Source organism: Coregonus clupeaformis, unplaced genomic scaffold (genome assembly GCF_020615455.1).
Source record: "Coregonus clupeaformis isolate EN_2021a unplaced genomic scaffold, ASM2061545v1 scaf0091, whole genome shotgun sequence".
In the NCBI taxonomy this organism is placed as follows: domain Eukaryota; kingdom Metazoa; phylum Chordata; class Actinopteri; order Salmoniformes; family Salmonidae; genus Coregonus; species Coregonus clupeaformis.
In genome coordinates this window covers 421,486-709,843 of record NW_025533546.1, presented here as the reverse complement: position 1 = coordinate 709,843, position 288,358 = coordinate 421,486, and the positions used below count along the sequence as shown (strand labels likewise).

The window sequence follows — 288,358 nt, the reverse complement described above, 5'->3', positions numbered from 1 at the left end:
CCAGGCTGGGAAGACTGAATCTGCAATAGGTAAGCAGCTTGGTTTGAAGAAATCAACTGTGGGAGCAATTATTAGGAAATGGAAGACATACAAGACCACTGAAAATCTCCCTCGATCTGGGGCTCCACGCAAGATCTCACCCCGTGGGGTCAAAATGATCACAAGAATGGTGAGCAAAAATCCCAGAACCACACGGGGGGACCTAGTGAATGACCTGCAGAGAGCTGGGACCAAAGTAACAAAGCCTACCATCAGTAACACACTACGCCGCCAGGGACTCAAATCCTGCAGTGCAAGACGTGTCCCCCTGCTTAAGCCAGTACATGTTCAAGCCCGTCTGAAGTTTGCTAGAGTGCATTTGGATGATCCAGAAGAGGATTGGGAGAATGTCATATGGTCAGATGAAACCAAAATAGAACTTTTTGGTAAAAACTCAACTCGTCGTGTTTGGAGGACAAAGAATGCTGAGTTGCATCCAAAGAACACCATACCTACTGTGAAGCATGGGGGTGGAAACATCATGCTTTGGGGCTGTTTTTCTGCAAAGGGACCAGGACGACTGATCCGTGTAAAGGAAAGAATGAATGGGGCCATGTATCGTGAGATTTTGAGTGAAAACCTCCTTCCATCAGCAAGGGCATTGAAGATGAAACGTGGCTGGGTCTTTCAGCATGACAATGATACCAAACACACCGCCCGGGCAACGAAGGAGTGGCTTCGTAAGAAGCATTTCAAGGTCCTGGAGTGGCCTAGCCAGTCTCCAGATCTCAACCCCATAGAACATCTTTGGAGGGAGTTGAAAGTCCGTGTTGCCCAGCGACAGCCCCAAAACATCACTGCTCTAGAGGAGATCTGCATGGAGGAATGGGCCAAAATACCAGCAACAGTGTGTGAAAACCTTGTGAAGACTTACAGAAAACGTTTGACCTGTGTCATTGCCAACAAAGGGTATATAACAAAGTATTGAGAAACTTTTGTTATTGAACAAATACTTATTTTCCACCATAATTTGCAAATAAATTCATAAAAAATCCTACAATGTGATTTTCTGGATTTTATTTTCTCATTTTGTCTGTCATAGTTGACGTGTACCTATGATGAAAATTACAGGCCTCGCTCATCTTTTTAGGTGGGAGAACTTGCACAATTGGTGGCTGACTAAATACTTTTTTCCCCCACTGTACATACATACATACATACAGTGGGGAGAACAAGTATTTGATACAATGCCGATTTTGCAGGTTTTCCTACTTACAAAGCATGTAGAGGTCTGTCATTTTTTATCATAGGTACACTTCAACTGTGAGAGACGGAATCTAGGTCTTGACCAGGATTGCACACACTGCAGCAGGGATTTTGGCCCACTCCTCCATACAGACCTTCTCCAGATCCTTCAGGTTTCGGGGCTGTCGCTGGGCAATATGGACTTTCAGCTCCCTCCAAAGATTTTCTATTGGGTTCAGGTCTGGAGACTGGCTAGGCCACTCCAGGACCTTGAGATGCTTCTTACGGAGCCACTCCTTAGTTGCCCTGGCTGTGTGTTTCGGGTCGTTGTCATGCTGGAAGACCCAGCCACGACCCATCTTCAATGCTCTTACTGAGGGAAGGAGGTTGTTGGCCAAGATCTTGATATACATGGCCCCATCCATCCTCCCCTCAATATGGTGCAGTCGTCCTGTCCCCTTTGCAGAAAAGCATCCCCAAAGAATGATGTTTCCACCTCCATGCTTCACGTTTGGGATGGTGTTCTTGGGGTTGTACTCATCCTTCTTCTTCCTCCAAACACGGCGAGTGGAGTTTAGACCAAAAAGCTCTATTTTTGTCTCATCAAACCACATGACCTTCTCCCATTCCTCCTCTGGATCATCCAGATGGTCATTGGCAAACTTCAGACGGTCCTGGACATGCGCTGGCTTGAGCAGGGGGACCTTGCGTGCGCTGCAGGATTTTAATCCATGACGGCGTAGTGTGTTACTAATGGTTTTCTTTGAGACTGTGGTCCCAGCTCTCTTCAGGTAATTGACCAGGTCCTGCCATGTAGTTCTGGGCTGATCCCTCACATTCCTCATGATCATTGATGCCCCACGAGGTGAGATCTTGCATGGAGCCCCAGACCGAGGGTGATTGACCGTCATCTTGAACTTCTTCCATTTTCTAATAATTGCATCAACAGTTGTTGCCTTCTCACCAAGCTGCTTCTCACCACACTGTAGCCCATCCCAGCCTTGTGAAGGTCTACAATTTTATCCCTGATGTCCTTACACAGCTCTCTGGTCTTGGCCATTGTGGAGAGGTTGGAGTCTGTTTTGATTGAGTGTGTGGACAGGTGTCTTTTATACAGGTAACGAGTTCAAACCGGTGCAGTTAATACAGGTAATGAGTGGAGAACAGGAGGGCTTCTTAAAGAAAAACTAACAGGTCTTTGAGAGCCGGAATTCTTACTGGTTGGTAGGTGATCAAATACTTATGTCATGCAATAAAATGCAAATTAATTGCTTAAAAATCATACAATATGATTTTCTGGATTTTTGTTTTAGATTCCGTCTCTCACAGTTGAAGTGTACCTATGATAAAAATTGCAGACCTCTACATGCTTTGTAAGTAGGAAAACCTGCAAAATCGGCAGTGTATCAAATACTTGTTCTCCCCACTGTATATACATACATACACATACATATACTTAAAAAATATATTTATATTCCCCTTTATTACTTTCCAACCTCGCCACCCTTTTCCCACTTGGAGTAAACTAGTGAACAACAACACATAGACCTCTACTTCCAGCCCATACCCACTATCTACATTTTATGGACACAGTCAATTTTACAGTAATTACATTTTGTTTTGTTCTTTCTCCTGAACTTCTTCTACTCTCAACCTCTCCAATCATTTTCATGATGTCCATCCGGTTTGCTTCTATATGCCATATCTTTCTAACTGTGCTCCTTCACAAAAGCTCCCAACCTACAACCTATACACTTATTATGGACACAGCGTGCCTACATTATTAGTTATCTTGTTATTATTTGTTGTTAGTTGTTATTAGTCACATCCTTCAATTCCATTCAACACCTCCCATCTATCTTTTAACACCATCCATATAGGATTTCTATTTGCCATATATATTTCAACTGTACTGTGATGTCTCACAAAAGTTCTGAACCTTTCTATTCTCATTGTTTCTACAGATTGTGAATTGAAAATAAAATGTTTTGCTAATAGTATTATTATATTATTGATCGATTGACTATGACTTTTCAGATCACCCAGTAGTGCTATCTGCAGGGTTAGCTCCAGGTAAATATTGCAATCCTTTAGCCATTCCTGGACCTGTGTCCAAAAATAAGCTACAAATGGACAGTACCAAAACAAATGATCTAATGATTCTGTCTCTTCGCAGAAAAATCTGCAGAGCTGGGAAGATTGTATCCCCCATATAAATAACATTCTATTGGTAGCAAGAATTTTATATAATAATTTAAATTGAAAGATTCTAAGTTTTGAATCCGGTGTCGTTTTGCGTATCAGTTCATAAACACTATGCCATGGGATCGGTACGTCAAAAATCTCTTCCCAACTATTTTGCAATCTATATGGGACGACTGTCAATCCTTTGGTCCTTAAATGAAACTGATATACATTTTTATTTATCACAGTTTTCCTTAACCAATTATGTTCTTTAATGCAAGGCCGACAGACAAGTTCCTTACTTTCTCCTCCTTCCACTTTCCTCTTCCATTTTTGCGGTAAGGCTGCAATTATTTGGTTGTAATTTTGGGTAGAGCAGACATTTCCATATGTTTTTGTTAGCTGCATGTGCGACATAACTCCACCAGTCCTACCGATGATATCATTTACAAAGATTATACATTCTTTTAACATTTTGTCAAAAAAAAAGGGGGTTTTGTCAATTAGTATATTTGAGTTTAACCACAATATTTGTTGCCTTATTTGTTCTGTCGTTTCTGGAGGATTAAATTGAAATTGCAACCAACTTTCTATGGCTTGATTTAGAAATAGTGATATCTGGGAGATGATTTCCTTTTCAAATAACTGAAAGTGAGTGGTTGTAATCTGAATAAAGGGAAAAAGGCCATTCTTGAACATTGGGTGAGACAATCTTACTAATTTGCTAGAGAACCAGTTCGGATTTAAGTATAACTTTTGTATGACTGAAGCTTTTAGTGATAGGTCTAATGCTTTAATATTTAATAATTTCTGTCCTCCGAATTCATATTCATTATATAAATAGGCCCGTTTAATTTTGTCTGGCTTGCCGTTCCAAATAAAATTGTATATTCTTTTCTCATATAATTTAAAAAACTGTTCGCTAGGCGTAGGCAAGACCATAAGCAAATAGGTAAACTGGGGTAATACTAAAGAGTTAATCAGGGTGATTTTTCCACAAATTGACAGGCACCCACCATTCCACGGTAGCAAGATCTTATCTATTTTTGCTAACTTTCTATTATAATTTATTGAAGTGAGATCATTTATTTCCTTTGGGATATGTATTCCGAGTATATCCACATCACCATCAGACTATTTTATTGGTAAACTACAGGGTAATGTAACATTTTAATTTTTTATTGATCCAATACGTAATATAGTACATTTGTCATAATTTGGTTGTAAACCAGAGAGGTTAGAAAATGTATCTAGATCCTCTATGAGGCTGTGGAGTGATTCTAGTTGTGGGTTTCAAAGAAAACATGAATCATCAGCTTATAATGACACCTTTGTTTTTAAGCCCTGGATTTCTAATCCCCTGATATTTTTTTGGGATCTGATTTTAATTGCTAACATCTCAATGGCCACAATAAATAGATATGCCGATAGTGGACAACCTTGTTTCACTCCTCTTGACAGTTTAAAACTTTCTGAGAAATAGCCATTATTTACTATTTTACACCTAGGGTTACTATACATGATTTTGACCCATTTTATAAGAGATTCACCAAAATTGAAACGCTCCAGGCATTTATATATAAACCCCAGTCGTACTTTATCAAATGCCTTTTCGAAGTCTGCTATGAATAGCAGGCCTGGTTTCTCCGATTTTCCATAATGTTCTATTGTTTCCAATACTTGCCTTATATTATCTCCAATGTATCTTCCATGTAAAAACCTGTCTGATTAGAATGAATAATATCCGACAATACCTTTTTAATTCTATGCGCTATACATTTTGCTAGAATTTTTGCATCACAACACTGAAGTGTAAGGGGCCTCCAATTTTTTTAATGGACTGGATCTTTATATTTTCCACTTGTATCCTGTTTTAGTAATAATGAGATCAGACCTTCTTCTTGAGTGTCAGATAATCTACCATTTACATAGGAGTGGTTAAAACATGCTAATAGCAGTCCTCTTAGTATATCAAAAAAGGTTTGGTATACTTCGACTGGTATGCCATCCAACCCTGGAGTTTTCCCAGACTTAAAGTCTTTAATTGCATCTAGAAGTTCCTCCTCTGTAATTTCACCTTCACGTGAGTCTTTCTGTTTGGCTGTTAATTTTACATTATCAATAGAAAAAAAATCTCTACAATTAGCTTCAGTTAGAGGAGATGGAGGCGACTGAAATAAAAACATATGCTTAAAGTACCTTGTTTCCTCCTTCAAAATATAATTTGGTGAATCATGGGTTACTCCGTCAATTGTAACCAATTTCATTAAATTATTTTTGGTAGCATTCCTATGTTGATGATAAAAAAATAATTTGGTGCATTTTTCCCCATATTCCATCCAGTTTGCTTTATTTTTATAATATATTACACTTGATCTTTCTTGAATATGTTTCTCCATTTCTTTTTGTTTTTCCTCTAATTTATTCTGAGCCTCTATGTTACAGTTTTTATTGCCATCTATCTGTTCTGTTAGACTTTCTATTTCCTTTGTTAGTATAAACTCTTTTGACCTAAATTGCTTTTGTTTTCGAGATGAGTACTGAATTGCATGACCTCTAAAGGCACATTTAAAGGTGTCCCATACAATAAGCGGATTTGCTGTACCTATGTTATGTCGGAAAAAGTCAGTTATAAATTCCTTTGTCCTAGTTAAAAATAAATTATCATCCAATAGGCTTTGATTAAATTTCCAATATCCTTGCCCACATGGAAATTCAGTAAGAGTAATGCATATGCCAATTATATGATGGTCCGACCGCATTCTGTCCCCTATCAACACTTTTTAAACTTTTGATGGCAACGAGAATGAGATAAGAAAGAAGTCAAGACGACTAGCTTGATTGAGTCTCCACCATGTATATCTCACTAGATCAGGATATTTAAGCCTCCATATACTATATATACTACTAGTTCTAATGTATCCATGACATTCACAATTTCCTTAAGAGCATGTGGGTGATTGTTTGTGGTGTGATTTCCTTTATGGTCCATTGAGCTATTTAAAACAGTATTATAATCCTCCACCATAATAATGTTGTCTTGAATTGCTTGCAGGCTTGATAATGTATTATATATATTGTCAAAGAAGTGTGGATCATCATTATTTGGTCTGTAAATGTTAATGAGCCATATCTGTTTATTGTCCAATAACATATTTAAAATAATCCATCTACCTTGCGTATCTATTTGGACAATTTGCACATTCGGATCGAAATTACTATTAATTAATATCATCACCCCTTTTGAATTTCTTTGCCTATGGGAGAAGTATATTTCGCCCCCCCCCATTCCTTTTTCCATGCAACTTCATCTAGAATTGTTGAATGAGTTTCCTGTAAACAATAGATATTATATTCCTTCTCTTTGAGCCATGTAAATATTGTTATTCTTTTGTTATTATCAGCTAAGCCATTACAATTATAACTGGCTATACTTATTTCACCATACACCATAATGAGTTACAAGTTTCAAGTCTATTTATCATTATATATGTTTGTAAATGTACCATAAAAAAAAAACGTAATGATTGAGTGTCCATATAGCTGTACCATGATATTTGCATTGCGATTAAGTATCCCTTCAATTGTTCCCCACTAATTCCCCAGCTAAAGCCCCTCCCCATCCCAAGTTGAGCCGTCATCCCAGTGATCGGCATCCCACCTACATCCCTCCGGATCCCTAGGGCCCGAGAGGCCAGGACCCATCCATCGAAAACAGCACACAGTGCCACGCACAAAACAGAAGCAGATTAACCGCCAAAAGCATTTCCAATGCTGTCACCTCTATATATAACTATTTAAAAATATATATCTATTCAAATATCTTGCATATCTTATTTTCCATCATTATCAATTAATATCTGTAATAATGTCGGCAGTTCGTATGTAGGATTTTAACATATAACCCGGATTGCCATTTTATTACATTTAATTTATTGACAAGCAATTATTATCCTAGCAAATAATGACTGTGGTCCATCCCATACCCCCCCTCCCAACATCCCCACCCCCCGACAACAGATGCCGGACAAACACACACGCATATACTCACATACTCCAACACACTCCCCCCCCCCCCCTCCACAATCCACCATAAAATCAGATACTCAACGGTTGTTATATCCCAGAGCCTAACTCAAGAAAGGACCTGATTTACGAGTGCACATACAGTTACAGCTGATTGAGAAAGCATGCAAGATTGAGCAGAAATTGACAACAATGTCAGATTTGATTAATCTACTTAATCTATGTCAAGTCCTAGGTGATGGAGATCAGAACCACCCTTTTCACCTGAGACACAAACACTCTGGTCCCCGTTGTAACCATTTTTCCCAAGCATCTCCGTGCAGTCAGACCTTTGATTATTTTGTGCCACCTGGGCCACAATGATAAACCCCCTCTCTGATTGTCAGAGTGTGACCCCCTCCCCATGGGTTACTGCAGCCAGTGTTGCCAGCACTGCCACTACCTGGGTGGGGGTACCCCACCGGAATCCCCACCGGCTAGGTAAAAGGTCATCAAGGTTCTCATTAGCAGCTTTGAGAATTTCCTTGTATATAATGCTCTCCCATCAGGGGGCTCTGGCTTTGTAGGACCAACCCTGCCAGGCAGGCTCAGAATCTTGAGGGGGTGGTGCTGCTCAAGTAGGTCTCTGACCGTATTTATTTCTCTGTTTAGGCTGCATACTCACAGCAGGTCCATAAAAGAGATGGGAACTTCTCTTTGGTGTATGGGTCACTCAGGTGGGTGTCCTGGATATAGGGTTGGGGATCTTTCCATCATGATAGGACAATACAAAATTAAATTAGATGTATACTATATTAAAAAATGTATATCCCTCATCTACACAAAATTGAAAGCTCTCTCTCACTACCCCTGCTCATAGACACCCGTCGGCTCTAGGATATGCAACCATTTCCCCTCTCACTCAATTAACACCACACCTTTCCAAACACAAAAATGCACACCACATGGTTGACTGCAGAGGAAATGGGCCGAGCGTGCAAACGCACCCACTTCCCACACCTGCCGCAAGGGGGAAAGGAGGCCAGGGAGAACACAGGACCAACCCCAACAACCGTCCGCCAAAACAACAATTGCCCGCCAAAAAAGCCATGTTCTAATTAGTTGTATTTGAAGATGTATTATTCTGCTTGTTATATTTTCTTGTTATATCTTTTTATCCTTTTTTAAATACTATACTTACTATAAATGTTATTTAATGTTATTTAAAAAATGACTAAAATGTTATTTAATGTTATTTAAAAAATGACTAAAATGTAAAATGTATATTCCAATCCCTATCATTGCTAGTATTGGGTGTTCCATTATTCAACTCCTCTATTACAACTTTTAGAATAGCCATGGAGTAGTCTTTGTGTCTCTGAACATTTGGTTGTCAATATATAGTTTATCGACTACAAGTGCCACACGTTTCCCTTTTAATCTATTTTGCTTGAAGATTGGATACAGAACTTTGCGCCTTTCTGCAATCTCCCTCGGGAACTGATCATTCATGCCTATTTTCGTGCCAGCAAGTCTTTTTCCTAGGCTTTTAACCATAGCTTTATCCTTAAAAAATGCAAATTTGGCAACGATTGGGCGATCATATTTCTGTCCTCTTTGTCCGAAACGGTGTACACGTTCGAGTTGGATTTTATCGACAGCCTCGAGTGGTATTTGAAGCGCTGTATGCAGGAAATCCTTCATAATATTCTCGGTTATTTCTCCCTCCTTTTCTTGAATACCCGTAAGTACTAGATTTTCTCTCATCGATCTAGTTTGGATGTCTAGTAAGGCTTCTCTCAGAAGGTTGTTCTCCAACATCCGTTTCTATCTTAGTTACTGTCACTTTTAATTTTTTGGTTTCTGTTTCCATTATCGATGCTTTTTCGTCACTCATTTCAAGACTCACTTTCAACTCTTTTACGTCCTTACTGACCAATTCTAGTATGCCCAATTTGTCATTTATCGACTTCAACAGGTCGTTTTTCACACTTACCAGACCCAGTGATGAAAAGCATATATCATCTGTATCAGTCGACGAGTCGCGTTTTCTCTTGGGGATTGGTTCTCCTCGTTTATCTTCCGCCATGTTTGGGTGTTGCGTGTTGTTGTAATATTTGTCGATATATTTCTCTAGCCTTATGATTTGTTTTGTGTTATTATCCAGATTGAATTTTATTTACTGCCAATATATGAAATGCTAATATTTAGTCTAACTTACTGATTCCAAATATTATGTTTTTATCTTGAGGTGGTTTGTACCGCTTTCTATTCAATACGCCATCTTGTCTGATTTATCATAGTTTCTACATTAGTGGTTATCACTTCCACATGGACTTGCGAGGGCGCAGGTGGTCCCTCATCCTCCTCTTCATGTTCTGCACTGCTGCTGGCATCCGCGGTCACTTCACCCTCCACCTCCTCTTCAGTGCCAGGGAGGAGGTTAAAAGCCTTGATCATGTTCACCCGAATCACACGTCGTTGCACGTTCCAATATTTCAGTACACTTTCATACTTTTGGTAAATACGATCTGCGGTATGGTGCCCCTGTATGTGCTCACAGCCCAACTAAACCGTGTGCCCCCGGAACATCCCATCAATGAAACTGGCCACGATGCCAAGGAAGCTGTGCCCTCTTCTACTGGTCCAAATGTCCGCTGACAGAACGAGCCCATCACCATTTTGCAGTAGGTCTTGCAGTTTGGCATCCATCTCTTCCAGGGCATGTGGCATGAGCGTGTCCCGTACGGTGATGTAGCATGGGGGGGTGGCTGGCGAAATGTTGCATCCCTTCGCGTTCTCCTTTACTCAGCGGTTCATAGTCCATGTAAATTATTTTTAAAAATGCTACATCCAGCTCTCTTTTTCTCTCCCTTGTTATGGTTGGGCCTTTGCGTGCAGTGAAGAAACGTTTGAATTCCTCAACCCTTTTCTCTTGTTGCTGCTGCTGCTCCTCTCGCTCTATAAAATACAAATTCATGGACGACACAAATTCAATTAAACAGATGGATTCTGGGTCAGGCTTGAGCATGCTTCAGACTCGTGGTGTGAGCGAGCGAAATTGGAGCGGGACAAATGCTGCTCCGCGCTCTGTCCAAAATCCGCTCGCTCGCGCTCCACGCTCACTCCCGCTCCACTCTGCTCACATTCTCTGGTCTTGACACAATTTTGTTTGTGTTTTAAAGGCCCAGTGCAGTCACAAACTAGATTTTCCTGTGTTTTATGTACATTTCCACACTGAGGTTGGAATAATACTGTAAAACAAGATAAGAAACATCACATGAGAAATCCCTTCCACCATTTTGCAAGGGACAGAAATTAAGATCAGATTACACTAGACAAAATAAACCCATTGAGAATCTAATGCGTCGGTATAAGCTCAGCAGTACGTAGGTACGTCAAACACCAGTCTATCAGCATAAACAGCAATTCTGTGATCAGGGAGGAAATAGAGAATATCAGCAATATCAAAGAGACCAGACATGAAAGAGAAGTCACCACAGCCCACATCTTTTACATCATCATCCCTTGCCAAGGGAGAGACAGAGAGTTAACACAAATCCCTGGTGGGGAGGGAAACGAGGCTTAATAAGCAAAGGAAAAAATTATGAACAGATTAATAAAACAAAAGGTCAGCAGATTTGAGACAGGGCCTTGACTTCTGTGTTGTTGAAGTTCTGAGCACAGACATATAGACGTGTGTAATGTACATACACAAATGTGCATGCAAACGGGCATGCACAGACACACAGTCTTGTTTAACTAACCTTGTGGGGACACACAATTTATAACCATTCAAAATCCTATTTTCCCTAACCCTAAACCTTAACCCTAACCCTAACCTTAACCCAAAAACCTTAACCCTGACCCTAACTCCTAACCCTAAAACTAACCCTAACACTAATTCTTAACCCCCTAGAAATAGCATTTTACCTTGTGGGGACTAAAAAAATGTCCCCAGTTGGTCAAATTTTGTTTGTTTACTATTGTTGTGTGACTTCTGGTCCCCACAACTATAGTTAAACACGTCCACACAGACACACACACACAGACACACGCACACAGACACCCACACGCACACGCACACACCCACGCACACTGACAAAAGTACGTTTAGGGAGGCATAGCGGGGTGTCCATCTCCATCTGTAGGATGAGAGAAACAGGAGTGACAACCACTTGTCGTTGTCACAACAACCTCACGGCTCCCCATCCCAGACCCTGTCACCGCCAGTAACAGCCTCTTGGTGGGGGACCTAATGGGCTGCATGTCACCACAAGGACGATTGCTATGCAACCTGAGTTTAGGGGTGCAGGCTGTGGAAGTTTGATGTATGAGTTTAGACCCTGAGGCTGAACAGGAGAGGTAGCTAAGGCTTTGGAACAGGAATGCATAGCTCGAGCATCAAGGGCTGCAGTGTTGCAGTGATTTCTACAAGGGTAACCAGATATGTGGCCTCCCTCTCCTATCAGTGATGTACAGTAAATCAATTAAGTGCCTGGGAGAAAGGAAAATGGCAGTACTATGACCCTGGAAAGACCTGATAAAACCCACTGGTCTTAACCTTACTGAACAATCCAACGTCCCACCTGGGATTTAGAGAGGGAGCGTTTGGTTTCCTGTGGTGCAGAAAGCAAGGATACATAGGATGTCCTGCTGTTCACTCAGGAAGTCTGAAGGAAACTTTAAACACAAAGATATCTTTACACAGGATACAAGAACATCTGTATTTTTTGGAAATTAATGAATACTTTGATCAGAATAAAAGCTTCCTGATTATCAATCAAATACTTTGTAATGAAGGCAGAGAACAAACAAGGTGCCCTGGTCTCGAATCAAAGCAGAGAGTCTTTTTCAAAAGAGGAGACATTATAATAATATCAATCAATCAGTCTGAAAGCCCACCTTTGAATCCTAATAATTTCCTGCTGTTTGCTTTTAATCCGCTCCAGGCTTTGAGGTGTGGAGAGAAAGTATGCCTGGCAAGAGAAAGCAGAGTGTTTTAATGCTAGCCCATGAGTGGACAGAGTACCACATTTCAGGCCAAGATGTAGAGGTCTGGAATTGACAGCGCCCCCTTTCAACCCATCACAAGACCAATAAACTGCTCTCGCTTTCTCACTTTACAACTCTGAATTGTCCTGAGCAGGTCAAGAGACAGAAACCAGACCCTCTGCAAGTCAGCAGACCGTTTGGTGATCTGCATGTGTATCCCAAGAGGAGAGTCAGTCAATTGTTACTCTTTGTAACAAAGAGAAAATTTCGCCAAGAGTGAAAAAGGACATTTAAACAAGTTTTCTTATCAATGTATTAAACTGTTGAACTCATGACATGTTGATATAACCTGAAAAGTGTTTTTATATCTTTCTTCTGATTTTCCTATGTCATAATAGGGGTATAATGTGGATGTTTCTGTAAATGAAAATGTATGGATTTTACCATGGTCATGTTTGTACTCTAAAGACTATGTACTTCATCCTAGAGATAGTTTTTTTTATTCAAAACACATTTTTAACATTCTGTGAACATTTACATTTACATTTTAGTCATTTAGCAGACGCTCTTATCCAGAGCGACTTACAGGAGCAATTAGGGTTAAGTGCCTTGCTCAAGGGCACATTTACGTCATTTAGCAGACGCTCTTATCCAGAGCGACTCACAAATTGGTGCATTCACCCTATAGCCAGTGGGATAACCACTTTACAATTTTTTTTTGGGGGGGTAGAAGGATTACTTTATCCTATCCCAGGTATTCCTTAAAGAGGTGGGGTTTCAAATGTCTCCGGAAGGTGGTGAGTGACTCCGCTGTCCTGGCGTCGTGAGGGAGCTTGTTCCACCATTGGGGTGCCAGAGCAGCGAACAGTTTTGACTGGGCTGAGCGGGAACTATGCTTCCGCAGAGGAAGGGGAGCCAGCAGGCCAGAGGTGGATGAACGCAATGCCCTCGTTTGGGTGTTGGGACTGATCAGAGCCCGAAGGTACAGAGGTGCCGTTCCCCTCACTGCTCCATAGGCAAGCACCATGGTCTTGTAACGGATGCGAGCTTCAACTGGAAGCCAGTGGAGTGTGCGGAGGAGGGGGGTGACGTGAGAGAACTTGGGAAGGTTGAACACCAGACGGGCTGCGGCTGGTGTTTCTCTCATATGAGCATTAAATGTGTTTTGTTCTCTGAATCAACGGGGCGTTCCCGTGTCACACTGTCCGGTCATTAGAGCAATCCTTCTGTGAGTCTCCCTATAAATAAGAGAACTTACTATCCAGAAATCAGATCAAGTTCTGCAAGGGACTTTCCCATCTCCTTGGAAACCCAAAACACTGATTGAGGCAGCTTTATCCAATCAGAAGAAGAACCTGAGAGGAACTTTGCCGAACAATACACTCTACTCACTCACGACGAACCATTGAGTTCTATCCCTAAAGGGACCCGAATATTCCACTAGGGCCTTAACAAACTTTATCGCTTTGGACTGAACAGAGTTGAGAACAACGAGCTCCCCTGCGTGTGAGCTCCGATGAGGGAAGAAACGTATTCGGCTGCAAGCTCCAACGCCAGGACCACTGACCTTTTCCGTGCTTCATCTCCGTCATAACGGAAATCCAACTGAACCAGACGACATTCAGCTAACATACACGTAAATACATAATTGTATTTAATTTCCCTTTGGGTGACGCTGTGTCTGTGTAAAAGTGGTGTCAACAACTGATTATTGTTACTGTTAGTCGAAGTTACATCTCAATAACCAATATTGTCCTGGCACTGTCCACAGCGGGCGTTAATACCCGGACCGGTATACCCCTGGTTAGGGAGCCTATAGTTTCATGGCTGTGAAACTTTACTGATGTAGCCTCTGTCACTACTGTTTTCATGAATAAGAATTTCCAATTCTCCAAAGTCCTGTTAAAGTGTTGTCATATTGAAGCGTAGCGTTTCCCACTTCAATGATTGTACTGCATTCCATTTGTATCTTGTGTCTATTAAGCCAACTGTACCTACCTAATTTTCAATCTATCTTAGTCTAGTAATAAAATGTTGAAGTAAATTCGTTGTTGCATTGAAGTCCTTAAAGAGCGATTGGATTCTTGAAGTCTGAGAGCTCGACGACAATCCAGAATGATGAATTTGGATAGGATAACCAAATGAATTAGATAAATTGGATCAATTAATTATTCCAGTAATTAATCAGTAAATTATCTTGAACATCCATAGCTAAAGTAACAACAAGGGAGATCTATGCACATAGTTACAGGGGAATGTAATCCAACTTCCAATTAAGTTGAATTTTCACTTAGTCATGCATTGATGTCAATGGGAGACTAAGTGAAAAACAGAGAGGAGGAGAGTTCCCTTAAGTTCTATTATTACTGTCATGCTCAATATGGATGACATGAGATTTAGAGTGTTGTCACGAATACAGCCGAGGCTGCCCCTCCTCCTTGCTCGGGCAGGCTTCGGCGTTCGTCGTCACCGGAGTACTAGCTGCCACCGATCGATGTTTCTGTGTTACACTAGTCTTGTCTTTATTAATCACTCCTGTTACCCATTATGCTTATTTATGTCCCTATAATTACCTCTGTTTTCCCTCCTGAGTTTGTGCGTGATTGTCCGTTGTCTTACGTCGTTTGGTGAGCTGTTGTTCTGCTCTTCCCTGCGTGGAGGGTTTGTTATGGTTTATTTTTGTTTAGTAAATCCATTCATTTTCTCAGTTTTGTGTCCTGCGCCTGATTCCGTTTCACCACTTCACCCAGACGTTGACAAGTGTGGAGTGGAGGTAAGCTGGTCATAATTAGTGTAGGTTTGCACAGTGACACCTCCAGGGCCTCTCTCTCTCTTTCTTTCTTTTTCTCTCTGTCTCTGCTTCTCCTTCTTACAGGTTGTTGAATGCAACTTCTCCGGGGTCTGAGCTCCTCTGTGATTGGTCCATCCCTCTCCACGGGGCAGGAGCTTTCTGATTACTCAGTCTATTTTGGAATCAATCCACACTAAATTATACATTTAAGGAGCGGTGAGAAACTTAGTCATCTGCATGTCTCTCTATCGATCCTCTCTGAAATACCATTCAGGTTGTTAAGACTGCAGCTAGGGAGAGAGAGAGAGATGAGAGAGAGATGAGAGGGAAAGAGAGAGAGATGGGGGAGCGAAATAGTGGAATTAATTAAATTAAAATTGCCTCCTAATTTAGAAATATTTTTATTCACCTCCACCTCTGTAGAAAGAGTGATTTACTGACTGTGTTTCTCTCCTTCTTTCTCTCTATTTTTCTTTCACAGTGGAGACCATTCTGATTGGAAGGGGAAATATGATTAATTGTGTAACCTTGATTTATGATGATTTAGATTGAAAATGTCCCCCATAGCCTACTAGTGTAAAGTAAATCTCTCCCTTCCTATTGCTTCCCCTCTCCCTCTCCCTCTCTCTTATTTTCTCCCTCTCTTCCCATCTCCCTCTCCTCTTCCTTCCATTGTATCTGTGAGAAGGAGCAGCTTCCAGGAAATCAGTAAGGCCTATTACTGTTAAGTGCTACTTTCATGTGTTTGTCAAGGATAACTGAAGGACTATTTTTTCTTAAAGTTCAACCCGAAAATGTTAGGGCGACCTCATGAAGTATTTGAATTGTGAAGTGTGTGTGCGCGTGAGTGTGTGTATGCCTGCTAACTGTTTGCAAGTGCATTGAAAATGCATTGAAAGTATATGGAGCGTTACATTCTTCACCGCAACCGGCGATCAGAGCTTACCCACCTATTGTTTTACCACTACATCACTGATTGTATTATACTGAAACATATTATTGTATTTCTTTGTGTCTATTTTAAATAAACCCTGTTTGATTCATATGTATCAAGTCTGGTAATACTTTTGCCATTCTGTTGCTTATAAGTTTTGTTATTATTTTATTGTTGCAATTTACTACATTTATAGGTCGGTAATCTGCATGCGACTCTCCAGATTTTCCTGGTTTTAATATAACTGAGATAGCTAACTGTTTGATACAAGGAACTAGGAAGCACTGAATTGGGTTAAATGTGTGTTGTAATTTTAGCAAATAACTAGTTTGTCCCAGAAAGTTGAATAAAATTATATTGGAAAGCCATAACTGTGCTTTTACATGTTAGATTGATGACAGTTTTACAGTAACCTACTTCTTCCACATTGCTACAGTAGAAAGGGAAGAGATAAGGGGGCAAGGGATGTTTATGAGGGGGAATACAGAAGAAGAAGGAAGTGTGTGACATTTAAAAGGGCACCCACAACAACATTTCAGGCACGGGAACTATTCAGATTTTGTGTAGTTATGCAACATGGAATTCAACACTTGCTACACAGTGATCACCATGAAATACGCCACAGAACCCGGTGACATGGAAAGACCAAACGTTTGTGCACCTACAGTTGAAGTCGGAAGTTTACATACACCTTAGCCAAATACATTAAAACTCAGTTTTTCACACAATTCCTGACATTTAATCCTAGTAAAAATTCCCTGTTTTAGGTCAGTTAGGATCACCACTTTATTTTAAGAATATGAAATGTCAGAATAATAGTAGAGAGAATGATTTATTTCAACTTTTATTTCTTTCATCACATTCCCAGTGGGTCAGAAGTTTACATACACTCAATTAGTATTTGGTAGCATTGCCTTTAAATTGTTTAACTTGGGTCAAACGTTTCGGGTAGCCTTCCACAAGCTTCCCACAATAAATTGGGTGAATTTTGTCCCATTCCTCCTGACAGAGCTGGTGTAATTGAATTAGGTTTGTAGGCCTCCTTGCTCGCACACGCTTTTTCAGTTCTGCCCACAAATGTTCTATAGGATTGAGGTCAGGGCTTTGTGATTGTTGTCCTTAAGCCATTTTGCCACAACTTTGGAAGTATGCTTGGGGTCATTGTCCATTTGGAAGACCCATTTGCGACCAAGCTTTAACTTCCTGACTGATGTCTTGAGATGTTGCATACACAAGACCATATTAAGTCAATGAGCTAAAGTCCTGGCGTTCTTCCTACAAGCCAGTGCAAATCTTCAGGCATTAGGCAAAGGTTCCCACCAAGCGCGGCTTCGCTAATCCTCAGAATAACCCCCACTAAATCTACAACACAATCACTCCAGCTCTAACACAACTCTCTCTTTCTCTCCAATCTGTCTCTTTCTCTGTAGATGACTCTGTCCACTACTCACTCACTATTAGCATCATTATCATAATCAAGGAATAAGATCCGACAATTAGGTTCAAGGCAAATGCAGTACGCCTCCATTACCTGCCACAACAACAGTTCTCCATGAGCGTTATTGTAACGTAATGGTTGAACGCACCACCTAGCAGGGCTATTACACACATAGAGAGAAAGGCCAACATTGTAAAATAAACTCATTATGACTGATACACTGAGACCTGCAACTGATGGTGTGTGAAGATCATGACTTCAGAGAGAAGTAAGGGGAGAGAGAGAGTTTTCACATTGGTTATATGTCTGGACTAATCATGAGTGCCCTCCGTGGTTGAATGGTCCTATACTATTGTGGTAACCTAACCCTATAGGTCCACTAAATAGACTACGCTGCCTTCTGTTTAATGAGGGGAACGACCTCAACCTTAAATAATGGCATATACAGATAACTGCCAAAATAATGGAAATACCTGAATAAATGAGGGACACAAAGGATATTGAAAGCAGCTTCTTCCACACAGGTGTGGTTCCTGAATTAATTAAGCAATTAACATCCCATCATGCTCAGGGTCATGTATAAAAAAATGCTGGGCAGGCCATTATTTTGGCTATCATAGCCTATGAGTATTGGTCTTCACAAGGTTCGCTGCTTCAGTGTTATGAGATATTTTTGTAAGATGTTACTATGGTATACTGAAGTATAATTACAAGCATTCCATAAGTGTCAAAGGCTTTTATTGACAATTACATTAAGTTTATGCAAAGAGTCAATATTTGCAGTGTTGACCCTTCTTTTTCAAGACCTATGCAATCCACCCTGGCATGCTGTCAATTAACTTCTGGGCCACATCCTGACTGATGGCAGCCCATTCTTGCATAATCAATGCTTGGAGTTTGTCAGAATTTGTGGGGTTTTGTTTGTCCACCCGCCTATTGAGGATCGACCACAAGTTCTCAATGGGATTAAGTTCTGGGGAGTTTCCTGGCCATGGACCCAAAATGCCGATGTTTTGTTCCCAGAGCCACTTAGTTATCACTTTTGCCTTATGGCAAGGTGCTCCATCATGCTGGAAAAGGCATTGGTCGTCACCAAACTGTTCTTGGGTGGTTGGGAGAAGTTGCTCTCTGAGGATGTGTTGGTACCATTCTTTATTCATGGCTGTGTTCTTAGGCAAAAATGTGAGTGAGCCCACTCCCTTGGCTGAGAAGCAACCCCACACATGAATGGTCTCAGGATGCTTTACTGTTGGCATGACACAGGACTGATGGTAGTGTTCACCTTGTCTTCTCCGGACAAGGTGTTTTCCGGATGCCCCAAACAATCGGAAAGGGGATTCATCAGAGAAAATGACTTTACCCCAGTCCTCAGCAGTCCAATCCCTGTACCTTTTGCAGAATATCAGTCTGTCCCTGATGTTTTTCCTGGAGAGAAGTGGCTTCTTTGCTGCCCTTCTTGACACCAGGCCATCCTCCAAAATTATTCGCCTCACTGTGCGTGCAGACGCACTCACACCTGCCTGCTGCCATTCCTGAGCAAGCTCTGCACTGGTGGTGCCCCGATCCCACAGCTGAATCAACTTTAGGAGATGGTCCTTGCGCTTGCTGGACTTTCTTGGGCGCCCTGACACCTTCTTCACAACAATTGAACCTCTCTCCTTGAAGTTCTTGATGATCCGAAAAATTGCTGATTTAGGTGCAATCTTACTAGCAGCAATATCCTTGCCTGTGAAGCCCTTTTTGTGCAAAGCAATGATGACGGCACGTGTTTCCTTGCAGGTAACCATGGTTAACAGAGGAAGAACAATGATTTCAAGCGCCACCCTCCTTTTAAAGCTTCCAGTCTGTTATTCTAACTCAATCAGCATGACAGAGTGATCTCCAGCCTTGTCCTCATCAACACTCTCACCTGTGTTAACGAGATAATCACTGACATGATGTCAGCTGGTCCTTTTGTGGCAGTGCTGAAATGCAGTGGAAGTGTTTTTGGGGGATTAAGTTCATTTTCATGGCAAAGAGGGACTTTGCAATTAATTGCAATTCATCTGATCACTCTTCATGACATTCTGGAGTTTATGCAAATTGCCATCATCAAAACTGAGGCAGCAGACTTTGTGAAAATTAGTATTTGTGTCATTCTCAAAACTTTTGACCACGACTGTACATGTTCATGTTTTAAAATGTATGTAAATTGTAAAGTATTTTGCCTATAATGTCTTTTTCGTTATGTGTCAGACCCCAGTAAAATGATCTGTCGCCATTGGCGTCGGCTAATCAGGATCCTAATAAAATCAACAACAACAAATCAGTGGTTAGAGGACAATTTGTAAAAGACAGCTAGCTACATTTTGAATTGTTGCATTTTGATTCAAGTGGGTCGCCAATGCGGTAAGTGTAACGCAACACTTTTTTTGTTAAATACTTCCATCAATATCACACTGAAATCAATAGAACAGGGGGCAAACATTTGGAGTATAGCACTGTTTAAACTAACACTATTCTATGGCCACACGGAAACTTGGAATAACCTATACATGGTTGGTTAGATTAAAACTTGTAGAAGGCTTACATCTATATTTTGGAATGTTGGATGTTGAGTTCGGGAGGCTACCATCACGGAAAAGGGAACAAACCACTTTTTCTGTTAGTTAACTCGGTCCTGGGGACCCCAAGGGGTCCACATTTAGGTTTTTGCCCTAGCACTGCACAGCTGATTCAAATCATCAAAGCTTGATGATGAGTTTATTATTTGAATCATCTGTGTAGTGTTAGGGCAAAAAACAAAATGTGCACCCCTTGGGGTCCCCACATCACCCCAGCGTACCCTCCCAAGACACAGTGCACGCTGGATCAAATGCGGGCAGTGGACGACTAGAGGGGGAGAAACACAGACAGAGGCCGTGTACGAAATCTGGCTTGCGTACTACTTACTTAAACTGTATACTGTGTACTAATCGTACCATGTACAATTTAGCACGTACTGTTTAGTAAAAAGTATGCATTATGTCACGGCCGCAACATACAACTTTTGGTGCGTTCAAGCCAACTCAGACTGGGACATCAGTGATTTCTTTCAAAGTTCCCTGTTGTCAGAGTTCCCATCAGTTATGGCTTCGCATATGAACCGGAAAGGATCGTCTGTAGCCCCACCCAGTGACCTTTAACTACAGCGGAGTGCCGGAGTGTTGTTGTTTTGGGCTAACGTTAGCTAGCTAAGTAGCCAGCATTTGGAACGATGTATTTGGAGTTACCTTTAGTTAACTGTAAGCCTAAGCATTAATCAATTGAAGAGTCACCTGAAGCTAAAGGAATGGGAGATGCAGTAGAGGAATGCAGTGCTAAGGCAGAGGGCTCGTAATGAGGACGACTGGCTAGCTACTACTCTGAACTGTGTGTGGTGAGCTTTCTGGCACCCAGAGCTGCTGAGGCATCACCCAAGTGGGTGCCATACATTGTGAAGGAGGTCCAGTGGCTACATTACTCAGGCTGGTTCCCAGAGTAGCTAGCCCTCTACAAGATCTTCACCAGACTCCATCTTTATCTCTTCATCAACCATCTCCTGAGCACCTTCCTCTGATTAAGCCATGAACTGTCCCTCTCCATCTTTGGAGGATGCATGCACTTGTCGTATCGGGTGAATGGTGGCAATTATTGCTGATGAACAAAGGAGTCCGCTCATACTGAACTTGGATCATAAGGTTTATTCATATCACAAGCTTCAGCATAAGTGACAGATGTCATGACATCCGGAGAGCGACGCCTCAGAATGGCCGCTCTGCTCTTCTTCTTCGTTTAACCCCTACTTATAAACAATGCAAAAAGATGGGCTCCCTCTTCTGGCCAATCACCAGTCTCCCCTGTCTACAACACACTTCCTGTCTGTTGTATGTGGCGTTACACTAAAACATTCCCTCTTGATACTAAAATCAACATTCTTTCAGTTCCACTTAAAAACATTTAACAAAGGCATAATCCCAATACACGACATTTCCCCCCTTCGAGACTAAACAGTCTCGAAAACAAACAGAATAGGATTATGACAAGTGACAATTTATCTTATTGAGTATCTTTAACATTAAACCAAAAACATTATTCTCTAGAGTGTAAATACCTTTCTATGAAATATGAATAACTGTTTATGAAGTGTGAATACATTACTATGAAATATGAACAAATCTTTATGGAGTGTAAGAGCGAAAAACTGTCCGGCAACCTTCGTTCCAAATCCATCCATCAATCAAGACAGTAAAATTCTCTCACGGTCCCTCTGCCCCAGGCAACCACCTCAGTACTCCAGCTAAACTCATAAACAATGTAAATGCATTTGAAACTATGATGCAATTAAATACACATGTAAGCCCCTGCAAACAAAATCCTATCCAAAAAATATCCACTCTAAGGCTGGTCAACCCATTGGACCCTACAGTGGACCTCTCCCTGCCTAGACTCCCTGTCCCTAAGCATTCACGAAATAAACAAAAACATCTAAGTTCCTCACATGTATTCAATAACATCAAACATCATTCTACAAAAATTAATACCTAAGAATATGACACAATTATGTATTATACATGAAATATGTCTATATTTCATTGCAGACACTGGAATGTAGTCCACTACACTTCATCTTCCCGTAGTCTCCTCTTCCAATGGACTGTTGATGATGGAATCGGCCACACCCTCCTTGTTTCATCTCCTCCAGTCATATTGTCCCTTCATATTGTCCTTGTTTGAGTATTTCAATCTCCACATGTCCCCCAAATGCTTCTGGAAGAAAAGAAAATACCAAACAGTATCTTTTGCAAAACAAACACTTTCAAATTAAACATCAATATCAACTAAGAATATAGAAATGATATATAAATGATGTATGAATCACATTAAATGATAGAATAATGAACTAGGATAATTATTCATTCATACACTTCCCCCCTTTGATTCATAAAATCATACCAAAATCACCCTAATATTGAAAAAAAAAATAATAATTGAAAAAATGATCAAATAATCAAAAAGGATATTTATCTATTCAGTTCTACTTGTCCATCTTCATCCAGATCAGGAACAGTCAACAACGGCATCTGAGTGTTGTCTCCAGGCATCACTCTCCAACCTATCTCAATATCATAGCTTTCTCAAAGGTCAGTAACAAATTACAAACCTCACACACAGTGCTATCAAAGCTGCAATTAAAATGTAACCCATCACTGCCCCTACTGGGCCTACCTGATCTTGCAACCAAGTCTTCGCTGACTTCCGCTCCTTCAGATATACCAAATGCATCCCTTATATTCTTCAATGCATATATAACCCTAGTGATAATATCTGAACTATCTGGACTCAAAGTATAACTAACATCATCAATAGGATCTTCCCAAATGTTACACCATACCATGGAAAAAAATCCCCCCTTCTCCCTTTATCCTTCAATGATAGGCTTGAAGACTATGACATGTCTCCATGTCTCTTTTCATCCTATTTCCAACCCTAGACTTATCTGTGTCCGGTGGTACCCCTCTTTTAATGGTAGAAACCTCATATGGAGGCTTCAACGTTGACATGTAACAACATCCTGTCCATCAATAGGGTAAGAATATATATGCTTTATCACCACAAACCCTCTAAATATCTTTAACATTCCCATAGTCCCATTGTCAGGCAAAAGCTAATCTTTTAACCATCAAAGTCCTGCTTTTCTTACTAACTGGTACATAAAAAGTTACATTTATATTTCTCATTACTACCCTTAAGGTCATGCTTACCCAAAGTTATCATATACTCATCACAATCTGATATTCCCATAAACATACCCCTTACATCATATGTTTTATTAGAACAAACACAACTTTTAGCCCTCAATGGTTACACCTCCAATGTTTCAGGGCTCGCTGTTACCTGATTTTTCTTCCCATCTAACAAATGCACACAAGTTAATTCACTTAACCCAATACCACCTAACCCTAGGCTTAAACAAATGTTTTGACAACGACATTATTTTATCTGTTACTGATTGTTGCTGATACCACAGTCATGACAAAGCATAAGATTGACACATACTTGATAGAGGTCGAGCGACCGTCTCTAAAATGTTTGACTGGAATTCTCAACAGACATGGACCCTCAAGATTCCTCACTGATCTTACAGAATGAGTTACTGGAACCAAAGATTCCTACCTGCTATCTTTAATTTTCACAACAGAAGAATCAAACTACATGCATTTAGTTTCTCTCTTCCCTAACGAGCGGTACTGATCAGATACCTCTCCTTGTCTGTCATTAAAATCAAAGACCTCATCCTGTACCTCCATGATAGTATCCTTCACTATTTCAGATGAATCTATATTGCTCTACCACTATCTGCTCTCCTATTTTAACCCTATTCATACTATCATTGACAGCACTCTCCATCCGACCCCTGAGTCCTTCTTGCTACCCCCTTTAATTTCAGAAAAGTTGTTGTCGGTGTCATACTTCCTACATTTGCTATTGCCATCGTATCATTAATCCCTTATATACTCTGTGTATTATTTATTGTTGGAGTGACTACTGCAACATATTCTTCCTGACCTCCTTTGATTAGGTGCAACAGCTTCTACTCCTGGTCCTGATAACAATACTAATGATACGATGGAGCGGCAGGTGGCTTAGTGGTTAAGAGCGTTGTGCCAGTAACCGAAAGGTCGCTGGTTCTAATCCCCGAGCCGACTAGGTGAAAAATCTGTCGATGTGCCCTTGAGCAAGGCACTTAACCCGAATTGCTCCTGTAAGTCGCTCTGGATAAGAGCGTCTGCTAAATGACTAAAATGTAAATGTAAAATAATACTTATTCTCCATAATTATCTCTCCATGTGGGAGGAACGTCCCCATCCTAACCCTAATAAGTCTTTTTCCCCCTAAAATTGGTGCTGGAGCTATTGGTTCCCTTATAATCAAATGCGATATATTTATGGCTTTAATAACTATCAATGTTGAAAGAGTTAAATTGCTTCTCACTGTTGTTATAATAGACTGACGTGTTAATGTCCTTATTGTTACTTCATCCATTTTCCCCAAAGATTTGAACTCTTTGCTTGTACTTCCATCTATCACCACTAGTGTGACTTTTTCCCAACTCTCAGTCCTAACTTTCAAACTTTTGATTATAAAAATACACCTATAATTACCTTGATCTTCCTACTCTAAAATGTCCTTCACCATTGTTCTCTCTCTTACTACTAACTTTGAAACTTAGCTTACTGTCTTAGAGTTCCTTCAACCTAGTTCTCCTAACTTATTTTAATCTAATCTTTTCTCCTAACCTTTAAAAACCTTTTCCACTGATTTATTCACAAAATCCCTTTACCACCAAATTTCTAGGATATGTGATTGGGAAAGTCCCCACCTGCTTCTGACTTCTTTACACACAGACTTGGCAAACGACTAAACACCTTTTAGCCTAGCCTGAAATCTCTTGGTGTAAGAATGTAACCCAGAATAACAGTCACCCCTTTTAACTTTATTTTCCAGACAGATTGTCTAATAGGCAGTCTAATAGATTATCATCCTTCCTATGATATTATCTTTTTAAGCAAATATGATTCCCAAAAACCCTACTTTTTAAAATCTTCTACCAGACAGCCGTTTAGTGTACATCTTATTGTACAATTCAATTTAAACAATGCCTCTCTTCCCAACAATGCAATAGGTATATTTTTTAATATTAGTATGTCTATTTTAATTTCTCCTTGATTTTTTATAGCATAGCTCAATTGGTTCCCTAAGAGTAATTACCTGTTTTACTACCTCAAATCCCTATCCTAATTAGTTAATTTTACATAGTGAGATGTTTAACCTCTTTAGGCTCAACACAGATACGTTTTTCCACTATTCACTATCACTTCTCATAGTCCTGTTTTTACTTAAATTGTTAGATATTTTCTCTTCTTCTCTAATCGGTGCTATCAGCTGACACCCCCCTTCGTATCTTCTAGGCACTCTAGAATCCTTAGGGTTCACCTGGAGAACAGGTGATCTTGACTGGCCCCTGTATCTTCCTTAAAAATGTTCTCTGTTGTTTCCTCCTGACTTGTTGCACTCACAGGTAAAGTGACCAATCTGTCCATAATTATAACAGTCTTCTGAAAGTTGCTGGAAGTGTAGCTGAAATCTTCCTCCTCCTTCTAAGCCTTCTCGTCCTCTTCCTCTCCAATTCTGTGTCTGTCCAGAAACTGGCTGTGGATATGGAACACCTGGTACCCCCCTTGGTGGCAGGTACAATTGCATTTGATATTGTTCAGTTGAAGCTGTAACAGTGATTGTTGATTTGGTTCACTCTGATTCTTCCTAACCAAAGCTTCTCTTCTCCACCAGTTGTATGATTGAGTTTCTTGAGAGTTTCTTGATCCTGTTCTTTCTTGGTGTTGACATATCAGGATTCTTCAAAAGCTTATATTCTAAGTTCTGTCCTCAAAATATCATCTTCCATCATCTTCTTACTTTTCTTCTGTGCCAGTCCTTGTAGGATAAACTCCTTTTGAATACACAGCACCTTTAGTCTCCTCTTTATCGCCGTCTTCATCTGAACTCGAACCTCATTCTTCTCTTAGTTTCCAGACATCTCGGTTTTTCTTCCTTCTGGAGTTTTGGATTCATCTTCATTGTCGTTTCTGCTGGTCCTCTATCTATTATTTGTTCATCTTCATCTCTGATGCAATAATCACCCTGCTGGATGATCACTGGAAGCTGAGGATAAACATCCCTAAGCTCTACTTCCTTCTCATAAGGTGGGTGTCTTTTTGCTGAATCCGTATGTGAGAAAGGTGTACTAACTTCTGCCATTAGTTTTTCCTGTCACCTTCTCTATACCGTTGTTTATCTTATCGCTGGAATCTTTTATCAGTTTTTGTTTGAGAATGAAGGGCAACTTTTGTTTCATTTGCCGGATAACCTAACACCACTTTAGTTAAAGGATTACCATTTTGTATTATATCAACCGGTGTAATGACTTTTTATAGCCTTGATGTCGTTTTTCCCCATTGTAACAACCCTTTTATATTCCTTTATCGTGAATTATTTTATTTTAGACTATATAGCCTATGGCTTCCCCCCTTCAATTATTAATATAACCCAAACAACCCCCAATTTTTTTTTTTTTTTTTTTTAAATAAATCAATTAAAAATCATGAATAATTAAAACCAATTTTTATTCCTATATCCTATGTCACCAATTTATCAATTAGTGGTGGCTATCTTACCACAACCCATCAAATGCAAGTAGTCAACTTCAGACTACAATACCCATAAACAAAGCCTGTAACCTTACAACACTACAATTCCCATAAATTCCATTGTTTAATATGCACCCAAGTATCTTAATTCCAGAATAATGTCAGTACCTGATTTCCAACCGAACTGTAATCCAGCCCAGTGATGCACAGAGACTCCAAAATGCAAATTTTATTCAAATCAGTATTTGCCAAGCCTATGTGAAATTGTCATAACATCACATATCCTGTTAGGGGAAGATTTTGGGAACTAGCCTGATATCTGATCCGATCCTCTGCCACGTCACGTGATGTCACGTCAGCACTTCCTGTATCTCCTCTCTCTCTCCTCTCGCTTATCGTTCCTCTCATATGACAGAAGAACAAAGACACAGAATAACATTTTAGTAGTTAATGCAATTACTGAGTATTTCCAACCATTCAATATTCGTTCGTTCTACATTTGCTCTAAGAATTAACTCAGGAATAATTATCGATCGCTCAAAAACATTTTATTTAATTTTAATCGTCTTCTAATTCAATTTATTATAATCCGTCAACATATCTCTCTCATTTATCAATTCAATAGGTCACAAAACAAGTTTCATCTTTAACCAACCGCCGCTTTACAACTAGAATACTCGTGTCCAAATATCTCTTTGTCTGTGTGTTTCTCTGTCTCCCCCTGCAGTGTAACAGATGTGTTGTTTAGTAAAATCCCACGCATGCGCGATACATTCAAAAATACTTTTTCACCGTGGAAGGGAGATTCTTACATCTCTCCCCAACCCCAAATAGACGGTTAACAGTCCTGCTGTATCTCCGTTTCCCCCTCATAGTCAAACAACATTTAACAGCGCTCACAAAACATAGAACCGAAATTCCACAGACAAACATAATTTAAGAGGCTTTATTCCCATCGCAGTGGACCTCTACGGTCACATGTTAGCATGCAGCATATTAGCATTTAGCATTAGCATTTAGCCTTAGCCTGTATGCACCATGTAGCATAAAAACAATGTACCCGACATTGCGTCTTTAATTACTTTTTCATTTGTCCTAACTTTAGGCTGCCGTGAGTTCTGGATATTTTATATGAGCGGTCCCCCCCAAGCAAATATCCCGTCGGACAGAAGATGGGCAAGCAACCCCCACTAAATCTACAACCAAACTCCAGTCAAGACTGACTGACTGACCTGAAACCCATAACGCGTTACCAGGATTTTATAGCCCACCATGCGGTCGCCTCGTTTGTTACGAGGGCTTATCAAATCCTGCAATGTCCTAACTTGTATACATATCTTGGCCCCGATTGTTCTTGACTTACTATTCAAGCAACACATCTCTATAAACAATCCATAAATTCTACCCACTTTTGCGCTGTTTGAAATTTTTTATAATGATTAGCCAGACCCTCAGTCATCAGCAATAACACCACACGAGGCACGGTCGTATGGTACATTTCTCCAGTGTACAATCACATAGCATCCAAACCAACAACCTGTGAGGAAAACTCACCCTTTTCTGGCACTTCAGACCGAGTTAGCTTGGCGGCAACGAATGCAACAAAGAAGATTTGCAGACCAGCCCCACGTTGGGCGCCATTTGTCGTATCGGGTGAATGGTGGCAATTATTGCTGATGAACAAAGGAGTCCGCTCATACTGAACTTGGATCATAAGGTTTATTCATATCACAAGCTTCAGCATAAGTGACAGATGTCATGACATCCGGAGAGCGACGCCTCAGAATGGCCGCTCTGCTCTTCTTCTTCGTTTAACCCCTACTTATAAACAATGCAAAAAGATGGGCTCCCTCTTCTGGCCAATCACCAGTCTCCCCTGTCTACAACACACTTCCTGTCTGTTGTATGTGGCGTTACACTAAAACATTCCCTCTTGATACTAAAATCAACATTCTTTCAGTTCCACTTTAAAACATTTAACAAAGGCATAATCCCAATACACGACACACTCAAAGACTTGGTCTCTATTGGTTGACTTAGCCAACTATAGCTAGGCTACTCATGATGTATTTGCTTGTGATGCGCTTTGAGATTATGAAAAAGCGCTATAGAAATTATTATTATTATTATACCAAAGATGGTTTATTTAGTTTAGTAGAGCAAAATGCTCTGATGAAGGCCAAGAGTCCAACATGTAAGCTTCAATAAAAAATTGATGCTAACAATAGCAGTGTGCAGGTTTCTTCTTTCAACTTATGTAATTGTTACCATGCACCTGCAACAAGATAGCTCAGATGTGCGAGTGCATTTTTTTATGTTGAAATGTTGAAAGTAAAACATTCGAACAGTAGATGTACTGATATATTTATTATATTATTATTACCAACAAGAAACACTTTTCAATGAGAACAGAAATCGAATTTGGGTTTAAAAAAAGAACTTCACCAAAAACAGTACAGCATGAATAAATTGAAGCTATAAATGAAATACATAAAACTACTTCTTAACATGGCCTCTAAAATGGCCATAAGGTGTGCCTCCATGGCAGTCCCCTCTTTCTCCCGCTCTTTCTCCAGCGTCCACATCTGGAAGGGAGAAGAACCCACAGCTGCACCTAGGGAGGATGAGGAGATGATAACCGGTGGGGTGATTGAGTGGCAGCCCCCCAGCGCCTCATCCATCGCTGCATACTACTTCCAGGTTGCGGCGGTGGCCTCCCCTCCCTCCGTGCTGACTCCGGTGTGGGGAGCTTTCAACTCCTGAAAAATATGGAAAAGGATAGCTTTCAGCATCAAACATCTACATGTAAAGCCCTGCAAAAGGTATTATGCCAATTGCAATAAATTTCTCTGGAATACTTGCAACTTTCTGACATGTATATATGGGGTGGCAGGTAGCCTAGCGGTTAAGAGTGTTGGACCAGTAACCAAAAGTTCACTGATCCGAATCCCCGAGCCGACTAGGTGAAAAATCTGTCGATGTGCCCTTGAACAAGGCACTTAATCCTAATTGCTCCTGTAAGCCACTCTGGACACTAAAATGTAAATGTCTATCTTCACACTTATATGAATGTGCCAGTGAAGCATAGGAAATAGATAGGAAAGTGTTGTTGCTTTCAGAGAAAAGGGGAACTTTATTATCCAAGTATATCAACAAATGTCAAGATAACATAAAGTAGTGTACCATGTATTTTTGCTTAAGGTTTTCCCACTTCTTTTTCACCCATGCAGGTGAGGGCTGCCCCTCCAGCTCACACTCATTGACGTAGATCCTGAAAATACATAAGATGAAGAACATTATTTACCAAAATATGAGCAAAGTAGAGTTGTGTGAACTTTCTGTAGATAGCTAGACTGCCACATACTTGATCAAATTGGAGTGCCAAGGTGAAACAGTAACGAGTGCAGTTTACTATTACTTTCGTCAACAGGTTATGTGCAATGAAACTAGCTAGCTAGACCCATTCATGCTGTAACCATTCAGGTAGAAACTAATATTGCATAGCATGAACATTACAATCAACTCAATACAGATAAAGTGACGTGACAAATCAGGAGCACTAGAATAAAAGAGAAGTGTTAGGACCAGCACTGCTGTGGAAAATAGGAATAAAGGCTACCATGTTACTAACGTTAGCTATAGCTAGTGGCAGTGCATAGTGCAGTGGCAAGAGAGCTATGGCCACATGATTTACTCAAAACCTTTTTTGCTGCAGTTCTACACTGAATTAAATGCCTGTTATTGTCATCAGACCCTGCAACAGTTTGGACACAAGCCCTGGTATTTACAACAAGTAGCTAGCTAGGCTCATGTTAAATGTGAAGTTGTCGCTCAACAGCAAGGAAGTAACCTTGTAGCTAACGTTACTGTTTGAACAGTTATTGACCTACTAAAGCAGGTAGCTAGTTAAAGGCGCAGCAGGCTGCATATCTGTTTTCAAAGATGGAACGTTACAATGAAATAGTCATGATCATTTTAAGGAGAACAAAAACTACTTACATGTCAACACCACCGCAGAAGCTTTGATATTTGCCATCTTCCAAGTTGTTTTGTTGTTTACTTTAAGAGATCTAGCTATCAAAACTCGCAGCCCCCCTCTTCCAATGCATTGTGCCTGTGAAATTCCCGAAAAGTATTAAGCAAATTCTACTAGATGAAAAGACGAAATTAGTATAACATCATGGCATTTAAAGCATTCTTGGTTTTCAAAAATTCACATACTATAAAACGTTATATTTTCGCATACTGAGAATGTGTCATGCGCAATTGCATTGTTTACGTTATTAATTGATTTCGCTAGCGCGTTCCCATTTCTAATTGATCAACTGTTGTCAAAGCTGAAATGAGTATGTCATCTGTGCATGTAAAGTATACTAGAAGATTCGAAATGTCACATACTATAAAACTTAAATTTTTCACATGCTTAAATGGCCTACTATTTAGGTATTTAGGTATGGGTATTCGGACACGGCCAAATACTTCAACAAGATTAAGGCAGCGGAGTGAAAGCTCCGATAGATAAAACCTAGCTATAATATTTGTTGCGTCTCCCGTAGCTAATAATCTGAGAAGCGCCATTAACACAGCTAACAATGTTTATCTATGAATACGCTACAGGAAACAGTGACTGGTACGCGCTATACAGGGAGAGAGCACACATTAGCAATGTATCATTACATATTTAGAGATCACAGAAAAAATTGTCAATAGTCTAAATACGGAATAAGATTGTTTCCTACTTTTGCAATGCACCTGAACTGGCTCCCGTTCCACCGTCCCTCCTGTTGGACTTTGTGGGCACACACATAAATTTAGCACAGGTAAAGGATGCATCAGCTGGTATGAATGAAACCAGACAAAACATTTACCAGGACAAGAGGAGTTAAAGAATGGGCTGAGTCCCGCCATGTCCTGGACGATTCCCTGGCATACCCTAAACACAACTTTGAATTAACTCACATTACAAAGTTTTACACATTACGACATGCAACATGTTAGGGTGTGATAGAAACAGTTTGCGCATACAGTACCAATCACACCTACTCCTTCCAGGGTTTTTCTTTATTTTTACTATTTTCTACATTGTAGAATAATAGTGAAGACATCAAAACTATAAAATAACACATGGAATCATGTAGTAAACAAAAAAGTGTTAAACAAATGAATATATATTTTATATTTGAGATTCTTCAAATAGCCACGCTTTGCCTTGATGACACAGGAAGCGGCACAGGTCCTAATCCAGGCACTTGTCATCTCCCGTCTGGATTACTGCAACTCGCTGTTGGCTGGGCTCCCTGCCTGTGCCATTAAACCCCTACAACTCCTCCAGAATGCCGCAGCCCGTCTGGTGTTCAACCTTCCCAAGTTCTCTCACGTCACCCCGCTCCTCCGCACACTCCACTGGCTTCCAGTTGAAGCTCGCATCTGCTACAAGACCATGGTGCTTGCCTACGGAGCAGTGAGGGGAACGGCACCTCCGTACCTTCAGGCTCTGATCAGTCCCTACACCCAAACGAGGGCATTGCGTTCATCCACCTCTGGCCTGCTGGCTCCCTACCTCTGCGGAAGCATAGTTCCCGCTCAGCCCAGTCAAAACTGTTCGCTGCTCTGGCACCCCAATGGTGGAACAAGCTCCCTCACGACGCCAGGACAGCGGAGTCACTCACCACCTTCCGGAGACATTTGAAACCCCACCTCTTTAAGGAATACCTGGGATAGGATAAAGTAATCCTTCTACCCCCTTACCCCAACCCAAACCCCCAACCCAAAAAAAAAAAAAAAAAAAAAAACATTGTAAAGTGGTTATCCCACTGGCTATAAGGTGAATGCACCTATTTGTAAGTCGCTCTGGATAAGAGCGTCTGCTAAATGACGTAAATGTAAATGTAAAATGACAGCTTTGCACACTCTTGGCATTCTCTCAACCACTTTCACCTGGAATGCTTTTCCAACAGTCTTGAAGGAGTTCCCACATATGATGAGCACTTGTTGCATGCTTTTCCTTCACTCTGCGGTTCGACTCATCCCAAACCATCTCAATTGGGTTGAGGTCGGGGGATTGTGGAGGCCAGGTCATCTGAGGCAGCACTCCATCACTCTCCTTCTTGGTAAAATAGCCCTTACACAGCCTGGAGGTGTGTTGGGTCATTGTCCTGTTGAAAAACAAATGATAGTCCCACTAACCCCAAACCAGATGGGATGGCGTATCACTGCAGAATGCTGTGGTAGCCATGCTGGTCAAGTGTGCCTTGAATTCTAAATAAATCGCAGACAGTGTCACCAGCAAAGCACCCCCACACCATAACACCTCCTCCTCCATGCTTTACAGTGGGAAATACACACGCGGAGAACATCCGTTCACCCACACCGCGTCTCACAAAGCCACAGCGGTTGGAACCAAAAATCTCCAATTTGGACTCCAGACCAAAGGACAAATTTCCACCGGTCTAATGTCCATTGCTTGTGTTTCTTGGCCCAAGCAGGTCTCTTCTTCGTATTGGTGTCCTTTAGTAGTGGTTTCTTTGCAGTAATTCGACCATGAAGGCCTGATTCACACAGTCTCCTCTGAACAGTTGATGTTGGGATGTGTCTGTTACTTGAACTCTGTGAAGCATTTATTTGGGCTGCAATTTCTGAGGCTGGTAACTCTAATGAACTTATCCTCTGCAGCAGAGGTAACTCTGGGTCTTCCATTCCTGTGGCGGTCCTCATGAGAGCCAGTTTCATCATAGCGCTTTTTATGGTTTTTGCGACTGCAAAATGTTCCATATTAACTGACCTTCATGTCTTAAAGTAATGATGGACTGTTGTTTCTCTTTGCTTATTTGAGCTGTTTTTGGTCTTTTACCAGATAGGGCTATCTTCTCTATACCCTCTCAAATATAAAATATTTTTTGATTTGTTTAACACTTATTGGGTTACTACATGATTACATATGTGTTATTTCATAGTTTTGATGTCTTCACTATTATTCTACAATGTAGAAAATAGTAAAAATAAAGAAAAACCCTTGAATGAGTAGGTGTGTCCAAACTTCTGACTGGTAGTATATATATTATGACAACATTTTGTGACGTTTTTTGTTCGTTTTGGTGTTCGGCAGCATTCGGCAGGGTTTGTTTCTGCTGTTCGCGCACACAACCTTTTTTCTTAGATCAGTCGATCCCCATAAGTGGAAAGATATGAGATGTTTTGAGTGCATTTAAAGAGGGCCACACACTGCTCATCACAGCATCAGATATCATCCTATTCACATCCTATTTTTTACGCATTAACGCAACATCGCTATACCAGTACTCAGTGTCCCTCCTCACCACGCCTTCACATCGACCTCACTGGTTCATCTGTACAGCGCCGCTGCAGAGAGAGAGGAAAAGTGAGAGAAAAGCAGAAGGGGATAGAGAAAGATAAACAGAGACAAAAATAGAGAGATTAAGTGAAAATTGGACAAAACAAGTGGCTTGAGAGAGAGAAGGGGAGACAGAGAGAAGGAAACAGCGACAGGACTGTGTGAATAGAGAAAGAGACTGACTGACATACAGACAGACAAGAGAGAGAGTGAGTGAGTGATGGAGAGAGAGATGGGGTGTATATTATGTCAAACTCAATAACCTCTAACTGTTACGGCTTTACGCTGATACGTAGCAGAAGCTCATGTACCATTACGCACTCTAACCAGCAGTTATTACTGAATGGGCTTAGCTAATGGCAGATTAGCCATGGAGGGAGGGAGGGAGGGGGAGAGAGAGAGAGAGAGGTTAGGAGTTAAGTTAAGGAGATGGCATGGAGGCGGTGTGCAATCTGACATGCAGGTAATGGAAGATATGGAATAACACTGCTGGGCACTGATCTAATTTACACAGAGAGATGGAAATGGAGAAAGGATGGAGAAAGGGAGTGGTAGAGGAGGGAGATATGATGAAGGGAGGGCAAGAGTAGACGAAACGTGAAGTCCTAAGGCTAAACACAATACAAGCCTCACACGGAACAAGATCCCACAACCCATGAATGCCAATAGGCTGCCTAAGTATGCTCCCCAATCAGAGACAACGAGCGACAGCTGCCTCTGATTGGGAAACACACCCGGCCAAACATAGAACTACAAACCTAGATCACAAACATAGAAAATACAACATAGAACATTCACACCCTGACTCAAAATATAAGAGTCCCCTGAGTCAGGGCGTGACAGTACCCCGCCCCCAAAGGTGCGGACTCCGACCGCACAAACTTTACATGACAGGGTAGGGTCCGGGTGGGCATTCCGCCTCGGAGGCAGATCCGGCTCCGGGCGTGACGACCACATACTCTCCGCCTCCCGGTTGCGCCCCTGGTCTGGTCTGGACCTCAGCGCGCTGCTTCCCCTCTCCTTCCTCCCACGAAGTACCTAGCCATGTCTGGACCCTGGTGTGGGAGTACCCGAACCTGGAGAGGGGCTGACGTCTGGGTCTGGACTGGAGCCGCTGACCGGAGCTGGACTGGACCCCGGTGGAGCAGACTGCTCTGGCTCCGGAGTGGAGCAGCTGACCGGAGCTGGACCAGACCCCAGTGGAGCGGACTGCTCTGGCTCCGGAGTGGAGCAGCTGACCGGAGCTGGATCAGGCACCGGTGGAGTGGACTGCTCTAGCTCTGGAGTGGAACAGCTGACCGGAGCTGGACTGGACCCCGTTAGAGCGGACTGCTCTGGCTCCGGAGTGGAGCAGCTGACCGGAACTGGATCAGGCACCAGTGGAACAGGCACGGGCCGTGCCGGACTGAACACACGCACCACTGGTCTGGTGCGAGGAGCAGGCACGGGCCGAACCGGACTAGGAACACACACCACTGGCTTGGTGCGAGGAGCAGGAACAGGCTGGGCCGGACTGGGAACACGCACCACTGGCTTGGTGCGAGGAGCAGGAACGGGCCGGGCCGTACTGGGAACACGCACCACTGGCTTGGTGCGAGGAGCAGGAACGGGCCAGGCCGGACTGGCGACACGCACCACTGGCTTGGTGCGAGGAGCAGGAACAGGCCGGGCCGGACTGGGAACACGCACCACTGGCTTGGTGCGAGGAGCAGGAACGGGCCGGGCCGTACTGGGATCACGCATCACTGGCTTGGTGCGAGGAGCAGGAACGGGCCAGGCCGGACTGGCGACACGCACCACTGTCTTGGTGCGAGGAGCAGGAACAGGCCGGGCCGGACTGGGGACACGCACCACTGCCTTGGTGCGAGGAGCAGGAACGGGCCATACCGGGCTAGCGATACGCACCACTGGCTTGGTGCGAGACGCAGGCACGAGGTGTACCGGACTGGGAACTGACGTCAGAGATTTCCGACTGTACCAGTCTTTCACTCTCTGCGCCCAGTCCTCCTCCCTTGAGGATTCCACCCTGATCCCCCACGAGTGCAGTGGTCGAGGCTCTTCTCCATCGCTCCCCGACCACCCCTTTCGCCCCCCCAAAAATGTTTATTGGGGCTGTCTCTCGGGCTTCTTCCTCGGCCGGCGCCTTCTGCGTTGCCGTTGCTCCTCTCTATACCGGGCCTCCACTGTCTCCTCCCAAGGACGGCGATCCATCCCAGCCTGAATCTCCTCCCATGTCCAGGATCCCTTTCCGTCCAGGATCTCCTCCCATGTCCAGGCTGTTTGCTCCTGGGCACGCTGCTTGGTCCGTGTTTGGTGGGATATTCTGTCTCGTTCGTTTAAGGACGGGTCAGACCAAGGCGCAGCGTGAAATGCGTACATGTTTATTACAACGATAAACACACTACACAAAACAACAAACAAACGAAACGTGACGTCCTAAGGCTAAACACAATACAAGCCTCACACGGAACAAGATCCCACAACCCATGATTGCCAATAGGCTGCCTAAGTATGCTCCCCAATCAGAGACAACGAGCGACAGCTTCCTCTGATTGGGAAACACACCCGGCCAAACATAGAACTACAAACCTAGATCACAAACATAGAAAATACAACATAGAACATTCACACCCTGACTCAACATATAAGAGTCCCCTGAGTCAGGGCGTGACAGATAGTGAGAAGGTAGGAGAGAGAGAGAAAAAGATTCAAAAGCAGAGACAGATCGAGGGAGAGTGTTTGAGTGAGAGATTTACGTTATATTTGAGTCATTTAGCAGACAGAGAAAGAGGGAGAGAGAGAGAGAGAGAGAGAGAGAGAGAGAGAGAGAGAGAGAGAGAGAGAGAGAGAGAGAGAGAGAGAGCTGATTGAGAGGAAAGAGAGCTGATTGCTCTAGGACAGGGACCGCCAGACTGTTATTTGCCATTGGGACGCATCCCCTCTCATCCCTCCATCCACACCATACTCACCCTTCTACAGCCTCATACCCCCACACACCCATGCATGCATGTACGCACACACACTAAAACGGACAAAGGTTTGTGTGGGAAATGAACAAAACACATTATATTTTCCCATTAATGTACTTTCATTGACACATGATCCATTTACACACTACTCTAAAGTAATGAAGCAGTTTTTCATTAGTAACTTGACATAGAAGATCCACATCCTATATTTTCATTCATTTATAAAAAAACATTTACATGACTCAACCCAACTCATCTTTTACCCCATCTTCTTACATTACCTACCCATTTCTCTCTCTCTCTCTCCCTCTCTCTCCCTCTTTCTCTGTCTGCTAAATTACCAAAATGTAACGTAAATCTCTCACTATATATATATATATATATTTATTTATTTATTTATTTATTTTGCCCCAAACTACACCTTCTGCTTGAGATGTGGCAGACAGGAGTTGGGTGGGGGGAAAAAGGTCAGAATCAGACAGATTGCTCATTGCACCTTCCAGCTTTCTTGTATTACAGTAAATCATCACGTGATTGTGCTCAGAGACAATAACCCAAAGATTGAGTCCTAAATTGGATAGTTGGATCTTTGGAGTGTTCTAGAATAGATATCTGGTAATATAGAATACTGTAGAACATTCAGGGCCATGGCAGTTGTCTAGAATATAGCCCAGTCAATTAAAATTGTCTTGAATGAACCTCAGCATTCAAGAATGTTATAGAACAGACCTTGAGTCATTTAGAATATTGTAGAACATCCAAGGCTGTGACAGTGTTCTAGGATAAAGCCCTGGTTAGTTATTCACATTGTTGGAGCCAAAGTGGGCGCCTGGGCCTTGTTTGGTTTTAGCAGCCTTCACTCATTAGAGCCGAGGAGATTGAGGCGCCAATCTCTCCAGCCCACTGCCCGGTGCCAACGTCGACTGCCTGCCAACTCTCATCCATCTCATTAACTCAAACACACCTCCCTCCAGATCTGCCCTGTCTATCTAGCCTGTCCTCCACTCAATCCCTCGCTCCATCTCTCCTGACACCTACCTCCCACATGAAACAATACTACAGTTTACTATAGAATACTACAGTACGTACTATGGAATTCTGTAGTAAACTGTAGTATACTGTAGAATACTATACTACACACTGTAGTACAGTATATCTCGATCATGTATAGGACTTACCAGGGATTGAAAAACAGAAAATAACAAACATTTTCAAGGAACAGAATCAGAACTGGGAACGAAAGTGATCTATACTGTTCCAGAACAGAACCGTTATTTTAAAAGCATGGGAACCGGTTAATAATGTTATTTTACGTTCCGGGTATTTTTTTCAATGCTAGTTAAGGATACTAAAGTGATCACATTTCATATTGGATTTATTAATTACAAAGGATGTGTTTTTAATTCTAGTTTGCTCTGCACACACAAGCTTGTTCGCTAGCTAGCTCTTGTCTAACGTTAAACCAACTCTGAAGTTCAAAGACATTCAAAGTTCCTCCATTGAAGCCGTTCCTTCGTAGGTATAATTCTGTGGACCTAATTCAGATAATGCATGTCATCACAAGATGCCCAGCGCATCAAACCAAGCCTCCTCCTTCACCCTCACTCGCTCTCCCAAAATGTCAGTTGCATCTCACGCCCTACACTTGTCTTTCCATCATGCATCTAAACAACTCAATGAGCTATAGCTTGCCCACTCCATTGCAAGCTGCTCTATCCGCACTGCATAATTGGTGAAGTAATTTAATGTTGAGCTAATTGTAAAAAAAAGGTTTAAAAAGGAACAGAAACGAACGGTTCAGAACGTTTTATATATATATATATATATATATATATATATATATATATATATATATATATATATATATATATACTGTAGAATACTATAGTAAATACTACATTATAAACTGGGTTGTTCAAGCCCTGAATGCTGATTGGCTGACAGCCGTGGTATATCAGACCGTATGACAAAGCATTTATTTTTACTGGTCTAATTAGATATGTTGGTAACCAGTTTATAATAGCAATAAGGCACCTCTGGGGTTTGTGGTATGTGGCCAATATACCACGGCTAAGGGCTGTATCCAGGCACTCCGTGTTGCGTCGTGCATAAGAACAGCCCTTTGCCGTGGTATATTGGCCATATTCCACACCCCCTCGGGCATTATTGCTTAAGTATACTACATACCACAAAGACACTACAGTAAATACTACAGTAATGTTAGAAAAAAAACACTGCAGTCCTCAAAAATACTACAGTAAATAATAGAGTAATGTCCACAAAAACACTACAGTCCTCAAAAACACTACAGTAATTACTACAGTATATACTACAGTGTTTAATTTGCATATACCCTGCCGAGTCCCCTATATCAATAAATCAATCAAATGTATTTATAAAGCTCTTTTTACATCAGCAGATGTCACAAAGTGCTATACAGAAACCCAGCCCAAAACCCCAAACAGCAAGCAATGCAGATGTAGAAGCACGGTGGCTAGGAAAAACCTAGAGAGGATCCAGGCTCTGAGGGGTGGCCAGTCCCCTTCTGGCTGTGCCAGGTGGAGATTTTACAGTACATGACCATGATTTTTCTCCAAGATGTTCAAACGTTCATAGATGACCAGCATGGTCAAATAATAATCACAGTGGTTGTAGAGGGTTCAACAGGTCAGTACATCAAGAGTAAATGTCACTTGGCTTTTCATAGCCGGGCATTTAGAGGTTGAAATAGCAGGTGCGGTAGAGAGAGAGAGTTGAAAACAGCAGGTCTAGGACAAGGTAGCACGTCCGGTAAACAGGTCAGGGTTCCATAGCCGCAGGCAGAAGAGTTGAAACTGGAGCAGCAGCACGACTAGGTGGACTGGGGACAGCAAGGAGTCATTACATTTACGTCATTTAGCAGACGCTCTTGTCCAGAGCGACTTAAAGTTAGTGAATACATTTTTATTTATTTTTTATTTATTTTATTTTATGCTGGCTCCCCATGGGAATCGAACCCACAACCCTGGCGTTGCAAACGCCATGCTCTATCAACTGAGCCACATCCCTGCCGGCCATTCCCTCCCCTACCCTGGGCCAATTGTGCGCCGCCCATGAGTCTCCTGGTCGCGGCCGGCTGCGACAGAGCCTGGATTCGAACCAGGATCTCTAGTGGCACAGATAGCACTGCGATGCAGTGCCTTAGACCACTGCGCCACTCAGGAGTAATCAGGCCAGGTAGTTCTGAGGCATGGTCCTAGGGCTCAGGTCCTCCGGGAGGGGAGGGAGAGAGGGAGAGATAGAGAATTAGAGGGAGCATACTTAAATTCACACAGGACACCAGATAAGACAGGAGAATAACACCAGATATAACAGACTGACCCTAGCCCCCCGGCACATAGACTATTGCAGCATAGATACTGAAGGCTGAGACAGGGGTTGGTCGGGAGATGCTGTGGCCCTGTCCGACGATTCCCCCGGACAGGGCCAACCAGGCAGGATATAACCCCACCCACTTTGCCAAAGCACAGCCCCCACACCACCAGAGGGATATCAACAGACCACCAACCTACCCTGAGACAAGGCTGAGTATAGCCCACGAAGATCTCCTCCACTGCACGAGCCCGAGTGGGCGACAAACCGGACAGGAAGATCACGATCAATTTGTGCCACCTATAATTGAGAAACCTACAGTACATGCCAAGTGTAGACCATATATTGTGTTCCCTACAGGTTATTTAAAAATAGAGCAGAAGCTCTGAACTGTCCGTTCAGACCTCAGTCCTACCTAACTTCGGGTTATGGAAAATTTGCTCTTTCAGTATTTTGTCCCGTAGGTTTCCTCAAGGACAAAGCCCCCACTGCTATGTCAAAGATAATAAATCAAAAATACTATAGTAAATACTACAGTAATGTCCGCAAAAACACTACAGTAAATACAGTATACTACAGTCCACAAAAACACTACAGTAATTATTATAGTATACTACGTTTTTTTCTTACTACAGTATTTACACTATAGTAAACTTTAAATAATACAGTATATTACTGTCATGTCCGCAAAACTACAGTAAATACCACAGTATTCACTGTAGTGTTTTTGCAGACTTTAGTCCGCAAAAACACTACAGGTAATCCTACAGTAAAGTCTGCAAAAACACTACAGTGAATACTATAGTATTTCATGGCTGTATTCGCTATTACGACCAATTAATTAAGTGTCACATTTTAATGTTATTTAACAAAGCTTTTTGTATTATAATAATGACTTAATTTTTTCATGTGGGCTGTGTGGCCAGATAATCAGAGATGGAGGGATGGAGGGATGGAAGGAAGGATAGATGGATGTAGCGGGGGTGAAAGATTTTTGGGAAATGTGGGAGCCGAAGGTGTTATGAGGTAGACAGAGAGGCGCTGTAGCTATTACATCTGTGATGCTGATGGTTGGCCCTGCTTTGCTTTGCGTTGCTGGCTGTGGTGTATTTTTCTGGCTGGTTTAATCATACAGACTCTGTTGGAGAGTGTTGTTTAATAGAAATTGTCTCAGGCCAGGATTGGGACAGAGTCTAATAATTAGGGGTACACTGATAGCTGCTAAATGTAAGTGTTGTATCCATGAATGAGAGGACAGCTCTATAGCAGAGTGGTCTATAACTTTAACCATCTCCACATTCCTAACTCTATGTTCACTTTGAGGTGTTTTTTTTAACTATTACAAATTGTTAATCTGCATAGCTGCTGGGTTGTGGTTTTTCTACCTGGCCTTTCTACCTTGTCGCATTGATTCGCTTTGAGTACTGATGCCGATGTTTTGTCAGACACTATTTGTAAGGAAAAAGTCTATAGCCTACAAAAAAATGTGGTTGATTCATTAAGAGTTTGATCAACTTACTTTTAGCTACTTTGGGAAATACACTTTCTTCTGTGGGAGGTGTGGGTAAATCTATACAACTTATTTAAAAACCGATTTTTGGCCTGAATCCTCATCTTCAGGCCTAAATGGGCTTCTAAACAGTCAGTAATGAGGATAAGATGAGTAGTGCATTAACTCTATATTCTGGTGTTAGCACGGCCTGTTTCTAACTCCCTCTTTCATTAAAGCCCTATTACTGTTTCTGAAGCTTGTTCATTAGCGCTAGGCTAATTTGCCAAAGGAATTCCCATTACTGGGAGATAACTTTATCACTCAGCAATCCCCTCCCGCTCTCCTCCTCTTTTTCTCCGTCTTCTCTTCCTACCCCTCTCTTTTCTATCGCGCTACTGCGTGATCACATGGGTTCTTATGGTAGAGATGACGCTCGGTGTGTAGATTGCTCATTTGGATGTACCAAGTCTTCTCTTTCCATGGGAATCAAACCCCATTCTCAACCACTTATTTTGGTCATTGTCTGTATTTCTCATTCCTTTTCTGTTTATCTTTCTCATTCTCTTCCTCCCCCTCCATCCCTCTCTGTATCTCTCTCTATCTCCCTCTCTCTCTATTTTCCATAGAAAGAAGACCTACAGTATTGTCTCAAACCCATGCCCTCCAGTCACAAACAGTAGTCAGTAGAACCTCTTATACTACATTCTACTACCAGGCTCAGTGTAAACCAGGCATAACTCATCACATATTGTGACATGGACATTTCACTGCAGGCTCATAACACTCTCAGGCTTTATCAACCACATGTTCTGTTTTTCGTCTCCTCTTCTCCCTCAGTGATTTGATCAAACTTAACATGGAACTAGTCTGGATGCAGACCTATATTTGGACCCTGTGTCTTCCCATCTCTCTTCCACGGATGGATAATTGTTCCATTAAAGATAGATTCTTCCTTGTACTCCATCACGCCTCTCTGGCTGGGTGACATGAGGTACACGAGAATATGAATGAGAGGTGGAGAGTGAGGAGGGAGGGAGAGGGAAAAGTGCAGAAATCTGAGAGGTGCTGAGGTGTTGCGCGCATTGAGCTGTGGCGGTTACGGGAGGGAGAGAAAATGACAGGATGCGAGAAAGTGGAGAGGGAGGGAAAGAAAGAAGCAAAGAGAGAAGTTCGCGATGCTTCTTCTAACAGGTCTGAAAAGCAACAGCAGCAAGGGAGAGGATCGAGAGATACTCTTGAGGAGGAAGAGGAGGAGGGGGAGTAGGGAAAGAGAGGGAGTAGGAGGAGGTGAGAGCCCCAAAAAAAACGAACAGAAGAGAGGTGTACAGTGAGGGAAATACAGGGGGGAAAATAGTGAGTACCCAGAGAAGGAAACACACAGAGTAATATTCACTATCAGCAGTCATATCGGAACATGCTGAATTTCACGCCTGTCAGTCGACTGCAGTTTTCTCTATGTGTGTGCCGAGTAAATGAGTGTTCACACATTGTCCACAAAAACAGAGAAAAGGGGGGAGTGAAAAGGAGAGAGAGAGTTACTGTCCTTTTCCATCACGCCTGAACAAAGGTAGACAGTTTTATCACAATCTTACGCAAACACACACACTCTGTGTCAGCTTCCTGCCTCCTGTTTGTCTCCGGGCCTCTAGAGGTCATCTGTGTTCCCCTCTGCCTTAGTTCTTCCTCGTGTGTCCTTATTAGCTTGATCCAGGTCACCTGTGCCTTGTTTCACCTAGAGTATTTTAGCTGTGTTTTTTCCCCTGTTCCTCACTTGGTTTTTGAGTCCTGGCTATGTGTCTCCTGCTTTGTCCCACCGTGTCTTTCCAAGTAAGCTTTTCTAAGTTATCTTTAGTTTGTTTTTCTCCCCTCGTGGAGTTATTTTGTTTTGCCTCCTGTTTTGTTACTCTACCTATGTTAATATACCTCTTTCTGAGAAGAACTTTTGTTGGACTATTTTTGAAGTGCAAAGAACCTTTTTGTTACATTAAATCTACTTACCTGGAGTATTGCCTTGGGTGTTTCATTTGGGTCCAACTATACCTCCTCTGTGGCTAAGGGGTAGAACCCCCAGCTCCCCACATCTGAGACCGGAGTTCTAGCCCAGCTTGTGACAGAAAAACCAAGTCAATCATGGACCCAGAAACACTCAGTTCCCAGGACCTGTTGGCGGTGATCACTCGACATGAGGCATCTTTCCAGCGCCATGAAGCCGTTCTCAGCCGACAAGAAGAGCTGATGGCTAGTCATTCTCAACTCCTGGCCGAAATGATGAGTTCCCTCCACCAGCTCTTTGAACGCCTCCCTGGTCCTCTCCCTTCCTCCAGGTCACCCCCCAGTGACGACAGGCCTTCTCCAGTGGCGGAGCCCCGACTACCACCTCCCAAGCCCTTTTCTGGGGATCCAAGCTCTTGCCAGGGTTTCCTCACCCAATGCTCCCTCACCTTCGAGCTCCAACCCTCAAGTTTTCCCACAGACCGTTCCAAGATTGCCTACATCATTACCCTTCTTTCAGACAAGGCGCTTGCCTGGGCCTCTGCGGTGTGGCAGTCCCAGGAGGCCTGTTGTGACTCCTACGCTGCATTTGTAGAAGAGTTCAAGCGGGTGTTCGATCATCCTGTCAGTGGGCGGGAGGCTTCCAAGCGCCTACTGTCTCTCCGTCAGGGTCCCCGAAGCACGGCAGATTTTGCCATTGAATTCGGACCATAGCAGCAAGGAGCGGATGGAATGATGAAGCGCTGAGGGTCTGTTTTCAGGGAGGGTTATCTGAGCCCCCTTCAAGATGAGTTAGCCACCCGAGAACCAGCTGGAGATCTCGAGTCCCTCATAGCCTTGGCCATCCGCCTGGACAATCGTCTAAGAGAGCGGAGAACGGCTCGCCGCCAGGTGTCTCAGTCCCAGGTTCCTCTGAGCAGCTCTGTTTCTCCTGTTTGGACTCCGTCATTCAGAGCTTCCCCGGCTCCTGAACTGCTCCAGGATTCCCCGGAGAGCATGCAGTTAGGCCGTTCCAGGCTTTCTCCCAACGAAAGGGAACGTCGCATGAGGGAGCCGTCGGTGCCTCTACTGCGGGGTTGCCGGCCACTTCCGCTCCACTTGCCCCGAGCTTGGAAACGCCTGTCCCCGCCCAGCTACAGGAGGGTTGTGATGGGGAAAATTAGAGCTCCTCCTACTAACGCTGTCCTAGCTATTCCAGCCACTCTGTCCTGGGAGGGCCACCAGCATCGGGTCCAGGCTATGATCGATTCCGGTGCCGCAGGTGATTTCATGGATGTAACCTTGGCTAAGGAACTCAAGATCCCTACCCAACTACTTCCTCAACCCCAGGCAGTTACAGCCTTAGATGGCAGACCTCTGGAACCAGGAAAGGTTACTGAGGCGACTCAGTCCCTGCGACTTACTATCTCTCAACACCAGCAGGAGGAGACCTTCTATCTCATTGACTCTCCCGAGTATCCTATTATCCTGGGTCACCCTTGGCTATGCAGACATAATCCCCAGATCGACTGGCCTACTGGCACCATTCTAAACTGGGGTTCCACTTGCCAACTCACCTGCATGCTTCAGAGTCCCTCAGCCCCTAGTACCCAGTTTCAAGAGTCTGTTGACGTCTCCCGAGTCCCCAGTGTTTACCATCGGTTCAAGGCAGTGTTCAGCAAGGCCCTGGCTACTTCCTTACCGCCTCATCGCACGTATGACTGTGCCATTGATCTACTCCCTGGTTGCTGCCCTCCCAGAGGTCGGATCTTTTCCTTATCCTCCCCCGAGCAAGCAGCTATGGACACCTACATTAAGGAGTCCTTGGCAGCCGGCCTCATCTGTGCCTCTACTTCCCCGGCTGGGGCGGGCTTCTTTTTGTTGAAAAGAAAGACGGGGGTCTTAGGCCTTGTGTTGATTACCGGGGACTCAACAAGATCACGGTTCGGAATCGATACCCCCCTTCCTCTCATGGCCACTGCTTTTGAGCTGCTTCAAGGGGCTTCCATTTTTACTAAACTGGATCTCCGCAATGCTTACCATCTCGTGCGGATCCGGCAAGGGGACGAATGGAAGACGGCGTTCAACACGCCCCACGGGGCACTATGAATATCGGGTGATGCCGTTCGGGCTCACCAATGCCCCCGCAGTATTCCAAGCCCTGATTAATGATGTTCTCCGGGATATGCTTAATCTGTTCGTCTTCGTGTACCTGGACGATATCCTCATCTTCTCGAGGTCACTGAAGGAGCATGAGGGGCATGTTAGCAGGGGTTCTCCAGAGGCTCCTTGACAATCACCTCTACGTTAAACCTGAGAAGTGTGAGTTTCATGTTTCTCAGACTCAGTTTCTCGGGTTTTATTGTCACTCCCGGCCACCTAGAGATGGATCCCAAGAAGGTCAAAGCGGTCCACAGCTGGCCCACACCTGCCACGGTCAAGGAGGTTCAACGGTTCATTGGCTTTTCTAACTTCTATCGGAAGTTCATTAAGAATTCCAGCTCTGTGGTAGCCCCTTTGACGACGCTTACCAAGGGAGGAGGGACCAAGATTCACTGGGGTCCGGAAGCAGCAGGGGCCTTCGAGGATCTCAAGCGCCGCTTCACTTCTGCTCCGATTCTGGTGATCCCTGACCCAGAAAGACCTTTCATGGTGGAGGTGGACGCCTCAGAGGTGGGGGTGGGAGCCGTCCTGTCACAGAGGGGTGAGGATGGGAGATTACACCCTTGTGCCTTCATGTCTCGCCGCCTGTCTGAGGCCGAGCGCAACTACCACGTGGGGGATCGAGAGTTGCTTGCGGTTAAGCTGGCCTTGGAAGAGTGGCGCCATTGGCTTGAGGGGGCTCAGCATCCTTTCCAGGTTCTCACAGACCACAAGAACCTGGAATATCTCCAACAGGCTAAGCGGATGAACCCTCGGCAAGCACGATGGTCCCTTTTCTTTAATCGATTCCAGTTCCTCCTGTCTTACCGACCTGGCACCAAGAACGTCAAGCCGGATGCCCTGTCTCGAGCCTATTCTCCCGAGGTACTAGAGAAGCCCTTGGCATCGATTATTCCGAGGTCTAGGATCGTCGCACCTCTTCAGTGGGAACTTGAAAGAGGGGTACGAGAGGCCCTTGTCCATGAGCCCGATCCAGGCGGTGGTCCTGCCAGTCGCCTGTACGTTCCTCTCTCTGTTCGGGCCCGCGTCTTGCAGTGGGGTCATGAGTCGCCCTTGACATGCCATCCAGGCAGTGCTCGCACACTGGAATTCCTCCGACGGCGGTTTTGGTGGCCGTCCATCAAGAAGGACGTGCAGGTCTATGTTGAGGCCTGCCCTGTGTGCAACCAGGGAAAGTCGACACGCCAGCGACCCCAGGGACTGCTCCATCCCTTACCTGTTCCTCGAAGGCCATGGTCACACCTTTCTCTGGACTTTGTTACAGGACTTCCTCCATCCCAGGGCAACACCGTCATCCTAGTGGTGGTAGACCGGTTCTCTAAGGCTGCCCGGTTTATTCCCCTGCCCAAGCTGCCCTCGGCTAAGGAGACTGCTGAGCTCCTCATGAACCATGTCTTCCGGATATTTGGTATTCCCCTGGACGTGGTCTCCGACCGAGGTCCCCAATTCTCGTCCCGGTTTTGGGGGGGCCTTCTGCAGGCTTATTGGGGCCACAGCCAGCCTATCGTCGGGGTTCCATCCAGAGTCTAATGGCCAAACGGAACGGATTAATCAGGATCTGGAGACCATCCTGCGGTGTATGGCGGCCAGTAATCCCACGTCTTGGGCCACCTATATCATTTGGGCTGAATATGCCCACAACACCCTCCAGTCCTCAGCCACCGGATTGTCCCCCTTTCGAATGCCAGTTCGGTTACACCCCTCCATTATTTCCAGAGGAAGAGGCGCAAGTTGGTGTTCCCTCGGCCCAGCGCTTTGTCCAACGCTGTAGGCGGACCTGGAAGAAGGCCAGGCGTACCCTCCTTCGGACCTCCCAGAGATACCAAAGTCAGGCTAATCGCCGCCGCCGGACGGCCCCTAGTTTCCGAGCTGGTCAGAGAGTTTGGTTGGCCACTAAGAACCTGCCCCTCCGGGTCGAATCCAAGAAGCTTTCCCAGAAATACATCGGCCCTTTCCGCATAGCAAGAAAGGTTAACCCTGTTTCGTATCGTTTGGTTCTCCCTCGCTCCCTTAGAATTAACCCCACTTTCCATGTTTCACTACTTAAACCTGTCTTGTCTTCTCCCTTTGCCCCCCCCACGCAGACCCCCGCCACCTCCCAGGATCATTGACGGCCAGCCAGCCTACACAGTCCGCCGGATACTGGACTCCCGGAGGGTCCAGAACTCTCTGCAGTATCTGGTGGACTGGGAGGGCTACGGGCCAGAGGAGCGCTCCTGGGTTCCAGCCAAGGACATCCTGGACCCAGGTTTGATCCGAGAGTTTCGCACCCTGAGGCCAGGGGTGTTCTGGAAGGAACGTCAGGAGTCGTTCCTAGAGGAGGGGTCCTGTCAGCTTCCTGCCTCCTGTTTGTCTCCGGGCCTCTAGAGGTCATCTGTGTTCCCCTCTGCCTTAGTTCTTCCTCGTGTGTCCTTATTAGCTTGATCCAGGTCACCTGTGCCTTGTTTCACCTAGAGTATTTTAGCTGTGTTTTTTCCCCCTGTTCCTCACTTGGTTTTTGAGTCCTGGCTATGTGTCTCCTGCTTTGTCCCACCGTGTCTTTCCAAGTAAGCTTTTCTAAGTTATCTTTAGTTTGTTTTTCTCCCCTCGTGGAGTTATTTTGTTTTGCCTCCTGTTTTGTTACTCTACCTATGTTAATATACCTCTTTCTGAGAAGAACTTTTGTTGGACTATTTTTGAAGTGCAAAGAACCTTTTTGTTACATTAAATCTACTTACCTGGAGTATTGCCTTGGGTGTTTCATTTGGGTCCAACTATACCTCCTCTGTGGCTAAGGGGTAGAACCCCCAGCTCCCCACATCTGAGACCGGAGTTCTAGCCCAGCTTGTGACACTCTGTGATCAAATAGTGTGAAAGCACACTGATGAATGGCAAACACTGTCACACAGTATAAAATTACCTGACATGTATTCACAGTGGGAATGAAGCCGTGAGCAGTGCTATTGCAGATTACCAGTATAGTTACAGTGAGGAGACACATTCAGGACTTTGCAGATGAAATGTAATGGACAGAATTGCCACAATTCCCTTTTCATCCTATCTGTTCTACACCATACATTTCTATCTGAACATTCTATAACGTTGCGTCATCCTGAACAGGTTCCAGTTGTTATTTCTGCCAGTGTCTTGACAAAACTAAAGTATCGCTCACTAGAGGCGGTGTGAGGATGTACCCACAGTGTGTGTTACAGCTTTCACAGCAGTGAACAGTAGGAGTCTGTCGCCACCTATTGGTGGATGCTCACCATTAAAACAACTACATTGTACCATAATTTACCATGACCAATAGCCTACAGCTCATATGATGGCAAATTCTGATCACTTTCTGTCTGAAAATAATCTATTGCGATGAAATCTCTATGATGTCTTACTTGTCTTTTTTTCTAACACCTGCCATCTTCTAACTCTTCCCCACTCTTCTCTTTTTCTCCTCTCCTATCATCTCTCCTCTCTTTGCCTTTCCTCTCCTCCCCTAATTTCTTATTCTCTTGTTCTCATCTCTCGCTCTTCTCTTCTCTGCTATTCTCTTCTCTTCTTGTCTCTGTCCTGGTTGGTTGCGTTGCTCCTCTCCTCGTCCAATCATGTGGTAGATATTACCTGGTATATCAGAGAGGAAGAGGTGAAGCGAGACGATTTACTCCGCCCAAAATCTATCTGCGTGAGATAAGCCTTTTTTGTATGGCGGTCTACGAGACAGTGTCGAATTACATGAGGCTTAATTGATCGAATATACGTTTTGTAATGCTTAGGCTGTTACAAATTTAGGGATTTAAGTGGATGCACGTGGCATTCTGGCAAGTTTGAGAAAAAACGATTTAGTTGTGCCTGTTGTTTAAACGCATATCTGCCTTCTCATTAGCTAGAATGGTCTGATCTGATCTCGTCTGCCTTCAATCATTGAGGACATGTATTTCCATTGTTAGAGTGGTCACTCGGCTATCTTGTCAATATAATACAGTGCCTTGCAAAAGTATTCATCCCCCTTGCGTTTTTACTATTTTGTTGCATTACAACCTGTAATTTAAATGGATTTTTATTTGGATTTCATGTAATGGACATACACAAAATAGTCCAAATTGGTGAAGTGAAATGAAAAAAATACAAAAAATTCAAAGAAATAATCAAAATAAATAACAGAAAAGTGGTGCATTCATATGTATTCAACACCTTTGCTATGAAGCCCCTAAATAAGATCTGGTGCAACCAATTACCTTCAGAAGTCACATAATTAGTTAACTAAAGTCCACCTGTGTGCAATCTAAGTGTCAAATGATCTGTCACATGATCTCAGTATATATACACCTGTTCTGAAAGGCCCCAGAGTCTGCAACACCACTAAGCAAGGGGAACCACCAAGCAAGCGGCACCATGAAGACCAAGGAGCTCTCCAAACAGGTCAGGGACAAAGTTGTGGAGAAGTACAGATCAGGGTTGGGTTATAAAAATATATCAGAAACTTTGAACATCCCACGGAGCACCATTAAATCCATTATTAAAAAATTGAATTAATATGGCACCACAACAAACCTGCCAAGAGAGGGCCGCCCACCAAAACCCACGGACCAGGCAAGGAGGGCATTAATCAGAGAGGCAACAAAGACACCAAAGATAACCCTGAAAGAGCTGCAAAGCTCCACAGCGGAGATTGGAGTATCTGTCCATAGGACCACTTTAAGCCGTACATTCCACAGAGCTGGGCTTTATGGAAGAGTGGCCATAAAAAAGGCATTGCTTAAAGAAAAAAATAAGCAAACACGTTTGGTGTTCGCCAAAAGGCATGTGGGATACTCCCCAAACATATGGAAGAAGTTCAGAAGAGACTAAAATTGAGCTTTTTGGCCATCAAGGAAAATGTCTGGCGCAAACCCAACACCTCTCATCACCCCGAGAACACCATCTCCACAGTGAAGCATGGTGGTGGTAGCATCATGCTATGGTGATGTTTTTCATTGGCAGGGACTGGGAAACTGGTCAGAATTGAAGGAATGATGGATGGCGCTAAATAAAGGGAAATTATTGAGGGAAACCTGTTTCAGTCTTCCAGAGATTTGAGACTGGGACGGAGGTTCACCTTCCAGCACGACAATGACCCTAAGCATACTGCTAAAGCAACACTCGAGTGGTTTAAGGGGAAACATTTAAATGTCTTGGAATGGCCTCGTCAAAGCCCAGACCTCAATCAAATTGAGAATCTGTGGTATTACTTAAAGATTGCTGTACACCAGCGGAACCCATCCAACTTGAAGGAGCTGGAGCAGTTTTGCCTTGAAGAATGGGCAAAAATCTCATTGGCTAGAATATGCCAAGCTTTAAAAGACATACCCCAAGAGACTTGCAGCTGTAATTGCTGCAAAAGGTGGCTTTACAAAGTTTTGACTTTTGGGAGGTGAATAGTTATGCACGCTCAAGTTTTCAGTTTTTTTGTCTTATTTCATTTAAAAAAAACATTTTTAAGTATTTAGCAGACGCTCTTATCCAGAGCAACTTACAGTTAGTGAGTGCATACATGTTTTTTTATTTATTATTATTATTATTATTATTATTATTATTATTATTATTATTATTATTATTACTTTTTTCATACTTTCTTGTTTGTTTCACAATAACAAATAGTTTGCATCTTCAAAGTGGTAGGAATGTTGTGTAAATCAAATGATACAAACCTCCCCAAAATCCATTTTAATTCCAGGTTGTAAGTCAACAGAATAGGAAAAATGCCAAGGGGGTTGAATACTTGTAGATCATCTTTAGGTATATCCATCCTGCAGAGGTCACAGCGGGTCACGAGCCCTGGCCTGCTCTTCCTTCTCATCCTTCTCATCCTCCTCTTCCTCCTCTGAGGGTTAACGTTTTTATTTTATTTTTTAAATGATTCTCTTCTGTTAAAATTCATTATACTCCGACTGCTCTTAATTGATGATAACTTAAACGTTTGGTAAACCTACTGTAAATATTTTACATTTACATTTTAGTCATTTAGCAGACGCTCTTATCCAGAGCGACTTACAGGAGCAATTAGGGTTAAGTGCCTTGCTTAAGGGCACATCGACAGATTTTTCACCTAGTCGGCTCGGGGATTAGAACCAGCGACCTTTCGGTTACTGGCACAACGCTCTTACCCACTAAGCTACCTGCCGTCCTTTTACATGTAAACTGGTTTGTCTACTATTGATTTTGAGAACTACACAATGAAAATGTATGTCTGTAAAGTAGAAACATAAAAAGTATGATAAATACTTGAGTGTACTGCTATGATGATGACTAATATGATTTCACTTCACAGTAGTAAAGTAGTTCTAGCTCAATACAACATACCAATACACAAATAACCCAGAAATTCCAAAACCAAAAATAAATGCATCCCCTATACAATAAACATGTATCAAAAATGAAGTTGCTGGGGTCAATACAGGTGGAAGATGTATGATTGCCATCCCCATGAGCGTAGTCAGTCACCGCGGGCTTATACTGTCATGGTTCATGTGGGGTCAAATTATATTATGAAGGGCAGCTCAGAACAGCTGAAGATGGATTTTAAAGAACTGATTGGGTCTCTACTTGACACCAACAAACGCCCCATAATATCTGGCCCTCTGCCCTCCCTAAATTGTGGCATTGAACGGTTTAGCAGACTTTTAGCCCTCCATAACTGTCTACGAGACAATTGCAGCTCTGTGGGTGTAACATTTATTGAGAATTTTGATACCATCTGGAAACAAAGCTCATATTATAAGGAGGATGGGATCCACCCAAATCATTTGGGTTCCTGGATCCTTTCAAAGCATTATAAGGCTGCATTCAGACAATGACTTATCAATGACCCAAGTCCAGCTCATTTAATCCCTACCATTGTGTCGCTGAGTTGTCATAATGCTTCAGCAAATGTACATTATCCTAGGGGCGTTGGAAGACACAATGTAAATAACCTAATTTATATCCCTCTTACTGCCCGGAATGCCTCTGCTGATCCTACAGCTATTGTATGCAATAATCATATGCCAATGAACCAGAGTAATACTGTTAGCACTGAGGTGGTGTGCCCTAGTAGGAAGTCCACTGTGTGCAGCTCACCCTGCACTAATAAAAATAAGCTGAGTATGTCTACCTCTGCTAAGCTTCCCAGTAAAGCAAGAAAAATAATCAAGCATCAAAGAAAAGTGTTAAAAATAGCCCAAGTTAACATATGTAGATTAAGAAACAAGGTTCATGAAATCAATAATTTTCTAGTAACAGATGACATTCATATTCTGACTATCTCTGAAACTCACATAGATAACACCTTTGATGATACAGTGGTAGCAATACAAGGTTATAACATTTACAGAAAAGACAGAAATGCCAACGGGGGGCGGTGTTATATTCAGAACCACATTCCTGTAAAGCTTAGATGTTAAATACTATTGAAGTTAAACCATTCTGGTGGGAAGCTGCTATAGACCACCAAGTGCTAACAGTCAGTATCTGGATAACATCTGTGAAATGCTTGATAGTATATGTGATATCAATAGAGAGGTATACTTTCTGGGTGATTTAAATATTGACTGGCTTTCATCAGGCTGCCCACTCAAGAGAAAGCTTCAAACTGTAACTAGTGCCTGCAACCTGGTTCAGGTTATCAATCAACCTACCAGGGTAGTTTCAAACAGTACATGAATGAAATCATGTAGTGATCATATCTTTACTAATGCTGCAGAAATTTGGATGTAGTGATCACAATATAGTAGCCATATCTAGGAAAACCAAAGTTCCAAAGGCTGGGCCTAATATTGTGTATAAGAGGTCATACAAGACGTTTTGTAGTGATTCCTATGTTGTTGATGTGAAGAATATTTGTTGGTCCCTGCTGTGTAATGACGCGCAACCAGACGCTGCACTTGAGATATTTATGAAATTGCTTATCCCTGTTACTAATAAGCATGCACCCATTAAGAAAATGATCGTAAAAACGGTTAAATCCCCGTGGATTGATGAGGAATTAAAAAATGGTATGGTTGAGAGGGATGAGGCAAAAGAGATGGCAAATAGGTCTGGCTGTGCAACTGATTGGCAAACGTACTGCAAATTGAGAAATCATGTGACTAAATTGAATAAAAAGAAGAAGAAACCACACTATGAAACAAAGATAAATGACATAAAGAATGATAGTAAAAAGCTTTGGAGTACCTTAAATGAAATTTTGGGCAAAAAGGCAAACTCCGCTCCATCATTCATTGAATTAGATGGCTCATTCATCACAAAACCCACTGATATTTCCAACTACTTTAATGATTTTTTTATTGGCAAGATTAGCAAACTTAGGCATGACATGCCAGCAACAAACGCTGACACTGCACATCCAAGTATATCAGACCAAATTATGAAAGACAAGCATTGTAATTTTGAATTCCGTAAAGTAAGTGTGGAATAATTATTATTGTCGATCAACAATGACAAGCCACTAAGGTCTGACAACTTGGATGGAAAATTACTGAAGATAATAGTGGACGATATTGCTGTCACGCCCTGACTCAGGGGACTCTTATATGTTGAGTCAGTGTGTGTGTATTCTTTGTTTGTATATATTCTATGTTGTATATCTAGCTTGTGTGGATCTATGTTGGCCGGTGTGGTTCCCAATCAAAGGCAGCTGTCACTCGTTGTCTCTGATTGGGGACCATACTTAAGCAGCCTATTGGCACAGTCTAGTTGTGGGATCTTGTTCCTGGTAAGGTATGTTGTGTGTTCTACCTTGGACTTCACGTTTCGTTTTGTTTCTTGTTTTGTCGTGTGTTTATTAAGTTGAATAAACATGTACGCATATCACGCTGCGCCTTGGTCTGACCCGTCATTCAACGAACGTGACAATTGCCACTCCTATTTGCCATATCTTCAATTTAAGCCTATGTCACGGTTAACTAAGCCAGAACCCAGAAGCAGACCAGGACACGGTACGTGAGACAAAGGTGAGTGTTTATTTATAGAGTCCGAGTGAAGCTGAATAATCCAGGGAACAGAGCGGGTGGCGTGGATGGGTTGTTGAAGGTGCAGTGGTTGGTCCGGTACTGGCTCGGCAGCCGCCGACCATCAGGCAGAGGTAGGGTGAAGGTTCCGGGTGAGAGACTGCAGACAGAACAAAACGGAGGTGAGTACACAGCAAATCAACAAGGTGCAAAACAACAAAACTAACGCTAGAACTCAAAGGCTGATACGCTGACAAACATACTGTTCATGGCTAACGATCCGGCAGGAACTGGATGTTGGCCCAGAGCCTAAGAAGGGTGATGATCAGGACCAGGTGTGCAGATTGCTGATGGGATGCAGGTGCGGAAAACCAGAGCGCTCCCCGGAGCGTTCCCGAACCCTCGGGAAACTGGAGAATACGAGCAGGAACACTAGTCACCAGACAGGACCCGACTCAGACAGCCGGGATCGTCACAGTACCCCCCTCCGACGAACGCCACCGGGCGGACTTCCCGGAGCGCCAGGATGGAGGCGGTAGAAGTCACTGATGAGGTCTGCGTCTAGGACCTGTCGCCGCGGAATCCAACTCCTCTCCTCAGGGCCATACCCCTCCCAGTCCACGAGATACTGGAAACCCCGGCCCCGCCGTCTGGAATCCATGATGCGACGCACCGTGTAGGCAGGACCACCTCCGATCATCCGAGGAGGAGGAGGAGGAGGCGGAGGAGGCAACAGAGGACTGAGGAAGACAGGCTTGAGGCAGGAGACATGAAAGGTGGGATGGACTCTGAGCGTCCTCGGTAGTTTGAGTCGAACTGCCACTGGATTGATCACCTTCTCCACCACAAACGGACCAATGAACTTCGGTAACAACTTCCTAGACTCAGTCCGTAACGGAAGATCCCGTGTGGCCAACCAAACCCTATCTCCGATGGTATAGGTGGGAGCGGGAATCCGGCGACGATTCGCCTGGAGCTGATACCGGTCCGAAACTCTAAGGAGTGCCTTTCTGGCCCGATGCCAGGTCCGGTGGCAACGCCGAATATGGGCCTGAACAGAAGGCACTGAGAGCTCCTTCTCCTGAGAAGGAAACAGGGAGGTTGGTAGCCATACAGGCACTGGAAGGGAGACATCCCAGTGGCAGATGTAGGAAGAGTATTGTGGGCATACTCAACCCAAGGCAACTGAGAAACCCAGGAGGTGGGGTTGGAAGAGACCAGACAGCGTAGCGTTGATTCCATCTTCTGGTTGGCTCTCTCCGCCTGACCATTGGATTGGGGGTGAAAACCAGATGTGAGACTGACCGTAGCTCCAATGGCCAAACAGAAGGACTTCCAGACAGCAGAGGTAAACTGAGGGCCACGGTCGGAAACGATATCACTGGGCAAACCGTGGACCCTGAAAACCTCCCTAACCAGGATCTCGGACGTCTCCGAGGCAGAGGGAAGCTTGGCAATTGGCACAAAGTGGGCGAACTTGCTGAATCTGTCCACGATAGTCAGAACGACCGTGTTCCCCTCAGAGGCGGGCAACCCCGTGACGAAGTCCAGGGCCGGATCGACCATGGTCGCCGGGGAATAGGAAGGGGGTGAAGTAGTCCAGAGCTGGGCCGATTGGTACTCTTATTCTGCGCACACACTGGACAGGCAGCAACAAAACCCCGAGTATCCTCGGCCATGGCAGGCCACCAAAACCGTCTGCGAAGAAACGCCATAGTCCGAGCCACGCCAGGGTGACAAGCCATCTTGCTTGCGTGGGACCATTTGAGGACAGCAGGACGAACCGACTCAGGCACAAACAACCGACCGGGTGGACCGTTACCGGGACCGGGCTGAGTCCGAGGGCCGCCAGCACCTCCTCCTCAATCTTCCACATAACTGCTCCCACGACGCAGTTCCGGGGGAGGATTGTCTCGGTCTTGGACCCACTCTCCTCCGTCTTGGAGAACATCCGGGACAAGGCGTCCGCCTTGCCGTTCTTAGATCCAGGTCGGAACGTCAGGGCAAACTTGAATCGTCCGAAAGACAACGCCCACCTGGCCTGACGGGAGTTGAGACGTTTAGCCGATTGCACGTAAGCAAGATTCTTGTGGTCCGTCCAGACAATAAACGGTTGCTCCGCCCCCCTCCAACCAGTGGCGCCACTCCTCCAAGGCAAGTTTCACCGCGAGAAGCTCCCGGTTACCCACATCGTAATTCCTCTCCGCAGGCGAAAGGCGACGAGAGTAGTAGGCGCAGGGATGGAGTTTACTGTCCGTGGAGCATCGCTGCGACAGGATGGCGCCAACTCCCACATCAGACGCGTCCCACTTCAACGACGAACTGACGGGCCGTGTCCGGTTGAGAGAGAATCGGTGCGTTGGTGAATCGCCTCTTCAAATCCAGAAACGCTCGATCCGCCTCCGGATTCCACTTGAAGGTCCTGATGCTGGAAGTCAAGGCAGTTAACGGAGCGGCCACACGGCTGTAATCCCGGATGAATCTGCGGTAGAAATTCGCAAACCCCAAAAATCTCTGGAGCTGCAATCTCGCACACGGGCTGGGCCCATTCCAGAACCGCTCTAACCTTCTCCTGGTCCATCCTAATCTCTCCCCTGGAGATGATGTACCGAGAAAGGATGTCGTGTGGGCGTGAAACTCGCACTTCTCGGCCTTCACGAACAGGCGATTCTCCAACAATCGCTGCAGCACCTGCCGGACATGCTGGACGTGGTCGGAAGGTTCCTTCGAGAAGATCAGAATGTCATCCAGGTAAACAAACACAAAGAGACCGATCATATCTCTCAGGACGTCGTTCACCATACTCTGGAATACCGCTGGAGCATTGGTCAGTCCAAACGGCATCACCTGATACTCGAGTGACCCATCGGTGTATTGAAACCCGTCAACCACTCGTCCCCCTCTCTGATCCGGACCAGGTGATACGCATTGCGTAGGTCTAGCTTGGTGAACACCGTAGCACCCTGTAAGGAGTCGAAGGCAGAACTCATCAAGGGCAGGGGATACTTGTTCTTGATCGTGATGTCATTCAACCCCCGATAATCAATACACGGTCGAAGAGAGCCATCCTTCTTACCCACAAAGAAGAATCCTGCCCCCAGGGGTGATGACGAGGGGCAACGAGACCAGCAGCTAGGGACTCCTTGATGTAGGTCTCAACGCCTCACGTTCAGGTCGGGAGATACTGTATAACCTTCCCTTGGGGTAGACAGCTCCAGGGACCAGGTTGATGGCACAATCATAGGGTCGGTGGGGAGGGAGTGACAGAGCCTTCTGCTTACTGAAAACTTCCCCCAAATCGTGATATGTCTCGGGAACCAGGGACAAATCTGGGGGTTTAGCCTCAATCACCTGACTGGGAACCGAATGGGGGCAGGCAGTCTTGAGACAGTTAGCATGACAATCAAGGCTCCAACTCGTTACCTTGCCCGTCACCCAATCGAACGTGGGATTGTGTTCCTTCAGCCAGGGGTATCCAAGGACCAGAGGAACATGGGAAGACGGCAGAATGAAGAATGAAATCATCTCAGAATGATTCCCCGACAACCGCATCTTAACCGGTTCAGTCCTCATCGTGGATACGTGCCAGACTACTGCCGTTCAGAGTGGTCGCCTAATGGCTTCCGGCAATTGCTCCTTGGAAAGCCCCAGCTGTTCCACCAACTCGGCATCAAGAAAGCTTCCATCGGCACCTGAATCGATAAAAGCGTTAAGCGCTAAGCTCTGATTCCTGTTCACAAGGGTAGCCGGGAAACGGGGTCTGACAGAGGTACTGAGAGGTTGAAACTGGCTCGCTAAAAGTCCTCCCAACTTTAGCGAGCCGGGCAGTTTGACGACCGCCGGGAACAGGTGGAGATGTAATGTCCCGAGCTACCACAGTAGAGGCAGCAGTTGGTCTGACGTCTCTGTTGACGCTCCTCCTTGGTTAACCCGTGCCGCCCCACTTGCATGGGTTCAGAATCGGGAGAGATGACCTCTCCACTAATCCATTGTGGAGGAGAATGATCGACGTGTTCTGGTCCACCCCCCGACCCGACTGGGAACTGAGAAGCTGATCGGTTGGACGGAACCCATTGCTTCTCCCTCCTTCGCTCTCGGACTCGATTATCCACCCGAATAGACAAAGCTACCAAGCTGTCCAGGTCACTAGGCTCCGGATAGGAGATCAACTCATCCTTGAGCTGCTCCGACAGACCCTGGTAAAGGCCGCTTGCAGAGACTCCTCGTTCCACCCACTCTCCACAGCCAACGTCTTGAACTCGATCACGAAGTCGGCCACGCTGCGAGTTCCTTGGCGAAGCGAAAACAGGCGCCTAGCTGCGTCCCTCCCTCGGACGGAATGGTCGAAGAGCTTCCTCATCTCGGCCGCGAACCCCTGGTATGAAGCCATGCAGGGATCCTGTCGTTCCCAAACGGCTGAAGCCCACTCCAGCGCTCGACCACGCAGCAACTCAATCACAAAGGCTATCCTAGCCTTGTCTGTGGCATAAGAGTAGGGCTGTAGATCGAACACTAGTCCACACTGCATAAGGAAGGAACGGCATCTTCCCAGCTCTCCCTCATACTTATCCGGCGTCGGAACCTTGGGCTCACGGATGGACACAGCTTCAGAAGCGGCAGGCGAGATGGGTGAAACCGGTAGTGGATCCTCCACCGGACACTTGCGTTGGTTCTGGACCTCCGTCAGACCGGTAGAAAGGTTCCGAACTGACAACGCGATCTCCTGTAGTACCGTGCTATGATAGCCCAACATCTTCTCCTGCTGGGTAATAGCATGGCGAACAGAGTCCAGGTCCGCTGGGTTCATTACTGGCCGGATCGTTCTGTCACGGTTAACTAAGCCAGAACCCAGAAGCAGACCAGGACACGGTACGTGAGACAAAGGTGAGTGTTTATTTATAGAGTCCGAGTGAAGCTGAATAATCCAGGGAACAGAGCGGGTGGCGTGGATGGGTTGTTGAAGGTGCAGTGGTTGGTCCGGTACTGGCTCGGCAGCCGCCGACCATCAGGCAGAGGTAGGGTGAAGGTTCCGGGTGAGAGACTGCAGACAGAACAAAACGGAGGTGAGTACACAGCAAATCAACAAGGTGCAAAACAACAAAACTAACGCTAGAACTCAAAGGCTGATACGCTGACAAACATACTGTTCATGGCTAACGATCCGGCAGGAACTGGATGTTGGCCCAGAGCCTAAGAAGGGTGATGATCAGGACCAGGTGTGCAGATTGCTGATGGGATGCAGGTGCGGAAAACCAGAGCGCTCCCCGGAGCGTTCCCGAACCCTCGGGAAACTGGAGAATACGAGCAGGAACACTAGTCACCAGACAGGACCCGACTCAGACAGCCGGGATCGTCACAGCCTACTAGAAAGTGTGTGCCCTCAGGCCTGGAGGGAAGCAAAAGTTATTCCCCTACCTAAGAATAGTAAAGCCCCCTTAACTGGCTCAAATAGCCAACCAATTAGCCTGTTACCAACCCTAAGGAAACTTTTGGAAAAAATTGTGTTTGACCAGATACAATGCTATTTTACAGTAAACAAATTGATAACAGACTTTCAGCATGCTTATAGGGAAGGACATTCAACAAGCACAGCACTTACACAAATGACTGATGATTGGCTGAGAGAAATTGATGATACAAATATTGTGGGGCTGTTTTGTTAGACTTCAGTGCGGCTTTTGACATTATCGATCATAGTCTGTTGCTGGAAAAACGTATGTGTTATGACTTTACACCCACCTGCTATATTGTGGATAAAGAGTTACCTGTCTAACAGAACACAGAGGGTGTTCTTTAATGGAAGCCTTTCCAACAGAATCCAGGTAGAATCAGGAATTCCCCAGGGCAGCTGTCTAGGCCCCTTACTTTTTTCAATCTTAACTAACGACATGCCACTGGCTTTGAGTAAAGCCAGTGTGTCTATGTATGCGGATGACTCGAAACTATACACGTCAGCTACCACAGCGACTGAAATGACAGCAACACTTAACAAAGAGCTGCAGTTAGTTTCAGAATGGGTGGCAAGGAATAAGTTAGTCCTAAATATTTCAAAAACTAAAAGCATTGTTTTTGGGACAAATCATTCACTAAACCCTAAACCTCAACTAAATCTTATAATGAATAATGTGGAAATTGAGCAAGTTGAGGAGACTAAATTGCTTGGCGTAACCCTGGATTGTAAACTGTCATGGTCAAAACATATTGATACAACAGTAGCTAGGATGGGGAGAAGTCTATAATAAAGCGCTGCTCTGCATTCTTAACAGCAATATCAACAAGGCAGGTCCTACAGGTCCTACTTTTGTCACACCTGGACTACTGTTCAGTCGTGTGGTCAGGTGCCACAAAGAGGGACTTAGGAAAATTGCAATTGGCTCAGAACAGGGCAGCACGGCTGGCCCTTGGATGTACACAGAGAGCTAACATTAATAATATGCATGTCAATCTCTCCTGGCTCAAAGTGGAGGAGAGATTGACTTCATCACTACTTGTATTTGTGAGAGGTATTGACATGTTGAATGCACCGAGCTGTCTGTTTGAACTACTGGCACACAGCTCGGACACTCATACATACCCCACAAGACATGCCACCAGAGGTCTCTTCACAGTCCCCAAGTCAAGAACAGACTATGGGAGGTGCACAGTACTACATAGAGCCATTACTACATGGAACTCCAGTCCACATCAAGTAGCCTAACTCATGCCAGCAGTAACATTAGATTTTTTTTATATATATATAAATACACCTTACGGAACAGCGGGGACTGTAAAGCAACACAAACATAGACACATGCATACAAACACACGATAACTATACACACATGTACACATGGATTTTGTGTTATAGATATGTGGTAGTAGAGTAGAGGCCTGAGGGCATACACTTAATATGTTGTGAAATATGTTATGAATGTATTGTAATGTTTTTAAAATGTATAACTGCTTTAATTTTGCTGGACACCAGGAAGAGTAGCTGTTGCCTTGGCAGGAACTAATGGGGATCCATAATAAATACAAATACAAGTACCACCCTCCTTCAGGCAATGGATGAACCATGAAATTATTTAAACCCAGACCTATGTCAGGCTTGGATTCACAATGCCGAAAGGTTTTTCCCCAGGTGCATGAACAATGAGGGTATTTGGCTAAATGCTCAAGACAGGCTTGATGCAAACTAGTGCCTGCTAAACATTGTTTCTTTCATTTCTTTCATTTGATTACATTGTGAAAGATGTTTTCAATGATCACCCCTTTTATCACATGGGATAGAAATTATGGAAATGTTAATGGGTAGTGCAAGTGTATTGCCTAATGTGATGTACTGTAATGTACAGTACTGTAGCATACTACATTCAAAGGGCAATTGTAAAACATGTATCTTACATTTTTTGCTATTAGATTAATTGGTTGTTAAAATAACTAAATTGAGAAGATATCATTATGTTGTGTTTTTGGTGATTAAACCAATGTACTCATTATATTTCACAGTAAACTTATATTTGGGATCAATGGTTGAGTGGTGAAAGATGTCTACAAACAAAATTAATGCAAAATTAAAGGTTTTGAATGTTAGACTAGCTGCGTAACAAGTGTTACCAGTTTGGAGTTTTGTAATAAGAGTTTAGATAGTTCACCACATACTTGTGAAAATAGTACCAAAGCGATAAAAACCCCCGGTAAAACCCAGTTGGATTATCGTCCTTATCTCCTTATGGGATCAATCACTGTATGTGAGTGTGAGTGTGAGTGTGTGTGTGTGTGAGAGTGTGTGTGTGGGTGGGTGTTAGAATTAGCCTGAACCAACACTGCATTCTGTTTATTTTGTTTGGACTAGCAGTATGGTCGATTAGGTCTATTAGGCCCTTAATTTCTGGCCTCTGTCTTGATGTAGAAGCAGCAGCGACTCAGGCAGAGCTGTGTACAGTCAGGATCAAGGGAGCTCAGGCACAGAAGACTCTATCCTCTCTTTCGCTGACGCTGGATGCGGCTTATCCTCTTCGGGCCACATTAAAAGGTTTGGCCCTGTCTCCACAGTTACCTGTGATAGAGACACAGCTGTGCCGTAGTCTATACCTGGCACTGACATAGAATACACCTGTGGCATAGGTTCTACCCCAGTAGACACGAGGATCTATGTCCGAGTTAACTAAAACTCAAATTGTTTATTACAAATACACACAAAAAATCAAATTTTATGGACTGTAGCAGGAACTGTAACCATGGCAGAATCCTGTTTCAAAATATCTACCCCAACCCCCTACCCCAAAACACCATACTATATATCCCCTGCACTCACTCTCTCTCTCTCTCTCTCTCTCTCTCTCTCTCTCTCTCTCTCTCTCTCTCTCTCTCTCTCTCTCTCTCTCTCTCTCTCTCTCTCTCTCTCTCTCTCTCTCTCTCTCTCTCTCTCTCTCTCTCTCTCTCTCTCTCTCTCTCTCTCTCTCTCTCTCTCTCTCTCTCTCTCTCTCTCTCTCTCTCTCTCTCTCTCTCTCTCTCTGTGTGATGATTGGCTGTGTGTTGGCGTAAACAGGGTCTTACGACACAGGAAGTGGTATAACTCAGGGTCAGGGTTCGTTGAGCAGATGACAGGTTGTTCTTTTTGTGACGCTGACCATTCCATCATCCTGCTAATGCTATGATTGGAAGTGACACAGTAGAGGGGGAGGGGCAAAGAAAGTGAAAGTGCACTCTTTTGCTTTGAGATTTTCTCATAATCTAGATGAGAATATGTTAGGCTTTTGCAGTTCCTGCATTCGCAGTCAAAGACCGAATCAAAGAAATTGAGGACAAACAGAGGTAAATAGAGAGAAAGTGGTGGATAGAGTGTGGGTGGGCATGGGGTAAACAAATAATAGAGAGGGGGGGTTAGACAGGAATGTGGGTTAAATAATCCTTTTGACTCAGTGATGATAGCGAGTCATTGGGTCAGTACAGGGAGGAGACAAGACCCTTGAAAACACCTGTCAACACCAGAGGCCTGCGAGAGTGTGTAATGATTTCATAGTTTTCTTCCCCCAAATAGCATATCATAATGCTTACAAACAATAATAATAAAGCCTATGTGGGGCTTCTCCGGCTTCACTGGTTCTGTTGGATTGGTTATGGGATCCAGAATCCGGGATCTTGGTTCTTGGTTCTGGGTTCTCTAAGGTTCTCAAGGTAACAAATATTATTTGACAGGATAAAGGTTGTCTCGCCGAACCTTGATCTCCAGTTCTTCATGCAGACCCTTGTTCTGACCCTTTGGGTCTTCTCTGCTTCCTCTGAAATGTTCTCCAGGTTTCTGCGAGTTCTGCGGGCTAATCCCAGCCCCACCCTTTCAGCGGAGTAGCGAGTGATGTCCTTCAAGCGGCTAATCCCGTTAGCACAGCCTAGCTTCCTTTAATCCTCCCACATCGCCAAGCGCCCCGCAGCCTACACACTCTCACCGCTTCTGGGATGACGGGCCACTGATAAAACCCTCAGGTAAGTCCCAGCACCCTCACCCTTACAGAAGTCCCCCTATGCATCCTCAAACTGCTGTTAGACTCCTTACAAATCCCAAACTATAGGTAGACCAGTGGGCGAAAACCCTTGGTCAGCAGAGTTTTGTTCCAGGGCAGCACTAGTACACCTGATTCAGCTAATCAAGGTATTGAGGCCAAGGGTTGGTGATCGCTGGTGTAGACGTTATCTGTAGCATATCATACCGCTAACAAGAGACTACCACTAAAAAGAGACTGACTATAAACTAGACCAGCCTTTGTTATATGTTTGCTATGCAGTTGAAGTCGGAAGTTTACATACACTTAGGTTGGAGTCATTAAAACTCGTTTTTCAACCACTCCACAAATTTCTTGTTAACAAACTATAGTTTTGGCAAGTCGGTTAGGACATCAACTTTGTGCATGACACAAGTAATTTTTCCAACAATTGTTTACAGACAGATTATTTCACTTATAATTCACTGTATCACAATTCCAGTGGGTCAGAAGTTTAAATACACTAAGTTGACTGTGCCTTTAAACCGCTTGGAAAATTCCAGAAAATGATGTCATGGCTTTAGAAGCTTCTGATAGGCTAATTGACATCATTTGAGTCAATTGGAGGTGTACCTGTGGATGTATTTCAAGGCCTACCTTCAAACTCAGTGCCTCTTTTCTTGACATCATGGGAAAATCAAAAGAAATCAGCCAAGACCTCAGAAGAAAAGTTGTAGACCTCCACAAGTCTGGTTCATCCTTGGGAGCAATTTCCAAACGCCTGAAGGTACCACGTTCATCTGTACAAACAATAGTACGCAAGTATAAACACCATGGGACCACGCAGCCGTCATACCGCTCAGGAAGGAGACGCGTTCTGTCTCCTATAGATGAACATACTTTGGTGCGAAAAGTGATAATCAATCCCAGAACAACAGCAAAAGGACCTTGTGAAGATACTGGAGGAAACAGGTACAAAAGTATCTATGTCCACAGTAAAACGAGTCCTATATCGACATAACCTGAAAGGCCGCTCAGCAAGGAAGAAGCCACTGCTCCAAAACCACCATAAAAAAGCCAGACTACGGTTTGCAACTGCACATGGGGACAAAGATCGTACTTTTTTGAGAAATGTCCTCTGGTCTGATGAAACAAAAATAGAACTGTTTGGCCATAATGACCATCGTTATGGTTGGAGGAAAAAGGCGAGCTTGCAAGCCGAAGAACACCATCCCAACCGTGAAGCACGTGGGTGGCAGCATCATGCTGTGGGGGTGCTTTGCTGCAGGAGGGACTGGTGCACTTCACAAAATATATGGCATCATGAGGAAGGAAAATTATGTGGATATATTGAAGCAACATCTCAAGACATCAGTCAGGAAGTTAAAGCTTGGTCGCAAATGGGTCTTCCAAATGGACAATGACCCCAAGCATACTTCCAAAGTTGTGGCAAAATGGCTTAATGACAACAAAGTCAAGGTATTGGAATGGCCATCACAAAGCCCTGACCTCAATCCTATAGAAAATGTGTGGGCAGAACTGAAAAAGTTTGTACGAACAAGGAGGCCTACAAACCTGACTCAGTTACACCAGCTCTGTCAGGAGGAATGGGCCAAAATTCACCCAACTTATTGTGGGAAGTTTGTGGAAGGCTATGCGAAACATTTGACCCAAGTTAAACAACTTAAAGCAATGCTACCAAATACTAATTGAGTGTATGTAAACTTCTGACCCACTGGGAATGTGATGAAATAAATAAAAGCTGAAATAAATCATTCACTCTACTATTATTCTGACATTTCACATTCTTAAAATAAAGTGGTGATCCTAACTGACCTAAGACAGGAAAAGTTTACTAGGATTAAATGTCAGGAATTGTGAAAAACTGAGTTTAAATGTATTTGGCTAAGGTGTATGTAAACTTCCGATTTCAACTGTATGTATACATGTCTTCCAAATAGTATCTCCTAGCACTTGGTGGGTGTCCCCTCAGTGGTTCGTGGCAATTGTGTCTCTGTGGTATAGGCCCACAGTGTAGCTCTGTTTTTGTTTTAGCCCTTTGACGTGTATGATCACGTATTTGATCATTGTTGAGTTGTCCCTGCTGCGTACGATTTCAAATATGTGATTGGAACAGCAGCAACAGAACGTATGATGCAACAAACGCGTCTAAACAGTATTGTTGTCTGAACAGCATCTAAATATTGTTTTAACTGATGGAAAATAAAGGTCTTAAACTTTGTAAAAGATAAATGCAAACTTCATCATCCAAGCATCACACGGAACACATCCACAGCCAAACTCATTCCATAAACCAGTCTAAATAACAGTTTGCGCTGACAAAAAAAACTAAACATAAGTAAGCGACCTAACAGCTAGACTAGTTTACAATATACCACATCTCTGGTGAGCACAAGAGACTAATGTAATGTTGTTTAGAAAATAGATGCGTGTCAGCTAATCTAACAGCAGCTAAAATCTTTATGATGGAAGCTATGTTTGTTTATGTTTGACTTGGCGAAAACTCCCTAATCACAGAATGCCATTCACTATAAGACGCAAATAAACAAAGTCAAAGATGGCTGCGCTCATTGCCTGAAAAATATGAACTTAGTTTAGCCACTTTTCAGCATATTACAAATCGTTGATGTACTTGTTACAGTGTATACAAGAACCGGAGCACATGACTTGACAAGTCGTTTACCATTTTTGACAAATCACAAAGCAAATAAAAGGTTTTCACCTCACAGATCATCACACCAAATACAAGCCTACTGCCTAGCCTAACCGTAGCGCGAAAGGTAAACAGGGATGAAACTATTTTAAGGGGGTTTGTGGGGGGGGGGTGATTTCATTTGTTGGGGGTTTTCAAGTCCGTGGGGGGTAGAAATGGGGGAAGGTATCGTGGGGGGATATGATGCAGGAAATATTACTATGATGGGGGATTTATCAATAAATGGGGGGCAAACACAAGAGAAGTTTATACGCTAAATAAAAATAGAAACCCTGGAAAGGGGGGACTGAGCTGGCAACCCTGAGGTACCAAAGTTACAATCTGATGCCGTGTTCAAAACAACTGGGAACTTGGAAATCTCAGATTCCGACTTCAGTGCGTTCAAGACAACTGGCAACTCGGGAAAAACGAGCTCCGACTGGAAAAAATTTTTTTGAACGGTCATCCAATTCATCTTTGGACCATTAAAAATATTTTGAACTTACGCGTGAAAAGGTTAAGAAACACTGCTGTAGGGGATTGTTTCCTCACATGGGGCACCACCATATGTAGGGAATTGTACTCTCACGGGGCACCATTATGTAGGGAAATGTCCTCACAAACTCTACAATACTCATAGGCCTACTACAGAATTATATGCATATTAAATCAATAAAGCTATGATTTGTAGCATTATTTGGTTTAACTACTGTATTATGGCTATTTTTTTTTTTACCTTATGTGGTTCTTGGTGGGTGGATGTTTTCCAAAAGTAAACATCAAGACCGTCTGGTGTGCTATTTAGAGTGCTGTGTTAAGAGCTTCTTATCAAACATGTGGAAGGGTACCAAAACGTTTCTGCAGCATTGAAGGTTCCCAAGAACACAGTGGCCTCCATCATTCTTAAATGGAAGAAGTTGGGAACCACCAAGACTCTTCCTAGAGCTGGGCGCTCCGTCAAACTGAGCAATCGGGGGAGAAGGGCCTTGGTCAGGGAGGTGACCAAGAACCCGATGGTCACTCTGACAGAGCTCCAGAGTTCCTCTGTGGAGATGGGGGAACCTTCCGGAAGGACAACCATCTCTGCAGCACTCCATGAGAAACAAGATTCTCTGGTCAAGATTGAACTCTTTGGCCTGAATGCCAAGCATCACGTTTGGAGGAAACCAGGCACCGCTCATCACCTGGCCAATACCATCCCTAGGGTGAAGCATGGTGGTGGCAGCATCATGCTGTGGGGATGATTTTCAGCAGCAGGGACTGGGAGACTAGTCAGGATTGAGGGAAAGATGAACGGAGCAAAGTACAGAGAGAACCTTGATGAAAACGTGTTCCAGAGTGTTCAGGACCTCAAACTGGGGCAAAGGTTCACCTTCCAACGACCCTAAGCACACAGCCAAGAGAACGCAGGAGTGGCTTCGGGACAAGTCTCTGAATGTCCTTGAGTGGCCCAGCCAGAGCCCGGACTTGAACCCGATCGAACATCTCTGGAGAGACCTGAAAATAGCTGTGCAGTGATGCTCTCCATCCAACCTGACAGAGCTTGAGAGGATCTGCAGAGAAAAATGGGAGAAACTCCCAAAATACTGGTGTGCCAAGCTTGTAGCATCATATCCAATAATATTCTAGGCCTTAATCGCTGCCAAAGGTGTTTCAACAAAGTACTGAGTAAAGGGTCTGAATACTTATGTAAATGTGATATTCTTTTTTTAAATATAAATATATATATACAAACATGTTTTTGCTTTGTCATTATTGGGTGTTGTGTGTAGATTGATGAGGGGAAAAAACAATTAAATAAAACATTTTATAATGCTGTAACATAACAAAATGTGGAAAAAGTGAAGGGGTCTGAATACTTTCTGAATGCACTGTATATTCTTCAAGAATCAATGGGTACACATTAATTAATGTATAAATCCAAAATTGGATGTAGCTACTGCAGATTGCCCCTTTAACAAGTTATTTGTGTACTTGCCTGGTGGTTTACCTCAAGAGCCAGTGGTTTCATTGTTTGCGATTTTACCATGGGCGGCAGGTAGCTTAGTGGTTAAGAGCGTTGTGCCAGTAACCGAATGGTCGCTGGTTCTAATCCCCGAGCCGACTAGGTGAAAAATCTGTCGATATGCCCTTGAGCAAGGCACTTAACACTAATTGCTCCTGTAAGTCACTCTGGATAAGAGCGTCTGCTAAATGACGTCAATGTAAATGTAGTGGATTCACGTAAAGGTTTAGCACAGTTATCGTCACTTTGCAGGGCTTAATTTCATCAGCTTGATCTCTGTATGAAGACATAGGACATAGCACCTCATCTTGAGTTAACACACGTGTATGTAACCATTGTGTGTATGTTGCAGGATGTTCAGCTGGGTGGTGAAAGTGGTTCCCCAGCCTCCTGGGAAACTAGGAGATGAGGAGAAGACAAATGCCCCACCTGCCCCAGTAAGTCCCCCACAAGCGAGAGAAAGAAAAGAGGGGATTTTATCACCATTTAAATGTTCTATTATTCAAACTAATATATCTCTTTGTGTTTAAAACAGGTAAAACAAGTAACTTTCAAAGAAGAGAAGAAACAAGAAGGTAATAACTGATTTAAACCTAATCTATAAACAATTCCCTTTGTGTACTAAAGAAGTCAGTAAACTCATCTGTATCAGCAGCATAGAGGGACATCCGTCTCACACTGTTCTCTAATTATGATTGACAGCTCCAAAACTTGCCAAGGCTAAAGACGAGGAGGTCACCGAGGAGAATGGGTGAGTGTATCTATGGCCGGAATTCAATATGTAGTTTGTCAATGCTCACCAACAGAGAAAGGGAGGGGATCTTTCAACATTGATTTGACACTATTTCTTTCTGTATTGTATTGCTTTGGCAACATCGATTTCCCCTCTCTTGCCAATGAAGCTAATTTAAATTTCAGAGAGGGAGAGAGAGAGTTCCATATCACCCAGTGACCTAGTTGGCTGTGGGCACATATGGTATGCCAGGATGACAGAGAGGATCAGAGTGATCAGACCAGGATCAGAGGAAATCCTATAGTGGAATGCCATTGAGCCCATATAATGCGTTGCTCTTTACAGTACTGGACTATAATATAGAATTCCAGTAGCTAACTAACATTTATGCTCTAAATTTACATCAATTATTTAGAGTGTACAGACATCATCCTCTCTCTACACTCACACACACTTGCACGCAACCCCCCCCATGCCCGATGACCTGCCCCTTTACCCTCCCACTCGCCAAGTGCCTTTTTCGGTGGTGGTATTATTATTAGTTTTTTATAAAGTTTTTGTCGTTGTTGTTCTGAACCCGCTGCCCCCAAGTCGTTGTGACGTTGTCAAGTTCGCCACCTCTGACCTCGACCATATCCTTTGGTCTGCCCTGTACAGAGCTCGCATGCGCCCGGTTGTGCCTTTTTCCCAGCCTGCTCTGTACTGAGATTGTGCACGCCCGGTATCCAAACATACATGGCTTGAGATGCGGTCACCGGTCGAGTGTGTGTACCTAGTTAAAATATCAACAGTACTGCTACAGCAGCATAGCATTTGATTAACACTTGGTAACGCTTGATTTGATTTACATCATCGCCCTCCTGCAGCTTGCCTGTCTATGCATGTTTGTCACAACCCACGTTTTGACAAATGAATGAGAACTGCCTGCATGCCCATTTGATCGATTCCAACTGCATTTGGTATTTGGTATTTTATTAGGATCCCCATTAGCTGTTGTAAAAGCAGCAGCTACTCTTCCTGGGGTCCACACAAAACATGAAACATGACATAATACACAACATTAATAGACAAGAACAGCTCAAGGAAAGAACTACATAAATATGTATTTTTTTTACAAAAGGCACTATCTAGGTCAAATAGGGGAGAGGCGTTGTGCCGTGAGGTGTTGCTTAATCTGTTTTTTTTAAACCAGGTTTGCTGTTCACTTGAGCAATATGAGATGAAACGGAGTTCCATGCAATAATGGCTCTATATAATACTGTACGCTTTCTTGAATTTGTTCTGGATTTGGGGACTGTGAAAAGACCCCTGGTGGCATGTCTGTTGGGGTAAGTGTGTGTGTCAGAGCTGTGTGTAAGTTGACTATGCAAACAATTTGTTTCTTATAAAAATAATAAACAATAATGTTTCTTCTAAAAATAAAAAGTGATGCAGTCAGTCTCTCCTCAACTCTTAACCAAGAGATACTGGCATGCATAGTATTTATATCAGCCCTCTGATTACAATGAAGTACAAGACGTGCCACTCTGTTCTTGGCCAGCTGCAGCTTTACTAGGTCTTTCCTTGCAGCACTCGACCACAGAGCATCTCTTTATTACAGACAGACCTCTCCCCATCTTTACAACCATTGAATCTATATGTTTTTACCATGACAGTTTACAATCTACGGTAACGCCAAGTAATTTAGTCTCCTCAACTTGTTCAACAGCCACACCATTCATTACCAGATTCAGCTGAGGTCTAGAACTTAGGGAATGATTTGTACCAAATACAATGCTCTTAGTTTTAGAGATGTTCAGGACCAGTTTATGACTGGCCACCCATTCCAAAACGGACTGCAACTCTTTGTTAAGGGTTTCAGTGACTTCATTAGCTGTGGTTACTGATGTGTATATGGTTGAATCATCAGCATACATGGACACACATGCTTTGTTTAATGTCAGTGGCAGGTCATTGGTAAAAATAGAAAAGAGTAGAGGGCCTAGAGAGCTGCCCTGCGATACACCACACTTTACATATTTGACATTAGAGAAGCTTCCATTAAAGAAAACCCTTTGAGTTATATTAGATAGATAGCTCTGAATCCACGATATGGCAGAAGTTGAAAAGCCATAATACATACGTTTTTTCAACAACAGGTTATGGTCAATAATATAAAATGCTGCACTGAAATCTAACAGTACAGCTCCCACAATCTTCTTATTATCAATTTCTTTCAACCAATCATCAGTCATTTGTGTTAGTACAGTACATGATGACTGGCCTTCTCTATAAGCATGCTGAAAGTCTGTTGTTAATTTGTTTACAGAGAAATAGCATTGTATTTGGTCATTTTTTTTCCAACAGTTTGCTAAGAGCTGCAACAGTTTGATAAGAGCTGGCAGCAAGTTTATAGGTCTGCTGTTAGAACCAGTAAAGGCCGCTTTAACAATGTTGGGTAGCGGAATTACTTTGGCTTCCTTCAAGACTTTCCTCTAGGCTCAGATATGACAGATAGGAGTGGCTATAGAGTCTGCTACAATCCTCAGTAGCTTTCCATCTAAGTTGTCAATGCCAGAAGGTTTGTCATTATTGATCGATAACAAAAAAAAATCCACCTCTCCCACACTAACTTTACAAAGTTCAAACTTGCAATACTTTTCTTTCATTATTTCTTTTTTTATGCATGAATACGATGGCTCACTGTTCGTTGTTGGCATTTCCTGCCTATGTTTGCCCACTTTGCCAATTAAGTAATCATTAAAACAATTGACAACATCAAATGGTTTTGTGATGAATAAGCCATCTGATTCGATGAATGATGGAGTTGAATTTGTCTTTCTGCCCATAATTTCATTTAAAGGACTCCAAATATTTTATATAATTGATCTTGGCTTCATAATACAGTTTTTTTTCTTTTTGTTCAGATTAGTCACATAATTTCTCAATTTGCATTAAGTCAGCCAGTCAGATGTGCAGCCAGACTTATTAGCCACTCCTTTTGCCCCATCTCTTTCAACCATACAGTTTTTCAATTCCTCATCAATCCATGGAGCCTTAACTGTTCTAGCAGTCAGTTTCTTAACAGGTGCATGTTTATCAATAATTGGAAGAAGCAATTTCATAAATTAATCAAGTGCAGCGTCTGGATGCTCCTTATTAATCACATCAGACCAACAAATATTTTTAACATCATCAACATAAGAGTCACAGCAAAATCTTTGTATGATCTCTTATACACTATTTTAGGCCCAGCTTTTGGAACTTTGGCTTTCCTGGATATAGCCACTGCATCCAATGGGTACGGATACAGCTTTAGAACAAAGTTCTACAGTATTAGTAAAAATGTGATCGATACATGTGGATGATCTTGTTCCTGTAGTGTTTGTAAACACCCTGGTAGGTTGATGAATACTGACTGTCAGCACTTGATGGCCTAAAGCAAGTGAACCTGCAACCACAACACTTCAATAACACTTGACATAAGATCTTCTCTAAGCATTACAGGGATATGGCTCTGAATATATACAGCAACACCTCCCCCATAAGCATTTCTGTCTCTTCTATAGATGTTATATCCTTGTATTGCTACTGCTGTATCATCAAATTAAATATCTAAGTGAGTCTCAGAAATGGCTAATATATAAAAGGGAAAGGGAAAGGGGGATACCTAGTCAGTTGTACAACTGAATGCATTCAACTGAAGTGTGTCTTCCGCATTTAACCCAACCCCTCTGAATCAGAGAGGTGCGGGGGCTGCCTTAATTGACATCCACGTCATCGGTGCCCGGGGAACAGTGAATGTTATCTTATGTTAGCAAGTTATTGATTTCATGAACCTTATTTCTAAGGCTACATATATTAATATGGGCTATTTTCAGCCCTTTCCTGGGTAGCTTATCAGAGATAGACATAATATGGAAAAGAGCAAACAAAGCAAGAGAAAAAAATATACATTCAGCAGACCATTAATCAATTGGTGTGTGTGTGTGTGTGCTGCGTGGTTGAAGCTACGAACCCATAGGCTTGGCGCTCTCATCCCTTCCAGGCTTCTGGGAGGGAGGGTGGACAATGAGCTTGTTATAGTGGATGCAAGCAATGTCCCCATGTGCTCTGGCAGCTTTCATGGCTGGGATAAGTTCTTTCCTCTTCTGGCGCACAGCTTCAGGATAGTTGAGGAAGATATACGTTCCTCTCAAGTTCTTGGCTCTTTCCAGAACAGCTACCTTGTCCTTGAACCTCAGGAACTTGACCACTATCGGCCTTGGCCTTTCACCTGGGCCGGTGGTGGATTTTCCAGTCCTGTGGGTGTGCTCCACCTCAATCTTCCTGTAGTCCATCTTCAATTTCTCAGAGATCATTTCCCTCACTTTGTCCTCAGACTCCGTCCAGGAGTGTGGAGACTCTGCAATTCCGTCCACAACCATGTTGTTCTGCCTTGATTGTCCCTCGAGATGTATCCGTCATTGTTATCATGGATTCACACACAGAACTGATGTCCTCTCTCAATGACTTACAGATTGCTGTCATCTTGCCGTTCTCCTGTTTCAACTCATCGAGCTGACCCTGGTAGAACTGCAAACTGTTCTTCAGATCCTGGACCTCTCTGGTCAGGTCATCTATTATTTTATTAGTTGAATCCACCAGTATTTGAACAAAACACTTGAAGCTACAGTGGGGAGAACAAGTATTTGATACACTGCCGATTGTGCAGGTTTTCCTACTTACAAAGCATGTAGAGGTCTGTATTTTGTCTGTAATGTCATTTTTATCATAGGTACACTTCAACTGTGAGAGACGGAATCTAAAACAAAAATCCAGAAAATCACATTGTATGATTTTTAAGTAATTAATTTGCATTTTATTGCATGACATAAGTATTTGATACATCAGAAAAGCAGAACTTAATATTTGGTACAGAAACCTTTGTTTGCAATTACAGAGATCATACGTTTCCTGTAGGTCTTGACCAGGTTTGCACACACTGCAGCAGGGATTTTGGCCCACTCCTCCATACAGACCTTCTCCAGATCCTTCAGGTTTCGGGGCTGTCTCTGGGCAATACGGACTTTCAGCTCCCTCCAAAGATTTTCTATTGGGTTCAGGTCTGGAGACTGGCTAGGCCACTCCAGGACCTTGAGATGCTTCTTACGAGCCACTCCTTAGTTGCCCTGGCTGTGTGTTTCGGGTCGTTGTCATGCTGGAAGACCCAGTCACAACCCATCTTCAATGCTCTCACTGAGGGAAGGAGGTTGTTGGCCAAGATCACGCGATACATGGCCCCATCCATCCTCCCCTCAATACGGTGCAGTCGTCCTGTCCCCTTTGCAGAAAAGCATCCCCAAAGAATGATGTTTCCACCTCCATGCTTCACGGTTGGAATGGTGTTCTTGGGGTTGTGCTCATCCTTCTTCTTCCTCCAAACACGGCGAGTGGAGTTTAGACCAAAAAGCTATATTTTTGTCTCATCAGACCACATGACCTTCTCCCATTCCTCCTCTGGATCATCCAGATGGTCATTGGCAAACTTCAGACGGGCCTGGACATGCGCTGGCTTGAGCAGGGGGACCTTGCGTGCGCTGCAGGATTTTAATCCATGACGGCGTAGTGTGTTACTAATGGTTTTCTTTGAGACTGTGGTCCCAGCTCTCTTCAGGTCATTGACCAGGTCCTGCCGTGTAGTTCTGGGCTGATCCCTCACCTTCCTCATGACCGAGGGTGATTGACCGTCATCTTGAACTTCTTCCATTTTCTAATAATTGCGCAAACAGTTGTTGCCTTCTCACCAAGCTGCTTGCCTATTGTCCTGTAGCCCATCCCAGCCTTGTGCAGGTCTACAATTTTATCCCTGATGTCCTTACACAGCTCTCTGGTCTTGGCCATTGTGGAGAGGTTGGAGTCTGTTTGATTGAGTGTGTGGACAGGTGTCTTTTATACAGGTAACGAGTTCAAACAGGTGCAGTTAATACAGGTAATGAGTGGAGAACAGGAGGGCTTCTTAAAGAAAAACGAACAGGTCTGTGAGAGCCGGAATTCTTACTGGTTGGTAGGTGATCAAATACTTATGTCATGCAATAAAATGCAAATTAATTACTTAAAAATCATACAATGTGATTTTCTGTTGAAGTGTACCTATGATAAAAATTACAGACGTCTACATGCTTTGTAAGTAGGAAAACCTGCAAAATCGGCAGTGTATCAAATACTTGTTCTCCCCACTGTATGTTCTTGTTGTTGTAACAACTGCTCGTAGAACTCTTTTTGTTTGTTTAAAAGATCCTTCACCTGTGATAGAGAGACACCCCTGTCCTCAACGGTACTCCTGCCGGCTTTGGTTTTTGTCATGGTAGCTAGCAACGCAGGTTACACTGTTACTCCTCGCAGTTCCAGATGGCATGTCACAGGGAAGATTGAAAACTACAAACAGCAGGGATCTAGACAGCCACAAACCCGGGACAATCCGCGGTCCCAGCCACAATGGCTAACCGTGTTGCGGGTTGCATTTCATTGACAACTAAGAAATATGTATGCTAACTGTGGATAACAGTCATTCAAGTTCAGCATAGTTAACTAGCTAGCAAAGTGATTCACATTTCTTGCTAGCTAACCAAATGACACCTGCATCTCTAGCTGTAGCCAACAAAAAACAATACGAGGAAAAAAAGTTGGCCACTCACCCACTCGTTCAATGACATGACATCTTTCAAGAAGCTAGCTAAGGTTAGGCTCCGTGTTTTTAGCTTGCTAAATGAATAGCTACATAAATAGATATGTTAGCCTATTAGCCACGTTATGACTGAATTGTGATCATTGCCCTTGCTAGTTTGATTGTATTGACACTCCCAACCTTAGTTACATTCGTCCATTTTGGTCCAAAATATTGAGTCATTGAAATTGAAAAGTGCATCCTGAAAGGGTGGAGGCAGCAAACCAGGCCAGCTGTGATTTACAACCTGATAGCAATATTTTTTAGACTACCTGTCACGACCCGGTGCGAGAAACAGTCACTAATAATTGTCAGAACCCAGAAGATGAGGCAGACACAGCTGTACTGGAGATGGTGGTTTAATTAAAAAACAAAATCTTCAGGCAAAGAAACTAAATCCACAATGTCCAAAAATAAAGCCAAGAGGCACAAAGAGGAAAACCTCCAAAAAACAAAAGAAACTCCACAAAGTGGTAAAAAACAGCAGGGAAAAACAAACCTCAAAAGACTACTCAAACAAAACACAAGAACTAAACCAGAGAACCTCTGGAAAATCCCACCAGAGAAATATCTATATAAAACAAGGCTTGGGCTGGGGCTGGGTGCTAACTTACAAACACTGAGCAAGGAACTGAGGAACACACAGGGTTTAAATACTAACAAGGGAATGACCTACAGGTGCAAACAATAATTAGAGCAAGAAAAACAAAAGGTACAAAAAAGGTGCAATGGGGACATCTAGTGACCAAAACCCGAACAGTCATGGCCAAAACCTGACACTACCAAGAAATGTATTAATGAATTATAGTTATTATGCATTGAACTGCATCTATTTTTTTTCTATTTTTTTTCTATTCTGCCAACAATGCTTTACTCTACGTCATGGAATGTTTTTGTCAAATAGAACCTATTTTTAAAACCTCTTATAAAGTTGGTTTTGTAGCATAAACTGGGAATTTGATATGTTTTACTGCTATTATGATTGTCTGTTTGTTTCATATCTGCAAAGTAGTTAAAACACTGTCAGTTCCACTTTAAGAGCCTTGAAGATGAATCACAATCAGTAAAAACAAATATTGAGCTAGCTAACTAGCAGTTTAACATCAATCATCAACATCAATGATCAGCTGATAGCCTACCCTCTTTCCTGATGTCAATCATGTCTTTAGGAGTCACTATAACTATACTGAATAAAAATATAAACGCAACATGGAACGATTTCAAAGATTATACTGAGTTACAGTTCATATAAGGAAATCAGTCAATTGAAATAAATTCATTAGTCCCTAATCTATGGATTTCACATGACTGGGCAGGGGCGCAGCCCACCCACTGGGGAGCCAGTCCCAGCCAATCAGAATGAGTTTTTCCCCACAAAAGGGCTTTATTACTTGCTATTAGCCACAGCTAGCAGTGTTTCACCCAGAACATTTGATTTTTTTCCGCGGGATTAATTTTAATCACTGGACTTTGATCACCGGATATTCGGCCAGTCAGCACTGCGCGTTATCGACCCAGAACATATCAGTTTTTCCGCCCGGAATCACTGGACCTTTAACTCCGATTCTTCGCTACCAGCTGGCTACAACAAAACGGACGTAGCACTCGCCAGCCGTGGCCTCTTACTCACTAGCACTTCACCACCGGACCTTATGATAACTCAGTTATACAGCTGATATCTGCTGGACTGTTCCTTTTACGGTACTACATCCTGTTTATGTTTAGCCTCAGCCCAAACATGGTTAGTTTATTGTTGTTTCGGTTATTTCTAATTGTACTATATCACTGTAGACCCCCAGCCTAGCTAAACCTGCCTTAGTTAGCTCTTTTGTCCCTCCACCCATACACTCAGAGACCGACTCAATTGATGCCTCTAGAGATACTATCTCTTTCAGTGTTACCCAACGCTTAGGTTTACCTCCACTTTACTCATATCCTTCCATATCCTTGTCTGTACATAATGCCCTGAATCTTTTCTATAACACCCGGAAATCTGCCCCCCTTTATTCTATGTACCCAACGCACTAGAAGACCAGTTCTTAAAGCCTTTAGCCGTATCCTTATTCTAGTCCTCCTCTGTTCCTCTGGTGATGTAGAGGCTAACCCAGGCCCTGTAGCCCCCAGTATCACTCCTACTCCCCAGGAGCTATCATTTGTTGACTTCTGTAATCGCAAAAGTATTGGTTTCTTGCACATAAATATCAGAAGTCTACTTCCTAAGTTTGAGTTATTCACTGCGTTAGCACACTCTGCCAACCCTGATGTTCTAGCAGTGTCTGAATCCTGGCTCAGGAAGGCCACCAAAAATTCTGAAATTTCCATCCCCAACTATAACATTTTCCGTCTAGATAGAACTGCCAAAGGGGGTGGAGTTGCAATCTACTGTAGAGATAGCCTGCAGAGCTCTATCATACTATCCAGGTCTGTGCCCAAACAGTTTGAGCTTCTACTTCTAAAAATCCACCTTTCCAGAAATAAGTCTCTCACTGTTGCCGCTTGCTACAGACCCCCCTCAGCCCCCAGCTGTGCCCTGGACACCATATGTGAATTGATTGCCCCCCATTTATCCTCTGAGTTTGTACTGCTTGGTGACCTAAATTGGGATATGCTTAATACCCCAGCCATCCTACAATCCAAGCTAGATGCCCTCAACCTCACGCAAATTATCAATGAACCTACCAGGTACAACCCTAAATCCTTAAACATGGGTACCCTCATAGATATCATCCTGACTAACATACCCTCTAAATACACCTCAGCTGTCTTCAACCAGGATCTCAGCGATCACTGCCTTATTGCCTGCGTCCGTAACGGGTCCGCGGTCAAACAACCACCCCTCATCACTGTCAAACGCTCCCTAAAACACTTTAGCGAGGAGGCCTTCCTAATTGACCTGGCCCAGGTATCCTGGATGGATATAGATCTCATTCCGTCAGTAGAGGATGCCTGGTTGTTCCTTAAAAGTAATTTCCTCTCAATCTTAAATAAACATGCCCCATTCAAAAAATACAGAACTAAGAACCGATATAGCCCCTGGTTCTCCTCAGACTTGACTGCCCTTGACCAGCACAAAAACATCCTGTGGCGTACAGCATTAGCATCAAAAGCCCCGCGATATGCAACTTTTCAGGGAAGTTAGGAACCAATATACACAAGCAGTCAGGAAAGCAAAGGCTAACTTTTTCAAACAGAAATTTGCATCCTGTAGCACTAACTCCAAAAAGTTTTGGGACACTGTAAAGTACATGGAGAATAAGAGCACTTCCTCCCAGCTGCCCACTGCACTGAGGCTAGGAAACACTATCTCCACCGATAAATCTACAATAATCGAGAATTTCAACAAGCATTTTGCTACAGCTGGCCATGCTTTCCATCTGGCTACCACTAACCCGGCCACCAACTCTGCACCCTCTGCTGCAACTTGCCCATGCCCCCCGCTTCTCCTTCACACAAATTCAGACAGCTGATGTTTTGAAAGCGCTGCAAAATCTGGACCCCCTACAAATCAGCTGGGCTAGACAATCTGGACCCTTTCTTCCTAAAACTAGCCGCGAAATTGTCCGCAACCCCTATTACTAGTCTGTTCAACCTCTCTTTCATAACGTCTGAGATCCCCAGAGATTGGAAAGCTGCCACGGTCATCCCCCTCTTCAAAGGGGGTGACACTCTAGATCCAAACTGCTACAGACCTATATCCATCCTGCCCTGCCTTTCGAAAGTATTCAAAGCCAAGTTAATAAACAGATCATCGACCATTTCGAATACCACCGTACCTTCTCCGCTATGCAATCCGGTTTCCGAGCTGGTCACGGGTGCACTTCAGCCACGCTCAAGGTCCTAAACGATATTATAACCGCGATTGATAATAGACAGTACTGTGCAGCCGTCTTCATCGACCTGGCCAAGGCTTTCGACTCTGTCAACCACCGCATTCTTATTGGCAGACTAAATAGCCTTGGTTTCTCAAATGACTGCCTCGCCTGGTTCACCAACTACTTCTCAGATAGAGTTCAGTGTGTCAAATCGGAGGGCCTGTTGTCTGGACCTATGGCAGTCTCTATGGGGGTGCCACAGGGTTCAATTCTTGGGCCGACACTTTTCTCCGTGTATATCAATGATGTCGCTCTTGCTGCTGGTGACTCTCAGATCCACCTCTACGCAGACGACACCATTTTGTATACATCTGGCCCTTCATTGGACACTGTGTTAACAAACCTCCAAACGAGCTTCAATGCCATACAACAATCCTTCAGTAGCCTTCAACTGCTCTTAAACACTAGTAAAACTAAATGCATGCTTTTCAATCGAACGCTGCTAGCACCCGCCCACCCGACTAGAATCACCACTCTCGACGGGTCTGACCTAGAGTATGTGGACAACTACAAATATCTAGGTGTCTGGTTAGACTGTAAACTCAACTTCCAGACTCACATAAAGAATCTCCAATCCAAAGTTAAATCTAGAATCGGCTTCCTATTTCGCAACAAAGCCTCCTTCACTCATGCTGCCAAACATGCCCTCGTAAAACTGACTATCCTACCGATCCTTGACTTCGGCGATGTCATTTATAAAATAGCCTCCAACACTCTACTCAGCAAATTGGATGTAGTCTATCACAGTGCCATCCGTTTTGTCTCCAAAGCCCCATACACTACCCACCACTGTGACCTGTACGCTCTTGTTGGCTGGTCCTCACTACATGTTCGTTGTCAAACCCACTGGCTCCAGGCCATCTATAAATCACTGCTAGGCAAATCCCCGCCTTATCTTAGCTCATTGGTCACCATAGCAGCACCCACCCGTAGTCTGCGCTCCAGCAGGTATATCTCACTGGTCATTCCCAAAGCCAACACCTCCTTTGGCCGCCATTCCTTCCAGTTCTCTGCTGCCAATGACTGGAACGAATTGCAAAAATCTCTGAAGCTGGAGACTCTTATCTCCCTCAATAACTTTAAGCATCAGTTGTCAGAGCACCTTACCGATCACTGCACCTGTACACAGCCCATCTGAAATTAGCCCACCCAACTACCTCATCCCTATATTGTTATTTAATTTGCTCTTTTGCACCCCAGTATCTCTATTTGCACATAATCTCTTGCACATCTAGCATTCCAGTGTTAATACTATTGTAATTATTCTGCACTATAGCCTATTTATTGCCTTACCTCCATAACTTGCTACATTTGCACACACTGTATATATATTTTCTGTTGTATTTCTGACTTTATGTTTTTTTTACCCCATATGTAACTCTGTGTTGTTTTTGTTGCACTACTTTGCTTTGTCTTGGCCAGGTCGCAGTTGTAAATGAGAACCTGTTCTCAACTGGCTTACCTGGTTAAATAAAGGTGAAATAAAAAAAAAATAAAAAAAATTACAGACAGAAATACTCCTCAGTTTCATCAGCTGTCCGGGTGGCTGTTCGCTGACGATCCCGAAGGTGAAGAAGACGGATGTGGAGGTCCTGGGCTGGCGTGGTTACACATGGTCTGTGGTTGTGAGGCCGGTTGGACGTACTACTGAGTTCTCTAAAACGACGTTGGAGGTGGCTTATGGTAGAGAAATGAACATTCAAATCTCTGGCAACAGCTCTGTTGGACATTCGTGCAGTCAACATGCCAATTGCACGCTCCTTCAAAACTTGAGACATTTGTGTTATTGTGTTGTGTGACAAAACTGCACATTTTAGAGTGGCCTTTTGCACCTGTGCAGGGGCGGTGTGTTCATTAGGGCGATATGGGCGACGCACTGCCAAACGGAAAAAGGAAGGGATTTTTTTCTAATCAATTATATCACGGCAACAGTAGTTATCAGTGTTCTAATCTAGACGTCTGATCTGCCACTAAATGTCCAATCAGGCTAAAGTCGTGCTTCAAATGCCCCCCTTTGGGGTGATTTCAGTCAGGTTGAAAATCGCCCCAGAAGTCACTCATAGACTCTCATGTAAAAAAAAATGTTTTCAAATATCAGAGCTTTCAATACAATCTCTATGGGTTTCTGAGGGCTTGCACTTACGCGCTTTCGTCATACGTAACATAACCATGAACGTAACTAAGAAAAGAGCGGGTAGCAGCGTCAATCAATTCACGTACTACTATCAAGATGGCTAACGTTCAGTGCAACTCGATTGTCTCTTTGAAAGAAGTTCACATCAAAGACCATTCAAAACGAGCTACTGGAGTGTATGCTAGCGGTCATGAGGGAACATATTGTGGAGGAGGTGAAGTCGGCGAACTTCGTAGCTATCCAAGCTGACGAGACCACGGACGTTTCTACACAGACACAGCTGGTGCTTGTGCTGAGGTACATAGATAGCAACCACAAAGTGCAGGAGCGCTTTTTTGAGTTCCTTCCCATCTCGGAATCAACCTCAGTCTCAATCGCCAGTGTGCTTTTGGAGAGACTGAACGGTATTTTTGCCGACGACGAAAAGTCAAACTGTGGTGCACTGGCACTGTACCAGGTTCTCATGAGCTACAACCTCCAGGAGACGTTCTCTGAGACTGTGACTCTGTTGAACATCCTCATAACTACTCCAATGACAACAGCTGAAGCTGAGAGATGTTTCTCAACTTTGACACGAGTTAAGACATTCCTGCGAAATTCAATGGGCCAGGAACGTCTGAATGCACTGGCCATGCTTTCCATGGAGAGGGAACTAGTCCTCAGCATGCCTGATTTCAATGAGAAAGTCATTGACCGCTTTGCTGCATTGAAAGAGAGAAGAGAACAGTTTCAGTACAAGTAATGTAGCCTCTCTCTCTCTTTGTCCCTCCCTGTCTGTCTCTTTAACACACACACGCCCAAATCAGTTCACAGTTGATGTTGTTTAAAATAGTTATTTTTCATTTTTTTTAAAGTAAAAAAAACAAAATAATCTGTTCATGTTCATTTTTACAAATCTATACAATTGGCCAGAATATGGTTGTTCATATTTACAAATCTATACAATTGGCCAGAATATGGTTGTTCATTTTTACAAAGCCATACAGATAGCTGTGTTTACCTTTTCTAGAAATTATTTTCAAATTCTGTTTTCAGGCAAAATGTCTATCACTGTTCATTTTCACAAATATATACAAGAGGGCAGAATATGGAAGTCTATAAAAATTTCTTATTACCAATAACTTGCATCAATGTTTTCAGTAGCCTCTATCAAAAGCTCCTGCTTGCTTGTTGTGAATTATGCTCAGGTGCACATATTTCCAATTCAACCATGAGGCAAAAAATGTGGTAAAAGCTCTTGTTGATCCTGCAATCTGAACAAATACCAAGATGCTGTATTTTCAGCTGATATTTCATTTGTTTATGGAAATGCATATTGTTTATGCAGTGTTGAGGAATGTGAAAGAACACCCTTGATTATTTTTACTGTGATAACTTATTTTGCTTTTGTAAGCCAACACTTTTGAGATCAGTCAATAAATGCTTCTGGCATTGACTTATATGCTGCCCCTGTCTTCATGTTGTTGCTGGACATATCTTTTTGAAAATGTGTGTAGGTCACCTAAATCATCAGAAAAATTGCCCCCCCTGAGAATTTTTTCAGGAGCCGCCACTGCACCTGTGTAATGATCATGCAGTTTAATCAGCTTCTTGATATGCCACACCTGTCAGGTAGATTAATTATCTTGGCAAAGGAGAAATGCTCACTGACAGGGATGTAAACAAATTTGTGCACACAGTTTGAGAGAAGTAAGCTTTTTGTTCATATGAAACAATTATTTCAGCTCATGGAACTTTACATGTTGCGTTTACATTTTTGTTCACTATACCTTGCTTACAATTTGTGATGAGTCATTGTTTCGCTGCAGAAATAAATAGGCCTATGCTCAAAAATATTAAAGGGAAATGTCAAAATTGTTCAACTTCATATTCATCATCTCCAGCACCACCCCAACATCAACATACTGTATCTGAAAATGGCGCGTTTCTATGTTTTGTAGTAAAAAAAAAAGATAGAGGAAGATAAGTATTTCCAATGACATCATCAATCAATTAGTAGACAATTAGTACGCAACGCCTACTCATGATTGGTTAATATCACATGATGCAAACTGATGATGTCATTGGAAACACTTATCTTCCTCTATCTTTTTTACAAAAAAAACATTGAAACGTATGTTGATGTTGGGGGTGGTACTGGAGATGATGAATATGAAGTTGAAAAATTTTGAAATTTCCCTTTAAAGGCAGTTAGTATGTTATGAATTTCGAGATATGAATTTTCAGGAGAGGGGGAGGGGCACAAACACAAATACAAATCCCCCCCTTTACCCTCAGACTAGCCTCAACTCCTCAGGGCATGGACTCTACTGTACAAGGTGTCGAAAGCGTTCCACAGGGATGCTGGCCCATGTTGATTCCAATGCTTCCCACAGTTGTTGTCAGAAGGCGACAGTGAAATGCGGTAGGTGAAGTGAAACGCAGGACACAGAGCTTTCTGGAAACGTACTTTACTCGAAAGTAACCAGAGAAGAAAAACAATCTCCAACATAGGAGGAATAAACGACCCGCACACGAACACTGCCGATGACGAAATACAATAACACACAACACACAATGCACGACATAGGGTTAAATAGGGAATACAAACAACATAATGGGGAACAGGTGTACACAATCAGGACAAAACAAGTCAAACACCGAAACATAGATCGTGGCAGCTAGTACTCCGGGGACGACGAACGCCGAAGCCTGCCTGAGCAAGGAGGAGGAGCAGCCTCGGCTGATTCCGTGACAGTTGTGTCAAGTTGGCTGGATGTCCTTTGGGTGGTGGACCATTCTTGATACACATGGGAAACTGTTGAGCATGAACAACGTAGCAGCGTTGCAGTTCTTGACACAAACCGGTGGCACCTACTACCATACCCCGTTCAAAGGCACTTAAATATTTTGTCTCGCACATTCACCCACTGAATGGCACACATAAACAATCCATGTCTCAATTGTCTCAAGGCTTGTCTCAATCCTTCTTTAACCTGTCTCCTACCCTTAATCTACACTGATTTTAAGTGGATTTAACAAGTGGCTTCAATAAGGGATTATAGCTTTCACCTCAATTCACCTGGTCAGTCTATGTAATTTAACGTTTTGTATATATTGTCTCTAACTATTTTAACCCCAACCCCCCCCCCAACCCCCCCCCTCTCTCTCTCCATCTCTGTGTAGTGGTGAGGCTGGAGTGTTGACATGGATCACCCATGGTTTTGCTAATTCTCTTCCCCAGCCTGCTGGGACACCCCGGCTAGGCAGAGCCCACACTGAGGTAAGCGCTTTGATATATCGTCATAGCACTAGATACTAGTGTTGGTGGATTTCTAATTGATGAGGAATGGAGAAGATCCACTACAGATTTGTGTTAACGTTACTGCAGGATCGTGTTGAGTTCAATCTCGCTGTGCCATGTGTGACTCTGTTCTCTGTTTATCCTTATCCTTCACCCCTCCACCAAACAGGAGGAGAACAGGTACAGAACTACTGTGTGTGTGTGAGTGTGTGTGTGTGTGCATTTTCCAGAGGTAATGTACTAATGAGTGTTGTAAAAGAGTGCTCAACAGTGAGTAAATAGTCTCACACTGATTAATACTATGCTACGCTCAGTGCTTAATTTGTAAATTGGGAGGTGCTGGAACACATAGTTTTTATACCTCACAAATTATCTAAATGACTACTTTGATACTGACAAACTGATAATCTGAGAAGAAAAAAAGCGACCTTGTCTTGAATCCATCAATAGCCTAGGTGTGTGGAGATATACATACTGTAAAATAATTATAGTCCTAAAAAAGCTTTCCAGTTTCACTGACTCACCCAATGATGCGCAGCTCACTCACCGGCGATGGCTGATGCCCATGTCAAAAGCCTCTATCTTGTTTTACTTTGTAAAACAATACTGTTCGCTCCATAGGCCTATTTGGAAGTTGATAACATATTTGGTAGCCTACAGGCAGATTAGTCTTCTCTTTTCAGCAGGAGTCTTTTTTTCTTTTCTTTTTTTTCTCTCATTTAGCAGACGCTCTTATCCAGAGCGACTTACAGTTAGTGAATGCATACATTTTTCATACTGGCCCCCCATGAGAATCGAACCCACAACCCTGGCGTTGCAAACGCCATACTCTACCAACTGAGCTACACGGGGCCCACATTTGCTTTCCAATCTGTGTTTTCCCACGATTGTAATTTATTTGAAATATTACTGTATGCTGTTCACTGACAGATTTGCAGCGCGTTCCCAACTGTAGGCATGCCTCGTGATTGGGTTACACCAAAAAGTTATACAGCTGCACCATCGAGAGCATCTTGACTGCCTACATCACCACTTGGTATGGCAATTGCACCGCCCTTGACCGCAAAGCTCTACAAAGGGTGGTGCGGACAGCCCAGTACACTGGCTGAGCTCCCTGCCATCCAGGACCTCTATATCAGGCGGTGTCAGAGGAAGAGCTGAAAAATTGCCAAAGACTCCAGCCACCCAATTCATAGACTGTTCACTCTGCTACCGTCTGTTGGTCCGAGAGCATCGGCTCGGAAAATACTTTCTGCTTCCTTGGAGCCAGGGTGGGTGACATTACCCGGGAACTTACGTTCATCCTAAACCGAAACCCTGAGCTGCACACGGTGGTCATGCATGTCGGTACTAACAACATCGGGCTGCAGTAATGGGGGGAGTTGAGACAGTATTTCGAATACCTGAGGGAAAAGCTATTGGCTACTGACAAGCGGATTATCTTTTCTGGACTTATTCCTTTCACCCAAACAGCAGAGGAGCTAGGATGCTGAGTGCTAATATCGAAGAGGTACTACAAAAATGGTGGGATATCAGTCCTTGCCAGCACCACATATTACACAGGTTTTAAAGTCTCTGCACTGGCTGCCTATGATTTTTAGAATTCGTTTTAAGTTTCTTCTGTTGGTTTTTAAATCAATACACTAGTGTGCACCCCAATACATGTCAGACATGCTTTTTAGTTATGTACCCAGTAGGTCCCTCAGATCCTCTGGCACTGGCCTTTTAACACTAGAACCGCCTGGCCTTTCAGCATATAAATACCTGCTGGAGAACGTTGCCGGGCGTCACCATTATCATATGCATCAGATGCATATCAACTCGCAAGGTGCAGCAAACATAAGCAACAACGCTTGATAAATAGTGCATAAACTATTGTAAAGGATGAATTGCATGAAAAAATATTTGTGGAAATATATCAATTAAAAAAATAACAACAATAGTTATTTGTTTAGATAGATTCAAGGATATGTTTTGTATACAGTGGGGGGAAAAAAGTATTTAGTCAGCCACCAATTGTGCAAGTTCTCCCACTTAAAAAGATGAGAGAGGCCTGTAATTTTCATCATAGGTACACGTCAACTATGACAGACAAAATGAGGAAAAAAAATCCAGAAAATCACATTGTAGGATTTTTAATGATTTTATTTGCAAATTATGGTGGAAAATAAGTATTTGGTCAATAACAAAAGTTTCTCAATACTTTGTTATATACCCTTTGTTGGCAATGACACAGGTCAAACGTTTTCTGTAAGTCTTCACAAGGTTTTCACACACTGTTGCTGGTATTTTGGCCCATTCCTCCATGCAGATCTCCTCTAGAGCAGTGATGTTTTGGGGCTGTCGCTGGGCAACACGGACTTTCAACTCCCTCCAAAGATTTTCTATGGGGTTGAGATCTGGAGACTGGCTAGGCCACTCCAGGACCTTGAAATGCTTCTTACGAAGCCACTCCTTCGTTGCCCGGGCGGTGTGTTTGGGATCATTGTCATGCTGAAAGACCCAGCCACGTTTCATCTTCAATGCCCTTGCTGATGGAAGGAGGTTTTCACTCAAAATCTCACGATACATGGCCCCATTCATTCTTTCCTTTACACGGATCAGTCGTCCTGGTCCCTTTGCAGAAAAACAGCCCCAAAGCATGATGTTTCCACCCCCATGCTTCACAGTAGGTATGGTGTTCTTTGGATGCAACTCAGCATTCTTTGTCCTCCAAACACGACGAGTTTTTACCAAAAAGTTATATTTTGGTTTCATCTGACCATATGACATTCTCCCAATCCTCTTCTGGATCATCCAAATGCACTCTAGCAAACTTCAGACGGGCCTGGACATGTACTGGCTTAAGCAGGGGGACATTTCTTGCACTGCAGGATTTGAGTCCCTGGCGGCGTAGTGTGTTACTGATGGTAGGCTTTGTTACTTTGGTCCCAGCTCTCTGCAGGTCATTCACTAGGTCCCCCTGTGTGGTTCTGGGATTTTTGCTCACCGTTCTTGTGATCATTTTGACCCCACGGGGTGAGATCTTGCGTGGAGCCCCAGATCGAGGGGAGATTATCAGTGGTCTTGTATGTCTTCCATTTCCTAATGATTGCTCCCACAGTTGATTTCTTCAAACCAAGCTGCTTACCTATTGCAGATTCAGTCTTCCCAGCCTGGTGCAGGTCTACAATTTTGTTTCTGGTGTCCTTTGACAGCTCTTTGGTCTTGGCCATAGTGGAGTTTGGAGTGTGATTGTTTGAGGTTGTGGACAGGTGTCTTTTATACTGATAACAAGTTCAAACAGGTGCCATTAATACAGGTAACGAGTGGAGGACAGAGGAGCCTCTTAAAGAAGAAGTTACAGGTCTGTGAGAGCCAGAAATCTTGCTTGTTTGTAGGTGACCAAATACTTATTTTCCACCATAATTTGCAAATAAATTCATAAAAAATCCTACAATGTGATTTTCTGGATTTTTATTTCTAAATGTGTCTGTCATAGTTGACGTGTACCTATGATGAAAATTACAGGCCTCTCTCATCTTTTTAAGTGGGAGAACTTGCACAATTGGTGGCTGACTAAATACTTTTTTTCCCCACTGTAAGTCTACAAAGTCCTAGAAAAAACAAAGGCCTATAGCCTATTTTATTTTCCCTTCCAATAAAAAAATTACAGTGTAATCCATTTGATCAACTTTATTTGTAGATTCCATTAGTAATAGAGTTATAGTAATTAATAAAGTCCAATTACAGTTTATTTTGAGAAACAAAAAATACACTGCTCAAAAAAATAAAGGGAACACTTAAACAACACAATGTAACTCCAAGTCAATCACACTTCTGTGAAATCAAACTGTCCACTTAGGAAGCAACACTGATTGACAATACATTTCACATGCTGTTGTGCAAATGGAATAGACAACAGGTGGAAATTATAGGTAATTAGCAAGACACCCCCAATAAAGGACTGGTTTTGCAGGTGGTGACTACAGACCACTTCTCAGTTCCCATGCTTCCTGGCTGATGTTTTGGTCACTTTTGAATGCTGGCGGTGCTTTCACTCTAGTGGTAGCATGAGATGGAGTCTACAACCCTCACAAGTGGCTCAGGTAGTGCAGCTCATCCAGGATGGCACATCAATGCGAGCTGTGGCAAGAAGGTTTGCTGTGTCTGTCAGCGTAGTGTCCAGAGCATGGAGGCGCTACCAGGAGACAGGCCAGTACATCAGGAGACGTGGAGGAGGCCGTAGGAGGGCAACAACCCAGCAGCAGGACTGCTACCTCCGCCTTTGTGCAAGGAGGAGCAGGAGGAGCACTGCCAGAGCCCTGCAAAATGACCTCCAGCAGGCCACAAATGTGCATGTGTCTGCTCAAACGGTCAGAAACAGACTCCATGAGGGTGGTGTGAGGGCCCGACGTCCACAGGTGGGGGTTGTGCTTACAGTCCAACACCGTGCAGGACGTTTGGCATTTGCCAGAGAACACCAAGATTGGCAAATTCGCCACTGGCACCCTGTGCTCTTCACAGATGAAAGCAGGTTCACACTGAGCACATGTGACAGTCGTGACAGAGTCTGGAGACACCGTGGAGAACGTTCTGCTGCCTGCAACATCCTCCATCATGACCGGTTTGGCGGTGGGTCAGTCATGGTGTGGGGTGGCATTTCTTTGGGGGGCCGCACAGCCCTCCATGTGCTCGCCAGAGGTAGCCTGACTGCCATTAGGTACCGAGATGAGATCCTCAGACCCCGTGTGAGACCATATGCTGGTGCGGTTGGTCCTGGGTTCCTCCTAATGCAAGACAATGCTAGACCTCATGTGGCTGGAGTGTGTCAGCAGTTCCTGCAAGAGGAAGGCATTGATGCTATGGACTGGCCCGCCCGTTCCCCAGACCTGAATCCAATTGAGCACATCTGGGACATCATGTCTCGCTCCATCCACCAACGCCACGTTGCACCACAGACTGTCCAGGAGTTGGTGGATGCTTTAGTCCAGGTCTGGGAGGAGATCCCTCAGGAGACCATCCGTCACCTCATCTGGAGCATGCCCAGGCGTTGTAGGGAGGTCATACAGGCACGTGGAGGCCACACACACTACTGAGCCTCATTTTGACTTGTTTTAAGGACATTATATCAAAGTTGGATCAGCCTGTAGTGTGGTTTTCCACTTTAATTTTGAGGGTGACTCCAAATCCAGACCTCCATGGGTTGATACATTTGATTTCCATTGATAATTTTTGTGTGATTTTGTTGTCAGCACATTCAACTATGTAAAGACAAAAGTATTTAATAAGATTATTTCATTCATTCAGATCTAGGATGTGTTATTTTAGTGTTCCCTTAATTTTTTTGAGCAATGTATAATAATATAACCAGCCAGGTGCACCGGTGAAATTATTTAATGTATTCCTAAACAAAAGCACCAGTGTATGAACAATTGTAAAGGATGAATTGCATAAATAAATACAGTGCATTCGGAAAGTATTCAGACTCCTTGAATTATATCACATTTTGTTACAGCCTCATTCTAAAATGGATTAAATTGTTTTTTTCCCCTCATCAATCTACACACAATACCCCATAATGACACAGCAAAAACAGTTTTTTAGAATTTCTTGCTAATTTATCAATAAAAAAACGGATATCAAATTTACATAAGTATTCAGACCCTTTACTCAGTACTTTGTTAAAGCACCTTTGGCAGAGATTACAGCCTCATCAAGACTTCTTGGGTATGACGCTACAAGCTTGGCACACCTGTATTTGGGGAGTTTCTCCCATTCTTCTCTGTAGATCCTCTCAAGCTCTGTCAAGTTGGATGGGGAGCGTCGCTGCACAGCTATTTTAATGTCTCTCCAGAGAGGTTCGATGGGGTTCAAGTCCGGGCTCTGGCTGAGCCACTCAAGGACATTTAGAGACTTGTCCCAAAGCCACTTCTGCGTTGTCTTGGCTGTGTGCTTAGGGTCGTTGTCCTGTTGGAAGGTGAACCTTCACCTCAGTCTGAGATCCTGAGCACTCTGGAGCAGGTTTTCATCAAGGATATCTCTGTACTTTGCTCCGTTCATCTTTCCCTCGATCCTGACTAGTCTCCCAGGCACTGCTGCTGAAAACCATCCCCACAGCATGATGCTGCCACCATCATGCTTCACCGTAGGGATAGTGCCAGGTTTCCTCCAGATGTGACGCTTGGCATTCAGGCAAAATAGTTCAATCTTGGTTTCATCAGACCAAAGAATCTTGTTTCTCATGGTCTGAGAGTCTTAAGGTGCCTTTTAGCAAACTCCAAGCCGGCTGTCATGTGCCTTTTACTGAGGAGTGGCTTCCGTCTGGCCACTCTACCATGAAGGCCTGATTGGTGGAGTGCTGCAGAGATGGTTGTCCTTCTGGAAGATTCTCTCATCTCCACAGAGCAACTCTGGAGCTCTGTGAGAGTGACCATTGGGTTCTTGGTCACCTCCCTGTCTAAGGCCCTTCTACCCCGATTGCTCAGTTTGGCCAGGCGGCCAGCTCTAGGAAGAGTCTCGGTGGTTCTTTGGGACCTTCAATGCTGCAGAATTTTTTTGGTACTCTTCCCCAGATCTGTGCCTCGACACAATCCTGTCTCTGAGCTCTCCGGGCCATTCCTTCGACCTCATGGCTTGGTTTTTGCTCTGACATGCACTGTCATTTATGGGACCTTATACAGATAGGTGTGTGCCTTTCCAAATCATGTCAAATCAATTGAGTTGACCACAGGTGGACTCCTATCAAGTTGTAGAAACATCTCAAGGATGATCAATGGAAACAGGATGCACCTGAGCTCAATTTCGAATCTCATAGCAAAGGGTCTGAATACTTATGTATATATATTTTTTTATATATAAACCTGTTTTCGCTTTGTCTTTATGGGGTATTGTGTGTAGATTGATGAGGAAAAAAATGTATTGAATCCATTTTAGAATAAGGCTGTAACGTAACAAAATGTGGAAAAAGGGAAGGGGTCTGAATACTTTCTGAATGCACTGTATTTGTGGAAATATATTAATGACAAGATATAAAAACAGTCATTTGTTGATTGTATCGGACACTGTATTGTGCCCTTATAAGCGTGCCTTTACACATGAATCAATCTCGTCTTCTCTTTATGCTTTGGGTCCACAGTCAGCACACAGCTTCTGTCACACTCTAATCTGTTTCACCTGTCTTGTGCTTGTCTCCACCTCTCACCAGGAGTCTCCCATTTTTCCCCATTATCCCCTGTGTATTTATACTTACGTTTTCTGTTTGTCTGTTGCCAGTTCGTCAGGTCGTACCAGCGTGTTTTTTCTCGTTTTCCTGTTTCTCAAGTTTTTGTTTTTAGTCTTCCCGGTTCTGACCCTTCTGCCTGTCCTGATCCTGCCTGTCATCCTGTACCTGCCTGACTTTCCTGGATTACGAACCTCTGCCTACCCTCGACCTGCCTTTTGCCTGCCCTCTGTGTTAAAATAAACATTCTGAGATTCAAACTATCTGCCTCCTGTGTCTGCACCTGAGTCGTGATTGCTTCGGGGCTTTGTGTGAGCAAGCCCCACAAACAAATCGGTTGCACTGCACATAGTTTTCATGGGCCTTGTTTCTTGTGCACCTGCCGCAGGTGTCGCATAATCTCTCTGAAGCGGTTACGTGGTATGGTCTCAGAAAAAGTCCACTCCATACCTATCAGACCAAAATTACTCCACATCCATGCTCTTTCCGCCGTATGCGGAGTTCATCCATAGACATGTCCCACCTACTATTTCCTTTTCTGAGCCCATGAGCAACAGAACAATCTCTGATGTGCTACAACATCTGCATGTCACATAAACACCTCACTCTTTACCACCCAAACCATGCCATCCCTCCCAGACTCCTGTCCGTAGCATTTTGGATCATCTTCTCAGTTGGTTCTGTTCTGGTTTTTCTGTGGTGAGGCTCAGGCATCGGAGGCAGAGGCTCGAAGTCAACATCAGAATCAGATGAAGACTCTTCATCAGCAACATCAATTTCAAGCTTAATATCTGATCCTTCATCCGACTCCAACTCATCTAAATTCTGCAGCATTTGCAAAGCTGTAGGTGCGTCCATTCATTTGGTTCGGCTTGCCATTGTGAACTACACACTTTGTACATTGTACTCAGTGTCACCAAGGGGAAATTCTATACAATTTCCAGCCTTTCATAATAAAATAATTAGACCGCCCACAACGCCCACAATTCTTCATCAAAATTACACTATTGTTCTAAATTCAATCATCCTCTTCACCTTCATCATTCAGATCAGTGAAGTCACATGCACCGTTATCAGTTTCTATCTGGTATCTATTGCCCATTAATCCATTGACGACAGAATATTTATTATGTTACTCATTTTTGCTTAGTAGCCAGAGCAATACTGCCAGGCAAGTGGTCATGTGCTGAATGTATGGACAGCACAGATATTCTTGGAAAAAGTGAAATTTGGAAATAGAGCTGCACCTCTTGAATTATGAGAGTTATCTGACAAAGATAAGTGTAATAGAAACTGCAGAATATGCTCATCAGATTATTGTCAATTTAATCTTGTCTATACACGAACTCTTATGTGTGAAATTAATTTATGTTTAGTTTCGATGGGCCGGCTGTGCAGGCTGACTGGCATTGTTTGTTTCCTGCTCATAAAGTTGAATAGTCAATAGTAAATAAACAGTAAATAAACAGCTTCTTTTTACAAAGTAAAACGTAAAAGAGAATGGTATCAAACCCTCAAGGCGCACTTATTAACATGAGCGCCAACGCTGATAAACAGGCATAACACAAACTCATCATTACACTATTGTTGTTCTAAATTAAATCAACATCTTCACCATTATTCAGTGAGGCCTAATTTAAATTAAATTGTGAAGTAAGGTGCACAATTATCGCCCATTCATCCATTTGTCATTCATTCAGTGAGGAAAGAGAGACGCATTAGCGCCTGGCTGGGTACCAACGTCCTTCAGCACATTGTCTTGGCGGGTTAAGTTAGGAATAGGTGTGAAGAAAAACTGGTAAAAAAGGCTCTAAATACTTTTCTGTTTGTGATTTCAAAATTCTGACAAATAAGCAGTGTAAAATACAAATATTTAGTAAAAGTCAGGGAAGGAGCATTGCAATGTCTGAAAAGTGCCATATAAATAAACCTTCATTTGATTTGATTTTAACAGGTAACCCTCATTAACTCTTGTTTTAATCCACATCCTCGTTCGAGGCATAGGTCTAATGGTTTAGTTCTAGGCGATCTTGTATGTGTTCCAAATCAAGCCAACTCCATGGTATTTTCTAATAGGGGGGTTACCTGCTGAACATGGCATGTTCGTATTAGAAACTCCATCTGATCTGAAATCCCGCAGCTGATTCATGTAAATGACAGAAGTTTGATATTTAAAATGTATCTTATTGTAACTCTTGCTTCTCAAACCAAAGCAGACATTCTGGTTATAACTGAATCTTGGCTAAATAAGTATATGCCAGACTCTGATGTGTCTCTGACTGGTTATAATGTTTTTAGATCTCTAGTTTTAAATGTGGGCCTTGGTAATAATGCCCATCTGACGCTAGTGGGAATTGATCGCCCTACTTCTGCCTCCTTATGTGTTCTAAGCAAATTGTCTGACCTGCTGTCTAACTATGCTAAATCCGAATTATTAATCGTGGGTGATCTTAATCTGGATTGGTTGATGCCAGTATCTGATAGGTTGAAAGATATTTGTACTGAGCAACAGTATACTGAACCTAACGCAACACATAAAGTGTTGGTCCGATGTTTAATGAGCTGAAATAAAAGATCCCCAAAATGTTCCATATGCACAAAAAGCTTATTTCTCTCAAATTATGTTCACAAATATGTTTACATCCCTGTTAGTGAGCATTTCTCCTTTGCCAAGACAATCCATCCACCTGACAGGTGTGGCATATCAAGAAGCTGATTAAATCGTATGATCATTATTACCTTGTGCTGGGGACAATAAAAGGCCACTCTAAAATGTGCAGTTTTGTCACACAACACAATGCCACAGACATCTCAGGTTTTAAGGGAGCGTGCAATGGGCATGCTGACTGCAGAAATGTCCACCAGAGCTGTTGCCAGAGAATTGAATGTGCATTTATCTACCATAAGCCACCTCCAACGTCATTTTAGAGAATTTGGCAGTACATCCAACCGGCCTCAAAAACCGCAGAGCATCTTTCACCACGTCAGCCCAGGACATCCACATCTGCCTTCTTCACCTGCGGGATCGTCTGAGACCAGCCACCCGGACAGCTGATGAAATTGTGAGTTTGCACAACCAAATAATTTCTGCACAAACTGTCAGAAATCGTCTCAGGGAAGCTCATCTGCATGCTCATCGTCCTCACCAGGGTCTTGACCTGACTGCAGTTCAGCGTTGTAACCGACTTCAATGGGCAAATGCTCACCTTCGATGGCCACTGGCATGCTGGACAAGTGTGCTCTTCACGGATGAATCCCGGTTTCAACTGTACCGGGCAGATGGCAGACAGTGTGTATGGCGTCATGTAGGTGAGCAGATTGCTGATGTCAACGTTGTGAACAGAGTGCCCCATGGTGGCGGTGGGGTTATGGTATGGGCAGGCATAAGCTACGGACAACGAACACAATTGCATTTTATCAATGGCCATTTGAATGCACAGATATACCGTGACGAGATCCTGAGGCCCATTGTCGTGCCATTCATCCCCCTGCCATCACCTCATGTTTCAGTATTATAATGAATGGCCTCATGTCGCAAGGATCTGTACATAATTGCTCGAAGCTGAAAATGTCACAGTTCTTCCATGGCCTGCATACTCACCAGACATGTCACCCATTCAGCATGTTTGGGATAATCTGGATCGACGTTTACGACAGCGTGTTCCAGTTCCCGCCAATATCCAGCAACTTCGCACAGCAATTGAAGAGGAATGGGACAACATTCCAAATGCCGAAATCAACAGCCTGATCAACTCTATCAGAAGGAGATGTGTCACGATGCATGAGGCAAATGGTGCTCACACCAGATACTGACTGGTTTTCTGATCCACGCCCCTACCTTTTTTAAAAAGGTATCTGTGACCAAGAGATGCATACTGTGGCTTGCGAAAGTATTCAACCCCTTGGAATTTTTCCTATGTTGTTGATTTACACAACATGCCTACCACTTTGAAGATGCAAAATATTTTTATTTGTGAAACAAACAAGAAATAAGTCAAAAAAACTGAAAAACTGAAAACTTGAGTGTGCATAACTATTCACCCTTTGGGGGACAAAGTCAATACTTTGTAGAGCCAGCTTTTGCATCAATTACAGCTGCAAGTCTCTTGGGGTATGTCTCTATAAGCTTGGCACATCTAGCCACTGGGATTTTTGCCCATTCTTCAAGGCAAAACTGCTCCAGCTCCTTCAAGTTGGATGGGTTCCGCTGGTGTACAGCAATCTTTAAGTAATACCACAGATTCTCAATTGAATTGAGGTCTGTGCTTTGACTAGGCCATTCCAAGACATTTAAATGTTTCCCCTTAATCCATTCAAGTGTTGCTTTAGCAGTATGCTTAGGGTCATTGTCGTGCTGGAAGGTGAACCTCCGTCCCAGTCTCAAATCTCTGGAAGACTGAAACAGGTTTCCCTCAAGAATTTCCCTGTATTTAGCACCATCCATCATTCCTTCAATTCTGACCAGTTTCCCAGTCCCTGCCAATAAAAAACATCCCCACAGCATGATGCTGCCACCACCATGCTTCACTGTGGGGATGGTGTTCTCGGGGTGATGAGAGGTGTTGGGTTTGCGCCAGACACAGCGTTTTCCTTGATGGTCAAAAAGCTCAATTTTAGTCTCATCTGACCAGAGTACCTTCTTCCATATGTTCGGGGAGTCTCCCACATGGCTTTCGGCGAACACCAAACGTGTTTGCTTATTTTTTTCTGTAAGCAATGGCTTTATTCTGGCCACTCTTCTGTAAAGCCCAGCTCTGTGGAGTGTTTGGCTTAAAGTGGTCCTATGGACAGATACTCCAATCTCCACTGTGGAGCTTTGCAGCTCCTTCAGGGTTACCTTTGGTCTCTTTGTTGCCTCTCTGATTAATGCCCTCCTTGCCTGGTCCGTGAGTTTTTGTGGGCGACCATCTCTTGGCAGGTTTGTTGTGGTGCCATATTCTTTCAATTTTTTAATAATGGATTGAATGGTGCTCCGTGGGACGTTCAAAGTTTCTGATATTTTTTTATAACCCAACCCTGATCTGTACTTCTCCACAACTTTGTCCCTGACTTGTTTGGAGAGCTCCTTGGTCTTCATGGTGCCGCTTGCTTGGTGGTGCCCCTTGCTTAGTGGTGTTGCAGACTCTGGGGCCTTTCAGAACAGGTGTATATACTGAGATCACGTGACAGATCATGTGACACTTAGATTGCATGTGACTTCTGAAGGTAATTGGTTGCACCAGATCTTATTTAGGGGCTTCATAGCAAAGGTGGTGAATACATATGCATGCACCACTTTTCTGTTATTTTTTTTATTTCACTTCACCAATTTGGACTATTTTGTGTATGTCCATTACATGAAATCCAAATAAAAATCAATTTAAATTACAGGTTGTAATGCAACAAAATAGGGAAAACGCCAAGGGGGATGAATACTTTTGCAAGGCACTGTATCTGTATTCCCAGTCATGTGAAATCCATAGATTACGGCCAAATTAATTTATTTCAATTGAATGATTTCCTTATATAAACTGTAGTTCAGTGAAATCTTTGAAATTGTTACGTTTATATTTGTGTTTTTTACATTGTATAAAAGTAGAGACTCAGAGGTACAAAAAATGTATATCATACACTACAGTTGAGGAACAATGGGAAGGTAATTCTGCTTTGAACGTTGATAAACTTGTAACCCCACTTTTGAGAAAATGTCCCTTGAATGTTTTGGTCACCTACTGGAGAACTCTTCTTTGTCTACCCCCATTCAGCATTGTTCACACCCTCTTAAGCCTTAGCCCCACCCATCTCTTTAAGTATTCACATGTGAGGCCATGTGCTAAACAGAGTGAGTACGGTAGTGTACTAAACAACCAAAGATTTCAAGACTAAAGGCTGGTTTATGCTAAATCTATCGACATGTCTGTAGACAGTTTTTGCAGTGACATCATGAACATTCTATTGTCGTCCGACATCGTTATGAAAAAGTATAAACACAAAAACGACAGGCTGCATGACATCGGCAGCCTGGTGGTCCAAAATAGCATAATTGGTGTATTCTAACACCAATAAACCCATCCGTTTAAAAATGAATTCAATATATGTAAATCTAGTAAACCAGGCAACTAAAAGCAACTTTCTAAACAATGTTTTGAATCATTTCTAGCTTGTTAGCTAGCCAGTTAACATTAAGTTAGCTGGCTAGCCAGTTCAAATAATGACCATATCATATAGCTGACAACGTCTTAACTTTAGCTAATTTGTATTCATTATTACAGGAAAATAAACTCACTATAAGATCATTATTTACAAGTTAATGGTGAGGTAATTACAGAAAATAGCTTACGGTTGTGAGTGTGATTAAATAAAAGCAGGGCATTCTACCGGAGAATTTTAGAACTTGGACACTGTCTCGTTGTAGGCCTAATGTTATATTCTAATTTGACTTTGGTGCAGGTCATGTTGTTCTTCACATTACCGTCTCTGGTAAACACACACTATATCAAATAAAGTCTAAGTTTATTTGTCACATGCACAGGATACAGAAGGTGTAAATGGTACTGTGAAATGGTGACTTGCATAGTGAAGTCTTTTGTTTAGACATGTAGCAAGCTGGGTAGTTAGCTAAACAATTAACTATAATCCTAACTCTTAACGTTACTACCCTGCATGAATCTGCAGGTAGCTAAACAACTTTTGTGCAAAATTAGAAATGTATAATATCTGAAAATGTAGCTAGCTAGACTCTCTTACCCGTATACATGGTGAACACTTCTCCCTCTCTGTCACGGACGCCATGGTTGCCCTTAGTTTGAAGATGCAATCCGGAGACAGGTGTTTTATACAACAGCCTTCTGTGTGTTCTCTTTTCGACTCCCTCCGCATATTTGCGATCAAACGGCAGAGCATTAGCAACACTTTTGCAGTTCTTCGTGATATCTTTCAAAAAACTGCGTTAGAAAGGATTACCTACACACATTATAGACAGAAGCGTGCTACATGGCAGACCAATCTGAACTTATCTCTCGGCATGTCCAGCCGATCCATTATCTCAGCCAATCATGGCTAGTGGGAAGGTTCCTGTCTTTTTCCGTGGCTAAACCAACTAGGCTCATAATTTTCCAGTTGTATTCATATTTACAGATGGCACAACAGTTTGTTATTAAGGCACACCATAGTTTACATGTCCCAGAAGGCATTTATACAACAAAAAAACAATTTGTTTTATACAAAAAAATTGTGTTTACATTCAAATGCCTCTCCTGTGAAGTAGCGAAGTGCGACATACGCCTAGTTTCCTGAAACGAGTCACATTTTTGTTCAGTGTAAATCTAACTCAGCTGATAACTAAACTAACTTGCTTCAACTATAAACACCCTGAAAAATATACTCTCTTAGATATTATTCTAACAAATGCCGCTCATAAGTTTACAGCCAATGGGATATTTGCTAATGAGTTCAGTGACTATTGTCCCATTGCCTGCATAACAGATGTTAAGCTACCAAAATCATGCTCACGCATTATTACAAACAGAAATTATAGGAATTTTTATGAGCACCTTTTTTTGGTCTGATCTGGGGCTGAGTGACTGGTGGGTTATGTCAACAATCACTGACTCAGATCAGGCCCTTTAATTGTTTTATTTCCCTGTTTAACATTAGTAATTGCTAAAATATACTTAAGTATCAAAAGTAAAAGTATAAATAATTTAAAATTCCTTACATTAAACAAAGCAGACGGCACCATTTTCTTGTTTTAAGATTTTAGCCAGGGGCACACTCCAACACTCAGACATCATTTACAAGTTATGCATTTGTTGTTTAGTGAGTCCGCCGGATCAGAGGCAGTAGGGATGACTATGTGTTCTCTTGATAAGTACATGAATTGGACAATTTTCCTGTCCTGCTAAGCATTCAAAATGTAACGAGTACTTTTGGGTGTCAGGGAAAATGTATGGAATAAAAAGTACATTATTTTCTAAATGAATGTAGTGAAGTAAAAGTAAAAGTAGTCAAAAAATATATATAGTAAAGTAAAGTACAGATACCCCCAAAAAGTACATAAGTAGTACTTTAAAGTATTTTTACTTAAGTACATTACACCACTGTAAATATGCACCAATCTGGTTTTAGATCTGGACATAGCACTGTTTCAGCCACTGTTTGTTTTAGATAATGTGTTAAATTACCTAGATTATAAAAAAAAAACATTGTGCTGCCTTATTTATAGACCTTTCCAAGGCATTCGACATCATTGACCATTCCCTACTCATTCAAAAACGGTTTGAAATTAGCCTGGATAAGGAGTCTTGCAAATGGTTTAAGAACTATTTGACAGACAGGGCACAATGTGTGCTTTCTGATGGTGTCAAGTATAGTTTCCTCAATATTACAAAAGGTGTACTGCAGGAGTCGATTTTGGGACCTGTTCTCTTTACTATTTATAAATAATATTGGTCTATGTATGTATTTTGTTACACTACAGAAAGCCCTTGTTGATTCAAAACGTATACTTAATGCAGGCAAAACTAAATATATGTTGTTCTCTAATTCACGGAAAAATGTGTCAGATGGGCTACATATTCACTCATTGGATGGTTCTCTCATCGAGCGGGTTAAATATCAGGGCATTTGGATTGATAAAGAAAGTTTAAAAAACATACTGATGAGCTAGTTAAAAATATACGATTTAAAGTGGGCTTGTACAGCAGAATGTACAGTCAACTTTCCTGCCAGATCTTGACTATGGTGACACCATTTACCAGAATGCAGAAGCCACTACTCTTTGGATGCCGTCAACCATAACGCCCTTCGCTTTATTACAGGTGACAGTTTTAATACTTATCACTGCATCCTGTATCAGAAGGTAGATCACTTCATTACTCCCTTCTTGTTTACAAAGCTTTCAACATACCTCACTTCCCTGTTGAAATATAAACATTAGAGACACCAAACCCGTTCGCAGTGTTGGTTAATTCTTGAGGTCCCGCTTGTCTCCACACAGTTTGGTAAATCCGCCTTTAGTTTTAATGCACCACAGTTATGGAGTATCTTACAAAACAAATTACACCTGGATAGGTCAGTTTAAAACTCTGTTGTTAAATGAGTTCACTGAAGTGTGCAATAGTTTAAATTGATTATTATAGCTTGTTGCAATAAACTGATGTCATGTATTTATAGCTGTCTTGTAGTTTTTTTGTATTTTTGTTGTTGCTGTATTGATGTAATTTTTGTCCTCAGGGCACCATTGTAAATGAGACACTGGTCTCAATTGGGTCCCCATTAATAATTAAAAGTTAATAAATATTGTACTCCATGAGTTTTGTAGATCTCACTAACCTAAATTAATGGGAAAGGTATTAGCACCATCTAAATGCTAATAAATGCTGCCAATCCTTCCCATTCATTTGCATAAATTTTTTATGAATTCCGATTTAGAATGCCATGATGAAAATATTATGTTCAATGTAACAAATATAAGCTACAATACCTGAATTGACTGAATTAAAACCCCTGACCATATTTTGATTATGTCAAACCTACAAAGTCCAAAACTCGTACCAATCCTGCCACTTACGTTACTGTAAACTGCTTGCACTGACCCCCCTCCACTGCCTTCTAGTGCATATATTTAGCAAAGCCACAGACAACGCTGTCAATGAAAGTGGTTGTCAATCAAAACAATTTGCATATTTTATCTCTCCACAGGCAGGGGTCGAGAGTCATGGGCTGGATTGCCCAGGGATTGGCCAGTGTGGTTCCACAGCCTGATTTGAAAAACATGGAGGAGGTGGAGCCTGCGGAGACAACAGAGGTACAGATGGAATGGTCTGACAGGTGCCCTGAAGGGTCCACAGATTTTATTTGAGTAATAACCTGAAGCAGTGTTGTCTGAACTTTCATGTAAGTCAGTTAAATTGGTTGGTTACTTGGTTGTAGTTAAGTGTTGTAGCTATATAACACCCCCTACCCAAAAACAAACTGCACACTAAAAATAAAAAAGTAAAGAGGACTTAGGCAGCCCCTCAAGCATTTGTTAACTTTAATAACTTTAACTTTTAAAAAAATAAAAAAATTCTCAGTGAGAGAGGACCAAAATATATTATTAATGGTTAACGTGTAGCATTAGCTTTCTTTGACTCATCTCTGTCCTGTACTTGGAACCCAGGATAGCCGTTTTTAACAGCATTTCCATTCAGATTGCAGAGGTGAGCAAGGTGCCGGAAGTTAAGAATAAACCCAGCGTAAGTAGCTACATCAAGGGTCTTGCTAATATGCTAAGCAAAATTACTCATGGCTTATGCTAACGTGTAGCATTAGCTTTCTGAAACTCTCAGTTTTGTACTTGGAGCCAGGATAGCCGTGTTTAACAGCATTTACATTCAGATTGCAGAGGTGAGCAAGGCACTGGAGGTTAAGAAAAAACCGATCGTAAGTAGCTACATCAAGGGCCTTGCTAATATGCTAACCTAATTTATTCATGGCTTATGCTAACATGTAGCATTAGCTTTCTCAAACTCTCAGTTCTGTACTCGAAGCCAGGCTAGCCGTGTTTAACAGCATTTCCATTCAGATTGCAGAAGTGAGCAAGTCGCCAGAGGTTAAGAAAAAACCTAGCGTAAGTAGCTACAAGGGCCTTGCTAATATGCTAACCAAAATTACTCATGGCTTATGCTAACGTGTAGCATAAGCTTTATCAGACTCTCAGTTCTGTACTTGGAGCTAAGCGAGTCGTGTTTAACAGAATTTCCATTCAGATTGCAGAAGTGAGCAAAGTGCCGGAGGTTAAGAAAAAAACCAGCGTAAGTAGCTAGCTATAACATGGGCATTGCTATGCTATACTAACTTAAACCCAATGCTAACGGACCTGCTGCAGCCGTGTCCAACCCTAGTTCTAGAGATCCATTCGCCACAATGTCCCATTGCTACCGCTCTCCCACCCCAGATGTGCCTTAAGGCTGAGAGGGCCTGTTCTTGCTGGCCACAATGATTCACTGATATACAGTGAGGGAAAAAAGTATTTGATCCCCTATTGATTTTGTACGTTTGCCCACTGACAAAGAAATGATCAGTCTATAATTTTAATGGTAGGTTTATTTGAACAGTGAGAGACTCTCCACCATGGCCAAGACCAAAGAGCTCTCCAAGGATGTCAGGGTCAAGATTGTAGACCTACATAAGGCTGAAATGGGCAACAAGACCATCGCCAAGCAGCTTGGTGAGAAGGTGACAACAATTGGTGCGATTATTCGCAAATGGAAGAAACACAAAATAACTGTCAGTCTCCCTCGGCCTGGGGCTCCATGCAAGGTCTCATCTCGTGGAGTTGCAATGATCATGAGAATGGTGAGGAATCAGCCCAGAACTACACGGGAGGATCTTGTCAATGATCTCAAGGCAGCTGGGACCATAGTCAACAAGAAAACAATTGGTAACACCCTACGCCGTGAAGGACTGAAATCCTGCAGCGCCCGCAAGGTCCCCCTGCTCAAGAAAGCAAATATACAGGGCCATCTGAAGTTTGCCAATGAACATCTAAATGATTCAGAGGAGAACTGGGTGAAAGTGTTGTGGTCAGATGAGACCAAGATCGAGCTCTTTGGCATCAACTCAACTCGCCATGTTTGGAGGAGGAGGAATGCTGCCTATGACCCCAAGAACACCATCCCCACCGTCAAACATGGAGGTGGAAACATTATGCTTTGGGGGTGTTTTTCTGCTAAGGGGACAGGACAACTTCACCGCATCAAAGGGACAATGGACGGGGCCATGTACCGTCAAATCTTGGGTGAGAACCTCCTTTCCTCAGCCAGGGCATTGAAAATGGGTCGTGGATGGGTATTCCAGCATGACAATGACCCAAAACACACGGCCAAGGCAACAAAGGAGTGGCTCAAGAAGAAGCACATTAAGGTCCTGGAGTGGCCTAGCCAGTCTCCAGACCATAATCCCATAGAAAATCTGTGGAGGGAGCTGAAGGTTCGAGTTGCCAAACGTCAGCCTCGAAACCTTAATGACTTGGAGAAGATCTGCAAAGAGGAGTGGAACAAAATCTCTCCTGAGATGTGTGCAAACCTGGTGACCAACTACAAGAAACGTCTGACCTCTGTGATTGCCAACAAGGGTTTTGCCACCAAGTACTAAGTCATGTTTTGCAGAGGGGTCAAATACTTATTTCCCTCATTAAAATGCAAATCAATTTATAACATGCGTTTTTCTGGATTTTTTTGTTGTTATTCTGTCTCTCACTGTTCAAATAAACCTACCATTAAAATTATAGACTGATCATGTCTTTGTCAATGGGCAAACGTACAAAATCAGCAGGGAATCAAATACTTTTTCCCCCTCGCTGTACATGTCATCCGCTCAAGCAGGTTCTGCAAAGCGCCGATTCCTGTGGTCTAGCTGTTTGATGATCGACGGGGATAGATAACTCTTGACCTGGAGAGAAAAGGGTTTTCCACAATCCCTGATTGGAGAATCATATTTATATGAGTCAGCCATCAAAACAGAATGACATTATCCAATCACATAACATCTCCATTTGGATCTCATCACTTAATTGGCGGTCTTTGGATGAGTTTGACAGCAGTCAGCCCATGTATGCATCACTGTGTATTCTTTTCCAATTGTTAGTGATAATGAATTAGGAACACATGCTCCACACTCTCATACTCCGAGTGCATTCTCAGAGGACGTTCTCTTGAGTACGTTCTTGTGAGGACGAGAGTATGGAGAACGCATAAAACATTACATTTGAAAAGCACTCGCACTCCCCCTACTGTATTACCGCACACTGCACCTCCCCTTTCACTGAACCTTCTTCTAGCCAAGGACAATGGCAACAATAGAGACAAAACAAGATATATACAAAGCAAAAGTTTTTTCATAACTATCAGCAAGCTATATGTTAATCGTAATAATCTAGCTAATCAGATAAATTAACTGTCAAAAATTACCTAAAACGAATGTTATGCAAGGTCAATTCTTCGTGGCTATCTAGCTAGCGAACAGTAGTAGCTAGCCAGTTAACGTTAGCCCTATTGACTTACTATGGGCTTGCAATCTACACACAGGTAGGCAGGTAATGCCAAAATTAACACGTCATTTTGTATTTATTAATATGTATTTATTAACGTGTCAAGATAAAATATTGTAGTAAGGCAACATATGAGATGTGAATGGGAAACATTTCATTCATTCTAAAGTCTGAGTTTATTTTCTCTCGCTTCAGCTCAAATAATGGCCGCCATTGATTTCAATACATTTTGCATCGTTTTTTACGTGGTGCCGTCATATTTCTACGGATACTTTCCGTTGAAGCTTGCATCGATGCATCCTTCAAAATATGTACAAACAGAGTACGCGTCCGAGAAGTGCCCTCCGTACTCCGTTTCACATACTTTTGATTTGGACTCATACTCTGACCCTCACAGGGCACGGTAGTATGCATTTTGAGAAACACCCAGGATCTTTCTTTGGCCCAACTCCTAACCCTGTAGCTGTTCAGGTCCAGAGTTGTTTATCTGTGCAGGTTCCTGCTGTGGCTTGTACAGTATGTGAGACGGCCTTTTAAGACATGAAGAGCTTCGCCCCGTTTAAAAGAAAATTGCAATTTTATGAGAAGCAGCACAAACCTACAGTGCCTTCAGAAAGTACTCACACCCCTTGACTTTTTCCACATTTTGTTGTGTTACTGCCTGAATTTAAAATGATTTTGTGTCGCTGGCCTACACACAAAATCCCATAATGTCAAAGTGGAATTGTGTTTTTAGAAATGTTTACAAATTAATTAAAAATGAAAAGCTGAAATGTCTTGAGTCAATATGTATTCATCCCCTTTGTTATGGCATGTCTAAATAAGTTCAGGAGTAAACATTTGCTTAACAAGTCACATAATAAGTTGCATGGGCTCACTCTGTGTGCAATAATAGTGTTTAACATGATTTTTGAATGACTACCTTATCTCTGTACCCCACACATACAATTATATGTATGGTCCCTCAGTCAAGCAATTAATTTCAAACAGATTCAACCACAAAGACCAGGGAGGTTTTCCAATGCTTTGCAAAGAAGGGCACCTATTGGTAGATGGGTAACAATAAAAAAGTGTCACGATTTAACTAGATATGAACCCAAATGCAGACAACTACACCGAGCCAGAGAAGGTTTAACAGGTTTATTTACAAAAGTTCAATTTGTCCAGGTTTCCAATAATAGGGGAAGAGCAAGTCCAGGTTAACAGGGAGGGTAACAGATCCAGGTTCAGAGCAGGAGTGGTACCGTAACGTCCTAGTGTCCGTGGTGAGTCCAAAAGGAAGGTCCGGTAGTGGTAAGCAGGATGGTGGTGGCAGGAGTGAAGCGGAGGCAGGAGTCAGGTTCCAATAATATGGTAGTCTTGACTATGATCTGACGATGAGTGGCAAGTTTGACCGGGTCTTAAAGGCTGAGGTGATTATGGTGAATGAGCTGCAGCTGGAACCCTGACTCCCGCACACCAGACTTCACTCCTGCAATCAAGGACAGACAGAGGGGAGGGAGAGAGCAGAGAGAGAGCTACCTAGCAGCAGTAGGCCTAACAAAAAGAAGACATTTAATATCCCTTTGAGCATGGTGAAGTTATTAATTACACTTTGGATGGTGTACCAATACACCCAGTCACTACAAAGATACAGGCGTTCTTCCTAACACAGTTGCCGGAGAGGAAGTAAACCGCTCAGCGATTTCACCATGAGGCCAATGATGACTTTAAAAAAAAGTTTAATGGCTGTAATAGGAGAAAACAGAGGATAGATCAACAACATTGTCGCTCCACAATACTAACCTAAATGACAGAGTGAAAAGAAGGAAGCCTGTACAGAATAACAATATTCCAAAACATGCAATAAGGCACTAAAGTAAAAAAAATGTGGCAAAGAAATTAACTTTATTTCCTGAATACAAAGTGTTATGTTTGGGTCAAATCCAACACAACACATTACTCAGTACCACACTTCATATTTTCAAGCATGGTAGTGGTTGCATCATGTTAGAGGTATACTTGTAATCGTTAAAGACTGGGGAGTTTTTTGGGATAAAAATAAACAGAATAGAGCTAAGCACATGCAAAATCCTAGAGCAAAACCATGTTCAGTCTGCTTTCCAACAGCCACTGGGGACAAATTCACATTTCAGCAGGACAATAAACTAAAACACAAGGTCAAATATACACTAGAGTTGCTTACCAAGACGACATTGAAGGTTCTTGAGTGGGCCTAGTTAGTTTTGACTTAAATCAGCATGAAAATCGACGGCAAGAAAATGGCTGTCTAGCAATGATCAACAACCAACTTGACAGAGCTTGAATACTTTTTTAAATAATAATGTGCAAATATTGAACAATCCAGGTGTGCAAAGCTCTTAGAGACTTTCCCAAAAAGACTCACAGCTGTAATCGCTGCCAAAAGTGATTCTAACATGTATTGACTCAGGGGTGAATAGAATGAGATAGTTCTGTAATATGTTCTTGCAAAAATGTGTAAAAACATGTTTTCACTTTGTCATTATGGGGTATTGTGTGTAGATGGGAAAGAAAATACATATTTCATAAATTTTCAGGCAGTAACACAACAAAATGTGGGATAAGTCAAAGGTTATGAATAATTTCTGAAGGCACTGTATGTATACAAACTACTTACACCTCATTACAACACTTCTCTGTAATGTCTGTGAATGTTGAATATTTATAGATTTTCTGTGAATGTTTGTTTCCCTGCAGGTGCATGCTATCCAAGATGTCCCAGGTGAGAGCTAACAACATACTTTTTCTGTGGTTAGAAGTAGTATCATGATGACGGATCATGATAATCATGACATTGCTTGTGGTTCTATTGATGTTGTGGTGGGGGTGATGATGATGATGCTGATGCTGCTGATGATTAACTCCTTATCTCTAGATGCAGAGCCTCTTCCTCATATTCCTGTGGTGGAGGTTATGTCAGATGAAGAGCCTGAAGAGGAGAAGGGAATCCCACCCAGGTGTGTGTGTGTGTGTGTGTACATGCATGTGTGCGTGCATTTGTGCCTCTCTCTTCTTCAATCTCTCTCTTCTACCCACTTTGTTGTCTCCAATGCCATTATAATGTGTGTGTTTGTGACTGTGTGTCGTGTGTTCTGTTCTCAGGGTGTATGAGTGGATCAAGCAGGGTTTTGAGAAGGTGGTTCCCCAGCCAGCTGACATCAACAAAGACGTCTCAGCGAAGGCCGCCTGCCCACAGAAAGGTAGTCTTCTACCACAAAGAGCTCCTGAAATTTATCACAGGGATGCTTGGTGGTGCTGAGCAATAGGTTACTCTATATTGGTTCCACAGCTGATCACCAATCATATATCTTGTTCTGAGGCTAGAAACCTCATGCACCAGCAAGCCTATATATATATACACTGCTCAAAAAAATAAAGGGAACACTTAAACAACACAATGTAACTCCAAGTCAATCACACTTCTGTGAAATCAAACTGTCCACTTAGGAAGCAACACTGATTGACAATACATTTCACATGCTGTTGTGCAAATGGAATAGACAACAGGTGGAAATTATAGGCAATTAGCAAGACACCCCCAATAAAGAAGTGGTTTTGCAGGTGGTGACCAGAGACCACTTCTCAGTTCCTATGCTTCCTGGCTGATGTTTTGGTCACTTTTGAATGCTGGCGGTGCTTTCACTCTAGTGGTAGCATGAGACGGAGTCTACAACCCACACAAGTGGCTCAGGTAGTGCAGCTCATCCAGGATGGCACATCAATGCGAGCTGTGGCAAGAAGGTTTGCTGTGTCTGTCAGCGTAGTGTCCAGAGCATGGAGGCGCTACCAGGAGAAAGGCCAGTACATCAGGAGACGTGGAGGAGGCCGTAGGAGGGCAACAACCCAGCAGCAGGACCGCTACCTCCGCCTTTGTGCAAGGAGGAGCAGGAGGAGCACTGCCAGAGCCCTGCAAAATGACCTCCAGCAGGCCACAAATGTGCATGTGTCTGCTCAAACGGTCAGAAACAGACTCCATGAGGGTGGTATGAGGGCCCGACGTCCACGGGTGGGGGTTGTGCTTACAGCCCAACACCGTGCAGGACGTTTGGCATTTGCCAGAGAACACCAAGATTGGCAAATTCGCCACTGGTGCCCTGTGCTCTTCACAGATGAAAGCAGGTTCACACTGAGCACATGTGACAGACGTGACAGAGTCTGGAGACGCCGTGGAGAACGTTCTGCTGCCTGCAACATCCTCCAGCATGACCGGTTTGGTGGTGGGTCAGTCATGGTGTGGGGTGGCATTTCTTTGGGGGGCCGCACAGCCCTCCATGTGCTCGCCAGAGGTAGCCTGACTGCCATTAGGTACCGAGATGAGATCCTTAGACCCCTTGTGAGACCATATGCTGGTGCGGTTGGCCCTGGGTTCCTCCTAATGCAAGACAATGCTAGACCTCATGTGGCTGGAGTATGTCAGCAGTTCCTGCAAGAGGAAGGCATTGATGTTATGGACTGGCCTGCCCGTTCCCCAGACCTGAATCCAATTGAGCACATCTGGGACATCATGTCTCGCTCCATCCACCAACGCCACGTTGCACCACAGACTGTCCAGGAGTTGGCGGATGCTTTAGTCCAGGTCTGGGAGGAGATCCCTCAGGAGACCATCCGCCACCTCATCAGGAGCATGCCCAGGCGTTGTAGGGAGGTCATACAGGCACGTGGAGGCCACACACACTACTGAGCCTCATTTTGACTTGTTTTAAGGACATTACATCAAAGTTGGATCAGCCTGTAGTGTGGTTTTCCACTTTAATTTTGAGGGTAACTCCAAATCCAGACCTCCATGGGTTGATAAATGTGATTTCCATTGATAATTTTTGTGTGATTTTGTTGTCAGCACATTCAACTATGTAAAGAAAAAAGTATTTAATAAGATTATTTAATTCATTCAGATCTAGGATGTGTTATTTAAGTGTTCCCTTTATTTTTTTGAGCAGTGTATATATATATATACATATATATATATATATTTTTTTTTTAAATATATATATTTATATATATATATATATGTATATATATATATATTTATTTATTTTACATCTGTTGCATATTTATGAGCTGTTTGTTCTGCCCTTGCAGTGACCTCCTCCTCTCCGGAAGCTGAAGAGGAGGCCAAAGAAAAGTGAGTCTTACAGACCTGTACTCTGTTGTATTTACACTACAAGCTCATTGATACACAAACATGCACTAATTAATGTAAATATTACAGATAGTACAGAGGTTGTAAAGGGAACAATTTGAACAGTTTAATGGGGGGAAAACATTTCCTGCAATCTCTTTAACGTTGTTGTATTGTTATGTATCTGTTGACAGTGAGGAGGAGAAACAGCCCAAGTATGTGACAAAATGACCGCAGCTTATAATTGGCAGGAAATGCCATGCTTAGCTATCAAAGCCCCTCCTACCTAAAGGCAGAGTTAGGAAGCTTTGTACCATAGCTGTATCAGACTACCCTGCATGTTGTGTAAGCCCCTCACATTTTGGGGAAAAGACCTGGATGTTTTATATGGCTGCTTCCGTTACTGCCTCACCCTAGCAGCTTTTGGCCCACCTAGAGAGTGGCAAAAAAGCAGGAAAATATAATTCTACCCTGTCTACTCTACATTACCTGCTAAGAGCATTGAACCAGTAACCGAAAGGTTGCTGATTCGAATCCCCCTGAGCAATGCAGTTAACCTCCAACAACAACTGCTCCCCGGGTGCCGATGACATTAATTAAGGCAGCCCCCCGCACCTCTCTGATTCAGAGGGGTTGGGTTAAATGCAGAAGACACATTTCGGTTGAATGCATTCAGTTGAGCAACTGACTAGGTATCCCCTTTCCCTTCCAAATGGTCTGACACAATCTATACGCTGCTATAACATGGCAACGGCTTGCAAACGCATTCTCTGACGCTGTTATATCATAGTAATAGCCCTGAAATGTGCTATACTGCTAAAGCATGATAGCAGCTGTTAAACATGCCCTGTGATGTAGACAGTCCATATTCTAATATCTCTGTTCTCCTTCTACAGTGTGGTTGGCTGGATTGTTCAGGGCTTTGGTCGTATGTTACCTCAGCCTGTCCTGACTCCCAGTGGATCGGTGAGTGACTAACCTCATAATGACACAAGGCAACAAACCAGGATAGTATTCATTAAGGCACATTGTAGCAAAACACTTTGCATGATAAACCACATTTCTTATTGGATAAGTTCAGGTAGTCCTTCCCTGTTTCAGTACAGTTTCTTCCGTTTGGTGCTTAATGAAGAATGAACAAGACCCTAGTTTTGGGTTGGATATTAGGCTGGGGAGTTCTTTAGAATCAAATGATAATTTTTATTCAAAGTTGTTCTTAAACTTCATCTAAACAGGACATAGCTGAAAGAGGATGTAGGTAAATGGAAACTAAAGTCTAAAATCTTTTGTTTTGTGTCTCCCCCTCTGACAGGAGAACGCTGAGGCTGTGCAGAACAGTAAGTAAAGCTGTTCTCATGGTTTTCTCATACACATACAGCATCTCACAGAACACGTTTTCAGATGCTTTAGCCCACTAAGTAATTGGCTGATCATAAAACTCAAAATGGTGTTCAGAAAACGATCAGCATTATGGTCATATAAAATCAAAACAGTATACAAAGAAGTCTGAACTTCCAATAGACAACAGACAGGCAGGACAACAGAGAGTACAACCAGACATTGGCACTGTTCCTTTGAGTCTGGTATCAGTTGTGGACACAGTGACCGGAGTTATGCTTTGAGGTAGTTTGATTGATTGATCAGTGTAGTGGGGCGGTGATTTGCAGGTTCATTGATTGGTTGATTGGTTAATTACAGGGTGTATTGATTGGTTGATTAGGGTGAGTGTCCATGATGAGGCAGACTCTAACTGGGCTCCTCTTCTCAATCTGTTTCAGGGGGGAAGGTGTGCTGAGAGCCCCTTAAACAAAAGGAGAAGGAAGACTGGGAAAAAGTTGCTCACAAAAACATATACACACACATAGAAGAGGAGACTAAACCACAGGCACACACTTACCAGAGGAGGCTGGTGGGAGGAGCTATAGGAGGACAGGCTCATTGTAATGGCTGGAATGGCATAAATGGAATGGAGTCAAACATGTGTCTTCCATATGTTTAACCTAACGTAGCAGACGTAAAAGAAATGCCTGAGCGGAGTTCCCATATCTGGTTTTCAGCGGAAAAGGAACCTAGGTTGAAGATGCTGTATCCCTGAAAACCAGATGTATCCAGTTGTTGGCAACTCCGCTAAGGGTGCCATATGTTTGATGTGTTTGATTACATTACAATGAGTCCGTCCTCCTATAGCTCCTCCCACCAGCCTCCTCTGACACACACATAGATAGAAATAATAAATGGCTCTGTAAAGCAATAGAGCTTTCAGTTCTTGCGCAGCTATAACGCATAATGCACTTTTCCCCTCTCCTTCCCACAAACGATTGAACCAATGATAAGTGATTCTGAATTAAATTACTAATTATGTTTAAATACCCATAAACCAGCAGAATTAGCTAAGCATGGGATTGAATGTAGCCTAATTTACAAAGGCTGTGTTTAACAGGCAGCTCAATTTACATATGTCAATTATTTGGCATATCTGAAACATATATGATCTTTCCCCCAAATTCTAAACAGCTAAAAAAACATGGAATCTGATCTTTTAAGTTCTGATTTATACCACATCCGTATGTGGCTCTGATATGATTATGATGCTCCATATGCAACCTCAGTGTGGATGCTCAGATCAAATAAAAAATGTTGCTCTGAAAGGTTGTGGGGTTTTTACATGAAAAAAAATAAGTAAATTAGCATTGCATATGTGTGCTATTTCAGAGGCTACATGAGTGTCAATGTGCAAATCTGTCCCTTATAAAACTGAGTGTGAACAGTCAGAAAAAAAAGTTGGATATGAAACAAAATCTGAATAGGGTTGCTAGGATGGCTGTGTAAACATAGCCAAATGGGTTTATTGTGCTTTCGATGCTATGATCATTATCTGTTAGAATCATCACTTTGGAGACAATATCTCACTCTAATAGCAATGGCACAATGATGCTAATGATTATTCCATAAACAATTATCTCCAAAAAGCCTAGGAATCTCAAAAAGCATAGGAATTCTGTTTTCTCCAGAGAGACAGGGTGATCACAGCTAGTATAAGCGGTCATGCTTTTGCCAATACTTCCATTCTCATGTTAAACAGTGTAGAATCAATACACTGCTATCAATTGTTTTTAGAGTGCATGGAATCGTGACAATAAAAAAAGTTGGATTGGCTAGCACTATATTTCACACACGGTTTGTAGTCGACGTACTGTTAGCATAGTACACACTACTGTTAGTACTGTTGTTATTATGTTTGTCAAATGAGACAAACATAGTAACTAGCTAAGCCCAGGCAGATATCCTATTCTTATGAAGATGTTGTTATATTATATGCAGTTTGTTTATGATTAATAAAGAGTTTGAAATGCAGTCTGGTGTATTGTGTGACAGTCATTCAATCTACCAATCAATCTACAAATCAATCTACCAATCAATCAATCAATCAATTAGGCTTATACCTATAAATATTCTAACAGCCAAGTATATGAAGGGGTCTGAATTACATGATATGATTAAAAGATGGGTATATTGTATTTGTTGAATATATTTTCAAGGGATCCGTACAGCTAATGCTAACCTTTTGTAAAGCACAGTACAGCAATGAATTGTAGCGACCTTAAGCCAACACCTAGCGACCTAGTCAAGAGGTTTGTTCCTCTTGGCATATTTTAGAATAAAGCTGTAACGTAACAAAATGTGGTAAACGTCAAGGGGTCTGAATACTTTCCGAATGCGCTGTACCCCTATTCCTCAGCCCCAATATCTATATACCTCAGCCCACTTACCCACACACCTAATCCCAATTACTCACACATCCCAGCCCTGTTACCCTCATGCCCTAACACTAACACCCAGAATCATTAGATCACTTGTTTTGGTACTGCCCTGTTTTTGGTCGTAGGTTCAGGAATGGCTGAAAAATTGCAACATTTACTTGGAGCTAACTCTGCAAATAGCACTGCTGGGTGATTTGAAAAGTCATAGTCAATCGATCAATAATATAATAATACTTAATTTACAATCTGTAGAAACTATGAAAATAGAAAGGTTCAGAACTTTTGTGAAACATCACAGCACAGTGGGAAAATATATGGCAGCTGGTCTTCAGAGATACAGTAGATGTGAGGGGTTGAGGGTAGCAGAAGGCTGGGACTAAAAACAAACAAAAGATAAGTAATGTAAAATATAATGTCCGTAAAATGTATATAGTATGTATAAGCTGGAAGTAGAAGCCTAAGTATTGTTGTCCATTAGTTTACTCCAATTAGGAAAGGGGTGGTAGGGTTAGTGGGAAATAATAAAGAAGGAAAATATATTTTAAAATATATATATTTACAAATGTTATATATATGAGGTATTGGAAATGATGCAGACAATTACATTGATAGATACCACAATCTATCGGCAATATTAAAGCTCATCTAAAAAAAACACTAACACCCACATCCCAGTACCCTAATATTGATACAATCAAGTACAGATACACCCATATCCTAGCCCTAAATGCCCTATTTGTTATTCATAAACCCCAGTTCCTTTGCCAATACACCTCATCCATGTTACTTGCCTATCTCAGCCCTGTTACCCACTTTCCCTAGACCTGTATTCCCCAAGTCACCAACAGTAACCTGTTGGGCACACCCCAACACTGTTATTTGTATATCTTAGTCCTGTGACCTCTGACCTGTATACGCTAATCATGTCATGGATAAACTCATAGTACAGTGGTATAACACATGTGCCACAGCCCCATTCATTTTCATACCACAAACTTGTTGCCAGAAAGGATTTGAGCCTTGTGTATCCCTACTCCACATCACTCGTATAAACCAGGTAAATCCATGGGCATACTGATATAAGACAGGTCTACCCCAGTGCCCAAGCCTCAACATTCATACAAACCAGGTCTACACTTGCACTTCAGCCTCAATATCCTTACAGACCAGGTGTACATATGTACATCTAACCCAATATAGATTTTTTTTTAACAGGTCGACTGTTACATGTCACTGCCAATTGTCATAAAAATAGGTGTACTTATGCATTTCAGCGCCACAATTCATACAAACCTAGTCTACACCTGTACTTCAGCTCCAATTTACATACCTACAAAGTCTGCACCTGTGCTTGAACACAATTAGTCAACTAAGCCTGGTCCTCTGTAGCTCAATTGGTAGAGCATGGCGCTTGTAACGCCAGGGTAGTGGGTTCGATCCCCGGAACCACCCATATGTAAAAAAAGTAAAAATAATGTATGCACACATGACTGTAAGTCGCTTTGGATAAAAGCGTCTGCTAAATGGCATATTAAATATGCCGTAGCCTGAATACTCATAAACTGTACACCAGGTCTACCCCTGCAACTCAGCTCGAGTACTACTACTGTACAAACCAGGTCTACACATTTGACTGAGTCCCAATACTAATATAAACAAGATCTACACCTGCATATTTCAGCCCAAATACCCATACGAACCAGGTTTACACCTGTGGCTATGTCCCAATACTCTGATATACCAGGTCTACCTTTGTGTCTATTCAGCAAAACGCACATAAACCAGATCTACCATTTTGGAAGAGAAACTAAAACAAACCTATTGACATAAAATATTTGTTAAATTATTACACTTTTTCAGTGTATGGGTCTATTTGTATTTATTATGGATCCCCATTAGCTGCTGCCAAGGCAGCGGCTACTCTTCCTGGGGTCCAGCAAAATTAAGGCAGTTTTAAAAACATTACAATACATTCACAACAGATTTCACAACACATTAAGTGTGTGTCCTCAAGCCCCTACTCTACTACCACATACAGTGAGGGAAAAAAATATTTGATCCCCTGCTGATTTTGTACGTTTGCCCACTGACAAAGACATGATCAGTCTATAATTTTAATGGTAGGTTTATTTGAACAGTGAGAGACAGAATAACAACAAAAACATCCAGAAAAACGCATGTCAAAAATTTTAGTAATTTATTTGCATTTTAATGAGGGAAATAAGTATTTGACCCCTCTGCAAAACATGACTTAGTACTTGGTGGCAAAACCCTTGTTGGCAATCACAGAGGTCAGACGTTTCTTGTAGTTGGCCAACAGGTTTGCACACATCTCAGGAGGGATTTTGTCCCACTCCTCTTTGCAGATCTTCTCCAAGTCATGAAGGTTTTGAGGCTGACGTTTGGCAACTCGAACCTTCAGCTCCCTCCACAGATTTTCTATGGGATTAAGGTCTGGAGACTGGCTAGGCCACTCCAGGACCTTAATGTGCTTCTTCTTGAGCCACTCCTTTGTTGCCTTGGCCGTGTGTTTTGGGTCATTGTCATGCTGGAATACCCATCCACGATCCATTTTCAATGCCCTGGCTGAGGGAAGGAGGTTCTCACCCAAGATTTGACAGTACATGGCCCCGTCCATCGTCCCTTTGATGTGGTGAAGTTGTCCTGTCCCCTTAGCAGAAGAACAACCCCAAAGCATAATGTTTCCACCTCCATGTTTGATGGTGGGGATGGTGTTCTTGGGGTCATAGGCAGCATTCCTCCTCCTCCAAACACGGCGAGTTGAGTTGATGCCACAAAGATCGATTTTGGTCTCATCTGACCACAACACTTTCACCCAGTTCTCCTCTGAATTATTCAGATGTTCATTGGCAAACTTCAGACGGGCCTGTATATGTGCTTTCTTGAGCAGGGGGACCTTGCGGGTGCTGCAGGATTTCAGTCCTTCACGGCGTAGTGTGTTACCAATTGTTTTCTTGGTGACTATGGTCCCAGCTTCCTTGAGATCATTGACAAGATCCTCCTGTGTAGTTCTGGGCTGATTCCTCACCGTTCTCATGATCATTGCAACTCCACGAGGTGAGATCTTGCATGGAGCCCTAGGCCGAGGGAGATTGAAAGTTATTTTGTGTTTCTTCCATTTGTGAATAATCGCACCAACTGTTGTCACCTTCTCACCAAGCTGCTTGGCGATGGTCTTGTAGCCCATTCCAGCCTTGTATAGGTCTACAATCTTGTCCCTTACATCCTTGGAGAGCTCTTTGGTCTTGGCCATGGTGGAGCGTTTGGAATCTGATCGATTGATTACTTCTGTGGACAGGTGTCTTTTATACAGGTAACAAGCTGAGATTAGGAGCACCCCTTTAAGATTGTGCTCCTACTCTCAGCTCGTTACCTGTATAAAAGACACCTGGGAGCCAGAAATCTTTCTGATTGAGAGGGGGTCAAATACTTATTTCCCTCATTAAAATGCTAATCAATTTTTAACATTTTTGACATGCGTTTTTTCTGGATTTTTTTGTTGTTATTCTGTCTCTCACTGTTCAAATAAACCTACCATTACAATTATAGACTGATCATTTCTTTGTCAGTGGGCAAACGTACAAAATCAGCAGGGGATCAAATACTTTTTTCCCTCACTGTATCTACAACACAAAATCCATGTGTACGTGTGTGTATGCATGTGTCTGTGCCTATGTTTGTGTTGTTAATTTTACTGCTTGCATGAGTTACTTGATGTGGAATAGAGTTCCATGTAGTCATTGCTCTATGTAGTACTGGGTGCCTCCCATAGTCTGTTCTGGACATGGGGACTGTGAAGAGACCTCTGGTGGCATGTCTTGTGGGGTATGCATGGGTGTCCTAGCTGTGTGCTAGTAGTTCAAACAGACATCTTGGTGCATTCAACATGTCAATACCTCTCACAAATACAAGTAGTGATGAAGTCAATCTCTCCTCCACTTTGAGCCAGGAGAGATTGACATGCATATTATTAATGTTAGCTCTCTGTGTACATCCAAGGGCCAGCTGTGCTGCCCTGTTCTGAGCCAATTGCAATTTGCAAGTCCCTCTTTGTGGCCCCTGACCACACGACTGAGTCCAGGTGCAACAAAACTAGAGCCTGTAGGACCTGCCTTGATGATAGTGCTGTTAAGAAGGCAGAGCAGCGCTTTATTATGGACAGACTTCTCCCCATCTTAGCTACTGTTGTATCAATATGTTTTGACCATGACAGTTTACAATCCAGGGTTACTCCAAGCAGTTTAGTCACCTCAACTTGCTCAATTTCCACATTATTCATTACAAGATTTAGTTGACGTTTAGGGTTTAGTAAATGATTTGTCCCAAAAACAATGCTTTCAGTTTTTGAAATATTTAGAACTAAGTTATTCCTTCTTTGTTAAGTGTTGCAGTCATTTCCGTCTCTGTAGTAGCTGACATGTATAGTGTTGAGTCATTCGCATACATAGACACACTGACTTTATTCAAAGCCAGTGGCATGTCGTTAGTAAGGATTGAAAAAAGTAAGGGGCCTAGACAGCTGCCCTGGGGAATTCCTGATTCTACCTGGATTATGTTGGAGGGGCTTCCAATAAATAACACCCTCTTTATCCACAATATAGCAAGGGGTATAAAGCCATAACACATAACTTTTACCAGCAGCAGATTATGACCGACAATGTCAAAAGCCACACTGAAGTCTAACAAAACAGCCCCCACAATATTTGTATAATCAATTTCTCTCAGCCAATCACAAGCTGTGCTTGTCGAATGTCCTTCCCTATAAGCGTGTTGAAAGTCTGGTAATTCCCCCGTGGCAATTCCCCCAAAAATAACAAAATATGACATTTTACAGTCAAAATCACTGATTTAAATATATTATGTAAAGGCTAATGGACAATCGTCAAATCATCTGTAAGATCATCTTGATCAAGTACAGTTGAAGTCCGAAGTTTACATACACTTAGGTTGGAGTCATTAAAACTAGTTTTTCAACCACTCCACAAATGTGTTGTTAACAAACTATCGTTTTGGCAAGTCGGTTAGGACATCTACTTTGTGCATGACACAAGTAATTTTTCCAACAATTGTTTACAGACATATTATTTTACTTATAATTCACTGTATCACAATTCCAGTGGGTCAGAAGTTTACATACACTAAGTTGACTGTGCCTTTAAACAGCTTGGAAAATTCCAGAAAATGATGTCATGGCTTTAGAAGCTTCTGATAGGCTAATTGACATAATTTTAGTCAATTGGAGGTGTACCTGTGGATGTATTTCAAGGCCTACCTTCAAACTCAGTGCCGCTTTGCTTGACATCATGGGAAAATCAAAAGAAATCAGCCAAGACCTCAGAAAAAACAAATCTAAATGCCTGAAGGTACCACGTTCATCTGTACAAACAATAGTATGCAAGTATAAACACCTTGGGACCACGCAGCCGTCATACCGCTCAGGAAGGAGACGCATTCTGTCTCCTAGAGATGAACGTACTTTGGTGCGAAAAGTGCAAATCAACCCTAGAACAACAGCAAAGGACCTTGTGAAGATGCTGGAGGAAACAGGTACAAAAGTATCTATATCCACAGTAAAATGAGTCCTATATCGACATAACCTGAAAGGCCGCTCTGCAAGGAAGAAGCCACTGCTCCAAAACCGCCATAAAAAAGCCAGACTATGGTTTGCAACTGCACATGGGGACAAAGATCGTAATTTTTGGAGAAATGTCCTCTGGTCTGATGAAACAAAAATAGAACTGTTTGGCCATAACGACCATCGTTATGTTTGGAGGAAAAAGGGGCAGCTTGCAAGCCGAAGAACACCATCCCAACAGTGAAGCACGGGGGTGGCAGCATCATGCTGTGGGGGTGCTTTGTTGCAGGAGGGACTGGTGCACTTCACAAAATAGATGGCATCATGACGAAGGAAAATTATGTGGATATATTGAAGCAACATCTCAAGACATCAGTCAGGAAGTTAAAGCATACTTCCAAAGTTGTGGCAAAATGGCTTAAGGACAACAAAGTCAAGGTATTGGAGTGGACATCACAAAGCCCTGACCTCAATCCTATAGAAAATGTGTGGGCAGAACTGAAAAAGCGTGTGCGAGCAAGGAGGCCTACAAACCTGACTCAGTTACACCAGCTCTGTCAGGAGGAATAGGCCAAAATTCACCCAACTTATTGTGGGAAGCTTGTGGAAGGCTACCCGAAACATTTGACACAAGTTAAACAATTTAAAGGCAATGCTACCAAATACTAATTGAGTGTATGTAAACTTCTGACCCACTGGGAATGTGATGAAAGAAATAAAAGCTGAAATAAATCATTCTCTCTACTATTATTCTGACATTTCACATTCTTAAAATAAAGTGGCGATCCTAACTGACCTAAAACAGGGAATTTTTACTTGGATTAAATGTCAGGAATTGTGAAAAATTGAGTTTAAATGTTTTTGGCTAAGGTGTATGTAAACTTCCGACTTCAACTGTATATCCATAACCCACTTAACTTCAATCTGCTGAAAAAATAAATAATCTGCTATGATTAAATATATACTGTATAATAAATTAGAGCCACTGTATTTTCCCATTGGTCGCAAATATGACCACTAAGATATTTTATATTCCACAAGCATCATGGATTCAATGTATTGAAAATTAAAGCACATATGTAAACTACACACTTTAAACATTATATTTGAAGTTGTTGAATACAGACTTCTGGTGCCAAATTAATCTGTAAAAGTACACCTTGGAGATTTATGCTTGTGGTCCTGTGACCATTTTGAGAAATCATATGAAACTTCTCTGAATAATATTAGACACCTTAGTAATGCATAGTATGACTTATTTGTTGATAAGTAAAACTTTAATTTCTGTAGAACCTGTTAATTACAACAACAACAACAAAAAAACTATTGTGACTGATGGCATTAAATGGGTTGCCGAAAATGCTGTTATCGAGGTAATTTCCTTAGTAGGTGAAGTCAGAGGTCAGCATGTTGGAGAAGTCGAAGCTCAGGGATGATAGACAAGCTTCCCACTAGTTATTACCAGTTGGAGGGGCTTTCAAGTGGATTTTTTCCAGTCATATGTGATAAATACCACATTCCCACTTGGTTATGAATACAGTTTAAGCCTTAATTGGGTGTTGAATATGAGGTCTCTCTTTTTTTGATTGGTTGATCCCACCCTATTGTTCCATATCCTCTAACACCACTGACGCACCTCCTTTTCCTGCAATTTGTTTCCTATTTCCTGTTTAGTCCTCATCCTGCAGGGCCATGAAGACATGGTTCTGGAGGAGGTGGACCCGGATTGGGAGAAGAAAGAGAACAAAGCGGCTCAGGGAGCAGCCCTTCTCCAGGCCTTACCCTCACTCCTACCCCAGGTCAGAGGCAGAGTCAAACAGCCTTGCTGGTAGTCACTAGATTACCATGCTTGAATGGACAAAAGTGGCAGTAGCTTCAAAGCTGATCAGAAAGTCACCAACATGTTATGACGAAACAAAACTGTTTCATTTTCATAATGGAAATGCCATTGAACTTAATAATGTTCTTTTTCTGGAGCTGCAATAGCCATACTCTCTGTATGTACTGTATTTCTCTGTCGCAGCAGGTTATGGCCATGCAACAAGAACCAGAGGATGCAGAGACACAGACAGAGAGATGGACTCCCCTCATGGAGAGCATCAAGAAAGAAGCAGAGGAGGCTGCTATGGTGAAAGTGGAAGAGAAGTAATAAAAGACTCCATCTGTTTTCCTCTTCCTCCTATTCCCTCTTTATTCTTCCCTCTGTCTCACACTCACATTTTTACAATCTCATATTTTTCCCAGAGATCTGTCTCCCGTTTTCTGTATGTGTGATGAGTGTGATTAGAAGGAGTCAGGCGCAGGAGGGTAAATCACAGAATACAGAGTTTATTCTGTTGTACACAGTTGCGCTGGATAGCGACAACAAAATAGAGGCACAGGGGAACAATCTACCCCGGCAATACAAGGTACGAGTAGCTCCAACAAAATACAGGCACAGGGAAATAATCTACCCCGGCAATACAAGGTATGAGTAGCTCCACTGAGCTACACTCAACTCACATAAAACAATCACCCACAAGGACAAGGGGGCAGAGGGAACAATTATACACAGACTACTGAGGGGATATGAACCAGGTGTGTGTAATTGACAAGACAAGACAAATGGAATGATGATATATGGAGCGGCAATGGCTAGTAAGCCGGTGACGACGAACGCCGAAGCCTGCCCGAACAAGGAGGGGAGGCAGCCTCGGCGGAAGTTGTAACAGTATGAGTGATGAATTGGGACTGGCTGTTGAGTTCACCAATGCCTTTTGGCTCTGTGTGATTGTCTGATGTATTGACCCCTGACCTGGTCTCCAGGCTGCAGCAGCAGTTAGAAGAAGCAAGGATGGCTGAGGAGGTGGCCAGGCAGGCGGCTGAGATGGCAGTTAGACAACTAGAGGAGGAGCAGGCTGCCAGTGCCCAGAGGGCCACAGACTCACAGCAGGAGGCTGATGGAGAGCAGTAAGTCCCACACACACACGCACACACAGAGAAACACATACACACATATACAGTACCAGTCAAAAGTTTGGACACACCTACTCATTCAAGAGTTTTTCTTTATTTTTACTATTTTTTACATTGTAGAATAATAGTGAAGACATTAACACTATGAAATAACACATCTGGAATCATGTAGTAACCAACAAAGTGTTAAACAAATCAAAATGTTTTATATTTGAGATTCTTCAAATAGCCACCGTTTGCCTTGATGACAGCTTTGCACACTCTTGGCATTCTCTCAACCAGCTTCACCTGGAATGCTTTTCAAATCAAACAAATCAAATGTTATTTGCCACATGCTCCGAATACAACATGTGTAGACCTTACAGTGAAATGCAACCAGTCAGGATGCTCTCGATGGTGCAGTTTAGACCTTTTTGAGGATCTGATTATTTTCAGGAATAGGCTTTGTTGTGTCCTCTTCACGACTGTCTTGGTGTGTTTGGACCATGATAGTTTGTTGGTGATGTGGACACCAAGGAACTTAAAGCTCTCAACCTGTTCCACTACAGCCCCATCGATGAGAATGGGGGCGTGCTCACTCCTCTTTTTTTCCTGTAGTCCACAATCATCTCCTTTTTCTTGATCACGCTGAGGGAGAGGTTGTTATCCTGGCACCACACGGCCAGGTCTCTGACCTCCTACCTATAGGCTGTCTCATCGTTGTCGGTGATCAGGCCTACCACTGTTGTGTCGTCGGCAAACGTAATGATGGTTGGAGTCGTGCCTGGCCATGCAGTCAAGGGTGAACAGGGAGTGGCGCAGTGGTCTAAGGCCCTGCATCGCAGTGCTAACTGTGCCACTAGAGATCCTGGTTCGAATCCAGGCTCTGTCGCCGCCGGCCACGACCGGGAGACTCATGGGCGGGGCACAATTGGCCCAGCGTCGTCCAGGGTAGGGGAGGGAATGGCCGGCAGGGATGTAGCTCAGTTGATAGAGCATGGCGTTTGCAACGCCAGGGTTGTGGGTTCGATTCCCACGGGGGGCCAGTATAAAAAAAATATGTATTCACTAACTGTAAGTCGCTCTGGATAAGAGCGTCTGCTAAATGGCTAAAATGTAAATGTAATGAGTACAGGAGGGGACTGAGCACGCACCCCTGAGGGGCTCCCGTGTTGAGGATCAGCGTGGCAGATGTGTTGTTACCTACCCTTACCACCTGGGGGCGGCCCATCATGAAGTCCAGGATCCAGTTGCAGAAGGAGGTGTTTAGTCCCAGGGTCCTTAGCTTAGTGATGAGCTTTGAGGGCACTATGGTGTTGAACGCTGAGCTGTAGTCAATGAATAGCATTCTCACGTAGGTGTCCTCTTGTCCAGGTGGGAAACGGTAGTGTGGAGTGCAATAGAAATTGCATCATCTGTGAATCTGTTGGGGCGGTATGCAAATTGGAGTGGGTCTAGGGTTTCTGGGATAATGGTGTTGATTTGAGCCATGACCAGCCTTTCAAAGCACTTCATGGTTACAGACGTGAGTGCTACGGGTCGGTAGTCATTTAGGCAGGTTATCTTAGTGTTCTTTGGTACAGGGACTATTGTGGTCTGCTTGAAACATGTTGGTATTACAGACTCAGTCAGGGACATGTTGAAAATGCCAGTGAAGACACTTGCCAGTTGGTCAGCATATGCTCAGAGTACAAGTCCTGGTAATCCATCTTGTGAATGTTGACCTGCTTAAAAGTCTTAATCACATCGGCTACGGAGAGCGTGATCACATAGTCATCCGGAACAGCTGATATGCTCATGCATGCTTCAGTGTTGCTTGCCTCGAAGCAAGCATAGAAGTGATTTAGCTCGTCTGGTAGGCTCGTGTCACTGGGCAGCTCGCGGCTTTGCTTCCCTTTGTAGTCTGTAATAATTTGCAAGCCCTACCATATCGGACGAGCATCGGATCCGGTGTAGTACGATTCAATCTTAGTCCTGTATTGACTCTTTGCCTATTTGATGGTTCGTCGGAAGGCATAGTGGGATTTCTTATAAGCGTCCGGGTTAGAGTCCCACTCCTTGAAAGCGGCAGCTCCACCATTTAGCTCAGTGCGGAGGTTTCCTGTAATCCATGGCTTCTGGTTGGGGTATGTACGTAAGGTCACTGTGGGGACGACGTCATCGATGCACCAGTGAATGATGTGGTGTACTCCTCAATGCCATCGGAAGAATCCCGGAACATATTCCAGTCCGTGCTAGCAAAACAGTCCTGTAGCTTAGCATCTGCGTCATCTGACCACTTCCTTATTAACCAAGTTACTGGTGCTTCCTGCTTTAGTTTTTGCTTATAAGCAGAAATCAGGAGGGCAGAATTATGGTCAGATTTGCCAAATGGAGGGCAAGGGAGAGCTTTGTACGCGTCTCTGTATGTGGAGTAAAGGTGGTCTAGAGATTTTTTCCCTCTGGTTGCACATTTAACATGCTGGTAGAAATTAGGCAGAATGAATGTAAGTTTCCTTGCATTAAAGTCCCCGGCCACTAGGAGCGCTGCCTCTGCATGAGCATTTTCCTGTTTGCTTATGGCCTTATATAGCTCATTGGGTGCAAACTTAGTGACAGCATCGGTTTGTGTTGGTTAATAGACAGCTATGAAAAATATAGAAGAAAAATCTCGTTAATAGTGTGGTCTACAGCGAGCGAAACATTAGTATTAGATTTTATGCACCAGCTGTTGTTTACAAATATACACAGACTGCCACCCCTTGTCTTACCGGAGTCAGCCGTTCTATCCTGCAGATGTAGCGTATATCCCGCCAGCAGTATGTTATCCATGTCGTCGTTCAGCCACGACTCGGTGAAACATAAGATATTACCGTTTTTAATTTCCCGTTGGTAGGATATCCTTGATCTTAGGTCGTCCATTTTGTTTTCAAATGATTGTACGTTGGCTAATAGGATTGATGGAAGAGGCAGATTACTCGCTCGCCGTCAGATCCTTACAAGGCACCCCGACCTACGTCCACGATATCTCTGTCTCTTTCTCATGCGAATGACAGGGATTTGGGCCTTGTCGGGTGTCTGTAGAACTCGTTGAAGAAAAAATCTTCATCCAATACGAGGTGAGTAATCAATGTCCTGATATGCAGAAGCTCTTTTTGGTCATAAGAAACGGTGGCAGAAACATTATGTACAGAATAAATTACAAATAATAATCCAGGCTCTGTCGTAGCCGGCTGCGACCGGGAGACCCATGGGGCGGCGCACAATTGGCCTAGCGTCGTCCAGGGTAGGGGAGGGAATGGCCGGCAGGGATGTAGCTCAGTTGGTAGAGCATGGTGTTTGCAACGCCAGGGTTGTGGGTTTGATTCCCACGGGGGGCCAGTATAAAAAAAATAATGTATGCACTCACTAACTGTAAGTCGCTCTGGATAAGAGCGTCTGCTAAATGACTAAAATGTAAATGTAAAATGTAAATGTAAATAATGCAAAAAAACACACATAATAGCACAATTGGTTAGAGGGCCGTAAAACGGCAGCCATCTCCTCCGGCGCCGTCTTGAAGGAGTTACCACATATGCTGAGCACTTGTTGGCTGCTTTTCCTTCACTCTGCCGTCCTACTCATCCCAAACCATCTCAATTGGGTTGAGGTCGGGGGATTGTGGAGGCCAGGTCATCTGATGCAGCACTCCATCACTCTCATTCTTGGTAAGATAGCCCTTACACAGCCTGGAGGTGTGTTGGGTCATTGTCCTGTTGAAAAACAAATGATAGTCCCACTAAGCCCAAACCAGATGGGATGGTGTATCGCAGCAGAATGCTGTGGTAGCCATGCTGGTTAAGTGTGCCCCCACACCATAACACCTCCTCCTCCATGCTTTACGGTGGGAATTACACATGCAGAGATCATCCGCTCACCCACCCCGCGTCTCACAAAGACACGGCGGTTGGAACCAAAAATCTCCAATTTGGACTCCAGACCAAAGGACACATTTCCACCCGTTGAATGTCCATTGCTCATGTTTCTTGGCCCAAGCAGGTCTCTTCTTCTTATTGGTGTCCTTTAGTAGTGGTTTCTTTGCAGCAATTCGCCCATGAAGGCCTGATTCACACAGTCCCGTCTGAACAGTTGATTTTGAGATGTGTCTGTTTATTTGGGCTGCAATCTCTGAGGCTGGTAACTCTAATGAACTTATGCTCTGCAGCAGAGGTAACTCTGGGTCTTCCATTCCTTTGGCGGTCCTCATGAGAGCCAGTTTCATCATAGCGCTTGATGGTTTTTGCGACTGCACTTGAAGAAACTTAAAGTTCTTGACATTTTCCGAATTGACTGACCATCATGTCTTAAAGTAATGATGGACTGTCATTTCTCTTTGCTTATTTGAGCTGTTCTTGCCATAATATGGACTTGGTCTTTTACCAAATAGGGCTATCTTCTGTATACCACCCCTACCTTGTCACAACACAACTGATTGGCTGAAACGCATTAAGAAGGAAAGAAATTCCACAAATTAACCTGTTAATTGAAGTGCATTCCAGGTGACTACCTCATGAAGCTGGTTGAGAGAATGCCAAGAGTGTGCAAAGCTGTCATCAAGGCAAAGGGTGGCTATTTGAAAAATCTCAAATATTAAATGTATTTTGATTTGTTTAACACTTTTTTGATTACTACATGATTCCATATGTGTTATTTCATAGTGTTGATGTCTTCACTATTATTCTACAATGTAGAAAATAGTAGAAATAAAGGAAAACCCTTGAATGAGTAGCTGTGTCCAAACTTTTGACTGGTACTGTACATATACACACAGACACTTACTCACACTTACACACACACACAAACACACACATAGGTGAATTAACATCCATCCCCTCCCCTCTTGAACACATGTGAGTGTGCTGGAGTGTATGTTGCTGAGCTGGTTCGTGCTGAGCTGATGATGCTTCTAAGGCTGGGCCAATGAAGTGATGATCACTGGGTTGTGATGAAAAGCATGATGTAGGGCTGAGAGCTGCACTTAGTGCCGCGGTGCAGTGGCTTGCTATCTCACACACACAAATACATACACACACCAGGACATGGCATCAGCAAGGAGACAACCCTCAATAATCGTTCTGCTCACTGTCTGTTTTGCAAAGACTGCCCAATATCCAGGAGGAAGAGAACGAGGAAGACCCTGAGTAAGTCCCTCTCCTACTTCCTGTTATTCTTCAATGCTTCTATCCACAGCAGATTAGATGAATGTTGCCCTTAACCACTTCTCCTGACTCAGACATTAAATTGCCACCCTAATGGTTAAGATTATAGTCAGGGGTTGTCTAATCTGACCCTGTAGTTAGGGGCAGCTTCTATCTCAAGCATTTTAACATCTCATATCCAAACCTTTGACCCCATCCTCTTCCCTCTACAGTTTGACTCATAAACCAGATGTTTGATAGGATACGGAGCTTGCTATTTCTAACACTGCTGCACAGTAGCCTACATAATTTCTGGAGGGCTGAGGGGCTCTGTTTGTCTGCTGTTTGTCTGCTAATGATATGGATGCAGCCGTTCAAATGACAGGGGTGACTGGAGTTGCATCAAGGCACCTCAATAAGCGGATTAAGCACTAAAACGATCAATATTGGTTTTGCCCACTATTTGGGGAGCACTATTGAAAATGGATGTGTAAATCGAGCCCTGTACATGTTTAAAACTACAGTTTATGACTGTCTAACTGTCTGAGACTGTCTGAAGCTCTGTTTGTCCCCTTCTGCACACCGTCCAGGTTGCAGATGCTTCAGGAGGAGAGCGACGAGAGAATGGATAATAAAAGTCCTGAAGAGAATAAGATATCAGAGGAAAATAAGTTCTCTCTTCAGATTAATTTCAATGAAGACAAAAAGGTTGCAGCTGAGGAGAATATAGTTAGTGATGCGAAAAAGATACCTGAGGAGAATAAAGTAACAGAGGAGGTTATAGTAATTGAGAAAATATTTCCAAAAACTGAAGATAATACGACTACACAGGATAATACGATATCTGAGACTAAAATAAGAGAGGTTACAATCATTGAGGAAACTAAGAACATTGAACAGAATACGGCCATAGTGGCGTATAAGATATCCAATGAGAGTAATTTCAACGAAGACACAAAAGTTGCTCCTGAAGAGAATGTAATCACTGACGATGATAAGATATCTGAGGAGACAAAAGTAACAGAGGAAAATTATCATCCTGACAAGGACAAACTAACAGAGGTTACCGTTGTTGAGAAAATTAAGATTGTTGAAGAGAACACCATTACACAAGATAATGAGATATCTGAGAAGAAAAATATAAATGAAGACAAAAATGTTGCCGCTGAGGAGAATATTATGGTCTCTAAAGAGACTAAAGTAATAGAGGTTACAGTCATAGAAGAATACGATCAGAATACAACAACAGTGGAGAATATAGTCAGTGGAGAGGAGATATCTGAGACTAAAGTAACAGAGGAAAATAAAAGTCCTGACAATAATAAAATAACAGAGGTTACAGATGAGGTTATTGAGGTCATTGAGGAAATAATTCAGAGTACTGGAGAAAGTCCAACTATACAGGAAAATAAGATGTCAGAGGAGAAAGAAGTCACAGAGGAAAATAAAAGTCCTGACAAGAATAAGATAACAAAGGTTACTGCCGTTGAGAAAATTAAGATTGAAGAGAGCATCCTAACAACAGATATCAAGATACCTGAGGAAACGCATGTAAATAAGGACAAAAAATCTTCTTATAGGAATATAGTGGTTGGAGAGATGATATCTGTGGAGACAAAAGTAGCAGAGGAAAATAAAAGTTCTGAGGAAAATAAGATTCCAGAGGTTACAGACGAGATTACCGTCATTGAGGAAATTAACATTGTTGAAGACATTACGACCACACAGGATCATAAGATATCTAAAGAGAATAAAATAACAGAAGAGGTGACAGTCATTGAGAAAATTCAGATTAATGAACAGAATACTATGCAGGAAATATCCAATAAGATAACAGTCAATGAAGCCAGAAAAGTTGCAGGGGAGAATATAGTAACTGTAGAGAATAAGATATCTCAGGAGAAAAGAAGTCCTGAGAAGAATAAGATAGTAGAAGTTTCAGTCATTATTATAATCACTGAAGAGAATAAAATATTAGAGGAGAAAACGGTCAACCAAGACATAAAAGTTGCTGAGGACAATATTTTCGCTGAGGACTACATTGACGCTTTGGAGCTTACAGAGGACAATAAGATCACTGAGTAAGCTGAATCATTACCAGATAGAGGCTTATTCCCGCTTTGGAATGTGCTTCCTGTGCTGAGAAGTTGTGCTTTAATGCCACATAAACTAGGCTACTCATTCCTCATGGCACCTAATGTCACAGATGTACAGCTTTGCGCCTTTTACATAACAAGTTGAAGGTCTGGATGTTGGGGTAACTTGTTTTTTCCTCTTAAACTACGAGGATAAAGGGGTTGGTGTAATCTTTTAAACTTGCTTTATGGAGCATGAATGGGACAACTGGTACATGACCTGTAGAAAAATGTAATTTTACCTATCTGGCTTGAAGGACCATGAAAACAAAAAACTCAGCGTCATCTATACTGAACAAAAATATAAATGCAACATGCAACAATTTCAAAGATTTTACTGAGTTACAGTTCATTGAAGGAAATCAGTCAATTGAAATAAATAAATTAGGTAGTAAACTATAGATTTCACTTGACTGGGCAGGGGCGAAGCCATGGGTGGGCCTGGAAGGGCATAGGCCCACCCACTTGGGAGCCAGGGGGGAGACAAGTCCAGCCAATCAGAATGAGTTTTTCCCCACAAAAGGGCTTTATTACAGACAGAAATACTCCTCAGCACCCCCCTCCCCCTCCTCAGACGATCCTGCAGGTGAAGAAGCCGGATGTGGAGGTCCTGGGCTGGCGTTGTTACACGTGGCCTGCGGTTGTGAGGCCGGTTGGATGTACTGCCAAATTCTCTAAAACGACGTTGGAGGCGGCTTATGGTAGAGAAACTAACTTTCAAATCTCTGGAAACAGCTATGTTGGACATTCCTGCAGTCTGCATGCCAATTGCACGCTCCCTCAAAACTTGAGACATCTGTGGCATTGTGTTGTGTGACAAAACTGCACATTTGAGAGTGGCCTTTTATTGTCCCCAGCACAAGGTGCACCTGTGTAATGATCATGCTGTTTAATCAGCTTCTTGATATGCCATGCCTGTCAGGTGGATGGATTATCTTGGCAAATGAGAAATGCTCACTAACAGGGATGTAAACAAATTTGTGCAAAACATTTGAAAGAAATACGCTTTTTGTGCGAATCGAACATTTCTGGGATCTTTTATTTCAGCTCATGAAACATGGGACCAACACTTTACATGTTGCGTTTATATTTTTGTTCAGTGTATATATGGACAGTGCTTGGGCACAAACTTGTAAAGCTGAACAAAGTTAAGATTTATGGTAACACATATTGTTAACAGATTATTAATTGGTTACATATTATTGGGCAGCTTCAGTACTTACTGCAATTAACTCTGAACTGCATGGATTCAAAGCCAACATTCCATGCAGCGCTTTCTCCCCAGCTTGAGTGCTGATAGAGTTGCTAAGTGATAGAGTTTGAATGTTTAATTCCTAACCTTCTCATGGTCAAATTGTCCAGGTTGAAGCTGCTTCACGAGAGCGACGAGAGCATGGAGAATAGAAGTCCTGAGAAAAATAAAGTCATAGAGGTTACTGTCATTGAGAAAATTCTGAGCATTGAAGACAATACTCTAATGGATATTGTAGTCGCTGAAGACATTGAGATATCTGAAGACAACAAAGCTAAATCTGTGGAGCCTAAAGTGGAGAATAAGATCACTGAGTAAGCCAAATCATTAGCAGGTAGAGGCTTAATCCTGCTTAGATTTTTACACCAAGGCTATTCACGCCTCATGGCATTCCCATGCGGCTAAAAGGTTTGCTGTCCCCATATGCGCTCAGCTTTTTGGCTTTTACTGAACCCAAAGGCCAAAGAGTGTTTTATTTATTCTGTGGAGTTTAAGTACTATTTTGAGTGTTCAGAAGTAATGTTCATCCCCAGTCATGGTACAGTGCCTTGCAAAAGTATTTGTCCCCCTTGGCGTTTTTCCAATTTTTGTTGCATTACAACCTGTAATTTAAATTGATTTATATTTGGATTTCATGTAATGGACATGCACAAAATAGTCCAAATTGGTGAAGTAAAATGAAAAAAATAACTTGTTTCAAAAAATTATGAAAAATTAATAACGGAAAAGTGGTGCATGCATATGTATTCACCCCCTTTGCTATGAAGCCCCTAAATAAGATCTTGTGCAACCAATTACCTTCAGAGGTCACATAATTCGTTAAATAAAGTCCACCTGTGTGCAGTCTAAGTGTCACATGATCTCAGTATATATACACCTGTTCTGAAAGGCCCCAGAGTCTGCAACACCACTAAGCAAGGGGCACCACCAAGCAAGCGGCACCATGAAGACCAAGGAGCTCTCCAAACAGGTCAGGGACAAAGTTGTGGAGAAGTACAGATCAGGGTTGGGTTATAAAAAAATATCAGAAACTTTGAACATCCCACGGAACGCCAAGATAGTGGGTTCGATCCCCGGGACCACCCATACACAAAAAATGTATGCACGCATGACTGTAAGTCGCTTTGGATAAAAGCGTCTGCTAAATGGCATATTATTATATTATATAATTATTAAAAAATTGAAAGAATATGGCACCACAACAAACCTGCCAAGGAGGGCATTAATCAGAGAGGCAACAAAGAGACCAAAGATAACCCTGAAGGAGCTGCAAAGTTCCACAGCGGAGATTGGAGTATCTGTCCATAGGACCACTTTAAGCCGTACACTCCACAGAGCTGGGCTTTACGGAAGAGTGGCCAGAAAAAATCCATTGCTTAAAGAAAAAATAAGTAAACACGTTTGGTGTTTGCCAAAAGTCACGTGGGAGACTCCCCAAACATATGGAAGAAGGTACTCTGGTCAGATGAGACTAAAATTGAGCTTTTTGGCCATCAAGGAAAACGCTGTGTCTGGCGCAAACCCAACACCTCTCATCACCCAGAGAACACCATCCCCACAGTGAAGTATGGTGGTGGCAGCATCATGCCGTGGGGATGTTTTTCATCGGCAGAGACTGGGAAACTAGTCAGAATTGAAGGAATGATGGATGGCGCTAAATACAGGGAAATTCTTGAAGGAAACCTGTTTCAGTCTTCCAGAGATTTGAGACTGGGACGGAGGTTCACCTTCCAGCAGGACAGTGACCCTAAGTATACTGCTAAAGCAACAGCCGAGTGAAACATTTAAATGTCTTGGAATGGCCGAGTCAAAGCCCAGACCTCAATCCAATTGAGAATCTGTTGTATGACCTAAAGATTGCTGTACACCAGCGGAACCCATCCAACTTGAAGGAGCTGGAGCAGTTTTGCCTTGAAGAATGGGCAAAAATCCCAGTGGCTAGATGTGCCAAGCTTATATAGACATACCCCAAGAGACTTGCAGCTGTAATTGCTGCAAAAGGTGGCTCTACAAAGTATTGACTTTGGGGGGGTGAATAGTTATGCACACCCAGGTTCTGTTTTTTTGTCTTATTTCTTGTTTGTTTCACAATAAAAATACACACAATACCCCATAATGACTAAGTGAAAACATGTTTTTAGAATTTTTGCACATTAAATTGCTAATTAAGTACAGAAATATCTAATTTACTTAAGTATTCACACCCCTGAGTCAATACATGTTAGAATCACCTTTGGTAGTTATTACAGCTGTGAGTCTTTCTGGGTAAGTCTCTCTAGCTTTGCACACCTGGATTGTACAATATTTGCACATTCTTATTTTTTTAATTCTTCAAGGTCTGTCAAGTTGGTTGTTGATCATTGCTAGACAGCCATTTTCAAGTCTTGCAATAGATTTTCAAGCCGATTTTAAGTCAAAACCATAGCTAGGCCACTCAGGAACATTCAATGTCATCTTGGTAAGCAACTCCAGTGTATATTTGGGCTTGTGTTTTAGTTTATTGTGCTGCTGAAAGGTGAATTTATCTCCCAGTGTCTGGTGGAAAGCAGACTGAACATGGTTTCCCTCTAGGATTGTGCCTGTGCTTAGCTCTATTCTGTTTCTCCCTAGTCCTTGCCGATGACAAGCATACCCATAACATTATGCAGCCACCACCATGCTTGAAAATATGAATAGTGGTACTCAGTGATGTGTTTTATTCTGTACAGGCTTCCTTCATTTTACTCTGCCATTTAGCTTAGTATTGTGGAGTAACTACAATGTTGTTGTTCCATCCTCAGTTCTCTCCTATCATAGCCATTCAACTCTGTAACTGTTTTAAAGTCACCATTGACCGCATGGTGAAATCCCTGAGCGGTATACTTCCTCCCGGCAACTAAGTTAGGAAGGACGCCTGTATCTTTGTAGTGACTGGGTGTATTGATACACCATCCAAAGTGTAATTAATGACTTCACCATGTTCAAAGGGATATTCAATGTCTGCTATTATTATTTTTTACCCAACTACCAATAGGTGCCCTTCTTTGTGAGGCTTTGGAAAACCTCCCTGGTCTTTGTGGTTTAATCTGTGTTTGAAATTCACTGCTCGACTGAGGGACCTTACAGATAATTGTATGTGTGGGGTACAGAGATGTATAGTCATTCAAAAATCATGTTAAACCCTATAATTGCTCACAGAGTGAGTCCATGCAAGTTATGTGACTTGCATCAATCTAATGAACATAATTGAATTAGCGGGTGATGCCTCTGGAATGTATACACTGATTGAGTAGGTTAAGTTATGGAGATTGTACACCTATTAGAGAGAAGGTGAGAGAGACAGTTTCTCAGTTTAGGGTTCTTTAATGTTGATTGGAGATTAACAATGTTTGCAATTCTGTGCCATGTCACTCAGGTTCGATTATCCAATTAACTGTCCATTTATCCATACAAGATGTGGTCTGGAAATAATAAACATGAATACAATGGCATCAATACTAAGAAAATGCACATTCATTTAGCAATAACAAAAGAAGATATACAGCTCTCATCTGTTATAATAATCCAATGACTGAAACGAAAATACAAGTAGCTAGCAACATCAGACTAACCAGCTAACAATGACAAGCAAAAATGTAGCTAACAATGTTAGACAGCTATTATAAAAAACGAGACACATAAAGCTGTAATAATGACGAAAATATTCTTAAACTATTGACAACTTCGTCAGTAAAACAGGGGGAAAACGTATACCTTACTTACAGTTTTGGTATTCACACACAGTGATGAATAAATTGGTCAGAAAGGAAATAATGTCCAAAACTGAGATTTGTGTTCACAGCAGTAGGTGGTCGAGCTGCACTTGGTAATGAACTAAAACACTCTGCCAGCTTGTGATAGCTGTCATGTCATCAGTGAGTTCTTAAAGGGACAGGCTTTCTTACAATAATAAAAAAATCCCCATCAAAATCCGTCAGTTGAATCTACAGAAATCTGCCTATGTTGCCCTTCCGCATCTGCAGTGGAAAGTGGCAGAGCTGCAGCACTGTTTGTCAGACCAGGAGACATCCCGAAAATAGGTCTTCTCACGAAAACAAACGTCTGTAGCGTCCTACTAACATTCTATGGAAAGATCAGACTCTCACGAACACGATGGTGTTCTCCATTTTGCTCTACAGCCCCCATAAGCCCCATGGGACACATCTGAAGTCGGTAACGCTGATGTGGCAACTTCTGTCTGTAGAGTCCGAACCGTTTGGGCAACAAACTAATATGACCCACTGTGGAAAGGGGAAACTCTCACGAACACGATGCTCCGTTTTGCTCTACGACGCCCGCAAGTATCTCGGGACTCGTCTGAAGGTAACCCATACAAATGAATGGAAGTATGGAGGTAGTTATAAGCTGTTAAATATGTATCCAAAAAAACTTAAATATTTCCTGAGCTTTCTTATATCTCCTAGATACAGGACAGACACTTCAAAACCTTATCCCTTATGATAAAACATTTTAACTGTGTCACGATCGTCGAACAGAGAGGACCAAGGCGCAGCGTGGAATGCGAACATACTTTTATTTTTAATGATCACACGAACAAAACAACAAAACGATACGTGACGTCCTTGGCAAAAGACACTAACCAAACACGGAACAAGATCCCACAACACACTGTGGAAAACAGGCTGCCTAAGTATGGTACCCAATCAGAGACAACAAGCAACAGCTGATACACGTTGCCTCTGATTGAGAACCACACCGGCCAACATAGAAACAAATGAACTAGATAATCCCCCTAGCACCCAAAACACATAGAAACCACACACCCTGGCTCAACATAACAGAGTCCCAGAGCCAGGGCGTGACAGTACCCCCCCCAAAGGCGCGGACTGCGACCGCGCCAAACATAAACCGAACAGGGGAGGGCCGGGTGGGCATTCCTCCTCGGAGGCGGTTCCGGCTCCGGGCTTGACCCCACCCTCCAACAAACCCCCCAAAGCGCCCCTGGTCCGGTCTGGCCCTGCTGGCCGGAGCTGGACTGAACACTGGTGGAGCGGATTGCTCTAGCTCCGGAGTGGAGCAGCTGACCAGTGCCGGACCAGGCACCGGTGGAACAGGCACGGGCTGTGCCGGACTGACGACGCGCAACACAGGCTTGGTGCGGGGAGCAGGGACGGGCCGGACCGGGCTGACGACGCGAACCATTGGCTTGGTGCGGGGAGCAGGGACGGGCCGAACCGGGCTGACGAGGCGCACCACTGGCTTGGTGCGGGGAGCAGGAACAGGCCGGACCGGGCTGACGACGCGCACCATTGGCTTGGTGCGGGGAGCAGGGACGGGCCGAACCGGGCTGACGAAGCGCACCACTGGCTTGGTGCGGGGAGCAGGAACAGGCCGGACCGGGCTGACGACGCGCACCACAGGCTTGGTGCGGGGAGCAGGGACGGGCCGAACCGGGCTGACGAGGCGCACCACTGGCTTGGTGCGAGGGGCAGGAACATGCCGGACCGGGCTGGCGACGCGCACCACAGGCTCGGTGCGAGGGACAGGAACAAGCCGGACCATACTGGGGACACACACCACTGGCCCTACGCGGGGATCAGGAACGTGCCGGACCGGACTGGCAACACACCCCAGTACCTCTCGCCGTGCCTCTACATTCTCCTTCCCCCTGGTGACCAGTGACTCCCGTAACCTGGCGGCCTCCTTTGCCAACCCGCTGAACCACTCTATCCCGGCCTCCTGCTGCCCCGTCGTCCACGGCGTGAGCCCCCCCCTAAAAATGTTCTGGGCGTCTCTCCTCCCCGTGGGCCAGGCCTCCATGGTTCTCGCCAGACTCTCGCTCCTCTGCTCCCAAGTCCAGCCTCTCTCCTCCTCCTGCGGCTTGACCCAGTCGAGGTTGATATCCTTTAGAGCCCTCTCTGGCGTTGACTCCTGGACACGCTGCTTGGTCCAGTTATGGTGGGATCTTCTGTCACGATCGTCGAACAGAGAGGACCAAGGCGCAGCGTGGAATGCGAACATACTTTTATTTTTAATGATCACACGAACAAAACAACAAAACGATACGTGACGTCCTTGGCAAAAGACACTAACCAAACACGGAACAAGATCCCACAACACACTGTGGAAAACAGGCTGCCTAAGTATGGTACCCAATCAGAGACAACAAGCATCAGCTGATACACGTTGCCTCTGATTGAGAACCACACCGGCCAACATAGAAACAAATGAACTAGATAATCCCCCTAGCACACAAAACACATAGAAACCACACACCCTGGCTCAACATAACAGAGTCCCAGAGCCAGGGCGTGACAAACTGTATTTTTTGCCATTTATGAATGTGTTTTTCAATGTGTTTCTATGGGCTATAGTAGTAAAGGCGTAATTCAATATTTTATCAAACAATTTGTAAAAAAAATATGTATATACAGTACCAGTCAAAAGTTTGGACACCTACTCATTCCAGGGTTTTTCTTTATTTTTACTGTTTTCTACATTGTAGAATAATAGTGAAGACATCAAAACTATGAAATAGCACATATGGAATCATGTAGCAACCAGAAACGTGTTAAAAAAATCAAAATGTATTTTATATTTGAGATTCTTCAAAGTAGCCACCCTTTGCCTTGGTGACAGCTTTGCACTTTGCATTCTCTCAACTAGCTTCATGAGTTAGTCACCTGGAATACTTTTCCAACAGTCTTGAAGGAGTTCCCACATATGCTGAGCACTTGTTGGCTGCTTTTCCTTCACTCTGCGGTCCAACTCATCCCAAACCATCTCAATTGGGTTGAGGTCGGGTGATTGTGGAGGCCAGCTCATCTGACGCAGCACTCCATCACTCTCCTGTTTGGTCAAATAGCCCTTACACAGCCTGGAGGTGTATTTTGGGTCATTGTCCTGTTGAAAACCTTTGGGGTTACTACATGATTCCATATGAGTTATTTCATAGTTGTGATGTTGTCACTATTATTCTACAATGTAACAAATACAAAAAATAAAGAAAAACCCATGAATGAGTAGGTGTGTCCAAACTTTTGACTGGTACTATATATATATATATACAGTGGGGAAAAAAAGTATTTAGTCAGCCACCAATTGTGCAAGTTCTCCCACTTAAAAAGATGAGAGAGGCCTGTAATTTTCATCATAGGTACACGTCAACTATGACAGACAAAATGAGGAAAATCACATTGTAGGATTTTTTATGAATGTATCTGCAAATTATGGTGGAAAATAAGTATTTGGTCAATAACAAAAGTTTCTCAATACTTTGTTATATACCCTTTGTTGGCAATGACACAGGTCAAACGTTTTCTGTAAGTCTTCACAAGGTTTTCACACACTGTTGCTGGTATTTTGGCCGATTCCTCCATGCAGATCTCCTCTAGAGCAGTGATGTTTTGGGGCTGTCGCTGGGCAACAAAGACTTTCAACTCCCTCCAAAGATTTTCTATGGGGTTGAGATCTGGAGACTGGCTAGGCCACTCCAGGATCTTGAAATGCTTCTTACGAAGCCAATCCTTCGTTGCCCGGGCGGTGTGTTTGGGATCATTGTCATGCTGAAAGACCCAGCCACGTTTCATCTTCAATGCCCTTGCTGATGGAAGGAGGTTTTCACTCAAAATCTCACGATACATGGCCCCATTCATTCTTTCCTTTACACGGATCAGTCGTCCTGGTCCCTTTGCAGAAAAACAGCCCCAAAGCATGATGTTTCCACCCCCATGCTTCACAGTAGGTATGGTGTTCCTGAGTGGCGCAGTGGTCTAAGGCACTGCATCGCAGTGCAAACTGTGCCACTAGAGATCCTGGTTCGAATCCAGGCTCTGTCGCAGCCGGCCGCGACCGGGAGACCCATGGGGCGGCGCACAATTGGCCCAGCGTCGTCCAGGGTAGGGGAGGGAATGGCCGGCAGGGATGTAGCTCAGTTGATAGAGCATGGCGTTTGCAACGCCAGGGTTGTGGGTTCGATTCCCACGGGGGGCAAGTATAAAAAAAAAATATATATGTATTCACTAACTGTAAGTCGCTCTGGATAAGAGCGTCTGCTAAATGACTAAAATGTAATGTAAATGTGTTCTTTGGATGCAACTCAGCATTCTTTGTCCTCCAAACACGACGAGTTGAGTTTTTACCAAAAAGTTCTATTTTGGTTTCATCTGACCATATGACATTCTCCCAATCCTCTTCTGGATCATCCAAATGCACTCTAGCAAACTTCAGATGGGCCTGGACATGTACTGGCTTAAGCAGGGGGACACGTCTCGCACTGCAGGATTTGAGTCCCTGGCGGCGTAGTGTGTTACTGATGGTAGGCTTTGTTACTTTGGTCCCAGCTCTCTGCAGGTCATTCACTAGGTCTCCCTGTGTGGTTCTGGGATTTTTGCTCACCGTTCTTGTGATCATTTTGACCCCACGGGGTGAGATCTTGCGTGGAGCCCCAGATCGAGGGAGATTATCAGTGGTCTTGTATGTCTTCCATTTCCTAATAATTGCTCCCACAGTTGATTTCTTCAAACCAAGCTGCTTACCTATTGCAGATTCAGTCTTCCCAGCCTGGTGCAGGTCTACAATTTTGTTTCTGGTGTCCTTTGACAGCTCTTTGGTCTTGGCCATAGTGGAGTTTGGAGTGTGACTGTTTGAGGTTGTGGACAGGTGTCTTTTATACTGATAACAAGTTCAAACAGGTGCCATTAATACAGGTAATGAGTGGAGGACAGAGGAGCCTCTTAAAGAAGAAGTTACAGGTCTGTGAGAGCCAGAAATCTTGCTTGTTTGTAGGTGTCCAAATACTTATTTTCCACCATAATTTGCAAATAAATTAATTAAAAATCCCACAATGTGATTTTCTGGATTTTTTTTCTCAATTTGTCTGTCATAGTTGATGTGCACCTATGATGAAAATTACAGGCCTCTCTCATCTTTTTAAGTGGGAGAACTTGCACAATTGGTGGCTGACTAAATACTTTTTTCCCCCACTGTATATATACCTAAAGGGGTCCTAAGATTCCAAATCTATAACATATGTTAGCTTAGTATAAATGTTTTACTCCTGAACTTAATTAGGCTTGCCATAACAAAGAGGTTAAATACTTATTGCCACAAGACATTTCAGCTTTTCATTTTTTATTAATTTGTAAAACTTTCTAAAAACATAATTCCACTTTGACATTATGGGGTATTGTGTTCAGGCCAGTGACACAAAAGCTCATTTTAATTTCAGGCTGTAACACAACAAAATGTGGAAAAAGTCAAGGGGTGTGAATACTTTCTGAAGGCACTGTACAACATTGTTTACACTGTTACAGCTATCACTTGGAGGTTGAGCAATGAATTAACTAAGCAGCTTTAGCGCTATCTGCTGATCAGTCTTTGGAGACTATAGCATGCTAAAGCAACAGTCCATAGGCCTAACAACAGTGCTTTGTGCCGAGCTTGAGAGCTGATAGAAATGGTGAGACAAGATTTTATTCAGTTTGACATGTCTCTTGTATTGCCTTGTGCCGCCAATTCCTCATTGAATCAGAGCGGACCTGAAAAGGTAGGTTCTAAAACCAAATTTAGACCATTAAGAATGACTTAGTTTCGCGAGCCAGATACTGTACTCTCATTGGAGGGCCGGCGGCGAGGCTAAGAATGACTAGTCTGGGATATGTTTACCTTTGTCTTTTTTTAAATGTCTACATAAAACAATTGCTTCATTCATATAAACATAGTTGAGATCTAACCCAATGTCAAACAGACAGAAGCCAATTCAAAGACAAAACCTAAGTATATCCCTCTCCCCAGTATCCATCCTCACACTCCCGAATGACAAATATTATCAGGGCAGTCATATAAATTAGTTCACATCAAGCTCAGACATTTCTCCTCCAAATCAACCAATCCGGTTATCAGAAAGGGTGAGACCACGCACTGTATTTTACATTGTATTTGCCACAATTAAGAGGCAAACAGTCACGGTAGAAGGAGACCACATAGGCTTTAGAGAACAATCTTCAGAGAGATTTTCCAATGGGTTTTGAGTGAGTTGTCTAATAGGGAAAAATCTGTCTAAATTGTTGGTGAGTTATGGCTGTATCTGTTTCAGTGACAGATATAAATTATTTTCTTACCAGTGGATAATTAATTATCTGCAATTGTGAGGCATTTTCTTACTCTGTAAGCCCAGAGTACATATGCCTATGTTACACTGAGCCTTCTAGCAAGCAGCTCTAACGCCCTGGACCAGAGCTAGGTGGATTTGTGTTTGTCATCATTATTTTCTCTGCTTCACTTCCAGCACTAAGACTGTGTTGATAGGTTCTCTCAGTGTTTAACGCTACTCCTATAGGCTATCTCACACAGTAAAGCTGCACTGATTGGACCACACTCCCTCTCCAGGTGCCTGGTGGATGTGTGTCCAGCCGAGGGGTTGCCCGAGGTTGAGGCAGAGGCGGTGTCTCCCCCCAGAGAGGCCTCCCCTGAACCAGAACCAGAACCAGAGCCAGAGCCGCCAAAGAAACAGTCTCCCCCAGTGACAGAGGCCCCGGCAGTGACCGAACAGCCAGAACCAGACGACCAGAAGGCTCCGCCTACTGCCGCCCCTCAGGTAGGGAACATTTTAACAGCCAACAGGATCATTGTTATTACACTGTAGTTACATGGGTGTTACCAATGTTATTACTATGGAGAATGTTTTTTTTAAATGTTCACTGCTCTCATTACAGGAAGAGGAAGGTGCCGACAAAGGAGGGTGTGAAGGTGAGTCTTCCTGTTCCATGTAATATGAGGATATTCATCAATGCTTAACAGTAGCGTATATACACTAAATTGCCAAAAGTATGTGGACATCGTCGAAAATATCTCATTCCAAAATCATGGGCATTAATATGGAGTTGGTCCCCCCTTTGCTGCTATAACAGCCTCCACTCTTCTGGGAAGGCTTTCCACTAGATGTTGGAACATTGCTGCATGGACTTGCTTCCATTCAGCCACAAGAGCATTAGTGAGGTCGGGCACTGATGTTGGGCGATTAGGCCTGGCTTGCAGTCTGCGTTCTAATTCATCCCAAAGGTGTTGGATGGGGTTGAGGTCAGGGCTCTGTGCAGGCCAGTCAAGTTCTTCCACACCGATCTCGACAAATCCTTTCTGTATGGACCTCGCTTTGTGCACAGGGGCATTGTCATGCTGAAACAAGAAAGAGCCTTCCCCAAACAGTTGCCACAAATTTGGAAGCACAGAATCGTCTTTTATGTCATTATATGCTGTAGCATTTCCCTTCACTGGAACTAAGTGGCCTAGCCCGAACCATGAAAAAACACCCAAAACCATCATTCCTCCTCCACCAAACTTTACAGTTGGCACTATGCATTGGGGTAGGTAGCGTTCTCCTGGCATCCGCTAAACCCAGATTAGTCCGTCGGACTGCCAGATGGTGAAGTCTGACTCATCACTCCAGAGAACGTGTTTCCACTGCTGCAGAGTCCATTGGCGGCGAGCTTTACACCACTCCAGCCAACGCTTGGCATTGCGCATGGTGATCTTAGACTTGTGTGCGGCTGCTCGGCCATGGAAACCCATTTCATGAAGCTCCCGATTAACAGATCTTGTGCGGACGTTGCTTCCAGAGGCAGTTTGGAACTCGGTAGTGAGTGTTGCAACCGAGGACAGACAATTTTTACGCGTTACGTGCTTCAGCACTCAACGGTCCCGTTCTGTGAGCTTATGGTGCCCACCACTTCGCGGCTGAGCCGTTGTTGCTCCTAGACGTTTCCACTTCACAATAACAGCACTTACAGTTGACCGGGGCAGCTCTAGCAGGGCAGAAATTTGACAAATTGACTTGTTGGAAAGATGGCATCCTACTGTATGACGGTGCCACGTTGAATGTCACTGAGCTATTCAGTAAGGCCATTCTACTGCCAATGTTTGTCTATGGAGATTGCATGCCTGTGTGCTCGATTTTATACACCTGTCAGCAATGGGTATGGCTGAAATATCCGAATCGACTAATTTGAAGAGGTGTCCACATACTTTTGTATATATAGTGTATATGACAGCACAATTATCAGACATTAAAACTACTACTACTAACTACTACTCTAACATTTTCGATCTTATCATGACTTCCTGTTTTGCGTGATTGTATTGATCTGATTGGCTGTCTGACCGTGTCTCCGCCCAGTGCCCTCCAGTTGCGCTCCAATCAGGAGCCTGCTCATGCATATCCCCCACGCCTGCCAGTGCCTCGACAGTCTCACCCAGTTGCTACGCAACAACAACCTGACCCCTCCTAAACTGTCCATGCTCGCCCTGCCAGAAGAGCTAACCCAGCTAAAACATGACATGTCCGAGCTACCCAAGCAGGCACGACAGTATTGCCAAATTATCTTCAACCGCCTCAACAGACTTAACCCAAACGCAGTGTCCCAACACCAACCCCAGGAAGATGCCTCCAAGGAGTAGCACTCCCTTCCCCTGTCCCAACGCCTGCCCCTCCCTGCAGACCTGGAGTTAGATTACATGTACATTTACATTTACGTCATTTAGCAGACGCTCTTATCCAGAGCGACTTACAAATTGGTGCATTCACCCTATAGCCAGTGGGATAACCACTTTACAATTTTCTTTTTTTTTCTTCTTTTTTTTTTTTTTAAGTGGGGGGGGTAGAAGGATTACTTTATCCTATCCCAGGTATTCCTTAAAGAGGTGGGGTTTCAAATGTCTCCGGAAGGTGGTGAGTGACTCCGCTGTCCTGGCGTCGTGAGGGAGCTTGTTCCACCATTGGGGTGCCAGAGCAGCGAACAGTTTTGACTGGGCTGAGCGGGAACTACGCTTCCGCAGAGGAAGGGGAGCCAGCAGGCCAGAGGTGGATGGACGCAATGCCCTCGTTTGGGTGTAGGGACTGATCAGAGCCTGAAGGTATGGAGGTGTCGTTCCCCTCACAGCTCCATAGGCAAGCACCATGGACTTGTAACAGATGTGAGCTTCAACTGGAAGCCAGTGGAGTGTGCGGAGGAGCGGGGTGACGTGAGAGAACTTGGGAAGGTTGAACACCAGACGGGCTGCGGCATTCTGGATGAGTTGTAGGGGTTTAATGGCACAGGCAGGGAGCCCAGCCAACAGCAAGTTGCAGTAATCCAGACGGGAGATGACAAGTGCCTGGATTAGGACCTGTGCCGCTTCCTGTGTAAGGCAGGGTCGTACTCTCCGAATGTTGTAGAGCATGAACCTGCAGGATCGGGTCACCGCCTTGATGTTAGCGGAGAACGACAGGGTGTTGTCCAGGGTCACGCCAAGGCTCTTCGCACTCTGGGAGGAGGACACAACAGAGTTGTCAACCGTGATGGCGAGATCATGGAACGGGCAGTCCTTCCCCGGGAGGAAGAGCAGCTCCGTCTTGCCAAGGTTCAGCTTGAGGTGGTGATCCGTCATCCATACTGATATGTCTGCCAGACATGCAGAGATGCGATTCGCCACCTGGTTATCAGAAGGGGGAAAGGAGAAGATTAGTTGTGTATCGTCAGCGTAGCAATGATAGGAGAGGCCATGTGAGGATATGACAGAGCCGAGTGACTTGGTGTATAGCGAGAACAGGAGAGGGCCTAGAACTGAGCCCTGGGGGACACCCGTGGTGAGAGCACGTGGTGCGGAGACAGCTTCTCGCCACGCCACCTGGTAGGAGCGACCGGTCAGGTAGAACGCAATCCAAGAGTGAGCCGCGCCGGAGATGCCCAGCTCGGAGAGGGTGGAGAGGAGGATCTGATGGTTCACAGTATCAAAGGCAGCAGACAGGTCTAGAAGGACAAGAGCAGAGGAGAGAGAGTTAGCTTTAGCAGTGCGGAGAGCCTCCGTGACACAGAGAAGAGCAGTCTCAGTTGAATGACCAGTCCTGAAACCTGACTGGTTTGGATCAAGAAGGTCATTCTGAGAGAGATAGCAAGAGAGTTGGCTAAAGACGGCACGCTCAATAGTTTTGGAAAGAAAAGAAAGAAGGGATACTGGTCTGTAGTTGTTGACATCAGAGGGATCAAGTGTTGGTTTTTTGAGAAGGGGTGCAACTCTCGCTCTCTTGAAGACGGAAGGGACATAGCCAGCGGTCAAGGATGAGTTGATCAGTGAGGTGAGGTAGGGGAGAAGGTCACCGGAGATGGTCTGGAGAAGAGAGGAGGGGATGGGGTCAAGCGGGCAGGTTGTTGGGCGGCCTGTAGTCACAAGTCGCAAGATTTTATCTGGAGAGAGAGGGGAGAAAGAAGTCAAAGCATAGGGTAGGGCAGTGTGAGCAGGACCAGCAGTGTCATTAGACTTAACAAACGAGGATCGGATGTCGTCAACCTTCTTTTCAAAGTGGTTGACGAAGTCATCCACAGAGAGGGAGGAGGGGGGGGGAGTATTCAGTAGGGAGGAGAATGTGGCAAATAGCTTCCTAGGGTTAGAGGCAGATGCTTGGAATTTAGAGTGGTAGAAAGTGGCCTTAGCAGCAGAAACAGATGAAGAAAATGTAGAGAGGAGGGAGTGAAAAGATGCCAGGTCCGCAGGGAGTCTAGTTTTCTTCCATTTCCGCTCAGCTGCCCAGAGCTCTGTTCTGTGAGCTCGCAATGAGTCATCAAGCCACGGAGCTGGAGGGGAGGACCGAGCCGGCCGGGAGGATAGGGGACACAGAGAGTCAAAGGATGCAGAAAGGGAGGAGAGGAGGGTTGAGGAGGCAGAATCAGGAGATTGGAGGGAGAAGGATTGAGCAGAGGGAAGAGATGATAGGATGGAAGAGGAGAGAGTAGTGGGAGAGAGAGAGCGAAGGTTGCGGCGGCGCATTACCATCTGTGTAGGGGCAGAGTGAGTAGTGTTGGAGGAGAGCGAGAGAGACAAGGATACAAAGTAGTGGTCGGAGACATGGAGGGGAGTTGCAGTGAGATTAGTAGAAGAGCAGCATCTAGTAAAGATGAGGTAAAGCGTATTGCCTGCCTTGTGAGTAGGGGGGGACGGTGAGAGGGTGAGGTCAAAAGAGGAGAGGAGTGGAAAGAAGGAGGCAGAGAGAAATGAGTCAAATGTAGACGTAGGGAGGTTGAAATCCCCCAAAACTGTGAGGGGTGAGCCATCCTCAGGAAAGGAACTTATCAAGGCGTCAAGCTCATTGATGAACTCTCCAAGGGAACCTGGAGGGCGATAGATGACAAGGATATTAAGCTTAAATGGGCTAGTGACTGTGACAGCATGGAATTCAAATGAGGAGATAGACAGATGGGTTAGGGGAAAAATTGAGAATGTCCACTTGGGAGAGATGAGGATTCCTGTGCCACCACCCCTCTGACCAGATGCTCTCGGGGTATGCGAGAACACATGGTCAGACGAGGAGAGAGCAGTAGGAGTAGCAGTGTTTTCGGTGGTAATCCATGTTTCCGTCAGCGCCAGGAAGTCGAGGGACTGGAGGGTAGCATAGGCTGGGATGAAGTCAGCCTTGTTGGCAGCAGAACGGCAGTTCCAGAGGCTGCCTGAGACCTGGAACTCCAGGTGTGTGGTGCGTGCAGGGACCACCAGGTTAGAGAGGCAGCAGCCACGCGGTGTGAGGCGTTTGTGTAGCCTGTGCGGAGAGGAGAGAACAGGGATAGGCAGAGGCATAGTTGACAGGCTGTAGCAAATGGCTACAATAATGCAGAGGAGATCGGAATGAAATGAACTAAACATCTGGGAAAGGAGAGAGCGAGGCCTCCCTCACCACAACTCCCAAATATAACTCTCCCAACTTCCACCTCAGAAACTATAATTGTTTCACTGAAACACCCGAATAAAACTCTCCCAACTTCCACTTTAGAAATTAGAATTGTTGTAAACTACAGCGGTTCAATGTTTCAAGGAATAGACTCAACTTACTTTATTCAGCTAGCTAACTATGACGCCATAGCTAACTAGCATGCTAGCATCCAATAACACACGGTTTAGCACCAATACTTGGTTACAACAAACTACCAATAGTGTGTTAACACGCTAAACAGATAATTTGTGTCCGTGTCTAGTTCCTTTCATAACGCAGCAATAATTAAACGTTGGCTAGCTAGCACAAAGATAATGTATTTAGCTGCTACAGTACTGCTAGCGTTGGCTAGCTAGCAATGGCTGCTGTGTTGACTTTGTTTGAGAAACGGCGTCGCTGCGAACGAATGTAGCTGGCTAAAATTATATTGTATTTAGTTGCTATAGTACTGCCAGCTGGTAGCGTTGGCTAGCTAGCAATGGCTGCGGTGTTGACTTTGTTTGAAAAACGGCGTCGCTGCGAACGAATGTAGCTGGCTAAAAGGATATTGTATTTAGTTGCTACAGTACTGCTAGCTGCTAGTGTTGGCTAGCTAAGAATGGCTGCGGTGTTGACTTTGTTTGAAAAACGGCGTCGCTGCGAACGAATATAGCTGGCTAGCTAACCTCGATAGTTACTCTATACTACACCTTTATCTTTGATACAAATACAACTATGTAGCTAGCCAACATAACACTAATCAAATCGTTCCATTGTAATGTAATGTGTCATATTACCTGCGGAGCGAAGTACAGCATGACTACTCACCTCGCCTGCCGGAACCTAACCTAATTAATAAAATTAGTGTCAAATTAGATCAACCTTCTCCTCAGAGCGCCAAGTCAAGTTTCACCTATCCTGAGACCTCCCGACCCCATCCTGACCCCATCCTCGCCCCTGACCCCTTGACCCCCGACCTCCACATCTCTGCCATCATGCTCACTACCGTCCCCCCTGCTTCATCGCGAAGAGCAGCAGTCATCCACCCACTGCTCAGGTGAACTGAACCCTCTAAAGGGTGAAATGTCCTGTGCCGTGCTGTTCTGTGTTGTGCCATGCTGTGTTGTGTTGTGCCATGTCGTGCTGTGTTGTGTCGTTCTGTTCTTTCACATCAATGACAATAGCCTCTTTACTGTTGTACCCAAGTTATCTCTGGGCTAAGCAAACCCCATGGGTTCTAGTGTTTTCATCTTCCTACAAAAGTTCTAGAACGCACTCAATTGTTGTTTCTAGAATTTTTCATCTGATAGTTCTGGGTTGTTGGTGTGTATCAACAGAACACTCTTGAGTGAGTTTTCTAGAGTTCTAGAATAATCTGTCAGGGATTCCTCAGAGAGGTCTGGAACATTGATGTCTATCAGAGTTCTAGAATCCTACTTTGTGTTCTTCAGAGAGCTTTGGTAAGGACAGAGGAGGGAATGTGCTGCCAGCAGTTAAAGTGGAGGATGTGGACAGAGACGTAGGGATGGGAGGGGGTCGCAACATCCCCCAGATCATCACCTCCCAGGACCCCCTGTCCATCTCTCTGACCGTGCCTCTCGTCCCCATGACCAAGCACAGGTAAACTGACTATACACTCTGCTGCTTCAAAAGTCTATCTGATGATTATAGTAGCTGTACAGACTTGCTCTATAGTGATTTGAATGACAGACATTTACTAGTTATATTGCCCTAATATTACTCTCTCTTTGTCTCTCTTTTTCTCACACATTCAGCAAAGCTGTGGCTGCAGAGTAAGTTATGGCAGATTTGTCTGTGCAGTTTATCCTACCCTTGTCTCATTGTCTCCTATTGTCTACCCTTGTGTCGCCTTCCCCTCAGTGGCTCGCTCCTCCCGGTAGAAGAGAGAAGTGCTGAAGAGGATGATGTTGGTGGTGTTGATGACTTGGAGATGCAGACCGGCCTCCTGACTGTGGAAGATGAGTGAGTGATGCCACACAGGCAAATGCACAACACGCATGCAAAACCAGTGGAGGCTGCTGAGCGGAGGACAACTCTTAATAATGTCTGGAACGGAGTCAATGGAATGGCATCAAACATATGGAAACCATGTGTTTGATGTATTTGATACCATTCCACCTATTCCGTTCCAGCCACTACCATGAGTCTGTCCTCCCCAATTAAGGTGCCATCACCTCCTGTGATGCAAACACGCATGCACACTCGCACACATGCACACACACACACACTCACTCACTGATGATGTAATATCCTGCAGGGATCGTCCAACATCAGCAGCCAGCTATGGCAGTGTGATTGTCCAAGAAAGAGTGACTACACTGGTCAAGCTGTTTAAAGCGAGGACGGTCCGCAAGAAGGAAAAACTGATGGACCCTGACGACTCTGAGGAAGACAGCCCTCAAGCCTGTAGGTCACCACTAAACATGACCTTTAACCTGTGACCCTGACCCTTGACCTTACAACAAGCAAAATACACAATTGCCATACGATTTTCTAAAATATACAAATGCAACCCCTGACCCACATCCATTTTCATAACTTTTGACCTCTCACTCCCAGCCCCAGCCAAGGCACCCCCTCCCCCTCCTCCCCCGCCCCCAGAAGAGGACAAGAAGGACATCCCAGACCTGGTGGAGGAGGAAGAGGCGGAGGAGTACTGGGACTTCTATGGATACCCAATCAAAATCCTCAAACTTCCCAAAATGCCCCCACTTCCTAGTTGGCTTCAAACCATAGTGGACTATCGTTTCCCTTCCAGCATCGACCCCTATACCGGTGAGTTATATACCAAAACATATTATACTTAAGCACTAAGGCCCGAGGACGTGTGGTACTGTACAGTGAGGGAAAAAAGTATTTGATCCCCTGCTGATTTTGTACGTTTGCCCACTGACAAAGAAATTATCAGTCTATAATTTTAATGGTAGGTTTATTTGAACAGTGAGAGACAGAATAACAACAACAAAAATCCAGAAAAACGCATGTCAAAAATGTTATAAATTGATTTGCATTTTAATGAGGGAAATAAGTATTTGACCCCCTCTCAATCAGAAAGATTTCTGGCTCCCAGGTGTCTTTTATACAGGTAACGAGCTGAGATTAGGAGCACACTCTTAAAGAGAGTGCTCCTAATCTCAGTTTGTTACCTGTATAAAAGACACCTGTCCACAGAAGCAATCAATCAATCAGATTCCAAACTCTCCACCATGGCCAAGACAAAAGAGCTCTCCAAGGATGTCAGGGACAAGATTGTAGACCTACACAAGGCTGGAATGGGCTACAAGACCATCGCCAAGCAGCTTGGTGAGAAGGTGACTGTCAAGGGGTGCTGAAGGTGGGTGTGGTGCATGAATCAAACGCAGGATGCAGAAGCTCAGTCCAAAAGACTTTAGTGCAATATTCACGTAGAAAATAAGCACAATAAGCCCGAAGGCGAAATAACGGCGCACACAGGCGTCAAACAAACGGCGCACTAACATGTGCGAAAAACCTCTCCAAAACACTGGAGGGAAGTACGTAGCTCCAACACGAAACAGAAGAGCAATCACACACAAAGACAAACACACACAACGAGAACTAAATAGGACACTAACGAGGACTGCCCGAACCAGGAGGAGGAGCAGCCTCGGCCGAAACCGTGACAGTACCCCCCCCCTTGACGCGCGGCTCCAGCCGTGCGCCGACCCCGGCCTCGGGGACGACCAGGAGGACGCGGAGCAGGGCGCGCGGGATGGTCCCGGTGGAACTCCGACAGGAGAGATGGGTCTAGGATGTCCCTCCGCGGCACCCAGCACCGCTCCTCCGGGCCGTACCCCTCCCACTCCACGAGATACTGGAGAACCCCCATCCGGCGTCTTGAGTCCAAGATGGACCGAACGGTGTACGCCGGAGCCCCCTCGATGTCCAGTGGGGGCGGTGGAGTCTCCCCTATCTCATTGTCCTGGAGTGGACCAGCTACCACCGGCCTGAGAAGAGACACATGGAACGAGGGGTTAATTTTCTTATACTCAACAGGTAGATGTAACCTATAACACACCTCGTTCAATCTTCTCAGGACTTTAAAGGGCCCCACAAACCGCTGACCCAGCTTCCGGCAGGGCAGGCGGAGGGGTAGGTTTCTGGTAGAGAGCCAGACTCGATCTCCGGGTGCGTACACCGGCCCCTCACTGCGGTGGAGATCGGCGCTCGCCTTGTGACGAAGGACGGCCCGCTGCAGGTGGACGTGGGCAGCGTTCCACGTCTCTTCCGAGCGCCTCATCCAATCATCCACCGCAGGGGCCTCGATCTGGCTCTGCTGCCAAGGTGCCAGAACCGGCTGGTAACCTAACACACATTGGAAGGGGGTTAGGTTGGTAGAGGAGTGGCGGAGAGAGTTCTGGGCCATCTCGGCCCAGGGAATGTACCGTGCCCACTCCTCCGGCCGGCCCTGGCAATACGACCTCAGAAACCTACCCACATCCTGGTTGACACGTTCTACCTGCCCGTTACTCTCCGGGTGGTACCCTGAGGTAAGGCTAACCGAGACCCCCAAACGCTCCATGAACGCTCTCCAAACACGGGAGGTAAACTGGGGGCCTCGATCAGACACTATATCCTCGGGTACCCCGTAATGCCGGAAGACGTGGGTAAATAGGGCCTCAGCGGTCTGTAGGGCAGTAGGAAGACCCGACATAGGGAGAAGACGACAGGCCTTAGAGAACCGGTCCACAACGACCAGGATGGTAGTATTCCCCTGAGAGAGGGGAAGGTCTGTCACAAAATCCACCGAGAGGTGGGACCATGGTCGTTGTGGAATGGGCAGGGGTTGTAACTTACCCCTGGGCAGATGTCGGGGCGCCTTACACTGGGCGCACACCGAGCAGGAGGAGACATAAACCCTCACATCCCTAGCCAAAGTGGGCCACCAGTATTTAGTGCTAAGGCAATGCACTGTCCGGCCAATACCCGGATGTCCAGAGGAGGGTGACGTGTGAGCCCAGTAAATGAGTCGATCCCGAATCTCGAGCGGAACGTACTTCCGACCCTCAGGACACTGTGGAGGGCTGGGGTCGGTACGCAATGCTCGCTCGATTTCGGCATCGACCTCCCACACCACCGGTGCCACAAGGCAAGACTCCGGTAGTATGGGAGTGGGCTCAACGGACCTCTCCTCCATGTCATACCGCCGGGACAGCGCATCTGCCTTACCATTCTGGGACCCAGGGATGTACGTGATTTTAAATACGAACCTGGTGAGAAACATACTCCATCGAGCCTGGCGAGGGTTCAGTCTCCTCGCTGCCCGGATGTACTCCAGGTTCCGATGGTCAGTCAAAATGAGGAAAGGGTGTTGAGCCCCCTCAAGCCAATGCCTCCACACCTTAAGGGCTTGAACTACAGCTAACAGCTCCCTGTCCCCAACGTCATAGTTACGCTCCGCCCGGGCTGAGCTTTTTTGAGTAAAAGCACAGGGGCGGAGTTTAGGTGGCGTGCCGGACCGTTGAGAAGAACGGCCCCTATACCAGCCTCAGACGCGTCTACCTCAACCTGAAAGGGTAATGCGGGATCCGGATGCGCCAGCACCGGAGCCGACGTAAACAGGTCCTTCAGTCTCCTAAAGGCCCTGTCCGCATCAGCTGACCACTGCAGGCGCACCGGACCCCCTTTCAGAAGGGACGTGATGGGAGCTGCCACCTGTCCAAAACCCCGGATAAACCTCCGGTAGTAATTCGCAAAGCCCAAGAACTGCTGCACCTCTTTTACAGTGGTTGGAGTTTGCCAATTACGCACAGCGGACACACGATCCACCTTCATTCTCACCCCTGACGCGGACAACCGATAACCCAAAAAGGAGACCGACTCCTGGAAAAACAGACATTTCTCTGCCTTGACATATAGGTCGTGCTCCAACAGCCTCCTCAATACACGACGCACCAGGGTTATATGCTCGGCTCGGGTAGACGAGTACACCAGAATGTCATCAATGTACACGACCACCCCTTGTCCCTGCATATCCCGGAAAATGTCATCTACGAAGGATTGGAAGACTGATGGAGCATTCATCAACCCATATGGCATGACGAGATATTCGAAATGACCTGACGTGGTACTAAACGCTGTCTTCCATTCGTCGCCCTCCCTAATGCGCACCAAGTTATACGCGCTCCTGAGATCCAATTTTGTGAAAAACCGCGCTCCATGCAATGATTCTGTCATGGTCGCAATCAGAGGGAGTGGATAACTGTATTTCACAGTAATCTGATTGAGACCACGGTAATCAATGCACGGGCGCAACCCTCCATCTTTCTTCTTCACAAAAAAGAAACTCGAGGAGGCGGGAGAAGTGGAGGGCCGAATGTATCCCTGTCTCAAAGATTCGGCTATGTAAGTCTCCATAGCCTTTCTCTCCTCTTGAGACAAAGGATACACGTGGCTCCGTGGGAGCGCTGCTCCTGCCTGGAGATCAATCGCACAATCCCCCTGTCTATGAGGAGGCAACTGCGTCGCCCTAGTTTTACTAAACACGAGAGCTAAATCCCCATATTCAGGTGGAATGTGCAGTGCGGGCACTTGGTTTGGACTTTCCACCGAAGTCGCCCCCACGGAAACACCCAGACATCGCCCCTCGCACTGAGCAGACCACCCATCGAGAGCCCTCTGTTGCCACGAAATAGCAGGGTTATGGGTGCTTAACCAGGGAATTCCCAGCACCACTGGGTACGCAGGAGAGTCGATCAGATACAGCTGTATAGTCTCTTCATGACCCCCCTGCGCACACATCCTAAGTGGTGCTGTGATCTCCCTAATCAACCCCGACCCCAACGGGCGGCTATCTAAGGCATGAACGGGAAAAGGTTTGTCAACAGGTAGGAGAGGGATCCCTAAATCTAAACAAAACTTCCGATCAACAAAATTCCCAGCTGCGCCTGAATCTACTAGCGCCTTATGCTGGGAATGAGGTGCAACCTGTGGAAAACACACAGGTATACAAAAGTGCGCAACAGAAAGCTCTGGGTAAGTGGGACGTCTACTCACCTGGGAGGCCCCCCCAGTGCGTGGCCTGTTGTCTTCTCCCCCGGAGAACCCTCCCCAGCACCTGGCCGCAGTGTGCCCTCCACGACCGCACTTGGTGCAGGAGACAGGCCCCCTCGGGCTCCTCCTCCTCCTTTCTCTAGCGCCGGCACCCCCGAGCTCCATAGGGCTCGGCTCGGAGGTGCCGGAGGGCGGAATGGACGGACCCCCCTCGGGGACGTCCACGGGTGGCCAGCAGGGTGTCCAGACGGATGGACATATCGACCAACTGGTCGAAGGTGAGATGGGTATCCCTGCAGGCCAACTCACGTTGAACGTCCTCCCGTAGGCTACATCGAAAATGGTCGATGAGGGCCCGTTCATTCCACCCTGCGTCCGCCGCTAGAGTCCGGAACTCTAGAGCAAACGCCTGTGCGCTCCTCCTCCCCTGTCTCAGGTGGACTAGACGCTCCCCCGCCGCTTTTCCCTCAGGTGGATGGTCGAACACGGCCTTGAAGCGGCGGGAGAACTCGGCGTAGGAGATGGTGTTGGCGTCCATCTTCCTCCACTCGGCGTTAGCCCACTCCAACACCTTGCCCGTGAGACAGGAGATGAGGGCGGAAACGCTCTCGTGTCCCGAGGGCACCGGGTGTACAGTGGCCAGGTAGAGCTCCACCTGCAGGAGGAACCCCTGACACCCGGCAGCTGTTCCGTCATACGCCCTCGGGAGCGAGAGCCGAATCCCACTGGGTTCCGGACCTGGGACTGGTGGACCGGCCGATGGGGTTGGCAGGGTAGGTGGAGGTGTGGGTACCCCGCTGGCCTCCCATCGGTGCAGGGTGTTGATGACCTCCTGTAGAGCGGTCCCCAGTTGTCGTATCTGGTCATCTTGGCCGCGAACATGCTCCTCGAGCGACTCAGGCGTAACTGCAGATCCTGCTGATTCCATTTTGGTGTGTGATTCTGTCAAGGGGTGCTGAAGGTGGGTGTGGTGCATGAATCAAGCGCAGGATGCAGAAGCTCAGTCCAAAAGACTTTAGTGCAATATTCACGTAGAAAATAAGCACAATAAGCCCGAAGGCGAAATAACGGCGCACACAGGCGTCAAACAAACGGCGCACTAACATGTGCGAAAAACCTCTCCAAAACACTGGAGGGAAGTACGTAGCTCCAACACGAAACAGAAGAGCAATCATACACAAAGACAAACACACACAACGAGAACTAAATAGGACACTAACGAGGACTAACAAGACACAGGTGTACAACATCAAGACAAAACCAAATGAACATGAAACATAGATCGGTGGCAGCTAGTACTCCGGGGACGACGACCGCCGAAGCCTGCCCGAACCAGGAGGAGGAGCAGCCTCGGCCGAAACCGTGACAGTGACAACAGTTGGTGCGATTATTCGCAAATGGAAGAAACACAAAATAACTGTCAATCTCCCTCGGCCTGGGGCTCCATGCAAGATCTCACCTCGTGGAGTTGCAATGATCATGAGAACTGTGAGGAATCAGCCCAGAACTACAAGGGAGGATCTTGTCAATGATCTCAAGGCAGCTGGGACCATAGTCACAAAGAAAACAATTGGTAACACACTACGCCGTGAAGGACTGAAATCCTGCTGTGCCCGCAAGTTCCCCCTGCTCAAGAAAGCACAAATACATGCCCGTCTGAAGTTTGCCAATGAACATCTGAATGATTCAGAGGAAAACTGGGTGAAAGTGTTGTGGTCAGATGAGACCAAAATGGAGCTCTTTGGCATCAACTCAACTCGCTGTGTTTGGAGGAGGAGGAATGCTGCCTATGACCCCAAGAACACCATCCCCACCGTCAAACATGGAGGTGGAAACATTATGCTTTGGGGGTGTTTTTCTGCTAAGGGGACAGGACAACTTCACCGCATCAAAGGGACGATGGACAGGGCCATGTATCATCAAATATTGGGTGAGAACCTCCTTCCCTCAGCCAGGGCATTGAAAATGGGTCATGGATGGGTATTCCTGCATGACAATGACCCAAAACACACGGCCAAGGAGTGGCTCAAGAAGAAGCACATTAAGGTCCTGGAGTGGCCTAGCCAGTCTCCAGACCTTAATCCCATAGAAAATCTGTGGAGGGAGTTGAAGGTTCGAGTTGCCAAACGTCAGCCTCAAAACCATAATGACTTGGAGAAGATCTGCAAAGAGGAGTGGGACAAAATCCCTCCTGAGATGTGTGCAAACCTGGTGGCCAACTACAAGAAACGTCTGACCTCTGTGATTGCCAACAAGGGTTTTGCCACCAAGTACTAAGTCATGTTTTGCAGAGGGGTCAAATACTTATTTCCCTCATTAAAATGCAAATCAATTTATAACATTTTTGACATGCGTTTTTCTGGATTTTTTTGTTGTTATTCTGTCTCTCACTGTTCAAATAAACCTACCATTAAAATAATAGACTGCCCACTGACAAAGAAATGATCAAATGTACAAAATCAGCAGGGGATCAAATACTTTTTTCCCTCACTGTATATGACCAATATTCCACGGCTAAGGGCTGTTCTTATGCACGATGCAACGCGGCTTCCTGGACTCACCCCTTAGCTGTGGTATATTGGCCATATTCCACAAACCCCTGAGGTGCCTTATTGCTATTATAAACTAGTTATCAACATAATTATGCAGAAGACAAGTAATTTTGGGTCATACCCGTGGTATATTTAAGCGATAAGGCCCTAGGGGGTGTGGTATATGGCCAATGTACCATGCTTATGGGCTGTTCTTAGGCACGACGTAACACGGATTGCCTGCATACAGCCCTTAGCCGTGGTATATATACTACAAACCCCAAAGTGCCTTTTTGCTATTATAAACATAATTAGAACAGTAAACAAGTAATTTTGTGTCATACCCGTGGTATCCTGTCTGATGTACCACAGCTTTCAGCGAATCAGTATCCAGGACACAAACTATGTAATAGTGGATAATATCCCTCACCAATTTTACTACCATATACCCCTGTACTATTATACATTCCTATACAACACAATATAATACTTTTCTGACATGACCAACAGGTGGACGAGTGCGCCTCTTACAGGCCCATCTCACTTCTGAATCTTGACAGTAGAATATGAACTATCTTTACCAACCTGACCTTCGGCCCTGATACTAATGTAATGAAATCATAATATACCTTTTAGCCCCCACTGAGTTTTTATATTCACGTTGTAGTTGACTCTGCTCTGCTCTGTTTGTGCCTCTTGTCTCCCTATAGACCTGGTCTACGTGGTTTGGCTGTTTTTTGTGATGATGGCTTGGAACTGGAACGTGTGGCTGATCCCGGTGCGCTGGGCCTTCCCCTACCAGACTGCAGACAACATCTACTGGTGGCTGTTAATGGACTACACCTGTGACCTTATTTACATCACTGACATCATGGTCTTTCAGCCCCGCCTGGAGTTTGTACGCGGAGGAGATATTGTGGTAAGGGGATCTGGATACTCACATATACTGTAGGCAATCACATACGTACATGCGTATACAGAGAGGCACATATACACAAACAGGCCCTCTATGGCAAGTAGTACTAGAAAATGTATGCCAACACAGACAATCATACACACAGTCAGACACTTCTAAAACACAAACATGTATATATTTATAGATACAAGGAACAAACTTATGTTTTAATTTCTTATATTTTCTTGCAGTGTGACAAAAAGGACATGAGAGACAACTACATGACAACAGAAAGATTCAAGGTGAGGCAGAAGCTACACTGTTTCTCCTTGTTGACTAGGCTAGTAGATAAGTAACTCTATATTTCTATGATGGATGTGAGGAGTGTTGGTTTGTAAAGGAATTATTTGTCTTTCAGATGGATTGTATCAGTATGCTCCCCATGGAGATATTTTACTACTTTACTGGAGTTAACTCCCTCCTCAGATTCCCCCGCCTACTGAAGGTACACACACGCACACACACACACACACACACACACACACACACACACACACACACACATACACACACACACACACACACACACACACACACACACACACACACACACACACACACACACGTACATTCTTTGTAGTGCTTAGATCTTAGTGTAGCTCAGTTGGTAGAGCATGGTGTTTGCAACGCCAGGGTTGTGGGTTCGATTCTCACAGGGGGACAGTATGAAAAATTTATGCACTCACTAACTGTAAGTCGCTCTGGATAAGAGCGTCTGCTAAATGATTAAAATGTAAAGTAGTGATTTATTATTGATGTCTCTCTGTTTCAGTACATGGCTTTCTTTGAGTTCAACGACCGTTTGGAAGCAGTAATGAAGAAAGCCTACATCTACAGGTACCAAAGAGGGACACATAGAACACACTCTGACCACCAACCACACATACATACTCTACGCAGGACATTCGCTCAGCACAAAACACTCAGCAGAGAAAATGCTGCACGAACACACTCAAAACACAATACACATATTTAGCCAGCAGAGGGTGCTGTAGCCCTTACTGAGCTCTAGTAACTTTTTCTCATTCCCCCTCCTCTCTCTCGCTCCCTCCCTCTCAGAGTGATCCTGACCACTTCATACCTGTTGTATTCTCTCCACATCAACGCCTGTCTGTTCTATTGGGGTTCTGACTATGAGGGGCTGGGGTCCACTAAGTGGGTCTATGACGGCAGAGGGAACAGGTGAGGAGAATACCACGAAACAGTCACAAAACAGTCAAAAACCTCATACCAACCACATTACCACAAAACATCCAGCTTTTTCCAAGTCCTCTTCTGCTGTCACCTTTAAAAATGTGTAATTATCCCAGACGTTTGTGCGTGTGTGTATTTGTCTGACATCTGTGTGTATACCTCTGTCTGTCTGTGTGCCCAGTTATATCCGGTGTTACTACTTTGCTGTAAAGACCCTGATCACCATCGGTGGTCTACCGGACCCCACCACCGTGTTTGAGATCACATTCCAGCTAGTCAACTACTTTGTTGGTGTCTTTGCTTTCTCCATCATGATTGGTCAGGTAGGTGTAGCAAAAACAATTCATGTTCATTAAGGCATGCTATAGCAAAACATTTTCCAACAGAAAATGAAAACAAGCGTTTCTTGATGGCTCAGATAGTATGTTCTTGTTTCTGAGCATTTTCTTCCGTTCCATGTCTACTGAACATAAGGCTTGTTGTTCTGCTGTTGTTCCAGATGAGAGATGTAGTGGGGGCTGCCACAGCGGGACAGAACTACTACCGGGCCTGCATGGATAACACCATCAAGTACATGACCTCCTACCACATCCCCAAAGAGGTCCAGAACCGAGTCAAGACCTGGTACGACTACACCTGGCAGATACAGGGCATGCTGGGTGAGGAACGTTGGCTGAACATTGTGAGAGTGCTGCATCTGGAAACGTTTCTGTTATGGGCCTATCTGCTTGCTCACAATCCCCTCATCTCTCTCATTCTCTCTGTCCATCTGTCTCCCTCCTTACCTTTAACCCTCCCTCTGTCTCTCTCTCTCTACAGATGAGCAGGAGCTGTTAATCCAGCTGCCAGATAAGATGAGGATGGACATGGCTGTGGATGTTAACTACTCCATTGTCAGTAAAGTGGCCCTGTTCCAGGTAAGGGGAGGGAAAGAGTCTCAGACATCGCAGCCCTCGTCTTGGTCAAATCTTCAATAATACATACTATACTCTCTCTCTCTCTCGTTCTCTTTATTTCTCCAATTGTACTAAACTCCCTCTTTCATGTCTCTCCATTCCCTGCCTCTATATCTGCCCCCCTCTCTCTCTCTCTCTCTCTGTTCCAGGGCTGTGACAGACAGATGATCTTTGACATGTTGATGAGGCTCAAGTCTGTGGTCTACCTGCCTGGGGACTTTGTCTGTAAAAAGGTAGGCCAATAGAGTGATGCCCTCACACTCCCATCACAGCTTTATCCCAAGCTTAGCCTAAATGACTTGCACATGGTCCATTCTCTCTTTGTAAACCATACCTCTAATTGTACCTGTGTGTGTTTGCTATGATCTGCTATAATGTGCTGTGTGTCCCGTGTGGGAAGGGTGAGATCGGCAGGGAGATGTATATCATCAAGCAGGGGGAGGTTCAGGTGGTGGGAGGACCTGATTTGAAGACAGTGTTTGTGACAATCAGGGCCGGCTCTGTGTTTGGAGAAATCAGGTGAGAGCCCCCCTTAATCCCTGGTCCAAATGTTTTCCTCATATACAGTGTCATGTATTGGAATATCTAAGGGCTGTACATTGTACACAATTCCAATTAACCTGTTTCAGCACTCATGCATGCAACAATGCACATGCTATGTCTCTAGCTTGCCTCTAGCATGTCTCTAAACATGAAGCATGTGTTTGGTGTTTGTTTGGCGTGTAACCCATCTATGTCCTCCGATTGGACAGCTTGCTGGCAGGGGGCGGGGGGAACAGACGCACGGCCAACGTGATGGCTCACGGATTCGCTAACCTCTTCATCCTGGATAAGAGGGACCTCTCAGACATCCTGGTGCATTACCCCGAGTCCCAGAAACTCCTCCGCAAGAAGGCCAAGTGAGGGGGTGACCTCTCAAATCCAACTTTCCTACCCTTTCCACTCCCCTATCCCTCTCTTCTTACCCAGGACACAGCCAAAAGGCCAGAGGGGGAAGGTCAAATGGAAGGGCTGGGACGTGGGATATGAGTCTTGGAGAAGGGAAGGGTGGAGGGGATGGATAAACTACACACAGCCAACACACATCCCACTACATATTGTACATAGAGCTTTTTATCATACCCACCGATCTTGTGATCGCTCACATGATGCGAGGCAAAAGGTGCTCTCTCTTTCTCCCTCTTTACCATAGCCTCTATCTCTCCTCTTCATCCATCTGTCACTCTCTTCCTCTGTCTGTTCATCCGTTCTGTATCTCTATCTCTTTCCCTCTCTACTGTAATTCTCTCTCTCTTTGATAATGGTTAAGAGGAGTTTGAGCTCCTGATTAAGTATTATTGGTTTACGTGAGAGGCAGGCAAAAGTTAGGAGGGAACCAGGTCTGGATAAACAGACAGTCTCATGACCTGCTCTAACTCATCCGTGGCATCAATTTACCTCATGAGTGAGGACAGGGAGGTGCAGTGTGTGTGTGTGTGTGTCTGTGTCTGTGTCTGTGTCTGTGTCTGTGTCTGTGTGTGCGTGCACGTGCGCGTATACTGTATATACAGTATATATATATATATATATATATATATACAGTGTATTAGTTTGCGTGTGTATACTACATGTGTGCATGCCTAAATGTTTCAAGCCCACAAAATGCATCAATGTACACAGTGTGTATGCACAGTGAGACCATATCTAAAAGGTTTACTTCAGTCTGACTGACCTGACCACAACTTTTCCCTACCTCCCTCCCTTTCTAGGAAAATGCTGACAAAGGATAAGAAGCCAGAGGAAAAGGCAGAGGTGAAGGAGACTGCCGAGGTGATCCCAGACAGGCCAGAGACCCCCAAGCTGTTCAAAGCAGCCCTGGTGGTCACAGAGCAGGCAGGCATTAAGGGCACCTTCGCCAAGCTGAAAGAGGGCTACAAAACTGGCGAGACTGAGGTAAACAGTACACGCATGCATTTACATGCACACACCTAGTGCCATACACACAACACACCTACCTCTTACGCTCTCTTTTTGGGGGTGGATTAAAATGGTTCTGAAATCAATCTTTGTTCTTTGAAAAAAACTCTCTCTCACCCCCAACCCCCTCTCCCACCTCCCCCAGTCCTCTGGACTCCCCATACCTCCTCCCTCCCCGATGGTGCACCGTCGCTCCCCCATCCCCCCTACACATCCCCGCATCGAGGATGACGAAGATGCGGTTTCCGAGACGACCGACAGCATGACATGCCGTCACAAAGGTGAGGAGCTCCTGTCCGTCGAGCAGAAGCCTGGAGATCAAGAGGAAGAAGAGGAGGAGATGGAGAAGAAGTAGAAGGACACAGATAAGGAAATAGACAGAAAGAGAAGGGGAAGAAGTATTGTGATCCCCCACTACCCTTCTATGCTCTTCTGTGTGTATATTGACATTGAGATTACGGACCGAAATGGTTAAAAAAAAACATTCTCTCTCTATTGCCACGTTCACTTCATATCAGAAACTCTGGACCTCCAAGTCAAAATGAACGTCAGTTATTTGCGTAGAGCTTCCTATTGGTTGATTCTGATACTTCCCAAGTGGGAAACTCGGGTATCATCTTTCTATAACGAGTAAGCAAATGTCTGAGTTTCCGGCATGACGTGAACACGGCATATGTCCCCCTGGGGAAAGTTCCCTTTACAGAGTTATCCTTTCATATTCTGGGATATTCTGTGTGCCCCTTCTTTACCTTCACTCCCTCGTGGTCTCACTGATGTTGTGTTTGTTTTAGTACCTTAAAGCAGCAATCAGCAGTTGAAACAATAACAAAGCTTACTTCCCGCCGCTGTTTCGGTAAAAAGCTGAGGGATGTAACCACTGTCAAATTCATAGACAGAGCTATCGATGCAAGGACTGACCATCCATGATATCAAAATGTAGTGTTATGCATGTTTTGAGGCTATATAGTGTTTGTTTACATTTACTTTGTTTACAAACATTGAAGTAAAGCTTATATTTTGGGATCTGAAATGGTACGACTGTTGAGACATTTATAAGTTATATTCTTCAAGAATCAATGGGTACATATCATTAATTTATATGTCCAAAAATGTATGTAGCAACTGCAGATTGCCCCTTTAATCCTTATTGAGGCTTCATAATCCTATAGAGCCTTTATGGTTATAAAACTCCAATACCCAGGGGGCTTAGCTCCAGGTCTGCTACTGCTTCCTGCTTCTATGTACTGCCACTCTCCCCAAGGATCTGTGACAGAGGCACTATGGCCTTAACCAAACCTAGAGGTTGCTGGTTTCTATATTTCTTTAGCCATTCCTTTTTAACAGAGACGCCATTTTCTTTTGTAGTCTGTGCCACAAGAGTGAACACTAGTCTTTGACTCAAAGTATGCTTAGCATTTAATCATTGGGAAAACATTTGTGTTTCTCGTAACTTTTTTTTTCCTTATCTGAACTCTGAGATTAAGTGGTCCTGTGTTGGTTTCCATGGTGCCGTGATGCGTCACACTAGTCGATATCTGATTGGCTGATTCAGGGTCGTTGCCATGTGTCCTCCTGTCTGACACAATAGGAGCACAAATGGGTTTCAATGATTTTACTGAGTTACTGAGTTTCGAGGTCAGAGAGAGTGTGTGTGTGTGTGTGTGTGTGTGTGTGTGTGTGTGTGTGTGTGTGTGTGTGTGTGTGTGTGTGTGTGTGTGAGATGTGGAAATGAGTGTGTATGAGCAGGAAGAGGTGCAGAAAGCCAGAGGAAGTGTTCATTGTGTCAGTCTCAACCAAACGGGAATAGGCAGAATAAAAAGGTGGGAATAAAACAATGCTGAGCAAGCCTCAGAACTAACCTCTGTCCAACGCTGTGCTACATCTTAGGGTGTGATGAAGTGTGTGTGTGTGTGCATACTTGTGGTAAGAGTCTCATTTTAACTTAAGTTAAAGTTAACTTTCCAACCATAGTGGGTTCTTTTTACACACCATAGCATAGCATACTTCAACCATAAAAAGATGCCTAGGTGCTATTAGAAGACTTAGGGCTAGATTCAATCAGTATCGCAGAAGTAGGATATCGCGGAAGATCTGAGGTATAGCTTGATTTAAATTTCAAGGCAATGTTCCCGCATTCGCGGATACTACATTCACGGTAAACGCTGCATGTCGGCTCAATCGAAAATTAACTTTACATTTTAACGCAGATCTTCCTAGATACTGCCACGATACGGATTGAATCCTGCCCTTAAATTAAGTTAGCTCAAGGATTATGCCCATCTTCCATGTTTTTATGAGACTGTTTTTAACATGGATATGTATCAGTCGACTTGATGTGCTTTTGGTGTCATTTTCAACTGAGAAAGTATCAGACACACTGAACCATTTTGGAAATGAAAGCTTGTGAATCCAAAAGTCAAGCATTTATATATATATTTTTTGTTTAGTGTTTAAAAGAGTATCTTTGGAACCAACAGCTGAATACAACTGGCTATATGTAAGCTCTCTTGTTGGATTCAGTTAGATTTTTGACAATGAAGAAGAGGAATGTTTAATATATTATAATTTGCCTAGCATTGTAATAGGTATGAGGGTGAATGCATTATATGTAAGCAGCTTGTAAATAATAAAAATATTGCACATAGTGAAGATTGTGTAAAGTGTGTTAGAGAGAGAGAGAGAGAGAGAGAGAGAGAGAGAGAGAGAGAGAGAGAGAGAGAGAGAGACTACCTTTCATTCTATGTCTGCAAGTCGTTTTAGGTCAGAGCTGTGGTAAACTAAAGGCAACAAAGTGATGCTTTGATATACATATTTAATGCTCTCATGATTTGCATTAAGACCACTGGTTTAAGTGTTTCAGGGCATAGTGATGACTGTTTTGGTTTAGTTTTGAGCTTTTGACTGGCCTGATAAACGGGACATTAGCATGAGTAAAGCACAGATCAGTAAAAATAATAATGCATTAATTGCGCTGTAGTTTACACTGCGGGGAAAATATATTCTGTGCACAAATATCCCTTGCCGAGTACCCAACAACCGGATGTTCCGGTTTTCAGGGAAAATGGAAAGAGAGCCTTTGACACGACTTCCGCCTTTGGACATTAACAAGGCGATACTCCATCTTAACTCCGCCTCCACATTTACTGGATTGGTTGAACAGTGCAGAAGATAACAGTTTGCCCCCCCTTTTTTCCCCGTTAAGACCAGTATGTAGGGGATCTAGTTTTAGGCGTTTCTTTTACGCCTGCTATGTTAGGTTAGTTCGCATATACTGTAACTGCATTTCGCTTCTTCATGTATTTTCTTGGATAAACGAGTATAACGGTTTTAAGATATTTACTCAAAACAGTTGAGCGAGAGATTGGTCAGTTGTCAAGCAACAATACAAAGAGAGAAACATCTGTCAAAAGTCTCGCTCTTTTGGTGCTTTCAAGACAACTGGGAACTCGAAAATAACCTAGATCAAATCGACTTCGGTCATTGGGAAAGTCGAAGCTCTCGAAAGATGCCCAAGTTTCCGACTTCAAAACGATTTTTCCCAGTCTGATCTCGTTTTTTCCTGAGTACATTGTTGTTTTGAACGCACTGAAGTCAGAGACTCCCAGTTCCCAGTTGTTATGAATGCAGCAATATGTCTAGCCCACGTCACAGTCAGCTGGTGAATTCCACTCCAAATCTCGAGGAGACTTGACTTTCCAACGCGGCAAAAAAAAAAAAACGTATCTCCACGGAAATATTTGCTCCACTGAATTCTGGATAGGCTAGTTCACGGGTTGGACTGTGCAACCGGTTTTTGATTCAGACGCTTGATTTATTTTGTTAATTCGGGAAATGTACGGATAAACTAACAAGGAGAGGTTTCGCGTGTTGGACCGAGAGGTAAGAGTTGCTAACGTTGCACTTGCACTATTTTTCTTTAGCATATTGTTTGCTTTCCATTTCATAGTAAACATTTGCACACACTTTTGCGTTTACAAAGTAAGTTGTAGTTGCCTTGTTGGTTTGTATTAACAATATTGTCAAACCGCGAGTTGCACACTGATTTGGCAGCGTGGTGATGCGGCTCAATTAGTGAAATTGACTATCGATATTAGGCTACTTTGCGAGGCGTCCAAGGCTAGAGCCCAAAGCCACATTATCAAATTGCTTTGCTTTGTTTCTGATGCTCTTACAGAAAATGGCAACCGAGCACATCCAATTCACTGAAAACAACTGTGTTCACACCATTCCAGCTGTTTCCACTCGTGTAAAAAAAAAAAAAAACTCCCTCTTCTGTCCCCCAAAAAATGTTCTCAGCGTTTTTATTTCATTGCTGACCTGTGTGATGGTGAAAGGGTGTGTGTGTGCGCCTGCCAGAGAGAGGCAGGCTGGCTAGAGTAGACAACACAATATATTTCACCTTGGCTTGGGTACATTTTAAAAGCAGCGTGTCAGTTTCAATTTCATGCTTTGGTTTACATTTTTGTACACAAGCATCCTGAACAGGAGCCCTTGGAGAGAGGGGGAACACATGGAGGCAGTTATGTGAGGTGGTTGATCTCAGGGTGTGTCTAGTCGGCTTTACAGACCGTGCCAAAGAACGGATGTATGATCTAAAAGTAGAATAGTTGATTTATGAGTTATCCTACTTTTTTTTATTCTGTTGACAAGACCGACAAGTGTCAAGGAAATTGTTTCAGGGACAGTGGTCTTGATTTTGACATTGGAGCACATTTTCTAACCATGGGTAATAGAGAGCATGTTGTTCATTGTTACAAGTCCTGCTTCAGGAATAGCTGTACATGTGGGTAACATCCCTCCCCTCTTACTGTTAGAAAATTAATAGCCTAGTCAATGTGGGGGTGACTTATTTTGACAGGACCACTGTTTTTAAAAGCCCTCCCAGTTGTTACTGCACCAGAGGGGGCTGTGTTTGTATAAGATCTACTGCTAGAGCACACACGGAGTACACAGAGTACAGGGACATTCCAGTTTGTTCTGCATGTTCCCTACAGTACCTCTCCTCGCATCATCACTGGTGTGGCATTCCAGAGGCAGGAGTCACGAGCAGAACACACTGACCCTACCCCTCTCTGTTAGACCTGCATTAGACCGCTTTAACTCAATTTCATTTTGTTGGGAGGGAAGAAACAGGTTGGGGCATGTCTGCTAGGTCTCTGTATCTGTTCGGACTGTTATTGTGGGAACTGCTTAGACAGTTCCTATGTTGGACTTCTGCCCCCCCCCAAGATCATCTTCAAGGTATAGTTGGACAAGACACCAGTGTGGGCTGGGAGGGTGTAGTGACAGAGAGCACTCCTCACACACACAGTCAGTATGTGTGGTTTCCGAAGGATGGGCTGGTTGAGTCACAGGCTGTAAAGAGAATAAGAGACTACTGGTGGAAAATTACATGTCATGCAGAGTGATTATGTAGCTCCAAGTGTGTGTGTGTGCAGCTACTAGCTACACATCAGACAATGTATTCCGTAAATATTTGCCAAAGACAATGTATGGGGAAATCTGTTTCTAAACGTGCTGTGTCTGTTTGCACAAACGTGCGTGAGCTCACGCATGGGGATAATGTTTGTTTGGATCAAATAAGTCCTGGATGATTTGACTTGTTTGACTGCAGTAGTGGAGATGATGAGGTTAGGGAGTGGGCCGTGTGAACCACTTTTTCCCTTTCATCATATAAAGGATGGCATGTTGTGACTTCTCCATGCATTCAGGCATTATGTAACAGCTCTGATTGGAAGCAGATTATTGTAGAACGTGTACAAAACTAAATAGCCAGTAGGTGGTGGTGTTTGCTGCAGTGTCTGTCACACAGATGGCCCTCTGGACCTCATCGAAGACTGAATGCGGCCCCTGTGTCAAAATTAATTTGACACTCCTGATCTAGGGAGTCGGACAACTTCATCCTACCGTCTTGCTCCCACACAAAGACCACACTCTCTCTGTAACATGGTCTCATGGTCATTTCAACACAACTTTTTTCAATCTGATTAGATTCTGAACAAGAGAAGATGTGGAAACGACAGCAGAGCCTTAGTTCAGCTGTAGCTAATCTGGCCCAATTAAACTGTGTGTGAAAGAGGGGTAGATGTTATATTAGGAAATGATCATGCCATGTTGCCCACAGCGGATTACTGCCTACCTTCATTTGCATGTTAATGGCTAAAAGATGCATTAAGAAAATGACTAGACTATTTTAAGTGTGAGCGTGGGTTAGAACATTACACTATATGAGGTGTTGGGTTAAAAATGATCTCTCTCTCTCTTATATATATATATATATATATATATATATATATATATATATACATACACACATACACACATACACACACACACACACGCAGTTTGGACACACCTACTCATTCAAGGGTTTTTCTTAATTTTTACTATTTTCTACATTGTAGAATAAAACTATGAAATTACACAAAGAATCATGTAGTAACCAAAAGTGTTAAACAAATCAAAATATATTTGAGATTCTTCAAAGTAGCCACCCTTTGCCTTGCACACGCTTAGCATTCTCTCAACCAGCTTCATGAGGTAGTCACCTGGAATGCATTTAAATTAACAGGTGTGCCTTGTTAAAAGTTAATTTGTGGAATTTCTTTCCTTAATGCGTTTGAGCCAATCAGTTGTGTTGTGACAAGGTAGGGGTGGTATACAGAAGATAGCCCTATTTGGTAAAAGACCAAGTCCATATTATGGCAAGAACAGCTCAAATAAGCAAAGAGAAACGACAGTCCATCATTACTTTAAGACATGAAGGTCAGTCAATCCGTAAAATTCCAAGAACTTTGAAAGTTTTTTCAAGTGCAGTCGCAAAAACCATCAAGCGCTATGATGAAACTGGCTCTCATGAGGACCGCCACAGGAAAGGAAGACCCAGAGTTACCTCTGCTGCAGAGGATAAGTTCATTAGAGTTAACTGCACATCAGATTGCAGCCCAAATAAATGCTTCACAGAGTTCAAGTAACAGACATCTCAACATCAACTGTTCAGAGGAGACTGCGTGAATCAGCCCTTCATGGTCGATTTGCTGCAAAGAAACCACTACTAAAGGACACCAATAAGAAGAAGAGACTTCATTGGGCCAAGAAACACGAGTAATGGACATTAGACCGGTGGAAATCTGTCCTTTGGTCTGGAGTCTAAATTGGAGATTTTTGGCGCCAACTGCCGTGTCTTTGTGAGACGCAGAGTAGGTGAACGGATGATCTCCGCTTGTGTGGTTCCCACCGTGAAGCATGGTGGTGCTTTGCTGGTGAAACTGTCAGGGATTTATTTAGAATTCAAGGCACACTTAACCAGCATGGCTACCACAGCATTCTGCAGTGATACGCCATCCCATCTGGTTTGAGCTTAGTGGGACTATAATTTGTTTTTCAACAGGACAATGACCCAAAACACACCTTCAGGCTGTGTAAGGGCTATTTGACCAAGAAGGAGAGTGATGGAGTGCTACATCAGATGACCTGGCCTCCACAATCACCCGACCTCAACCAAATTGAGATGGTTTGGGATGAGTTGGACTGCAGAGTGAAGGAAAAGCAGCCAACAAGTGCTCAGTATATGTGGGAACTCCTTCAAGACTGTTCGAAAGCATTCCTCATGATGCTGGTTGAGAGAGTGCCAAGAATCTAAAATAATCTAAAATATATTTTGATTTGTTTTAACACTTTTTTGGGGGGTTACTACATGATTCCATATGTGTTATTTCATAGTTTTGATGTCTTCACTATTATTCAACAATGTAGAAAATAGTAAAAATAAAGAAAAACCTTTGACTGGTACTGTATATAGATACAGTGCCTTCGGAAAGTATTCAGATCCCTTGACTTTTACCACATTTTGTTACGTTACAGCCTTATTCTAAAATTGATTAAATAAATACATTTTTGCAAATGTATTAAAAATTAAAAACATACCTTATTTACATAAGTATTCAGACCCTTTGTTATGAGTCTTGAAATTGAGCTCAGGTACATCCTGTTTCCATTGATCATCCTTGATGTTTCTACAAGTTGGAGTCCAGCTGTGGTAAATTCAATTGATTGGACATGATTTCTAAAGGCACACACCAGTCTATATAAGGTCCCACAGTTGACAATGAATGTCAGAGCAAAAACCAAGCCTTGAGGTTGAAGGAATTGTTCCGTAGAGCTCCGAGACAGGATTGTGTCGAGGCACAGATCTGGGGAAGGGTACCAAAAAATGTCTGCAGCATTGAAGGTCCCCAAGAACACAGTGGCCTCCATCATTCTTAAATGGAAGAAGTTTGGAACCACCAAGACTCTTCCTAGAGCTGGCCAAACTGAGCAATCTGGGGAGAAGGGCCTTGTTCAGGGAGGTGACCAAGAACCCTATGGTCACTCTGACAGAGCTCCAGAGTTCCTCTGTGGAGATGGGAGAACCTTCCAGAAGGACAACCATCTCTGCAGCACGCCACCAATCAGGCCTTTATGGTAGTGGCCAGACGGAAGCCACTCCTCAGTAAAAGGCACATGACAAGCATCACGTCTGGAGGAAACCTGGCACCATCCCTATGGTGAAGCATGATGGTGGCAGCATCATACTGTGGTGATGTTTTTCAGTGGCAGGAACTGGGAGACTTGTCCGGATCAAGGGAAAGATTAAAGGACCAAAGTACAGAGAGATCCTTGATGAAAACCTGCTCCAGAGAGCTCAGGACCTCCGACTGGGGCGAAGATTCCCCTTCCAACAGGACAACAACCCTAAGCACACAGCCAAGACAATGCAGGAGTGGCTTCGGGACAAGTTTCTGAATGTCCTTGAGTGGCCCAGCCAGAGCCCGGACTTGAACCCGATCGAACATCTCTGGAGAGACCTGAAAATAGCTGTGCAGCGATGCTCCCCGTCCAACCTGACAGAGCTTGAGAGGATCTGCAGAGAAGAATGGGAGAAACTCCCCAAAATGTAATCCATTTTAGAATAAGGCTGTAACGTAACAAAATGTGGAAAAAGTCAAGGGGTCTGAATACTCTCCAAATGCTCTTTTTTTTTTTGGGGGGGGGTACAAATTCAATATACTTTAAGATGACAAGGAGCGTCTCAAATTCCTAAAACGATAGATGGATGACAATTTTTTGCTCATTTTGACAGTATGCAAATATGACCAATTTTCATTGCGGCGGCCCCGTTGAAGACCGAATGCGGCCCCCGTGCAAAATGAATTATACTCTCCTGCACTGTATACACATTCAATCACACACACTACACTGACACAAAACCAACACACATTCACATATACTACATACGCGCACACACACGAGACACGCATACTGACACAAAACACACACACACACACTTTTACACATCATATGCTGCTGCTTCTCTTATTTTTACTACTCTTACTTTTTTACTCTTATTATATATCCTGTTGCCTAGTCGCTTTATATTTTTGTTTAGTATAGCTACCTCAAATTCGTCGTACCCCTGCACAGTGATCTGGTTCTGGTACTGGTACTCCTTGTATATAGCTCCATTCTTGTATATTTTAATCCTCTTGTGTTACTATTTTACTATTTTTCTTTTTTATCATACTGAACAAAAATATAAACGCAACATGTAAAGTGTTGGTCCCATGTTTCATGAGCTGAAATAAAAGATCCCAGAATGTTTCCATATGCACAAAAAGGTTATTTCTCTCCAATTTTGTTTACATCCCTGTTATTGAGCATTTCTCCTTTGCCGAGATAATCCATCCACCTGACAGGTATGGCATATCAAGAAGCTGATTAAACATCATGATCATTACACAGGTGCACCTTGTGCTGGGGACAATAAAAGGCCACTCTAAAATGTACAGTTTTGTCACGCAACACAATGCCACAGATGTCTCAAGTTTTTAGGGAGCGTGCAATTGGCATGCTGACTGCAGGAATATCCACAAGAGCTGTTGCCAGAGAATTGAATATTAATTTCTCTATCATCGTTCTAGAGAATTTGGCAGTACTTCCAACCTGCCTCAAAACCGCAGAACATTTGTAACCACGCCAATCCAGGACCACCACATCCGGCTTCTTCACCTGCGGGATCGTCTGAGACCAGCCACCCGGACAGCTGATGAAACTGAGGAGCATTTCTCTCTGTAATAAAGCCCTGTTTGTGGGGAAAAACTCATTCTGATTGGCTGGCCTATGCCTATACATTCCCAGGCCCTCCCATGGCTGCTCCCCTGCCCAGTCATGTGAAATCCATAGATTAGGGCCTAATGAATGTATTTAAATGGACTGATTTCCTTTATATGAACTGTGATTGTTGCGTCTATTTTTGTTCAGTATATAATTTAACTGCATCATTGGGAAGGGCTTCACTGTAAAGTCTACACCTGTTGTATTCGGAGCTTTGATGTGATTAGACTTGCCTGGCCTTGCCACGAGGCATCGCTAGCAGTAGGGTAGCAAGCGTGAAAGTGTGGAGAGACAGGCTGTCTTCTGAGGCGAGGAGACGGGAGGTGTGTTGGGGCTGGGAATTGCCAGGGACCTCGCGATACGATATGTATTGTGATTCTCACAATTCAATATTTATTGTGATTTGCTGTTGCTCACTAGACGAGAGAGCATGATTATTTAGTTTTGATCAGTCATGGAAATAAAAGTGGAAGAAAACACGTTGGCTCACCATTTGAAAAGATGGCGAACAAGCTATAGGATGAAAAGCACTGGATTTTTGGTGCAGGTACAGCTGACTAGCGGCGCTAACGCTACCTAGCAACAAAAAAATGTAAACATTTTTATTTATTTTAGCGATACTTGGAGTCAAAGTATCTTTCAAAATAATATTGCAATATGAAGCGATCTATTTTTTTTCTCCCCCATTACTACTCACGATACGATATTATCATGATACTTAGGTGCCGATACGATATGTATTGCGATTCTCACGATTCTATATGTATTGTGATTCGATATTGCAATTTGATGTTCCAAACATATTGCTCACTATGTCTGCTGCAGAGAGACGAGAGCATGAGCATTTTTGGGTGGATCAGTCATGGAAATAAATGTGCTGAAAACATGTTGGCTCACTATTTAAAAAGATGGAGAACAAGCTATAGGATGCAAAATACAGTAGTTTTAGCGCAGGTACGGTTTTGACTAGATGGGATTCAGCTTTTGTCAGATTTGACTTTTGGTAACAGGTTTGCAGAATTTACACTACAGGTTAGGAGAATTTAACGTAGCAGGTTAGGAAAAGGCTTAGGGTTAGCCTCGTCACGAACCAGGCTTCCCTAAAATCGGAAGCCTGAGGAAGTCCATGGTACAAAGATGGCTAAATCAGTGATGCCTCGCAACCTGTCAAAAAAATGCCTTGCTTGGGGGGAGCTCCAATAGTACTAACTAGATTAGTGTCGTAGGTGCAACAGTGCGTGTTGATGGCCAGGAAATCGCAGCTTAAAACCCAATCTAAATATGTTGATGTATGTTAATTTTGTGTATAGAGCACACTTCTGGCAATACAAAATTCTCCAGACCTCCAAGGGAGGTGTGGCAACGACATGATTTTGGAGGTATGGCAACGCGCAGAATAGGGTTAGGGTTAGCCAGAATGGCCAAAAATGCAACTTTTTGACGTTAATTTGACAAAAGTTATATCCCTTCCAGCCATGACCCGCAGGTACAGCTGACCTAGTATTTGTTTAAAAAATAAAAACAAATCGGTACTTGTAGTCAAAGTATCGCTATAATATCGACCAAAATAATATTGCGATATGAAACGATATATTCCCCCATCACTACTCATGATGCGATACTTAGGTGCCGATACGATATGTATTACGATTCTCACGATTCGAAATGTATTGAATTTTATGTTTCAAACATATTGCTCACTATATGTCTGCTGCAGAGCGACGAGGGAGCAGGAAAAATTTTTTTATGATCAGTCATTCAAATAAGTACTGAAAACATGTTGGCTCACTATTTAACCATTTAGAACCCATAGCGGCCGTCAACGGCATTTCTTTAAATTAATATAGCGTCCGCGAACGGCCTTGATTTTCTTACAATAATATCTGTCAAATATCACAAAATTCACTTGCTAACAACCTGTTGTATTTACGTGGCTGTTGTCATCAACCAGAAATCAGAAACAGGGTATGTTGTCATTTTTTACTTAAAAATAATAATAATTCACAATTACTTAAAACGTCCCTTTTCACTGTGGAAAACTCAGGCTGTATCTATGTTGGTTGGTGATACGGATTTGGACACGTCTTTGCACTTTGAAAGAGATGATGTTGAGGTGAGTGAAATAGCTAAGTAAACAGCAGATATACAGTGGGGAGAACAAGTATTTGATACACTGACGATTTTGCAGGTTTTCCTACTTACAAAGCATGTAGTGGTCTGTAATTTTTATCATAGGTACACTTCAACTGTGAGAGACGGAATCTAAAACAAAAATCCAGAAAATCACATTGTATGATTTTTATGTAATTAATTTGCATTTTATTGCATGACATAAGTATTTGATACATCAGAAAAGCAGAACTTAATATTTGGTACAGAAACCTTTGTTTGCAATTACAGAGATCATACGTTTCCTGTAGGTCTTGACCAGGTTTGCACACACTGCAGCAGGGATTTTGGCCCACTCCTCCATACAGACCTTCTCCAGACCCTTCAGGTTTCGGGGCTGTCGCTGGGCAATATGGACTTTCAGCTCCCTCCAAAGATTTTCTATTGGGTTCAGGTCTGGAGACTGGCTAGGCCACTCCAGGACCTTGAGATGCTTCTTACGGAGCCACTCCTTAGTTGCCCTGGCTGTGTGTTTCGGGTCGTTGTCATGCTGGAAGACCCAGCCATGACCCATCTTCAATGCTCTTACTGAGGGAAGGAGGTTGTTGGCCAAGATCTCGCGATACATGGCCCCATCCATCCTCCCCTCAATACGGTGCAGTAGTCCTGTCCCCTTTGCAGAAAAGCATCTCCAAAGAATGATGTTTCCACCTCCATGCTTCACGGTTGGGATGGTGTTCTTGGGGTTGTACTCATCCTTCTTCTTCCTCCAAACACGGCGAGTGGAGTTTAGACCAAAAAGCTCTATTTTTGTCTCATCAGACCACATGACCTTCTCCCATTCCTCCTCTGGATCATCCAGATGGTCATTGGCAAACTTCAGATGGGCCTGGACATGCGCTGGCTTGAGCAGGGGGGACCTTGCGTGCGCTGCAGGATTTTAATCCATGACGGCGTAGTGTGTTACTAATGGTTTTCTTTGAGACTGTGGTCCCAGCTCTCTTCAGGTCATTGACCAGGTCCTGCCGTGTAGTTCTGGGCTGATCCCTCACCTTCCTCATGATCATTGATGCCCCACAAGGTGAGATCTTGCATGGAGCCCCAGACCGAGGGTGATTGACCGTCATCTTGAACTTCTTCCATTTTCTAATAATTGCGCCAACAGTTGTTGCCTTCTCACCAAGCTGCTTGCCTATTGTCCTGTAGCCCATCCCAGCCTTGTGAAGGTCTACAATTTTATCCCTGATGACCTTACACAGCTCTCTGGTCTTGGCCATTGTGGAGAGGTTGGAGTCTGTTTGATTGAGTGTGTGGATAGGTGTTTTTTATACAGGTAATGAGTTCAAACACGTGCAGTTAATACAGGTAATGAGTGGAGAACAGGAGGGCTTCTTAAAGAAAAACTAACAGGTCTGTGAGAGCCGGAATTCTTACTGGTTGGTAGGTGATCAAATACTTATGTCATGCAATAAAATGCAAATTAATTACTTAAAAATCATACAATGTGATTTTCTGGATTTTTGTTTTAGATTCCGTCTCTCACATTTGAAGTGTACCTATGATACAAATTACAGACCTCTACATGCTTTGTAAGTAGGAAAACCTGCAAAATCGGCAGTGTATCAAATACTTGTTCTCCCCACTGTATGTTTGATGCTGTGAAACTTGGGGAATAGCTCTCAGATTAGCAAATCCTGTCATGATCACTTGGTTGGTACAGGCGAGCACATCAGCGGTGGAGCAGGAGCTCGAATGATTGCTCTCTCTCATGGAAATAGTTGCAGTGTATGTATATCGTCAGCTAAATAATTGGTTGTTTTGTCTTGTTTCTACCGATGTAATTCATATGGAAACGGCCCAAGCTGCTAGCTTGGGCCGTTTCTAGCTAGTCTGTCAGGCAAGAAAAGTTGTGTGTTGGTAAAATTGGGCTCCGCTTGCGAAGTGTCAACCTCAGATGTCACTTTCACTAGCTAGCCATACAGTCAAATGGCTAACTAGCCACCGAAATGGAAATTAGAGTAATTTGCGTTTATCTGTTGGGCTTAGGTCATGGTTTGGCATGTTTTGCTAGGTACAGATATTCATAGGCTATACATTGGCTCGTTTTCCTATTATTTTACAGCTTAGCTGTCGTGTTAGGGTAGATGCCCGCGCAGTGGAGCTCATATGATATTGAGTTGCGGTGTTATTTGTTTACATAGCCAGCTAACAAGTTGCTTGTTTTGTCCTGTTTCTACCGATGCAATTAATTTGGAAACTGTCCCAGCTTCGTAACTAATCAGCTAGCATTGGTGAACTCTGTAGTTAGTCTGTCAGGCAAGAAAATGAGAATTGGAGGCAACATTGTGCTTCGCTCGTGATGCTGTCACTTGATCGTCTCACTCCCTCCCTACAAAGACAACCAGCTAACTATGCCCATCAAAATAGATGAAGAATTATTCTAAACCTGTTTGGCTATATTGCACAGTGTCATCTTTGTAATCTTTTACTTTCAACAACCTAAATAAATAAACAATAATTGATGTGTTGAATCTGTATACGGTTGTGCCACATACTTTGACTTCTTACCATCTATGAAAAGTAATCTGACCTTGGGTCTTGAAGTGTGTGTACCCTACATAACCTTTATGGTTATAATCTGACCCATCTATTCATGAATGTCTTTTTGTGTACTCTATCCTGTCTGATTATCCATCAGTCTGGCATACATATGTATACCATGAACTGAGAAACAATCTGGTCACTAAGGGCTTCATAAAATAATTTTGATTGATTGAAAGTGCTGTATAGCATCATGATACTGTTTACTGTGTATCGGTGGGTGGGTGGAATTGGAGGCGTGTAACTATCACAATTTATTATGGAAACCCCTAAGAAGTGATTATTAGGAAGAGAGTATGTGTATGGTTGAGAAAAAGAGAGTAAGGAAGAGAGAGAGTGCGAGAGGGAGAGAGATGATGTTCCTGACCACAATTGTATCCTATTTGTTGCTCTGCTCCCCTCTCTCCCTCTGTTAGTCGGTTCCTCAAGGTCAGTGAAAGCGAGGGAAGTGATGTGGAGAGTCAGGGCACAGCAGCAGAAGGCATGGAGGAAGAGGAGTTTAGAGATGTGGAGGGAAGAAGAACATGGAGAGGAGGAGGAAGCAGAAGGAGAGCACAGCCGAGAGGGGAGCCTACGTTTCCATGGAGTGCATCTGCCCCAAGTCCCACCATTCACACTTGTACCACACAGTCTGGGCCTAAAGTTGACAGTGGCATGGGGATTTGGAGTCGTTTTTAAAAGTGGTACGAGTATGTTTTTTATTTCTTCAGATCTGGTGTTTTAACACCAAGCTGTCCGCCACAACATCCAGTTTACTAAATTGTTGTCAAAGTAGGCTACTATTTCTACATTTTGTCAGACCTAGTCTGTACTAAGTTTTATTGAGAGGTTATCTACATTTTGAAATAGTGTCTGAATAGTTTGCATTTTTACATTATTACAGAAGTAAATAGCCTACTTCTGAATATTGTCCGTGGGTCACATTTAGGATTTTTTAAATATTTATATGTAAATAATATTTAAAAGTATAATATTATACTTGGTACATTGAGTGAGTAATTTAGTCAAATTTACTACAATTTAAATACTCTAGGGTTTTTTGTTGTGTTAATAGTTTTTTGATAGTGTCTTTATGCAATTGATGACAAAATGAGTTTTTCTTATTGACATGAATGTGGTGTCATTAAAGAAGAGGTTGTGCTCTTTAAAAATAAGGTAACGTGTAATTGTTATTTGTTCTTTGTTTTTGAGCTTTGTCTGTTTGAAATGTGTGAGAAAATTAGCTTTATCTTGAAAATTCTAAGTAATCTACAGCAGCATTCTAGAATTTTTATTGGGGTCGAAAGGGTTAAAAAGATTGACAACAAGCTATAGGATGAAAAATACAGGAGTTGTGGTGCAGGTACAGCCAACTAGCTAACGCTACCTAGCAAAAAATATATATATCTCGATACTTGGCGTCAAAGTATCTATATAATATTGCGATATGAAACTGTATTTATTTATCACTAGTGTGTTTGTGTGTACTGTTCGGTTCAATTATTAAAAAATAATCAGGGAGCTTGAGGTCTTGCTCCATGCTTCAGTTTACAGACAGACCAGGACTTCCGTCCCTCATACTGGCTGTGGCTCTGCCTGATGTGTATGTTCCAAGGATTATCAACTGAAATTATAAAGGACGGCAGAGACAATATTTACGATACAATTCTAATTTGTTTTTCAACCAAATGCCCTACAATCACTTTTGGTATAAATCAGTGTGCTGGGGTTAAGGAACCCTTCTAAAAGACAGACAGCAAGAGAGACGGAGAGCTATTTTTAATTTATTTTTGTAAGGTACCTGGGTTTGACCACATCAGTGAGGTGATGTGTAGTCCAGGGCTCCATTGTGGATGCAGTCAGGCCATTGAAAGCACATACATTAACTTAAGTTAAACTGAATAGGAAGGGGATACAGAGGAGCCAATGTAGACAGAAGAGACGTATTCAGCTCACATGTAAGTATCATGTGTGGATGCACTTATTGGGATCAGAGTTTTCTAATCAGCATATTCAGATTTAAGTAAGACATTTAGACAATGCATAGCCTAATCATACCTGTAGACGGCTGTTTGTCAATTGATATACTGACATGAATGTCTTCTTGCAGACAGTCAGTCTCTGGCCTCCCTGTTTTAAGGTGTATTGAAAGCTGCCTTCTTCGCTTCACTTTGTGCTGGATTGTACACACACAGGTTTGCAACAGTTCTCCAGGTTTGCAACGTTGTATCATATTAGTCAGTCAGTGAAATGTCTGATACTTCTGACTCTCCCCACTGTCTCCCCTTATTATTATTATTATTATTATTATTATTATTATTATTATTGTTATTATAATCCCCCTGCTCATTCCTGGGCTTAGACGACACATACAGTGGAGAGAACAAAGTATTTGATACACTGCCGATTTTGCAGGTTTTCCTACTTACAAAGCATGTAGAGGTCTGTAATTTGTATCATAGGTACACTTCAACTGTGAGAGACGGAATCTAAAACAAAAATCCAGAAAATCACATTGTATGATTTTTAAGTAATTAATTTGCATTTTATTGCATGACATAAGTATTTGATCACCTACCAACCAGTAAGAATTCCGGCTCACACAGACCTGTTAGTTTTTCTTTAAGAAGCCCTCCTGTTCTCCACTAATTACCTGTATTAACTGCACCTGTTTGAACTCGTTACCTGTATAAAAGACACCTGTCCACACACTCAATCAAACAGACTCCAACCTCTCCACAATGGCCAAGACCAGAGAGCTGTGTAAGGACATCAGGGATAAAATTGTAGACCTGCACAAGGCTGGGATGGGCTACAGGACAATAGGCAAGCAGCTTGGTGAGAAGGCAACAACTGTTGGCGCAATTATTAGAAAATGGAAGAAGTTCAAGATGACGGTCAATCACCCTCGGTCTGGGGCTCCATGCAAGATCTCACCTCGTGGGGCATCAATGATCATGAGGAAGGTGAGGAATCAGCCCAGAACTACACGGGAGGATCTTATCAATGATCTCAAGGCAGCTGGGACCATAGTCACCAAGAAAACAATTGGTAACACACTACGCCGTGAAGGACTGAAATCCTGCAGCGCCCGTAAGGTCCCCCTGCTCAAGAAAGCATATATACAGGGCCGTCTGAAGTTTACCAATGAACATCTGAATGATTCAGAGGAGAACTGGGTGAAAGTGTTGTGGTCAGATGAGACCAAAATGGAGCTCTTTGGCATCTACTCAACTCGCTGTGTTTGGAGGAGGAGGAATGCTGCCTATGACCCCAAGAACACCATCCCCACCGTCAAACATGGAGGTGGAAACATCATGCTTTGGGGGTGTTTTTCTGCTAAGGGGACAGGACAACTTCACCGCATCAAAGGGACAATGGACGGGGCCATGTACCGCCAAATCTTGGGTGAGAACCTCCTTCCCTCAGCCAGGGCATTGAAAATGGGTAGTGGATGGGTATTCCAGCATGACAATGACCCAACACACACCCAAGGCAACAAATGAGTGGCTCAAGAAGAAGCACATTAAGGTCTTGGAGTGGCCTAGCCAGTCTCCAGACCTTAATCCCATAGAAAATCTGTGGAGGGAGCTGAAGGTTCGAGTTGCCAAACGTCAGGCTCGAAACCTTAATGACTTGGAGAAGATCTGCAAAGAGGAGTGGGACAAAATCCCTCCTGAGATGTGTGCAAACCTGGTGGCCAACTACAAGAAACGTCTGACCTCTGTGAATGCCAACAAGGGTTTTGCCACCAAGTACTAAGTCATGTTTTGCAGAGGGGTCAAATACTTATTTCCCTCATTTAAAATGCAAATCAATTTATAACATTTTTGACATGCGTTTTTCTGGATTTTTTTGTTGTTATTCTGTCTCTGACTGTTCAAATAAACCTACCATTAAAATTATAGACTGATCATGTCTTTGTCAGTGGGCAAATGTACAAAATCAGCAGGGGATCAAATACTTTTCCCCCTCACTATATACATACATACATACATACATACATACATACATACATACATACATACATACATACATACATACATATCTATATATATAAAAACATGGGGGATTGGAAGTAATGCAGACAATTACATTGATGGAAGTTACAATCTATCTGCAATATTAAGCTGATCTACCCCCCCAAAAAAAAAGACCCAGGTTCATGTACTAGTCAGGCACTAATACTTTATCTCATTAAGCTACAAAAATAAACTGATGCCTGTATAATTCTCTAAACCCATCTTACTGAATGTATAAAGTAGCTCTACATGTCCCTAACTAGCCTAGCATAAATACACTGCTCAAAAAAATAAAGGGAACACTTAAACACATCCTAGATCTGAATGAATAAAATAATCTTATTAAATACTTTTTTCTTTACATAGTTGAATGTGCTGACAAGAAAATCACACAAAAATTATCAATGGAAATCAAATGTATCAACCCATGGAGGTCTGGATTTGGAGTCACCCTCAAAATTAAAGTGGAAAACCACACTACAGGCTGATCCAACTTTGATGTAATGTCCTTAAAACAAGTCAAAATGAGGCTCAGTAGTGTGTGTGGCCTCCACGTGCCTGTATGACCTCCCTACAACGCCTGGGCATGCTCCTGATGAGGTGGCGGATGGTCTCCTGAGGGATCTCCTCCCAGACCTGGACTAAAGCATCCGCCAACTCCTGGACAGTCTGTGGTGCAACGTGGCGTTGGTGGATGGAGCGAGACATGATGTCCCAGATGTGCTCAATTGGATTCAGGTCTGGGGAACGGGCGGGCCAGTCCATAGCATCAATGCCTTCCTCTTGCAGGAACTGCTGACACACTCCAGCCACATGAGGTCTAGCATTGTCTTGCATTAGGAGGAACCCAGGGCCAACCGCAACAGCATATGGTCTCACAAGCAGGGGCGGTGTGTTCATTAGGGCGATATGGGCGACGCACTGCCAAACGGGAAAAGGAAGGGATTTTTTTTCTAATCAATTATATCACGGCAACAGTAGTTCAGTGTTCTAATCTAGACGCCTGATCTGCCAATAAATGTCCAATCATGCTAAAGTCGTGCTTCAAATGTCCCCGCCCGTTTTGGGGCGATTTCAGTCAGGTTGAAAATCGCCCAGAAGTCTCTCATAGCCTCTAATGTAAAATATTTTTTTTTTCAAATATCTGAGCTTTCAATACAATCTCTATGGGTTTCTGAGGGCTTGCACTTACGCGCTTTCGTCATACGTAACGTAACGATGAACGTAACTAAGAAACTACTCTTTCACCCTGAAGGCGGCAAGGCAGACAGCACCGCTTGGACAGCGACTGGTGTAACCGACATGCACCATCTTTCAGAAAAGATGAAGAAAAATGAGCTGTCAAAGACCCACATATAGCTGTTTGAGATTGTCTGCTTTTGGGAGAGTGAATATTGCCACTCAACTGGATGAGGGATACAGGCTAGCTGTCCGCCGCCACAACGATGAGGTTAGCAACAGCAGAGTCGTGAACACTGTCTACGAGAATCGAGACGACCTCATAGAATGTTTTGAAGCCATCCGGACGGGTTCATTGGGTTCATTTGACCAGCACACCTTGAGAGAGGCAGCTGGCTACGTGAGGATACTACATGATGAAGATTTAATTTTTTTCCTGCGGCTTTTTCACAAAATTATGCCCCACGTCGACATTCTGTACCAGAAGCTACAGAAGAAGGACATCGATGCTGTCTTTATCAAACGTGCCCTCGACAGCTTCACAAGCAAGTGCAGGCCATAAGGTAAGATTAAACAATATCAAAAAATGTGGTAAAAGCTCTTGTTGATCCTGCAATCTGAACAAATACCAAGATGCTGTATTTTCAGCTGATATTTCATTTGTTTATGGAAATGCATATTGTTTATGCAGTGTTGAGGAATGTGAAAGAACACCCTTGATTATTTTTACTGTGATAACTTATTTTGCTTTTGTAAGCCAACACTTTTGAGATCAGTCAATAAATGCTTCTGGTATTGACTTATATGCTGCCCCTGTCTTCATGTTGTTGCTGGACATATCTTTTTAAAAATGTGTGTAGGTCACCTAAATCATCAGAAAAATTGCCCCCCCTGAGAATTTTTTCAGGAGCCGCCACTGCTCACAAGGGGTCTGAGGATCTCATCTCGGTACCTAATGGCAGTCAGGCTACCTCTGTCGAGCACATGGAGGGCTGTGCGGCCCCCCAAAGAAATGCCACCCCACACCATGACTGACCCACCGCCAAACCGGTCATGCTGGAGGATGTTGCAGGCAGCAGAGCGTTCTCCACGGCGTCTCCAGACTCTGTCACGTCTGTCACGTGCTCAGTGTGAACCTGCTTTCATCTGTGAAGAGCACAGGGCGCCAGTGGCAAATTTGCCAATCTTGGTGTTCTCTGGCAAATGCCAAACATCCTGCACTGTGTTGGGCTGTAAGCACAACCCCCACCTGTGGACGTCGGGCCCTCATACCACCCTCATGGAGTCTGTTTCTGACCGTTTGAGCAGACACATGCACATTTGTTGCCTGCTGGAGGTCATTTTGCAGGGCTCTGGCAGTGCTCCTCCTGCTCCTCCTTGCACAAAGGCGGAGGTAGCAGTCCTGCTGCTGGGTTGTTGCCCTCCTACGGCCTCCTCCACGTCTCCTGATGTACTGGCCTGTCTCCTGGTAGCGCCTCCATGCTCTGGACACTACGCTGACAGACACAGCAAACCTTCTTGCCACAGCTCGCATTGATGTGCCATCCTGGATGAGCTGCACTACCTGAGCCACTTGTGTGGGTTGTAGACTCCGTCTCATGCTACCACTAGAGTGAAAGCACCGCCAGCATTCAAAAGTGACAAACATCAGCCAGGAAGCATAGGAACTGAGAAGTGGTCTGTAGTCACCACCTGCAAAACCAGTCCTTTATTGGGGGTGTCTTGCTAATTGCCTATAATTTCCACCTGTTGTCTATTCCATTTGCACAACAGCATGTGAAATGTATTGTCAATCAGTGTTGCTTCCTAAGTGGACAGTTTGATTTCACAGAAGTGTGATTGACTTGGAGTTACATTGTGTTGTTTAAGTGTTCCCTTTTATATTATATACACACACAGCTCAAAAAAATAAAGGGAACACTTAAACAACACAATGTAACTCCAAGGCAATCACACTTCTGTGAAATCAAACTGTCCACTTAGGAAGCAACACTGATATATATATATATATATACACATACATACAGTGGGGAGAACAAGTATTTGATACACTGCCGATTTTGCAGGTTTTCCTACTTACAAAGCATGTAGAGGTCTGTCATTTTTATCATAAGTACACTTCAACTGTGAGAGACGGAATCTAAAACAAAAATCCAGAAAATCACATTGTATGATTTTTAAGTAATTAATTTGCATTTTATTGCATGACATAAGTATTTGATCACCTACCAACCATTTAAGAATTCCGGCTCTCACAGACCTGTTAGTTTTTCTTTAAGAAGCCCTCCTGTTCTCCACTCGTTACCTGTATTAACTGCACCTGTTTGAACTCGTTACCTGTATAAAAGACACCTGTCCACACACTCAATCAAACAGACACCAACCTCTCCACAATGGCCAAGACCAGAGAGCTGTTTAAGGACATCAGGGATAAAATTGTTGACCTGCACAAGGCTGGGATGCGCTACAAGACAAAAGGCAAGCAGCTTGGTGAGAAGGCAACAACTGTTGGCGCAATTATTAGAAAATGGAAGAAGTTCAAGATGACTGTCAATCACCCTCGGTCTGGGGCTCCATGCAAGATCTCACCTTGTGGGGCATCAATGATCATGAGGAAGGTGAGGGATCAACCCAGAACTACACGGCAGGACCTGGTCAATGACCTGAAGAGAGCTGGGATCACAGTCTCAAAGAAAACCATTAGTAACACACTATGCCGTCATAGATTAAAATCCTGCAGTGCACGCAAGGTCCCCCTGCTCAAGCCAGCGCATGTCCAGGCCCGTCTGAAGTTTGCCAATGACCATCTGGATGATCCAGAGGAGGAATGGGAGAAGGTCATGTGGTCTGATGAGACAATAATAGAGCTTTTTGATCTAAACTCCACTCGCCGTGTTTAGAGGAAGAAGAAGGATGAGTACAACCCCAAGAACACCATCCCAACCGTGAAGCATGGAGGTGGAAACATAATTATTTGGGGATGCTTTTCTGCAAAGGGGACAGGACGACTGCACCATATTGAGGGGAGGATGGATGGGGCCATGTATCGCGAGATCTTAGCCAACAACCTCCTTCCCTCAGTAAGAGCATTGAAGATGGGTCGTGGCTGGGTCTTCCTGCATGACAACGACCCGAAACACACAGCCAGGGCAACTAAGGTGTGGCTCCGTAAGAAGCATCTCAAGGTCCTGGAGTGGCCTAGCCAGTCTCCAGACCTGAACCCAATAGAAAATCTTTGGAGGGAGCTGAAAGTCCGTATTGCCCAGCGACAGACCCGAAACCTGAAGGATCTGGAGAAGGTCTGTATGGAGGAGTGGGCCAAAATCCCTGCTGCAGTGTGTGCAAACCTGGTCAAGATCTACAGGAAACGTATGATCTTTGTAATTGCAAACAAAGGTTTCTGTACCAAATATTAAGTTCTGCTTTTCTGATGTATCAAATACTTATGTCATGCAATAAAATGCAAATTCATTACTTAAAAATCATACAATGTGATTTTCTGGATGTTTGTTTTAGATTCCGTCTCTCACAGTTGATGTGTACCTATGATAAAAATTACAGACCTCTACATGCTTAGTAATTAGGAAAACCTGCAAAATCGGCAGTGTATCAAATACTTGTTCTCCCCACTGTATATATATATATAAACCTTTTTTTTTTTTTTTTGTAATATATATTTGTGTGTGTGCACTATCGTTCAAAAGTTTGGGCTCACTTAGAAATGTCCTTGTTTTCGAAAGAAAAGCAAAAATGTTTTGACCATTTTATAATAACATCAAATTGATCAGAAATACAGTGTAGACATTGTTAATGTTGTAAATGGCTATTCTAGCTGGAAACCGCAGATTTTTCTTTGGAATATCTACATAGGCGTACAGAGGCCCATTATCAGCAACCATCAGTCCTTTGTTCCAATGGCACGTTGTGTTTGCTAATCCAAGTTTATAATTTTAAAAGGCTAATTGATCATTAGAAAACCCTTTTGCAATTATGTTAGCACAGCTGAAAACTGTTGTGCTGATTTTAAAGAAGCAATAAAACGGTCCTTCTTGAGACTAGTTGAGTATCTGGAGCATCAGCAATTGTGGGTTCAATTACAGGATCAAAATGGCCAGAAACAAATAACTTTCTTCTGAAACTCGTCAGTCTATTCTTGTTCTGAGAAATGAAGGCTATTCCATGCGAGAAATTGCCAAGAAACTGAAGATCTCGTACAACGCTGTGTACTACTCCCTTCACAGAACAGTGCAAACTGTCTCTAACAAGAATAGAAAGATGAGTGGGAGGCCCCGGTGCACAACTGAGCACGAGGACAAATACACAAGTGTCTAGTTTGAGAAACAGACGCCTCACAGGTCCTCAACTGGCAGCTTCATTAAATAGTACCCGCAAAACACCAGTCTCATCATCAACAGTGAAGAGGCGACTCCGGGATGCTGACCTTCTAGGCAGAGTTGCAAAGAAAAAGTCCAGTGTCTGTGTTCTTTTGCCCATCTTAATCTTTTCTTTTTATTGGCCAGTCTGAGATATGGCTTTTTCTTTGCAACTCTGCCTAGGTCAGCATCCCGGAGTCGCCTCTTCATTGTTGACGTTGAGACTAGTGTTTTGTGCGTACTATTTAATGAAGCTGCCAGTTGAGGACCTGTGAGGTGCCTGTTTCTCAAACTAGACACTCTAATGTATTTGTCCTCTTGCTCAATTTCTAAGTGACCCCAAACTTTTGAACGGTAGTGTATATGCAGTTAAGTCTGGCCTGTGTGTTAATCGCCAGTTTTTTTGAGTGGGAGTCGTCTTGGTGTGTGAACAGCCATGAGAGGAGGAACATGTGTGTCACAGATGTTGAGAAAGGCTGCAAGGGCAATTCGGTTTTCCACACGCGTGTTTGTCTGTAGGTCGAACAATGTGCTGTAACGGGTTGAGAGTAAAACATTTTAAGGGCAAACCAGGGAGGGAGCACAGAGACCGGAAGAGGGGGAGGAGGTAGAACCTCAGGGTTCTCTCTTGTGGGATTTTGGCACTCTTCTTTCCTCCTTCTGTCACTCTCCCTACCCCTTTCTCCCCCTTCACCGTTTCTCAACAGCCTCCCTCTGTCCTATTTCTCTCTCCCCACCCTCTGGCTGTCTGGCTGCCTCTCCACCCATCCTCTTCCTCTTAAACCTCATCCTTAGCGGAGTGACGTCAGTGGTGTGTTGGCCACACCGTGGCAGGGATGGTCCACCCTCTAACCTGTTATTAAGTGTGTGTGTGTGCCTGTCCCTCCCTGCTGTCACACTGTAATTTAGCTCTGAAATAGCCCAGTTGAGAAAGATGAAAAGGGTGTGTGCAGTGCATTGTGGGATAGTCGAAGAGTTTATAAGATTGAGGCTTTCTGCTGACTGAACACTGTCTGTTTGTCTCTCTCTCTCGCTCTCATTCCCTCTCACCCCCCCCTTCCTTTCTTTCACCCTCACTCTCCCTGACCCCTACAGCCAAGACTAGCTAACTTGTAGCAGCCACAATGTTATTTATCATCCCATATAACAGTGCCTGTCTTGACTGGCGTAGCCTAGAGAAGCTAGCTAGCTACCTAGGCTAATTGCAGGCTACACGCTGCGTTGTCTCCCCAACCCCATTCAGAGATTGTTAAACAACATCCTACCTGCTTGTTGTAGCATACTCCTTCTCATTTAACTCAGCTTACTTTTAATTCCATAATTAAATCTTGAATTGCGTTGAACTCACTTCACTTCCTACACATTGAGCCTTTGACTATAGTGCTGCTTTGATTGGCTGACAAAAACAACAAGCTACAGACTGGTGTGAAGGCTACCTGTCATTTTATGGGGTGCATGTCATAAAAACTACATTCAAAAGTTTGTTTTATTAAATTAAGAATTTGTAATGTCATGGTATATCCTTGTAAGTAACAATGTCACATGGATATTTTTATTGTGTTTAGAAAAAGCCTTTTCATTGTTAAAGTAGACCTATAATTTTCTTTCTTCTCCAAAAATGAATTCTCCCAAGTAATCTAATACTAACGTCCGTTCGAATATTCGAATATGTCCATCCCTAATTCAGACGGCCTCTAATACCATATTTGTGTGTGTGGGGTGACCGAGTTAAAGCCTTTACCTAAAGCCCTAAAGTGAAGTGTGGCACATTTCTCCTGTAAGCTGCTTAAACGCCCACACCAGTAGAAATCCACTTTTTCAAGCTGAATGACGATGGCCAGAGCTTACCCATGATGTTGCACAATGATTTAAGTCAAAAAGTCATAGTTTTAGTCAAAGTATGATACATTTGTGCTTGAAGTGACAAATCCGTGTGAATGCGGTGTATTTTCCTATGATATGACGTACAAATAATTTTCAGCCTACGTTTTATTTCAGGGCTGGGTTTTATTTGAACGTTACCACCCACCAGCATGGCATTGTTTATTAATCAGAAACAGCTACAAAGTTATTCCTCTTCACGACTGAGATGAGCCAAACAGCCTTGTGTCCACTTGGTCGCCTGAGCCAATGGCGCAAATAAAAATTGGAAGTGCAAACTTATGTTTTTGCACCTACACTATTTTTATCAGAAAATGATCATAAACCATTTGATAATTTGAAAATGTTCACTTTTTGCTTTTAGCTAGTCTGTATAAAAATATATATATATATACATTGCACTCCAAAAGCATTGGGACAGTGACCATTTTGTTGTTTTGGCTCTGTACTTCAGCACTTTGGATTTGAAATGATACAATGACTTTGAGGTTAAAGTGCAGACTGTCAGCTTTAATTTGAGGGTATTTACATTCATATCGGGTGAACCGTTTAGAAATTACAGCATTATTTGTGCATAGTCCCCTCCATTTTAGGGGACCAAAAGTATTGGGGCAAATTCACTTACAGTGGGGAAAAAAAGTATTTAGTCAGCCACCAATTGTGCAAGTTCTCCCACTTAAAAAGATGAGAGAGGCCTGTAATTTTCATCATAGGTACACGTCAACTATGACAGACAAAATGAGATTTTTTTTCTCCAGAAAATCACATTGTAGGATTTTTAATGAATTTATTTGCAAATTATGGTGGAAAATAAGTATTTGGTCAATAACAAAAGTTTCTCAATACTTTGTTATATACCCTTTTGTTGGCAATGACACAGGTCAAACGTTTTCTGTAAGTCTTCACAAGGTTTTCACACACTGTTGCTGGTATTTTGGCCCATTCCTCCATGCAGATCTCCTCTAGAGCAGTGATGTTTTGGGGCTGTCGCTGGGCAACACAGACTTTCAACTCCCTCCAAAGATTTTCTATGGGGTTGAGATCTGGAGACTGGCTAGGCCACTCCAGGACCTTGAAATGCTTCTTACGAAGCCACTCCTTCGTTGCCCGGGCGGTGTGTTTGGGATCATTGTCATGCTGAAAGACCCAGCCACGTTTCATCTTCAATGCCCTTGCTGATGGAAGGAGGTTTTCACTCAAAATCTCACGATACATGGCCCCATTCATTCTTTCCTTTACACGGATCAGTCGTCCTGGTCCCTTTGCAGAAAAAACAGCCCCAAAGCATGATGTTTCCACCCCCCATGCTTCACAGTAGGTATGGTGTTCTTTGGATGCAACTCAGCATTCTTTGTCCTCCAAACACGACGAGTTGAGTTTTTACCAAAAAGTTCTATTTTGGTTTCATCTGAACATATGACATTCTCCCAATCCTCTACTGGATCATCCAAATGCACTCTAGCAAACTTCAGACGGGCCTGGACATGTACTGGCTTAAGCAGGGGGACACGTCTGGCACTGCAGGATTTGAGTCCCTGGTGGCGTAGTGTGTTACTGATGGTAGGCTTTGTTACTTTGGTCCCAGCTCTCTGCAGGTCATTCACTAGGTCCCCCCGTGTGGTTCTGGGATTTTTGCTCACCGTTCTTGTGATCATTTTGACCCCACGGGGTGAGATCTTGCGTGGAGCCCCAGATCGAGGGAGATTATCAGTGGTCTTGTATGTCTTCCATTTCCTAATAATTGCTCCCACAGTTGATTTCTTCAAACCAAGCTGCTTACCTATTGCAGATTCAGTCTTCCAAGCCTGGTGCAGGTCTACAATTTTGTTTCTGGTGTCCTTTGACAGCTCTTTGGTCTTGGCCATAGTGGAGTTTGGAGTGTGACTGTTTGAGGTTGTGGACAGGTGTCTTTTATACTGATAACAAGTTCAAACAGGTGCCATTAATACAGGTAACGAGTGGAGGACAGAGGAGCCTCTTAAAGAAGAAGTTACAGGTCTGTGAGAGCCAGAAATCTTGCTTGTTTGTAGGTGACCAAATACTTATTTTCCACCATAATTTGCAAATAAATTCATTAAAAATCCTACAATGTGATTTTCTGGATTTTCTTTTCTCAATTTGTCTGTCATAGTCGACGTGTACCTATGATGAAAATTACAGGCCTCATCTTTTTAAGTGGGAGAACTTGCACAATTGGTGGCTGACTAAATACTTTTTTCCCCCACTGTATGTGTATTAAAGTAGTCAAAATGTAGTATTTGGTCCCATATTCCTCGCACACAATGATTACGTCAAGCTTGTGACGCTACAAACTTGTTGGATGCATTTGCATGTCTGGGTGGTATGATATTTGTGCGTCTCTTGCTCACTCATCATTATTCAGGACTATCCGTAATCATGGTAGCATCCACATTTAGAAACTGTTTAGAAACATATTCTTATTTACAGTAATAGTGACTCCAAAATGACAGTACATGATTTACTATTAATTTCTATTCGGCACAAAATAGTCTGAAACACAAACAGCAAAATTAATGCATCCAACAAGTAATTTGTCATTGTCATTTGCCGCGTGTATGATCATGAGCAATGTCATTGTAGCCTATCATTTCACTTCCCCTGTGAGAACCTTGAGCACGGGCTGACTTGGCTTTGCTGTACTGCGGCCGAAGCCTGCCAGCAGCTTACCTACCATAGGTTGCACCATGTCCATTACAATGTAGAAAAACTCATATCAGCCATCTTTCAATAGTTATCTATATTACCGGAACTTCATCTTATTCTTTCTAACTATTTTTTTTATGGCAGATTCGTGGCCGCAATTGATGGAAGATGCCAAATCTTTTGGAGATGGCAAAGTCAAAGATAGGCCAGTGATTTCCATCTGTGGCGAAGTTTTCCCCTAAATCAATGCTTACGACAAATCCAGCTCCAGAACCAACCAAAGGGGGTCTGAGCTACTTACAGTGAGACCAACTCACACACCTGAGATCGCTCGCACACACACACTTGCACATTCTCACACTTTAGCACATTCTCTCTTTCACTGTCTCTTTCACACACACGCTCACCTCTAGGCCAAGGGTAAATGTTTGTTGACTTCCTGGTTGACTCTGTGTAACACCACACCAGGTGTCCCACTGTAATTGTTTTGACTTGTCTCTGTAATGTAGGCTGAGTTTATGGTTCTTTTAATACACTGGAAACAAATCTGATCACTCCACCCATGCCTTATCAGCTTTATGGTTCGATTCAAACTTATCAGCCACTTAACCTGCTATTGAACCTCAGACCTTGTTTACTAGTCTCTCTCTCTCTGTGGCCTTTCCTTACTCTGTAAGGGTTTACTGTGTGTGGAGTAGACAGGTCTATTCAATACTGCCCGATGGTACAGGTCTAAAATGGTGGTGACATTCTTATGCAATCTTTTTTTGTTAGTCAGGTCATTTCAAGTGGTTGCTCAGCTGGCCTGCCACGTGCCATGTATTGTCATGGATTGTGTTACCCAAATGATTTGTTGAACACATTTTGCTGTAATATTTGGTCTAATTCCTATTTGGTCGAGGAGAATGGGTCGTCGTAATCCGCGACTGTCTAGCGATCCAAAAGTTGCGAGTTCGCGTCGGGGACAACTGTAGCATTTTAGTTAACCCTTATTCTAAACTTAACCCAATTCAGCTAACCTGCTATGTAAATTTCCCTGACATTTGTCATTTTAGTTCCCCTTACCTTTTACGTAAATGAACATAACCTTAGTCGTTAGTTCCCCTAACCACCAACGTAAAGTCTCCCCATAATCCTCCTTTGTTATGGCGCAACAAGCAACCTGGTCTCAGAGAAAGACGAATAACACTATACATCCTCCAAGATGTATCATAAGTTACATCATCCATGATACAATACGTCCTATAATTCGTATGATATTGTATATCAGCTATTCCATTCATAATGTGACCTAACATAATATATCATGCTAAATGGAGTGTCACGGATTTACAAACAGAATAATGATTACCCTGTTGACTTGGTGGGTCACAAAACTGGATTGGGTCACTGTGCTGAACAGTTTGGGATTCATTCAGTCATAGTGCTTTATTCATTGTGTGTAGTAGCTCATCCCCTCCCAAAGTGTGTGTGCCCTGTCCCTTCCCGTCCCCTCCCGTCCCCTTCGTTAGGATCCTGAAAGTGACCACTCAAGCGGAAGACTTCTCCTTTGTCCCCGTAGGACCAAGTTAGCCTAGAGAACCACTCCATGTTTACAGTATGTCACAGAACAGGAAACTAGAACTGTGAATGACCAGGACCGCTGGGTACAAAGTGACCGCAGTGACCTCGCTGACTGCCTTGGACCGCACATCACGATTCAACCGCCGTGATCGACACTGTCAGTTCACATTGTGGCCTGGTTCCATAGCTGCACGGTTGCCATGGCGTTACCGTGCAGGGCTGTCACGTACCAGGAAGACGGTTAGGCATACAGGACACCAACTAACGAGGTCGCCCCTCAGAGCCCAGAGATCAGTTTGAATTGATATGGTGGAAATCCAAACAGATGTAGGTGGGAAGCTTTTTAAAAACTCTTTCCACTCTCAGCGTTGGTTTTTCTTTTTACATCCATTCATATCAATAGTGTATTATGTGTTACATCACCAGCGCACGGCCGGCTCTGTCCCATTCCAGCGCTTATCCCGCAGCAACAGATGGACAGAGCACAGGGAGGGAGGGTGAGCGCGAGAGTGGATGAAGATACTTTCTCTCTCTCTTTCTGGAGAGTTGCAGAACAGCACATGATAGGACAGTCAACTCGGTGCATGAGTGGAGAGAGCGATGGAGAGCAACTGAACAAGGGAAGGGGTGTAGATATCGCCCCTCTCTCTGTCCAGGTACTTTTCAGAGAGGACGGGACAGTCCCCCGGCTGTCCGCAGCAGGAAGAGGGAAAGGGGAGAGGCATTACTTTGGACCTGTTGATCATTTAATGAGAATCTTCTTTACACCATCCTGGACTGGACTGTAAACCAGTATATTAGCAGGGCAGAAGAGGATGAATCAACATCAGAGACATTCCTACACTGTTCGAAGTTTGTGCAAAGGTTTTGGATGTGTGTTTGTGTGCATGTGTGTGTTTTGTAAGGGTTTGGGTGCGTGTGTGAAGGTTGAGTGGGTTATCTGCTTGTGATCCTGCTTTTGGGTGTAGATATAATATCTACTAGTTTCTGTGTATGGTTGATGGACGAGGTGTGTGTCTGTAGTTACCTGGAGAGACTGAGCCAGCCTTCTCTCCTGGAGGTTTGGGTTACCTGAGCTCCACCGGCTTGGCAGCGGGACAGCAATCACCTTTACAACAGGACAGGGTCCAAAACCTTATTGTTGTTCTGAGGAACTGTAAAGGTGGTGTGTTTGGGAGTGTTTCAAAGATGTGGGAGGGGCTAGGAGAGGCACAGGGACAGAGGTGACACAGGTGAGATATAAAAGCACGTGTGTGTGACCGTGTGTATCTGAGGATCACACTCACTCACCTCTCGTTCGTCTGCGTCTGCTGACCAGAGAACAGACTTGGGGATTATCAGACAGTTGATGAGCTTTAGGGCACTGCCATTGTCCAGGGGATCAACACACACACACAGAGGAGAGAAAGTGAGACTCCCTACTGGAACCTCTCGCGCCCTCTGAGGAGCACCGGGGTTGTGTATTGTGGTGAATGCCCTTAAAGAGGAGAGGAGACTGGATATTTGTAGTCTTTTCGTCTTTGAACTTGGTACAGATTGTACAGTACAGACACTACAGTACAGGATAGAATTTTGGAACTGTTCTCGTTGTGGATACAGTTGTTGCCATCTCTCACACTGTCTTCAGCTCTCCAACTGATGACAACTATGCAAGGACTCGGACCACAGAAGATACGCCTGGAGCTCTTGACTGCCATTCACACCTAGACCTCAACAATAACAGCTTATAAGCGATCATAACAACCTGTGGAACTTCAACAGTTCCTGTCCCGTTCAAACAAGGGAGACCTTGTTTGGGGGAGAACGGAGCGAACCAACCTGCCAGTCTCCACGGGGGGAGGGGGGTCATGTACGTGCTGTGCACCCTGGTGGTACTGAGTATCCACAGCCTCTTTAAGAGCCGACACAAGGCCTTGGAGCCCGGCGACAAAGAGGCTGGAGATGGCGCCACGCTGCCTGGGGACAAGGGCCCTCTGCTGGGGGAGGGAGGCAGGGCAAGTGACCCCGGGCCTGGAGGTCTTGGAGGGGGTGGGGGGCCCAGGGAGAGGGAGAGAGGGTTGACTGTAGCCCTCTCTCAGGAGAAGAGGCAGAGGGCTCCTGCTGTAGACAGGAAGGCTGCAGGCTGCAACCGCACAGACAAACGTAGAGGTGACGGGGAGCTGCGCTGCAGCCAGGGCAGGCTGGGATGCGGAGGAGGCAGCCTGGAGAATGTGCCGGACAGCAGAAAACGATTGCAGGTGAGAGGAGGGATAGAGGGTGTTTTGAGAAAGGAGCAGAGAGGGATGGGGTGAGGGCATGCTAATGAGAACGGGAGGGAGGGGAGAGTGGTGTGCCCAGATGTGCAAACCAGCACGTAGGCACCGGTATGTTTGTAATCCCATGCCAGTCTCACAGACACAGATAAGGCACCAATCTAATTAAACCAATCATAAATATTGTGGTACAGAAGTCCCAAGGTTTAAAATTTGATTGCAGATTATGTTGAAATCCTTTTTAATGAGAAGCAGCACCATGTTGGTTTAGTATTTTAAGTAATTATGTGCTTGTGTGACTGAGTTGGAGAGAGAATCTAAGCGCTGCTCCAGCAGTCTTAACCTTTCTGGGCTAATGAAAGAATGTGGGTGGTAGTTTATGGGTGATTATGGACAGTTCACCATTGATTACCTTGAGGTTCACGTTAGTGAGGAATGTGATGACCGTAGCCCATTCCTACCTCTCACTTGGGTGTGTATAGCCAAATAGATTTTCCTGCCCTCCATCTCTCTCCTTTTCTCTCCCTCTCTCCCTTATTCTGAAAAAAATTTCTCCCCCTCCTGTCTTTCTTAATTTCAAATCACATTTCTTGTTAACAAACTATAGTTTTGGCAAGTCGGTTAGGACATCTACTTTGTGCATGACACAAATAATTTTTCCAACAATTGTTTACAGACAGATTATTATAATTGACTGTATCACAATTCCAGTGGGTCAGAAGTTTACATGCACTAAGTTGACTGCCTTTAAACAGCTTGGAAAATTCCAGAAAATGATGTCATGGCTTTAGAAGCTTCTGATAGGCTAATTGACATAGCTAATTGACATAATTTGAGTCAATTGGAGGTGTACCTGTGGATGTATTTCAAGGCCTACCTTCAAACTCAGTGCCTCTTTGCTTGACATCATGGGAAAATCCAAAGAAATCAGCCAAGACCTCAGAAAAACAATTGTAGACCTCCACAAGTCTGGTTCATCCTTGGGAGCAATTGCTAAATGCCTGAAGGTACCACGTTCATCTGTACAAACAATAGTATGCAAGTATAAACACCAAGGGACCACGCAGCCGTCATACCGCTCAGGAAGGAGACGCGTTCTGTCTCCTAGAGATGAACGTACTTTGGTGCGAAAAGTGCAAATCAATCCCAGAACAACAGCAAAGGACCTTGTGAAGATGCTGGAGGAAACGGGTACAAAAGTATCTATATCCACAATAAACCGAGTCCTATATCGACATAACCTGAAAGGCCGCTCAGCAAGGAAGAAGCCACTGCTCCAAAACCGCCATAAAAAAGCCAGACTACGGTTTGCAACTGCACATGGGGACAACGATCGTACTTTTTGGAGAAATGTCCTCTGGTCTGATTAAACAAAAATAGAACTGTTTGGCCATAATGACCATTGTTATGTTTGGAGGAAAAAGGGGTAGGCTTGCAAGCCGAAGAACACCATCCCAACCGTGAAGCACGGGGGTGGCAGCATCATGCTGTGGGGGTGCTTTGCTGCAGGAGGGACTGGTGCACTTCACAAATTAGATGGCATCATGAGGAAGGAAAATCGTGGATATATTGAAGCAATATCTCAAGACATCCGTCAAAGTTAAAGCTTGGTCGCAAATGGGTCTTCCAAATGGGCAATGACCCCAAGCATACTTCTAAAGTTGTGGCAAAATGGCTTAAGGACAACAAAGTCAAGGTATTGGAGTGGCCATCACAAAGCCCTGACCTCAATCCTATAGAAAATGTGTGGGCAGAACTGAAAAGGCGTGTACGAGCAAGGAGGCCTACAAACCTGACTCAGTTACACCAGCTCTGTCAGGAGGAATGGGACAAAAGTCACCCAACTTATTGTGGGAAGCTTGTGGAAGGCTACCTGAAACATTTGACCCAAGTTAAACAATTTAAAGGCAATGCTACCAAATACTAATTGAGTGTATGTAAACTTCTGACCCACAGGGAATGTGATGAAATAAATCATTCTCTCTACTATTGTTCTGACATTTAACATTCTTAAAATAAAGTTGTGATCCTAACTGACCTAAGACAGGGAATTTTTACTAGGATTAAATGTCAGGCATTGTGAAAAACTGAGTTTAAATGTATTTGGTTAAGGTGTATGTAAACTTCCGACTTCAACTGTACGTATTGGTGGTATGAGAAATTAGTAATGGCAGTATGCATGCTGATGCTAAAGTGGGCCGGAGTGTCCCTGCGTTCCAGGGAAACGGATTCAGATCATCGTTTATGTAACCATGTTGTTAATCTGAGGACAGCATCACTCTCTCTGCTCTGTGTGTTTGTGGTAAAGTGGGCTTTAATCCCTCACAATACTGTAAATCTGGCTGTCGGTCCAATGACACATAACCTTCACCTAGGGCTGTGCGATATGGCCAAAATATCATATCACGGTATAAAAATAAATTCACGGTATGACTGTATTTGACAGTATTTTATGTTTTTGAATAATAAAAGTTATACATTTGCTTTATGAGTAGTGCGTGACCCTAGGGTGGTAACACATACATTCTAAGTGATTTTCAATGGGTCTTTCTCAATTCTGATTGTTTCATACTGTTCAATTCAACATTCAACCCCCAAAAAAATCTGCATTTCCTGCACTCATTTAAGATCCTTTCCACACTGCCACGTAGGGCTGCAAAATATGGGCAAACAATCTGATTTGACTTCCGATTTAGAGCAAAACACTTGGTTGAACTGTTGGAATCATGGAAATCGAATGATTATTCTAATTCTATAGTCATAATATAGTTGAATACAGTGTTTGACAACGAATGAAAATGCCAGGGAGTAGTTATTGTTACAGGGTAGGAACCAAGGTGTTGATAATTGTTTCCTAGGGGACCCTGTAATCTTTGGCTACATTGAATGTTTTCTCTTAGCTACTTCATGTAGCTAACATATCCATGCGTATTCCTCTTTGATTTAGAAGATACTGTTGCACAAACAACATGCTGATTTTAGGTCTACACCATCACTGGTATTATCAGGCTATATAGCTAATTACTTTTGCTCTGACTCAGTACATTTATTAGCTAGCTAGCCTGCCAGCCAGCCAGCCAGCCAGCCAGCCAGGTAACAAGTGATTAGCATTAGCGGCTAACACGATTTAGGCCCAACTTCCTAAGAAAAGACAAACTAGCTGTTTGCAGATGTAAGAAACACAAACTAATAGTGTAATTATAGAACGCTAGTGGATTTATATTAAGAAGCAAAGTGAAAGCAGCAGTGTTGTCATCAACATTGTTGCATGTGCTGCATTGACCATGCAGACTAAACGTAAGTGTCTTGGTCGAGGAGGAACAAATGCACTCCTTGAGTGACAGAGGGCGGAGATAGGTCTGTGTGGAAAACAGCATGTAGAGAGCGAGAGAGCGGAGAGGGATGACTCAAGTAGCGAAGTAAACTATTAAAATGGACGTTACACACGGCATATCACATTTAACATTCAAATACGTTATAGAAGATAAAGTAAAAACACAAACCGCTCTGTGCATCAATACCAGTATATTATAAAATACAGTATACCGTCCAGCCCTACCTTCACCTCACCCCACCCAGTCTCTCTCAACCCCGTTCCCCACCCTCCTGGTCAGGGGAGGGCCCTCTCTCTGGATCACCCTCATTTTGACATTTGCCCCTGTAAATCCCCAAACAACGCTTTGGTTACACAACTAAGACTTTGAGGGAACGGTAAGGTATTTCTATTAAGTAACATTATCACAGAGGGAGCATGGTCACTGTGCAGGCATCTGATATCCTCTACATTCAACATCTGCCATATGATTAATTAGTAAAGGACAAACTACACCAGGAACTTGATAGTGTTCTGATAATGCTAGAATAATGCCCTGGAAATGTTGTGTTCATGTTTTACCGTTGTGCTCTCGTGGCTCATGAAGCCGGGGTACCTGAGCCAGGGTGTAGTAGTGTGTTTCATCTATAATTCCCTGAGGAACAGCGACTACCCTGAGAACACCTGTGTGTGTCTGCTAGTTTCTCTGTATACACACACACACACACACACACACACACACACACACAGCCTTTACTTCAGTTTCCCTCAGTATGAGTAGTCACACAGACCTGGTCCAGAAAACTCCATTACCCAACAGCCTCTAGTGAGGGAGGGGCTCTGGCTTGAGTGTTAGTGAATTGTCAGTAAAGCAGCTCTCACACACGGTGTAATTTACAGTACTACTTGTTTGGATCAATATACCTTTGAGCAGTGGCAGCCGTAGGAAACCATATGTTCTTTGTGTGTGCATATTGCAGTGTACACTTTTAGTTACACTTTATGGCTTAGGAACAATAACAGAGTAGGGTGTGTGTGTGTGTGCCCTTGTTGCAAGAGCCATTTTGCCTTTTAAGAAATAAAGGATGTGAGGAGACGGGCAATGGTGTATTTCGTAAACGCATACGTGCACATATACACACACACACACACACACACACACACACACACACATACAGTTCTCTGTTAAATATTGCAGGCAGGGGGAGGAGAGCTGAGAAGAGCCACGCTTCATTTGTGGCTGAAATATTTATTCCTCCGCTGGAGAGCGAGGGGGAGTGATAAAAAAGAGAGGGAGGGGACTGGGAGAAGGAGAAAGGGGGGGGGGGGAATGAGGGTGGCTACAGGAGGGAAATGATGCTGGCTCCGATTCTGCTGTTACTAAGGAACGGCGAGAGGGTGCAGAGTGTGTGTGTGTGTGTTAGAGGCAGGGGAGAGAAGGGGGGGCTGGCTGGTGACAGTGAGCTCTCGTCGTTGGGGTGTGTGTTGATCGGCGAGTGTGTGTGTTTCCGCCGCGTAAAGATGGTCTCTACAGCGATGCAGGGATGATCAGGACACAGAGACTCCAGGGAGGGAGGTGAGTACCCTACTGATGAAGATAAAGAAAAAGGGATGGATGAGGGGGGTGAGAAATGGAGAGGGAGAAAAAAGAGGGGGGAAGAGAGGAGGGGGTCATGTTGAGCGAGGTATGAGAGGTAGCCACTATGGTTATTCAGAGAGAAATAAAAGGAGAGAAAGGGCTGTTATAGTGTTGTTTCCCTGTTGTTGACTGATGGTCCCTGTATGGTAGGATTCTCTCCTTTTCCCTCTCTTTGTTAAGGGTTTACCCATATCTAGTAATCCCAGTCTATATGGTGTTGTGCTGATGAATTGATCTCAACCTTATTCTGAGGCATTGGGTTTTATTCAGATCCATGTCTGTGGTTTGTTTTGGTAGTAAACACAGCCCTGAACCTCCCAGAGCTGTGTGATGTTGAGCAGACAGGTTCTGACACTTGACGCATGGTGGCTGAGCTGCCACTGAATGATTTGACCCAGTTTAGTTGGAGGAGGAGGGAGAGGGGGAATTTAACCCTGGAAGGAAGGGTTCTGTGATGTGCTCATTATAACAGAAAGCAGATTCCTTCCATCAGAGTCCTGCACTCGCTCGCTTTGTCTGGTAGGCTATGTCTATCTTTTCTGTCTCAGGCTATGTCTATCTCCTTGTCTGCTAGCAGCATTTCAACTACAGACTTATGTGGTAGCTGTCTAGTCTGTGTTTTATAAATGTGCAATGAGCATAAAAAGACTCATTTATATAAGGAATTGGCGGCTAGTTCTCATTCTGAGAAACCAGCATCTTCTTATCCATGTAGGCCACTTGATTTCAACCTCTAAACAAAGTGAACAGGCTATGTTGTTCAAACAGTTGGAGATGGACAGGAGGGTGTATTCATAACAGTTCAACCTTTCTACTTTGTTAGCAAGCAAATAGATTAGTTGGCTACTCACTAGCATTTGTGCTTGAGCGATTGTTTGAGACCTACAGTATGTTCAAGGAAATTCCACCCAAAAACGATCTATTGGTATTTGTTTCATTAGTCCATTGTTGATGTAGTGCCAAAATGTTTTGCATGTCACCAATCAAGTTTTCAAGACTATAACTTTCGAAATACAGCCAGTACGATGCAGTTTCTTGAAAACTTGATTGCTGACATGCAAAACATTTTGGGACTATATCAACAATGGACTAGTGAAACAAATACCAAAATATAGTTTTGGGCTTGGGTTTTCCTTTAATTTTCTGTAAAAAAAATTCCTGTGGTCCTCTGTAGCTCAATTGGTAGAGTATGGCGCTTGTAACGCCAGGGTAGTGGGTTCGATTCCCGGGACCACCCATACGTAAAAATGTATGCGCACATGACTGTAAGTCGCTTTGGATAAAAGTGTCTGCTAAATGGCATATTATATTTTTTTATTATTTACAAGAAGTTGGTCATTATTAGCAGGTTAGTGTTTTTTGTCATGAATCTTGTTCTGGAGGCAGCTCTGCAACGGTCACGAGCTGGCACAGCCACAATTTAATCAAATCAGATTTTAAACCTAACCCTAACCACACTGCTAACCCTAATGCCTAACCCTAACCTTAAACTAAAGGGATACTTTTGGATTTTGGCAATGAAACACTTTATCTACTCCCCCAGAGTCCGATCAAACATTGGATACCATTTTATACAGTACCTCTGCATTCAGATTGAAGGAAGTTGCTAACTAATGTTAGCGCAATTGTTAACTAGCCTTAGCGCAATGTCTGGAAGTCTATGGGTAACTGCTAGCATGCTAGTCGATACCGTAGACTTCCAGTCATTGCGCTAACTCTAGTTAGCATTGGCTTGCAATGTTACCTCCAACTTCCTTCATACTGGATGCAGAGACATACAAATGGTATCCATGAGTTCATCTGACTGAGGAAATAGATAAAGGGCTTCATTGCCAAAATCCCAAAGTATCCCCTTTAAGACCAAAAAGCTAATTTTTGTTTAAATGAATCTTTACAAAATAGCCAATTTTGACTTTGCAGCTGGCCTATCTAAGGGGAAATCACTCAGTTCTGCCTCCAGGACAATACTCAAGACAATAAAAGTCAACCTCCTCATTATTAGTGCATTGTGCATGGTTCTGGTTAAATTTGTAACAAAAAGGTCATTTTCATAGACTTGAAAGCCAGATCAGTGATTATTGCAAAAAAGCAGGTTAAACTATTTTAATAAAATAATTAAATTATTACTTACGGTTGTGGAAGGCTTATATTTAGTCTAAGTATAATTTTACAAGCCCTGATTTAGATTATTCCTGACTGTTTAAAATGCAGTGTATTAACCTTATACAGTGGGGGGGGGAGTATTTAGTCAGCCACCAATTGTGCAAGTTCTCCCACTTAAAAAGATGAGAGGCCTGTAATTTTCATCATAGGTACACATCAACTATGACAGACAAATTGAGAAAAAATATTCCAGAAAATCACATTGTAGGATTTTTAATGAATTTATTTGCAAATTATGGTGGAAAATAAGTATTTGGTCACCTACAAACAAGCAAGATTTCTGGCTCTCACCGACCTGTAACTTCTTCTTTAAGAGGCTCCTCTGTCCTCCACTCGTTACCTGTATTAATGGCACCTGTTTGAACTTGTTATCAGTATAAAAGACACCTGTCCACAACCTCAAACAGTCACACTCCAAACTCCACTATGGCCAAGACCAAAGAGCTGTCAAAGGACACCAGAAACAAAATTGTAGACCTGCACCAGGCTGGGAAGACTGAATCTGCAATAGGTAAGCAGCTTGGTTTGAAGAAATCAACTGTGGGAGCAATTATTAGGAAATGGAAGACATACAAGACCACTGATAATCTCCCTCGATCTGGGGCTCCACGCAAGATCTCACCCTGTGGGGTCAAAATGATCACAAGAACGGTGAGCAAGAACCACACAGGGGGACCTAGTGAATGACCTGCAGAGAGCTGGGACCAAAGTAACAAAGCCTACCATCAGTAACACACTACGCCGCCAGGGACTCAAATCCTGCAGTGCAAGAAATGTCCCCCTGCTTAAGCCAGTACATGTCCAGGCCCGTCTGAAGTTTGCTAGAGTGCATTTGGATGATCCAGAAGAGGATTGGGAGAATGTCATATGGTCAGATGAAACCAAAATATAACTTTTTGATAAAAACTCAACTCGTCGTGTTTGGAGGACAAAGAATGCTGAGTTGCATCCAAAGAACACCATACCTACTGTGAAGCATGGGGGTGGAAACATCATGCTTTGGGGCTGTTTTTCTGCAAAGGGACCAGGACGACTGATCCGTGTAAAGGAAAGAATGAATGGGGCCATGTATCGTGAGATTTTGAGTGAAAACCTCCTTCCATCAGCAAGGGCATTGAAGATGAAACGTGGCTGGGTCTTTCAGCATGACAATGATCCCAAACACACCGCCCGGGCAACGAAGGAGTGGCTTCGTAAGAAGCATTTCAAGGTCCTGGAGTGGCCTAGCCAGTCTCCAGATCTCAACCCCATAGAAAATCTTTGGAGGGAGTTGAAAGTCTGTGTTGCCCAGCGACAGCCCCAAAACATCACTGCTCTAGAGGAGATCTGCATGGAAGAATGGGCCAAAATACCAGCAACAGTGTGTGAAAACCTTGTGAAGACTTACAGAAAACGTTTGACCTGTGTCATTGCCAAACAAAGGGTATATAACAAAGTATTGAGAAACTTTTGTTATTGACCAAATACTTATTTTCCACCATAATTTGCAAATAAATTCATAAAAAATCCTACAATGGGATTTTCTGGATTTTTTTTCTCATTTTGTCTGTCATAGTTTACGTGTACCTATGATGAAAATTACAGGCCTCTCTCATGTTTTTAAGTGGGAGAACTTGCACAATTGGTGGCTGACTAAATACTTTTTTTCCCCACTGTATATATCGTGAATCACCCATAAGTTTTAAGAAATCTAGATTTTTAGGCCGTATCGCTAAGCCCTACTTCAAGGGGGGCTTCAGGCCATCTGCCTGTACAGTAGAAGCTAGACAGTGACATACTGCCTGACCACAGTAAGCTTGTGCTGTCAGAGACTCCCTAGTCCCTATAGCCCTGTGTGTTTAAATAATGTATGTTATAGGCTAGTAAATTAAAGAGCTCTTTGTTAGTGATACAAAGCCCTTGTCTCTCTCTCTGGGAGCACTACAACTCAGTCCTCATAACTGGGTCTGTAAAAGCCCCCCTTAGAGGACAGTGAAAGTTCAATAAAATGTGTTTTGTGATTATTAAAACTCAAACTTCATAACTTACCCCCTTGGTCAGGAATGTTCCAATAAACAGGGCTTTATGGTTCCCAGGTAGAGCCTGCTCAGACAGTGCATGGATCTGTAGCTGTGTTACACTGAAAGTCCTCACCACACAATGAGACTGAGAAAAGGGGCTCAAAGTTTAGTATGCCTAGTGTTTTTCGTTAAAAATAATAATAATATAATATGCCATTTAGCAGACGCTTTTATCCAAAGCGACTTACAGTCATGCGTGCATACATTTTTGTGAATGGGTGGTCCCGGGGATCGAACCCACTACCTTGGCATTACAAGCGCCGTGCTCTACCAGCTGAGCTACAGAGGACCACTCGTTCTATGGGCCTCTCCCTGTTGTCGTAGCAGAAGGACACAAATAGCTTCTATGTAGCCCAGAGGGAAACACGGATTCAACACACACATACATATCCCATATCACGCAGATTAAAACATACATGTCACTCATATATATATATATATATATATATATACACACACACCAGGGTTTCCGTTAGCCGGTTATAGCCAGCTATTGGCAAAAACAAATACATGAAGTCGGTAAATAAAATTGAAGGCGGCTAATTGTCCGCGAGAATACAAAAAAGCCCATTGCAAAATAATGCTTTTTAGCCTATTCATTGATGAAATACCAGTCGATGGAAATACATTTGACCGGTCATGCATCGCTCTATAGGTGAATTTGCATAATTTAGTTGAATTAAATTGCGGCACAGCATACAGATACAGAGCCTATATTAGAGCCCAAAATCTGTCAGACAGCACGACTGCTACAGCTCCTCACACAGCTCGTTCGTTGCTGCTGGTGTGAAACGTGCTTTTATAAGCCCAATCATTGCGCAACAATTTTAAATGAATCACGTGTTAACAGTTTTGATGGCCACAATTAAAAAGAGCTACTATTTTTCATTTTTTAAACTGGTAATTAAAGTGTGCTTCCCATTCGCTGTTCAAGTGCATAGGCAATGGTAGGAAGGCTTCAGCGCGTCACATGCCACTTTGCAATGAGCTGGAGGCAGTATGCATTTTCAAAACATATACTTAATTGTTTGAAATCTGAACAATTTACTTTATATTATGAGGCATGCCTTACCTTCAAAGTAGCCTAGCCAAAATGATTTTATAAAGACTTCCATCCTAGTAACTTCAATCCTAGTAATATTAGCAACCCAATGCTAGTTAGCATCTTTAGATTGCCCCTCTTTCTACATTTCTAATGGATATTTTTTATTTTATTTTATTTCACCTTTATTTAACCAGGTAAGCCAGTTGAGAACAAGTTCTCATTTACAACTGTGACCTGGCCAAGATAAAGCAAAGCAGTGCGATTAAAAACAACAAAACATAAAGTCAAAAATACAACAGAAAATATATATACAGTGGGTGCGAATGTAGTAATTTTTTTTTTTTTTTTTGGGTCATTTAGCAGACGCTCTTATCCAGAGCGACTTACAGGAGCAATTAGGGTTAAGTCCCTTGCTCAAGGGCACATCGACAGATTTTTCACCTAGTCGGCTCGGGGATTAGAACCAGCGACCTTTCGGTTACTGGCACAACGCTCTTAACCACTAAGCTACCTGCCGCCCTACAGGTAGCTTAGTGGTTAAGAGCGTTGTGCCAGTAAGTTATGGAGGTAGGGCAATAAATAGGCCATAGTGCAAAATAGTTACAATTTCGTATTAACACTGGAATGATAGATGTGCAAAAGATGATGTGCAAATAGAGATACTGGGGTGCAAATTAACAAAATAAATAACAATATGGGGATGAGGTAGTTGGGTGGGCTAATTTCAGAATGGCTGTGTACAGGTACAGTGATCGGTAAGCTGCTCTGACAACTGACGCTTAAAGTTAGTTTTCATCTCTGTCACATGACACCACTTGTGCGGTGTGCTTTTGGCAAGTGTTATCCCGCTAATTGCATTGTGGAACGAACATTCACACGTAGTCTACTGCCATGTGCGCATTGCTGTGCTTATAATGTGAAAAAATAAGTTTGTCAACATTTTAAGCTAAACGTTCTGATCTGTTGCATCAGGGTCATTGCATTTTTATGTTTATTTTTAATGTAGCGTAGGCCTACTGGTTGTATGAATTTGGGATCTAACGTCCCAGAGTCTCTGTATGGAATAAGCTATTTCTTTCTTGCACCGAATGACAAGCTGACCAATAGAATAGGTACACTTTTCTACAATGGGGGATAGTAGGTTGACGTAGGCTAGTGATTTTGCTGTTCGTTATTCGTCTTGTTGACTAAGGAAAAGTAAATGTGGACAGTTATAAATTCTTCAGTGTTCATTGGATTTTGGTAAGAAGGACTCGAGTTGCATTTTCTGTTAAGATGAATGTCATCTAAATGTGATTTCTGTCATTCTGAGCACCGTGGGTGGACGCCCTAATCAGGTTACGCACCCAATGCATAGGGATCCGGTAAATTTCTCAAACGTCCGATTAAATTAAAATGCTGCTGGTGAAATGTCCGGCGCCACATTTTTCTAACGGAACACTTGTCTCACAGACACACGCACACTTATTCACATGCATTAGACCCTTAAGTGTGAACACGCTTACACACACAGACACGTGCAGGCGCACACACACAAGATCCACACTGCTGCAGATCTGCATAGTGGACATTTTTATAGAGGATCAGTGTCAGCATTAATACAGCTCTAATAGTGTGTTTGTATTCCTGCCTGTCAACACCTCCAAATACATAAAGCAATAATCCACACCTTCGTGTGAGAAAGTGTGTGTCTCAGCACATCTCCAGATTCATTCAGCTTTAATCAAAGCATGGAAGTGATGTCTGTCGCTGTGCGACATCTTGTCTGAAGGAAAAGGAGAGGGAGAATATGCCTGTGTGTTGGACATAGAACTTATATTAGCTGTGTTTTGCATGCTGGTTTGGCGAAAAACCCTGTGTTTTGTTGACCAGTGGAGTGGTGTTGGTACCGTAGTGCTTGGTGCTATTTGTACAGTTCGCTCTAGTTCACTAGCAAAGGTGTGATTTTGATTTTATGTATATATATATATATGAATTCCAACACAGGCACACCTCATTCTGCTGAATTAGGTACTGATTAGGTGATCACATGAACCAAATCTTATTTAACAAGGAAAAGTATAAAATCCACTGCTGTGGTCATCACTATCCTATTGCAATAGGACCAGCTGGATGGCAAAAACAGTGCTAATAGTACCAAACTTTTGACTGGTACTGTATATATCTCTCACTTACGTACTTACAGTGCATTCGGAAATTGGTGGAGTGCTGCAGAGATGGTTGTCCTTCTGGAAGATTCTCTCATCTCCACAGAGGAACTCTAGAGCTCTGTCAGAGTGACCATAGGGTTCTTGGTCACCTCCCTGACCAAGGCCCTTCTCCCCCGATTGCTCAGTTTGGCCGGGAGGCCACTGTGTTCTTGGGACCTTCAATGCTGCAGAATTTTTTGGGTACCCTTCTCCAGATCTGTGCCTCGACACAATCCTGTCTCGGAGCTCTACGGACAATTCCTTCGACCTCATAGCTTGGTTTTTGCTCTGACATGAACTGTCAACTGTGGTACCTTTTTATATAGACAGGTGTGTTTCTTTCCAAATCGTGTCCAATCAATTGAATTTACCACAGGTGGACTCCAATCTAGTTATAGAAACATCTCAAGGATGATCAATGGAAACAGGATGCACCTGAGCTCAATTTCGAGTCGCATTGCAAAGGGTCTAAATACTTATGTAAATAAGGTATTTCTGTGTTTCTTTTTAATACATTTGTATTAACTTGTTTTTACTTTGTCATTATGGGGTGTTGTGTGTAGATTGAGGGGTAAAACATATTTTAATCTATTTTAGAATAAGGCTGTAACATAACAAAATGTTGAAAAAGTCAAGGTCTGAATACTTTCCGAATGCCCTGTACTTACTTAAGGCACAAACATTTTAAAGACTTGACAGGGATAACACAAAAACATCTAACTTATTTCCATTGTGGTTGTTTTAGGGTTATAGTCACTAGTGGAATGCAGGTTAGCTGGTAGAGCTGAGAGTCTTAACTGGAACTGGGCTAATGAGATTCACATACTGTGGAGGGGAAGAGAGTAGGGAGGGATTCTCAGAGGATACACTAAAATGGAAGGAGAGCGATAAGAGGGACATTCTTGAGGGAGGGATATACAAACAGTAAGAGGGAGAGAGAGGCGGGGGGGAGGGGGTGTCTCTTCATATCCTCTGCTTTATGCTAAGCCCTTCCTCTGTGCTGTCATCAACTATTAGAATGCTAAACGCTAGCTAAAGTAGGAGAGAGTGTACCGGGGAGTGGGGGAAGAGAGAAAGTGCAACAGTAGCTCCTCACAGTAGATCACAGCTAGCCAGCCCGTCCTGTCCTCCCCCTGTTCCTCAACAGTAGTCTCCCACACAAACACATTGATATCACCCACTGTACTAGGGCCATATCGTTTTTTGCCATATTCCTGGTGCATAGAGGGGACAGGTGATACTATAAAAGGCAGAGTTCCGACAGGAGTGTGTAAACTTATCCTACACACCATGCCTTGTGCTCAAAGAACCATGGAGAGCATGGTCACTGTGGTAACCTAGAAACCTGACAAGCGTCAGGCGTGTGTATGTTTCTGTGAGGACAATACCTTGGAAGCAGTAAATAACCAGATTAGCTGAATGACTTTACTCTTAATTTCCAGCCCTTTGTGCTCATAACACCCCCTATGGGGTTGGCAGAGAACTGCATGAACCACAAAGGCACCCACAACGCTATACTGTATCGCCTCATGTATCACAAGCTCAGTGTAAAAGTTGCCTTTAACCACAGATCTACACGATGATATTACATTACCTTTCCTCTACCGACTCCTTTTCTACTACCTAGGAAAAGCCACAGGGGGTGTCTGATCTGATCCCACGGGGGGCCAGTATGAAAAGACACACACAAAAAAGAAAAAAGAATAATGTATGCACTAACTGTAAGTCGCTCTGGATAAGAGCGTCTGCTAAATGACGTAAATGTAAATGATCTCACTGGAGCTTTGTAATAATGACAACGCTTTTCATTTTTCGGGCACTACAGTCTTAGGTTATAACATCCCTGACACTTGTGCTATGTGCTGTGAATACAGAGAGTAGATAGAGTGGAAATGAGGTGATAGCGGGAGGGAGGGAAGGAAGCAGAGATCGAAAGGCCATCCACCTTTCTCCTGCGGTCATAGTGGGAGAAACAGCTGGTTGGGATGGCCAAGGGGAGGCAAGTGAGGACAAAATCCCTAAAGTGACCACCCCAGTCTCCCCAAAGAGTATGATGATGTTCTTGCTCCAAGGTCAGTTTTGGATTCCCACCTAATGCTAAAAGCTAGGATTTTAAGATAGATCCCTGGTGATATATCTGATCCTAGGTCTGTGGTTGGGGACAACTTGATCCTTCTCCTCAGAGGAAGATGGTGTTTATAAAGGAGGCCATCTGTTGTGGGGTTTAAAGGATTATGGGTAAATGAGTGGAGGAGGTAGAGGTTGCCTCTTACCACTGGTCCAGGGTCAGGTATTATTTAATCAGCCTAATGGTAAAGGTTAGGTTGGGGAGTTTAAAAACCTGATCTTAGATCTATGATTAATGGCAACAATCCATTCTGCGTTTCCTGTGTCTTTGTGGGCGGGGTCTAACCCTGTCCATACAGCTGGTTAACAGCTACAGCCTGTCTCTACGGATACCGACGTCTTTCTATGGATACCAAGCGTGTGTGTGTGTGTGTGTTCAGGTGGTAGAGTGAGGATGTTATGATGGCCGCCGGGCCTGGGGAAGGGCCTGCAGGTGTGTTCAAGTTGTATTATTTCATTTGTAGTTATTTGGAAAACATAGGCGTGTGTAAGAGGGGTCACATGGTAGAGTGTGTGTCTGTTGTTCTGGCTGTAGAAGGAGGGTGACGGCCACAAGGCCGGTTAAGGGGCAGGCAGGATGATTGGCTGGATGGGATCTCTGATCAACAAACGCTGGCTGGACCGAGATCGAGACAAAGACCAGTACTACCGCTACACACAGGACCGCATTCCCTCCGGAGTCGCACACAGGGTATGGTTTCATTCAGGGACATAGGGTTGGTTCTTAGATTTAGTATAGACTGAGGGTAAAGTCTGATATACACACTCTATGGGAGGGTAGATGGAGGCCCAGAGTATGGTCCAGTTCATTTGGTGCATCTCCATAGTCTGACCTGAAGACACATGACAGGTGACAGCACCTCAGTAAATTAGGCATTTGCTTTTAGCTGCCCAGTTTCATCACATCAGTGTACATGAAGGAAATAAGATGAGGAAAGGAAAGGAAGACACATTAGACTTGAAATCCATCCATGTTGTTGAAGAACTCTTAAGACCTTTGTACGTTAAACCTCTGTTCTGGATATTCTGCTGTGGGAAACAGTACAACATACAGAACATTGATGAACACACACACTTGCTGAAGACTTTGTGTACAATAGAACACAAGGAACTGTGTGTACGTGTACAGTACTTTGGAGAACTTCCCGCTGTGAGAGATTAGACTAGCTAATACAGTGGCTCAGGACTGGACCTGCTGATCCACCATGTCTACGACAGAACGGTCAACTCTTGGTCACGGTCAGTACAACCACATACACACAAGGGTTGCACCAGACTGACAACACGATCCATGACAATAACTCTTCAGTGGTCACATTCACTCACACAATCAGGTGTGAGTTTGACGTTTCTGCACAGTTCTTTGTGCAGGCATTGCTATATTTGCACACTGGGTGCATTCACATGTATTGCATCCCACTCTGTAATGTGTCGCTATTGAAAAGAGTTGAATAGTGTTGAGTAATTAATTGATGTGGCCTGTGTGTGTGGTGGGGGAGTGTTATGTATACTGTAGTTGAATAGTGTCGTACAGTGCCTTGCAAAAGTATTCAACCCCCTTGGCGTTTTTCCTATTTTGTTGCATTACAACCTGTAATTTAAATTGATTTTTATTTGGATGTCATGTAATGGACATACACAAAATAGTCCAAATTGGTGAAGTGAATTGAAAAAAATAGCTTGTTTCAAAGAATTCTAAAAAATAAGTAACGGAAAAGTGGTGCGTGCATATTTATTCACCCCCTTTGCTATGAAGCCCCTAAATAAGATCTGGTGCAACCAATTTCCTTCAGAAGTCACATAATTAGATAAATAAATTGCACCTGTGTGCAATTTATTTGTCACATGATCTGTCACATGATCTCAGTATATATACACCTGTTCTGAAATGCCCCAGAGTCTGCAACACCACTAAGCAAGGGGCACCACCAAGCAAGCGGCACCATGAAGAACAATGAGCTCTCCAAACAGGTCAGGGACAAAGTTGTGGGGAAGTACAGATCAGGGTTGAACATCCCACGGAGCACCATTTTTAAATCCATTATTAAAAAATGGAAAGAATATGGCACCACAACAAACCTGCCAAGAGAGGGCCGCCCACCAAAACTCACAGACCAGGCAAGGATGGCATTAATCAGAGGCAACAAAGAGACCAAAGATAACCCTGAAGGAGCTGCAAAGCTCCACAGCAGAGATTGGAGTATCTGTCCATAGGACCACTTTAAGCCATACACTCCACAGAGCTGGGCTTTACGGAAGAGTGGCCAGAAAAAAAGCCATTGCTTAAAGAAAAAAATAAGCAAACACCTTTGGTGTTCGCCAAAAGGCATGTGGGAGACTCCCCAAACATATGGAAGAAGGTACTCTGGTCAGATGAGACTAAAATTGAGCTTTTTGGCCATCAAGGAAAACGCTATGTCTGGTGCAAACCCAACACCTCTCCATCACCCCAAGAACACCATCCCCATAGTGAATGGTGGTGGCAGCATCATGCTGTGGGGATGTTTTTCATCGTGAGGGGCTGGGAAACCGTTCAGAATGATGGATGGGAAATTCTTGAGGGAAAGTTGTTTCAGTCTTCCAGAGATTTGAGACTGGGACGGAGGTTCACTTTCCAGCAGGACAAATACCCTAAGCATTCTGCTAAAGCAACACTGGAGCAGTTTAAGGGGAAATATTTAAATGTCTTGGAATGGCCGTTAAAGCCCAGACCTCAATCCAATTGAGAATCTGTGGTATGACTTAAAGATTGCTGTACAGCAGCGGAACCTATCCAACTTGAAGGAGCTGGAGCAGTTTTGCCTTGAAGAATGGGCCAAGCTTATAGAGACATACCCCAGGAGACTTGCAGCTGTAATTGCTGCAAAAGGTGGCTCTACAAAGTATTGACTTTGGGGGGGTGAATAGTTATGCACGCTCAAGTTTTCTGTTTTTTTGTCTTATTTCTTGTTAGTTTCACGATAAAACATATTTTTCATCTTCGAAGTGGTAGGCATGTTGTGTAAATCAAATGATACAAACCCCAAAAAAATCCATTTTTAAATCCAGGTTGTAAGGCAACAAAATAGGAAAAATGCCAAGGGGGGTGAATACTTTCGCAAGCCACTGTAAGTCTCTAAGAGCTTTCCACACCTGGATTGTTTAACATTTTCCCGTTATTCTTTAAAAAATTATTCAAGCTCTGTCAAATTGGTTGTTGATCATTGCTATACAACTACTTTTAGGTCTTGCCATAGATTTTCAATTAGATTTAAGTCAAAACTGCAACTCGGCCACTCAAACATTCACTGCCACCTTGGTAAGCAACTCCAGTGTAGATTTGGCCTCCAGGTTTTCCTCTAGGATTTAGCCTGTGCTTAGCTCCATTCCGTTTCTTTTTTATCCTGAAAAACTCCCCAGTCCTTAATGATTACAAGCATACCCATAACTTGATGCAGCCAACACTATGCTTGAAAATATGAAAAGTGATGCTCCGTAATGTGTTGTATTGAATTAGCCCCAAGCATAACAACACTTTTTTGCAGTTTTACTTTAGTGCCTTGTTGCAAACAGGATGCATGTTTTGGAATAGTTTTATTCTATACAGGCTTCCGTCTTTTCACTCTGTCAATTAGGTTAGTATTGTGGAGTAACTACAATGTTGTTGATCCATCCTCAGTTTTCTCCTATCACAGCCATTAAACTCTTAACTGTTTTAAAGTCACTATTGGCCTCGTGAAATCCCTGAGTGGTTTCCTTCCTCTCCGGCAACAGAATTGGGAAGGACGTATTTTTGTAGTGACTGGGTGAATTGAAATACCATCGAAAGTGTAATAACTTCACTATGCTCAAAGAGATATTCAATGAGTGTGGTTACATGCACACAATCATTTGATTATTGTGAATAGTCAGATAATATAATAGTTTGATTAAAACGTTTACATGCTTTGCAAGAAGAATTTCCCAAATAATCCTATTTACATGGACACATCAGAAATCAGGCTACCTGATGGCAGAAAATCGGCAATCAAAATAAGTTATACCACAGCGAACATGTTTGGTTCTGAGTTCGGACATATAAAGTTTGTATGTGAAAACTACCTCTAAGACGCATACATTCAGTTGTTCTGAACACACTTCAGTCACGCTAAAGAGGGAGGCTCGCTTGGCTGGTGCTAGCACATGCACAGATCAAATACACTGCTGGAATGCCGATTTTAAGGTGTTTTATAATAATTTGAAAGATTGCTCAGATTGCTTAATTGGCATATGCTTACTTTGATTTTGACCATATGCCAATTTAATATAAACAGAGTAAGGTGTTTGCATGAATATTGCATAATCTGCCTATTGCCATAATCAGTTTAATATCGAATTATTAGTGTGCATGTAAACTTACTCAATGTCTGCTTTCAAGATTTTTACTCATCTACCAATCGATTCCCTTCTTTGCGAGGCATTGGAAAACCTCCCTGGTCTTTTGTGGTTGAATCTGTTTGAAATTCACTGCTCGACTGAGGGACCTCACAGATAATTGTATGTGTGGGGTACAGAGATGAGGTATTCATAAAAGATTATTGCACACAGTGAGTTAACCCTAACCCTTGTTAAGGAAACCTTTACTCATTTGTAAAAACTTCTAAAAACATAATTCCACTTTGACATTGAGGTATTGTGTGTAGGCCAGTGGCAAAACAATCTCAATTTAATCCATTTTAAATTCAGGCTGTAACACAACAAAATGTGGAAAAAGTCAAGGGGTGTGAATACTTTCTGAAGGCACTGTAGGTGATAATATCTCTCTAGGAGCTGATCCGTCGTCAGTATTGTGGAATAATTCCCAATGTTAAGGTAAGATTTGAATGGAGAAAGCTGATCCGAGAGCAGTGCTGCATTTTTTTTCAATCCTATCAGTATCGACAAATGCTCCAACGACCTACTTTGTGAAAGTTCTCCCTATGTGGTGTTTTGGGAAACGCATGTGAGTTATTTGGCCATTATAGGAACGATGCATCGTTAAAACACTTGTAAGCTTAAGTTCTATCGGGAAACCGGGCCCAGATCAGTATTCGTGTGGCTGTAGTAAACAGGTAACTGGTACCAGGGGTGTATTCACTAGGAACCAAGCTGAACCTATCGGAAGCAAACGGAATGAAACAGGGAGGGACCTACCTGAAATTGTCCAATAGTTGCAAAACATTTTCAGTTTGGAGGAAATGGTGTCTGACTAATGAATACACCCCAGTATCGGCTGTGAGTGTGGTTGTCAGTCATGCAGGAATGTTGTCCATCTCTTTCTCGTTTCTCCTGTGTTTATCATGAACTCTGAAGGCTGTTCCCACCGCCCACTGTGTAAACAGATGCGTGCGCACACACACACACACATGCTCTCTTTCTCCTCTCTCCTATCACTCTCATATACCGTACTGTCGGTCTTTTTCTCTTTCAGTTACATTTCTGCTGAACTTTCAATTAGCTTTTTTGGCATGACAAGTCGTTATCTTATATTGCCAAAGCAAGAACCTATTAAATCAATAATAGCAATGAAATTATAACACAGGGAATATTGACCGCAAGCTCTTGTCTCTCTCTCTGTGTATGTAATCCCATGTAGCTCAGTTGGTAGAGCATGGCGCTTGCAACACCAGGGTTGTGGGTTCAATTCCCACGGGGGATCAGTATGAAGAGAAAAAAAAATGAAAATGTATGCACTCACTACTGTGGATAAGAGCATCTGCTAAATGACAAAAATGTAAATGTACAGTATCTCTGTCTTTCTATCTCACGCTATCTCTGTCTTTTTCTGTCTCTCTAGCCGGTCCAGAGACCCAGTGCTTTGCTCAGCCCTGCGGTCATGTTCGGAACAAGAAAGACCTGGGACCTTGGCCACGCCCCCTGTCTGCAGGAGCTCTGGAAGAAAGACGTCTCATTGGATGGTGAGTGGATTCTGTAGGCCCACACCATTGGGCAGCAAGGGAGTCCCTCTGTGACACAGGGGTGGGACTAAACCAGTGTGGCCGCATTTTTGGGATGACAAAGAGAGGGAGGGAGCATGAGAGGGAATGGGAGAGGTGTGTGCTGCCTGTCTGACGGGACTAAGAGTAGAGGAGTGTGTGACACATTCCCATGAGCTGTGCCTCTCAGTGAAACTGGGAGAGACAGGAAATATTGGAGAAGAGAAGGAATTCCTATATCTGACTGGAGAGGGGAAAGGAAGAGTCTGACAGTGGTCTGAGAAAGCGGTGAGGAGTTAGAGTGTGCCAGTCTTCTCTCTCTTTCTCTACCTCTCTCAGCTGAAGGAGTGCGTCTCTAGCAGGTACAGAGCTTAAAGCTGATCCCCTTACAGCCACAGTCCAGGGGCCAGGAGTGTAAACACTGGACCTATTGTGTGTGTTCATGTGTGTGTGTGTGTGCATCTGTCTGTGGGTGTGTGTTTCTCTGCGCTAATGCTCTTGCAGGACTGCTCAAGGTGACGATGGAGCAGCAGAACTGTGATTGTGCTAGTGCAGAAAAGAAAGCAAGAGAGTGACTGTCTGAGAAAGAAAGAAAGGCAGAGAGAGGGGAGAGAAAGGGACAGTGTTGCTAGCGAAACGGAGAACGGAAGTTAGAGAATGAGAGGAGGAGAGGATGGTAGCGTTTTACGTGTCCGGTCGTATAATACTTAACAATGTGTGTCCTAATGGTGTGTGAGTTTGTGTGTACGTTTTGTACGTGTGTGACTCCGCTGTGGGACTTAATCTGCTGTGTCATCAGTTACCGAACTTCCCTGAATAAGTGTATTTTTCTTGGTGTGTGTTTGCCTTAGTCTGTGATCCATTGTATGGATAAGGCGCTTTGTTCAGTTAAATTGCTCTTACGTGTGTATTAGGAAATAAACGTCTGTGTTTGAGTGTGAGCATGTGTGTTAATACAGGTTAATATTGTAGGGTTGATTTGTGTGTTTAATAGACCCAGTGTAGTAGTACAGTACACTGATTGTCCTCAGGTTGATAAGACTCTGGGCCCCCATACAGGTGACCATACACATACACACATGCATACACACATGTAAACAGGCCTGTATGCAGTTAATGCATCACCTGCTGGTTCCTGTGTTATCACACTGCTTATCTAGCTGTGCTGGTTTCCATGGGACTGTCTGTGTGAACCTTGGAAGGTTGGGCAGGGAGAATAGGGGAGAGAGGCCTAGAATCACTCTTGCCTGAGGGGAGAGGAGAGAATAATGGTTAGTAGAGGGAGAGGGGGGGAGAAAGGTAAGTGGGAAGAAGAGAGGGCAATAGCAAATTACCTCTGACACAGGTAGAGAGAGGGAAGGAGAGAGAGGGAGAAGATGGAAAAGGGTAGAGGGATAGAGGCTGTTTTCTGACTCAAGTGAATACAGGATCGTCTCTGCCACAGTGGATAAGAACATAATCAACCCATTTGGCTGAGGCTTGTTTGTGTACTGTGTTTAACTGTGAGTGTACAGTCCATGTTTGTGTTTCTAACTTTGTTTGTCCCTCCCGTGTGTCCGTAGCGAGCTCGGTGGACTTCTTGATGAGTGATGGTGAGGAGGACTGCTCCTTCCTGTCTCTACCCGCAGCCACTTTCCCACAACGCACCGCTCTGACCACTACTGACCAATTAGAAACCAGCCAGCACAACCACAACCAACAGCTACTCATACAGGTGAGATGACTGCACACACACAACTAATACTCAACTAACTAGGTCAATGTGGCTAGCGTATCGTTCATATTGGTGGGTGTTTTCCCAACATGATACTGGTTTGTCCTGGTTTCACTGGCTAAACTGGTGGGGGGGTTTCAGGTCAGGAAGAGCCCTGGGGAGTGGGACTCAGTCAATTTATCGATCAGGTTTTAATGAGCTTCTAACACACACCAATACAAATACACACACACACACACACAGCCTAGCTGTCATTATCCTGTACACTCTATATGTACTCTGCAGAACAGAGAATCTTGTGTGTCTGCATTGTATCCCTCCTGTGGTTTCATTTCATGTGTGTTCAGGATTGTGTTGCTTTGTCAGCATTTGGAGTAACATAGGGTAGAGCTCACACTGTTACAACAACACATACCTTTATAGTAATAAAACAAACAGATCTTCCTTCAGGAGGGTATAACGGACTGAACGTTGCATGTAGAAATGTCACAAATAGAGCAGACCTTATTTTATCACATGACTGAGAGGCATGTCTGTTCTACATAGTATATTTCCGTTGGAACGTTCCACAATGTTGTGCCCCACTGAACACAGCACAGAGGGGTATACTACAAACCAGGATCAATGAGTTAGCCAGCTAACTTGGATAAACAAACTTAAATAAGTACTGATTTTCTGGTTCATTAGGAAAGATAAACTAAGATGTGTTTTTGGTTGTTGGGTCAATCAGACATGCCTATTTCAAGCTTATCTTTCTATAAAATAAAAGGTTATTTCAGAATATTTAGGAAAGTGAGCTGGCTAAGTCATTGATCTTACTTTGTAGTATACCCCTCAGGCGTGGGTATTCTACACTGTTCTGCCCAGCGTCTCGTGACAAGCGTTTCCTAATCTGCCGCTGTAACTTGGATTTGGACTTGCGTTGACAGCCCCAGTGCTAAGTCATAAAGCTCACATCAGCACTTCATAAGATGGCATTGGCGTCTCATAGCGACAGATCTTGCAGATTAAAGATGACAGTGCTGTCCGTGCCTTTTGACACGTGGCTTTTAACTGGACGCGTACGCGCAAACTTACCCGCGTACACAAAAAGATGTCTCTTCAACAAATCGTTGCATTTCCTCCATATTCCTCTTTCGTTCATCGTTGTGCTGTTTCTCCTTTATCTCATCTGCCATTTCTCTTTGTCTTCCTCCACCCCTCTACACCTTTCATTGCTGTACGTCCTCTCATCCCTCTCTCCTCCCCCCATCACCCTTTCATCCACAGAAGGTCACCTGGTCCTGTTCCTGGACATCTGCCTATGTAATGTCCTCATTCGCTCTCTTTCACTTTCTCTACAGTCTCTAGCTCTCTCTCTCTCTCTCTCTCTCTCTCTCTCTCTCTCTCTCTCTCTCTCTCTCTCTCTCTCTCTCTCTGTCTCTGTCTCTGTGTGTGTATTTAGTCTTTTAGTTTCTTTAGTCTGATTTGTATGGCTGTAGGTGGTTTCAGTTGGTAGAGTAGCAGTTTCATCTCTGCATCCGAGTCTATTTGTATAGACCATTGGTTTGCAAACCTCTTCTCGGGGACCCCATGCAGTTCAATGTATTTGATCTATTCCAGAACTAGCACACCTGATTTTTAATCTTCAACTAATCATCAAACCCTTGATTAGGTGAATTACACTCACTGGCCAGTTTATTAGATACACCCATCTAGTACCGGGTCGGACCCACCTATTCCTCCAGAACAGCCTGAATTCTTCAGGGCATGGATTCTACAAGGTGTCAGAAATGTTCTACAGGGATGGCATCACACAGCTGCTGCAGATTGGACGGCGGTACATTCATGCTGCAAACAGCCCATTCCATCTCATCCCAAAGATGCTGTATTGGGTTTGGTCAGCAACAATGTTCAGATATGCTGTGGCGTTCAATTGTTGCACAATTGACCCTAACATGTGCCAGGAAAACTTTCCCCACACCAGTACACCAGGCAGGATGGGTCCATCGACTCATGCTGCTTATGCCAAATCCTGACTCTGCCATCAGCATGACACAACAGGAACTGGGATTCGTTGGACCAGGCCCTATTTTTCCATTCCTCAAAAGTGTTGGTGATCGCGTGCCCACTGGAGCCTTTTCTTGTTTTTAGTGGATAGTAGCGGAACCCGGTGTGGTCGTCTGCTGCGTTAGCCCATCCGTGACAAGGATCGACGAGTTGTGCGTTCCGAGATGCTGTTTCAGCGGCTGTTTCTGAGATACTGGATCCGGCGACCATACCAGACTCAAAGTCGCTTAGGTCACTTGTTTTGCCCATTCTAATGTTCAATCGAACAGTAACTGGATGCCTGTCTGCCTGCTTTATATAGCAAGTTACAGCCACGTGACTCACTGTCTGTAGGAGCGATCCATTTTCGCAAACTGGGTGGTGTACTTAATAAACTGGCAGGTGAGTGCAGATGATCTAGTTCGGGGCCACAACAAAATTGTGAAATGTCTGGGGGTCCCATAGGAGATATTTGAAAACCACTGGTATAGGGGTATATCCATTTGAATTCAATCACTTTTTGACAGCACCTCTTGATTTGAACAAAACCTTCCATACACATTTGGCCGTTGTAGAAGTGCTCAGAAAGTGACTTTTTGGACCTGAATGCCAAAACATTCAAGAGATAAAGGTGCGCTCAAAGTTGACCCATTTTGCGTACCCCACCATACCATGAGACATCCATGTCTTCATCACTGGAAAAGATAATCGGTTGAGATGTATATCATTTAAAAGCTTGCGAACAGGGTTGTCAAACTTCTATAATTTCTGGAAAATAAGATATTTTTACACAAGTTGTCAGGTTTTTGACCTTTCAAGTAAATTGTCTAAAAACGCTTAACTCCAATTTTTTTGTTGTAGCTTAGAGCCCATTTTACATAAGGTTTTTGTGTTGTGCCCGCCATTGGTTGAGACTCTTGAATACAGGGTGGGTGTCATGAGTTTACACATTTGTTGATAAATGACGTTTAAGGTTGTTGTTTTTTTATAACGTATTTTATTTTTTTATATATAATACAATTGTTTGACAACACTGTTTTTAAATGATATCAAACTCAACAGTTTATCTTTTCCAGCGATGAAGACATGGATGTCTGTCTCATGGTATGGTGGGTTCTGCAAAATGGGTCAACTTTGAGTACCTTTTATCTCCTGAATCCCTTTCTGACCACTTCTTCCATGGGCAAACATGTATAATAAATGTTTAAGTCAAAAGGGATGCTGTCAAAAAGTGATTGAATTCAAATCGATTTACCTATAGACTGACTGGATGGGTCAGTTCTGATCGGACCTGTGAACATGGATGATGTTATAAACGGTCCAATCCTCCTTTACACATCCTCGTTCCCTTGGAATAGTGACGTTAACGACCTGTCTGGCTTCTAACCTTTGACCTTTGCCGTGTATGTGTGCATGTGCACGTGTCTAGACACTGCAGGAGAAAGTGTGTGAGTTCCAGGCGCGTCTGCGAAGCGAGGAAGCTTCCCGGTGTCTGCAGCTGCAGAGACTGCAGCAGAGTCACCTGCAGAGTCACGAACAGAGTCTGCAGGAGAAGACTAACGTCATACGCACTCTAAAGGAGGAGCCGCACACAGCACTGCCCAACGGTGAGAGAGGAACGGGGAGATGGATGGATACAGGGAGGGAGGGAGGGGATAGAGGGAGGAAGAAAGAGCAAGGGAGAACTGTATTAGAGTAGTAGGAAGGAGAACTGCAGCTGTAAAGAAAGGACGGAGTCGTGACTGATACATCAGTAATTACTGTGAAATCAATGACTCCAAATGGTCTCGTCATGGTGTGTGTCTGTCAGGACGGGGTTCACAGTACTGACACAAGCCAGCCTGTCAGCAAGAAGAGGGCTGTGTGTCACGGCTGTGACCGACTGTCAACATGCATTATCCACTACTGTGGGGCTGGATGGCGTGGGTGTCTGTTTTTAAATTCTGTTGGTGCGTGTATATGTGTTTATCACTGTGTGTGTTGCAGGTGTGAGGGCAGTGCAGAGGCTGGCTGAGCCACAGGAGCAGCAGCAGCAGCACAGCAACCGTCTCATTCAGGAAGGAGAGCAGCTCATCACAGCGCTGCGCACACAGGTGGGGGAGCTGGAGGAGAAGCTGCTAGACCAGACCCAGGAGGTGGAGAGACTGCGCTCGGAGCTGGTGAGGGGAGGGGAGAGGAGGGATGGAAAGAGAGAATGAGTGCAGAGCCCAGCTGGCCTACATTCTTGGGCAAGCCTGGGAAAGACGAGCACAAGATAACTGACACCTTTTCTTCCAGGTGTAAGATTGCACCGTGACACACTTCTGCTTCACAGGCATTCTAAGGTGTTGCATGTGAGTGAGAGTGTGTGTAAGAGGGTGAGATGGGGAGGTGAGGGAGAGGGGGCAAGTCAAAGTGCAATGGTATGTACATCTGTATGTGTTCTTTTGTTTCACTGTCTCCTGATGTTCGTGTCCGGGGGGCAGAGAAAAAGTGCTTGTGCATTGCTGTGTGTGTGAATACATTTTAATGTATTCCTGTGTATATTTATATCCCTCTGTGTGGTGCCTTTGTGTGATACTGACGTGCCTGTTCCTCCTGTCCTGTAGGGGGCGACCGACCTGGAGAAGCACCTGGAGCTGTTGGTGGTCGAGAACGAGCGGCTGAAGCAGGAGCTGAAGGCATGCAAGACCTCACTGCTCCAGGAGGCTCCTCCACCGGCCTGCACAGCCACTGACTGCCCCCACAGCCAGGTACGGGTGTGGGTGTGGCATGGGCAGAATCAAGTGCAACAGAGGCTGTGAAAACCCCGTTTTTTTTTATGTGTCTATTATAAACTCAGCAAAAAAAGAAACGTCCTCTCACTGTCAACTGTGTTTATTTTCAGCAAACTTAACATGTGTAAATATTTGTATGAACATAACAAGATTCAACAACTGAGACATAAACTGAACAAGTTCCACAGACATGTGACTAACATAAAAGGAATAATGTGTCCCTGAACAAAGCGGGGGTCAAAAGTAACAGTCAGTATCTGGTGTGGCCACCAGCTGCATTAAGTACTGCAGTGCATCTCCTCCTCATGGACTGCACCAGATTTGCCAGTTCTTGCTGTGAGATGTTACCCCACTCTTCCACCAAGGCACCTGCAAGTTCCCAGACATTTCTGGGGGGAATGGCCCTAGCCCTCATCCTCCGATCCAACAGGTCCCAGACGTGCTCATTGGGATTGAGATCCGGGCTCTTCGCTGGCCATGGCAGAACACTGACGTTCCTGTCTTGCAGGAAATCACACACAGACCGAGCAGTATGGCTGGTGGCATTGTCATGCTGGAGGGTCATGTCAGGATGAGCCTGCAGGAAGGGTACCACATGAGGGAGGAAGATGTCTTCCCTGTAACGCACAGTGTTGAGATTGCCTGCAATGACAACAAGTTCAGTCCGATGATGCTGTGACACACCGCCTCAGACCATGACGGACCCTCCACCTCCAAATCGATGCCGCTCCAGAGTACAGGCCTCGGTGTAACGCTCATTCCTTCGACGATAAACGCGAATCCGACAATCACCCCTGGTGAGACAAAACCGCGACTCGTCCCTGGTGTAACTCGGGCAGTTGTTGTTGCCATCCTGTACCTGTCCTGCAGGTGTGTTGTTCGGATGTACCGATCCTGTGCAGGTGTTGTTACACGTGATCTGCCACTGCGAGGATGATCAGCTGTCAGTCCTGTCTCCCTGTAGCGCTGTCTTAGGCGTCTCACAGTACAGACATTGCAATTTATTGCCCTGGCCACATCTGCAGTCATCATGCCTCCTTGCAGCATGGCTAAGGCACGTTCACGCAGATGAGCAGGGACCCTGGGCATCTTTCTTTTGGTGTTTCAGTAGAAAGGCCTTTTTAGTGTCCTAAGTTTTCATAACTGTGACCTTAATTGCCTACCGTCTGTAATCTGTTAGTGTCTTAACGACCGTTCCACAGGTGCATGTTTATTAATTGTTTATGGTTTATTGAACAAGCATGGGAAACAGTGTTTAAACCCTTTACAATTAAGATCTGTGAAGCTTTTTGGATTTTTACTAATTATCTTTGAAAGACGGGGTCCTGAAAAGGGGCTGTTTCTTTTTTGCTGAGTTTAGCTCTGTGTGTGTAGGACACGGACGCCCTGTGTGGGAAGTTATCTCGTTGGAAGAACCAGGCCAGAGAGCGAGAAGAGGCAGTGTTATAAGTGTGTGTGGTGTATTATAACTGTATGTTGTGGACCTCCCGAGCGGCGCAGTGGTCTAAGGCACTGCATCACAGTGCTAGCTGTGCCACTAGATATCCTGGTTCGAGTCCAGGCTCTGTCGCAGCCGGCCGCGACCGGGAGACCCATGGGGCGGTGCACAATTTGCCCAGCGTCGTCCAGCTAAGGGGAGGGTTTGGCCGGCAGGGATGTTCTTGTCCCATCGCGCACTAGCCACTCCTATGGCGGGCCGGTCGCCAGGTGTACAGTGTTTCCTCCGACATTGGTGCGGCTGGCATCCGGGTTAAGCGGGCATTGTGTCAAGAAGCAGTGCGGCTTGGTTGGGTTGTGTTTCGGAGGACGCACGGCTCTCGATCTTCGCCTCTCCCAAGTCCATACGGGAGTTGCAGTGAAGGGACAAGACTGTAACTACCTATTGGATACCAAAAACTTGGGGAGAAAAAAGGGGGTAAAAAAATAATAATAAAAAAAAAGAACTATGTTGTGTTATATAGGATGCGGAGGCCCTGCGTGGGGAGGTGTCTCGCTGGGAGAGCCAGGCCAGACCGAGGGAGAGGAGGCTGGCTGAGTTGGAGCAGCAGGTCCTGGAGAAGGCCGGCCGTGTGGAAACGCTCAGCCGACAGCTGGAGGAGTCCAAGTGTCAGCAGGGGGAGGTGGAGCAGCAGCTGAGCGTCCGGCTCAGGGACTGTGAGGAGGAGCTGGCCAGACAGGCCACCCGGCCCCATCAGGTCAAGGTGAGGAATCGCAAAAACTGTCCCATTTCAAAAACAACCCCTTGCTAGCTCCTATGTTACTTAATGGTCCCTCATAGATCTGAAATGGTAGGATGGGTAAGCTATATGTTGGTAGCTTACCACCTATTCAATATTTTTGAGTTATATGAATGACTGGGATGTTACGAGAGCATTTGCTGCTGAATTATGTTCCCTGATGATCTTACGATATCAATCTCTCTCTCCTGCTCCCTACCTTTATCGCTCTCCTCCTACCTCACCTATCTCGCTCTCTCTATTCTCTATCCGTCCAGTATGTGACTGAGATAGTGGAGGTGGAGTCGTCTGAGTCTCAGCAGGCCGTAGCTGAGGCCCAGGCCAAGAGCGCCACCCTGCAGGAGCAGCTATCACTGCAGAGACAGCTGCTCCGAGAGCTGGAGACACAGCTGCACGAGTCCCAGAGGACCAGCACCCAGCTCCGAGCTCAGGTACACACATAAGGAGATGTACACAGACACACACACAACCATCTAACAACATGCACAACCATCTAACAACATGCACAACCATCTAACAACATGCACATACTACTCTCACACACACATACGCGTAACCCTCTGTGCCCCTTCCTAATCCCATATTATTTCTCAAGTTCTCCTCGTTCCTCCCCCTGGTACCAGCATTGGTACAATCCAACTCACCCCCTTGTAGTAGATTGTGGTGGTACGGTCCTTCACAAAAACACCCTTCCCTCCCAGTAGAGGTGATTGGTTTGACCCTCGTCCCATCCCCTCCCCTGTAGAGGCATGGTCCGTGTTAACCCCTCTCTCTTCGCTTACGTTTGGTTCCAGCTGCGTGCAGACCGCGGCCGTATCTGCGGCCTGCTCTCCAAGGCCGTCGGAAGGGGCAATGGCGAGGTCATTTGCAGGTTGTCTAAGGTTGGCCCCCCTTGATAGCCACATTAGGCCCCTCATAGTGCGTCCTGTTTTCCACTACATCACTTCCTGTGTCTCAGGCACCAGCTCCCCGAACATCTGTGTGGTTTCAACCCCCCACCAAAACCCTGTGTTCTGTAGTGACACGTATAAACTGTACCCTAAATCTGTTCTAGGGTCCTCCAGTCTTGTGTTGGGGGTGCAGTGTGTGGTTGTTTTGGATTAGCTTTTAGCTGTAATGATGGTTCACAACACATTGTGAACCCATTAATGTATCCTGTAGCTGAGAAGAAGCAAACCCAATGGTTTTGCTGGGAGCTAACTTTTAGTTCCATCTGTTAGTTATAGGCTTCAGATTTTAGATGTTATGGGACATTTGAAGCCCTTAGCTCAAATGCCCTGGTAGCTATTAGATCTGAGTTCCAGTGTTAGCTTTTATGCTAGCTTTTAGCTCTCATCCCTTAGCTCCAGGTAGACCACCAAACACGCTCCAGTCCCCATCCAGACCAGTGTGGTGTGTTGGTACGGTCCCAAGATCTACTCCAATCTCCATTTCCAACCCTCTCTAAACTCTCTCTCTGTCCCCTGTAGATCCTGGTGTACGAGGGGGAGATGGAGCGAGCCCAGGGCCAGTTGGAGGCTGAAATGCAGAACCTGGAGGAGGAGAAGAACAGGGTGATAGAGGAGGCCTTCATCAGGGCCGAAAGCGAGATGAAGGCTGTGCATGAGAACCTGGCAGGTAAGCCGAACGTTTAGGACTATGTGCTTTTTGCATTTGCGCGTATGCACACCGCAGTCCTGGGCGGTATTCATTAGGGCACACCGAAGTGAAACATTTTCCATCAAAAAACAAAAGTGATTTTCTTACTGGACAACTTCAGGTTTTATTCTATTTTGTTGGCCTTCGTAATGAATATGACCCAGGAATTTTTGTATGCTCTGTTTTATTTTTGTCATTATTCACTGTTGTAACAAAATGTGTGTGTGTGTGTGTGTGTGTGTATCCCTCCCTGTCCCCAGGTGTGCGTATGAACCTTTTGACCCTGCAGCCAGCCCTGCGTACTCTCACCTGTGACTACAACTGTCTGAAGAGACAGGTGCAGGACTTCCCCTTAATGCTGGAGAAGGCCATCACCGAGGCCAAGCAGGAGATCTGCCAGGTGATAGGCGAGGTGAGCAGTGCCAACCAAGAGCTGCTGAGGAAGTACAAGAGAGAGATGAACCTGAGGAAGAAGTGCCACAACGAGCTGGTGCGCCTCAAAGGTACGACCCCCTTGACTGTGCATACTGAGAGGTGTGTGGGATATCAGTCGTTCATACTAGCTAGTACATCCAGTTGATTCCACAGGTGCATCTGTGTACATAACAGATCGATTCTGTTCAAAAGCAGTGTATCTTTGCATTTGTTGTCCCAAAACAGTATTGTAATGTGTCTCTTCTGCCTGCTCTTCCCAGGTAACATCAGGGTGTTCTGTCGGGTGCGGCCGGTGTGCCGAGGGGAGCGTGATTCTGCCGAAAACATGGTCAGCTTTGACCCAGACGACGACGCCCTTCTCTACCTCTCCAACAAAGGCAAACTGATGACCTTTGAACTGGACAAGGTGTTCCACCCTCAGGCCACACAGGAAGAGGTCAGTAGAACATCATGACTTGGAGTACATCTCAATAGTCTAAAGTGGCTCCCTTGCCGTCATCTTTAATGATCTGAAAACGCACCACAGGTAAAAGCAACATAAGATGTTTCTCATCAGCACAGATGAAGGAAATGACATGAGGAAGCCCCTTTAGATTATCGCGATATACCACAAGGATGTTGCGGTCTATATATATTCTAAGGGTTTACTGTCACCAATCACAACAGCTGTCATCCTCTCTGATTGGCTAACCAGGTGTTCCAGGAGGTCCAGTCCCTGGTGACGTCCTGTATTGATGGCTTTAACGTGTGCATCTTCGCCTACGGACAGACGGGCTCAGGAAAGACCTACACCATGGAGGTACTCGCTGCTAATATATACACACACACACACACACACTTTCACTCTCTCTCCTCCTCTCTCATGGCTACAGGAGATAAATTAAGGTTAGATAGAAATTAAGAGATGTGTTATAGTGATTGTTAATAGCAAATGTCTTGTCTGTCCTTTTCTTTAGGGTGTGGCCAAGGACCCGGGCATTAACCAGAGGGCTCTCAGACTGCTGTTCTCTGAGGTGACTGAGAAAGCACCCGACTGGGACTTCAAGATCACTGTTAGCATGGTGGAGATCTACAACGAGACCCTACGGTGAGGACACACACACACACACACACACACACATATCAGTATAAGGTCAGAGAGGGTGAGTGGGTTTGGATTTGAGTGCAGGTGCATGTGCAGCCTTGCCTCAGAGGTTACACAATGACAGAGGTGAAGCAAGGGTGATGTAGTTACAATACGTACCATTATGAGAAGGCTTTTTTAGATCACGGCTCAAGCGTTATTTCATTGTAATTTAGACCTAAGCTGTCTTTCACACAGTTCCTGTGTGCATGTGTGTAAGCAATTTGAGTGCATGGGCCAGCAGTTATATAAAAGTGGATTATATATAATGTCCTTGATTCATCTGTTGAATACAAGAGCTCCTCTCCTCCCTCCCTCCCTCTATCCCCTTCCTCCCTCTATCCCTCCCTCTCTCTGTTGCATAATCTCTGAACATCTGTGTGTCCTTTCTGCCAAAGCATGACGGCAGGACGCACCACGAGAAGAGGGGTGGAATATCATAGCGCATGAAAGAAGCCATTTTGGCCCCACTTAGTTGGAGAGTCGACTACAGATTATCTTGATAGTTTTTGTTAATTTGAGCTATCTATGTATCTATCTAGTTATCCATCTATTGCTCTATCTGCCGGATGTTGTTGGGGGATAATATCATAGGACAAATATCAAACGTCACCATACACCCAAAGTAGTGCTGTATGCGTATCATTTTAAGACAGTATTTTTCTTTGAGTGGGAACCATCTTTGTGACAGTGCGTTGCTGTTGTTTTCTGTAGGAACCTTTTGGGGGACAACCAGGGTGAGAAGCTGGACATCAAGATGAACCCAGACGGTAGCGGTCAGCTCTATGTACCGGGCCTCACGGAGTTCACTGTCCAGAGCCCTGAGGACATCAACAGGGTGAGGCCACCGTTCAACTACTGCCACTTATACTATGCCTGCCACAGGGTAGCTTTGTGTCCGATGTCCATAAGTGTGCTCTGATCTGCAATCAGTGTGTCAATCAATCACATTTTGTTCATATGGTGTTACTTACCAGTCACAAAGTGCCAAATGGTATTCCTGGCCTAAACCCCAAAGCAATACTTTTCCATCAGTAGTGTTTTCCAATTAAATACAGATGTGTAGAGAAAGCTGTTATTGGGCATTGTTTACAATCATGCGTCAGTTATTAAGATGGCTCCCACGGTTCTTAGGCCTGAGGCTGAGTTCTCATCCTGAAATGTCTGACAGAGATCTTGTGTTCCCTGAGCCAGTGGAATGTGCCCAAGCCGGGATTTGCCTCTAGTCTACAGATTAGTTTGTGTGTTAATGATTGAAATCTGCTCCTGTGTGTTTGTGTGTTCTTCCATGTGCATATGACAGAGCAGTTATTCACTTCCTATGACCCCTGACCTCTAACCCCTGGCCTGTGCCCTCTGTGTAGGTGTTTGAGCTGGGTCACATGAACAGGGCCACGGCCTGCACCAATCTGAACGAACACAGCTCCCGCTCTCACGCCCTCCTCATCATCACCGTAGCAGGCTTCAACTCCTCCACCGGGCACCGCACGCAAGGTACACAAACGCACAATTCCTGTACTGGACATTGCACACAAGGTACACACACATACACACACACACACACACACACACACACACTCATTCAGGATTTTATCTCTGTACAACCTCTGCTAGGTAAGCTGAACCTGGTTGACCTGGCTGGCTCAGAGCGGATTGCTAAATCCGGGGCAGAGGGCAGCCGCCTGCGAGAGGCCCAGTGCATCAATAAGTCCCTGTCGGCCCTTGGTGACGTCATCAATGCGCTGCGGAGCCGACACTCCCACGTGCCCTTCAGGAACTCCCGGCTCACCTACCTGCTGTCTGACTCACTGAGCGGGGACAGCAAGACCCTGATGATGGTGCAGGTGAGAGAGGGAGGGGTACAGGAGGGTGTGAGAGGGATTGGGGAGGGAGAGAGGGGTGGGGGGTAAGGGGTTTCAAATTAAATTGTTATTAGCCTACAATAAAACCATCGATGCTTGATGCCATCAATGCTAGCCTTCAGGCTAATATCAGAAGGTATTTTCTCTAGGTGTCTCCCCTGGTCAGTAACATGAGTGAGTCGGTGTGCTCTCTGAAGTTTGCCCAGCGGGTACGGACCATCGAGCTGGGCAACGCCACCAGGAGACAGTTGGAGAACTCCTCCACCTCCTCCTCGCCCACCCATGACAGCGTGGAGGTAACCTACACACACACCAACGAGAGAGTGAGGGATGCACTCACACATGAAATCTCACACACGTGTGCTAGGTCAGCCCAGGCCTTACGTCAAACCTTCCCCAGATCACTGAGCCCAATCTGGGGCATCAGATTTCATTCTGTCCCTCTGCCCTTAATGATCCAGGTCGGGAATGGGTTAGGCAGAGCTGAACACAAAGCAGTTGTTTTAGGAAACCCACTTTCTAGCAAAGAAGATCTAGTAGGCTCAGGATGTTTGAAAAGGTTATCTCCAAAAAGCATCTGGGTCATTTCTTTTTAGCAAGCCATGACACCCACCATCTCAGATTGTTCCGACATCGTTTCTGTAGATAGAAACAGATAAGATTAGCATTCCTGGTCATTCCACCTCAAAAATAACAAGAGAGGATTTCGACACCCACCATCTCAGATTGTTCTGAATTTGGTGATGGGATTTTTTCCCTGTTCAGAGAAATTAGTGATTGAAGTTGTTAGGTTTATGTCCCATTCTACATATTCATATTACCAGGTTCTGACCACTAAATGGTGCAGAGATTTTACACATTCAGGAAAGGTGATGACGGATTATTATGGACCATTCCTGGTGACCACTTAGTTTATGATAAGTTATGCACTTTGTTCATTTAGTAGATCATTTCAACAGATGACCATTCAAAACACTGCTTTCATCAGATGAAAACTGCAGAGTTAATGACAGACAGAGCCTGCATTCAAATGCATAATAGATGCATCCAGTCTGGGTTTGAGAAGTGTTTACACCTGTATAGATAGTGGAACTATGTCTCCTGAGTGGCGCAGTGGTCTAAGGCACTGCATCGCAGTGCAAACTGTGCCACTAGAGATCCTGGTTCGAATCCAGGCTCTGTCGCAGCCGGCCGCGACCGGGAGACTCATGGGCGGCGCACAATTGGCCCAGCGTCGTCCAGGGTAGGGGAGGGAATGGCCGGCAGGGATGTAGCTCAGTTGATAGAGCATGGCGTTTGCAACGCCAGGGTTGTGGGTTCGATTCCCACGGGGGGCCAGTATATATAAAAAAATATATATATATATGTATTCACTAACTGTAAGTCGCTCTGGATAAGAGCGTCTGCTAAATAACGTAAATGTAAAATGTAAATGGAACTTGCAAGCTTGCAGCAGGGTCGTTCCATTTCAGCAAGTCATGACACCATCTAGTGGTCAGAACCTGGTAATGTCAGGTGTCTGCATCATTTTATTTTCATTAATTTTGGAGTAGAATGTCCTTTTAAAAAGTAACTAGAACTGATCTTCAGTCCTTCTACATTCAAATGATCCGGGGGAGTGCCCCGAACCCCCTAAGCAAGGGGACTGGAATTGGTCAAACTCGCATTTTAAATTATCCTCTTTCCCTAAAAGCATGATGGTCATGACTTTCTTACATGAAATGGGAGGTTAACTTGGCCCCAGACAATCGATCTGAGATCGACTTAAGTTGCAGTCATGGGATTTTGCTTTAACCCCTGACTGCAGTAGATGAGCGCGAAACAGAGAAGCAGAGAAACAATCGTAATCCAGTTAGACAGGATCCTTAGCGGAATGGGGTTGAATGAGGAACTTGAACTTTGGTATCGATGTTTCTATAATTTACCTTTGACCTTTCTGCAGCTGGACTCTCCCCCGGTGACTCCCGTGCCCCTCCCCATCTCCCGGGCCAGCAGTGCCGGCTCCACCCTCTCCGCCTCCTCCAAAACCCCAAACACACGACGGAGGTCTCAGTCCCAGCTCTCAACAGGTAAATGTATGTACACACACATACACACCCCTTAGTCCCAGGTCTCAACAGGTACACATGCCTCTCTTGAAATGTCCTCTGTCACCATGAACCCTGGGACCCATTAATATACAACAACACTAACATGTACACACACCCCATACACACACACACACACCACCTTATGCCACCATTATTGGGATGATATAAAAAAGATATACACAATATACACAAAGTGAACTCAAGTGAGGTGTGAATGGTCAGTGTGAATCCGTTCACTCCTCTGTGTCCTGATCCTCTGGTCTGATTGGTTGGTTTGCAGACAGGCTGTTAGGCAGAGCCAGTCCATTGGTGGGAGACGGTGGGCAGGTAGGTGGGGTTTATGCTGATTGGTCGCTTGGCATGGAAAGTAAATGCTCAGCATGGCATGGTGCCCAGTGCCCACCTGTGTCACCTGGTCAATGCCCACCTATCTAACACACCCCGCCTCTAACATCAGGAAGTCGTGCGATTGTAAACTTTTTGTGTGGGTCTTGACTCTTGTCCCTTTGTCTGTGTGTGAGAGACTGCAAGCTTTGTTTGTCTATCTGCAGATCCATGTGTGTGTGGGTGAAGGTGTCCGTACAGGTCTGTGATTGTCTGGCTGTCTGACTTCTGACTGTCTGTCTGTAGCTGTCTGTGATTTTGTCTGTGACTGACGGTCTGAATGCAATTCTTATTTGTGTGATCTGCATATTGTATGATGTGATGGTGTTTGTGTGTCTTGTCTATATGGATTTGGTGTGTGTGTGTGTGTGTGTGTGTGTGTGTGTGTGTGTGTGTGTGTGTGTGTGTGTGTGTGTGTGTGTGTGGAATCTGTGGATACATCACCTCTTCCTCTTCCCCATCTGTGCTGCTCTCTGGCTGGGTTGTAGTGAGCTGTTATTAACGCAGGGACACCACTCCCCACGATTCACAGTATTACTCTTCCCCTACAGGACGATTGAAACTGTCTGTCTGAAGGCTCCAATGGATCCAGAATGAACCCGGATCCTGACCCAGTCAGCCATTGGGCCGTCTGAACAGGAGGGTGTTAACCAGTACCTTGACCCAACAATAGAAACTCTCTGCTTTGGGAACAACCTGTCCGCTATCAGCCCTCTCTCCTTCTGCTGATCTCACTCAGCCAATGGGTGAGAGCAACTGGACTAGGCAAATTATCAGATCTGACCGATCAGATCTGATCAATCAGATTGAGAGAACGGTGACATTTCATTTATTTAGCTATTTGAACAGCAGAGGGATGAAGAGGGGGATAGAAACTTTGACCCCCATGGAAGGCCGCCTCATGCTGCATACCAAGACTGTCCCAATGCTCTAAAAATGGCCTCCAGGTCTCCTTTTCTTCATTACTACTGATAGCTGAAAGGAATGGACAGGTGTTAATTTTAGCCAGGATTGTTATACAGCCTCCTATATCTTAACTACGTGTCCTCGTCTATACCCCTCAAGGAACACAACACACCAGACTGCAAGTGACTACAGGACAGTCTGTCTTCCACACCTGACTAGGGGCCAAAGGGGAGGAGCACCTGAGAGTAACACAGGCCCCTGTCCTAAAAACAACTCTCATAAAGAAACCCTTTACTCCTCACAGCCCAGAACAACTCCACCCCACCTTTCACTCCTTCACCTTTGACCCTTCAACCGGGCCTGTGATCTATTCTCCCATTGGCCAATGGACTTGCTCTCCCCACCCCTCACAATAACGCCACACCCACACCCCTAGTGCTAACCAATCCCTTCGTCCCATCATCCACTAACAGTATAGACCTTCCAATCACAGTATTTCTGGGTAAAAATGCACTTTAAACGAGGCTGTTACCTTCTTGATGTGTTTTCTAACAATGCTCCAGTTACGGATTATGATAATATGCATATACAGTATATATCTGTGTGTTTGAGATGTTTTTAATCCCTTTAGTCTCCGTTGTTTTTTTTTGTGTTTTTTACGAGGGTTCCATCCCGGTCTCCTTCCACACTTTCTCCCCCTCATCCAATCAGGGTACTCCACAGATATAGAGCTGGGCTTCTTTTACCCAATAGGATGCGAGCAATAAGAGACGTGAGTGCGGAGAGCTTTTAACTTCCTGTGTAGCCGTTTGTGTTTTAGATTAGATTTCTCCAGGGCAATACAGAGCCGCCTCAGCACTGCATGGAAACGTTCATGTTCCTGGATATGTTGTCGTGTTTCTTGTACCGAGCGAATAAAGCTAGACCGATTCAAACTCCCTGCCAGACAGGAAATGGCATTCCTGTTATTGGATGCTGCAGGTTGAAGTTGCCCAGAAGCACAGATCTAGGATCAGTTTATTCTACCCAAATCCTAAGGTTATCCAATAGGGACACAAAACTGACCCTAGATCCGCATCCAGGACCACTTTATCCTACTCCCTATGACTGACCACAAGCTGCCAATGACAACGGATCACCTCACTGAACAGACACATATGTAGCTGCAGAAACTGCTGCCCCTGAGGGAGTGATAAGCTTGTGAACTATGTTTGAAAATGCATCCAGTGTAAATAGGAATGCTTAGTACATTTGATCAACTGATCGATCAGTACATATCAGCTAATCGACAGTGTTTCTTCAATGTTAAACCAATGTTCCCTCCAATACCAGGATGTCCGAGGAATATCGAGGACACGCTGCATCGTGTTGGTTGTTGATGGGTATCTCTGCTTGCTTTTGTCTTTGTTGTTGCCTCCGTAGGTTTCTACAGTGTTGTTTTTGTACACCCTTTTTAATAAACACTCAATACCAAATGAAACTCAACCATCTTCTTATGCTGTCTCTAACAGATGTTTTTTGAAATGCTGCTTTCTAGAGGTTATATACACTACCAGTCAAAAGTTTGGACACACCTACTCATTCAAGGGTTTTTCTTTATTTTTTACATTGAAGAGTAATAGTGAAGACAGAACTATGAAATAACACATGGAATCATGTAGTAACCAAAAAAGTGTTCAACCAAAATATATTTTATATTTGCCTCGATGACAACTTTGCACACTCTTGGCATTCTCTCAACCAGCTTCATGAGGTAGTCACCTGGAAAGCATTTCAATTAACAGGTGTGCCTTCTTAAAAGTTAATTTGTGGGATTTCTTTCCTCCTTAATGCATTTGAGCCAACACTGTTCATGACAAACTGTTCACACCCCTCTTGTTGGTTTTGAGAATTTTGCAGGTTTAAAGCTTATTTCCTGCAATTCTACACATTTTGCCATGTCTGTGTGTTCATGTGATGTTTGAGTGACAATTTTCTTTTTTACTATATGGGCTAGTTGATCTGGACATTTCTGATAAGTTATCAATAGCTCTTTAAGCTATGTGGCAGGTAGCCTAGCGGTTAAGAGCGTTGGGCCAGTAACGGAAAGGTCGCTGGTTCGAATCCCCGAGCTGACTGAAATCTGTTGGTGCCCTTAATTGCTCCTGTAAGTCGCTCTGGATAAGAGTGTCTGCTAAATTACTAAAATGTAAATGTATGCAATGACTAACATGAAAATAGGAACTGATGATGCACTACCCAATTTTGAAATTGCACCTTGTGTATTCTTTTTTTTTTAAACAGTTGGAGTTGTGCCTGGTCACAAACCCTGCCTATTTCTACAATTTATCTTATTTTAAACCTAACCTTAACCACACAGTTAACCTTAAATTAAAACCAAAAAGCAATTTTTAGTTTTCATGAATTACTATGATATAGCCAATTTTGACTGTGGAAACAGTTGTGCCTGTATCTGCCCTCTCATTGGCTAGAATGGTACCGCCTCCTCCCGACTGCCTTCCAGTTTAAGACGTTTCATTGTTAGAGCGGCCACTAGTATATCCATTATATTGACCAGATAATCTGTGGTGCCATTGAGGCCTTTCAACATTTTGAAGTAATCAACTGGGTGGGACTTCCTATGGGTTAAGTAAGGATCACAATTCCATCCAGGTCATCAGGAGGGATCAGCCAATGAATTATACTTGTGAGCAAACGTTCCATAACTGCAGGTGGCAGTAAATCGCCAACCTTGACTTGACACCTGTTTAAACACATTCCAGGTGACTGTATGCACCCTTTGTTTGTTTACCAACTCAGAAGAAAATGGACTCACAATGGAGATGGCGCTGCCCATGTGCTCACAGATGCCACAATGGGACCAATACAATGTTGCGATCACTGTAGAACTATGGTTGCAACTGATTCTACAAGAAACCTTAAAAACATTACCCTGTGCCCTATACATTTCACACTATGGAGTGGTGGATGGGCTAGTCTGCCTTGTTCTTTTAATTTTGGACATCTGTAGCACCTTTCAAACAGTACCTTCCCAACCAGCTAGAACAGTGCTGCTCTCTGTTAGAGTGGAATTACACACATCTTGACAAGTGTTGTTCCTTTCAATTCCGGAAGTCTTGTTGCTGATCAACTCCAGAAACATGCCTAAAGTTAGACTTTTTTTGAAAAACATGTTCTTTTAGTGTTAACAATACTTTCAAAGAGTGCATCTAGGGTCGACATCTCAGGTACAGAATGTAGAAAAAGATTGAGAGAATATTTAAATAGAAATCACACCGTACACCCATCATTGCTTCAATCACCTGAACACGTGCTGGGTTTCAATCCGATGGCAGGTTATAGGCAATTTCCGATTGAGCCGACATATGCAGCCTTTCCTGTGTATAGGATCTCCGCGTGAACATTGCGGCTTTTAAAGGCAATGCCTATAACCCACAAATGGATTGAAACCCGGCCCTAGTCAGGTCTGTGTGCCATAAGTGTTTGTGTGCGTGGAGGAATTATGAAAAGTGTGTGTGCTCATCTGTGGTGGGCAAGTCAAGGTCACCGAGGACATCATTTCTCACACAAATACATACTCTGACACAGATTAAGGAATCATAAGTGCCCAGTGTTTAAATAGGAGAGCTGCGTCCTGAGCACACAGCTACTCCATGAGTTCTAACATGGACTCCTTCTGGACACAGGACTCATATCCCGCTCAGTCCACTGCTTCAGTCCATCCACACACAGTGTGAATCTGTGATTGTCCCCTGATTTACCACTCCGGTAGATGAGAGAATGCAGCCATCAGTCAGTCGGACTTGAGTCCTCACAGCACAGTGCTCAGCCATTTTGGGTCTGTGGATCTGTGCGTGTCTCCAATTGCATAGTCGACTGTCAGTAGTCCAGTGGGGCCATGAGCAGTTGCAGCTCTTTGAAGGCGCTGCCGTGGCGACCCACCTGGTCGGCCTTGTTCTTCACCACATTGCTGAGGTTCTTCAGCTGCTTGTAGCATGCCTTGCACTTCTGGTGGCTGGGCTCAAACACAAATAAACCATTAATCACAATCTGCAATGGAAATGGCCTGTCTCACTGTGGCAGAGTCTGAACTCTATCCAAATGTATCTGAGTCTTTCTTAAAGCAATAAGGCCATCCAAAGCAATACTGGATGAATACGGAGCTAGAACCCTTAAGAACAATGATTCTTTAGTGATGGGCTGCATAGTTTAACTCTCCAGGACCAGGATTAGTGACCATTGCATTAACACACTACAGTTAGATGGTTAAAAGTACAAGCCAGTTTAGGATTTAAATGGGGCCGAAACTCACCGTTCCTCCCGTGTTATATCCACTCCGACAGAGGGGGGCGCTGTCAGGGTGTCTGAGATGAGAGGCCAGAAACGCTTCAGGATCAACTTCAGAGACATGCAACCCGTCTGCACATAACTGACCACACAGAGAGAGAAGAAGGTTAATACACATTTATACACACACAGATTTGTTATCACTCATCTCTGCTGTCTCACCTCTCATACTTGCTTTGCAGCAGCTCTTCAATCTGGGGCAGGATAGCAGTACACAGGTCCAGTTTCCATAGCGACCTGGGGGACAGGTCAAATGACTGTTAATGTCACTGTTAAGAGAGGACAGTCATGGTACTCATACCAACACCAAGAGAGACAGTGAGAGTATGCGTGTGGCCTCCTTAGCCAAATAAGATCTGTAATGGTTTGTGTGTGGACGTGCGTTTCAACATCCACTCACGGTTTGAGGTTAACGATGTTGAGGATGTCCACGACGATAGAGAGATCCTTCATCGAGACAGCCGAGTCCAAGGAGGTCTGAAGAGAGAGCAGCAACCAATCACAATACTCAATCACTCAAAAAACACCTAAAGGCAACCAGTAACATCTCTCCATACTTGACGCCACAAACAGCTGATTAAAAACTGATCGTCTGTCAGTTGAAGGATGTTGTCTGAGTTTAACATTGAAAGTCAAGTACAGTAAGGGAAAAAAGTATTTGATCCCCTGCTGATTTTGTACGTTTGCCCACTGACAAAGAAATGATCAGTCTATAATTTTAATGGTAGGTTTATTTGAACAGTGAGAGACAGAATAACAAAATAATCCAGAAAAACGCATGTCAAAAATGTTATAAATTGATTTGCATTTTAATGAGGGAAATAAGTATTTGACCCCTCTGCAAAACATGACTTAGTACTTGGTGGCAAAACCCTTGTTGGCATTCACAGAGGTCAGACGTTTCTTGTAGTTGGCCACCAGGTTTGCACACATCTCAGGAGGGATTTTGTCCCACTCCTCTTTGCAGATCTTCTCCAAGTCATTAAGGTTTCGAGCCTGACGTTTGGCAACTCGAACCTTCAGCACCCTCCACAGATTTTCTATGGGATTAAGGTCTGGAGACTGGCTAGGCCACTCCAGGACCTTAATGTGCTTCTTCTTGAGCCACTCCTTTGTTGCCTTGGCCGTGTGTTTTGGGTCATTGTCATGCTGGAATACCCATCCACGACCCATTTTCAATGCCCTGGCTGAGGGAAGGAGGTTCTCACCCAAGATTTGACGATACATGGCCCCGTCCATCGTCCCTTTGATGCGGTGAAGTTGTCCTGTCCCCTTAGCAGAAAAACACCCCCAAAGCATAATGTTTCCACCTCCATGTTTGATGGTGTTCTTGGGGTCATAGGCAGCATTCCTCCTCCTCCAAACACCGCGAGTTGAGTTGATGCCAAAGAGCTCGATTTTGGTCTCATCTGACCACAACACTTTCACCCAGTTCTCCTCTGAATTATTCAGATGTTCATCGGCAAACTTCAAACGGGCCTGTATATGTGCTTTCTTGAGCAGGGGGACCTTGCGGGCGCTGCAGGATTTCAGTCCTTCACGGCGTAGTGTGTTACCAATTGTTTTCTTGGTGACTATGGTCCCAGCTGCCTTGAGATCATTGACAAGATCCTCCCGTGTAGTTCTGGGCTGATTCCTCACCGTTCTCATGATCATTGCAACTCCACGAGGTGAGATCTTGCATGGAGCCCCAGGCCGAGGGAGATTGACAGGTCTTTTGTGCTTCTTCCACTTGCGTATAATTGCACCAACTGTTGTCACCTTCTCACCAAGCTGCTTGGCAAAGGTCTTGTAGCCCATTCCAGCCTTGTGTAGGTCTACAATCTTGTCCCAGACATCCTTGGAGAGCTCTTTGGTCTTGGCCATGGTGGAGAGTTTGGAATCTGATTGATTGATTGCTTCTGTGGACAGGTATCTTTTATACAGGTAACAAGCTGAGATTAGGAGCACTCCCTTTAAGAGTGTGCTCCTAATCTCAGCTCGTTACCTGTATAAAAGATACCGGGGAGCCAGAAATCTTTCTGATTGAGAGGGGGTCAAATACTTATTTCCCTCATTAAAATGGAAATCAATTTATAACATTTTTGACATGCGTTTTTCTGGATTTTTTTGTTGTTATTCTGTCTCTCACTGTTCAAATAAACCTACCATTAAAATTATAGACTGATCATTTCTTTGTCAGTTGGCAAACGTACAAAATCAGCAGGGGATCAAATACTTTTTTCCCCTCACTGTAATTATTTATTTCAAGTGATGTTAACATTGCATGAACATTGTCTGAACCTTGAGCATGGGGTGTTGCGCAATGTTAACGGTGTGTGAATGTTGTGTTAGCGTTGTCTGTTAAGTGTCATACCTTGACGTCCCCGCTGCCCCACACAGCTCTGATGGTGTCCAGGTTCTTGTGTCGGCTGGTGAGCATCACACACATGGTGTCATGGCCCTTTCTGATCTGGGCCAGAGCCTCGTCATCACCCAGCACACTGGGCCGGTTGTTACGAGCAGGCTTGGACAGAAAGAGATAAACGTACATAACCTGGTAAATACACACACACACAATCATACCTAAACCTACATAAAGTTAGGGGTCAATTCCATTTCTGTGCATGTGTTAAATATTTAAAAAGCTGACCATCTTGTTTTTGTCATTTTTGATGCGTACCAGCATTTCTGAGTGAATTTAAACTGTACCACTATGGTGGGTTCAATGTTGAGCTGATTTTACATGTTGATCAGTATCAGATATGCATTAAATTACTATTTGTGTTCCATTTAATTCTATATCCAGTTTATCTTATGGGGCTTGTAGTCGAGAAGAAGTCCGAAGTTAAAGACAGTGGAGATGGCAGAGGTGTTCGGTGATGTCAGAGGCTAATAATAGGAGGACTATCATTCCACTCTGATCTACTGGCGCCGGCAGCAGCTGCCAGGGCATCATCCAGGTGGGTGCTACCTGTTGGCAGTGAAAGAGTAGCTAGCTAGCGGTCTTTCTACCTACAAAGTCAAGTGGCTAGGCTACGGGATAGCTGTGAGGACGGCAAGGTGCTCTCCTGAATCATTCCGGACCCGTCTCCTGACCCACTATTCCCCCCTGGCTGTGACCGTCATGCTGCTCCATCCCTGGGACCGTGATTCTGCCTCCCACCGCTCGATGCTACCAAAAGAAGCTGCTTCAGCTCCCATGCCGACTTCTTGACTTTGCTTCAGTAATTATTCTGGCTTCCTGATTCTGTTTACTTGTATGTTCTTTAGCTACTTGTATGTGTATTAATAAATTGTATGTTCATGGATTTCAGTTTGTATTGACTGCTATATGAGTGTAATAAAAACATTAACTTATATACTAAATTCCATTGCCATGACGATTCTAGATGGCAAAAACACTTTCATTTTAATTTGATGACCTCACAAACAAATGTGTTGATTTGAAACAGTTCCATGACAATTCTAAACCATAAGAATACATTTGAATCTTATATCACAATTGAATGTATAGCAATCTTTGTTGTTAGGTGCCAACTCAGTTTTGGTGGCAACCAAGAATTTGTTCTTAATTGACTTGCCTAGTTAAATAAAAATAAATAAATAAATAATACATTCAAAAGACAACACATGCGACTAGCATCTGCTATCTAAGATTAATAGATTTCTCAAAAATCAGCTTCTGGCAACAGCAATTTGACCAGTCTATACCATGGATTACACAGGAGCATCACTATCTTCCTGGGTACACTCCTCACACAGTATGTTAGGTAGAAGTACCTTACCATCTACACTGGTTCTTATTAAATCAAATCAGATTTTTGTATGTACTTATGACTTTATTTAAATTTTACCCCTCCTCAGCCTGTGCAGGTGGCCAGCCTGAGTTTCTGGGAGTGCGAGCAGTCCTGGAGGTACGAGCTCAGAAACATAGCGATTATCCGCTAGCACAGCCAGCACCTGCCTGAGCTGGAGCAACTCTGCCTGGCCAACTGGCACATGGAGGTGGAGCGCAGGGTTCACTTATACAGTGTGGGTGTGAGGGAAACCCTAGGCAGACTGATCAGTGACATCAGAAAGAGCCAGCAGGAGCAGAGGAGAAAGACTTGGGTGAGTGAAGAATGAGGGCCTCTACTGTGAATGGACTGTTGAATATTATTTATTTTTTAGTAGTATTAGAACTAAGATAAGAAAATATGTTTTTATTAATTTATAAATACATTTGATTTTAACCATACAAATTGTGATGTCTTTTTTGAGTGAAATTTCTCCATGGGAAATGAAACAAACAAGATTGTGTGTGTGTTATGCATGTATATACACACACTCACAGGCAGGAAATCTCCCACGTTGAGTCCTATTGGTTCATTCCTGGTGGAGAGGATGACGCTAGGCTGGGGTTTGGCCTTCGCCATAGCAACGACCGGTGGGGGGGCTGGGTGGGGTGCAGGGGGGTGGTTAGAGGTCGGAGATCGTGCGGTTACCACGGGGATGGGACGGGGCGCCGTGGCGACCACGGTAGGCTCCACCCTCAGGACCGGAGTGGACGAGGCCACTGGAAGGTTCTTCAACAGGCCGGGCTGCAGTGACACACACAGACACACACACACACACTAGAAACAAATCTAACGTATTTACATAGAGAAACTCACACACTGACAGAGCCAATCCCACATACACACTCAAGCATTACAAAAACACAAATGAGTCACACATACAACAGTACAGCTATACAGTACAAACCTGCTGTCTGTCAGTCATAGGAGTCATGAGCTCCACCAGCCCTTGGTTAGCCCTCACCACAAAACTCTCTGAGAAAAAGAGGGAGAGAGAGAGAGAGAGAGAGAACTTGAATATGAGTGGCGGAGTCTGGTAAAGCAGACCCCACATGCCCCTTGACGACAGGGGTTCGAGCCCCGGCTCGACTGACTGTCTGTGCCCTTCCTTTCTGTATCCATCTCCATTACATGTCTCCCATTCTGTACTTCTATATAATACATGAATAATAAAATACACCAAATAAAAGTAGTTTTATCACAAACACATGTAATACTGCTCATACTAACAGCTTGGTAGAAGGTACTCACCATCTTCTAAAGGCGCAGGGAATGGCTCACTCTTTGGGGGGGTGCGAGCTGGAAGGGGGAAACAAGGAGACTTTTAGTATGAAATTCAAGCATGATTAAGACACTGCTAGATGTTCATGTAGTAATACATGCATTCTGCTGTTAGTGTGAACACTGAATAGATAGCAATAAAATGTAAGACGTAATATGAGACTACAGATGGCGCTCTTTGGCTGGAAGATCTCTTTGTAGTCCTCAGGGTTACGGATCTCGGCGGAGGACTCCTTCTCGTCCTCACTGCTGGGGCTCCTCCTCTCCCCCTCTGGACTGCGCCGGTCTGACTCAGAACTCTGCTTTACCCTGGAAGAGCACACCCCAAAACCACACATCAAATAGTCTGCTTATTGATACAATGGAAACCAATGGATGCTGTTTTGATGCAGTATTTGCTATAACATATGCCATTTAGCTGCGTGCATACATTTTATATACGGGTGGACCCGGGAATGGAAGCCGCCTGGCATTGCAAGCGCCATTCTCTACCAACTCAGCTACAGGAGGACCACATGATTTGAACCACTACGATTTTAAATCAGCTCATATGTGATTTTGTTGAAACAGATTCTGTAGCATATAGGGCCAAATGCTAAATCTGAGTTAAGTGTGCCCATCTCACGTTAGGGTTAGGATTCGCTCCATAGAAAGTAGGTATAGCGGCGTTTAGAAGTGGGCAGTACCTCTGTGTGCTGCAGGTGGTCAGGGGTCGGTCGTAGTTGCGTCGCAGCGTGGATCCTTTCGGGGAGGGCTCTGTGAGCGGCTGGTCGTCCTGGATTACGCCTTGGATCACAGAGCCAGACTTCCTCACCCGCGTGAGATCCACCACGTAGGACGAAACATTCGTCAGATTGTACGACACGCCAATCTTGGAGAGAGAGCATCCATTGGTATTACTATGTAACACAGTAGTTAAATAGTAATAGTAACATTAAAATAGTAACTCCCCCCACACACAAAAAATTATAATAATAAACACTAACACTCGCAGTCATTGTAAATGTAATTACAATGACTGAAATGTGGTTGTCTCACCTAGCTATCTTAAGATTAATACACTAACTAAGTCGTTCTGGATAAGTGTCTGCTAAATTACTCAAATGTAAAACATTTAAAAAGTAAATGTCATGCTCACACACCAGCTGGTGGTTGCAGATAGCCAGGTCTGCCACCTTGCCCCAGCCCACTGGCACCACGTCAAAGCAGCGGTCGGGCTCCCAGCCATAGACACGCAGAGAGTCCACAGCTCCACTGTACAGACAGCAGCCATCCAGGTTAAAGGCCAGACACCTGGAGAGAGAAATGGGGGAGAGGAAAAAGGATGTAGGGATAGTTTATATACAGTATAGAGTGTTGGTTGCATCTAAACTTCTAATATCGCGGTGTCCCACCAACTACACTTAGTGAAGGTAGCCCTTACCTGACTGCTCCCATCTCTCCCTCTGAAGAGCCAATCATCTTGAACTTTTCCAGATCCCACAGTTTGATGGTCCTGTAGGGAACAGACGTACACACACAGATAGAGCTGTGATGAAGCCAGTGGAAAACACAGCCATCCTTAAGGCATTCCGCTTTAGTAATGGAGTTGAAGCCATCGTAAGTACAGTTACCTCATACGTATTTATTTACCATATTTCACCCCCGAGTGTGTGTGTGGATACCATACCTGTCAGAGCTGCCTGACGCTAGCAGATACTCGTTGGGGTGGAACTGGATGATGTTGATGGCTCCGGTGTGTGCTGTAAACTCTGTGATCATCTTCCCTGCAGTCAGGTCCCACAGCTAGGACAAAGGTCAGAGGGCAATATGAGTTCCTGACTGGCACAGCTAGGAATATTATGATGTTGCCCTTAAGAATCAGGTAAGCTGATCCCAGATCTGTGCCTATAGAAGGAGAACTTCTATGCAGAGGTGTATACTACAAAGCAGGATCAATGAGTTAGCCAGCTGACTGATAACCAACCAGAAATAACTATTGATTTTCTGGTTCATTAAGAAAGTTAAACTTAGATATGTGTTTTTGGTTGTTGAATCAATTAGGCCATGCCCATTTCAAGCTTATTTTTCAAAAGTTATTTCAGAATATTTAGGCAAGTTAGCTGGCTAACTCATTAATCCTGCTTTGTAGCAAAGCCCTCTGAACATAAGGTTGAGAGTTTACAATAGGGCTCTGCAACCTTGTTCCTGGAGAGCTACCCTCCTGTAGGTTTTCGCTCTAGACCCAGTTGTAGCTAACCTGATTCAGTTTATCAACCAGCTAATTATTAGAATCAGATGCGCTAGATTAGGGTTAGAGTGAAAACCTACAGGACAGTAGCTCTCCAGGAACAAAGTTGGAGAGCCCTACTTCACAAACTGACCACAGTCATGTGAGATGAGAAACATGTGAAAGCAAGCTTCTGACAATGTGTAGGTGCGTTCATACCTTGATGGTGCTGTCATCACTAGCAGAGGCCAACCATTTCCCATCTGGACTGAAAGCCAGGCACCTTACTGCCTGAGTGTGACCCTGCACAAACACACACAGATTGCATATGAAATTGATAAACACACACAGGCCCCCCTACTCCTATCCAGACAGTCAGTCCCCAGCCCCTCCTCCCCAGGCCAGGGCAGACAAGACAGTGTTCGCCATCTCACTGTAATCCCTGGCTTAGTCCTACTGCCAGACATAAACACACAGCATTAGTGCTGATTAGCAGACCCACTCCCACGGCTAACAAGATAATCAGCCACTGACCAGACAGCAGGCCTCTAACAGAGTGAGAAGGTCGGTAAGAGGGGAGGTTGGGAGGGAAGGGCCAGTGAGACAACAGCATCTCCTTTAAACAGGATCCCTGCCAAACTAAGGGGGCTGGGTCAATATAGTACAGCGCTTTCTAACCACAAAAAGGCTTTAGCCAATAATTAACCTTGGTGCTCTTCAGTTGGGTATGAATTACATACGGGTGCAAGTCTTACCTTGTACCTGAACACACAGCCCTTTCTCCGTACATCCCACAGCTGAAAGAGAAAAAGTATGTTTAAACACAGATATCACATAACAATCCACATACATAGTAGAGTTCTTAACAACACTCACTCATGCAGCACACATACACACCTTGATGTTGGTGTCCATGGAGCCTGATGCCAGGTATTCCCCAAACGGGTGGAAGTCCAAGCTGCAGATATTGGCCTTGTGTCCCATTAAAGTTCTTAGGACTGGGATAAAATAGCAAAACATTGTTATGGCATTCTCAGAACAACTGGTAGCCTAGGTCTAAAGCTAACTCTCTCTCCTCTGCTCTTGTCCTTCTAGACCTGTCTGCTGCCTTTGATACTGTGAACCATCAGATCCTCCTCTCCACCCTCTCCGAGCTGGGCATCTCCGGCGCTGCTCACTCTTGGATTGCGTCCTACCTGACCGGTCGCTCCTACCAAGTGGCGTGGCGAGAAGCTGTCTCCGCACCACGTGCTCTCACCACTGGTGTCCCCCAGGGCTCAGTTCTAGGCCCTCTCCTATTCTCGCTATACACCAAGTCACTTGGCTCTGTCATATCCTCACATGGCCTCTCCTATCATTGCTACGCTGACGACACACAACTAATCTTCTCCTTTCCCCCTTCTGATAACCAGGTGGCGAATCGCATCTCTGCATGTCTGGCAGACATATCAGTATGGATGACGGATCACCACCTCAAGCTGAACCTCGGCAAGACGGAGCTGCTCTTCCTCCCGGGAAGGACTGCCCGTTTCATGATCTCGCCATCACGGTTGACAACTCCGTTGTGTCCTCCTCCCAGAGTGCGAAGAGCCTTGGCGTGACCCTGGACAACACCCTGTCGTTCTCCGCCAACATCAAGGCGGTGACCCGATCCTGTAGGTTCATGCTCTACAACATTCGGAGAGTACGACCCTGCCTTACACAGGAAGCGGCACAGGTCCTAATCCAGGCACTTGTCATCTCCCGTCTGGATTACTGCAACTCGCTGTTGGCTGGGCTCCCTGCCTGTGCCATTAAACCCCTACAACTCATCCAGAATGCCGCAGCCCGTCTGGTGTTCAACCTTCCCAAGTTCTCTCACGTCACCCCGCTCCTCCGCACACTCCACTGGCTTCCAGTTGAAGCTCGCATCTGCTACAAGACCATGGTGCTTGCCTACGGAGCTGTGAGGGGAACGGCACCTCCGTACCTTCAGGCTCTGATCAGTCCCTACACCCAAACGAGGGCACTGCGTTCATCCACCTCTGGCCTGCTGGCTCCCTACCTCTGCGGAAGCATAGTTCCCGCTCAGCCCAGTCAAAACTGTTCGCTGCTCTGGCACCCCAATGGTGGAACAAGCTCCCTCACGACGCCAGGACAGCGGAGTCACTCACCACCTTCCGGAGACATTTGAAACCCCACCTCTTTAAGGAATACCTGGGATAGGATAAAGTAATCCTTCTACCCCCCCTTTTACTCCAACCCACCCCCCCAAAAAAAAAATATATATATATATATAAAATAAATAAATAAAATAAATTATATTTTTTTTTTAAACAAAAAAAAAAAAAAAAAAATGTAAAGTGGTTATCCCACTGGCTATAAGGTGAATGCACCTATTTGTAAGTCGCTCTGGATAAGAGCGTCTGCTAAATGACGTAAATGTAAATGTAAATGTAAATGTAAATGTCTAGTTGACTCTAGTAGAAATACATCTCCACATCCCACACGCCTAACCTCCCCATACACACACAATATAGGAGAAATGCAGTCTCACTCTTTGCAGCCTCCAGGTCCCATACGCGCAGTGATCCAGACTGAGAGCCAGCCACCACCTGTTCCTCAGAGTTATTAAACTTTACACACTCCACTGGGTTATTATGGCCTGTCAGACTCTGTGAGAGAGACAGGGAGAGAGGGAAAGCAAACGGGAGAGGAGAAGAGAAAGGGAGAGGGGACAAGATGGTGAGAGAGAGGTGGAAATACATGTTTTAGTGACAGGCAGCATCCACCAGAAATAAGCAGAGATCAAACTGTACACACACACTTCTTCCCTAAAGGTCTGGCTAGTCTGTACCATGATGCAGTTGGGTTTGCTGACTGCCCAGATGTTGACTCGGCAGTCCTCTCCCCCAGTGGCTAGCAGACGGCCTGAGTTCTTCCCCAGGGCCAGACACGCCACATTACTGGAGTGGGCTACAATCTCCTCTGGAACAGAAAATGATGCACAACACACCAGGATTCATCTCTTGGTCCATGAAACCAATAAGATTAGGGGCTTGAATTTGGGTCTTGAAAGGGTGAGTGAAATGGAGACTCTACTCACGTAATCTCCATGATGTTTTGGTGGTGTTGGCCACAGCCATGGTGATTCTTGGGCATCCAACACTCAACAGTGTTATTATTCACACAGAGCTAGTTGCTTCAGGTGTGTTGACTGTATGATGAGACTTTTAGCTTCTCTCCAATGAATGAACAAGAAGCAACTAGCTCTGTGTGGCAGAAGAGACAGATAAAAGGTCAACTTCTCCGCTTCATGTCCACTGTCGGCTTCTCTTGGAGCTGAGGGAGGATGCAAACAAAATAGAAACTGTTTAAACCAGCTAATTATTACGAGCTAGATAGTCGAATCTACGCTGTTGGCGTTAGCTAGCTGGTTCGCTAGCTAGTTAGCAGGCTTAGTTAACTTAGTTAGCTTAAACAAAACAAAGTAACAATTCATTTCGGGCTGCAATTTAGGCAAATACAAAGTCATGCAAATTCTAATAACTGTTAGCTAGCTAGCTAGTAAACGCCATTTCGATGGTTAAACAGTTTGGTTGAACTTTATTAGCTAGCTACTAGCTAGCAAATTAGCATAACTTGCTAACGTTAACAACAGCTCAATTAGCTAGTACAGTAGCTAGCTAATTAGATTGCTTGTCCTGGGCAGGGCAAAATATAATACAGAACATACCTGCATTTTAAGCTAATTGCCAGTAGAATATCTCTAGCTATGATTGGTGAAAATAGAATGGTTAAGACCGGAATCAATAGCTAGCTAATAACAACTACTAATCTGATTCTGTCTGGCTTCTTCAGTCCTTGTTGTTGATTTCATGTTGCTTGCGACCACAGTCTACACTTGCAGCTTAGCAACTGGCCTTGCGATGAGATCATTTATTCACTTCCGGATGGCTGAAGTTCAGTGGACACACTCAGGGTTGCCAGGTCTAGCTAAAATGTCAACGCAACGACTACTAAAACCCGCAAACAAAGCCTGAAACTAGCTCAATTTTTCATCAGCAAGAGAAGAGTTGCCACTTTTAGCCAATAAACCCTTTCCCCATAACGTTATCGAGCAAATTAAGCAAGAATATCGACGTAACTTGTAACGATGAAAGAAGAAAAAATCGGTTTTCATTGCACGAGAAATGATAATTCGCCCTTATTTTAAACTCGCCAGATCGTTTTCCATGAATGGATGTCGAATTAACTCGTTTCATTGTAAATATGTTTGAGGGATGAAAGTTGAACAGAGGATCTCAAAATCTCTGTGCAAGAAACACTTGGACAACCTTCAAAAGAACGTTAGGCTATTTTCTGGCAATTGTGCCATTATTATGCCTGATGTTAAGACTACAAACCATTATAAATGGCCAATTTACAAGATTGACTTGTCATTTCAATAGGCATTGTGTTAAGTTGCGTCAATTCAAATCTGGTATTGGGAACAAAAGAGGTCAACACGACTTCTAAGATATACTAGTATTTTAATTAATGCAAACACTTACATGGTAAATATGATGTTCGTATATATGGGTCCACTGAAATACCACACAGGGCACTCAGAGAACTGATCCATTGTTCTAAGTTCTTCTCCAAATACTCTGACAGAGATAGTTCCCGCTCCCTGCTGGCCAATCAGAGTAGAGTCTGAGCGTGGTTTAGACTTACTCAGCCTATCGTTGGCGCACAGGCTGGTCCCAGCCCCTTGGCGCTTCACTGTTGCCAGGTGTCTAGTTGTTTTGCAACTTCAGACATAGTCTGTTCCTCTCCACTGTAGCAGAACACATGTCCTTGAGCACGGTTTAACAAAGAGGCAGTGTGTATGTGTCTGTGAGAATCACAAGTCTGTCTCACCCTACTCCCTAACATTCCTCACATGAATCACAGCTTGTTATGTTAAACAATTTATTTCAGTACAGTACAAACCTATTATGTTTAATCATTAATGCATTCTTTCTAAGCTAGGCATCACATCCAGTTATAAGAAAATAGATCCCCACAATTGGCTAGGCCTACTAAAATCTGGGTTTATGATTGTAATTCAACTTTACCATGGTTTGGTTCGCTAGATGCAGGTATCCTATAGCCCCTGATAGCCTACAGTAGCCTAGGCATGATGTAAATTGACAGACTCATTTATTTATCATGAATAGTGAGGCCATTTCAAGGTAAGAAGTGCTTATGTTGCCCAATAGCCTGCTGGAATAGGCTACTGAGGTCTACAACAACAATACACTGAAGTTATAGGCTATTTATTAAATCCGTTTGCCAGCTCCCAGTAGGCTACACAAGTGGCAAAAATTGATTTGCAATGACTCCAGTGATATCATCATTTCAACATATTTATTGTTTCAAATGGTAGGCTACAGTAGCCTGCACAGAAATTAATAGGCTACTTAACGGCCAACAGGGGCGCAACTTTGGTTTTAGAAGTGTGTGGGGGGGCATCATTTTTATTTTATTTTTTTATTATTTTTTATCCAGTCGGATAAACACTCCAAACAGCCTACCCGACAGCTCGGAGGCGTCCGCATGGCCCTAAAGCATACAGTTGCCTCGTTTTGTGACACATTCCAATGCTAAAACTGGGGGGGTACAAAAATGCAATTTCAGAATGTGGGGGGGACATGTCCCCCGTCCCCAGTGAAAGTTGCGCCCCTGGATATATCACTCTCCACATTCAATGTCAGCTTCATTGTGGCCTTTTCCCCATATCGGAAGCACGCCAGGGAGTTCCATAACTTCCATTTAAAATGTCCACCCGCGCAGCACTGCAGACCCAATAACTGAGGATTCGTAAAATCCTTCGCTTGATTTGGTTTTCTATAAGCAAAGTCGACATTAGAATGCAGTTTAAACCACCTCCAAGTGAATTCATATAATGCGCTTTAGAGCGCCTAGTCGTTTTTCTGTGCATTATCGCCTTATTTCTTGATGATCAGTTCTAGTGCGTTAATATGTTTTATGGAAAGAGGGTTGGAAATATATGTCTCCATAATTACAATCTAAATAGCCTACCAAGAACTGGTAAAACGTTGTCATGACTGTCTCCTCTAACTCACGTGACTCAACATACACACACCCCTCCGGCCCTCCCACCGCTCACTCAGCAACAGGCTGCCTCACTAGCTGATAGTCATCAGCAGCAGGTCACAGTTACATATTTTAAAGAAAAATTCCATGACGGCCGCGATGCAATTTAGAAGTAGCCCAAACACCCGCGACATCGTTTTCAAAGTGATTTTCGTAGCAGGTTAGGAGAGCATTTTCGCAAACCCCTAACCCTATTCCTGACCTTAACATCAGTCTCCTAACCTGCTACGTTAATTATCCTAACCTGCTACAAAAATGCAACTTCGGTATCGAAGTGGCCTTAAGAGTGTTTCCCTGAAGTTCAGACCAAGTTCATGTTCAGACTATGAACAGAGGAAGAGGTCCATAGAAATATACAGTCGTGGTCAAAAGTTGAGAATGACACAAGTATTGGTCTTCACAAAGTTCGCTGCTTCAGTGTTATGAAATATTTTTGTCAGATGTTACTATGGTATACTGAAGTATAATTACAAGCATTCCATAAGTGTCAAAGGCTTTTATTGACAATTACATAAAGTTTATGCAAAGAGTCAATATTTGCAGTGTTGACCCTTATTTTTCAAGACCTCTGCAATCTGCCCTGGCATGCTGTCAATTAACTTCTGGGCCACATCCTGACTGATGGCAGCCCATTCTTGCATAATCAATGCTTGGAGTTTGTGGGTTTTTGTTTGTCCACCCACCTCGAGGATCGACCACAAGTTCTCAATGGGATTAAGGTCTGGGGAGTTTCCTGGCCATCGACCCAAAATTTCGATGTTTTGTTCCCCGAGCCACTTAGTTACCACTTTTGCCTTATGGCAAGGTGCTCCATCATGCTGGAAAAGGCATTGGTCGTCACCAAACTGTTCTTGGATGGTTGGGAGAAATTGCTCTCGGAGGATGTGTTGGTACCATTCTTTATTCATGGATGTGTTCTTAGGCAAAATTGTGAGTGAGCCCACTCCCTTGGCTGAGAAGCAACCACATGTTTAACAGAGGAAGAACAATGATTTCAAGCACCACCCTCCTTTTAAAGCTTCCAGTCTGTTATTCTAACTCAATCAGCATGACAGAGTGATCTCCATCCTTGTCCTCGTCAACACTCACCTGTGTTAACGAGAGAATCACTGACATGATGGCAGCTGGTCCTTTTGTGGCAGGGCTGAAATGCAGTGGAAATGATTTTTTGGGATTAAGTTCATTTTCATGCAAAGAGGGACTTTGCAATTCATCTGATCACTCTTCATGACATTCTGGAGTATATGCAAATTGCCATCATCAAAACTGAGGCAGCAGACTTTGTGAAAATTAGTATTTGTGTCATTCTCAAAACTTTTGACCACGACTGTAAATACAGGGATTGTGCAAAAATGTGTACACTCTTTTTGAATTGGAAGCATTGTGATGCAAGCTCCATTAAAGCGGCAATCTGCCTTTGAAACAATAAAAGATGGTCTCCTGAGTGGCGCAGTGGTCTAAGGCATTGCATCGCAGTGCTGACTGTGCCACTAGAGATCCTGGTTCGAATCCAGGCTCTGTCGCAGCCGGCCGCGACCGGGAGACTCATGGGCGGCGCACAATTGGCCCAGCGTCGTCCAGGGTAGGGGAGGGAATGGCCGGCAGGGATGTAGCTCAGTTGATAGAGCATGGCGTTTGCAACGCCAGGGTTGTGGGTTCGATTCCCACGGGGGGCCAGTATAAAAAAATATATATATGTATTCACTAACTGTAAGTCGCTCTGGATAAGAGCGTCTGCTAAATGACTAAAATGTAAATGTAGGGCACCCGTTTCGGTAAAAAGCTGAGGGATGGGGCTGGAGCAATGTAACCACTCTCAAATTCATAGACAGCGCTAAGGATGCAAGGACTTACCATCCATGATATCAACATTCTAGTTTTAACCATGTGTTGAGGCTATATAGTGTTTCTTTACAATTGCTTTGGAGTTAAACAAGCTTATATTTTGGGTTCTGTGATACGGCAGTTGAATTAAGCTCATGAGGCATTTATGAGTTATATTCTTCAAGAATCAATGGGTACATATAATTCATTTAAGAGTCCAAAAATGGATGTAGCAACGGCCTTTAAGGTCACGTGACCATACCGATCATTTTCCAAATAAAAGTCCCCCGATTTGTTTTTTACTTGAACGTTATCAAAGTTCTAAAATACGTTTTTCTGATTCTAAATTGTGAAAAGGTTGCTTTAATATACATTTATTGATAACACAAACAATACTTCGACTTTTGGACACAGATGTTTGCTCTCTACAATGAAATAACAGATCAAATCTAGTTAACGTACTTGTTAAATCATTATGAAAAAAACATTGACATAAAATGAGACCTAAAACAGGTTATTGTTTTCATACTGAAATCAATTTAATCATATGTACATTAAGACTTTGTAGCAACAGTATCTAGGCTTACATAGTTGTTGGCTGATAGTAAAAAGGCAGACATTTCTGAAGCGATCAACGACCATGTTACCCCTGCTTTGACATGCTTACATTGTATAGGCATATTGATCACACAAATTGCTGGCAACTAACTACCAGTGCATCAATATATACTTCCATTTCATTTGTGTATTATTCAAAGATGATTTTGGCAAAGCCAGAGCAGCAGTCATAGGTCTTAGTCCCATTCCTAGTGCCTTGTCTATGCTTGTCAATGACACAGTGGGGAATTCAGGCAATAACTCACTGGGGATGCATTAGCTACAGGAAGCTGTTTTCTCCAATCTACCCTCCATCACTCCCCTTTGCGGATCTGAGGCGACAGTTCTATCACATCCGCAAAAGGGAGTGATGACACAGCCTGGGTCATTCGGTTGGGAGATATGGAGAAAGAAACAGAACAAACGACTGATTTCACACCAAGATGGCTACACATCACAAAAGGTATACTACTAAAGTGACTTTAGAAAGTATTCATACCCCTTGACTTATTCCACATTCTGTTGTGTTACAGCCTGAATTCAAAATGGAATAAACAGATTTGTTCCCCCTCATCCATCTACACACAATACCCCATAATTACAAAGTCTAGGTCCAAAAGACTTCTCAACAGCTTCTACCCCCAGGCCATAAGACTCCTGAACAGCTAATCATGGCTACCAGGACTATTTGCACTGCCCCCCCACCCCCACCACATATTTTTACGCTGCTGCTACTCTGTTAATTATTTATGCATAGTCACTTTAACTCTACCCACATGTACATATTACTTCAACTAGCCGGTGCCCCAGCACATTGACTCTGCACCGGTACCCCCCTGTATATATAGCCTCCCTACTGTTATTTTATTTTACTTCTGCTCTTTTTTTCTCAACTCTTTTTTGTTGTTTTATTTTACTTTTTTATAAAAAAATTAATGCACTGTTGGTTGGTTGGTTGTAAGTAAGCATTTCACTGTAATGTCTGCACCTGTTGTATTCGGTGCATGTGGCCAATACAATTTGATTTGAAAACATATTTTTAGACATTTTTGCAAATGTATTGAAAATGAAATACAGAAATATCTAATTTACATAAGTATTCATGCCCCTGGATCAATACTTTGTAGAAGCACCTTTGGCAGCGATTACAGCTATGAGTATTTCTGGGTAAGTCTCTAAGAGCTTTCCACACCTGGATTACGCAACATTTGCCCATTGTTCTTTTAAAAATTCTTCAAGCTCTGTCAAATTGGTTGTTGATAATTGCTGGACATTCAACAACCATTTCCAGATACTGCCATAGATTTAAGTAGATTTAAGTCAAAACTAACTCGGCCACTCAGGAACATTCACGGTCTTCTTGGTAAACTACTCCAGTGTAGATTTGGCCTTGTGTTTTAGGTTATTGTCCTGCTGAAAGGTGAATTCATCTCCCAGTGTCTGGTGGAAAGCAGACTGAACCAAGTTTTCCTCTAGGATTTTGCCTGTGCTTAGCGACATTCCATTCCCAAACATAACACATTTAATTTATTTAGGACAAAAAAGTTAATTGCGCTGCCACATTTTTTGCATTATTACTTTAGTGCCTTGTTGCAAACAGGATGCATGTTTTGGAATATTTTTTTTCTGTACAGGTTTCCTTCTTTTCACTCTGTCATTTAGGTTAGTATTGTGGAGTAACTACAATGTTGTTGATCCATCATCCATTTTCTCCTATCACAGCCATTAAACTATGTAACTGTTTTAAAGTCACTCTTGGCCCCATGATGAAATCCCTGAGCGGTTTCCTTCCTCTCCGGCAACTGAGCTAGGAAGGACGCCTGTATCTTTGTAGTGACTGGGTGTATTTATACACCATCCAAAGTGTAATTAATATCTTCACGATGCTCATAGGGATATTCAATGTCTGCTTAAAAAAAAAACACAAATACATTTGCCCATCTACCAATAGCCGCCCTTCTTTGCGAGGCATTGGAAAACCTCCCTGGTCTTTGTGGTTGAATCTGTGTGTGAAATTCACTGCTTGACTGGGGGACCTTACATATAACTGTATGTGTGGGGTAGAGATGCAAGGTAGTCATTCTAAAATCATGTTAAACACTATTATTGTACACAGAATGAGTCCATGCAACTTATGACTTAAAATGATTTAGGCTTGCCATAACAAAGGGCTTGAATACTTAACTCAATCATTTTTTTATTAATTTGTAAAAATTTCAAAAAACATAATTCCACTTTGACATTATGGGTGGGGTATCATGTGTAGGGTGACAAAATCTCAATTTAATAAACTTTAAATTCAGGCTGTAACAACAAAAACGTGGAAAAAGTCAAAAGGTCTGAATACTTACTGAAGGCACTGTATATTTCCTATTGCTTATTTATGTTGTGAAGAAATGCACTTGAAATGTTCAATGAATGTATATGATACTTGAGAATCTGAGGATTGTTATTTTTTGTAATCAAATCATTTTTCAGCATTATGAAGGATGGGAGCTATAACGATTAGGGCCGAGATACAATCTGATCGCGGATTTAGACAATGCGCCATTTATACTGAACAAAAATATAAAAACGCAACATGCAACAATTTCAAAGATTTTACTGAGTTGCAGTTCATATGAGGAAATCGTTAGGCCCTAATCTATGGATTCCACATGACTGGGAATACAGATATGCATCTGTTGGTCACAGATACCTTTAAAAAAAAAAAAAGTAGGGGCGTGGATCAGAAAACTAGTCAGCATCTGGTGTGACCACCATTTGCCTCATGCAGCGCGACATCTCCTTCGCATAGAGTTGATCAGGCTGTTGATTGTGGCCTGTGGAATGTTGTCCCACTCCTCTGCAATGGCTGTGCAAAATTGCTGGATATTGGCGGAAACTAGAACACGCCATTGTACACGTCGATCCAGAGCATCCCAAATATGCTCAATGGGTGACATGTCTGGTGAGTATGCAGGCCATGGAAGAACTGGGACATTTTCAGCTTCCAGAAATTGTGTACAGATCCTTGCGACATGGGTTCATGCATTATCATACTGAAACATGAGGTGATGGCAGTGGATGAATGGCATGACAATGGGCCTCAGGATCTCGTCACGGTATCTCTATGCATTCAAATTGCCATCGATAAAATGCAATTGTGTTCATTGTCCGTAGCTTATGCCTGCCCATACCATAACCCCACCACCACCATGGGGCACTCTGTTCACAACGTTGACATCAGCAAACCGCTCGCACACACAAAGCCATACACGTGGTCTGCGGTTGTGTGGCCGGTTGGACGTACTGCCAAATTCTCTAAAATGACGTTGGAGGCGTATTATGGTAGAGAAATGAACATTACATTCTCTGGCAGCAGCTCTGGTGGACATTCCTACAGTCAGCATGCCAATTGCGTGCTCCCTCAAAATCTGAAACATCTGTGGCGTTGTGTTGTGTGACACATTTTAGAGTGGCCTTTTATTGTCCCCAACACAAGGTGCACCTGGGTAATGATCCTGCTGTTTAATCAGCTTCTTGATATGCCACACCTGTAAGGTGGATGGATTATATTGGCAAAGGAGAAATGCTCACTAACAGGGATGTAAACAAATTTGAGCATAACATTTGAGAGAAATAAGCTTTTTGTGCATATGGAACATTTCTGGGATCTTTTATTTCAGCTCATGAAACTTGGGACCAACACTTTACATGTTGCGTTGATATTTTTGTTCAGTGCAAGTCATTTCCGATTGAGCCGACATATGCAGCACTAACAGTGAATGTAGTCTCTGCGAGAACATTGCCTTTAAACTGTGCATTGCGGACAAAGCAGAATCGGATTTAATTTCAACCTTCGTCACATAGGCCCAATTCCAAATCAACACCTAGCCCCTAACCCTAGGCACTTCATGTAGATCTGAAATAAATAGCTGTAAAAGTTAGGTAATAGTTCCCCCTTGGTCTAGATTAGCACCTAGGTGGTAGTTGCTAGTGGTCTATTTGGAATTGGGCAATGAGAGTGAGATCTGATGAGCAGTGTCTAAAATAAAAGGCCTGCCATAGGGTAAAATCACCACATCCTTTTCACTAGTTCATATGAAATTGATGTGATACATAGACCTAGATTATGAACAATTGCATGTAAATACAAATTACAGGCCAAGGTATATGACAACATGTATTGGTGATGATGATGACATCAGCCCAACAAGGACGATTTCCTCTCCAGATGTAAAGAAAGAGGGATAAGGATAGAGGGGCGAGGAAGAAAGGGAAGGATGAAGGGATAGGGAGCGAGAGGAAAACCAGATAACCCCCAGGGTCCGGTTCAGTTCTTTATCCATACCTGGACGTCTGAGCACACATCAAAAGCTCCTCCTGAATAACTTAACTGTAGAGTTCCTGGCTGTCTGTATTTAGATTCATTCTGTGTATAGAAATAATGCGACAGTCTGCCAAGTTAGAATCTCTTCATCTGTCTGCGCTCCTGTCGTCTCTGCTTCTTCTCATTCACCTCCTCTGGGGCGGCACCAGAGTTCTCGGCCGAAAACCAGGGGCTTAGGAAGTTGACCCACAGCAGGAACATTGCACGGGCCGGGGCCTGACACACACAGATTGATTAAGAGATCAATAATGGCCACGAGAAAGAGAAAATAAACAACCAAAGAGAGCGAGTACAGCAAGTACGGGATAAACTCTTACCAGTAGCCAAAGGTACCAGAAGTAGGAGGAGATGGTGCTGAGCACTTGTACTATGGCAGTTAGCAGGATAACATCCTTCAGATGCCTATAATGACAAAGAATCCATCATAAACGCACCACACTACCATTATAGCTTTGAGAAATCTACCCTTGAAGGGAGATAAGGGCACCATTGTTACACGCATTTTGAACATGCTGTAATACTCACCAATTCTCACACACATACTGTATGTTTGCACACTCATGTTCACGGAAATAAAAACACACTCCTGCAGTGTGAGCACTCACTCTGCCATCCCCTGCTCCATGTTCAGATCTATTCCTCCGTCCAGCAGACTCCCATCCTCACCAAACACTGCTTTGGCCATGGCAGTCATGGAGCGGTAACTGCCCACATACACTGCCAGGGCAAACACCATTGCAAACTACAGGGGTGGGAGAAGGAGATGGAGGAAGGAAGAAGAGAGAGACAGGGGGAATGAGACCGTGGGGGAGAAACCAAGAAGGGAGGAACGAGAGAGAGGGAGAAAATAATAAAGTAGAGAGCGTTAGTAATCCGCAATCATCCCAGTTTCACTGCTCAACAGTAGAGGAGCCATCAATGTCAATAACATACACAGAATGAACTCACCCATGTCCAAAACGTTGAAGAGCTATAGAAGACCAAGAGGTTTAACGCAGTGTATATCGCCTAGGAGAGAAAGAAGTGTCAGGTGCTGTACTAGTCACAATTTCCATTCAAAAAGTAACATTGGCAAGGAAGATGATGTCTTACGTTAGCTCCCAAGATTACTCTGGTGTAGAACTTGAGTGTCTCCTCATTCTCCTCGTAGATTTGCTTCTTGCCTTTAGTGCCGACCTTACCTTTGGGCTGTGTGCATTAGAAAGGTGGGCTGTTAGTGTAGTCAACATTGCATGGACTTCAGAAATAAGAAAGCTTACCAGCAATTAACTTACTAGCATCAATATGGAGACAGGCTGTGTAGGGTTTGTTAACTAACGTTGGCTCAAGCTAATTAATTGGCTTTGATACACATTAGTTTATCATTCTATCAAATTAATTAGCCAATAGGTACACATAACTGAAGGTGAGTTAGTTGCTGTTATAAAGCTTAGTAGGCTCGTTATCCTATGCAGTCAGCTAGTCTGCCCAACCTGTCTGAAACATACGCAGGTGAAAGATCCACCTACCGCCATTAGTTCCTTAACCCTGTGCTGCTGTTCCCTTCACGTACGCGTAGTAGGTCCTTTTTTGACATCGACTTGTACAGTATTCGAGCAATTTAGATGGACTGTTATACCAAACACAGGCTTGAAGTTCAACTGTAACGAGATCTCAATGAAGGTAACACATCAGCGTTTACGAATTACACTTCCGGCGCAGGTAAGACGTCACTATTTAAAAGTGCAAAATGACTTTGTCGCCACCTGGCGTCATGAACGTGAATGCATTCACCTACAGCGTTTGTAGTTGTACAATTTTTGAAAATGTACCAATATAACAATAGGCCCGCTCAACCAGAACCATTTTGACAGCCATGCCTGATAATAACTATATAGATTCAAAATAAAACATAAGCAAATCAACCATATGAACCTGCTTCAAACATGGGGCCAGGTAGATGGTGATGCGGTAGTCCTCTGTAGCTCAGCTGGTAGAGCGCGGCGCTTGTAACGCCAGGGTAGTGGGTTCGATCCACGCGACAACGCATACACAAAAATGTATGCACGTATGACTGTAAGTCGCTTTGGATAAAAGCGTCTGCCAAATGGCATGTTATTATTATCATGAGAATGAGATCAGCTCCACTCCATACCAGCAGTGAAAGAGCAGCTTCAATGGGCTCCTGGCCTGCAGAGTTCAGTACTACTGCACTCTGTCCTGTTGGGTTAGGTCTGACTGGTTCTAAAGTATTTCCATACATTCACCACTTGAGGTCACGAACTCAAAAGACAATCTTTGAATTATCACATTTTGATGAAGCCCTGACCACTGTAGTGAAATAAAAACAATAGTGCCCATGTAAAATTTATTTTAACCATTTCTAATCCCTGAAACCAAAGATTTCCCAAGGGCTCAGGATTTAACCATGTATTCAAAGTCAGACCATAGCAGGGCACAGGGATGAAGCCAGTCATCTCAGGAGCGGTAGAAACCTGGGTCAACAATGCATAATGAGCAATAAAGTATAACCTCATCTAACATTAGGAATTTACCACCTTCATTTTCATTTTATTTCACTGGTATTTTATCACCACCATTACCTGCAACACTTGCACTTGACTTACACCCCCTTACTAGCTCTGACTTTGCTGATAGCTACTTTATTGAGGGAAAGTGTACTTACTCTGGATAAATTACTCAAATGTAATGCTGGTGCGGGCAGTTGCACTCTGAGAAGTGTTAACACTGGGTGGATATGTGGTTGTTGGGGGACTAGTGCTTCCGGTGGAAGGGTTGAAACCATGTGGACCTAACTTCTCATCTTCAAATTGGTCAGGCTTGTCGTTTGACAAGGCTCTGCCCTGACTAGGTTTACTTGAGTCATCATGTTCAGTGTCACTGATGTGTTTGGGAACAGTCAATGAGCTCATAGAAGAAGTGTCACTGATATGACGGCTGTTTTGGGAAGGTTTAAACCTGCCCTGAACAAGGCTATTTGGGGTATTAGTAGGCTCAGGGTGCCAGAGGCCTAGTCTGATACCTCTTAGACTGTAACTCTCCATATAAACATGCTCAAAAGCGCTAGGGCAAGGATCCCTAACTGGCGGCCTGCGGGTGGTTTCATTTGGCCCCCCAAGTTTTCTGAGCAAAATAAAACAACCTTTTTTTATTTATTTTTATTTTTATTGTTGGACATAAAAGCACCAGGAAATGAGTTCCAAGTGATTTTAATTTAAGAAATCTGTTCCCAAGTATTCCCATGAATAATAGAGAGACGCATGATCATATATAAATGCAAGTAAGGTTTGAAATGATTATGTTTTAGTCAAACATCATATCTGTTTGGGCTTCTTGCAGTCAATTGCAGTCTACAAATTATTTGTAATTATAAACTAGGTGGTTCGAGGCTTGAATGCTGATTGGCTGACAGCCGTGGTATATCAGTCCGTATACCACGGTTATGACAAAATATTTATTTTTCCTGCTCTAATTACGTTGGTAACCAGTTTATAATAGCAATAAGGCACCTCGGGGGGTTGTGGTATATGGCCAATATACCACTTCTAAGCGTCATGCATAAGAACAGCCGTTAGCCATTGGCCATACAGTGCATTCGGAAAGTATTCAGACCCCTTCACTTCTTCCACATTTTGTAACATTACAGCCTTATTCTAAAATGTATTACATTCATTTTGTCCTCATCAATCTATATACACAATACCCCATAAATGACAAAGCGAAAACAGGTTTTTAAACATTTTTGCAAATGTATTAAAAATAAAAAACAGAGATACCTTATTTACATAAGTATTCAGACTCAAACTTGAGCTCGGGTGCATCCTGTTTCCATTGATCATCCTTGAGATGTTTCTACAACTTCATTGGAGTCTACCTGTGGTAAATTGAATTGATTGGACATGATTTGGAAAGGAACACACCTGTCTACAGTGCCTTCGGAAGGTATTCAGACCCCTTGACTTTTTCCACATTTTGCTAGGTTACCGCCTTATTCTAAAATTAATTAAATAGTTTTTTTCCTCATCAATCTAAACAATACCCTATAATGACAAAGCAAAAACAGGTTTTTAGATTATTTTGCTAATTTGTCATTTAAGAATGATGGAGGCCACTGTGTTCTTGGGGACCTTCAACGCTACAGAATCTTTTTGGTACCCTTCTCCAAATCTGTGCCTCGACACAATCCTGTCTCGAAGCTCTACGGACAATTCCTTTGACATCATGGCTTGGTTTTTGATCTGACATGCACTGAACCACCAAGACTCTTCCTAGAGCTGCCGCCCGGCCAAACTGAGCAATTGGGGGAGAAGGGCCTTGGTCAGGGAGGTGACCAAGAACCTGATGGTCACTCTGATAGAGCTCCAGAGTTCCTCTGTGCAGATTGGAGAACCTTCCAGAAGGACAGCCATCTCTGCAGCACTCCACCAATCAGGCCTTTATGGTAGAGCGGCCAGACGGAAGCCACTCTTCAGTAAAAGGCACATGACAGCCCACTTGGGACTCTCAGACCATGAGAAACAACATTCTCTGGTATGATGAAATCAAGATTGAACTCTTTGGCCTGTATGCCAAGCGTCACGTCTGGAGGAAACCAGGCACCGCTCATCACCTGGCCAATACCATCCCTATGGTGAAGCATGGTGGTGGCAGCAGCAAAAAGGACACTCCTGAAGTGATGCTGCTAGGATCATGAACTGCTGATCTGAAGATTGTTTCCAGTGACTACAGTGCTGGCCGTCCAGTTTTGAACATTTTTGTCTGATGCAGAATCGGATGTGTTCAAGAGAGGATTATGAGGCCCCCGTGTAGCTCAGATGGTAGAGCATGGCGCTTGCAACACCAGGGTTGTGGGTTCGATTCCAACGGGGGGCCAGTATGATATATATATATTTAAATGTATGCACTCTGGATAAGAGCGTCTGCTAAATGTCAATTATGTAGGGCAGCCCCCGAAGTGACTCTTCTTATCGACTGTATGCAAGAATTTCCTGTGTTGTCTTAGGAATTGAACATTCTCTATGATGATCTTGCCAACCCCCTCTGAGAAGCAGTTCTGATATCTGATTTATAGTAATACTATTGGTCAACAACTCAGATTTTGAATCCAAACAACTCAGATGCTTATAAAAGGGTCTTAGATTGCATTGTCTCTTTCTTTCTCTCTCTCCCATGAGCTATGTGCCATTGCCATTTCTCTCTCTCCCTCTCTGACCATGCTTAGAATAATGCCTTGTAATGCTTTGTAACTTAAGCTTATGCCTTGTATAATGTTATTATTCATTTGACAAACTAATTAAATACACTTGTATTTAGAATTCCATTCTCAGACATTTCTTCATTGCCTATTACTGTAGCTCATCTATAGTGTTCTTGCATATTGCTATTTATCTTATGGAGTCAGATAATTCAGTTAATAGGCTAATTACCAGAGGTGTGGACTCGAGTCATGTGACTTGGACTCGAGTCAGACTCGAGTCATGAATTTGATGACTTCAGACTCGACTCGACAAAATGTACAAAGACTTGCAACTCGACTTGGACTTTAACATCAATGACTCGTGACTTGACTTGGACTTGCGCCTTATGACTCGAGAAGACTTGCTACGAGGACTTGTAATGACTTGCAAAGGCTTGCTAAGAGGACTTGAAATGACTCGAAACTAAAATGTAGGACTTTGGACTCGACTTGAGACTTGATGGCTTTGACTTTTGACTCGACTTGGGACTTGCCTCATCTTTGACTCGACTTGACTCGGGACTCGAGGGCAAAGACTTGAGACTTACTTGTGACTTGCATAACAATGACTTTGTCCCACCTCTGCTAATTACACTCTTATTATGAGTCACATGTGAGGTATATATTACATTTTAGTCATTTAGCAGACGCTCTTATCCAGAGCGACTTACAGTTAGTGAGTGCATACATTTTTCATACTGGCCCCCCGTGGGAATCGAACCCACAACCCTGGCGTTGCAAGCGCCATGCTCTATCAACTGAGCTACAGGAGGCCTGTATAATATACTGTACGGTATATACGCATATCAAGTATTACTGCCTACTACAGATGTACATCTTTTAACGTAACACAGAAGCATAGTCGACTTGAAATGGAAAAATACATAGAATTTACATAACATCACAATTAAAATGTATACAAATCCAAGTCAATAGGAGTATGAACAACATAACCCTTGATTCAATTACATGCTTAGCATTGCTCAGAAAACAAAAGTGATCAAAGACAATAAAATAACTCAGACATATTGCCTTAAAATCCCTCTCCAATGGTTCAGTATAGTGGAAAATAAACTCTTGCTTCAAGTAAGTGCATCATTTTTCAAAGTGGTTAAGGATGTGGTCTTATATAAAATAGCATGAACCTTGTAGGTTGGATGGCAGAGCTTCTACTAACTAAACCGTTTTGAGGAGGTAATGGACCCAGAAGAACCAGTCAAATACATTTCCCTCTTCACCTAATATATTAAACTGATTCTAGCCTCGGTACCAGTCTGTTTCCTCTTCAGCCAACTCCTTCTTGTTGACCACAAAAATAGTCTGCACTCAGAAAAAGCACTTGGGATACAAAGACTTTACAGAGAAGGCAGATTTCAGTATTCATAATGACGTCATAATTTCCCAATCATATCTTATTTGCATTACCCATGAAGAGCTTTAATGGCACTTTTCATGATAAGGAAATATTCCCCTTTGGACTCATTCCCACAGAGTCATTCCCAAGTCATAAATGGCTTTATTCTCCAGGATCTCCACTTTCTCCCCTGCAGGGATCAGTGTGTTGGCCACCATGGCCCTGGTCACTGATTGGATGGGGATGGACATCGCCGTGGGAAACATGGAGGAAATAGGGCCCAGGACCTTCCTGGCAAACCACTCAGCAGGCCGGCTCTCCTGCCTGTCGACCATCAGCACCCTGGGAGGAAAAACAAGAAAGAGAGGAAGAATTCAGTTGTGAGTTGTTACGAGTGAAATAAGTTACAGCTATAAACACAGTATCATAATATCTCAGAGTGTATTTATGCAATGAATGTGAACACTATGTGTTTACATCGTGATCACTGGAGAAATTTGTATATTGCTAATCATGACACTATTTGTTTTGCCATGACTGATAAGGTAATGAACAAGTGAGTCATTTCTGCAAAGGGACATTTTTACACATGACTAATGCAAATTAGACTTACGCAGGGCGATAGATGGAGTATCTCTCGAAGTCCAACGGCTCGATATCTGCCTCCACTTGTCCCTGGAGAGGCAAACATTTGCATTAACCAAACAATATACAGCACTTCATCAAATAGCTTTATGAGAGGCTGAAAGAGGCCTTCATTATGAAAGGATATAAATGAGGTATCTTTACTCAGGTGAACATTTTGTGTATTACCTTCACTTTGAGATAGAGAAAACCACTGATTTTGTCAGCCCCTTTAGAAGACTCTAGGTTGAAGTGTGAGCAGCCTCCTGCCTTGGCGAGCTCCGCTGACTTCAGGACATAGTCATGGTCAACGCGGATGAATCCATCCTACAATGACAGAAAAATAAGAGAAAATATGTGTACATTAATCTACCTTTGACCACAACATCAAATCAAATTTTATTTGTCACATGCGCCGAATACAACAGGTGTAGACCTTACAGTGAAATGCTCACTTACAAGCCCTTAACCAACAATGCAGTTAAGAAAAATAAGTGTTACGTAAAAAAATGGATAAGTAAAAAATAAAAATAACTAATAATTAAAGAGCAGCAGCGGGGACACAGGTTAGTCGAGGTAATTGAGGTAATATGTACATGTAGGTAGAGTTTAAGTGACTATGCATAGATAACAAACAGAGAGTAGCAGCAGCGTAAAAGAGGGGGTGGGGGGGGGGGAACAATGCAAATAGTCCGGGAAGCCATTTGATTAGCTGTTCAGGAGTCTTATGGCTTGGGGGTAGAAGCTGTTAAGAAGCGTTTTGAACCTAGATTTGGCGCTCCGGTACCGCTTGCCGTGCGGTAGCAGAGAGAACAGTCTATGACTAGGGTGGCTGGAGTCTTTGACAATTTTTAGGGCCTTCCTCTGACAACGCCTGGTATAGAGGTCCTGGATGGCAGGAAGCTTGGCCCCAGTGATGTACTAGGCCGTACGCACTACCCTCTGTAGTGCCCTGCGGTCGGAGGCCGAGCAGTTGCCATACCAGACAGTGATGCAACCAGTCAGGAACTTTTTGAGGATCTGAGGACCCATGCCAAATCTTTTCAGTCTCCTTAGTGGGAATAGGCTCTGTCGTGCCCTCTTCATGACTGTCTTGGTGTGTTTGGACCATGATAGTTTGTTGGTGATGTGGACACCAAGGAACTTGAAGCTCTCAACCTGCTCCACTACAACCCCGTCGATGAGAATGGGGGCGTGCTCGGTCCTCTTCTTTTTCCTGTAGTCCACAATCATCATCTTTGACTGATCCAAGCAGGTTGTGTATGGTGGGTCGTTCAATGTCATTTCAGCAAGCCATGACACCCACCATCTCAGATTGTTCTGAAATAGTTTCTGTAGTTAGAAGTCGCTCTTGATAAGAGCATCTGCTAAATGACTAAAATGTAAAAATGTAGAATTTCTGCATCATTCTTTTGTTGAAATTTATCTGAGAAATTAAGCTGATTGATTGCACCCAAATTGGCCATTTTAATTTATAGGATTCATGTAACATTCAATTAATACAGCATCTAACATCTGATTTGAACTTTTTTCTAACAATGAGTAAGACATGAGGAATCTAAAGAAATAGTCAAAAGCCACCCACGGACCCCCCACACCCCACCCAACAACGACTATACAGTTTCAGTTCTCTACGTCTGAGAAGTAGTATTGAGCTGTGGTCGGAGTATTGTTTCTTCATTCTATGTAATGTATTCTCAGTCAATTTGGTGGTGTTTCTTTTCTTCCCTGTTCAGAGAAATTAGTCATTGAAATTGTTTATGTCCCATCCTACATCCTGATATTACCAGGTTCTGACCACTGGATGATGCTGTTCCTGCTATTAGGTGATTTAAACCCCCCCCAAAACTCGGTTCTCGGGACCCCAAGGGATTGCACGTCTTGGTTTTTGCCCTAGCACTACACAGCTGATTCAAATAATCAACTAATCATCTTTGATCATTTGAATCAGCTGTGTAGTGTTAGGGCAAAAACCAAAATGTGCACCCCTTGGGGTCCCGAGGACAGAGTTTGGGAAACGCTGGGGTAAGGAAACCGATACCTACATTTGTAATTTGGTCCATGGAAACCAATGCAATTTTGTAATTTGGGTGAACTATCCCTTTAACATTGGGTGTCATGGCTTGTACATCTGCATTGCTTTCTGTTTGGGGTTTTAGGCTGGGTTTCTGTATAGCACTTTGTGACATCTGCTGATGTAAAAAGGGCTTCATAATTACATTTGATTGATTGATTGATTGATTGATTGATGGGGGGGGGTCTTAACTTTTTTCACCTAATAGCAGGAACAGCACCATCTCGTGGTCAGAACCTGGTAATATCAGGATATAGGATTGGACTAAACCTAACAACTTCAATGAATAATTTATCTGAGCAGGGGGAAAAAAAACATCACCAAATTCACTGGGAATACATTACATAGGATGAAGAAACAAACATACTACTAGAAATATATTACTTGTCAGACACAGAAAACGGATATTATATACACTACCGTTCAAAAGGTCACTTAGAAATGTCCTTGTTTTCGAAAGAAAAGCAATTTTTTTGTCCATTAAAATAACATAAAATTGATCAGAAATACAGTGTAGACATTGTTAATGTTGTAAATGGCTATTGTAGCTGGAAACGGCTGATTTTTTATAGAATATCTACATAGGCGTACAGAGGCCCATTTTCAGCAACCATCAGTCCTGTGTGCCAATGGCACGTTGTGTTTGCCTAGAAGGTCAGCATCCCGGAGTCGCCTCTTCACTGTTGACGTTGAGACTGGTGTTTTGCAGGTACTATTTAATGAAGCTGCCAGTTGAGGACCTGTGAGGCGTCTGTTTCTCAAACTAAATACTAATGTATTTGTCCTCTTGCTCAGTTGTGCACCGGGGCCTCCCACTCCTCTTTCTATTCTGGTTAGAGCCAGTTTGCGCTGTTCTGTGAAGGGAGTAGTACACAGTGTTGTACGAGATCTTCAGTTTCTTGGCAATTTCTCGCATGGAATAGCCTTCATTTCTCAGAACAAGAATAGACTGACGAGTTTCAGAAGAAAGTTATTTGTTTCTGGCCATTTTGAGCCTGTAATCAAACCCACAATTGCTGATGCTCCAAATACTCAACTAGTCTCAAGAAGGCCAGTTTTATTGCTTCTTTAATCAGCACAACAGTTTTCAGCTGTGATAACATAATTGCAAAAGGGTTTTCTAATGATCAATTAGCCTTTTAAAATGATAAACTTGGATTAGCAAACAACGTGCCATTGGAACACAGGACTGATGGTTGCTGATAATGGGCATCTGTACGTCTACGTAGATATTCCATTAAATCAGCCGTTTCCAGCTACAGTAGCCATTTACAACATTAACAATGTCTACACTGTATTTCTGATCAATTTGATGTTATTTTAATGGAGAAAAAAATTGCTTTTCTTTCGAAAACAAGGACATTTCTAAGTGACCCCAAACTTTTGAACGGTAGTGTACTTGTCGTTGGGATGGGATTGGTGTGGGGTGTCCGTGGGTGGCTTTTGACCATTGGATAAATCATTGTTAGAAAAACTTTCATCCAAATCGGATGTTAGGTACTATATTTATTGAATATTATATGAATCCTAGAAATTAAAAATGTCAAATTTGGATGCAATCAATTAGCTGAGATCAAATGATATTTAAACAAAAGAATGTTGCAGGAATGCTAATTTTATCTGTTTCTAAAAACAACAATTATTTCACAAAAATCTGAGATGGTGGGTGTCAATCTTCTTTATTTTCTTATGACCCTGGTGGTACATTCCCTATCATATTCATATGAGTACTCATCCAGTTACAGTATACACAGGGGTCTCTATATCAGTGACCATGAACTCACAGCCCCTGCTTTGGCTTTGGTCGTTCCCAGGCAGCAGTAGCCAACATCATGCCCTTGGAATGCTGCAGCGTAGTCATCCAGTTTCTCAAAGTCCACCACCTCCTGCACCTGAAAGAGGACAGAGAACAATACACAAGGCCAATCTTTAGAATGGAATAATGGATGTAGGCTTCTTGTAGGCTTTGTTGTAGTCTGCACACACATTTAAATGGTATTGAATGTTTAAGTTTATTCAAAGCTCATGGTATGGTGTTGGGTGACGCGACAAACAATGGACGCTATATGAGAATTCTACCAAAAACACAGTAAACAAAACTGTTTTCACTAAATGTCAATAATGTGGTCATCAAAATACATAATAAATCATTTGAAAACATACATGTGGCAGTTGTTACCTATTTCTAAAAATCCCAATACTGTACGTTAAGATATTTACGCAATATGAGCCCAAATGTAAAGCAAGTGCCGTGCAAAGAATGTTCAAATCTGTGGGACAGCCCTTTTTGTGAAAAACGCGAAATCGGTGTGTTCTTATTTGCTCTTTGCGATGGGTATTACTCAACCTATCAGAGTAAGATCGCATTGCCAAGAAGTATGGGAAAGTCCTGAGGGTATTTCACGGTCATCGGACGTATTTTGACTGAAATATAAGGTAAAACATTTTTCCTTCACTTCTGTCATCAGATGTTTTCAGAGACACTAAAAAAATATAGCAGGCTGCAGGTCACAAAGTAGAGCTTCGTAGCTACGTTTTGATGTATGGGTTGTCAGGGATTGGTCCTAGCAGCTGGCAGCTCACTCTGTCTCTTCTGTGCCTAGCCTAATTATTTGCTGCAGTTTATCCTCCCATCACCAGAGTAACTCATTAACACCAAAACTAACATTACAATGTAACCCAACTCAAGGGTAGGCCTACCTTAGAAGTAAGCTATCTTATTAGACTAGTAGCCTTCAGTGTTACAGTTCAGACTTTGTGAGAAGTGTGCGTCTATGTTAGGCTGTGTGTGTCTGTGTTAGGCTGTGTGTGATGTGGTGTGTGTGTGTGTATGTGTTGGTGGGGGTGCTGTGTGAGTGTATGGGGATGCTGAGAAGTGTGTGTCTGCATTAGGCTGTGTGTGTGTGTGTGTGTGTGTGTCTCTTAAGTATCTAATTTGCATAAAGTAGTATAAAAAGTTGTATTCTAATTTCATAAATTGTTACAATCTCCTAGTTTTGCATAAAGCATGAATATTTGTTAATGATATGACCACCCTTCCTTAAATTATTTGGCTGTAATTATGTATAGCATTTTAATTGAAGAATGTGTACTTTTATTTAAATAATCTCTGTTCTACATCAGCCCTAGCCCTTGATCATTAACAAGCATTGCTTGTGGTACGGTTTTGGAAGCATAAGGAGATTGATTATCTTTCATATCGGTGAGAAATTATATAAAAAGGTGAAAGGTGAAATTGATACACCTTTATAGGGTTAGGGTTCCCACACGGCCATATTTCCACCTTACAGCGCTTGTTTACGGAAAACAGATGGAAGACAGAGTGGACTACCTGTGCTAATTAGCTATCTGCGTCTCTGAACCCCTGTGTGTAAACGGAAGACAGACGACACAAACTTGTTGTCACTGACAAATACTGTCGGCTGCAACTGTGTTAAAACCGTGTACAGTAAGTGTGTATTTTGCATTTGTGAAATTATTTGGATGTGATATGAAAGTAGAGGGATTTATATTTGTAGAACTGTACCGCAATTGAGAATCGATTCATGTTTAGATGGAGTATTGGGCTATTTTGGCTTCCAGAGCCAATTCGCCCTTTAAACAGAACATGTAAGGTCCTTGGACTAAGGAGTAACGTTAGGCTTCTTTAGTCCAACATTGGGCTACATCAGCCCTGAAAATGTCACAACAATACTACCGCCCTATCTATAAAACAGGTTATTTGGTGTCATTATTGACTAGGGATGAACATTTACCTTTACGATAACTTGAAAATAAGATCTTAGCAATGGTAAATCCTGTCCTCATGAAATAAAGCGTTCTGTGTTCCTGACAAGCTTATCTATAACACCAGAACCAAAGTTACATTTTTCCCCTAACACCCTAATCATGGGTGTGTGTTACTTTACCAAATAGAGCTGGGACCGGTTTCCCAAAAGCATCTTAAGGCTAAATTCACGATTAACTTAGCCTTAAGATGCCTTTGGGAAACCGGCCCTGCTTGAAAATACAACAATACAATGACAATAAGACAAGTCGCACACCTACCAGGTTCTCATATGCTTCGTCTTCAAATGTGAGCTGCCTCCTTCCGATGAGAGTGATCTTCGAGAAGAGCTTCATCTCCACAATTTCTTTCAGTAACTCCTTGCCTGTCTCGCCAGAGGCACCCAGGATAAAACAACTTTTATTCTTCTGTCTGAAGTCCTCTGACAGTGTTTTCAGGTCGTGTGCCATCCTGAAGGAAAAAAACAAGACAGTGCTTCACCACTGAGGAGAGACCTAATGGTTTGATCGCTATTTTACACAGAAGCAGCATGATACAGCAGTTTTATTGCAACACAGGTGTGTGTCACGCCCTACAACGGTCTCTTGACTACTAGCTAATTTTCCCCTAACTTTGGACACTCTCTAGCGGTTGGAGGACTAAATCACCTCGAGCTCAACATTTAAATGGACAGGAAAATAACGGTATGTTTTGCGACTAAAGACACCCTTCTAGCTAGCTGACCACCGATTTTCAGTGCAATTTATGTAAGTTAAGTTAGGTTTTGAGAGTTTTCAAAAAAGTTATATGTACACATTTTGTGGGACACGCTGCATATTGTAAAAATCGACTGCGCGACAGACCACACACAATTTAATATCCAACTTTTTACCTCTGAAATATAGCTAACGGATTTTCTAATGTTGCTAGCTTAGTTGCTAAATGTTGATAGAACTGCTAAGACTGCAAAAAGGAAATAAATTGTAAGCGTTAGATAATACATATCACGAAAACAGCTGAATGTTGTCAAGCTTTACCGTATAAAAATTGGAGTCCTCTGATGGGGGCGTTTTGCACAATCTGCAAAATGTTATTTGGAACTTTGAACCATGAACTTTTTGACACCTATCACTGTTGGCTATGTTTCATCTTACAACAGCTACATAGAGGCAGTATTTAGTCAAATGTTACAATGTATGCATCAATATTAAACTAATTGGGACACTAATTTTCATTACAGATAACATCAAACAAAAAACGTGGGTACACTTTCATTTATTGTGAAAACTTTCATCACCTTTCAATGCCTTAGCTTTGAAATGTAAATGTTTATACATATTCAGATTGAGTTATCTTTCTAAAATGTGTATAGTATTCCATGTTATTTAGCTACATGTATTTACCACCACAGCATGGAGAAAGTCAAGAGGAAGCAGTGGAGTGAGGAGGACATGTTCCATGCCATGGAGGACTGCGGGGCAGGGATGGCTATCCGCCAGGCTGCCAAGGTTAGGCATCTTTTGTTTTTAGGAGATTACCATGTGTATGTGAATTGTATCTGCTAGTAACAGTTTTCTTTTCTTATCTACCAAGGTGCATGGTGTACCTCGGCAGACCCTGGCGGACAGGCTGAGCGGCCGGGTGACCCATGGTTGTCGCAGTGGACCACCCACATTGCTTGCACCAGAGGATGAAAATGATCTGGTGCAGTACTGTATCTACTGCGCCAGCCATGGGTTCCCCTTCACCAGACAGAGGCTGATGAAATACGCCGACAAAATACGCAGGTATTTTGTGTTCTATGTGTTTATGTATGTAGATTGCTGGACTGACTGTTCTCAATGTGTTCAGGAAGTGGTTTCAGCACTTCATTAAGCATGAAGTGAAAGAGCGCCCTCTCCTTCTCCTCTTCGATGGGCACAAGAGCCACATGGACCCGGAGGTGCTCGCGGCGGCACTAAGGGAAGGGGTTATACTTCTTTGTCTTCCACCACACTGCACCCATGTCCTGCAGCCGCTGGATGTGGCATACTTTGGCCCTTTAAAGGCTAATTTCTCCAAGGTAGCTGGAGACCTTAGCCATTTTGAACACTCCTACATGGTAAACAAATCAGAATTTGCCAGAGTATTCCGCTACCCGTACCAGCGCTGCAAGGACATGCGCTATGTGGTGGAAGGGTTTAAGAAGTGTGGCCTCTTCCCTTTTGACCCTTCAGCCATTGAAGGGTCCCGTTTAATGCCGTCTCGGTCCCTACCGGCTCCCACCACCGCCTCTCCTGGAACCAGCAGCACTGTGCCGTCCATCAGCACCTCCTCCCCAGTGACCACAGGAGGGCCCTCAGCCCCTGCTCCAGTCACATCCCCTGCTCCAGTCCCAGCCCTAGCTCTAGAAGAGCACCTCCTAATAGAGGGGGGACTGATAGCGAAGGACCTGGGGCACATCCTTACTGTCCTGAAGTATCGGCTAGACCGATACAGAAGACTCCCTGTGGTCGCCACATGCCTCACAGGGGAGGAATACACGTGCCAGTGGCAGGAGAGGGGTGAGAAGGAGAGGGCCGAGGCAGAGGAGAAAGAGCGTTGGGCAGCCCTCAGAACACAGAGGGCACAGGAGAGGGCTGCCATGGATGAGACCATTGACGCCATCGCCTCTGCTGGAACCCCTGCAGGGATGTAGCTCAGTTGGTAGAGCATGGCGTTTGCAACGCCAGGGTTGTGGGTTCGTTTCCCATGGGGGGCCAGTATGAAAAAAAATAAAAATGTATGCACTAACTGTAAGTCGCTCTGGATAAGAGCGTCTGCTAAATGACTAAAATGTAAATGTAAATGTAGAACCACTCCGGACAGCTGCATCACCACTGCCAGTGCCTCTCAGTGTGCAACACCTGTAGGAGCCATCGGAGTCCCCAGCTGCAGAAGAAGGCCACGTGCCTACTCTCCCGGCCACACCATCGTCGGTCCCTCAACCCCACCATTACAAACACCAGCTCCTCCAAGCCATCGTCAGCGGTTTTGTCCACCACCACCATGATGCACACCACCCCCCTGTCTGTCACCACCAACACGGCCTCCTCCTCCGTCTCCCCTGGTCACACCACCATAGCAGCCTCGTCTGGTGTCCCTGCCCGCTGCAATTTGAATACAGCCACCTCCACAGGCAAACACATGTTAAATTACAAAAAAATGACTGTTTGTTATCTGTTTTATAAAACAGCAATGTAAAAAAATATATATCTTTACATATCTACAGTCCATAGCACCAGCCCTCAAGTCATCTCCACCTCCTCCAAAGCTTCTGCGGCTTCCTCCAGAGGTATTGATGTAAAAAAGTTGAAAAGGGTTTTTATGAAACATGCTCTGTCTAACACTACTTTTTCTCAAGCTGCAGCACAGAAAAGGACGAGAAAAGCTCCACCGGTCACGTCTGTCACACCACCCATGGCACCACTCTCAGGTACTTCATAATCTGTTTTTCTGGCTCTCAGTTGTATCAATTACTATTGTTGTTGAAGAACTTTAAATTTTGCAAAACCATGTTAATCAATTGTATTATTATTTTATATAAAAAAAGACGCCACCTGCTGTGCTCGCTGCGGGAAGCATGATACGCCTGCAAGCTCCCCTCAGGAGTGTAGATCCAAGGTGCCATGGGTGTGCTGTGACTTCTGCCAGCACTGGTTCCACTGCAGGTGTGTGCAGTGGGATCCAGAGGTAGCGGTGGAGCTGGATTTTTATTGTGATTTTTGTGATAATATAGGGATGGAGGTCGAGATTTAATTGTTTGTGTTCATATGAAATCATTTATTTGTACAAAAAAAATACATGTCTAAAATATGCTAAACCGCTTATCAAAAATGTGATAATAGTATTTCCGCTGAAATGTCAAACATGCTAATTGCTAACCCGTTAACTAACATTTTTACGACACCAATAATTACAAAATATTGATGGCTTGATCACAAGATAACACTGTTGAAGGTAATATATTTCTTAAACGCTGTTGAATATGCCGATTATAAGGGGTTCCACGCTAGCTAACTAGCAAGCTAAATAAAGCAATTAACCTTTCTTGCAAGCCTCCCTCAAAGGCAATCACTCAGCATTACAACTAGCTGTAAAACAGACCAGTAGGCTAATAGCTAGTACCAGTAGCTAGTTACTGTACATGCTAGCATTCCCAAGCCTGATTGCAGACTGACATGGTAAACTGTCAACAATCTGTCAGTGTAGTTCGAATAGCTAGCTAAGCTAGCTGGTTAGCTTCTGCCTCTCACCTGGTGTATATCGTCCGTTCGCTGTTTTCTATATGGTGTAAAACGGCTGCAATGACAGCGACCAGAACGGCGAAGAAGCCAAGAGCTTTTCCCCAGCTGCTTTCCAGTAGTTTCATAACAGATCAGCGAGATAGCTAAACAAATGGATGTGCCCATGGAAACATACATCCGGTTTCTGCTGTCATTGGTGATAGGCATGCGCAGTAGAACAGATTAACATTACCTATCAAGCATTTTCAATCGTTAAGCACTGCCAAATACACTGTCAAAAATATTCTGTGAAGATAATACATTCTGAAAATGTTTTGAATAGTTATTGTTTTATTGAAACACAAATATATCTAATGCCTGTATTCAATATGAAGCCTAGCTTTGACAGTTTTATTTGCTGGTTGCTAAGTAAAAACCATCATCATTGTCATCACCATGATTACTTTGCACTTATCAATAGGCTAGGCAGAGGACAGTAAAGTTACAGGTATTGATACACACGGTCACAGTGGCTATTTGTCAGGAGGTACCAAAGAGCATTTGGTAACACTATATTTCTGTCAGTCTTTGTCATAATGTGGTCAGTGTCTTTAGTTGTCAAAATAAATTTACATGGGATATAAAATGACATCAAACACGGTTTTGTCACAGTATAAACCATGTATTCCCAATCACCTGTTCACATTCAGAAATGAAATAAAAACAAAGTAAGCTGTAGCTTCTGTGTCTGTGTACATGCATTGTCTTATATCCGTTCATCTGTTACCATCCTTTCATAGTTAATTCACAGCTAGTGGTTCAGACCAACTGTTCAGACTCCTCCTTGTCACAAGAGAACGTGTGTCATTGATGACTTCAAGCCACTGTTAGCAAGTTTGATGGCAGACCAACCAAGTCATTTTAATTTCACCCTTCTATGGAGCCACAGACACCCAGGCGAACCACTCATAGTTTTGTCATGAAGCTCAATGTGTTGGTGACTATTTTGGTTTAATTTGCAATTTTGTCAATTGCAGTTTTGGTTGAATTTGTCCCTTGTCATTTGTATAATAGTTTCGGTAACATAGCTTTCACACTGATGCAAGTTGTAAAATTAGATTTAAAAACAGATTTAAAAAACACCTTATGGAACAGCTGGGACTGTGAAGCAACACAAACATAGGCACAGCCACATGCATACACACACACGATAACATATGCACTATACACACACGTACACATGGATTTTGTACTGTAGATATGTGGTAGTGGTGGAGTAGGGGCCTGAGGGCACACTGTGTGTTGTGAAATCTGTGAATGTATTGTAATGTTTTTAAAATTGTATGAACTGCCTTAATTTTGCTGGATCCCAGGAAGAGTAGCTGCTGCCTTTGCAGCAGCTAATGGGGATCCATAATAAATACATATACAAATACACTATATTGATTTCAATGACAAATCAGAGTGGCCTGTACTGATTAAAAGATTAAACAGAAGAAAACAAATAGTCACATAAACCATTGCCACACACACACGTACACACGCACACACACATAAACACAAACAGAATAGTTTTTCAACCTTTAATCAAGTTTGTTTGATAAATATCAAATTACATTTTATTTGTCACATGCGCCGAATACAACAGGTGTAGACCTTACCGTGAAATGCTTACTTACAAGCCCTTAACCAACAATGCAGTTTTAAGAAAATAAGAGTTAAGAAAATATTTACTAAGTAAAAACTAAACAAAATAGCACAATTGGTTAGGAGCCCATAAAACGGCAACCATCCCCTCCGGCTCCATTCCATTTTCATCTATTTCATCCATTTTCCATGGAGTAATATTAAAACAAAAAAAGATTCAGTCCTCCCACGCCCAAGCCTTTCTCTTCTGCTCCTGCTCACTCTCTGATGTCTCTGGTCAGTCTGCCCAGGGTCTCTCTCACTCCCACACTGTAAAAGTGAACCCTGCGCTCCACCTCAATGTGCCAGTCGGCCAGGCAGAGTTGCTCCAGCTCAGGCAGGTGCTGGCTGTGGCAGAGGATCATGGCTTTGTTTCTGAGCTCGTACCGCCAGTACTTCTTGCGCTCCCAGAAACTCGGGCTGTCTGCCTGCACAGGCTGGGGTGGAGTAAACTGTAAATTAATGATAAGTACATTTGAAATAAAATGTATTGATTTAAAAAGAGAACCAGTGTAGATAGTATGGTATGTAGAGGTACTTACTGTGTGAGGAGTGGACCCAGGAAGATACTGATGTTCCTCTGTCATCCATGGTACAGACTGGTTAATAAAAAAATGCAAAAATGACTGCGTTTTCGTCTTTTGAGCTTCTAGTCATGAAATCTATGCAGCCTACTCAATCACTTTTTATAGCTACTGTTTACAGGCCTCCTGGGCCGTATACAGCGTTCCTCACTGAGTTCCCTGAATTCCTATCGGACCTTGTAGTCATGGCAGATAATATTCACATTTTTGGTGACTTCAATATTCACATGGAAAAGTCCACAGACCCACTCCAAAAGGCTTTCGGAGCCATCATCGACTCAGTGGGTTTTGTCCAACATGTCTCCGGACCTACTCATTGCCACAGTCATACCCTGAATCTAGTTTTGTCCGGTGGAATAAATATTGTGGATCTAAATGTTTTTCCTCATAATCTTGGACTATCTGACCACCATCTTATTACGTTTGCAATCGCAACAAAATAATCTGCTCAGACCCCAACCAAGGATCATCAAAAGCTGTGTATAAATTCTCTGACAACCCAAAGATTCCTAGATGCCCTTCCAGACTCCCTCCACTTACCCAAGGACGTCGGAGTCCAAAATTGGTTAACCACCTAACTGAGGATCTAAATTTAACCTTGCGTAAAACCCTAGATGAAGTCGTACCCTTAAAAACAAAAAACATTTGTCACAAGAAATGAGCTCTCTGGTATACAAAAAATACCTGAGCCATGAAGCAAGCTTCCAGAAAATTGAAACGGAAATGGCGCTCCACCAAACTGGAAGTCTTCCGACCAGCTTGGAAAGACAGTACCATGCAATATCGAAGAGCCCTCACTGCTGCTCGATCATCCTAAATAAGAACAATCAAAAAATATATATACTGTCGCAAAGCTAACTAAAAAGCAGCATTCCCCAAGAGAGTATGGCTTTCACTTCAGCATTGATGAATTCATGAACTTCTTCTTCGACGAAAAGATCATGATCATTAGAAAGCAAATTACGGACTCCTATTTGAATCTGCGAATTTCTCCAAAGCTCAGTTGTCCTGAGTCTGCACAGAACTGCCAGGACCTAGGATCAATAGAGACACTCAGGTTATTGAATCCTGTATCTCTTTAAACATTCATGAAAATAGTCATGGTCTCTAAACCTTCAAGCTGCATACTGAACCCTATTCCAACTAAATGACTGAAAGAGCTACTTCCTGTGCTTGGCCCTCCTATGTTGAACATAATAAATGGCTCCCTATCCTCTGGATGTGTACCAAACTCACTAAAAGTGTTAGTAATAAAGCTTCTCTTGAAAAAGCCAAACATTGACCCGGAAAATGTAAAAAACTGTCGACCTATATCGAACCTCCCATTCCTCTCAATAAAAATTGAAAAAGCTGTTGCACAGCAACTCACTGCCTTCCTGAAGAGAAATGATGTATACAAAACGCTTCAGTCTGGTTTTAGACCCCCTCATAGCACTGAGACTGCACCCGTGAAGGTGGTAAATGACCTTTTAATGGTGTCAGACCAAGGCTCTGCATCTGTTCTCGTGCTCCTAGACCTTATTGCTGCTTTTGACACCATCGATCACACATTTATTTTGGATAGATTGGAAACCCACATTGGTCTACACGGACAAGTTCTTGCCTGGTTTAGATCTGATCTGTCGGAAAGATATCAGTTTGTCTCTGTGGATGGTTTGTCCTCTGACAAATCAATTGTACGTTTTGGTATTCCTCTAGGTTCTGTTTAAGGACCACTATTGTTCTCACAATATATTCTACCTCTTGGTTATGTAATTCGGAAACACAATGTCAACTTTCACTGCTATGCAGACAACACACAGCTGTACATTTCGATGAAACATGGTGAAGCCACAAAGATGCCTACCCTGGAAGCCTGTGTTTCAGACATAAGGAAGTGGATGGTGGCAATCTTTTTACTTTTAAACTCAGACAAAACAAAGATGCTAGTTCTAGGTCCCAAGAAATTAAGAGATCTGCTGTTGGATCTGACAATTAATATTGATGGTTGTACAGTCGTCTCAAAGAAAACTGTGAAGGACCTCGGCGTTACTCTGGACCCTGATTTCAGCCTCCAGTATCTATGCTGCAATATTCTATGTATTTTGTATTTTATTAGGATCCCCATTAGCTGTTGCAAAAGCAGCAGCTACTTTTCCTGGGGTCCACACAAAACATGAAACATTACATAAAACAGAACATTAATAGACAAGAACAGCTCAAGGACCGAACTACATACAGTCATGGTCAAAAGTTTTGAGATTGACAGAAGTTTTGGTCTTCACAAAGTTCACTGCTTCAGTGTTATGAGATATTTTTGTCAGATGTTACTATGGTATACTGAAGTATAATTACAAACATTCCATAAATGTCAAAGGCTTTTATTGACAATTACATGAAGTTTATGCAAAGAGTCAATATTTGCAGTGTTGACCCATCTTTTTCAAGACCTCTGCAATCCGCCCTGGCATGCTGTCAATTAACTTCTGGGCCACATCCTGACTGATGGCAGCCCATTCTTGCATAATCAATGCTTGGAGTTTGTCAGAATTTGTGGGTTTTTGTTTGTCCACCCGCCTCTTGAGGATCGACCACAAGTTCTCAATGGGATTAAGGTCTGGGGAGTTTCCTGGCCATGGACCAAAATGTTGATGTTTTGTTCCCCAAGCCACTTAGTAATCACTTTTGCCTTATGGCAAGGTGCTCCATCATGCTGGAAAAGGCATTGGTCGTCACCAAACTGTTCTTGGATTGTTGGGAGAAGTTGCTCTCAGAGGATGTGTTGGTACCATTCTTTATTCATGGCTGTGTTCTTAGGCAAAATTGTAAGTGAGCCCACTCCCTTGGCTGAGAAGCAACCCCACACATGAATGGTCTCAGGATGCTTTACTGTTGGCATGACACAGGACTGATGGTAGCGCTCACCTTGTCTTCTCCGGACAAGGTGTTTTCCGGATGCCCCAAACAATCGGAAAGGGGATTCATCAGAGAAAATGACTTTAACCCAGTCCTCAGCAATCCAATCCCTGTACCTTTTGTAGAATATCAGTCTGTCCCTGATGTTTTTCCTGGAGAGAAGTGGCTTCTTTGCTGCCCTTCTTGACACCAGGCCATCCTCCAAAAGTCTTTGCTTTACTGTGTGTGCAGATGCACTCACACCTGCCTGCTGCCATTCCTGAGCAAGCTCTGCACTGGTGGTGCCCCGATCCCGCAGCTGAACTTTCTTGGGCGCCCTGACGCCTTCTTCACAACAATTGAACCTCTCTCCTTGAAGTTCTTGATGATCCGAAAAATTGTTGATTCAGGTGCAATCTTACTAGCAGCAATATCCTTGCCTGTGAAGCCCTTTTTGTGCAAAGCAATGATGACGGCACGTGTTTCCTTGCAGGTAACCATGGTTAACAGAGGAAGAACAATGATTTCAAGCACCACCCTCCTTTTAAAGCTTCCAGTCTGTTATTCTAACTCAATCAGCATGACAGAGTGATCTCCAGCCTTGTCCTCGTCAACACTCTCACCTGTGTTAACGAGATAATCACTGACATGATGGCAGCTGGTCCTTTTATGGCAGGGCTGAAATGCAGTGGAAATGTTTTTTTGGGATTAAGTTCATTTTCATGGCAAAGAGGGACTTTGCAATTAATTGCAATTCATCTGATCACTCTTCATGACATTCTGGAGTATATGCAAATTGCCATCATCAAAACTGAGGCAGCAGACTTTGTGAAAATTAGTATTTGTGTCATTCTCAAAACTTTTGACACAAATTCTTAAAGGCAGACATTGTCGAAATATCAATACATACACACAAACTATCTAGGTCAAATAGGGGAGAGGTGTTGTGCCGTCAGGTGTTGCTTTATCTGTTTTTTGAAACCAGGTTTGCTGTTTATTTGAGCAATATGAGATGGAACGGAGTTCCATGCAATAATGGCTCTATAAAATACTGTACGCTTTCTTGAATTTGTTCTGGATTTAGGGACTGTGAAAAGATCCCTGGTGGCATGTCTGGTGGGGTAAGTGTGTGTGTCAGAGCTGTGTGTAAGTTGACTATGCAAACAATTTGGGATTTTCAACACATTAATGTTTGTTATAAAAAGAAGAAGTGATGCAGTCAGTCTCTCCTCAAATCTTAGCCAAGAGAGACTGGCATGCATAGTATTTATATCAGCCCTCTGATTACAATGAAGAGCAAGATGTGCCACTCTGTTCTGGGCCAGCTGCAGCTTAACTAGGTCTTTCCTTGCAGCACTCGACCACACGACTGGACAATAATCAAGATAAGACAAAACTAGAGCCTGCAGAACTTGCTTTTTGGAGTGTGGTGTCAAAAAAGCAGAACATCTATTTTTTACGGACAGACCTCTCCCCATCTTTACAACCATTTAATCTATTTGTTTTGACCATGACAGTTTACAATCTAAGGTAATGCCAAGTAATTTAGTCTCCTCAACTTGTTTAACAGCCACACTATTCATTACCAGATTCAGCTGAGGTCTAGAATTTAGGGAATGATTTGTACCAAATACAATGCTCTTAGGTTTAGAGATGTTCAGGACCAGTTTATTACTGGCCAAAACAGACTGCAACTCTTTGTTAAGGGTTTCAGGGACTTCATTAGCTGTGGTTGCTGATGCGTATATGGTTGAATCATCAGCATACATGGACACACATGCTTTGTTTAATGCCAGTGGCAGGTCATTGGGAAAAATAGAAAAGAGTAGAGGTCCTAGAGAGCTGCCCTGCGATACACCACACTTTACATGTTTGACATTAGAGAAGCTTCCATTAAAGAAAACCCTTTGAGTTCTATTAGATAGATAGCTCTGAATCCACAATATGGCAGAGGTTGAAAAGCCATAACACATACGTTTCTTTACAGGTTATGGTCAATAATATCAAAGACTGCACTAAAATCTAACAGTACAGCTCCCACAATCTTCTTTCTATCAATTTCTTTAAACCAATCATCAGTCATTTGTGTCAGTGCAGTACATGTTGAGTGGCCTTCTATATAAGCATGCTGCAAGTGTGTTGTTCATTTGTTTACAGAGAAATAGCATTGTATTTGTTCAAACACCATTTTTTCCAACAGTTTGCTAAGAGCGGGCAGCAAGCTTATAGGTCTGCTGTTAGAACAAGTAAAGGCCGCTTTACCACTCTTGGGTAGCGGAATTACTTTGGCTTCCCTCCAGGCCTGAGGACAAAGACTTTCCTCTAGGCTCAGATTAAAGATATTTACATTTACATTTACGTCATTTAGCAGACGCTCTTATCCAGAGCGACTTACATGAGCAATTAGGGTTAAGTGCCTTGCTTAAGGGCACATCGACAGATTTTTCACCTAGTCGGCTCGGGGATTAGAACCAGCGACCTTTCGGTTACTGGCACAACGCTCTTACCCACTAAGCCACCTGCCGCCCAGATATGACAGATAGGAGTGGCTATAGAGTCAGCTACCATCCTCAGTAGCTTTCCATCTAAGTTGTCAATGTCAGGAGTTTTGTCATTATTGATCGATAACAATACTTTTTCCACCTCTCCCACACTAACTTTACAAAATTCAAACTTGCAATGCTTTTCTTTCATTATTTGTTTTTTTATGCTTGAATATGATGGCTCACTGTTCGTTGTTGGCATTTCCTGTCTAAGTTTGCCCACTTTGCCAATGAAGTAATCATTCAAATAATTGCCAACATCAAATGGTTTTGTGATGAATAAGCCATATGATTTGATGAAAGATGGAGTTGAATTTGTCTTTCTGCCCATCATTTCATTTAAAGTACTCCAAAGTTTTTTTCCATCATTCTTTATATCATTGATCTTGGCTTCATAATACAGTTTCTTCTTCTTTTTGTTGCAGTAAGTCAGCCAGTCAGATGTGCAGCCAGACTTATTAGCCATTCCTTTTGCCCCATCTCTTTCAACCATACAGTTTTTCAATTCCTCATCAATCCATGGAGCCTTAACAGTTCTGACAGCCAGTTTCTTAACAGGTGCATGTGGATCAATAATTGGAAGAAGCAATTTCATAAATTCATCAAGTGCAGCGTCTGGATGCTCCTTATTAATCACATCAGACCAACAAATATTTTTAACATCATCCACATAAGAGTCACAGCAAAATCTTTTGTATGATCTCTTATACACTATTTTGGGCCCAGCTTCTGGGTTTCTTCCTTGGTTCCTGCCTTTCTAGGGAGTTTTTCCTAGCAACCGTGCTTCTACATCTGCATTGCTTGCTGTTTGGGGTTTTAGGCTGGGTTTCTGTATAGCACATATCTGCTGATATAAAAAGGGCTTCATAAATACATTAGATTTGATTTGGTGCCAGAAGCTCATTCTTGAGAACTCAATCTTAGATTGTAGATTCTAGTGCACCTGTTGTCTTGTTGATTGTTGCCATCAAAACTGAGTTGTCGCCTATCAACCAAATATTCTAAACTCAAACATTCTACTGACGTTGCTATACATTTAATTGTGATGTGGTCAGATTCAAATGTAATTGTATTCTTATGATTTACAATCACCATGGAAGTGAAACAGAATGTATGTTAACTATTTCAAATCAACACATTTGTTTGTGATATCATCAAATTATAATGAAATACTTTTTGCCCTCTAGAATGATCATGGCAATGGAATTTAATGTATAAACTGGACATAATGTAAAATCAGCTCCATATTGAACCCACCAATATAGAGGGACAGTTTAAATTCACTCAGAAATTCACCAATCCCCCCGATATGTAATGGTATGAAAACAATTACTCATATTAAGGTATGCTGTAATAATGTTACAAAGTGTTGCAAAATATGAATGTGTTAGACACTGTATATTTAGATACGGTATGTGAAAGTACTGAAAACATGGCTATTGAGTGTGGTCACTTCCTCTGTGAGCAATATGCAACCTTTCAAGACAAGCTGTTCCTTTCCTCAGACCTCCAGGGGTTTTCATGAACTCAACCCCACTAAAACACAAAAAGCAAGTCAGTCACATGCTATGAATTAATTAACACCCCATGATTTCAACACCCCTACCACTTAAAACACAAGACATCGACTCCATACTGGCCACAGCCATACAAAACACAAAGCGAGAAATTATCTTTGAGAGATGCCAGCAGAAAGAGACAGAATGTGACAGAAAGAGAAAGAGAGAGGTTGATAGAAGAGGCCTTTAACTGGCACTGCTGAAATGAAATGAAAGTGACATATCTCCTCTTTGTTCCTTAGCAGTGGGTGCTAATTGGAGCTAGCGGTGGGGTGGAGGGCTGCCGCTGGGCCCCTGTCTGTCACACCTGTTGAGACATTGTCCCCTGCATTGATCAGACAGGAAGTCGAATGGAGGAAGCAGCGGCTTACGCCACAGTGGATATATGGCAGCAGCGTGGATCCATTTCCTTTTCAGAGACCTGCGGTTGGATATTGGAACTGGAAGTGCCATTGATGGTCAATGCCAGTGGTCAGTGATTTTGACCATCGACTAGGTTGCCTAAGAGGGCTTTGTGGATTATGAAAATATTATTTCCGTTGGGTAAGTCATATGGCTAACGCATACGTTGAAATTTTGAATTTAAATCAAATAAAATGTTTTTGACTGTCAATCAACAGCTATGCCTGTAACATGTCTCAGGGGCCAAGTAATTGATTGGTTCTTGAATTTATATCGCTGAGTAGTAGGATGATGTAATAAGACACGGTTTGATGTTAACCACTGTACTTTTTTGTCCCCATCCTCCCCCACTGACACACACACACAAACACACACACTCAGCTTAGGGTTTAGGAAGAACACAGCTCCTGTGACTCCAGAGTGTGATGCTAACGATGTCAAATAATGGACCCTGACAGCACAATCTGCTGCCCATTGTCTCCCAATCAGTAGCTCTGCTGACCACATGGGCCAGAGATGAGACTGGAGGCTTGTTGTCAGGGTGTGTGTGTTCTGTATGTGTGTCTGTGTTCTGTGTGTGTGTCTGTGTCTCTCTGTGTGTGTGTATGTGTGTGTGTGTGTGTGTGTGTGTGTGTGTGTGTGTGTGTGTGTGTGTGTGTGTGTGTGTGTGTGTGTGTGTGTGTGTGTGTGTGTGTGTGTGTGTGTGTGTGTGTGTGTGTGTGTGTGTGTGTGTGTGTGTGTGTGTGTGTGTGTGTGTCCATGCCCCATGGGACAGGGATTAGCGCAATTAGAGTGAGCCTGTCGAGACGAGGGGTTTGATGGTCTAATGGTCCACTGGTCCCTGTGGCAGTCAGTGTGTGTGTGTGTCGTGAGACGTACATCATTAGACTTGACTGTTGCCTTTATTTGTTGCTGTCACTCCTGATTCAGTTTGTGGTAACAATAGTCAATATGATGCCCTGTGCTTTTCTATAGCAGTGACCTTCTGGTGGGATATCCATTCATTGTCATAAATTTCAATTCTAATTAATCTCCATTTCGTCACCTTTGAATGGATTTATTCCTCAAAAGGAAACAGGGGCCAAGCAGCCACATGAATGTGTGCAAGCTTAAGATCACAGAAGAACACATTATTTAACTGTCAATAACCTGATAATTTTCCTAAATCCACATTTCTCTGTTTTTCAGTTTACACATAATCTCTGATGTCACTCAGAAGCTGATTATAGGTGAGAAGCATTCCATTTTGAACCATTCAGTGAAATGATTAATCATCATAGCTAGGTCGCATCAAACTCACAAAGCGACCAGCTGCATAACTTCTGATTGGTCGAAACAGCATCTCAATAGAAAGACTCCAGAACTTTCCTCCTTTCTTACAGGCTCAGACATCAGGCACAGTGACTGCATATTGTGCCCAGAGCTAAGCAGAGTATCAATGCAGCAAGGATGAGCTTTCCTGCCCATAGAGCCTGGACTAAGCAGCACTGAGACCTGCTTTTCTTGGCCTAGGAAACAATAGGGTCATTAAACGAGCAAACAGATTAGAGCAGTTTTCAACAGGGGGATCCAGGAAGGGTCTGGAGAAGGATAGGTCTCCTACCAGCTCCCAGCAGGTAGAGATAATACTAGGGGAAACACTGGCACATCTGGCCTGCCTGCTACTATACAGTGTAACACTATAGGAGGATGAGATGGAGGGGTTTCTTGTCATTCAGACCTGCTGATGTTAAATCCCCTCCTATTCTGTGTAGGACGAATGTCAAAGACAAGCTTCCCAGCCCATAGTGTAAGTGGATGCATATTGGCCCACTGGATTGCCTATTAGATGGAGTTTGGATATAGTGTATTGCTGTCTGGTGTTGTGTTGGACCTGTGTGGCTCAGTTGGTTAAGAGCATGGTTCTAGCAAATCAAATCACATTTTATTAATCACGCGCTGAATACAATGGCTGTACACTTTACCGTGAAAGGTTTGCTTACGAGCCCTTCCCAACGATGCAGAGTAAAAAATTATAATAAAATAGTAACACAAGAGGAATAAAATACACAAGAATGGAGTTACAGTGAGGGAAAAAAGTATTTGATCCCCTGCTGATTTTGTACGTTTGCCCATTGACAAAGAAATGATCAGTCTATAATTTTAATGGTAGGTTTATTTGAACAGTGAGAGACAGAATAACAACAAAAAAATCCAGAAAAACGCATGTCAAAAATGTTATAAATTGATTTGCATTTTAATGGAAATAAGTATTTGACCCCCTCTCAATCAGAAAGATTTCTGGCTCCCAGGTGTCTTTTATACAGGTAACGAGCTGAGATTAGGAGCACACTCTTAAAGGGAGTGCTCCTAATCTCAGCTTGTTACCTGTATAAAAGACACCTGTCCACAGAAGCAATCAATCAATCAGATTCCAAACTCTCCACCATGGCCAAGACCAAAGAGCTCTCCAAGGATGTCAGGGACTGTCACACCCTGGCTCTGGGGATTCTATATGTTGAGCCAGGGTGTGTAGTTTCTATGTGTTTTGTTCTATGTTCACTATCTAGTTTTGATTTTCTATGTTGGCCAGAGTGGTTCCCAATCAGAGGCAACGAGTGTCAGCTGTTGCTGGTTGTCTCTGATTGGGAACCATATTTAAACAGTCTGTTTTCCATTCGTGTTTGTGGGAACTTGTTCCGTTTGGGTTGTGTTTCCCGTAGGACGTCACGTTTTCGTTTTGTTGTTTTGTTCGTGCATTCATTATATAAATAAATATGTTCGTTCATCACGCTGCGCCTTGGTCTACTCTCTATAACGATCGTGACAGAAGATCCCACCATACCAGGACCAAGCAGCGTGTCCAGGAGCAGGCAGCCTGGACGTGGGAGCAGATCTTGGACGGGCAGGGGTCCTGGACCTGGGAGGAAATCCAGGCCGGGATGGATCGCCGTCCATGGAGGGAGACGGTAGAGGCGCGACGTAGAGAGGAGCAACGGCGTAAACAGTGTCGTCGTCGGTCGGACGAGAGGCAACCCCAAAAATTTTTTAGGGGGGGGCACACGGCATGGGCGACTGGGCAGCAGGAGGCTGCCACAGGGCGATTTGGGAGATTTGGAGAGGAGGCCACCGGGTTTGGGGGCCAGAAGGCAGGTTGGCGGAGCCTGGATGGAGAGCAGAGCCAACTCCCGTACTCAGGCATGGCAGCATGGGACTGGGCAGGTTCCGCGGTATGCGGAGCTGCGTACTGTGCCACGAGTGGTCCGGCATAGTCCGGGTACGTCCTGTGCGAGCACCCCGCACGTGTCGGTGCGAAGGTGGGCATGCAGCCAGGACGGAGTGTGCTGCTCAGCGCTCGTGGTCTCCAGTGCCTCTCCTCAGTCCCGGATATCCTGCGCCAGTGTCACGTGCTGTTATGCCACTACGGGTACACAGCCCTGTACGTCCTGTGCGGATGCCTCACACAGAGTGTGTGAAGGTAGGCATTCAGCCAGGACGGGTTGTGGCCGCTCTTCACTCCAGGCCTCCTATCCGTCTCCACAGCCCGGCCCGGCCTGTTCCTGCCCCTCGCACCAAGCCTACGGTGCGCGTCGCCAGCCCGGCCCGGCCTGTTCCTGCTCCATGCACCAAGCCTACGGTGCGCGTCGCCAGCCCGGCCCGGCCTGTTCCTGCCACTCGCACCAAGCCAGGGGCGTGCAGTCGTCAGCCCGGCCCGGCCTGTTCCTGCCACTCGCACCAAGCCAGGGGTGCGAAGTCGTCAGCCCGTAAGGCCGTTGCTGCTCCACGCACCAGCCCTACGGTGCGCGCGTCGCCAGCCCGGCCCGGCCTGTTCCTGCTCCCCGCACTAAGCCTACGGTGCGCACGCCAGCCCGGCCCGGCCTGTTCCTGCCACTCGCACCAAGCCTACGGTGCGTGTCGCCAGCCCGGCCCGGCCTGTTCCTGCCACTCGCACCAAGCCTACAGTGCGCGTCGCCAGCCCGGCCCGACCTGTTCCTGCCACTCGCACCAAGCCTACGGTGCGCGTCGCCAGCCCGGCCCGGCCTG

At 43.7% G+C, this 288,358-nt stretch overlaps 5 protein-coding genes across 19 annotated transcripts; 2 read left to right on the top strand and 3 right to left on the bottom strand.

The window, feature by feature from the left end:
• Positions 1–64,409: 64,409 nt before the first annotated feature.
• LOC121579086 (cyclic nucleotide-gated cation channel beta-1-like) lies at positions 64,410–163,247 on the top strand. The gene is made up of 40 exons (XM_041893367.2): positions 64,410–64,478; positions 69,545–69,629; positions 69,728–69,767; positions 69,895–69,943; positions 85,782–85,878; positions 86,069–86,079; positions 102,782–102,887; positions 103,273–103,317; positions 103,460–103,504; positions 103,647–103,691; positions 103,831–103,875; positions 108,831–108,855; positions 109,009–109,090; positions 109,236–109,333; positions 111,213–111,255; positions 112,149–112,218; positions 112,565–112,589; positions 122,284–122,408; positions 122,633–122,754; positions 123,415–123,558; positions 142,455–142,662; positions 142,781–142,814; positions 149,232–149,400; positions 149,556–149,573; positions 149,662–149,763; positions 150,059–150,207; positions 150,361–150,576; positions 158,054–158,262; positions 158,490–158,540; positions 158,657–158,743; positions 159,071–159,135; positions 159,358–159,480; positions 159,674–159,815; positions 159,992–160,151; positions 160,312–160,409; positions 160,598–160,681; positions 160,849–160,967; positions 161,201–161,347; positions 162,197–162,380; positions 162,550–163,247. Exons 2-40 carry the CDS (start codon positions 69,546–69,548, stop codon positions 162,757–162,759), a joined length of 3,876 nt encoding a protein of 1,291 aa, XP_041749301.1. The 5' UTR covers positions 64,410–64,478; position 69,545; the 3' UTR covers positions 162,760–163,247.
• A 2,384-nt stretch (positions 163,248–165,631) lies between these two features.
• LOC121579087 (kinesin-like protein KIFC3) lies at positions 165,632–234,301 on the top strand. Of its 14 annotated transcripts, none has more exons than XM_041893378.2 (22): positions 165,632–166,283; positions 215,510–215,630; positions 217,211–217,362; positions 218,632–218,667; positions 220,820–220,997; positions 221,377–221,549; positions 221,979–222,122; positions 224,108–224,347; positions 224,641–224,814; positions 225,178–225,264; positions 225,853–226,000; positions 226,282–226,524; positions 226,717–226,892; positions 227,151–227,255; positions 227,413–227,543; positions 228,294–228,417; positions 228,944–229,073; positions 229,194–229,423; positions 229,591–229,737; positions 231,384–231,516; positions 231,812–231,858; positions 232,467–234,301. In XM_041893378.2, the coding sequence occupies exons 2-22, from the start codon at positions 215,549–215,551 to the stop codon at positions 232,473–232,475; spliced, it is 2,889 nt and encodes a 962-aa protein (XP_041749312.1). In that variant the 5' UTR covers positions 165,632–166,283; positions 215,510–215,548; the 3' UTR covers positions 232,476–234,301. The 14 variants fall into 14 exon arrangements, with proteins under 14 accessions (XP_041749312.1, XP_041749304.1, XP_041749303.1 ...); XM_041893370.2 differs by lacking the exon at positions 165,632–166,283 and adding an exon at positions 194,972–195,164 and having other exon boundaries at positions 231,384–231,510; XM_041893369.2 differs by lacking the exon at positions 165,632–166,283 and adding an exon at positions 194,972–195,164.
• A 1,481-nt stretch (positions 234,302–235,782) lies between these two features.
• Positions 235,783–248,378, bottom strand: LOC121579089 (katanin p80 WD40 repeat-containing subunit B1-like). 2 transcript variants are annotated; one of them, XM_045213230.1, is made up of 20 exons: positions 248,192–248,378; positions 247,562–247,797; positions 247,313–247,443; positions 247,013–247,130; positions 245,374–245,474; positions 245,232–245,273; positions 244,696–244,779; positions 243,937–244,052; positions 243,691–243,762; positions 243,410–243,560; positions 242,954–243,138; positions 242,434–242,576; positions 242,238–242,285; positions 241,894–241,961; positions 241,482–241,730; positions 239,525–239,674; positions 237,569–237,645; positions 237,331–237,405; positions 237,134–237,250; positions 235,783–236,836 (listed from the first exon to the last, which is right to left on the bottom strand). In XM_045213230.1, the coding sequence occupies exons 2-20, from the start codon at positions 247,599–247,601 to the stop codon at positions 236,701–236,703; spliced, it is 2,103 nt and encodes a 700-aa protein (XP_045069165.1). In that variant the 5' UTR covers positions 247,602–247,797; positions 248,192–248,378; the 3' UTR covers positions 235,783–236,700. The 2 variants fall into 2 exon arrangements, with proteins under 2 accessions (XP_045069165.1, XP_045069166.1); XM_045213231.1 differs by having other exon boundaries at positions 247,562–247,727.
• An 8,321-nt stretch (positions 248,379–256,699) lies between these two features.
• On the bottom strand, positions 256,700–259,078 carry LOC121580116 (transmembrane protein 208-like). The gene is made up of 6 exons (XM_041895169.2): positions 258,898–259,078; positions 258,482–258,577; positions 258,338–258,397; positions 257,995–258,131; positions 257,707–257,791; positions 256,700–257,605 (listed from the first exon to the last, which is right to left on the bottom strand). Exons 1-6 carry the CDS (start codon positions 258,901–258,903, stop codon positions 257,465–257,467), a joined length of 525 nt encoding a protein of 174 aa, XP_041751103.1. The 5' UTR covers positions 258,904–259,078; the 3' UTR covers positions 256,700–257,464.
• A 4,371-nt stretch (positions 259,079–263,449) lies between these two features.
• On the bottom strand, positions 263,450–274,921 carry LOC121580117 (oxidoreductase HTATIP2-like). The gene is made up of 6 exons (XM_041895170.2): positions 274,718–274,921; positions 270,725–270,914; positions 268,462–268,569; positions 264,793–264,930; positions 264,593–264,654; positions 263,450–264,321 (listed from the first exon to the last, which is right to left on the bottom strand). The coding sequence occupies exons 1-6, from the start codon at positions 274,831–274,833 to the stop codon at positions 264,105–264,107; spliced, it is 831 nt and encodes a 276-aa protein (XP_041751104.1). The 5' UTR covers positions 274,834–274,921; the 3' UTR covers positions 263,450–264,104.
• Between the last annotated feature and the right edge of the window lie 13,437 nt (positions 274,922–288,358).

What these genes read in the sequence shown, in the direction of transcription:
- LOC121579086 (XM_041893367.2), top strand. Translation starts at nt 69,546, where the DNA reads ATGTTCAGCTGGGTGGTGAAAGTGGTTCCCCAGCCTCCTGGGAAACTA. An exon ending in CAGGAGGCTGATGGAGAGCA is followed by an intron (nt 123,559 to 142,454) that starts GTAAGTCCCACA and finishes CTCCCTCTCCAG; the next exon opens with GTGCCTGGTGGATGTGTGTC. An exon ending in TATGACGGCAGAGGGAACAG is followed by an intron (nt 159,481 to 159,673) that starts GTGAGGAGAATA and finishes CTGTGTGCCCAG; the next exon opens with TTATATCCGGTGTTACTACT.
- LOC121579087 (XM_041893376.2), top strand. Translation starts at nt 210,293, where the DNA reads ATGATTGGCTGGATGGGATCTCTGATCAACAAACGCTGGCTGGACCGA. An exon ending in AGAGACTGCGCTCGGAGCTG is followed by an intron (nt 221,550 to 221,978) that starts GTGAGGGGAGGG and finishes CCTGTCCTGTAG; the next exon opens with GGGGCGACCGACCTGGAGAA. An exon ending in TGTGCATGAGAACCTGGCAG is followed by an intron (nt 226,001 to 226,281) that starts GTAAGCCGAACG and finishes CCCTGTCCCCAG; the next exon opens with GTGTGCGTATGAACCTTTTG.
- LOC121579089 (XM_045213230.1), bottom strand. Translation starts at nt 247,601, where the DNA reads ATGGCTGTGGCCAACACCACCAAAACATCATGGAGATTAC. An exon ending in CCCTGCGCCTTTAGAAGATG is followed by an intron (nt 241,962 to 242,237) that starts GTGAGTACCTTC and finishes TCTTTTTCTCAG; the next exon opens with AGAGTTTTGTGGTGAGGGCT. An exon ending in CTATGACTGACAGACAGCAG is followed by an intron (nt 241,731 to 241,893) that starts GTTTGTACTGTA and finishes GTGTCACTGCAG; the next exon opens with CCCGGCCTGTTGAAGAACCT.
- LOC121580116 (XM_041895169.2), bottom strand. An exon ending in CTTCAACGTTTTGGACATGG is followed by an intron (nt 258,132 to 258,337) that starts GTGAGTTCATTC and finishes CCACCCCTGTAG; the next exon opens with TTTGCAATGGTGTTTGCCCT. An exon ending in ATGGAGCAGGGGATGGCAGA is followed by an intron (nt 257,792 to 257,994) that starts GTGAGTGCTCAC and finishes TTGTCATTATAG; the next exon opens with GCATCTGAAGGATGTTATCC.
- LOC121580117 (XM_041895170.2), bottom strand. Translation starts at nt 274,833, where the DNA reads ATGAAACTACTGGAAAGCAGCTGGGGAAAAGCTCTTGGCTTCTTCGCC. An exon ending in ACGAAGCATATGAGAACCTG is followed by an intron (nt 268,570 to 270,724) that starts GTAGGTGTGCGA and finishes GTCCTCTTTCAG; the next exon opens with GTGCAGGAGGTGGTGGACTT. An exon ending in TACTCCATCTATCGCCCTGC is followed by an intron (nt 264,322 to 264,592) that starts GTAAGTCTAATT and finishes TTTTCCTCCCAG; the next exon opens with GGTGCTGATGGTCGACAGGC.